The following is a 288,358-nucleotide window of genomic DNA, read 5'->3' on the forward strand; positions in this document are numbered from 1 at the left end:
CCAGACACCAAACTTCAGTCCAATTTCTTCCAGACTACAAACCTCCCTCCACTCTTCCTATATTGCACAACCAATACATTTCCAAGATGTCAGGACCACCCTTTCAGAAGTACCAAACTATATGACTCCCATTCTCCCAGGCTCCTACCAGTCTCTCACCTCCCCTGGGACTCGGAACATCTTCCCTATCATCTTAAATAAAAATGGAAAATGCAGGAAACACTTAGCAGGCCAAGCAGCATCTGTGCTGAGAAACAACCTTGGCTTTAAACAAAAGTGAGAAATAAAACCGAGTACATAGCTAAACAATAATATAATGATCATCAAGCAAGCAAAAAATTATGCTTAGACAACAGTTGTTTTGTGGCATTGACAATCCATGACCTTGGCTTCATTGTACAGAAATATAATGTACTCCACAGAAACTTGAATGACATCTTTCTACAATGTGTCCTGTGAGATTAGTGTGGGGCAGAGGGGTTGGGTCCCATGTATGTCAAAGTGGCTTCATTGGAAATAATAGGGATCACAACTCCATCCACCCCAGTCTGAGATCCACTTCACAACTGCAAAATCAAACTGCAGTCATTGTTAGGCAATCTGCACATCCCATAAACTAAAATGTTAGTGGGGGCATTATTGGCTGTTTTTCTAAACTCAGCCGGAATTTTACCAGTCCTGTGGTTACGGGCTGGGAGGTGGAAAGGCTGGCAAAATGGCGCGGGAAGGTGTCGGGGGATCATGCCAGATGTCCTACCACCGCTATGCCATTTTGCCAGCAGCAGGAAGGCTGGCAGATATGCCAACTGCCAGGAGTCCAATGGTACAACTTAAATGGCCAATTAAGGGTCTCTTCCTGTCTCTGTGCGCATTTTGACAGACGTGAAGGAGGCCGCTGCTGCATGGGGAGACTGTCCAGTGTGACCTGCCAGCCTCTCAGCGGGCTCCAGTGAGGGGAGTACCGCCTGCCCTCAGCGACCTCCCCTCCCCCTGCCGATCGCCAGGGCCTGCATGCCTGGCCTCAGCATCCACAGACCCCACTTACCCTCTTCAAGGGTGCACGGCCATCAATGCGTCCTCATCCTGCAGGTTCAGCCTCAGCAATGGGCAATGCTAGCAATGGTGCTGCTGAGGTTGCTGACCCTATGGCCCTCGAATTGGATTGGCAGCTCTTGGGGGAGCCACCTTCCTTAATAAGGAGGGCTGCCCCATGGGCGGCCACTTGATTGACCACCGCCGGAAATATGCCTACCCGGATCCCGCTGCCGGCTTTCAGCCCCGATGGCAGGACTTCACCTCCATCATAAAATTCATCTCCTTATGTTGCTAATAACGCACATCAGGAAATTGGGTAATGCTGTCCACGATTTTCCATAAGTTAGGTTAGATTTTCTGTCCAATCATTAAAATTCAAAATGAAAGCCTGCCTGGCATGGGTGGGCAGCAGCAGAGTGAATTGGAAAATCGCCTCTTGTATAAATTGGAGGGAGGAGTACATTTGTCCTTTAAGCAACCCTTTCACTTCTCATTGAACAATGTTCTATTTTAAAGCAATGAATTCTCTTTAGTTTTGATCATATCTCTTAACTGTGCTGCTCCACCTTACTTGTACTATATAAAATGAAATGACCCCACTGTAAAAGTACATTGATCGATCCTGCACTCCCAGCAGGGAGCCATGGTTGAAAGGAAGTCAGAGAATCATTGCAGATCCGTCCCTTTGAGCAGGGTTGTTTGTGGAAGCACAGAATCAGTGAATTTACCCTGCAGTATTCAGGTTTAACACAGCCTGACATGCATGTTATCATGCATGTTTTGCTTTCGGACAGAGCTGTTCATTATTCTGCCATTAACACTCTCTCTGGACTAATACTTTGTCCTTTAATACAACTATTAGCACTCCCTTTGCCTTTGTTCCGTAACATCTTTGTCAGTTAATCTCTCTGCCCTCTGTCCTATCACAAAAGACCTTGTCTTTTGTTCTTCTTCCTCCCTCCCTTTTCACTTGCTCAAAAACTATTACAGTTCTAATCTTTGCCAGTTCCGATGAAAGGTCACAGACCTGAAATGTTAACTCTGTTTCTCTCTCCACAGATGCTGCCAGACCTGCTGAGTATTTCTAGCACTTTGTTTTTATTTCAGATTTCCAGCATCCACAGTATTTTGCTTTTATTTATGCATGTTATCTTTATTCCTACCACCAGGTGGAGACTGCTGATCAAGCAAGTGAAGGAACAACAAACCATATTTTCCCCTTCACTAATTTTAGTGAGAAAGTTTGAGTAAAATGTATTGGACTGTAATTAGAAAGTACTAAGCGTATCTTTGTCCATGATTAGCACTGGTCTGGGGATTCCTACCCTTCAAAACTGGATTGAGATTTAAAATAAAGTTGTTTTTTCCCCCTTGAACCTTGTTAAGGACTGAAATGAAGTGTTTTTATGGAATTCCATAGCTGTACAATCAAATGTAGTGGTGAGTTTTTAATGTCAGGTCAAATAGAGTGGTTAGTGAAGATAATGAAAGAGGAGGATTTCAAAGTGACAGAAGTAAATAGTACAAGCCCACATGGTGATGGTGTTTGGATAACACAAACCTCCTTAAGTTGGGAATTTGAGGTCTCACAGCTATCCATTGTCGATATTGGCTCAGTTTGAGGCTGAATTGTTGCAACATGCTATGCTAGTATATGTCATATTACTCAATTCAGGTTAGAAATCAATGTACAATTTTTGTAAATCACATAAATCAATGAAATTCCAGACCTAAATGAAGGCAAACCCGAAGATTGCAAATCTGTCATTTTACAAAGATTTCAATCATAATTTTGGTTAGCTTCAAGCATATAATCTATTATTTAAGACATCTGCAGAACATATGATTAAATGCACACTATTGAAGAGCTTTTTTGATACGGACCTTTTGGATCTTGGATACAGACTTTCGAAGGATTAAGTGAGCTTATGGAGCAGAACCATCAGGGACGTTCACCTGGAAAACGTGAGAAGGAACAGCCCTGAAACTCTAGGTTAACAGAATGAATACTTGCTAAAGGAGTTTAATATGTTACAGCACAGGCAGCCAAGGAGTAATGCTCACATACACTGCAATTAGAACAAAATTACAGGGAGACTAATTGGAGAGCAATGGCCTACTGACAGCAATAAAGACATTTTTTTTAATTCATTCATGGGATGTGGGCATCGCTGGCCAGGTCAGCATTTATTGCCCATCCCTAATTGACCTTGAGAAGGTGGTGGTGAGCTGCCTTCTTGAACCGCTGCAGTCCATGTGGGGTAGGTACACCCACAGTGCTGTTAGGAAGGGAGTTCCAGCATTTTGACCCAGCGACTGTGAAGGAACGGCGATATAGTTCCAAGTCAGGATGGTGTGTGACTTGGAGGGGAACTTGCAGGTGGTGGTGTTCCCATGTATTTGCTGCCCTTGTCCTTCTAGTTGGTAGAGGTCGTGGGTTTGGAAGGTGCTGTCTAAGGAGCCTTGGTGCATTGCTGCAGTGCATCTTGTAGATGGTACATACTGCTGCCACTGTGCGTTGGTGGTGGAGGGAGTGAATGTTTGTAGTTGGGGTGCCAATCAAGCGGGCTGCTTTGTCCTGGATGGTGTCAAGCTTCTTGAGTGTTGTTGGAGCTGCACCCATCCAGGCAAGTGGAGAGTATTCCATCACACTCCTGACTTGTGCCTTGCAGATGGTGGACAGGCTTTGGGGAGTCAGGAGGTGAGTTACTCACCTCAGGATTCCTAGCCTCTGACCTGCTCTTGTAGCCACGGTATTTATATGGCTACTCCAGTTCAGTCTCTGGTCAATGGTAGCCCCTAGGACATTGATAGTGGGGGATTCAGCGATGGTAATGCTGTTGAATGTCAAGGGGAGATGGTTAGATTCTCTGTTGTTGGAGATGGTCATTGCCTGGCACTTGTGTGGCGCGAATGTTACTTGCCACTTATTAGCCCAAGCCTGGATATTGTCCAGGTCTTGCTGCATTTCTACACGGACTGCTTCGGTATCTGAGGAGTCACGAATGGTGCTGAACATTGTGCAATCATCAACGAACATCCCCACTTCTGCCCTTATGACTGAAGGAAGGTCATTGATGAAACAGCTGAAGATGTTTGGGCCTAGGACACTACCCTGAGGAACTCCTGCGGTGATTTCCTGGAGCTCAGATGATTGACCTCCAACAACCACAACCATCTACCTTTGAGCAAGATATGATTCCAGCCAGCGGAGTGTTTTCCCCCTGATTCCCATTGACTTCAGTTTTGCCAGGGCTCCTTGATGCCATACTCGGTCAAATGCTGCCTTGATGTCAAGGGCAGTCACTCTCACCTCACCTCGTGAGTTCAGCTCTTTTGTCCATGTTTGAACCAAGGCTGTAATGAGGTCAGGAGCTGAGTGGCCCTGGCGGAACCCAAACTGAGCATCACTGAGCAGGTTATTGCTAAGCAAGTGCCGCTTGATGGCACTGTTGATGACACCTTCCATCACTTTACTGATGATTGACAGAAGGCTGACGGGGCGGTAATTGGCCGGGTTGGACTTGTCCTGCTTTTTGTGTACAGGACATACCAGGGCAATTTTCCACATTACCGGGTAGATGCCAGTGTTGTAGCTGTACTGGAACAGCTTGGCTAGGGGCGCGGCAAGTTCTGGAGCACAGGTCTACAGTACTATTGCTGGAATATTGTCAGGACCCATAGCTTTTGCAGTATCCAGTGCCTTCAGTCGTTTCTTGATATCACGCGGAGTGAATCGAATTGGCTGAAGTGTGGCATCTGTGATGCTGGGGACTTCAGGAGGAGGCCGAGATGGATCATCAACACGGCACGTCTGGCTGAAGAGTGTTGCAAATGCTTCAGCCTTATCTTTCGCACTGATGTGCTGGACTCCCCCATCATTGAGGATGGGGATATTTGTGGAGCCACCTCCTCCAGTTAGTTGTTTAATTGTCCACCACCATTCACAGCTGGATGTGGCAGGACTGCAGAGCTTAGCCCTCCTGCACTCGTCATTGAACCAGGGTTGGTCTCCTGGCTTGATGGTAATGGTAAAGTGGGGAATATGTGGGCCATGAGGTTACAGATTGTGGTTGAGTACAATTCTGCTGCTGCTGATGGCCCACAGCGCCTCATGGATGCTCAGTTTTGCATTGCTAGATCTGTTCGAAATCTATCCCATTTAGCACGGTGATAGTGCCACACAACACAATGGACGGTATCCTCAATGTGAATGCGGGACTTAGTCTCCACAAGGACTGTGTGGTGGTCACTCCTACCAATACAGTCATGGACAGAAGCATCTGCGGCAGGCACATTGGTGAGAACGAGGTCAAGTATGTTTTTCCCTCATGTTGGTTCCCCGACCACCTGCCGCAGACCCAGTCTAGCAGTTATGTCCTTTAGGACTCGGCCAGCTCGGTCAGTAGTGGTGCTGCCGAGCCACTCTTGGTGATGGACATTGAAGTCCCCCACCCAGAGTACATTTTGTGCCCTTGCCACCCTCAGTGCTTCCTCCAAGTGGTGTTCAACATGGAGGAGTACTGAGTCATCAGCTGAGGTAGGGCGGTAGGTGGTAATCAGTACGAGGTTACCTTGCCCATGTTTGACCTGATGCCATGAGACTTCGTGGGATCCAGAGTCAATGTTGAGGACTCCCAGGGCAACTCCCTCCCTACTGTATGCCACTGTGCCACCACCTCTCGTGGGTCTGTCCTGCCAGTGGGACAGGACATACCCGGGGATGGTGATGGCAGTGTCTGGGACATTGTCTGTAAGGTATGATTCCGTGAGTATGACTACGTCAGGCTGTTTCTTGACTAGTCTGTGGGACAGCTCTCCCAACTTTGGCACAAACCCCCAGATGTTAGTAAGGAGGACTTTGCAGGGTCGACAGGGCTGGGTTTGCCGTTGTCGTTTCCGGTGCCTAGGTCAATGCCGGGTGGTCCGTCCGGTTTCATTCCTTTTTATTGACTTCGTAGCGGTTAGGTACAACTGAGTGGCTTGCTAGGCCATTTCAGAGGGCATGTAAGAGTTACCCACATTGCTGTGGGTCTGGAGTCACATGTAGGCCAGAACAGGTAAGGACAGCAGATTTCCTTCCCTAACGGACATTAGTGAAACAGATGGGTTTTTACAACAATCGACAATGGTTTCATGGCCATCATTAGATGATGAAATTCCACCTTCTGCTGTGGTGGAATTCGAACCCATGTCCCCAGGGAAATACCCTGGGTCTCTGGGTTACTAGTCCAGTGACAATACCACTACGCCATCGCCTACCCCCTATAAATAAATAACATAAATAAACATTAATTATTTAAAAGAAACAATTGTAAACTAATTATGTTATATTAAAGTTACCTACCGAGGCAATTCTTTGAATTGTATTTCTCACACAAGTGCTACAAAAAATTAGTAGGAAGCTGTAAATGACAAGCTCAGGTTGGCTTCAAATTTCACTGGGCTTCTTTTATTAAAAAAGATCTGGTGAAATGTTGTGAAAGAAGCTAAACAATGACCATCAAAGCAATATCATTTACACATTAATTTATAATATTTTCCGGTGCAGGCATATAGACTGTTACCGTACTTCGATAATTGAGTATGTAGTACGCATGGAAACAGCAAAGGTAAGCCTTCAGAAGGAAAAGTGAAATTGGTTTGGTGCTAAACTATTATACACTCCCTGAAAGGGTGGTGGAAGCAAATTTAACAGTAACATTCAAAAGAGAGTTAGAGAAATACTTGAAGGGAAAAAGTTTACAGGGTTATGGGGAAAGATCAGGGGCATGAGATTAATTAAATATCTCTACCAAAGAGCCAGCATAAATATAATGGGCCGAATGGCCTCTTTATGTGCTCTATTATTCCATCCCAGCAGAATTTCAGGGCCATATATTTAATTTTGACTGATATTCCCTGTTTTCATTGTTACAGGATATGTGGTTGCTGTATTTGGGCAGATTCGGTTCCTGGATCATTCTAGTCCAGCTTGCTTTGAAAACTCTACTTGAAACCCATCCCATGGTACTCTGAGTTATTGGATGTGAGAGAGTATTTACACGCCGCACTACACACTGTTGCAGTCTTGGTCATATAATTGTTATGTATGTATTGGCGTGAATTGGCCCTGTATCATTGAATAGCCTGCTCACACTCCCTGTCTTGACTTTCGTGTGAAGACTGGCCAGCTAAATGAGGTACCAGGGGATTAAAAAGCAGATCAACAGGGTTGGGGTCACATTTGGAGAATGAACACTTGGGTAAGATACCAGAGGACTATCCAAGGAACTATATTGCAGCAGAGACAGTTGTTACCACAATCCTGATTGATGGCACCAAGTTACCCAACTCATTGTGCATCCTGTTTACAAACCTGACTAAATGCCTGGCAAACTATTTTGCCGCCTAGCAATGTCCCTTTAATGATATTGCTAAGAAGTATATTTCCCTCCAGCAATGTATGATTAAATATTGTCATGTTGATTTCCTAGACCTTAATATAATGGGAAACTATTAAATGAGTAATGTTTAATCAGATGGGAGCACCTGAGTATATTAAAACACATGCACATAAAAAAAATGGCAGATGGCTAGCAGAGAGGTAGAAGGATTAATCTAACAGTGATTCTCATTTCATTATGGACTCTGAGTGATACCCAGCAGAATTTCCTGAATGACTTACTGCATCAAGCTCATAAAATGGGTATAATCTATATGTGAGGATTATTTACATTCTCAGACCTTCCCTGATGGCTCTGTTGAGAAATGCACTGGCCAAAGCAGAATTGAGCCACACAGATCAATAAGGGCTTGGAATCAATGCCTGGTATGTGATCATTTAACTGATCTCAACTGGAACACCAGCAGGAGTTCTATACAAATGAAAAATACTGCGGATGCTGAAAACCGGAAATATAAATAGAAAATGCTGGAAATTCTCAGTAGGTCAAGCAGCATCTGTGGAATGAGAAACAGAATCAACATTGCAGGTTGGCCTTTTGTCAAAACTGGAAAATGTTAGAGATATAATAGGTTTTAAGCAAATACAGAGGCAGGGAAAGAGGCAGTAAAAGAGCAAAAGGGAAAGTCTGTGATAAGGTGGAAGGCAGGAGAGATCAAATAACAAATGGGATGAAGGTGAAAGACAAAAGTTGGCTTCAGTGTACCTGTGTTAGACTTGAAATGCAATATTATCCAGGGTTCCAGCTTCTGACTGTCCTACAATTACACTATTGGATTGTGTTGGTTGGCAGAGGACAGGGTCATGGTGAGTGTGATGACTTGACAGTCCAATAGCCTGCTGAATGACACTCACTGTGAGGCTGTCATGTGCAGGGCAAAGTAGTGGAGGGTGGGAGGTACCCATTGACTTATATCCCAGTGAGTCAGTTGTTTTAAAGCAAAGGCAGGAACTTGAAAGATAAAACTTTTGGGGGAAAAACTACTGCTTATTATTGTTTTTTTTATTTTTTTGAATAACTATTAAGCATCTTGCAGACAAAGCAGGGTAGAGGCCGCATGGCATAAGTGTACACAGGTCGCAGTGGTATAATACCTGAAGATGTACAATACCACAAATTACCATATACATTTAGCATCTACACGGCAACAAAACATTTTCCTGGCTGTAGATACCTGGGCAATATACTTCACAACATTTAATTTAAGTTGCAACAGGTATAATAACAACCTGAATTGATACATAAAATTCTCTTCAATATATACCAAAGTAAGGTTTCCTCTGCTCGCTATTCATAGTGGAATAGTAAAACTGAGTATAAATAACATGCTACCAATAGCAATCAGAAGAGGTTTTCATTCCCCAGTTATAAAATGAGAATATGTGCATATCTGACGATCTCCCACTGTATTTGTGTAGTTTTATGTTTGTTTGAGGGTTGCTGCACTAACACACTATTTATTCAGAGTTAATGACACTTCAGCAATGAAATACAGTGCAAAGGCCTTGAGAACAGCAACATGTCATGCTGGTTGTTGTTTGCATAATTTCCTAACAGGTAAAACATGACCCCATGTGTTGAAAGAAATCTTAGGTCTTCTGAAGTCTTGAGATCCAGGCTCAAAATACACACGTTTGATATTTTTTCTTCATTTTTTTCATGTGGTACGATCAAAAGCCCTTTATTCCTGCAATAATCAAGAGCTATATTTCTATATCAGTCATTGCCACGGAGGATAGGGATCAATTTGAGTTATAAACTTTCCTCCAAGATTACTTTTAATAATGTATCTCTGGTTTATCTGCTGCAATGGTCCTAATGCTATTAAGAATAACCTTTTGCAATGTCCTTATTAATCAGATGATAGCCTCTTAATCAGAGGGAGGATTAAGGTTGCCATCTGTAAAGCTATCATTGTCCTCCTGTTGTGTGAGCTGTGCTGCCACATGGTGCATGCATGTTGTCATCTTCATTATCAGATCTTTGTCCTTTGCGTTGTCAAGGCTGCAAGAAAAAATAAAATCATGGGTAAAAAGTGAAACTCACAGTCTGCTACCATTATTCTGTTCTAATCAATTCTAACTATCTTCCAATGTTTGGCATCTGACTTTTCCTAAGAATGCTTGTAGCCTTCCAGTGTGCTACAATTTGCATATTTAATGAATATTGAAGCATTAGTAAAAAAGAAGTTGCTTTTATACAATGCCTTTCATGACTTCAGGATGTTTCAAAGTGGTTTGCAGCCAATGAAGCACTTTTGAAGTGTAGTCACTGTTGTGTAGTGTAGGAAATGCAGCAGCCAATTTGTGCACAGCAAGTTCCTACAAATAACAATGACATAAATGGCCAGAAAATCTGTTTTACCTTTTTGGTTGAGGGATAAACGTGAAGTTGAGGCTGAGGGAACACAGGAGAACTCCCTGCTCTTCTTCAAATAGTGCCATGGGAGCTTTTACATCCAGCTGAGAGGGCAGATGGGTCATCTATTCAACATCTCATCTGAAAGATAGCACTTCTGACTGTGCTGTACTCCCTCAGCATTGCACCCAAGTGTCACTGTGGATTATGTGTTCAGATTTCTGGATTGGGGCTTGAATCCTATACCTTCATATTCACAATCAAAAATGCTACCACTGAGCCACAATATATGGAAGCAATTGATACAAATACTATGAGGTAGAAATTGGACTTTGTGGCACCTCTGTTATGAGTGTAAAACAGGCACAAAGAGGGTTAATCTTGGGAACCAACATCCTACACCCAATTTACGATTGTACTATTTATTGGACTTATGCTGGGATATAGTTCCATGGCAGTGTGTGTCAGCAGGTTATTTGACTGAATTCTGGTTGAGTCCGGAACTATCCTCACCTCTTGTACAGCTGCAGTCCATGGATAGTGATTAAGAGCAGAAATCCAGGCTGGCTTTTCCCCCTCCCTAGATCAGGAACGTGGAGGCCAGTTATGAAAGTCCTACCACCAGCCTGACTGAGGTCAGCTAACACAGCACAAACCAAGGATCAAAACCAGGAACTTCTTAGTCTGTATGGCTTAGTACCACATTGGGTGCTACATTAAGCCAGTAAACCGCAGGGGTAATTATTTTTACCCAATTTACTCTCTTTCGCTCCTGAAAGCAATCAGGGTGGATGATTCCATGGCTCCTTCTCCAGTAACTCAACAATGTGGTCATTCCACATGCATCGGTCTATACAGTGAGTGTTACTGAAGATTATTATACTATAGGGAACACCATAGCTGTGCCTAATGTCCACACATCTCACTTTGAGCAGTAATCACTGGTTAGTAAACAAAAGCAAGAACCGTGACTGAATTTTTTCCAATGACACAATGTCGTGCCCTCCCACCCCCATTGCCCCTACTAACTCAGCTCAATGCATTTGGTGTGTTATTAAAGTATGACTGCTTTAGGATTGTTCTAAAATGCTAAACACCAGTATGGACGCTCTATATATCACTAAAATACATATTCTGGAATCACTGGGTTCAAATGATAAAATATTATTAAAATGTAACAATAAAATTGTTGCATGTTTGAAAAGACAGGAGAGCAAATAGAGAGATGGAGTGGTACCAGATAAATTTGGGATGGAGGGCAACCACCTGTCTGGTTTCAAATGGGACCGTTGGGTTTTCCGATGGGATAATTATTAACAGCCGCTATTTAGTCAAGACATTAAAACCTAGACATTAATGATGATAACGTAAGAGGATAAACCTGTAACATATTCATAAGATATTCCGTTGTCTACTTTATAACAGAAGCATTAACTATTGAGAACAAACAGTGGAAAACAATACATTGGGGCAATGTTGACCTCTGGTAATGAGAGCTCGTGGAAAGTAGAGATGCACTCAGCTCTAATTACAAGAAGAAAACATTGGCCAATACATTGTTTTCCACTGTTACTCATTCTTGAGCATTAACTAAAGTGGCAGGGTTGAGATAAAGCATGTGATTTTAACCCACCCAGCAGGAACGGGAGGGGGCTGCACAGGTAAAATCACCTCCAGAAACCTATTGCCCTATGGCCGTTTGATTTCTCCCTGCCATCACCTTAATCTTAGTGAGGATAGCTTGGACCTTGCCTGCCCTGGGCTCCCACTCTTTCCACCTGCAACACCCTGCTGAACCACCACACTCCTCCCCAACCCCCTCAGTCACCCTCCTACACCCGCTGTGTATTATCTGAGTGTCAGTGATGAGCTCTTGGCAGTCAGTCATCATCAATCAGCAGTCAGCCAGCTAGCGCTTTCTGCCTATTTCAGGCAGGCAACCGGTCGGCGGCTTTTAAATGAAGCCCGGAGTTAAAAGAGCCCAGGCCACAAATTGATAAAATAGATAGGACCACAAATTGATAAAATAGATTGGGCAGTTGTTTAAACTAGGACCGTGGAGATATATGTACTGTATTAAATTTATAGCTGAACTAGTTAACTACTTAATATGGCTACAAATAATCTTTAAGTAACATTTCAAAACTTGAAACCCTAATTAGCTAAATAAAATACAATAGAGATGGCAGGGCAGGTGATGTGTTGCAGCTGTTGCATGTGGGAGCTGGTGGACACCAGTGTAATCCACAACAACCACATCTGCAGTAAGTGTCTGCAGCTTGAGGGACTTCGGCTCAGAGATGATGAGCTGGAGTCTGAGCTTCAGACACTACCGATACATCAGGGAGGGAATAAGTTACCTGGACACTTTGTTCCAGGAGGCAGTCACACCCCTTAGGTTAAGTACTTCAGATTTGGTCCATGGTCAGGGACAACAGGGTGTGACTACAAGTGAGGCAGGTATGGGGATCCAGAAGGTAGCACTGGAGGAGCCTCAGCCTTTGCACTTGTCCAACAGGTTCGAGGTTCTTGCAGCTTGTGTGGACGAGAGCAGGGACAATAGGGAGGATGAGCAAACTGACTACAGCACCATGGTACAGGAGGCCATTCAAGTTGGGGGAGTAAGAAGCAATGTAGTAGTAGTAGGTGACAGTATTAAAAAAGTATTGTTAGGGGGATAGATACTATTCTTTGCAGCCGAGAGCATGAGTCCTCAAGGCTGTGTTGCCTGCCTGGTGCCAAGGGTAAGGACATCTCCTCAGGGGTGGAGAACAACTTGGAGTGGGAAGGAAGGATCCAGTTGTCATGGTCCACTTAGGTACCAACAACATAGGTAGGGCTAAGAGATAGGTTCTGCTAAGCAAGTATGAGCAGCTGAGTCTATATTAAAAAGCAGAACCACAAAGGTAATAATCTCTGGATTACGACCTGAACTATGGCAAATTGGCATAGGATAAATAAGATCAGGAAGCTAAATGTGTGGTTGAAAGATTGGTGAAAAATGGGTTTCAATTAATGGGGCACTGGCATCAGTACTGGGGAAAGAGGGAGCTGTTCCGTTGGGATGGAATTCAATTGAACCATGCTGGGACCAAATGCCCTGGTGAATTGAATAACTAGGGTGGTAGAGAGGGCTTTAAACTAAATAGTTGGGGCGGGGGGAGGGTTCAGGTGAAGGGATATTTAGAAAGTTAAAGAGAAAGGACAAGGCAATAGTGCAGGGTAGCAATCCAGGTAATGATAACCAGAGTGTGACAGGAAGGAATAGAATGTACAAACATAACTGTGCACCAGCAAATAGTGCCAGACTAGGGAAATATGGTAAAAATTTGAATTAAAGGCTCTTTATCTCAATGCATGCAGCATTCGTAACAAGATAGGTGAATTGATGGCACAATTATCAATAAATGGATATGATATGACAGCCATTACAGAGACTTGATTGCAAGGTGACCAAGGTTGGGAACTGAATATTCAAGGGTATTTGACATTTCAAAAGGATAGGGAGAAAGGAAAAGGAGGTGGGATAGCTCTGTTAATAAAGAATGAGATTAGTACAGTAGTGAGAACTGATCTTGGCTCAGATAATCAAGATGTAGAATCAGTTTGGGTGGAGGTAAGAAATAGCAAGGGAAAGAAGTCACTGGTGGGAGTAGTTTATAGGCCCTCTAACAGTAGCTACATTGGAGGACAGAGTCTTAATTGAGAAATAATGGGGGCTTGTAAGAAAGATACTGCAATAATTGTGGGCAATTTTAATCTTCATATAGATTGGACAAATCAAATTGGCAAAGGTAGCCTTGAGGGCAAGTTAATAGAGTGTATTCGGGACAGTTTCTTAGAACAATACGTTGTGGAACCAAACAGGGAACAGGCTAGACTTGGTAATGTGTAATGAGACAGGATTAATTAATGATCTCATAGTAAGGAATCCTCTAGGCAAGAGTGATCATAACATGATAGAATTTCACATTCAGTTTAAAAGTGAGAAATCTGGGTCTGAAACTAATACCTTAAACTTCAATAAAGGCAATTACAAATGTATGAATACAGAGTTGACTAAAGTGGACTGGGAAATAGGTGAAAAGGTAAGATGATAGATAAACAGGGGCAGACATTTCAGGAGATACTTCATAACTTACAACAAAGATATATCCATTGAGAAAGAAAGACTCTTTGAGAAGGATGAACCATCTGCAGCTAACTAAGGAAGTAAAGGATGGTATCAAATTGAAAGAAAAGGTGTATAATTTTGCTAAGATTAGCGGTAGGCCAAAGAATTGAGAAAAGTTTAGAAACCAGCAAAGGATGACTAAACAAAAGGGATAAATTAGAATATCTACAAGGAAGAGAATAGCTAAAGCAAACGCTGGTCCCTTAGAGGATGAGACTGGGGAATTAACAATGGGTACAAGGAAATATTTTGTATCTTTCTTCATGGTAAAAGACAGTAAAAAAAAAAATCAAGGGGCAAAAGGGAGGAAGGAACTTAAAACAATCATTATCACTAGAGAAAAAGTACTAGGAAAACTAATGGGAGTAAAGGCTAACAAGTCCCTTGGACCTGATGGCCTGCATCCTTAGGTCTTAAAGGTGACTGCAGATAGTGGATGCATTGGCTGCATTCTTCCAAAATTCACTAGATTGGAAAACCTTAAATTTAATGTCCTTATTCAAGAAAGCAATGAGACAGAAAGCAGGAAACTAGAGGCCAGCTAGCCCTTACATCTGTCATTGCAAAAATACTGGAATTGATCATTAAGGAAGTAGTAGAAGGACATTTAGAAAATCATAATACAATCAAGGAGAGTCAACATGGTTTTATGAAAGGGAGATAGTGTTGGACAAATTTATTCGCGTTCTTTGAGGATGTAATGAGCAGGGTGGATAAAGGGGAACCAGTAGATGTAGTGCATTTGGATTTCCAAAAGGCATTTAACAAGGTGCCACATAAAAGGTTATTACACAAGATAAGAGCTCATGGTGTTGGGGTAATATATTAGCATGGATAGAGGATTGGCTAACTAACAAGAAACAGAGAGTCAGAATAAATGGGCCATTTTCAGGTTGGCAAACTGTAATTTGTGGGGTGCCGCAGGGATCAGTGCTGAGGCCTCAACTATTTACAATCTACATTAATGACTTGGATGAAGGGACAGAGTGTATTGTAGCCAAATTTGCTGATATTACAAAGATAGGTAGGAAAGCAAGTTGTGAGGAGGACACAGAGTCTGCAAAGGGATATAGATAGGTTAAGTGAGTGAGCAAAAAATTGGCAGATGGACTATAATGTGGGAAAATGTGAGGTTGTCCACTTTTGGAGGAAGACTAGAAAAGTAAAATATTATTTAAATGGAGCAAGACTGCAGAATGCTGCAGTACAGAAGGATCTGGGTGTCCTTGTACATGAATCACAAAATGTTAGCATGCAGGTACAGCAAGTAGTTAAGAAGGTACATGGAATGTTGACCTTTATTGCAAGGGGGATGAACTATAAAAGTAGGGAAATCTTGCTACACCTGTACAAGGCACTGGTGAGGTCACACCTTGATACTGTGTATAGTTTGACCTCCTTACATAAGGAGAGATGTACTTGCTATTGGAGGCAGTTCAGAGAAGGTTCACTAGGTTGATTCCTGGGATGAAGGGGTTGACTTATGAGGAAAGGTTGAGCAGGTTGGGCCCATACTCATTGGCATTCAGAAGAATGAGAGGCGATCTTAGTGAAACATATAAGATTCTGAGGGAGCTTGACAGGGTAGATGCTGAGAGGATGTTTCCCCTTGTGGGGAAATTTAGAACTAGGGGGCACAGTTTCAGAATAAGGGGTTCCCCATTTAAGACGGAGATGAAGATGAATTTCATCTTTCAGAGGGTCATTAACCTTTGGAATTCTCTACCCCAGAGAGCAGTTGAGGCTAGCTCATTGAATATATTCAAGACTTAGTTAGACAGATCTTTGATCTCCAAGGGAGTCAAAGGTTATGGGGGGGCAGACAGGAAAGGGGAGTTGAGGCCATGATCAAATCTTATTGAATGGCGGAGCAGGCTCAAGGGACTGAATGGCCTATCCTGCTCCTATTTATTATGTTCTTTTGTTCTTATAAATTACTAAAAGAGACTGGACCACAAATAAATGACAAAGGGACTTGAGCTCTTCCTGCTGCACAACACCACCCCCCCCCCTTCCTGCTGACCCCATCTACCCAAAACTCACTCCCAATTAAAATCCACCCCTCCCCCAGAATTTCAACCAACAGAAAGCACTTTTGGTGAACAAATAAAAAAGATGATAGGAAAGTGTTAGTTTGTTATGGCAGCCGTATACAAAAAATTTGAAATGAACAGGAAAGTACACAAACCATTGAACATTATACATTTGTGTGCACAGCATTACCTTGACACTTCCTTTTTGGAGTTTTCCTGCTTTCATTTTTTTGTATCTTGCCATTTCTTCCATTTGCAAACCATGAGTAGTTTGTCTGTGGAAGAAAAGCAGTGAATAAGAACATCTTTGAATGAGCCCAGATAGCGATATTTTGCTCATCTGCCCTTCAATTGTAAAGGTGCTGGTAAAGGTTTGACAGCATTACTTTGCTTACCCTGGCTTCAATTCTGGAGGTTTTGGTAATGGCTTGGTAAATCCATCTTTCCCTACCAACCAGTAGGTCTCTTCAAAGCCTTGGCCCTTTTAAAAACGGAGAATGACACCACAGCAATTTTATTTTCAGCAGCACTGAATACAAAACTGGGGAAATTCTTACTCACAAGGTTACAGCAGGGGAGGTGGGTGTGTGCATACCGTCAGTTCAGTCCTTTCTCTCAGCTCCAGCTTATAACCTTCATTCAGACTTATAAGAATTTTAACAGTAGTGTGATTGACATGAATGCGATAAGCTGTAAAAATAGATGTCAAATCAAAATCATGTGACACTTTTTTGATAGACTAAAATCAACTGTAGTACCCTTTCACCTAAGTTATGCCACCCCAGCCTCCCAGAACTGCATTCAGCATGCCCATTACATAACATCGCACATATGGCATTGTAATCAGTGTGGATGAAAGCACAAAATTATAAAGAGACATTGATAGATTAAGTGGATGGGCAAAACTGTGGCAAATGGATTTCAATGTAGAATATGTGAGGTCATCCACATTGGATCTGAGAAGGATAGAACAGGGTACTTTCTAAATGGTGAAAAGCTAGAAACAGTGAAGGTCCAAAGAGACCAGGTGCACAGATCATTAAAATGTCATGAACAGGTACAGAAAATAATCAAAAAAGATTAATGGAATGCTGGTCTTTATATCTACAGAACTAGAATACAAGGTGATAGAAGCCATGCTTCAGCTATACATAGCCCTGGTTAGACCACACCTGGAGTATTGTAAGTAGTTTTACACACCACACCTTAGGAAGGATAGGCCTTAGAGGAAGTGCGGTATAGATTTACTAGAATGATACCTGGACTCTAAATTATGAGGAGAAGGTACCCAAGCTGGGTTTTATTCCCTGGAGTTTATAAGGTTAAGGGGTAATTTGATTCAAGTTTTCAAGATATTAAGGGGAACATACAGACTAGTTAGAGAGAAACTATTTCTGCTGATTGGGGAGTCTAGGACTGGGGACATAGTCTAAAAATTAAAGCCAGACCTTTCAGGAGTGAAATTAGGAAAATCTTGTACACACAAAGGGTGGTGGATATTTGGCACTCTCTTCAAAAACAGCAATTAATGCTAGATCAATTGTTAATTTTAAATCTGAGATTGATAGAGTTTTGTAACCAAGGGTATTAAGGGATATGGGATAAAGGCAGGTAAGTGGAGTTAGATCACAGATCAGCCATGATCTCATTGAATGCTGGAACAGGGGCTAAATGGTCTACTCCTGTTCCTACATTCCTAACCGTAAACAAGGACACTTAAAAAAAAATCATTTTCTCCCCAGTTTTTTTCTTCTGTCTCATGAAGGCAGTGACTCATTATGAGGTACAGCTTCTTGGTTCCTGATGGCCTTGTAGTATCTCGTCCATGTGTGAGCCAGTTAGTGTTATGAAACTATTTAAATAGGTAAGGCATCACAAACAAGCCCAATTCTATCCTCATCCAACCTCCATTTGTCAACAGAAGCTACTGGATAGCAATCAGGTGTGGGAGCACACATTGATTTTTATTTTAATGAACTCTCCCAACTCTGTGTGCCTGTGTTGAGTCTAAATTCCAGCTGTGTCCTGAGGAAGATAACATTGCTTCTTCTCCTTCCCATTGTTTCAGTGGAGAGCAAGAGAAAGCAGAAGAATATGGTGGAGGCAGACTATACCAACCTTCATAGAGCATGAAACAATTAAAATAATGGAGGCGAGAGAAAGCAGAGAAATGTAGGGAAATAACAGCACAGTCAAATCTCAGTCCACATATGTAACTGTCTAAGATCAACTTCAAGACCTGAGACTCCAGAGAGATGAGGGAGGGTTGGTGGCTTGTTATTAACTAACAAATGAGGGAACTGGCATGTTCGATAGAAACATCTGGGGATTAAGGTCGTCGGGGTAGAATAATAATATACATCTATTTTATGTGTTACCATATAATCTGGTATGTATGTTGAATTTAACAGGAATTTTTAATCACCTTCAGACCTATGGGTGTGATTTATATACTGGTGTGATGGTTGTCTTTTCATGCAGAATAAAAAGAACCAGATATTTGATTTTTACACAACAGCAAACAATGCGCTTGCTTTCACAGTATATAAAGTATATCACTTATAGAGTCATAGAGTTAGACAGCACAGAAACAAGCCCTTCAGCCCAACGCACCTGCACGGACCATCAAGCACCTATCTATTCTAATCCCATTTTCCAGCACTTGGCCCGTAGCCTTGTATGCTATGGCATTTCAACTGCTCATCTAAATACTTCTTAAATGTTGTGAGGATTCCTGCCTCTACCATCCCTCCAGGTAGTGTGTTCCAGATTCCCTCTGGGTAAAAAAGATTTTCCTCAGCTCCCCTCTAAATCTCCTGCCCCTTACCTTAAATCTATGCCCCCTGGTTACTGACCCCTACGCTAAGGGAAAAAGTGTTTTCCTATCTCCCCTATCTATGCCTCTCATAATTTTGTATACCTCAATCATGTCCCCCCTCCCCCCCCCCTCAGCCTTCTCTGCTCTAAGATAAACAACGCTAGCCTATCTAGTCTCTGTTCATAGCTGAAATACTCCAGCCCAGGCAACATCCTGGTGAATCTCCTCTGCACCCTCTCCAGTGCAATCACATCCTTCCCTTAGTGTGATGACCAGAACTGTACACAGTACTCCAGTTGTGGCCTAACCAGAGTTTTATACAGCTCTAACATAATGTCCCTGCTCTTATATTCTATGCCTCGGCTAATAATGGCAAGTATCCCATATGCCTTCCTAACCACCTTATCTACCTGTGCTGCTGCCTTCAGTGATCTATGGGCAAGCACCCCAAGGTCCCTCTGACCCTCTGTACTCCCTAGAGTCCTACCATCCATTGTATATTCCCTTGCCTTGTTAGTCCTACCAAAGTGCATCACCTCACACTTCTCAGGATTAAACTCCATCTGCTACTGCTCCACCCATCTTACCAGTCCATCTATATTGTCCTGTAATCTAAGGCTTTCCTCCTCACTATTTACAACACCATCAATTTTCGTGTCATCTGCAACTTGGAGGCATGAAATTGAAGTGTAATCTCATTTATGGGATGGTCCTCGAGGCAGTATACAGCACTGCATTGCAAGAGCCTATTGTGCAATTTCAAGCTTCCCTTTTTATCTGCGTCTTTCCTTTCCTAACTGAAATGTTACTGCACAGCAGGAAGGCAAACCAAACACTATAATATAATACTATAACAGTTTCTTTCGGTACAAACAATATGCCATGAATTACACAGAATCACTTTCTAGTCAATGATCTGAAGTTGGTTACTCACGTTGCCCAGTGGATTCCATGCGTGAGGCTGTAGTGACAGTATCTCCGAATAGGCAATACCTTGGCATGGTCAGACCCACAACTCCTGCAACAGATGGCCCTACAAAAGATAATATATAGAGTAACAGAGAGATACAGCACCAAAACAGGCCCTTCTGCCCAACAAGTCCACGCCGACCATCAACCACCCATTTTTATACTAACCCTACATTAATCCCATTTTTCCCTCTCACATCCCCACCTTCCCTCAATTCTCATACCACCTACCTACAAGGGGCAATTTTCACAATGGCCAATTTACCTATCAACCCACAAGTCTTTGGCATGCGGGAGGAAACTGGAGCACCCGGAGGAAACCCACACAGTCACAGGGAGAACTTGCAAACTCCACACAGGCAGTACCCAGAACTGAAATTGGGTCGCTGCATCTGTGAGGCTGTGGTGCTAACCGCTGCACCACTCTTCTCTTCTGTGGAAGCGGTAAATATGAAACACATTATTTGAAGCTGTGACATCAATGTTTGGCCATGTGGTGGACAAGGTCTTGAGAACATTTACAACAGTGATTACACTTCAAAAGTACTTAATTGGCTATAAAGCACTTTGAGATGTCCAGTGAGTGTGAAAAGCACTATTTAAATGCAAATCTTTCTTTTAACACATTGCCAGTTATCCCACTTCTTAATTATAGGCTTTGATTCTTGTTCTGGGATGCTCTCAAGATGCCACCAAGGGGACCATCTTCATACATTTAACAGTGAGAATTAGCAAACTGTTCAATCTGAGAGAGTACCTCAGGGTAGAAGCCTGCTACCCGACCCGAACCCAACGCGGCCCGACGACATGTGTCAGGATCGGGTCGGATTGGGCCCATCTTCCGGGGCCGGCTTTCGGGCTCGGGTCGGGTCGGGCCGAGTCCAGGTGGAGTCGGGCCGGACACACAAGGTAAGCGCTCTGCTGGAATTTAAAAAAACTTACCTGAGCTGGGAGTCCGGGATGAAAGTGAGTCTACGCAGAGCGACTGGCGTCACTATGATGTCATCGCGCATGCGCTGTAGCTTCCAGCAAGTTCGGTGTCAGGAAGGTAAGTAAATGGATGGTTGGGTCGGGCTCGGGTCGGGTCGAGTAATGGCGGGTTCGGGTTGGGTCGGGCTCGGGGCAAAATCGGAGGGAATCAGACTGGGTCAGGCTCGGGTCCACTGTAGTTCGGTCGGGTTCGGGTCGGCTTCTTTTTCCCGACCTAAAGCAGGCCTCGACCTCAGGGGATCAGAATCTTATCCGAACCTAATTTCCACTCATTTTCCAGCAGGGGTCACTTTCCTGCCTGCCCTCCATAACCCTTGACGCCCTTGTAGATCAAAAATCTGTCCAGCTCAGCCTTGAATATATTCAGTGAATTCCAAAGATTAACAACCCTCTGAGAGAAGAAATTCCTCCTCATCTCCATCTTAAATGGGAGACCCCTTATTTTGAAACTGTGCCCCCTAGTTCTAGATTTCCCCACAAAGGGAAACATCCTCTCAGCATCTACCCTGTTAAGCCCTTACAGAATTTACATGTTTCAATAAGATCACCTCTCATTCTTCTAAACTCCAACGAGTATAGGCCCAACCTGCTGAACCTTTCTTCATAAGACAACACCTTCATCCCAGGAATCAGCCTAGTGAACCTTCTCTGCACTGCTTCCAAAGCAGGTATATCCGTCCTTAAGTAAGGAGACCAAAACTGTACGCAGTACTCTAGGTATAGTCTCACCAATGCCATGTACAGTTGTAGCAAAACATCCCTACTTTTATACCCCATCCCCCTTGCAATAAATGCAAACATTCCATTTGCCTTCCTAATTTCTTGCTATACCTGCATGCTAACATTTTGTGGTTCCTGTACAAGGACACCCAGATCCCTCCGTACCGCAGAATTCTGCAGTCTCTCTCCATGTAAATAATATTCTGCTTTTCTGTTTTTCATGCAAAGTGGACAACCTCACATTTTCCCACATTATACTCCACCTGCCAAATTTTTGCCCTCTCACTTAACCTAACTATATCCCTTTGCAGACTTTGTGTCCTCCTCACAACTTGCTTTCCTACCTATCTTTGTATCGTCAGCAAATTTGGCTACAATAGACTCGATCCCTTCATCCAAGTCATTAATATAGATTGTAAATAGTTGAGGCCCCAGCACTGATCCCTGTGGCACTCCACTACTTACAGTTTGCCAACCTGAAAATGCTCCATTTATCCTGACTCTCCGTTTCCTGTTAATTAGCCAATCCTCTATCCATGCCAATATATTACCCCAACACCATGAGCTCTTATCTTGTGAAGTAACCTTTTATTTGGCACTTTATCGAATAGCTTTTTGAAATCCAAATACACTGCATCTACTAGTTTCTCTTTATCCACCGTGCTCATTATATCCTCGGCCCTTTGGTGGGGACCCCCTATCTGCATTTTACAGTGCTCAGGCAATTAATTGCCCAGGATCCCACCTCCAAGAGCTGGTGGCCAATCAGAGGGCTGGCAGCTCACTAGCAGCGCCACTGGGAGCGATGGCCACTGCTGGAGGTCCAGGAGCAGCTATGGAGACTCGGAGAGGAGGTAAGTGGGGCAGGTTTGTCGAGACCAGTCAGGTAAGTCCGAGTGAGGGGTTTGGTGGGTGGGGGGTGGGGGGGGGGGGTTGCTGAGGTCAGTGGGGGGTGGCCTTTGCCGCTGGGGGCCCTCCATGTGCCACAGATTGCCTGATCAGGTGGGCTCTTCCTACCAGCCAACACAGAGGCCACCTGGTAAAATGCCAGCAGCGGTGGGATGAGGCCCTTAAGTGGCCATTAGTTGGCCACCTAAGGGCCTTGATTGCACTCTGGACGGGAAGGCTCGGCCTTCCCTGTCCCTGACTAAATTAAATGGCATCAGGAAGGTGATGGGCACTCCATCCTTGCTTTTCCTTGCAACCTACCTTTCCCTAGGGGCTGATAAAATTCACACCTAAGAGTGCATTGTCTTCATTATAAAGATTTTGCAAAAGAAATAAAGCTTATTTATATAGTGCCTTTCACAATCTCAGTACATCACAAAGAACATAACAGCCAATTGAGTAATTTTGAAGTGTAGATACTGTTGCAATGTAGGAAACTCGGCAGCCAATTTGTACACAGCAAGATCCCCACAAATGTGATAATCACCAGTTAATCTATATTAGCGATGTTCAGTAAAGGATAAATATTGTTCAGAACACTAGGCAGAATGCCCCTGCTATTATTTGAAGTAGTGTCAATGGTATCTTTTACACCCAACTAAGAGGACAGATGAGGCCTCGGTTAACATTTCATCTGAAAGACGGAGGTCTTGGTAACATTGCATTCAATGTCTCTGGAGTTTAGAAAGCACCAGCATGCCTGGCCTCTTCTTCACACCCATTCCACACAATCCACAAATTCAGGTCAACTGGAGCCTACTAAGGAACAGGACAGCACCCAGCATCCCAATACCTACCCATACCTAACTTACCCTGCTCAATGAGTATTCTAAAATATCTTTTCTTGACTGCGGCCTCCTGCCAAGAATGGCTAAGCCTCTGTCAGTGTCTAACATTAGCAAAATATAAAATCCTCAGTGTATTATGTACTTACTATACTATGTTACCTTTTTACCCAGCGGGTGGTAATGACCTGGAACTCGCTGCCCACAGGATGGTGGAAGCGGAGACGATCAATGACTTCAAGAAGAAGTTGGATGACCACCTGAGAGAAATAGACTTTCAGGGCTATGGGGATCGAGCCGGGGAGTGGGACTGACTGCATAGCTCCATGGAGAACCAGCATGGACTCAATTGAGGCTATCAAATTGAAAAAGAAGGCATACAAAGTGGCCAAAAACAGCATGAAACTAGAAGATTGGGAAAACTTTAAAGGTCAACAGAGAGCCACAAAAAGGGCTATAAAGAAAAGTAAGATAGAACATGAGAAAAAACTAGCACAGAATATAAAGACAGATAGCAAAAGTTTCTATAAATATATAAAACGAAAAAGAGTGGCTAAAGTAAACGTTGGTCCTTTAGAGGATGAGAAGGGGAATTTAGTTATGGGATATGATGAAATGGCCGAGGCATTGAACAGGTATTTTGTATCGGTCTTCACAGTGGAGGACATTAATAACATGCCAGTAATTGACAAAGAGACGAACGTAGGTGAGGACCTGGAAACAATCATTATTACGGAAGAGGTAGTGTTGGGCAAGCTAATGGAGCTAAGGATTGATAAGTCTCCTGGCCCTGATGGAATGCATCCTAGGGTACTAAAAGAGATGGCGGGAGAGATAGCAGGTGCACTGGCGATAATTTTCCAAAATTCACTGGACTCTGGGGTAGTCCCAGCAGATTGGAAAACAGCAGATGTGACGCCACTGTTTAAAAAGGGAGGTAGACAAAGGATGGGGAATTATAGACCGGTTAGCTTAACCTCTGTAGTGGGGAAGATGCTTGAGTCTATTATCAAGGAAGAAATAGCAGGGCATCTCGATAGAAATTGTCCCGATGGGCAGACGCAGCATGGGTTCATGAAGGGCAGGTCATGCTTGACAAATCTTTTGGAATTCTATGATGACATTACGAGCAAGGTGGACAATGGGGACCCAGTGGATGTGGTGTACCTAGATTTCCAAAAAGCCTTCGACAAGGTGCCGCACAAGAGGCTGCTGTATAAAATAAGGATGCATGGCGTTAGGGGTAAAGTATTAGCATGGATAGAGGATTGGTTGACTGACAGGAAGCAGAGAGTGGGGATAAATGAGTGCTATTCTGCTGGGCAATCAGTCACTAGTGGTGTGCCTCAGGGATCGGTGTTGGGTCTGCAATTATTTACAATTTATATAGATGATTTGGAGTTGGGGACCACTTGTAGGGTGTCAAAGTTTGCAGATGACACTAAGATGAGTGGCAAAGCAAAGTGTGCAGATGACTGTGAAACTTTGCAGAGGAACATAGATACATTGAGTGAGTGGGCAAAGGACTGGCAGATGGAATACAATGTTAATAAATGTGAAGTCATTCATTTCGGTAGGAGTAACAGTAAAAAGGATTATTACTTGAATGGTAAAAAGTTGCAGCATGCTGCTATGCAGAGGGACCTAGGTGTCCTTGTGCATGAATCGCAGAAGGTTGGTCTGCAGGTACAGCAAGTAATTAGGAAGGCAAATGGAATTTTGTCCTTCATTGCTAAAGGGATTGAGTTTAAAAGCAGAGAGGTTATGTTGCAGCTGTATAAGGTACTGGTGAGGCCGCACCTGGAGTACTGTGTGCAGTTTTGGTCTCCTTACTTGAGAAAGGATGTACTGGCACTGGAGAGGGTGCAGAGGAGGTTCAGTAGGTTGATTCCAGAGTTGAGGGGGTTGGCTTATGAGGAGAGACTGAGTAGATTGGGATTATATTCATTGGAATTCAGAAGAATGAGGGGGGATCTTATAGAAACATATAAAATCATGAAGGAAATAGATAAGATACAAGTAGAGAGGATGTTTCCACTGGCAGGTGAAGCTAGGACAAGAGGGCATAGCCTCAAGATTAGAGGGAGCAGATTTAGGACTGAATTAAGAAGGAACTTCTTCACCCAGAGGGTTGTTAATCTATGGAATTCCTTGCCCAGTGAAGTAGTTGACGCTTCTTCAGTAAACGTTTTTAAAGCTAAGGTAGATATCTTTTTGAATAATAAAGGAATTAAGGGATACAGTGAGAACGCGGGTAAGTGGATCTGAGTCCACGAAAAGATCAGCCATGATCTTATTGAATGGCGGAGCAGGCTCGAGGGGCTGGACGGCCTACTCCTGCTCCTAGTTCTTATGATCTTATGATCAATGGGCAGAACGACCTCCTTCTGTGCCGTTAATGACTCTCTGACTTTATAATCATGTAATCATGTAATATGGGATGTAACACAACCCCAGAAAATATATAAAGTTTATAAAAGCCAAAGAAATGCAGTAAGAAATAAATTTTAAAAAGAGCATTTGCCACTCCTTTATTTTGGCCATGCACTTTGATGCTATGACACAAATCATATCAAGACATGTTATTGCCACAGAAAAAATATCATATCATTTATGCTTGATATTATGATGAGGAAAATAACAGGTACATGCTTTGTCGTTCTCCCTCTCCAGGCAAAAACACAGTTCCTCCTTCCAAAAAGAAGTCAACATCAAACTTAGCTGAACTCAATTATTCCAAGTAGATAAGGTCAGCATCAGCTGATGGAAATTGCGTTCTGCATTGTCACTATCGTCGTGCAAGAGTCAAACTATAAACAATGTCATAGGGTGTCACTGTTTTAGTGCTGTCATTGAATAGCTTGGATTAGAGGGAACATTGGGGAATAAAAAGCCTATGACATAAAAAGTTGCTTTAATTTAATTGTTTTCCTCTTTTACTTTCCGGAAAGTGCTGACACATAGAAGGGTTTTGTTTCACATATGGCTGTCTTATATTACCTTACTTCACAGTCAACCCTGGACAGTGTTTATTTGTAGATTATTTGATTGCTTTACACGCACACATACATTTGCATGCAAAACATCATGATACTAGTGCATGACTTCATAATCACACATGACTGTTCTGTATACTGGGGGTAATTTAGCAAGGCTTATGTAGCAGAGCCTCACTAGTGATAAGCAGGGCTTAAAACATTGGGGCTATGATGTTGTGGTTCTATCCCCATCTCTGTGTTTACTGATTATGAGGCTCTATTGTAAAATTATCCTAAACATTCCATTTCAAAATGTTAATGCTTCCTTTTTGCTAGTCAGCCTTGCTATACTTTCAATATCTTTTGCTAATGACATAGCTACATAACCTGATTACTGCTTCTTGCAACAATAAGCATGTGAAATACACAACGATAGCTCACAGTTCTTACTTTAGGTCTTTACTAGACACAACATGATTCAACAGTGGGTGCCTTACCTGAGTGCAGACCTATCCTTATTCTAACAGGCACATCTGGCATATGTCTCATTTTAAAGGTGCCTACTGCACTCAGGATATCCAGAGACATATTTGCAATCTCGGCTGCATGCCTGTTACCATTCCTTGTTGGGAGGCCAGAGGAAACCATGTAAGCATCCCCAATTGTCTCTACCTGTGTGCCAAACAAACACAAACATATTAACAATTTTCAGAACTATCTCCGACACCTTCCAATTATGGCCTTCGCAGTAAAACGTCTTGCAGGTTAGTGATAAAGTTGAACAGATATTTGACGCACCTGTTAAAAATTCAGTGCAATTTCTTTTAATTTTCCCGAGTTGATAGGGGGCATGTTTCTGCTCCCAGAAGTTGTTGAAACTACTCTGAAAATAGCTACCAGTATATGCATGGGTGATTCTTTTTACCTTTGGGATGTTTTGGCTGATGACCTGATTGAGGTCAGGAACTAACTGTATTTTACATCCCGACAAACCTCTTCCCCTCCTATCTCTTTCTAAAAGTCTTTCTCCTTCAAGGATGTTGATGACTGTCTCATTCGCAGAATTTTTCAGACGTATGCACCACTTCTGTGGATGAAGCTAAATCCATCTCTTCTCGTTGAGATGAGTGGTTCTACTATTCAAATAAGCCAGCTGAGAAATGGATAAAACCATAACATGTATCAATGGGGAGAGGTAAGTTTACACATAAGTTAAGGGCAGTCTTCAGGCTCTCTACACACAAGAACATAAGAAAGAGCATAAGAAATAGCTGGAGTAGGCCATTTGGCCCTTCAAGCCTGTGAAGCACCCATTGTTAAACTAGAGTTACTGCAGAATTCTTTAATTTGCACACATTATTCCATATTGGTCTTTCAACTCATGAACTGAAAAAGATGGCCTTGGGGAAAATAATAATTTTTGTATTTGATTTTATATGGTTTTGAAATAGCCAGGTTTAAAATAGAGAAAGCTCTCTCTTCGTCAGATATAAATTGGGAGCCAAACAAAAAATAAAAGAATTCACTTGAATGGCTAGGACAGCAGGTTCAAAAGTGTCAATGTACATAGCTTGACAGATGGAGGTGCAGGTACTGGAGTGCTCCAGCAACTATGAATTGAATTTTGGATGCAAATGGGCCTTTGTTGCAGGATTGTTAAACAAATGGTAATCCATTGCAAATTATGGTTTAGGATAGGCATCATTGTCACAAGCTACGAAACCAGTATTGCTTTGATGCCCGTGGATGTCAAGACCATGGTCAGGGTGCAAAAGAAATTCACTAAGATGATACCAGGAATAAGAGGCTTTGAGTGCAAAATTCGGCTCCTTAGTCCCTGTTTTCTCGGCACTAAGATTCATCGTGGTCTGCTGCACCCTGCACAACCTCGCTGTCATGAGGGCACGGCCTTTGCCACCAGATTTATGGTGAGCCGCTGAGGAGGAGGAGGAGGAGGAAGCAGAGGAAGAGGAAAAGGAGGAGGACAGGAAGGACGCAATCAACATATCCCTTTTCCAGCTGGGCTGTCCATGATTTGAGTCATTCAATTCCAAAAAAACCTCAAAATCTATCGAATAAGTATTAAGGTTAGTACTACTAAAGTGTGCTTTTTTTTAAATTAGTGTAATCTATTAAGAACTTTAGATTGTAGTGTTTGGAGTAGAACAAGGCCCCTAGTGTAATTAGTATTTTTTAATTAAAGGGAGTAAATAAGTAATCTAAAGGTAAGTCATGGCAGGAGATCTCGCGCCCGTGATATGCTCCTCCTGCGTTATGTGGGAAATCAGGGACGCTTCCAGTGTCCCAGACAACCATGTGTGCAGGAAGTGTATCCATCTGCAGCTACAGGCTACCCGCATTATGGAGCTGGAGCTGTGGATGGATTCACTGTGGAACATCTGCGATTCTGAGATCGTTGTGGATAGTACGTTTAGTGAGGTGGTCACACCACAGGCAAATGCTGCAAAGGCAGGAAGGGAATGGGTGACCACCAGGCAGAGTAGAGGAAGGCAGGTAGTGCAGGAGGTCCCTGTGGCCAACTCCCTTTCTAACAGATATACCGCTTTGGATATTGTTGGGGGAGATGGCTCAGGGGAAAGCAGCAAGAGCCAAGTTCATGGCACCATGGGTGGCTCTGCTGCACAGGAGGGGAGGAAAAAGAGTGGCAGAGCTATAGTGATAGGGGATTCAATCATAAGGGGAACAGACAGGCATTTCTGTGGCCGCAAAAGAGACTCCAGGATGGTATGTTGCCTCCCTGGTGCTAGGGTCAAGGATGTCTCTGAGTGGCTGCAGGGCATTCTGAGGGGGAAGGGCGAGCAGCCAGTTGTTGTGGTACATATCCGTACCAACGACATAGGTAGAAAAAGGGATGAGGTCCTACAAGCTGAATATAGGGAGTCAGGACAAAAATTAAAAAGTAGGACCTCAAAGGTAGTAATCTCAGGATCACTACCAGTGCCACGTGCTAGCGAGAGCAGAAATAGCAGGATATATCAGATGAATATGTGGCTGGAGAAATGGTGCAGGGGGGAGGGATTCAGATTCCTGGGACATTGGGACCAGTTCTGGGGAAGGTGGAACCGTACAAACTGGACGGGTTGCATCTGGGCAGGACCGGGACCAATTTCCTCGGGGGGGTGCGGGGTGGGGGAGGGGGGTGGGGAGGGGGTGGGTGTTTGCTAATGCTGTCCAGAAGGGTTTAAACTAGAATGGCAGGGGGATGGGTATCTGAGCAGGGAGACAGAGGAGAGGGAAACAAGGATAGAAATGAAAGACAGAAGAGTAAGAAGAAAAGTGGAAGGAGGAGAAAACAAGGGCGAGAAACAAATGGGGTCATAGTGCACAATAAAGCTAAGATGACTAACAATGCTAAGAAGACAAGTCTAAACGCATTGTGTCTTAATGCGCGGAGCATTCACAATAAGGCAGATGAATTAACAGTGCAAATAGAAATAAACGGTTATGATTTAGTAGTGATTACGGAGACATGGCTGCAAGGTGACCAAGGATGGGAACTGAACATCCAGGGGTATTCAATATTTAGGAAGGACAGGCAAAAAGGGAAAGGAGGAGGGGTAGCATTGTTAGTAAAGGAGGAAATCAATGCAATAGTGAGGAAGGATATTGGCTCGGAAAATAATGATGTGGAATCTGTATGGGTGGAGCTAAGAAACACCAAGGGGCAGAAAACGTTGGTGGGGGTTGTCTACAGGCCCCCAAACAGTAGTAGAGATGTAAGAGATGGCATTAAACAGGAAATTAGAGACGCATGCAATAAGAGTACAACTGTATCATGGGCGACTTTAATCTAAAATTAGCAAACCAAATTAGCAATAATACTGTGGAGGAGGATTTCCTGGAGCGTGTACGTGACGGTTTTTTAGACCAATACGTTGAGGAACCAACTAGAGAACAGGCTATCCTAGACTGGGTATTATGCAATGAGAAAGGATTAATTAACAAACTTGTTGTGCGGGGTCCCTTGGGGAGGAGCAACCATAACATGATAGAATTCTTCATTAAGATGGAGAGTGAAGTAGTTGAATCCGAAACTAGCGTCCTGAATCTAAATAAAGGAAACAACGAAAGTATGAGGCACGAGTTAGCTATGTTAGATTGGGGGACTTTACTGAAAGGGTTGACAGTGGATAGGCAATGGATAATATTTAAAGAACGTGTGCATGAATTACAACAATTATTCATTCCTGTCTGGTGAAAAAATAAAAATGGAAAGGTGGCTCAACCATGGCTTACAAAAGAAATTAGGGATAGTATTAGATCCAAAGAGGAGGCATATAAAATTGCCAGAAAAAGCAGCAAGTCTGAGGATTGGGAGCAGTTTAGAATTCAGCATAGGAGGACAGAAAGGTTGATTAAGCGGGGGAAAATAGAGTATGAGAGTAAACTTGCGGGGAACATAAACACTGACTGCAAAAGCTTCTATAAATATGTGAAGAGAAAAAGATTAGTGAAGACAAATGTGGGTCCCTACAGTCAGAAATGGGGAACATTATAATGGGGAACAAAGAAATGGCAGAACAATTAAACACATACTTTGGTTCTGTCTTCACAAAGGAGGACACAAATAACCTCCCAAAAATGTTAGGGACCCAAGGGTCTAAGGAAAGGGAGGAACTAAAGGAAATCAGTATTAGTAAAAAAAAGTGCTAGGGTAATTAATGGGGTTAAAGGCTGACAAATCCCCAGAGCCTGATAATCTACATCCCAGAGTATGAAAGGAAGTGGCCCTGGAAATAATGGATGCATTGGTGGTCATCTTCCAAAATTCTATAGACTCTGGAGCAGTTCCTACAGATTGGAGGGTGGCAAATGTAACCCTACTATTTAAAAAAGGAGGAGAGAAAAAACAGGGAACTACAGCCCAGTTAGCCTTACATCAGTAGTGGGGAAAATGCTAGAGTCTATGATAAAGGATGTGATAGCAGAACACCTGGAAAGCATAAATGGGATTGGACAAAGTCAGCATGGGTTTACAAAAGGGAAATCATGCTTAACAAATCTACTGGAGTTTTTTGAGGATGTAACCAATAGAATAGATAAGGGAGAACAAGTGGATGTGGTATATTTGGATTTTCAGAAGGCTTTTGATAAGGTCCCACATAAGCGGTTAGTGTGCAAAATTAAAGCACATGGGACTAGGGGTAATATACTGGCATGGATTGAAAATTGGTTGACAGACAGGAAACAGAGAATAGGAATAAACGGGTCTTTTTCCGGGTGGCAGGCAGTGACCAGTGGGGTACTACGGGGTAATATACTGGCATGGATTGAAAATTGGTTGACAGACAGGAAACAGAGAATAGGAATAAACGGGTCTTTTTCCGGGTGGCAGGCAGTGACCAGTGGGGTGCCACAGGGATCAGTGCTTGGGCTCCAGCTATTCACAATATATATTAATGACTTGGGTGAGGGAACTAAATGTAACATTTCCAAGTTTGCAGACGACATCTGGGGAGGAATGTGAGCTGTGAGGAGGATGCAAAAAGTCTCCAATGTGATTTGGACAAGTTGGATGGCAGATGCAGTATAATGTGGATAAATGTGAGGTTATCCACTTTGGTTGTAAAAACAGAAAGGCAGATTATTATCTGAATGGTGATAGATTGGGAAAGGGGGAGGTGCAACAAGACCCAGGTGTCCTTGTACACCAGTTGCTGAAAGCAAGCATTTAGGTGCAGCAAGCAATTAGGAAGGCGAATGGTATGTTGTCCTTCATTGCAAGAGGATTTGAGTACAGGAGCAAGGATCTCTTACTGCAGTTGCACAGGGCCTTGGTGAGACCACATCTGGAGTATTGCGTCCAGTTTTGGTCTCCTTATCTGAGGAAGGATGTTCTTGCCATGGAGGGAGTGCAAAGAAGATTTACTAGGCTGATTCCTGGGATGGCAGGATTGACTTATGAGGAGAGATTGGGTTGACTAGGCCTATATTCACGAGAGTTTAGAAGAATGAGAGGGGATCTCATAGAAACCTATAAAATTCGAACAGGACTAGACAGGCTAGATGCAGGGAGGATGTTCCCGATGGCTGAGGAGTCCAGAACCAGGGATCACAGTCTCAGGATACAGGGTATGCCATTTAGAACTGAGATGAGGAGAAATTTCTTCACTCAGAGGGTGGTGAACCTGTATCATTCTCTACCACAGAAGGCAGTGAAGGCGAAGTCATTAAGTATATACAAGATGGAGACAGATATATTTCTTAATGCCGAAGGGATCAAGGGATATGGGGAGAAAGCGGAACAGGGTACTGATCTTTTTTGAATGGCAGAGCAGGCCCGAAGGGCCGAACAGCCTACTCCTGCTCCTATTTTCTATGTTTCTATGGCACCAGTGGACACACCCCATTCCCCATTCAGCAACAGTTCCACACCTTCTTTCTGTTACTGACCATCAGAGCTGTGACATTGGCCATTAGACACTGTATCACCTTTGGATCTGCATGTCTTCTCATAGAGTTCTCTGCCACTTCCACACTGGAAAGGATGGGCTGCAAACTCTGCACAAACCCCTGTGCAAGGTTGGTGCCAAACTCCTCCATGCTCCTCAACAGTGACAGCAGGTTTTCTGTCAGGCCTGCCAATGCACCAAGCATTTCTGTGTGCATACCCATCAGCCTTTTACTGTATGCTGTCCCATCAAAGTCCTCATCTGAGACCTCTGAAGTAGAACCCGTCTGAGACCTCACCCTCTGGGTAGCTGGCACCTGCACTACCCATTACCCCTGACTTGACTGCAGCCCATTCACACCAGGGGACTCACCACGTGTGCCTCTATACTACCTTCTAAAGTACGCACTAGTATCTGAACTGGTGGCTGCAAGTATGAGGTCAAGTGACGGCATTTCATAATCATCAGTCTCTTCTTCCTCTTCTATTTCAAGCTCTTGCACCATTGTCTGGCCAGGTTACAGTTCTTGGGTATCTGAAAGGGGAAAGGCACAAGGGTAGGGCTACAGTATCGGGAGGGGTGGGGGTGGGAAGCAGGAGCTGCATGCTTACACCATGTGCAGCTTAGAAGCAGAAGCAATTGCGGGATGTAGGGTAAGTGGTATGTGAGAAAGAGGATTAGGTACGAGCATACTGACATCTTTAATGGTTTCAGCCTCACCACAGCCATGGCCTCAGTCATGCCCACTCATATGATGGCGAGCACTGTCTCATCCATTGGGGTGAAGACATGCAGCTATGCCAATCTCCCACTGGTTAGCTCCTGTTGCCTCTGGTTATGTGCCACCTTGTCCTGCATGTGTGGTGCAATGTGTTTGGGTGATGTGCCTGTCATGATTGAATAGCTGGCTGTGTGTGGCTTGCAGCAGTGCTAAGTCTGTGAGGGCGAGGTGAAGCAATGAATATTGGGAATGAATCTTGATGATGGAGATTGTTGACAGGTGAGAGATGGGGATGAGGCGCATTGACTAGTCAATAATCTGTGAGGCTAGTTGGTGGAATGCAGCATGTAAAGATGCATTCATTAGCCTTGACTGCTGTGTGAGGTTATTAAACTTCTTTCGGCACTTCATCCAGTTCCTGGGCATGGACCTGTATGACTAATTGCTCCCATTAACTTCTCAAAGTTTGTCTGGAGGGTGTCCTGGGCCACTTTGGATACAGGACTTCTTTTCTCCTATCAACCTCCTGCAACAAGGCCTCCAGTGCTACTTTGGAGAACCTTGGAGCCTGCTATGTTTTTTTTTCCAAAATATACTTTATTCATAAAAATCTGTAAAAATTACATTACCAGTTTTAAACAGCACCAAGTCAAAAAATACAAACAGTGCAAAGGAGGCCGTTTGCTTCATTACAATCATGAGTTGTCTCACAACCCTTCCATTTCACATTTGTCATGCAAATTACATTTTTACATTTTACAGCAAATGAAAATTTTCCCGATACAGTTCGAGGGGTTTCCCATGGATCCAGCCCCTCAGTTCAGCTTGGTGGGGGGACCTTACACAGTGGTCTTTCCCCATTGAGCCTTTGCTGCGGCTGCCCCAAGCTTTAGTGCGACCCTCAGCACGTAGTCCTGGATCTTGGAATGTGCCAGTCTGCAACATTCGGTTGTGGATAACTCTTTGCGCTGGAAGACCAGCAAGTTTCGGGCAGACCAAAGGGCGTCTTTCACCGAATTGATAGTCCTCCAGCAGCAGTTAATGTTTGTCAACCGTCTCTTCCCCATCACAGCCACCGTGGGGGCATTGCGCGGAGGGGGCGAGACATCGGGCGTGCAGGTAGGATCTGACGGGGAGGGCTCTTCTTACCACCAGCCAAGCTACATCTTGGTGCCTGTTTGAAAGTTCTGGTGATGAGGCATTCCGCCAAATGACTTTGGCGGTCTGCTCGGGGAACCATCCGACAGGATCCACCGTCTCCTTTTCCCGTAGGGCCTTGAGGACATTCTGTGCAGACCACTGCCTGATGGATCGGTGGTCAAAGGTGGTTTCCCGCAGAAACCGCTCCACGAAGGATAGGTGGTACGGCACGGTCCAACTGCATGGAGCGTTCTGCAGCAATGTGACCAGGCCCATCCTTCGCAACACCGGGGACAGATAGAACCTCAGCACGTAGTGACACTTGGAGTTTGCGTACTGGAGGTCAACACACAGCTTGATGCTGCCGCACACGAAGGTGGTCATCAGGATGAGGGCAACGTTGGGTACATTTTTTCCGCCCTTATCCAGAGGTTTGAACATCGTGTCCCTCTGGACCCGGTCCATTTTAGATCCCCAGATGAAGCGGAAAATGGTTCGGGTGACCGCCACAGCGCAGGAGTGGGGTATGGGCCAGACCTGCGCCACGTACAGCAACAATGTGAGCGCCTCACACTTGATGACCAGGTTCTTACCCACAATGGAGAGAGATTGCTGCCCCCACATGCTCAACTTTTGTTGTACCTTGGCTACTCGCTCCTCCCAGGTTTTGGTGCACGCCCCGGCCCTTCCGAACCATATCCCCAGCACCTTCAGGTAGTCTGACGTGACAGTGACGACAAAGGATCGGTCAGTCCAGTTTCCAAAGAACATGGCCTCACTCTTGCCCTGGTTAACTTTGGCTCCCGAGGCCAGTTCGAATTGGTCGCAGATGCTCATCAGTCTACGCACAGACAGCGGATCCGAGCAGAAGACGGCGACGTCATCCATGTACAGGGAGGTTTTCACCTGAGTGCCTCCGCTGCCTGGGATTGTCACCCCTCTTATGCTCGCATCCTTCCTAATAGACTCAGCAAAGGGTCAATACAGCAAACAAACAAGACCGGGGAGAGAGGACAGCCCTGTCTGACTCCAGATTGGATCGGGAAACTTTCCGATTCCCACCCATTGATTGAGACTGCGCTACTGATGTTGGTGTAGAGCAGTTTGCTCCAATTGCAGATTCCCTCCCCAAACCCCATTTTGGAAAGCACGTCCATCATGTAGGTGTGCAATATCCTGTCAAAAGCCTTCTCCTGGTCCAGGCTGATAAGGCAGGTGTCCACCCTCCTGTCCCGTACATAGGCGATCGTATCCCTGAGTATCACGAGACTATCAGAGATCTTCCTGCCGGGTACAGTACTGGTCTGATCGGGATGGATCAACAACTCCAGAGCAGACTTGATTCAACTGGCTATGACTTTGGACAGAATCTTGTAGTCAACATTAAGCAGTGAGATGGGCCGCCAATTTCTGATTTCTGCCCTCTCTCCCTTCCGCTTGTAAATGAGGGTGATGATGCCTTTCCTCATGGATTCTGACATGCTGCCGGCCAGGAGCATACTCTCGTATACTTCCAGCAGGTCCGGGCCGACCCAGTCCCACAGGGCCGAATACAACTCGACCGGTAAGCCGTCGCTTCCGGGAGTTTTACTCGTCTCGAAGGACTCGACGGCCTTTGTCAGCCCGTCCAGAGTTAGCGGCTTGTCCAGTCTCTCCCTCCTGCTGTCATCTAAGACCTCTGTGATAGATGACAGGAAGGACTGGGAGGCTCTGCTGTCTGTGGGCTTCGCGTCATACAGCCCAGCATAAAAGGTTTTGCTGAGCCTTAGTATGTCAGACTGCGAAGATGTTACCGAGCCATCCTCTTCCTTCAGGCTGCTGATAACAGAGCTCTCTCTCTGTACCTTTTGGAAGAAGTAACGCGAGTACGTCTCATCCTGCTCGATGGAGCGGACTCTGGACCGGAAGATGATCTTGGAGGCCTCCGTGGCAAAGAGCGAGGCCTGCTGGCTCTTCACCTCATGGAGGTCCTCCTTGACCTCGACTCCCATTGACTGCAAGCGGAGCAGATATTGCATACTTTTCTGGAGTCGGGACATTTCCCTCTGTCTGTCTCTCTCGCCCTCTGAACACCTTTGTGGATGAAGAACCTCTTGATGTTCTCCTTGATCGCTTCCCACCAGTGAACTGGAGACTCAAAGACGGGTTTCACGGTCCTCCAACCTTTGTAATCCATTTTGAGTTCCTCAACATTCTCTGGGGTTAGCAGTGTAGCATTGAGCTTCCACATCCCTCTGCCAACCCGCTGGTCGTCCTGTAAGTGACAGTCGGCTAGTAAGAGGCAGTGGTCGGAGAAGAACACCGGCTTGACGTCGGTGGATCCGACTGTGACAGTACAGGACACAAACAGGAAGTCAATCCTGGAACGGGCAGACCTGTCCGATCTTGACCATGTGTATCTGCGCTGTGCTCCATCTGCAGGCTTTCTGAAGACGTCGTGCAGTTTGGCATCTTTAACTGTTTCTATTAGGAATCTGGACGTAGCGTCCAGTTTGCTGTCGTCACTGCCAGATCGTCCAGCCGCATCGATGATGCAGTTGAAGTCACCGCCCAGGATGACCAGCCCGGACGTCGCCAGCAGCAGTGAGAGCTGCTGGAAGACGGTCAGCCGCTCGCTGCGTTGTACCGGGGCGGACACATTGATCAACCTTGGCAAGGTAATTTTTTTTTTTATTTCCAAAATATACTTTATTCATAAAAATCTGTAAAAATTACATTGCCAAACAGTTTCAAACAGCACCAAAAAATACAAACATTGCAAGGGAGATCAGTTTCCTTCAATACTATCATGAGTTTCTTCACAACCCTTCCATTTCACAATTGTCATGCAAATTAGTTTTACATTTACAGCAAAGGAAAATATTAGCGATACAGTTCGAGGGGTTTCCCATGGATCCAGCCCCTCAGTTCAGCTTGGTGGGGGGACCTTACACTGTGGTCTTTCCACATTGAGCCTTTGCTGCGGCTGCCCCAAGCTTTAGTGCGTCCCTCAGCACGTAGTCTTGGACCTTGGAATGTGCCAGTCTGCAACATTCGGTCGTGGACAACTCTTTGCACTGGAAGACCAGCATGTTTCGGGCAGACCAAAGGGCATCTTTCACCGAATTGATAGTCCTCCTGCAGCAGTTAATGTTTGTCTCGGTGTGCGTCCCTGGGAACAGCCCGTAGAGCACAGACTCCTGTGTTACAGAGCGGCTTGGGATGAACCTCGACAAAAACCACTGCATCTCTTTCCACACCTGCTTTGCGAAGACACATTCCAGGCGGAGGTGGGCGACCGTCTCTTACCCATCACAGCCACCGCGGGGGCATTGTGCGGAGGGGGCGAGACTTCGGGTGTGCATGAAGGATCTGACGGGGAGGGCCCTTCTCACCACCAGCCAAGCTGCATCTTGGTGCCTGTTTGAAAGTTCTGGTGATGAGGCTTTCCGCCAAATGACTTTGACGGTCTGCTCGGGGAACCATCCGACAGGATCCACTGTCTCCTTTTCCCGTAGGGCCTTGAGGACATTCTGTGCAGACCACTGCCTGATGGATCGGTGGTCAAAGGTGGTTTCCCGCAGAAACCGCTCCACGAAGGATAGGTGGTACGGCACGGTCCAACTGCATGGAGCGTTCTGCAGCAATGTGACCAGGCCCATCCTTCGCAACACCGGGGACAGATAGAACCTCAGCACGTAGTGACACTTGGAGTTTGCGTACTGGAGGTCAACACACAGCTTGATGCTGCCGCACACGAAGGTGGTCATCAGGATGAGGGCAACGTTGGGTACATTTTTTCCGCCCTTATCCAGAGGTTTGAACATCGTGTCCCTCTGGACCCGGTCCATTTTAGATCCCCAGATGAAGCGGAAAATGGTTCGGGTGACCGCCACAGCGCAGGAGTGGGGTATGGGCCAGACCTGCGCCACGTACAGCAACAATGTGAGCGCCTCACACTTGATGACCAGGTTCTTACCCACAATGGAGAGAGATTGCTGCCCCCACATGCTCAACTTTTGTTGTACCTTGGCTACTCGCTCCTCCCAGGTTTTGGTGCACGCCCCGGCCCTTCCGAACCATATCCCCAGCACCTTCAGGTAGTCTGACGTGACAGTGACGACAAAGGATCGGTCAGTCCAGTTTCCAAAGAACATGGCCTCACTCTTGCCCTGGTTAACTTTGGCTCCCGAGGCCAGTTCGAATTGGTCGCAGATGCTCATCAGTCTACGCACAGACAGCGGATCCGAGCAGAAGACGGCGACGTCATCCATGTACAGGGAGGTTTTCACCTGAGTGCCTCCGCTGCCTGGGATTGTCACCCCTCTTATGCTCGCATCCTTCCTAATAGACTCAGCAAAGGGTCAATACAGCAAACAAACAAGACCGGGGAGAGAGGACAGCCCTGTCTGACTCCAGATTGGATCGGGAAACTTTCCGATTCCCACCCATTGATTGAGACTGCGCTACTGATGTTGGTGTAGAGCAGTTTGCTCCAATTGCAGATTCCCTCCCCAAACCCCATTTTGGAAAGCACGTCCATCATGTAGGTGTGCAATATCCTGTCAAAAGCCTTCTCCTGGTCCAGGCTGATAAGGCAGGTGTCCACCCTCCTGTCCCGTACATAGGCGATCGTATCCCTGAGTATCACGAGACTATCAGAGATCTTCCTGCCGGGTACAGTACTGGTCTGATCGGGATGGATCAACAACTCCAGAGCAGACTTGATTCAACTGGCTATGACTTTGGACAGAATCTTGTAGTCAACATTAAGCAGTGAGATGGGCCGCCAATTTCTGATTTCTGCCCTCTCTCCCTTCCGCTTGTAAATGAGGGTGATGATGCCTTTCCTCATGGATTCTGACATGCTGCCGGCCAGGAGCATACTCTCGTATACTTCCAGCAGGTCCGGGCCGACCCAGTCCCACAGGGCCGAATACAACTCGACCGGTAAGCCGTCGCTTCCGGGAGTTTTACTCGTCTCGAAGGACTCGACGGCCTTTGTCAGCCCGTCCAGAGTTAGCGGCTTGTCCAGTCTCTCCCTCCTGCTGTCATCTAAGACCTCTGTGATAGATGACAGGAAGGACTGGGAGGCTCTGCTGTCTGTGGGCTTCGCGTCATACAGCCCAGCATAAAAGGTTTTGCTGAGCCTTAGTATGTCAGACTGCGAAGATGTTACCGAGCCATCCTCTTCCTTCAGGCTGCTGATAACAGAGCTCTCTCTCTGTACCTTTTGGAAGAAGTAACGCGAGTACGTCTCATCCTGCTCGATGGAGCGGACTCTGGACCGGAAGATGATCTTGGAGGCCTCCGTGGCAAAGAGCGAGGCCTGCTGGCTCTTCACCTCATGGAGGTCCTCCTTGACCTCGACTCCCATTGACTGCAAGCGGAGCAGATATTGCATACTTTTCTGGAGTCGGGACATTTCCCTCTGTCTGTCTCTCTCGCCCTCTGAACACCTTTGTGGATGAAGAACCTCTTGATGTTCTCCTTGATCGCTTCCCACCAGTGAACTGGAGACTCAAAGACGGGTTTCACGGTCCTCCAACCTTTGTAATCCATTTTGAGTTCCTCAACATTCTCTGGGGTTAGCAGTGTAGCATTGAGCTTCCACATCCCTCTGCCAACCCGCTGGTCGTCCTGTAAGTGACAGTCGGCTAGTAAGAGGCAGTGGTCGGAGAAGAACACCGGCTTGACGTCGGTGGATCCGACTGTGACAGTACAGGACACAAACAGGAAGTCAATCCTGGAACGGGCAGACCTGTCCGATCTTGACCATGTGTATCTGCGCTGTGCTCCATCTGCAGGCTTTCTGAAGACGTCGTGCAGTTTGGCATCTTTAACTGTTTCTATTAGGAATCTGGACGTAGCGTCCAGTTTGCTGTCGTCACTGCCAGATCGTCCAGCCGCATCGATGATGCAGTTGAAGTCACCGCCCAGGATGACCAGCCCGGACGTCGCCAGCAGCAGTGAGAGCTGCTGGAAGACGGTCAGCCGCTCGCTGCGTTGTACCGGGGCGGACACATTGATCAACCTTGGCAAGGTAATTTTTTTTTTTATTTCCAAAATATACTTTATTCATAAAAATCTGTAAAAATTACATTGCCAAACAGTTTCAAACAGCACCAAAAAATACAAACATTGCAAGGGAGATCAGTTTCCTTCAATACTATCATGAGTTTCTTCACAACCCTTCCATTTCACAATTGTCATGCAAATTAGTTTTACATTTACAGCAAAGGAAAATATTAGCGATACAGTTCGAGGGGTTTCCCATGGATCCAGCCCCTCAGTTCAGCTTGGTGGGGGGACCTTACACTGTGGTCTTTCCACATTGAGCCTTTGCTGCGGCTGCCCCAAGCTTTAGTGCGTCCCTCAGCACGTAGTCTTGGACCTTGGAATGTGCCAGTCTGCAACATTCGGTCGTGGACAACTCTTTGCACTGGAAGACCAGCATGTTTCGGGCAGACCAAAGGGCATCTTTCACCGAATTGATAGTCCTCCTGCAGCAGTTAATGTTTGTCTCGGTGTGCGTCCCTGGGAACAGCCCGTAGAGCACAGACTCCTGTGTTACAGAGCGGCTTGGGATGAACCTCGACAAAAACCACTGCATCTCTTTCCACACCTGCTTTGCGAAGACACATTCCAGGCGGAGGTGGGCGACCGTCTCTTACCCATCACAGCCACCGCGGGGGCATTGTGCGGAGGGGGCGAGACTTCGGGTGTGCATGAAGGATCTGACGGGGAGGGCCCTTCTCACCACCAGCCAAGCTGCATCTTGGTGCCTGTTTGAAAGTTCTGGTGATGAGGCTTTCCGCCAAATGACTTTGACGGTCTGCTCGGGGAACCATCCGACAGGATCCACTGTCTCCTTTTCCCGTAGGGCCTTGAGGACATTCTGTGCAGACCACTGCCTGATGGATCGGTGGTCAAAGGTGGTTTCCCGCAGAAACCGCTCCACGAAGGATAGGTGGTACGGCACGGTCCAACTGCATGGAGCGTTCTGCAGCAATGTGACCAGGCCCATCCTTCGCAACACCGGGGACAGATAGAACCTCAGCACGTAGTGACACTTGGAGTTTGCGTACTGGAGGTCAACACACAGCTTGATGCTGCCGCACACGAAGGTGGTCATCAGGATGAGGGCAACGTTGGGTACATTTTTTCCGCCCTTATCCAGAGGTTTGAACATCGTGTCCCTCTGGACCCGGTCCATTTTAGATCCCCAGATGAAGCGGAAAATGGTTCGGGTGACCGCCACAGCGCAGGAGTGGGGTATGGGCCAGACCTGCGCCACGTAGAGCAACAACGTGAGCGCCTCGCACCAGATGACCAGGTTCTTACCCACAATGGAGAGAGATTGCTGCCCCCACATGCCCAACTTTTGTCGTACCTTGGCTACTCGCTCCTCCCAGGTTTTGGTGCACGCCCCGGCTCTTCCGAACCATATCCCCAGCACCTTCAGGTAATCTGACCTGACGGTGAAGGGGACAAAGGATCGGTCAGCCCAATTCCCAAAAAACATGGCTTCGCTCTTTCCGTGGTTAACTTTGGCTCCCGAGGCCAGTTCGAACTGGTCGCAGATGCTCATCAGTCTGTGCACGGACAGCGGACCCGAGCAGAAGACAGCGACGTCATCCATGTACAGGGAGGTTTTCACCTGAGTGCCTCCGCTGCCTGGGATTGTCACCCCTCTTATGCTCGCATCCTTCCTAATAGACTCAGCAAAGGGTTCAATACAGCAAACAAACAAGACCGGGGAGAGAGGACAGCCCTGTCTGACTCCAGATTTGATCGGGAAACTTTCCGATTCCCACCCGTTGATTGAGACTGCGCTACTGATGTTTGTGTAGAGCAGTTTGATCCAATTGCAGATTCCCTCCCCAAACCCCATTTTGGAAAGCACGTCCATCATGTAGGTGTGCGATATCCTGTCAAAAGCCATCTCCTGGTCCAGGCTGATGAGACAGGTGCCCACCCTCCTGTCCCGTACATAGGCGATCGTATCCCTGAGTAGCGCGAGACTATCAGAGATCCTCCTGCTGGGTACAGTACAGGTCTGATCAGGGTGGATCACCGACTCCAGAGCATACTTGACTTGACTGGCTATGACTTTGGACAGAATCTTGTAGTCAACATTAAGCAGTGAGATGGGCCGCCAATTTCTGATTTCTGCCCTCTCCCCCTTTCGCTTGTAAATGAGGGTGATGATACCTTTCCTCATGAATTCTGACATGCTGCCAGCCAGGAGCATACTCTCGTATACTTCCAGCAGGTCCGGGCTGACCCAGTCCCACCGGGGAACCTTGGCGAGGTAATGTGCCAATCCTTTGTCTTTCCCAGAGCAAAGTTACTGGTGCAATGAATTCCAGCATCTGCTGCAGTCAAAATTCGCCTCCCCTTTAAGAGGTGCTGGCTTGTTTTAAGTGGCACAAAATAACTTGAACTCGTGCTGGCCCCTCATGATTTTGTGCCCACTGTTCAGGCATGCAGCCATTTAAGAGCGCACTTAGCACTGGTTGCATGCTGCAATCATGTAAATGAGCAAGCAGCACAAAGTTTGTGCACTGTCTGCATCGCAATGAATGGGCACGAGTTAATTACGCATTGCGATCCCTAAATCCATTTCTTGTGCCTTATCTATATTTTCCCCTTTTGGTTATAAAGAGAGAACAGACAAATTGGGGCTCTTTTCATTAGAATTAAGAATGAAAGACTAATGTTAGCGATTGTACTATCTCTGTAAAATTACATTGTTTTGCATTAAACTACTTCTTCCCGTCCATTGGTTCTTCCACAACCCTAGTGTAGAATTACAGTATTGTAAACTCCCCTTTTCAGCTACATGATGCATAGAAAACATGGGAAATTTAGGAACACAGGCATAGGAGTAGGTCTTTCAGCCCCTCGAACCTGTTGCACCATTCTATTTGATCATGGCTTATCTGTACCTCAACTCCCTTTACCGACCTTTGCTCCATATCCCTTGATACCCAAACCAAACAAAAATCTATTAATCTCAGTCTTAAAGATATCAATTGACCCCGCATTCACAGCCTTTTGGGACAAAGAGTTCTAAAATTTGCAGAGTTGCGATGATAACGCTTACCAGCTATACAATCAATGAGGGAAAAAAGCCAGGCAGGTGGTCCAGTAGTGGTCAATTTTACCACTTTTATTACCAGCTAATACTAGAGATTAATGCTGTGAAGCTGTGACAGACAAAGGTTGGAGTCCTGCTCCACGCAGTTTTTGGTCCAATTTGCACTGGGCAGGGAAATACTCAGTAGAGTAGAGATTGAGGCATCTTCCAGTGTGTAAGGGGAAATCAGAGGAGACAGTCACACATTCCACACGAACACTGATACCTCCTGGCAAAGGGTCCATTTCATTGCTGCAACTTATGATGTCATATAAACTTCAGGTGTGTGTTATATCCATGTGCAACACACTTCCAGTAATTTGTTATTGTATTTGTCTCACTGATGGGCGCACAACACATATACATTTGTTTGATGTCTTTACCAAATGCTAGATTTGTGCAACAGGATTGAGCATTTGGGTAAATTCAGTTTTAAGGTTTGGTACGCAGCTTGGAATGTTAGGATACGGGTATGTTCTGGAGACTCTCCACACAATTGCCACTCTTAAGGAAGGTGGTAGCCATGAGTCAAGGAAAGACATACTCTCACAGTAAGGAAGAGAAAATTGGAGATAAGTAAACCTTAGCAACCTTCCTGCAACAGCTAGTAGTTCAATGAGAGCCAGCTTTAGCTGGGGTCTGGAAGCAGGGAACCTACCTGTACTTTTAATGAGGCAACACAATGTATGAGGTCATAGCTCTTGTGACAGATTCATATAAAAACCTTTTCTTTCTGTCACCTCATACTGTCATAATCTTGAAACCTCTTTCTTATCACAAGGTACAAAACTATACAAATTGAATAATGGTGGTAGCAAGAGAGAAATTGGCAGTAGTAATGGAACCATTGCAGGCTTGTGAATCTGTAACAAAAGCTAGTAGTATTAGTCAATATTTGCTACTGTTATTTGCTCACCTTGTAGACATCATGATTTTCTAACACAGCATCAAAAAGCGTGTAGAGATCATTCAGGAGATCGACCACCTCGATAGGTTCACTCATTGCTGATATTGTCGTAAAACCAACAATGTCACTGAAGTACAGGGTCACCTGGTCAAAGTATTCAGGCTCAACGGTACAGCCAGTTTTCAGGGACTCTGAAACCGATCTAAAATTCAAGCATTATCTTCATACAAGGCTTTCAAGTATGCAAAATGTCAACAACTTTTGTACATTTACTTAGTCAGCATGTCGTTGGCTTACAACATGGGAAGTCCGGATTTGCTGGGCTTTACCACACTATGGAATTTTGAAGAGTTCCTAAAGAAGAAATAACTTCAATAATTTAAGTTTGTACATTTAAAAATAATTGGTAGCTTCCTGTGACACACTTTATGACAGCATGTTGTAAGCAATTGCAAGCAAACAAGACCTTGGAGGGAAATAAAATGGGGGGTTCGCCAACCCCACAAATACCTTTCTGTCATCAGGGATAGTATTGCATTGACGAGCATAAATGTTACCTCAAATGATAATAAAACAAAAGCAGTATGTCATCAGGAGTGCAGATACTGCTTTTGTGCTCTTCTTGTTTGGGTGAATTTTTATGCTCATCAGTGCAATTCTATCCCACTTCAGGCACCCAGTATTAGCATCAACCTCTCCCTGGTCTGGAACACAGCTGCAGAGTGATACTTCCTATATTTTGTCCAACAATGTGTCTTAGCTGCACACTCAGAATAGCATCCTGTGCTACGCCAGTGTGTATCTTTCTATTTCCTACATCTTTAAGTTTGCAGATGACACCAAAATTGGTGGTATAGTGGACTGGGGTCTAAGGTTGCAACAGGATATAGATAAATTGGGAAAGTGGGCAAGGGAACGGCAAATGGAATTTAATGTAGACAAGTGCGAAGTGATGCATTTTGGGAAGTTAAACCAGGGCAGGACATATACAGTGAATGGCAGGGCCCTGGGGAGTGTTCTTGAGCAGAGAGACCTTGGGTTGCAAGTACATAGTTCCCTGAAAGTGACAATACAGGTAGACAGGGTGGTGAAGAAGGCGTATGGCATGCTTGCCTTCATCGGCCGAGGCATTGAGTATAAGAGTTGGGACGTCATGTTACAGTTGTACATAACGTTGGTTAGGCCGCATTTGGAGTACTGTGTGCAGTTCTGGTTGCCGCACTACAGGAAAGATGTGATTAAGCTAGAGAGGGTGCAGAAAAGATTCACAAGGATGTTGCCTGGTTTGGAGGGCTTGAGTTATAAAGAGAGATTGGATAGGCTGGTTCTGTTTTCCCTGGAGTGAAGGAGGCTGAGAGGGGGCATGATAGAGGTATATAAAATTATGAGAGGCATAGATAGGGTAGATAGCCAGAGTCTGTTTCCCATGGTCGGGGTGACTAAAACTAGGCATAGATTTAAGGTGAGAGGGAGGAGGTTTAGAGGGAATCAAAGGGGTAAATTTTTCACACAAAGAATAGTGGGTATCTGGAATGAGCTGCCTGAGGAGGTGGTGGAGGCAGGAACAGTAGCAACATTTAAGAGGCATCTGGATAGGTACTTGAATGAGCAAGGCATAGAGGGATACGGAATTAATGCAGGCAGGTGGGATTAGTATAGATAGGCATTATGGTCGGCATGGACGCGGTGGGCCAAAGGGCCTGTTTCTATGCTGTACAACAGTATGACTCTATGACCTTGCTGGTGTACAGTGCATGGGTGCAAGTAGCTCCCCACTACCTGACCCAAATGGCCTATTCATTGTGAGTGAACCAAGACAGTGAAGGTTGGCAGGTTAATCAAACATGAGAACACATGACAGCCATTCCCATTCTTCTGCATATGCATGTCCCCACTAGGAGGACTGAATGAATTGTCATTAAAAGTGAGAACCTTAGCTAATTTTCTCTCCTCCCTAATCCAGATATGCTAAATCCAATTGCACTGCTCTATTCTATCCGGGATCAGTTATTACAGCACAGAGTAGAGATCAACACTAGGATCGCCTGTACCCCATCATATTGTGAATTTACCTCATGAGCTATTTGCAGAAATTTTAAAGGAAAAATGACCAGGATGAAATAAATATAGAAATCTCCAGCAAGATTTGGGGCAAATACAAAGTAACTTGAAAATAAATACAATCCAAGATATACTCACGGAGGTAACATCTGTGTTAGAAGTTTCTCTGTTTTCTGTTTTTCTATTTCTAACTCTTCCGTTCGTTCTGTTATCAGATCTTCTAAATTACTGGAATATTGTTCAAGCATTCTCAGCATAGAGTCAATAATATTGGTCTTTCTACCTTTGTTAATATTTCTGAACTGCAGAAGCGAAAAGAGATGTGTGTGTATATATATATATAATATAAACAGAGTGCATCTAATGTGATTGGGGTCCAAAGAAAGGTGAAAGGTGAGGGTATGTAGCTGGATTGCTATGACTGCAATAAGGCTAGCTAAATGCACAGAACATTCAACTAGGTAAATTGATAAAATCTCACATTATCAAAAACTTCATCAAAGGATGGTCTTCTTTCAGGTATTTCATTCCAACACTGCCTCATTAACTGGATACACTCTATCGGAGCATGATCTGAGGTAATAATGGGCCTGAGCAAAGGAGGGGGCTTTTTTATATTCTGGATAATTTCTGGAAAAGATCAGTATATACAATTAATATAATTTCAAAATCTTTTACTCATTTTTTTTGTTTTAAACATGTTCACCCACATTGTTTCTCCCCTCTTCTCTACCGAAGACATTGACTCATCCTGAGTACAGTTTCACACGATACAAAGAAAAAGGAAACATAAATTGAAATGCTGGAACAATGACACAAAAATCCCAGAAAATGCTGGAAGCACACAGTGAATCATTCATCTATAAAGGGAAAAGACAGGTCAAGTGTAACTTTGGTCAGAACTGAAAACTGAAAGAGAATTACGCAGTTTAGTAGGGTTGGAAATAAAGAAAGATTCTTCCTGGTCTAAAAGGCTCAGCTGGATAACTTTGGATTATGCCCTCTTAAAGAAGAAAGACAGACCTGCATTTATATAGTGCCTTTCATGACCTCGGGATATCCCAAATGCTTTATAGCCAATTAAGTACCTTTGAAGTGTAGGAATAGTGTCAGCAAGGTCCCTCAGACAGCAATGTGATAATTACCTGGTTTTGGGTGATGGTTGAGGGATAAATATTGACCAGGACAACTCCCCTGCTCCTTGATATAATGCCATGTCGAAAGGTGTCCACTTGAGAGAGCAGACAGGTCATTGGTTTAATGCCTTAATCAAAAGGCAGCATCTCGAACAGTGCAGCATTCCTACAATACTGCACTAGAGTGTCAGCCTAGACTTTGCGCTCAAGTCGCCAGAGTGGGGCTTGAACCTACAACTTTCTGACTTAGAAGCAAGAGTACTAAGTTCCCAGCCATGGCTGACTGATCTGCATTGTATTTTCTGTTTTTGTCCCAGTTTCACTGTGCTGCTTGTCCTCCCCTACTTCAGTCAAGTGACAATTCTTCTTATATAATTCTAAAGAGTGAGTGTTGGCAGGCCAGTTAACTATGGGTAGATAATAAAGTTGATCTTGATTCTATCCTCACCCGAGGTCACACACATGCAGTATTTAGGCATGGTCATTGGATAGGAGTTAGGAGTGAGAACCCCGGCTGATTTTAACCTTCCCTTTTCTAGATGGATTAAGGCCTATTGTAGCAAGTTACTGCTGCCTGACTGAGAAGAGCCAGAGATTAGGCCAGTTCCTTCATATCTCATTTTTATTCCAGACAGTGCATTAACCAATTAAGATACTGGGGTGCCTGTACTTTCTTTAATTTCACACAGGAGATGCTTACCTTCTGCAGACAGCTCAAACATGCAATATGGTGGAGCTCGGATAACCACCTCCTGCATTATGATTGAGAAACTATAAATATCACCTTTGAAGGTACCATTCATTAAAGGATTAGGTTTTCGTAGTATCTCAGGAGCAGTACAAAAGAATTCTGAAATCAAATAAAAGTTTGTTATTTTGGAAATACAGTATCATAGTACCAAATGTATTTTTACAAATTAAAAGAGGCTATATTTTTAACATGTGCAGCTCTGATCACCTAACCACAGCAAGGATATCATTGCCTTGAATGGAAACAGTATAAGGTAATAAAATGATTCCAGCTATCCAGCATTTAGGTTATTAGGTTTGTTCTCTTTGGAACAGAGGAGACTTTGAGTTGACTTCATTGAAGTTTTAAAGCTCATTAGGGGAATTGATGAAGTTAATTCAGATAAATTGGTTATTAGGATGAAGAGTTCAAATACACTCTACTCTTCATTCAAGTTATGTGAGAATTCATTTTTATCACTAAATTTCTGCTTTGCTGCATTATTTACTCTGTTTACCTCAAATTATTGGATAAAATATTCTAATGCAAAAAACTACTTTGACTGAATCATGTAGCACAAGTTAAAAATTAAGATGTTTTAGGTGCTAGAAGTAAGGAAGAACTTTTCTTTATGCAAAGCAGATTAAACATGTGGAATACATTACTAGGGATGGCCATTAAAGCATACAGTATAAATTGGGTTTAAGATGCAATCAGATGTGCTTTGGCAAGTGATGTGATTGAAGAGAAATGGTGAGAAGATGGATAGATAGGTTGTAAATCAGTAAAAGGGGCAGGTTGTTGGGCCTAGAAGCCTTCTTCTGTTCTTTGACATTTTTTTCCTCTTATTATCTCTGCCTAATATTTTTGTAGTTGTATATTCTTATTTCCCTTTTCTATTGTCGCTTCCAGTTTGTATTTTGTTTCATTCATTTATGACATCTTGTTTCTTTTCACTTTGAGAGGCTGAGCTTGGTAAGAGACTGCAGGAGAGATAGACAGGCCAGAATAACTCAAGTAAATTGGTTCTTTTCTGTGTTAGATGCATGATTAACAAATAAATAATGTGTTCAATCTAATCATTTGTTTTGGCAACATGTGCACTGTATCATTATTTTCCGTTACAGCACTTTACTGTTGTGACTAATGTCTTTGCATAATAAAATATAGCCTCAATGGAAACGACCTTTACAAAGAAAACTATAATTGGTTATTTACTTGTTTGTAGCCATTTTTTGTAGTGTCTATCTGTCTAGGGGTTGGAGGGAGCTAATATGTGAATACTCATTATTCTTTCTTTTGGGCCTCCTTATCTCGAGAGACAATGGATACGCGCCTGGAGGTGGTCAGTGGTTTGTGAAGCAGCGCCTGGAGTGGCTATAAAGGCCAATTCTGGAGTGACAGGCTCTTCCACAGGTGCTGCAGAGAAATTTGTTTGTTGGGGCTGTTGCACAGTTGGCTCTCCCCTTGCGCCTCTGTCTTTTTTCCTGCCAACTACTAAGTCTCTTCGACTCGCCACAATTTAGCCCTGTCTTTATGGCTGCCCGCCAGCTCTGGCGAATGCTGGCAACTGACTCCCACGAGTCAGTATTATTACTAACCACTGATGTATATAAACACAGCCTTTGCTACCTTCACTTGATGGTGGACATTACTGTGAATGTGCGTCATAGCTTGATTTGTATGGTATGTTGTAAAAGAGCTGCATAATGCATGGAGGCTTCTTAAAAGGCAAATGTCTTCACGAAAAAGCATTTGGGAAGTATTTTCCATTTGTGTGAAAACACATTAAACAATGGCATAAATGACCCTGAAACGTATTGCCTCACTTGTTCATAGTGTCATGTTGATGAAAATGACTTATGGCCCTTCTGGCTTCCTGTCAGAAATTATTTAATAAGCACCAAGACTGTGACATTTTAAAATGACAGCGTTGTTCATAATGTGTACCTTTAAGAAGAAAGAAAGATGCCTTATCTAGCACTCAAGGTGACCCAAAGCAGTTTACATCCAGTTAATTATCTTTGAAAGGGAGTTCACTGTTATGCTGAGGCACTTTTTCAGCAGTTTTTTTAAGCCATGAACTTTTACATAATAAAAATATAGATGATGCTTTGTGATTTTAAATTCTGACCCCAAATGGGTGCTATTGAAATATTAGGAAGGAATGACGAATAGGTGAAGAAAACAACAGATTTGCCAGGAACATTCTGTATTTAAAAAATGTGAGGGCTAATAATGTGCGTGTGGATATTGGGTGAGAAAAAGACTGGCTTGGATGTGATGGCGTCCCAAGGTTAAATAGTCGACCAGCAATGTTTAGACGGGCTCATATGCAAACAATAGCTATTTGGACGAGCCACCAGATCGCTGCTAGGACCATTGCAGCCCTTCTTGATTATGATTTACTGTCCTTAATTATGGTATAAGCTCCTCACAGTCATTTTTGGAATCAAATAGTAGATGCAAATCGTTTGAAACCGCTAAAATTTATTTGTGCAACCCAGGTATCTATAAGACACTAAAACATTTAAATGGCATTGCATGAGGATTATATGAACACTTAATGCTTTTTTGCAATGTTATTTAACAGAAGTATGAACCCATTTAAAATAGATAACCTTATGCGTCTGTCGAAATCGTGAAAGAAGGAATGTAATACAATGTGCTATGTAATCTTCATAAGGCTCAAAATATTTGCATACAGTATAAACATTACAACTAAAAAAAAAAATTGCAGATTGGCCAGCTCACAGCCCAATAGGCAAAGTTGATGTGGATTATAATGGAAGACTTATTACAACAAATATGCATTAAGGTGAGAAACAAGGAAACATACTAAAATCAATCTGCTCTGCCTGTTTTACCTTCTGCTGGAGGTTCCATCAATGGAAAGTTCTGGGCTTTGACCACGTCAATATATCCATAGTCCGTCACTTTAAGCACAAAGCGTCCATCTACCACACAATTTCGTGACTTCAGGTTTCCATGTACATATTCTCGATGGTGTAAATACCTCATGCCCTGTGGTAGCAGATGACTGGAAAATTATCCAACTATTTGCGTAGAATTTGCTTACCATTTCCAGACTGAATAACACTAAAAGCATTTAACTTGTTCTGACAACTAGTCCATAAACGTTTCTATATTCCACATCATACCACACTAATGGATGCTTTATCATGGTTGGATGACAATTGGATGTCACATAGAGCTAGAGTGAATATGATGACGTATGATGACTAGTGGTGTCCTGCAGGGCTCTGTGTTGGGGCCTCAATTATTCACATTATTCATTAACGACTTGGATGATGACATAGTAAGTCATATATCCAAATTTGCTGATGATACAAAGTTAGGCGGCGTGGTAGACTAGATGATAGCATAAAATTGCAAAGAGATATTGACAGACTAGGTGAATGGGTAAAACTGTGGCAGATGGATTTCAATGTGGGCAAGTGTGAGATTATCCATTTTGGACCAAAAAAGTATAGAGCAGGGTACTTCCTAAATGGGAAGAGGTTAAGTACAGTGTATGTCCAAAGAGACTTGGGGGTTCAGGTGCATGGATCTTTAAAATGCCACGAGCAAGTGCAGAAAATAATCAAAAAGGCTAATGGAATTCTAGCCTTTATATCTAGAGGATTCGAGTATAAAAACACAGAGGTTATGCTGCAGCTGTACAAAACCCTGGCTAGACCCCACTTGGAGTACTGTGAGCAGTTCTGGGCACCACACCTTAGGAAGGATATATTGGCCTTGGAGGGAGTGCAGCGTAGGTTTACAAGAATGATACCTGGACTACAGGGGTTAAGTTACGAGGAGAGATTACACAAATTTGGCCTGTTTTCACTAGAATTTAGAAGGTTAAGGGGTGATCTGATTGAAGTCTTCAAGATATTAACAGGAAAAGACAGGCTAGATAAAGATAAACTATTTCCACTGGTTGAAGATTCTAAAACTAGGGGGCATAGTCTAAAAATTAGGACCAGACTGTTCAGGAGAGATGTTAGGAAGCACTTGTTCACGCAAAGGGTGGTAGAGGTTTGGAACTCTCTCCCACAAACAGCAGTTGAAGCGAGAACAGTTGTTAATTTTAAATCTGAAATAGATAGATTTTTGTTAAGCAAAGATATTAAGGGATATGGGCCAAAGGCAGGTATATGGATGATAAAAGCAAAATACTGCAGATGCTGGAAATCTGAAACAAAAACAAGAAATGCTGGAATCACTCATCAGGTCTGGCAGCATCTGTGGAAAGAGTTAACGTTTCGGGTCAGCGACCCGCAGGTATATGGAGTTAGGCCGCGGATCAGCCATGATCTCATTGAATAGCGGGACAGGCTCGAAGGGCTGAATGGCCTACTCCTGTTCCTATCTTCCTATGTTCCTATGTTCATAACCAACTAAATCATAAATAAAATAAGTACTGACTTAATAGTTTCTTCCATATTAGCTACATTTTACAGAGCAACAAAAATATCAATGATTATAGATATTTTTGGATTTTTTTTTACAATTAACTCCCTTCCAGCACTGATTCATGTTGTAATTCCATAAGTAATGGTCACTTATTACAGGCAGCCTATTAGCCCATTCAGGCACGAGAGCCAAACCAGATCCTATCTTTGCAAAATAGCCGCACACATAGGTATTTTCCAGCAGGGAACATTGGACAGGATTAAGGGTAAGAACTCTGGCTGTTTTCCCTCCTTCCTACTCCAGGGAGCAGCAAAGTGATTTGTAAACACCTATACTGTTACACTGATTGAAATTAATTAGCTCAATACAGAGCTGGGTGGAAAAGTATGATAAAAGTATATAAAGATAAAGCAAAACAGATTATCTGATCATTATCATATTGCTGTTTGTCCGAGCTTGCTGTGCATAAATTGGCTGCCAGGATTTTTATATTACAACAGTGACTGCACTTCAAAAAGTGGTTGTAAAGCACTTTGGGACATCCTCTGGTTGTGAAAGGTGCTATAGAAATGCAAGTCTTTTTCAACCCTTTTGTATTTGTTTTCTAAAACACACAAATGTGATTAAACAATTTGCACCAAAATGCATCAATGTGCCAGACAGCTATCTGCCTCTGTATGCTGCATTGATGCATGTTCCCTTCCACTTTCACTCTCCTGATGAATGATTCATATGGGAGCAAGATTATCCCAGGTTCCCTGTTGCAATATAAAATTGATCTTTTTCCTAAAGTGTTTAACAGCAACAATTTCAGCAATGCTGACAGTAATGGGAAGAAAGTACCACTCATATTAGGAATATCATCAACCTTGATCAAATCCAGCAGAAGTGATGACTTGAACATCCAGTCCAATTTCACATCTTCATTCCTCAGCAGATCTTGCAGGCTTCCACGGGTGCAAAACTCCGTCACGATAGCAAGCATCCCACAGTCATGGAAGAAGCCAAGGAAAAGGTTTATGTTTTCATGCCGTAAGTCCTTCATCTAAAGCAATGAAAATCTATCAATAGGTATGACCACAAAAAGAGAGATCAAAATAAACAAAAAGTGATGTGAAATAATCTTTCTGGTGTGTGTTCACAAATATCACCTTGGCAAATGAAGAAATTAGACTTCTGGATCTTTGCCCTTTTCCAGGGCTTTTCAACAAAAAAGTTTATCCACCACAACAGAAACATATATATACTCCCCACTCTATTTTTGTTGTCTTTGACTAGTTAGTAGTGATATCTTGGGCTACCCACCATGTCCCAATGGAGTAAGCTGTTAACCAGCTAAAATCCTCCCTACCAATAGCACTCTGTAAGAACTTCCAGGAGGTGTGCAATGGCTGCACAAGCTGACTTGCCTTTTGTTTTGTCCTTCTTTCTTGTAAGGAAGCAGCTCAGTTCCACTTGGGTGACCGGGACCAAGATTGGAAAATCTCATTTATAGAAACAGCAGGCACGGATCCATGTAATGCTGTTATTTTGCCAAGTGCATTACATGTCATTCTGCTCAGCTGCTCCATCAGGCAATAGAGTTTCAATTTCTCATTTAATCTTAAATTGTTCATTTATTGGGTTAGTTTAGTTCAGATATCCTGGCGAGTTCTGAAAAGAAGTGGTCGGAAAGCCTATTTTTCAGAAATACAAGATCCAATGACGTGCATTACATTGAAGTCACTTGTATAGATTCTATCCTCTACCCAAACAAAAATAAAGTTTGCCAAACACTTTTCAATGAAAACAGTGACCCCTAACCAGACTGACAGCTGGTGGGTAGAATGGCACTGTCCTGCAATTTATTATTTTACTATATCTCACTCATGGGGCTGGATGTTACCAGCCCTCTAGGGACAGACTGGGAGGTGGGAGGCCTGTAAAATGGCGAGAAAAGGTGGGGGGTGGAGTGTCTGCCGCCTTCCCACCACCATGGCATTCTGCCAGCGGCAGCGAAGGTGGAGGACAGCCCTCCTGCCCAGAGGCCAATTGTGCCACTTAAGTGGCCAATTAAGAGCCTTTTCCTGCCACAGCTGGCATTTTACCCCATAGAAAGGAAACAATTTCATTTAGAATGTTTGATTTCCAAATGTATAATTTATGCAAAGACTTGACAAACTCTGGCACATTAAGGTCACAATGTACACATTCGAGAGGAATAATTGATCAGTGATTTAATCATATTTATGATCTGTGCCAGCGGTAGGTGGGCCTTTTGTCACATGGGGAGATCCCTGACATCCTCCCTGCGGGCTCAGGGTGGGAGCCCTCCTAATCCGGCACTCTGTGGCCCATGGAGAGCCCCCCAGTGGCAATGGCCACCCCTACAGCAACCGCCCCTACTGCCCTCACCAAAACTATTTGTAATCAGACTTTACAAAAGTCTTTACCACCTTTCATAGAACCATAGAGCACAGATGGAGGCAAATCAGCCCATCATCTATTTGCCTGCCGGCTCTTGGTTTGATTGTGTAACCAATTTTTATGCAGGAAAAATACTTGTGTTACGGGAGTCTGTAAAAAGGTTTAGAACCCCTGGACTATGAGACCATAAGATAGAAGTTACTGTTGATGGGGTTATCATACAAAAGCTTAAAAACCTGTGTTAAATTTCAGAGGAAGAAATTTAGTACAAGCAGGTTAAGCATTCACATAACATCACTGACAGTAATTTCAGCCCTATGGCTTGTGTTGCAGTGTTGAATGACATTCCCATGCAGATGTTCTCTCCATTGCTGATCCTGTTTGCATCATTGACTAAAGGTATCTATCCAAAGGAAAATTTAAAGGAATTTCCTCCTCAGCCTTTCACAACAGGCTTGAAAAGCTGAATGGCCTATTCCTGGGCTGGATTTTATCAGCCCCCCGATGTTGGGGGTCATGGTTGGGGGGGTCCAGAAAGTAACTTTGGGAGAGGCCCGCCACAGGCCTTGACGGCTGGAAAGGCCCATCCCATAGTACTGGCAGCGGCAAGGTCTCGTGGAGGACCCCCCTCCCCCCGCCACACGGCGGTGGAGACTTAATTTAAACATGTTAATTAAATTTAAATGAATGACTAATGACTTACCTTGTAGCGACGGCCGTCCCATGCCAATGTTCCGGCTGATTGCCAGGACTCCCACGCCTTCGGATCTCTGTTCGGAGATCCAAGGCATAACACTAGTGGGGAGGAGAAGGAGTGAAGTTCTTGGGGCGGGAGAGTGGGGGGGTGGGGGTACAGGGAAAAATGTTCCGGGTTGTGGGTATGGGGAATGGTGGGAAGGGGTTGAGGGCCAAAGTTAGTCAAGTTCAGGGGGTAAAGGTCAACATCTGAGAAATCATTTTTTTGGGACGAAGGCAATTTTCATATTGATTCCTCATTGGGGGAGTGGGAGAGGGGATCCAAAGTGCAATCAAAAGTATTTTTTTGACAGTGGGACCTTTAAAAATGTGATTCTCTCTGAAGGGCTTGAGGCCCTTTAAAAATGTCGCCAGAGCCTGTGCGGTGGTGCCGGACGCTGTTGCCAGGGACGGATTGTCCGCCCCCCCCCATGTAAATGAGCCGCTGCGCGAAGTATCGTGGCGGCTCCGCAGTGCACATCTCAAGTGTGCGCCACGCTGGTTTTGAAGATTGCCGCAGCTATAAAAATTCAACCCCCTGTTCCTATGTTCCTTTGGTATCCCCTATCTACTGGCCAAAAAGTGCCATTGGCAGAGCCTGAACTCCAAAATCACCAATTTGCATATGGCTAAACCTTAAAACATTTTTTTTTCTTTTAAATGTACCATTTCAAACACAGCACTTGCACCAGGCTTTATGGCTCCATATTCTTCATAAGGAAACTTTTTCAACCAAACCCAGTCACCCTGTAAAAAAGAAACAATTTCATTTTGACTGTGTGATTTCCTATTGATGAGTGGTCACATTTGGAGAGACAGTTACATATAGTAAGCAAAAAAAATCTCATGGCAGAAACATGTCAAAGGGGCACTGCTTTTAAACAATATTATTGGCAAGCACTTTGTACTTGTTTGTCAAATACCCATAATGAAATGAACAACAAAAGGATGTTGCTTGGATGTGACATTAATGCAGCAATGATGAGCTTGGCACTTTTCTCCTTTTATCGTCTCTAATTCTCACTGGCTACTTCTCTCAGGTTTTTAAATCTGCTTATACGTTTTAAGTTATTTACCTGGTGATTTACATACTGAAGTTTTACTAACTGAAACAGATCCTCTTCAGAGAACCCTCTGCAGTGCTTGTTTGTGCTAAATGGGTAAACTTGCTGAATTGACCCAAGGATGTAACGTATAGCTGGCACTGCTGCATTCAATAGGTGGTAGCACAAAACAAGGGGTATCGCATGGTACCATCGACACAGGTGGGATGGGGTGTGGGGAGGTTGGAGCCTGGTAATTGGGAGGGAGGGAAAGATTGTGGGCATGTGCATTTGGGGGAGGTGGGGGGGCCGAAGCAGAGAGCCAGCAGAAGTTTCCTTGAGGGTCAGGGATGGGGAACACACCTGCTCCTTCTGGCCCACAAGGAGTGCTCCAGAAAGCATTTACCTTGTGGAGCCAGCAGCTGCCATCTCCTTTTAGCTGTCAGGTTTCCCGATCCCTGGGGAACCCGGCTACCATGTATTGAATTTAAATTATGCTCCTAACTGCACTGTGGGAACCTGATAAAATTACTGTAATGACGTATTCCACTCTCCAAGAGGGGTCACAGACACGCTACACATCCTGCCTGCCACTGTAAAAATGGCAGCAGGCGCATATGTAATTTTTAACCTCGCCTCCCCCGACTCTTTCTCACCCATCACGGGAGATTTAATGGTGACCCCATTGATATCAATTTTTTTTTTACTGTTAAAAATTAGAATTTTAAATGCTACACCTAAAAGGCTGTGTGTACATATATGGTATAAAATTACCTCATAAACTGCTACATTTGAGTTTTCATGGGTGGCAGGAGTCAGACTTCTCATTGAGTATGACCACATGGGAGATTTCCTACTTCTGGTCTCGGAAATGCTTTGTCCCCCTTCACTAAGTTGACTCTCTTCAGCACTGAGTTTCTTAAAATCAGACATGAAAAAGTTAGAGCCAAAGAGAATAATAAAATGCTTGATTATGAAGAATACTGAGTATACTCACTATTTTTTAAGATTCAGACTGGAAGTTCATACATTATAATATAAAGTAATATATCTGGTAATATAATTAATATTCAGCTAAATTACCAACCTTCTTACTGAGTTGTGGGTTTATAAATGTTACATCATTAAGTGTCAGTAAAATCTTATCGGGACCCTTCAGTAATTTTATTTGAATTATTCGCCGCCTGGAAATTAAAAAAGCAGAAAACAGACCATGGAAAAACTATAAGTAAAAGAAAGAAAATTCAGCAGCAAAATAAATCACAATACTTAATGTCATGTTAATTACACTCTGTTTCACTGTTAGTTGTCCTCCAGGTGTCAGCCTTGCTGCTGTGGTAGCTCTTTCTCTGATGCATTAATAGGCCAGGCATTCATGCTTCATTCCAGAGACTTGAACATACAATTCAGGCTGACACTCCAGTGCAATGCTGAGTAAGTGCTGCACTGTCAGAGGTCCTCTCCTTTGGATCAGATGGCAAGCCAAGGCCCTCTCATGTATTATTATTAGCACTCTGTTTCAATTAGTATCACTCTACTTCAATGTTAAATTTATTCTGTTTCACTGTTAACATCACTCCGATTCATTGTTACTTGCTCCATACTGTTTCATGGTCAGCACACTGTTTGGATATGGATGGGTTAAAAAGATGTGGTGGGGTTGATTTTCCATTTCCAACCAGAAAGGGGTTTGAAGTTGGCAGAGCGAATTTACCACTCACCCAAAGCCAGCGTCAGGAAGTCTGAATTGCCATTGGGTTTGGGGCTCATTTGAATGATACCAGCGAGCTGAAGGCACCAAGCGGGCACCGTCAGTTATGGGAAATCTTCTGGCCCCCCCCCGATGAGCCAACGGTGGGTGTGGGGAACTAATCTCGACATTAAAGCCTTGGCAGCCTCCTCGTTGAAGCCCTGGGCAAAACTGCATCAAGACCCCAGTGACGTTATCATATCTCAATTTGTATAAATTTATGAGGCTCCCGCCTTCTCACCATCCTGAAAAACCCTGCAGGTTAAAATCAGGTTGAGAGCGGGAAGTAACCTGCTTGATTTCAATGCCCACCTGGCCCAGTTTCTGCCATTGATTCAAGATTATGTGATGGCCAAAAAGTGCATAAACATTTGTGACAGAAGAATAGATTTATACTTAACCCTTAGACCTGAAACTTTTCACTGTAAGGGTAATTTGTCAAAGGCTATACCTTATACAATAAGCAAGACCCACGCTGAAAAGCATAGCGAAGATGATCATCAGTGGCACTGTTACAGCAAAGAAAGGATCAATACCTAAAATAAAAAGTAAGTAGAACAACATGACAATAGAATCAATTTAAAGAGAAATAAACGCTAGAAACTTACGACAGTTTATTATTATCACCCTACTTCTGCCATAGTCCTACACATAGATGCCCAATATGGATGCACAGCAGGACCATATTTCTAAATTGGGATAGGATAAAGGAGCTTTGTCACCTTGTTAAATATCCTGTGAGGTTAAGTTTCAAAGTTAAGGTGGACGCACAGTCCTTTCACCTGTGGGACCAGTATTTGAATTCAAGCCCAAACTGAGGAAGGGAAAGATTCTTCACTGCTGACTGCAAAGGTGTGAAATAACTCAGTACAGTTCCTGTTAAGTGGAGGCCCACAGTACAAAATTGGCTACAATTCAGCACAAATTTACAATAAATTGTTCCTTTTGTTCAAGACTCATAAAGATGGCCAGTGTTCAAAATGAAAAATTTCATACTGATCTCTCAAGCACAAAATAAAAGCAAAATACTGCAGATGCTGGAAATCTAAACAAAAACAAAAAGTGCTAGAAATACTCAACAGGTCAGGCAGCATCTGTGGAGAGAGAAGCAGAGTTAACATTTGGTCTGAAACGTTAACTTTGCTTCTCTCTCCACAGATGCTGCCAGACCCACTGAGTATTTCCAGCACATTTTGTTTTTTTTCTCTCAAGCACACTTACACTACCAGCCAATGTGCATACTCACACTGGCAGCTAATGCACACACTTATACTCGAAGCCAATGTGTGCATTTACACTGGCAGCCAATATCCTTCTATATTAGTTCAGGATTTTTGTAGTGAAAGTAAAGAAATACATAAAAGTTTAATATAACCTTTTCTAATTTGCTTCTTTTTGTCTTCATCAAATGGGCACTGTCTGGCAGTAGTTTATGCAGAGCACACTCTGCTGGAAGATGACCTCCGTGCCTGATCTTCCTGTCAAGCCTGGTTTAAATATCTATTGGAACAATGACGAGGAAGTCTAGATCCTGACTAGGCCTTAAAAGCAGCAGCAACCTTAAAGGAACAGGGATAATGGAAGCCCAATGAGAAAACCTGAAGGCCTTAGACTTTGACAGCCTCATTGCCAGAACTTTCAAACAAGCACCAATATGTAGCTTGGCTGATGGTGAGAAGGGCCCTCCCCGTCAGATCCTTCCTGCACGCCTGGAGTCTCACCGCCTCTGAGTGCTGCCCTCGAGGCAGCTGCAGTGGGGAAGAGACTGTCACCCACTTCCTTCTGGAATGTGCCTTTGCACAGTAAGTCTGGAAAGAGATGCAGTGGTTTTTGTTGGGATTCATCCTGAGCAGCTCTGTAGTGCAAGACTCTGTGCTCTACGGGCTGTTCCCAGGGATGTAAACCGAGATAAACATCTACTACCAGCCATCTTTATGCCTCTTGAATGAAAGGAACAATTTATTGTAAATTATCACTTGGTGAAAGACGCATTTTGGTCTGCCCGAAACTTGCTGGTCTTCTGCTGCAAAGAGCTGTCAATGACTGTGAGTTGCAGACTGCCACATTCCAAAGTCCAGGACTAAATGCTGAGGGATACACTAAAGCTTGGGGCAGCCACTGCAAAGGCTCAATGGGGAAAGGCCCTCCTGCTATAGTATCCTGAGGGGCTGGAATCCATGTAAAACCCCACAGGCTGTATGTTTAACATGTAATGTAAATGTGCTTTGTAAAAATAACCTGTAAAGGCAAGTGTAGTGAGGTACCCCATGTACTATATTGAAAGAAACTTTATGCAATATCAAATTTGAACTGTTACATAAAGAATTTTTTTTTACAACTTTTATGAATAAAGTATATTTTTGGAAAAAAAGACTTTGACAGTTTTTGGGAGAAATGTTTTGATCTGGACAGTTTCTGACAAATAATGGCAAGTTTTAAGATTGTGTTATTTTTCCTGAGGCTACATGTCAATGGTCTTCACATTCATTTAAAAGTGCCATCCATTGCAAATGAGTTTGTGTTGCTGGTCCATGGTTGTGGCGACAATAGCATCCCAGGCAACGTTGCAGTTGACCATGGAGACAGTTAGTAAAAAGGCAAACAGTTGACAGAGGGAGAGGGAAAACAAGTATTGGGTATGAAGAATAACGGGACGGAAAGATAAAAAGGGTACCGATTTGGCTGTGAGGCATCTTTTTATTGCAAGTGGGATTGAGTAATTTTATGGTCAAAGGAAGGACAACTGTTAGGGAAACACTTGTTCGTCACTCAGGAGAGAACCAGATGCATTTCATCAGCTACTGTCCTGGGGACTTGTGATTGTTTCCACTCACCTCCCTCCAAACAAGATGTATCCCAAAAGTGGTTTGATTGGCGTGTACAATATTAAACACAACCTCCATGACTAAGTATAAAGGGCTAACAGGATTTTCAAACAAGGCCTGAAGTACCAAAACCATTTTTATTCAGTCAGAAATAAAAATCTATCTTAACAATACTAGTCTATCCCTTAAAAGAGATGGTACCTAGATACCAGCCCTGGAAGCAGTAGGCCATGTTCTTTTTTTATGGGAACTGTCTGCTCTTGATCTGCACAAATCAGTATTACAGGAAATCTGTGTACAGATTCATCTACCATTTACATTGTGTTCTCTTCAGGTGCAGTAATGTATAGTTATCAGAAAAGCCATTCAGGGCCAGTGCTATTCAGGAACAGGAGGACAACGATAACTTTACCATTTTCCTGTGCGTAACATCTTTTTTTCAGATGCCATTTGAATGCTAAACCCAGGAAACGTCACACTATTATCTTGGCAATAGTGTTTACTGAGGTTAAGCAGAACTCTGTTTAAAAAAGAACATTTTAACCTCAGGACTTTTATTTAGAGCTGCCTTCAAAACTTCAATAAAAATTAGATTTGATGCTTTATCTTAGTTTTGTTTTCTTTTTAACAGAAGGGAGAAGGTTCCGGTTATTCTCACTGTCCTAAAAATTGTTTCCCAGAGATATTTGTTCTCAGTACTTTTTCAACGACAACAGAATTTGAAGAGGGGTAAAGTTTACAGACAGCAGGTTTCAGTGTGGCCCTGTGAATGGCCAGTCTTCCTGTCAGTATAGCAGATAAAATGTGTGCTGGATGCACCATAGACAAAGAGAAAGAGTGAGTTTTTTTTTAAAATAACTGTACTGCCACAGATAATGAGACTATCTTTACATTTACAATTAATGAGAAACAACCAAAATTCCACTAATGGTTCAGTTGATAATTGTGCCAAGAGGTACGATGTTGACCATGCAACCAAGAAGACTCCAGGTTTGATTCCAGTCAATACTGAATTTGTTAACATCTGTTGAGACAGCAATCGAAGCACTACAAGTAGTCTCAGTGCCACGGGCTAGAAGGGATGAACTCAGCTAAGTCTCCATTCCTGTGGCAATTCTGTACAGAGCACCAGTGTAGACTCAAGTAGGGGCATCACCTGTTGGAATTACTGTCTGGGTGCACATTCATTCATAATGCCATTTCATAGAACACGCAATTAATGAATAACATATTGGCCATAATTTGCTGTGGCAGGGCATCCAGCAGCATCTGCTGTTAGTTAGACTTGCCCTTGCACGTTTAATCACAATGATATTTCGCACTACAAGTTATTGAAAGTGTGAGTTGATAATGTCGCAGCGAGGAAAACCAGGCATCTGGGACCAGAGTGAATGGAGCAAGCAAATGAGTATCTCCTTAACCAATCAGATTGAGGAATTGTGAAATTAACAGTACAAGGACTGAGAAGGACGTGTATGTTAGAGTAGGTGAATTCAATGCCAAATCAGGTACAGAAAAAGAAATAACGATCAGAATAAGAGAGAAAAAAATGAGCAAAAGTAAAAAAAATTATATTTCGCATTTTTAATATCTCCAATAATAATTAAAACCTGTAGAAATGAGTGTGTACCATTTGTAACAGTAAATTTTGAATGCCAGAGAGGTTGATTGGCAGCAATTAACACATATCACATTGTTAGATGGGTACGTAGACTGAAATGGTACAGTAGTTCATATCTACTGTACAAATACGGCAACTTCATGCCATTCATTGCATTTCAAAGGTGAGCCAGTCAGCGAGATGCCATTTTGGCAAAGCGAATGGCAGAGTGGCACATTTCCAATGGCAATTTTAGTATTTCCACATACAACCACGCATTTGCTCCTTGCCAGAAGTTACTGCAGCATTTTGCATAAATAACAGCGAGTGGCATTAGCCTCACCGTTAATTTGACAGCAAATGATGGCCTATTGTACTAGAAGAATGTACATGATCTTTGACATCCATGAAATATTAAACTTCACATTTTTGCCCAAACAGAAAATAAACTCCCAACTGAAACAAAAGAATTCTAAGAACATGTACGATTTTAAGGATGTCACTTTACCTCCTGTGCAGATTTTCCCACGAGTAAACCAGCAGGCAGAGTCTGTTTTAGGTAAGACTTCATTGGGAAAATGAATTGTTCTGCCTATCAATCGTATTATATCTGCTTCCATATCTACGATATAAGTGTGATGCAGTTCTGCTCCTTTGCCATCAGTGTCCAGGATTACATAATCAGTGAAGGTGTCCCCATTTTCATTTGTCCAGATCCTTTGATTAAAGCCATCAAATCTTATGTTCTTGGAAAATTTTGCGAGGTTGCTACCAGAGATCCAGGCATGTTGTTTTCTGTTGTTATTCATGGCTTTGGCAAGAAAATAGATTGCGTTATAGATTGTTCCAAACAGTGGTGAGACCTGGTGACCAAAAGGAAACAGTTACAAAACCTACCCTGGTAATGGCATCATTGGCAGGAGGAGTTAATTAAATCGTGACAAGTTTACATAAGCAGTTTCCATTATAAATGTGAACACTGGGATTTATAAACAAAGTATAAAAATAAGACAGAATGTATCACTTGTCATGCCTAGTAAAGGTATATCCTATTCATAACTTTAAATACGGACTATCTTTGGCCTCCTTGTTTCGAGAGACAATGGGTAAGCACCTGGAGGTGGTCAATGGTTTGTGAAGCAGCGCCTGGAGTGGCTATATATGGACTATATTCATATAGAATCTTCTGGAACTGAATTTTCCTTTTGTTTCAAATGAACCACAGTGAACATTAAAAGATGGCCACTGCAGGCCTGCTGACCTGGCCTGTTTATTCAACAACTGACTCCCTGTCTTGAAAGGACAAAAGGATACCTTCCAGACTAAGAGGTGACATCAAGACCCATCCTGAAACCATCAGGAGGCATTCCTGAATTGAATGGGTTTCTCCTGAAACAAAGAAGGTGGCTGTCCTAATCCTCCTCAAGATGAATATCTTACAACAATAAACAAAATGGGACTAATCAACCTAGACCCCCACCATATTTGGAAAAGGAACTGTTAGAAGTCACATGGTGAGGCAGCCATGTCAGTCTCTTTTTAAAAAATCTTTAAAATGCAGTCCGCAGATAAAAGCAGCTAGCAGTACCATTGTGCCTTAAAAGACTGGAGGCTGTAACATCTTAAGGTCTCCGAACCTGCTCCTTTTCAAGTCCAACAGTGCAGAAAACTGATCTCCTAGTAATGAGACTACAAGCAATTAACTTTGTGATCTGCTGAAAATCCACCTCTTCGATAGAATCCTACAGCAACTTCGATATACAACTCCGGCTATCGAATCCACCGAACTACACTTCAGGAGTGAAAAGCCTTCTTCATAGGCCCGCAACGCATGCCTTTTCCCCAAGATGAGACAAATCACGTGACCTACTTTGCTTGTAATTTGTTAAAGTGCACTATCCTTTGTAACGTCTTTCTTCCTCAAGTGCGTGTGTGTGTGTGAGAGGTAAATGAGTGATGTAGCATTAGACTTTTGAGTTGAACGTGCAAATAAAAATCGTCCTCTTTATTTAAACCCTGGAAAAGCGTGCTGCTGGTTATTCAAATTGGCCATACACTCAGGGGTTAAGAAACACACACATCTTCCTTTTCAAAACACACTGATTATGGACAGAAAAGGGAAAAGAACTGGCTTTTCAGTTCTCTCTGTATGTCCATAACATACTTTAAAATGGGGCCTGAATTTTGTTTGCCCTGGTGCAGTTACCTGCCAGCCTCTAATCATGCTTCACATGAAGACTACATTTGGCCTTGACTTCTTGCAGGTCATGCCACAGAAGTTCGACCAGCATGGCACAAATGTGTGACGAAAGTGTGACTTAGTGGATAAATAGGTGATGTGGTGTGGTTACTGAGGCTTATAGGCCAAAGAAGTGTGCTGGAGTGTGCTCAGCTGGAGCAGCAAGGGATACTACAATTGACCTTAGTGCCTTGGGCATAAGGAAGAAAAATAAAATAGCCAGTATTCTTCTTAATGATCATTACCCAATGATCACTGCTGGCAGGAAAGCATGTAAGGATGGTAGGTTTTGGGCTTGGTTGTGATGGTAAAACACTTTGCCAACATGCACTGCCCAACTCATCTATGATAAATGGTTACTTGGCAAGCAACCTGAAGGATTTGTTCTCCAGTACGCATCACTGTCATTGGCAGAAGTGGGGAGATAACTGAAAAATAAGAAAAAAACAAGGTACCTGATCAGTCTTCAAGTGAGTTACAATTTCCCGGCTCTGCACGTGTTTCTGAAATGCCTGATGGAATGACATTTTCGCAGAATCTACAGTGATTGTCAGCACTGAATCATATGCTTTCTGCAGCTTGGAGTTGTTCACCAGCACAGGGTAGGGAGTGTTTTGGTATGGGAGACTATAAAGAAGAGTATCGTATGGTATAAACACGTAGCTGCCATCAGTCATCTGCAAGTCATGGGCAACTTCCAAAAGGTGTTTCTGTTCCCAACCTCCAATAAGAACTGAGTGCATGCACATGATTATCACTGCAAAACAAAGAGAAGGGTTTGTTATCAAGCTGTAGGGTAAAGATTCACAGCTTGTTACTGAAAACAATGATGTAAAAACATAAGAAATAGGAGCTGGACGAGGCCATTTGGCTCTTCGAGCCTGCTTCACCATTAAAAACAAAAATGACTGATCTGCCTCAATTCCACTTTCCCGCACTGTCCTCTTTTCCCTTAATTCCCTTCATTTCCAAATATCTATCAATCTCTATCTTGAATATATTCAACAACAGAACATCCACATCCCTCTGGGGTAGAAAATTCCAAAGATCCAAACCCTTTGAGTGAAGAAATTTCTCCTCAGCTCAGTACTAAATGGCTGACCCCTTATTCTGAGGCTGGGACCCCAGTTCTAGAACCTACAGCCAGGGAACCATCCTCCCAGTATCTACCACATCAACAGAAAATGCTGGAAATGCTCAGCATGTCTGGCAGCATCCTCCCCTCCTCCCTTAAAAACTATCACATGAAGTACTCCTAGTTCCGATAAAGGATCATTGGCCATGTTAGCTCTGTTTCTCTCTCCACAGATGCTGCCAGATCTACTGAGTATTTCAAGCATTTTCTGTCTTTATTTCAGATTTCAAGTATCTGCAGTACTTTGCTCTTCTACCATATCAAGCCCTTTAAAAATTTCACATGTTTCGATGAGATCATCTCTCATTCTTCTAAATTCTAGGGAATATAGGCCTGGTCTACACAAGCTCTCTTCATAGGACAAGCATCTCAGCCTAGGAAATAGTCTAGTGAACTCCCTCCAAGGCAAGTATATCCTTCCTTCGGTAAGGAGACCAAAACTGTACACAGTACTCCAGGTGTGGCCTCACTAAGGCCCGATACAATTGTAGTAAGACTTCTTCACTCTTATACTCCAATTTCTTTTTAATCAAAACTAACATAGCATTTGCTTTTCTAATTGCTTGCTGTACCTGCATGTTAACTTTCTGTGATTCGTGTACATGGCCACTCAGTTCCCTCTGAATACCAACATTTTCTAGTCTGTCACCATTTAGAAAATATTCTGCTTTTCTAATTTTTCCTTCCAAAGTGGATAACTTCACCATCCCCCACATTATGGGCAGTATTTTACGCTCTCCCCCATGGTGCATTTGGAGGTGGGGAGTGCATTTAATCGGGCGGGATGGTGATATGGGGACCCCGCCACCTTCCCACCTTCCTGCCTCCACCCTGATTAGGTCCGTGGCAGGAAGGCCCATGGACAGCCTTCCTTTCCCGTCACCAATTGAGGCCCTTAAGGAGCAATTAATGCCCAATTAAGGGCCTCTTCTCACTGCCGCTGATATTATCACAACAGTGGGTGGGTCTGTTGCCACATGGGAAGCACAACATGCAAACCCGTGTGGGTTGCTTGTGGGCTCCTGGGGGGGGTGGGGGGGTGGGGTGCATTGTGGGATCAAGGGACCTGGCATCGGGAAGGGAGGGGACCTGCTGTCAGCCAACCCCCTGCCCTTTCTGCCGACCCCCCCCATACCACCTTTCCCCGCGACCACCACCCCATGAAACTCCTCCTACCATCACTCACTTCTGGCCTGGATCGCTCCGCAGTGGCACGAGCCTCTGATTGGCCGGCAGCTTTCAGCGGGTGGGACTTCCCACCCCCGGGGTTCTGATCCTGGGGAAGGCCCGCCGGTGGCCTGTTACTTGTCTGATTGGCATGTAATACCGGGGGCTTTCCCCAAGTAGGCAACCTGGGCCTCTCACCGGCTCTCTAGGCGACCCCCCACTTCGCCTCCATAAAATTCCCTCCTATATTCCGTCTGCCATGTTCTTGCCCACTCACTTAATATGGCTGCATCACTTTGCAACCTCTTTGTGACCTCCTCAGAGCTTACTTTCCCACCTAGCTTTACACCATTAGCAAACATGGATGCATAACACTTGTAAAATTGTAAATAGCTGAGGCTCAAGCACTGATCATTGCAATACCCTGCTAATTACAGCCTGTTAACCCGAACATGAACCATCTATCCCTATCCTCTGTTTTCTGTCTATTAACCAATTGTCAATCCATGCTTATATAATACCCCCAATCCCATGAACCCTAATTTTGTATAATAACCTCCCTTGTGACACCTTATTGAATGCTTTTTGAAAATCCAAATACACTACATCCATTGGTTTTTCTTTATCCAATCTACTAAATATTAGAGGTGTGCAAAGGAAACCCGACCCAAGTCCGAATGCTGGACCTGGAAACCCGACCGACCCGACCCGAACCCAACACATGCTGTCAGATCCCGTCAGGTCGGGTAGCAGGCTTTTATCCATGTACTGATGTAAAGGCCTGCCACCCGACGGGTCCCGACGACATGTGTTGAGTTCGGGTCGGGTGGGGTCGGACTTCCAGGTCCGGAATTCGGGCTCGTATCAGGTTTCCTTTGCACACCTCTACTAAATATGTCCTCAAAAAACACATGATTTCCCTTTCATAAATCCATGTTGACTCTGCCGTATAATATGATTATATTAATCATATATCACTAGCATGTATGCATCTTGGGTTAAGGTTTGATGATCTAACAAAATTCTATGCAATGTTTGGATCGAGCTCTATATAAAAATGGTTTAGTTCACCAATCTTATCTCATTTCCCTTCACTAGGTTTTCTTTCATCAAGAAACATAGGTGAAAGGCCAAGGTCTATAGTGCAGACACTTCTGAAATTGATACGAATAAGAAAAAAGGTAAGTTAAGGAAGGACCTTACATTTATGTAAATGTAAGGATCTTGAAATCATTGGTCAGTCACAACATCCTTAGGATGTCTCAATGTGTGCATTATTGAATTATGGTCACTGCTTTTATCAAGTCAAACATATTGAGGGCCTGGCAAAGAATGCAATGGAGTAGAAGGAGTTGTGCTGAGTTTTAACTTCAATACAGTGAGAATACATAAAAGAAGGAGAGTATTTAGCAGGGTATATTGAGAGCATGCAACTACCGTGGAATCTCCCTGCTCAGCATAGTGGGGAAAGTCTTTGCTCGAGTCGCTCTGAACAGGCTCCAGAAGCTGGCCGAGCGCGTCTACCCTGAGGCACAGTGTGGCTTTCGTGCAGAGAGATCGACCATTGACATGCTGTTCTCCCTTCGTCAGATACAGGAGAAATGCCGTGAACAACAGATGCCCCTCTACATTGCTTTCATTGATCTCACCAAAGCCTTTGACCTCGTCAGCAGACGTGGTCTCTTCAGACTACTAGAAAAGATCGGATGTCCACCAAAGCTACTAAGTATCATCACCTCATTCCATGACAATATGAAAGGCACAATTCAACATGGTGGCTCCTCATCAGAGCCCTTTCCTATCCTGAGTGGCGTGAAACAGAGCTGTGTTCTCGCACGCACACTTTTTGGGATTTTCTTTTCCCAGCTGCTTTAACATGCGTTAAAATCCTCTGAAGAAGGAATTTTCCTCCACACAAGATCAGGGGGCAGGTTGTTCAACCTTGCCCGTCTAAGAGCGAAGTCCAAAGTACGGAAAGTCCTCATCAGAGAACTCCTCTTTGCTGACGATGCTGCTTTAACATCTCACACTGAAAAGTGCCTGCAGAGTCACATCGACAGGTTTGCGGCTGCCTGCAATGAATTTGGCCTAACCATCAGCCTCAAGAAAACGAACATCATGGGGCAGGACATCAGAAATGCTCCATCCATCAATATTGGCGACCACGCTCTGGAAGTGGTTCAAGAGTTCACCTACCTAGACTCAACTATCACCAGTAACCTGTCTCTAGATGCAGAAATCAACAAGCGCATGGGTAAGGCTTCCACTGCTATGTCCAGACTGGCCAAGAGAGTGTGGGAAAATGGCGCACTGACACGGAACACAAAAGTCCGAGTGTATCAGGCCTGTGTCCTCAGTACCTTGCTCTACGGCAGCGAGGCCTGGACAACGTATGCCAGCCAAGAGCGACGTCTCAATTCATTCCATCTTCGCTGCCTTCAGAGAATACTTGGCATCAGGTGGCAGGACTATATCTCCAACACAGAAGTCCTTGAAGTGGCCAACACCCCCAGCTTATACACACTACTGAGTCAGCGGCGCTTGAGATGGCTTGGCCATGTGAGCCGCATGGAAGATGGCAGGATCCCCAAAGACACATTGTACAGCGAGCTCGCCACTGGTATCAGACCCACCGGCCGTCCATGTCTCCGCTATAAAGACGTCTGCAAACGCGACATGAAATCGTGTGACATTGATCACAAGTCGTGGGAGTCAGTTGCCAGCATTCGCCAGAGCTGGCAGGCAGCCATAAAGACAGGGCTAAATTGTGGCGAGTCGAAGAGACTTAGTAGTTGGCAGGAAAAAAGACAGAGGCACAAGGGGAGAGCCAACTGTGCAACAGCCCCGACAAACAAATTTCTCTGCAGCACCTGTGGAAGAGTCTGTTACTCCAGAATTGGCCTTTATAGCCACTCCAGGCGCTGCTTCACAAACCACTGACCACCTCCAGGCGCGTATCCATTGTCTCTCGAGATAAGGAGGCCCAAAAGAAGAAAAAAAGAAAAGAATTGAGAGCATAGGAAGGACAAGAGAGGAAGGTTCAGAATATGTATGATCAGGGAATGGAGAGAGACAAGAAAGATTCTGATCAAGTGAGAGAGGTTGTTTAATAAGTTAGGTTGTTAAATAAGTTAGGTTGATTACTGCTTGCTCCTGCTGCTTTCTTTAATGAGGCTTGTGAAATCATAGGTCAGCATTAAAAATGCTAGCTGTGTAATGTTTTGATACCTCTGTATGCTATAGACCAATTTGTAGCCTATTGTGTATTAATGTTATGAGGCTCCATGTCAATTAAAACTGAAATGCAGGTTTCCTGGTAGGAATTCAACACATCTTGGAGTTTTTATTTTTTTATTTAGAGATGCAGCACTGAAACAGGCCTTTCGGCCCACCGAATCTGTGCCGACCAACAACCACCCATTTATACTAATCCGACATTAATCCCATATTCCCTACCACATCCCCACCATTCTCCTACCTACACTGGGGGCAATTTTACAATGGCCAATTTACCTATCAACCTGCAAGTCTTTGGCTGTGGGAGGAAACCCACGCGATCACAGGGAGAACTTGCAAACTGCACACAGGCAGTACCCAGAACTGAACCCGGGTCGCTGGAGCTGTGAGGCTGCGGTGCTAACCACTGTGCCACCCCAAAATGGGGCTTGTCTGGGATTTGAACCCGGGACCTCTTGCACCCTAAGCGAGAATCATACCCCTAGACCAATGAGCCACTAATATCATCAGTTTAAGACTTGGTACTGCAGTTCATTCAATTCTTGTTGCAGTATTTTACTGCAGTCATTAACTTGTGCATTTTAAATAGATTAGTGATTGCAATAAATTGGCACAGACAGACAGCAATTTAATGGCTTGGATTTTGTGGTAATAATAATGGCGAGGCTATCAGCGCTCACTGATATTAAGGATTAAAGCAGACAGCAACTTCCAGCATCTGCACATGCTCAGTTACATGTGGAAATCAGGAAGCTGCTGCCTGAGTTACCCTGTTCTTCCAGAAGTTTTGCTATACAAGTATCTCTTCAAAAGATTCAGCATAATAATACAGAGAAGGGCATGAATTTGCAGTAAATGTAATTACATCAAAGTGTACAAAGCCATAGTCCTCACCACCCTTCTGTATGGCGCCGAGTCATGGGTCCTATATCGCCGTCATGTACGCCTTCTAGAGCACTTCCATCAGCGCTGCCTCCGCAGCATCCTCAAGATCCGCTGGCAGGGCTGCATCTCAAATATTGAAGTCCTGGAAACAGCCCACATCACCAGCATCAAGACCATCTTCCTGCAAAGCCAACTGCGTTGGGCAGGTCACGTTGCCCGAGTGGATGACTGTTGGCTGCCCAAGATCGTGTTGTATGGAGAGCTGACCACTAGTATAAGGAACAAAGGGGCCCCACGCAAACATTTTAAGGACATCCTCAGGAAGTCCCTCTCTATGTGCCACATCGACCATTGCCAGTGGGAAGCGCAGGCCAAAGACCATGATGCCTGGAGATGCTACATTAGGAGGGCTACAGACACCTTTGAAACTGAGCGAAAAGAACTCGCACGAAAGAGAAAAGGAGGAGAAGGATAGATCGGATTGTCTCCAGCAGCAACTACACCTTCACTTGTACCCACTTTGGGAGAATCTGCTGCTCATAGATAGGCCTGAATAACCACCAGCAGGCCTGCAACGAATGACTACAACCTTCCAAAAATCTTCGTCCGTGAAGAAATGCCAAGAGAGAGACAGGATAAGTACCCAATAAACATCTCTGTAAAAGTTAGGACTTGTCCATTCAAGTGTGAGTGAATAAGTCTTAATTACTGCCAATCTCTCTGGCACTGAAAGTTGACTTCTACAAGTGTGGAGTCTCATTTCTTCAGATTTTAATGATTGGAGATTATAAAAAAATGAAATTAATTTTTAACTTTTTCTCTCTCAATGCCATCGTTCTTTCCTTCTCTTTATTTTGCCTTCTGTACATGATTTGATACTAAATTAAAATACTAGAACTTAAGCTTCCTGGTTTAGACTCTGCGTGCCCAAATTTGGGCTTGGTGGTGCCAATTGTTTGGGTACTATGGGTGCCACATGGGGATCAAAATGGTGTCCAATGTGCATGCGCACACTGGACGCTATCTTGGTGAAGGTGCTAGCACATGCAGTGAACATTCGCGGGAATTATGTAGAGCAGGCGGATCATAATGTCAACAAGCTTGCAATGCTATTTTGATACTAGCAGTGCCACATTAAAGGTCAACACTCCAGCTAATGCCTTCTCTTAACCTCACAAAGCTAAATACACGTTAAGCAGCGGGAAGGGCCCCTCCAACTAGTGCAATTTAAAAGGATGATCAACTACTTGCAGGTTAGTTGCTGATTGATCTCTTCTTGATGTTGCTATGATCATACAAGTGTTTGGTGCTTATTATAGTTGTTTCAAGTTGAAAAAGTCTACAGGGAGTGATGTGGCAGGTGCTGAAGGACCTTTTCCTGACTTCAAGGCTCTGCATAAAGCAGTTGCTCCCAGACATGGAATACAGGACTCTCAAAGGAGGGCATATCTGCCCAGGGTGTTCAGACAGCAATTCTCCTATCTGAATCTCAGTGAGAAACAATGGCTTGAATATTATGTCCCCCAAAGAGCAGGAAGGTGGCGGGGGAGGCATAAATTGGACTGGAAGACTCCAGGGGGGGGGGTCTTCCCGACCCACTCGCACCTCCGCCGCCACTTTATACAGGGCGGCGGCGGCGAGTAACGGCCGGCCTGCCCCAGGCCAATCAAGGCCCTTACGTGGCCACTTAACAGCCACTTAAGGGTCTCCGCCCACCTCCACAGGGATTTTATCTGTGGCTGGTCGGGCAGCCCAGACCTGAGAGAAGCCGCCTGACAAAAGCAGGCGGCTCTTTGATGGCCTGGTGAGGAGGGACCCTCATGATCAGGCACCCTGTGCCCGATGGAGGGCTGCCTCCGCTGCCCTAACCACCCCCAACACCCAACACGACCCCCCCACCCCCCACCCGCCCCCGTCCACCCAAATGACCATCCTTGCCTCACCGGGGCCCGACCGATCACCCCCAGCAAGGCACCAAACACTTACCTTCGTTCTCCGAGCTCCCTGACATCTTCTTCCCAATAGCTGGATTGCAGTCCCAGCAGTGGCTACCGCTCCTAGTGGTGCTGCTGGGACGAAGAACTGCTGGCCCGCTGATTGGCTGGCAGCTCCATTAGGCAGGACTTCCTGCCCCAAGCGGGTGGAAGTTCCATCTCAGACCAATTAAAGGCCGGGGAACCGCAAAACGGGGATCAGATTCCCAGGCCAGGCCGAGGCGGGTTCACCAACTACTTTTCAGTCACTGGACGGCTCCTGTCCGCCGAGGGAAAAATCCCGGCCAACGTGTGAGATATCTGATTCAGTAAGGGCATCCTCACTGCAATCTGCCACCTGCTGCAGCCACAACTCCTGCCTCAGAGCAGGGTGAGGACAGCGTTGCCAGTGGCTATGAAGGTGACTGTGGTGATGAACTTTTGTGTATCTGGACCTTTCCAGGCTGTAGCTGGAGATACTTGCAAAATCTCCCAGTATGCCATGCATTGTTGCATAAGCTCTCTATTCAATGAGAACTAACTACATTTCACTCACTCTTGTCAGAGACGAGCAGGTGAAGTAATCTTGTGGATTTGCTGAGATTGCAGGCTTCGCTATGTTGCAGGGTGCCATTGACTTTGTGGGCATTGCATGTCAACTCTGCCATATTCCAGAATGGAAAGGGGTTCCACTCCATCAATATCCAGCTGGTGTGCCACCATAGGCGACATATCATGTTGGTCAATGCCCTCTAACCAGGCACCAGTTACGATGCCTTCATTCTGCGGCAGTCCGCTGTGCCATCAGCCTTTGAACCATCATGCAAAACCAGAAGGTGATTACTGAGCGACAAGTTATTCACTGACTATATGGCTCATGACTCTGGTGCACAACCCATGCACAAGTGCACAGCATACGTACAATACAATGTTGGAGGACAGATTGCTGGACTGCTGTGTGATTCCTTGCAAGCCTCTTTTCACACTGAAATCCACAGCCATGAAGACAGCAGTCTGAGCATGCATGATGGTAAGCTAACCTTGCATGACAGCAGGCTGAGCTTCCATTGCAACACTCAGACTTTGGGTGGCTTCTGTTTGTACTGCAATGGAAGCTGTGACATCAGTCATCAGACGCTGCATCACGGTTGGGTCCACAAGTGTGTGAACAGAGCTGGCCACCATTTCCATGCCAGAAAGGATAGATTCCAAGCTCTGTGCAAAGCCCTGTGCCAATTTGGTGCTGGCCTTCGCCACGTGCCTTGACAATGGAACATAAGCTTTTTGCCAGACTTCCCAATGCGCCATGCATTTTGTTGTGCATACTCATCAGTATTCTTCTATAGGCTGCCCCGTCAGAGTCTTGCAACGGAATCCATGTGCCACCTCATCCTTTGGCAAGCTGCCACCTGCACTATCCTTGCCCACTACGCTGCCTGCACTGCACTCATGTCCATTGCAAATCTTACCTCTAATCTCTCCTCTAAGATATGTGCAGTGTCAATATCTGAGCTGGTGGCTGTGAGTGTGAAATCAAGTGACAGTGCTGTGTCTGTATTATCAATCTCTTCTAGCTGTTCCTCCACTGCCTGGGCAAGTGGTACCTCTCCAAACTGTGGTCCCTTCAAATCCTAGTTGGTAAATAAGAATAGGACTAAGCCATTTGGGCTCTCAAATGAAGAGCAATGGTTCAAGACCAGTAAAATGAATAGACATCATAAACCAAAAAGTAGCAATCAGGTGATACCAAGTGTGGGCTTTAAAGCCTCCGATTTATAAAAGGAAAGGAATATTGATGGAAATGAGAAACACCTCTGTTTTAAGGTTCTAGGAAAGAATAAGATGGAGTAAGAGAAGGTTCAACAAAAAAGCACGGGGAAGAAGTACATGTAGAATGTTATATTTTGAGTTTTGGAGGAATAATAAAGGAAGATTCAGAAAAACAATAACCATGGGGGTTGTCAATAAATTAGAGGGACAAAAAAATTGTAGTCAGCTGTGGCTAAAATAAAAATGGAAAGTGCTGAAAATACTCAGCAAGTCTGGCTGCACTGCCAGAGGTGCTATCTTTTGGATGAGATATTAAACCAAGGCCCCATCTGCCCTCTCAAGTGAATGTAAAAGATTCCATGGCACTATTTGAAGAGCAGGGGAGTTATCCCTGGTGTCCTAGCAAAAATCTATCTCTCAATTAACGTCATAAAATCAGATTACCTGGTCATTATCACATTGCTGTTTGTGGGGGCTTGCTGTGTTTCCTACATTACAACATTGATTTAATTGACTGTAAAGTGCTTTGAGATGCCCTATGGTAAGGTGCTATATAAATGCAAGTCTTTCTTTATTATTCATCCAGCATCTACTGGTCCTCAGAGAGCACTTCACTATAATTATACCATGATTAACGGAGTAGTGCTGAAGAATCTGCACAATCTTCTATTGTTAAGGCTCTCTACAGCATTTAAATATCAGCAATGTTCTATTAAGTAGATTACAAATTGTAAACTTTTAGTGATTATTTTAATCCCAGATAAAAAAAAGTTTATACATACTGCGAACTTTGTTGAGAGCTTTTATTTTCTCTAGAACTTTTCTGGCACTCCCTGATTCATTGCCCATTGACAACACAATTCCTACTGGCAGGCCTTGTTTCCTGAGGGCACTAGCCACTTTTGAAGCTGTATCCACCCAAATGTCTTCAGTTGATGCGATGATGGCTACATGGGCCCACCGGAAGTATTTCATCACAGTGAAGAGAACTGTCGTTGGAGAGGGTAAAGTTCTTGCAAACGTTGGGTAATTTGTAGCGTCGTCTAGTTCATAGTTTATACAAGCCCATGAAAAGATGATTCTATTCCAATTTTTTCCTAGAAGGGAAGCAGCATCACAGTAGCCTGGATTTGTTGGACCAATGAATCCAGATGCCAGTTGTGAATACTCAAGAAAAGCAGCCAAAGCTTTGGAGGTCTGACAGTCTTCATTTAGTATCACATAATCAAAGTAGTTGCCAAGATTTAAAGATGCATCCTTGTTGATTCGATCAACAGCTAATTTAGCAGCAACATTTGGAAGAGTGTTGGCAAATATAGGGTCACAAGTCCAGGGCCCTATGATCCCCACCTTGTATGTTGTACAATATACTGAACAAGGAAGAGTTAACACCACCAGAAAGATACAATACAATACGAGGGATGACAATGAATAAGATGCAAACTGCTCATTTTTGGTGTCAATCCAGATTGGATGGTTTGGTAATTTCAACATGAACCTATAGAAATGAGAGGAGTGATATAGCATGGCTATCCTACAGCAGTCCAGACCATTCAGTAGGAAGGATGCATTTAAAACTTAATCCAAATTCTTTCAGAAGTTCTTGCCGAAGTAAGTCCTGTAAAAAAAATATAGACTTAGGTTTGTTTTTCCTGTGAATGCCTACATATTCTTGCTCACTATCATAGTCTTTCTTGGTTGTGTTTTGTTGATAACTATTGTGGCATTGCTCCTCTTACACTTTCAAGCTCCAAATATACTATTATACATCCTAAATGTCCTTCTTAATTCTTATAACTTCACTGTGCTGAAATCAATGGCAGATTCAGTGCTGCCATGCTCCCAGTGAAGAATAGCTCCCAGAAGATGCACATTGTGGGAACAGGTTGTCTCTGTACAGAACCACACCTCATTCTCTGTCATAATCCTTGAGAATTTCTATAAATTAAATTGGTTGGATAAATTTAAATTTGCACAACTTTGATCCATTTTGAAATTAGGCCAAACTGGATACAGTTTGGATAAAATCATAAAAATGGTCTTCCAGTACAGAGATGAATTCCAATTAATGTTTATGTACTAATTCTGTAAGAAGAGTGTCAAAAATCATTCTGCCTAATTTCTCACCTATTACACAACTGAATTCACCTCACATGTTGTACAATTGAATACATCTCTGATATACTGTGCAACTGAATGTACCTTGCACACTGCACAATTGAATATAGAAAAAAAAAATGATCCCAAAAGGTTAGAGAAAGAAACATACAGAAAAAAGCATTTGCTGAACCTTAATATGACAAGTTGACAAGAATTAACAACCCAGACTTATTGGAAATCTGTCCAATTCTATACTAATATCTCACTACTGTTGTTATTCTGTTTACTGAAACTAAATTGCAACCCACATGTACATTTTATTAAGTACAATTTGTTGTAAGTATGCCAAAACCAGATTATTTTATCCATCTCACAATCTAAAATATTTTCCATTTGAATTTTACTCATGTTGCTATAAGTGACTTTTAAAACAGTGAATAGAAATATAAACTTACCAATTTTTAGGGCAAAGAAATGAGAATGTCACTTTCGCTCCTTCTCAGTTTAACAAGGTCTAAGGCTTTAGTTACTGATCTGATTAAATCCTATCACATCTGCCTACTTAGTACTTTGCACCATTCAACATTAATAACACACGTTCCTCAATCTTTACCTTCACCTTATGCCAATCTTGGCTGTATGTGTCAAAAACCTTTGCCCAGAAGCTGTATTTCTTTTCCTACAAACTGTGGGGATGCGCAATTACAAAGTAAAATGTTAGCGCTTTGGATAGTACAGACTGCAGCTTACAGGCTTTGTTATGACCAAGGAATAGTAAATCCTTTAAACTGATGTGTAGCAGTGCTGTGTATTTCAATGACCTACATACAATGACCTTAAGATTATGTTTCAATTGCCTAGAAATGCTAAATCCCAGTGCAGAAGAAGAGTTTTACTTCGGGAGATTTCAATAGAGTATGAGAGGTAAATGAATAAGGGTCACAAATTGATATAAAAAGCAGTAAATGAAATTTTTTAAAGAAGTAATGAATAGTTTGTGCATTTTATACTGTGGACACTTTCTGTGAACTTGAGACAATTTACTGACATAAATGGAATTAAAAAACACAATAAAGCTGCACATTTCTTCCAGATATTTAGGAATATTTAGGGGCGGCACAGTGGCGTAGTGGTTAGCACTGCAGCCTCACAACTCCAGCAACCTGGGTTCAATTCCAGGTACTGCCTGTGTGGAGTTTGCAAGTTCTCCCTGTGTCTGCATGGGTTTCCTCCGGGTGCTTTGGTTTCCTCCCACATGCCAAAGACTTGCAGGTTGATAGGTAAATTGGCCATTAGCAATTGCCCCTAGTATAGGTAGGTGGTAGGGAAAATGTAGAGGACAGGTGGGGATGTGGTAGGAACATGGAATTAGTGTAGGATTAGTATAAATGGGTGGTTGATGGTCGGCATAGACTTGGTGGGCCGAAGGGCCTGTTTCAGTGCTGTATCTCTAAAAAAAAACATTTCCCATTCATTTTTGCTGTATCAACTGCCAGGAAATAGTTCCAGGTCTTGACCACAGTCAAATGACTTTCGGAAGCATCTCTCCCAACTCCATTTCCATCTTGTCTAATGAAATTATATTCATCAACTTACCATGGGAAACACCATAGGTAATTTATCAATTGTATTATCGAAGAATCAACATTATTTCAACCAGAAAAAAACACAAACAGATCACTATAAATATTATACAATTTATGAAAAAAATGTGCATTTTTTTTATTTTAACAACATCTACACAAAGCTACTGAAAGGTTCATCAAGCTTTTATAGAAGGGCATTAAATTATGGAATACTGATATAATATTAGCATCATTAAATAGAGATAAACGTTTTAATGTTTCATAAGCGGTGGGAAATCCTTTCAGTTGTTCGTTGCGTTTCTGGATCTTTGGGCAACTGTCCCTCCTACAATGCACCTTACATTTGAAAGTACAGTTCAATGATAAATACAAGCAGATGTTAATACATTTTCTGAGAAATCACAGATCAGAACAAAGGATGCACTGAGAAAATGAAAGATTTTATATGAATTCCACCTCCTCTAGATTGATGTAATATAATCTAAAATATTGCAGAAATTAGTTATTTATACTTGCAGTATTTAAAAGGATACAATCTTCAAGAAGACATGAATTGGCAAATATTTTTTGGTAACAGAAAAGAACTAGATGAGCTCTGCCTCATTTTCGTCACTTTGACTAAGTGCACAAATGCTAAGACTTTTTGCTTTGACCAGTTTTTTCTTGAGAGTTTATTAATTTTTATGAAGCTGATAACCCTATAATTCCAGCTGCTGTTCCTCTGTTGGTTAAAGTAATTGCAATTATCAAAGTTTGGTTCAACCCTGAAACTGTGGAGGCAAAAGTCATGGATTGAATTTTGTCACAGATGTATATAATATTTTTGTGGTGATAACTATATGGTGACTATGCCTACTCAGTGCCAAACTATTTCTGTGGTTTTTCCTTATTTCTGTATGATAGCTTACTGACAAAGGTAAAAGATGTACTCCAATGTAACAGCACCTCAGCAATCCTAGTAATCTGCTGGAGCACAGATTGCTGGACTGTTGTGACACCCTGCAAGCCCTTTGTACACTGTTATCTACAAACATGATGGCACCAGCTTGGCAACAAGCTGAGCTTGCATGACTTTATTCTGAGCTTCCACTGCAGCAGCCAGATGTTCTGCTTGTGTTGTGATCGAAGCTGAGATATCGGCTAGCAGACGCTGCATCATGGTTGGATCCGCAAGTGTTCTCATGGATTTGGCCACCACTTCCACACTGGAAAGGAAGGGCTCCAAGCTCTGCATAAACCCCTGTGCAAGGTCGGTGCCAGATTCCTCCATGCTCCTTGGCAGTGACTGCAGGCTTTCTGTCAGACCTGCCAATGCACCAAGCATTTCTGTGTGCATACCCATCAGCATTTTTCTGAACAGCACCCCATCAAAGTCCTCATCTGAGTCTTCTGCAGCAGAACCCATCTGTGACCTCACCCTCCGGCAAGCAGCCAACTCCGCCAGCCTTTCCCCCGCCCTGGCTGCAGGCCACTTGTGCCCGGTGTCTCACCACGTGCAGATCCCACCTCCAAGCTAACCTCTAAAGTACACAGAGTGTCAGTATCTGAGCTGGTGGCTGTGAGTGTGAGATTGAGTGATGGTGTTTCTTCATCAACAGTCTCTTCTTCCCCTTCCACTTCTTGCTCCAGCATTGTTGTCTGGCAGGTTGCAGTTCTTGGGTATCTGAAAGGAGAAAGGCACAATAGTAGGGTTGGCTGGAGGTGGAGGGAGGAGGGGACAACCAAGAGGTACAGCCTTAAATCATCTGTAGCTTGTAAATCGGAAGAGATTGTGAGATGAAGCGGATGTGGGATGTGAGAAGGAGGATAAGGTATGAGCATATCATCCACCTTCAATGGTTTCAGCCCTGCTTCTGCCTTTGGCCTTAGTCATGGTATCGCCAATGATGGCAAGCACTGTCTCCTCCATGGGGGGTTAGGATTTGCAGGTGTACCTGTCCCCCTCCAGTTATCTTCTACTGCCTTGGGTTATGTGCTACTTCGTCCTGTAGGAGAAAGGGAAGTGTGTCAGTGAGTGTGATGCAATATGTTTGGGTGATGTGGCTGTCAGGGTTCAAAAGCTGGCAGTGTGTGCAAGCTATGAGATGTGGGTGTGAGGCTTGCAGCAGTGCTCGGTGTGTGAGTTTGAGAAGAAGCAATGAATTTTAGGTATGAGTGAACAGCATGTGGTGGATTGAGCAATTTGATGGAATATGACATTTAAAGATGAATTCGCTGAGCTTGACCACAGGTGTGAGGTCATTAAACTTCTTCCTGTGCTGCATCCAGGTGCTCGGGGCTATACTAGTTGCATTGGCAGTGAACACTATCTGCTCCCAATGCCTTTGCATGTTTGTCTGGAGGGACTCCTGGTCCCTGTGGATAGAGGACCTCTCTCCTCCTGTCCATCTCTTGCATCAAGGCCTCCAATGCTGTGTCAGAGAACCTGGGAGCATGCTCTCTGCCCTCTTGCGACATATTCACTCCTCTTACAATTTTGCAGCCCCTGCTGAAGCTTGCAGCCACTTAACAGCATTTTTAGCATGCTACAGTCATTTAAATTAGCAGGCAGCATGATGCTTGCGTGTTGTCTGCATTGGAAGGATCCCTGCGCCGCTTTTTGGGAGCTATTGAACTTTGCCCTCATCTCAGGATCATTAGTCCAGGCCTCTAGATTACTAGACTTGGAACATAACCACAATGCTACCATACTCCCCAGCAGGCAGTAGAAATTGGACTTCAGTTTTCCCAATGTTTAGCTGGAGGAAATTGTAGCTGATCCATCTTAACAACCGGAAATCACAAATGTGTCTTAATATCTGCTGACTGTAAAAGCAGGAAAAAGGAGTGTAAAATAACATCACAAGGAAACCCTGTGACAGGGAGCTTGAACAAACCTCTATTTATGTAAAGAATCTGCATTATAGAGAAACACGGTGGACCCCACAACCAAGGTTCATCGTTTAAACGTCTCTAATCAGAGCCCACTTACAAAATAATGTGGGATATAGAGGATTACAGAGCACTGAGTCATCTAAAAAGGGTGATCAGGATGAAGTTAAATCATGGTAATTGTGAGCTAAGTAGGGGTAAAGATCAGTTTGTGCCATGGAACTCCGTGCTGGAATAAGCTCTGGAATTCCCTTCCTAAACCTCTCCAAGTCTCTATCTCTCTTTCTTCCTTTAAGACGTTCCTTAAAACCTACTTCTTTGACCAAGCTTTTTGCCATCTGCCTGAATATTGCCTTATGTAGCTCAGTGTCTAACTTTTCTTTATAATGTCCCTGTGAAGCATCTTGGGACCTTTTATTATGTTAAAGGCGCTATATGAATACAAGTTGTTGTTGTTGCTGACTGAAACCAAGGTTCATGGGGTTGGTGGACACCTTTTGATTTACACTGGGTGTCAGCCCTACATGTGTTTGGGTCGAGGCCATTGTGTTCCTTGAAAAGATTATTGATACAGTCCCTGGAGTTTTATCTTAAGGTAATTCTACAGTGGAAGTAGTTTCAGATCAAATTTCTTCATAACACAGCATTTTCTATATTCCTCAAAATCTCTTAGAACATTTCTTTTAAAACTCAGTAAATATCATGAAATATTTGATTAATTATAGCTACTGTATTTGTATTTAAATTGCCCTAATGTGCCTACTTCTATTGACAAGCTTCAGATAACGGAAGCTAATATCAAATAACATTTTGAATGGAGCATTTATACTGATGAAACACTCAAGAAAGTCTTTCTGTAAGACCAGCTCAATTGCTGTGGAAGGATTAATTCCATAACAGCCTGAACATCAAAGCATGTGTGCGTGTGCAATTATTTTTAACTCACTATTTATAACCACATAACTGACTGTTGTTCCTAGATATTCAAGCTGACAAAAGAAATTTATACAGCAAAGAGCAAGCCAGAACCATGAAATGAAGCCAAATTTATAGTGAATTTTTGTGGTGCTTTAGACACCCATTGCTCAAAATTGTTGAAAAATGTTTGCTGATTCTGCTTAATGCAAAACTCAGTTGCAAACTACAGTAATAAATGTGTGTGTATAAGTTACAAACTCTGTTAATTAACCACCGACTCCATCCCTCTCCCTGGCAACCGTCTGAGGCTGAAGCAGACTGTACGCAACCTTAGTGTCATAATTGTCTCCGTAATGAGCTTCTGACCACATATTCATGCCATCACTAAGACGGTCTATATCAACCTCTAACATCGCCCGACTCCTCCCCTGCCTCAGCTCATCCGTTGTTGAAACTCTCACCCATACCTTTGTTACCTCTAGACGTGATTATTCTAACGCACTCCTGGCTGGACTCCCATTTTCCACTCTCCATAAACTTAAGCTCATCCAAAATTCCGCTGTCTGTGTCCTAACTTGCACCAAGTCCCATATACCCAATACCCCTGTGTTCACTGACTGACATTGGCTCCCTGTTAGGCAAGACTTAATTTTAAAATTCTCAATCTTGTTTTCAATTCCCTCCATGTCCTTGCTTGTCCCTTTATCTATGTTCTGATCCAGCCCTCCAATTCTCTGAGATATCTACACTCCTCTAATTCTGGCTTCTTGAGCATCCCCAATTTTAACTGGTCCACTATTGGCGGTTGTTCCTTCAGCCCTAACCTCTGGAATTGCCTTCTTAAATCTCTCCACCCCTTTACCTCCCTTTTTTTCTCTTAAGACACCCCTTAAAACCTATCTCTTTGACCAGGCTTTTGGTCATCGGCCCTAGTATCTCCTTATGTGGCTTGGTGTCACATTTTGTTTTTTAATGCCTCTGTGAAGCGACTTGAGACGTTTTACTATATTAAAGGTGCTATGTAAACGCAAATTGTTGTTGTATATTTAAAATGTATAAGTGATTTTTCAGACTCAAAGGTGATAATCTTGACCTTTGTGGAATGTTTGCTGTATCCAGTGTTGTGGGGTGGGCAAATCAGTGGCCTTGTGAGCTGGTAAGCCATTCAGATCGACACTGTTATATTGCTATGGTAGGCTCTGGCCAAACCCTTCCTATATGGAAAACCAAAATGCAGCAGATGCTGGAAATCTGAAATAAAAACAGAAAATGCTGGAAATACTCAGCAGGTCAGGCAGCATTTTTGGGGAGAGAAACAGAGTTTTCGATGACCTTTCATCTGAACTCTTTCTATATGGCCTCCCTCAGATTGAAGCAGTAAAGAGGAAAGACTGTAAATGCTGGAAATAAACAGCACATAAATCAACACCTGTAAAGAAAGGAGATTGATTTAGAGCAGTGGCTGGAAGTAAACCTGATGTTTGCAGATGTCCCTGACCTTTAGTCACAACATCTAACTCACCCTCACATCTAAACAGCCTCTTTTTAATAATACAACCATATAAAAAAAAAGTCGTGTGATTTGTTAAATACGCCCAGTTTTCATTCATTTATTCAACTCTGATTTTAAAAACCCACATCTTCTGCCTTCATCATCTCCATCTCCGCCTTGATCACCGGCGCGGAACTGCAGTTGCGGGAGCGGTGTTTCCGGGACCGGAGCGGAGGATTCATCGGTGCTGCACACCGGAAGCGGAAACGCGAACAGCTTGTGTCTGGCGGATGGGAGGAGCGGAGTTTTCAACCGGAGGAAGAGTGGCGGCGGGGAGGGGACTGGGGCTTCATGGCTGGGTCTCTGGTGAGCGGATTTTACTCGGGTTCCTGGCGGCGGGGATGTAATGTTCCTGAGCAACGTCGGGCTGCCTCCTTCCCCCAACCATGTTTCATAGCTGAACTGCCTTTATAGAACAGTGTTTGCATTTCTGTATATTTATATTTTTATAAAAACTTTTCTAATTCTCAGGACTTCAAAACTCATGCGGACCAGGCATGCAGGGCAGCAGATGAATTTGTCAACATTTATTATGACACCATGGACAAAAGGAGGAGAGTAAGTAGCCTTGGGGATTTGCATTTCCATAACTGTACATGGTTTCCCTTTTCTACTGTCTCTCATCCTGTAATTCCAGCTATTTTGACCAGGATCTCTGAATGGAAGGAGACAGTCCAAGGGAGAGAAAAAAATAGAAGGAATGGGCATCCGCAAGTTCAATTGCAACAAAATGAAGTGACCATTTTTATTAGTTATATAGGTTAAAAATGGCATTAAAAAAGCTTCTGGTTTTTACGGGATTGTTTATTCCAATTGTAGAATTGCTGCAATAAATGTGATTATGTTTAGGAGGCTGCTTGAGGTTGTCTGTCTGGTCTCATCTTACCTCCTCAGATCTCCGGCAGTTCTCTGAGTTCTGTGACCCCCTGAGCTACTAGTTTTTAAGATTTGGCCTTGCCTAATGCCTGAAATATCCAACCAGTATATTATAAACAGTACTGCTACTGCAATCCTTGGAGTAATTTCACCAATGCATGGAATTTTTAAAAATCAAAAATGCACTTTTAAAAAAGTTTTTCTCTTTTTCTCCCCTTTCTGACTCCATCTTCTTTCTTCACTCATACTAGTTTTATGTATAATTAGCTAATTTTTACTTTGTTTTTCTGCAGTTCATTGTTTAAACTTGCCTGTTTTTCTCTCTTCCTCACACCCCTTTTCCTGCAAGGACTACATCCCATTCTCCCAGTTTGTCCATCTCTGATGCATGTGTTCTGATGATGCAACCTTCCACAACAGTGCTTCTGACTCCTTTTTCCTCAACCAAGGATTTCCCCCCCCCACCCCACTGTGATTGACAGGGCCCTCAACCATGTCCAACCCATTTCCCGCACTTCTGCCCTCACCCCTTCCCCTCCTTCCCAGAACCGGGACACGGTTCTCCTTGTCCTCACTTTCCACCCCACCAGCCTTCTCATCCGAAGGATCATCCTCTGCCATTTCTATCACCTTCAGCTTGATGCCACCACTAAACACATCTTCCCTTCCCTGTCAGCATTCCGAAGGGGTCATTCCCTCCTCAACACTCTGGTCCACTCCTCCATCAGCCCAACACCTCATCCCATCCCACAGCACCTTCCCATGCAATTGCAGGAGCTGTAATACCTGCCCTTTTACCTCCTCACCATCCAAAGCCCCAAACGCTCCTTGCAGATGAAGCAGCGATTTACTTCCTTCAATTTAGTATACTCTATTCACTTGCCTCTACATTAGGGAGACCAAACGTAGATTGGGTGACTGCTTTGTGGAACACCTCCGTTCAGTCCGAAGGCATGACCCCCAAGCTTCCGGTTGCTTGCTATTTCAATGCACCCCCTTGCTCTCGTGCCCACGTTTCTGTCCTTGGCCTACTGCAGTGTTCCAGTGAACATCAACACAATCTCAAGGAGCTGCACCTCATCTTCTGATGAGGCACTCTACAACTTTGTGAACTTGACATTGAGTTCAACAATTTCAGAGCCTTTTTATTTATTTTTAAATTAAAATTTTTTTTTTTAACCATGTGCCTGTTTTACATGCGCTTTTGGACAGAGCTGCTCATTATCCTGCCATTAACACTCTTCTGGACTAATGCTTTGTCGTTCACCACAGCCATTAACACACTCTGCCTTTGTCCCATGACATCTTTGTTATTTAATCTCTCCTGCCCGCTGCCCTATCACACACCTTCCCTTTTGTTCTCTTCCCCACCTCCCCTCCTTCGTTTGCTTAATACCTAATACTTTTATAACCTTTGCCAGTTCTGATGAAAGGTCACAGACCTGAAATGTTAACTCTGCTTCTCTCTCCATAGATGCTGCCTGACCCTGCTGAGTATTTCCTGCACTTTCTGTTTATATTTCTGTTTTTCTGTCTCTCCGATATCCCACCGTCCATTCTGGAGCTGGGTCCCACATCCTAAAATTAGATATTTAAATGGCTGAAAACTGCTTGAGGGACTTTTTATGGTTCGGGCATTGTAGGTTCACCTGGTCTTGCCATCAAAATGCTATACCAGATCTCCTCTTCCAATGCTGCATCACTCAATGAGTTATCTCATTAGTTGTCTCAAGGAGTGGGAGTTGCTAAAATGATCACCTGGTTAGTAGCACCCAAATGTTTGGCATGTATTTAAATTGCTATTTATCACAGGTTGATAACGCAATGTTATTTTGTTAATTTTATCACGTTGTCTTCAGCTTTTGCATTTTGATCTTTTTCCTCATGCATTTTTTTTCATAGGTATTGACCAAATTGTATCTGGATACAGCGACCTTGGTGTGGAATGGTAATGCGATATCAGGCCATCAAGCACTCACAGAATTTTTCGAAATGTTGCCTTCTAGTGATTTCCAAGTAAATATGCTGGATTGTCAGCCAGTTCATGGTATGCTTCAGTTATACCTAATGATTGAATCAAATAGGACATGTTTTGAATTGTTAAATCCCTAATAACTGTATCTGTATCACTCATCTTGCAGTATGCCTGAGTACTCTATTTAACTTGGATAATTTCATTACCTGTAATAACAAACACAATAGAAAAATGGTTGTACGAATTGTGTGATCATTACTGCTCCGTTTCTTTAGCATTCTTCCCCTTCACCTGCAGAAAAAATCAAAAATTGGGTTTCTTCTGAAAAAAAACTTGAATTTATATAGCGACTTTAATGTTATAAAACATAAGAACAGGAGTAGGCCATTCAGCCCATTGAGCCTGCGCCGCCATTCAGTACAATCATGGCTGATCATCCACTCAATGCCTTTTTCCTACACTATCCCCATATCCCTTTATGTCATTGGTGCTTAGAAATCTGTCAATCTCTGCTTTAAATCTACTCAAAGACTGCGCTTCCACAGCTCTCTGGGATAGAGAATTTCAAAGCTTCACAACCCTCTGAGTAAAGAAATTTCTCCTCATCTCTGTCCTAAGTGGCTTCCTGCTTATTTTGTAATTGTGTACCTGGTTCTAGAATTCCTAACCAAGGGAAACATCTTACCTGCATCTACCCTGTCTAGCTAGCCCTTTAAATATTTTGTACGTTTCAATGAGATCTCCTCTCATTCTTCGAAACTCTAGAGAATACTGGCCCAGTTTTCCCAACCCCTCTTCATAGAACAATCCTGTCATCTCAGAAACAAGTCTGGTGAACTTTCGTTGCACTCCCTCTATGGCAATAATATCCTCCTTAAGGTGAGGGGACCAAAACTGCACACAGTACTCCAGGTGCGGTCTAATCAAACTTCTATACAATTGAAGACTTTGCTACTCTTGTACTCAAATCCTCTTACGATAAAGGCTAACATACCCTTAGCCTTTTTAATTGTTTGCTGCACCTGCATGTTAGCTTTCAGTGACTTATTGATGAGGACACCCAGGTCCCTTTGCACATCTGTTCCTCCTACCAAAGTGGAGAACCTCACATTTTTCCACATCGTATTCCATCTGCCTTGTTCTTGCCCACGCACGAAGTCTTTCCAAATTCTCTTGAAGCCACTTTGCACCTTCCTCACAACACACATTCCCACCTAGTTTTGTCATCTGCGAACTTGGAAATATTACTTTTGGTCCCCACATCCAAATCAAGTACTGATCCTTGCGGTACCCCACTAGTCACAGCGTGCCAACATGAGAATGACCCGTTTATTCCTACTCTGTTTTCTGTCTGTTAACCAATCCTTAATCCATGCCAGTATATTGCCTCCTATCCCATGCACTTTAATTTTGCTAACCAACCTCCTGTGGGGGACTTTATCAAAAGCTTTTTGAAAATCCAAGTATACCACATCCACCGATTCCCTTTATCAATTTTGTTCGTAACATCCTCAAAAAAATCCAACCGGTTTGTCAAACATGATTTTCCATTCATAAATTCATGTTGACTATGCCCAATTAGATCATTATTATCCAAGTGTCCATTTATCTCATCCTTCAGTATAGATTCTAGCATTTTCCCTGCTACTGTTGTAAGGCTAACAGGTCTAGTTCCCTGTTTTCTCTCTCCCTCCCTTCTTAAATAGTGGGGTGACATTTACTACCTTCCAGTCTGCAGAAACCATTCCAGAATCTCTCGCATTTTGGAAGATGATGACCAATGCATCCACTATCTTCATAGCTACCTCTTTCAACACTCTGGGATGTACAATATTAGGTTCTGGGGACTGATCAACCTTCAGCCCCATTAATGTCTCCAATACAACCTTCTCACTAATACTAATTTCCTTCAATTCCCCATTCTCCCTAGTCCCTTGGATCTCTAATTCTGGGAGATTTCTTGTATCTTCCTCAGTGAAGGCATACACAAAGTAATCATTTAGCTTCTCTGCCATTTCTCTTCCTCATAAATTCTCTTGAGTCTGCCTGTAATGGACCCACATTTGTCTTAGCCAAACGTTTCCTTTTATAGAAGCTTTTACAGTCTGTTTTTGTGTTTTTTGCTAGTTTACATTCATATTCTATTCTCCCTTTTATCTGTTTCTTGGTCCTACTTTGCTGTATTCTAAAATCCTCCCAGTCCTCCGGTTTACTACTATTTCAGGCAACTTTATAGGCCTTTTCTTTTAATCTTATGCAATCCTTAACTTCCTTTGTTAGCCAGGGTTGACTGCCTTTTGGGGTTTTTGTGCCTTGACAATGTATAGTTGCTCTAAACCATGTAATCTTTAAAAGACTATCCATTATTATGTACTGTCATACTTTTTAATATACTTTCCCAATCCACCTCAGCCAGTTTGCCCCTCATACCTTCATAATTTCCTTTGCTCAAATTTAACACTCTGGCTTCAGATTGAACTACCTCATTTTCAAGCGTAATGTAAAATTCAATCACATTATGGTTACTCATTCCTAAAGGTTCTTTTACAACAAGAAGCATCCCAAGGCGCTTCACAGGAGCATTGAACAAAATGACACTGAGCCACATGAGATACTAGGTCAGGTGACCAAAAGTTTGGTCAAAGGTTTTAAGGAGTGTCTTTAAAGGGGGAAAGTGAGGTAGCAAGGTGTAGAGGTATGGAAGGTGCACAACGTTACTTTCCTTTGTCCCATACTCTCTTATTTAACCTAGTTTCTGTCAAGTTTATCATATTTGCCTATATAAAAAAACAAATTACTTGCTTTTCTCTGCCTCCTGGATTCAGTCATCTGTTTAGAAGGTGATAATACTTAAAACATTGTACTTCAACTAGTTCATGACTTTTGTATTCAATTCTTGGAAGTCAGATACTTGAGTGCTAGTTATTATTACCTTGTCTGGAACAGCAATATGCTGCTTCACCAGTGGGCTAGTTTGTTTGCAGTGCAGCAATGATTAAGCACGAATGAGTAATGGGTATATATTTGACTACTTTTTTCCTTGCTGTAACAGGCTGATTACAGACCATAGCTCTCCTACAACATATTTCTAAAGTGTCTGCAAAACGTACATTTTTTTTTTTTTGAAGGGGTAATGTTATCAAGATAAAATGTCCAAGGCAGTTTATCATGTTTGTATACAAGGGAACAATAGTTATCATATATGGCACCGTAGTCTTTTGTCTTACAAATGACCGCCTTTTCCTGGATTTGAAGTTGGCTGTAAAGTTGAAAGGGTCCCACTGCATTTTTCTCTTCACTGACCTGAATATTTTCAATTGTTGCATATGAATTTTTCATGATGTTCTGTAAGGCGTGGTGGGATGGCAGCTTGATGGTTTTCTTTATTTTGCAACATGCTTTTCTAATGTGGCAGAAGTTACCAGCGTATTAAAGGCCAGGTATCTCGCACTGGGTCTCCAAGGGAGGTTCAGTCTGCATTAAGAGCAAAGAGGGAAAGCAAATTTAATGCCAGGAATTAACATGAAACCACAACGACATGAAACCAAAATGACATTGAAGTCAACATTTCTATTATGTGAAGTTTTTATTTTATTTTTTTAATTTTAAGATACAGCACTGAAGCAGGCCCTTCGGCCCACCGGGTCTGTGCTGACCAAGAACCACCCATTTATACTAACCCGACAGTAATCCCATATTCCCTACCACCTACCTACACTATGGGCAATTTACAATGGCCAATTTACCTATCAAACTGCAAGTCTTTGGCGGTGGGAGGAAACCGGCGCACCCAGTGAAAACCCACATGGTCACAGGGAGAACTTGCAGACTCCGCATAGGTAGTGCCCAGAATTGAACCTGGGTCCCTGGAGCTGTGAGGCTGCGGTGCTAACCACTGCGCCACTGTTCTTATAGTGTTCTACCTATTGCTTTAAGGAAAAATATATTCCATCCCTTTTTTTGCAAAATTGTGGATCTGGTAATTGAGTAACTGTTAGCTTTGTGATTGTTCAACTTGAAGGTTATTGGATGTGTTACTGGATTCGCCTATGTTGTAGTGAAACTTTTTGTTTTGTCTATCTAGAGCAAGCTACTCAAGGGCAGACCACTGTGCTTGTGGTCACCTGTGGTACAGTGAAATTTGAGGGAAATAAACAGCGATACTTCAATCAAAATTTCTTACTCACAGCACAAGTAACCCCCCAAAATACAGTGTGGAAAATCGCAAGTGATTGCTTCCGCTTTCAGGACTGGGCCAGTTAACTTGTGGTTTTAAACGGAGGAGTATGATTATTTGTGGCTGCTTTGGATTGAGTCTGGAAGTAAATGGTGAAAAAGGTGAAAGGATAAACAATGCAGTAACTGTGTGAAGCATTGTGACCAGAGTGGCAGAAAGAAGAGCAAGAAAAACTTGTATCATCCTGTTGTAGAGAAGTATATAGCCAACACACCTGATACTGATGTTCAGTGTCTGTTTTAAAGATTGCATTTGGCAAAGGCACACCTTTCTGAGGTCTGGAAACTGGTTTTAATCTGAAATCTGGCATTATTAATGTTAATGCTGGCTTTGCATACCATGCTGTTAGTAACAGACTTCAATAAACAAACAATTTAATTATACTGTGTTTTTGTGTTGCTTACACATTAGATTTTCAACGCGTAGTGCATTTTTTTTTTTTCCCCCCTCCCACTGTAGTTTTCTCCTCACTTATCCTGGACATACGACCAGGAGTCTGCCATTCGCATGGCTGCATTGGTGCTAGTTTCCCTCAGTACTGTGTCCCAGTGGACATTTCTTGTGTGTGTTGAGTGAGTGTTGGTAGTCCTTTTGATCCTTAGGTTGTCCTCACTTGAATTGCAGGTGCACTTTCTGGTAGGGTTTCACTGTATAGCAAGCAGGAGTAAAACCCTGGCTCTTTTTGTCATTGCTCAGCCTAGGGTCCTGTGGTCAGTTGTAGTACTCTTCTCAACCCAAATGAGATCAGATATCTCAACACAGACTGGGAATTAAATGTAAGATCTCCCTGAACTGTATGGCTTGGGCCCACACTGAACACTGAATATGGTTCATTCCTCAGCACCAAAATCTCTTGGATGAATTCTACATCCTGCACAATGTGAAAGAAATATTGAATCTGAAACCTTAACGTACTTTCCACTCAATTTATAGAGTGTATCAGAGTTCTCATTCTTCACTGCTTTTCTAACATTTAATTGATGCAAAATAGGATTGGAATGTACCATTCATGTCTTATAATTGACCTAAATTAGCTTACCATTGAACTTTTGCTAAGTCCAGTCCAAATCACACAATAGTTATTAAAATTAATGCAGTCGCATCAGAAAGACTTGCTTTTATATACCACCATTAATGACCTCAGCATATACCAAAATCCAAATAGCCAATGAACTACTTTTGAAGTGTTGTCACTGTCCTAATGTAGGAAACATGGCAGTCAATTTCAGCAAAGTCACACGGACAACAATGCAATGATGGCCAGATCTGTTTTTAGTGATGTTGGTTGTGAAATATCAGCCAGGACACTGGAGAGAACTTGCCCTTCAAAATAGTACCATGGGATCTTTAATGTCCACCTGACAGGGAAGGTAGGGCTATCAGAACTGCAATAGAGCACTGTAAAGAACTTCTGCTGGCCAGAATCAAAGGTGAGGCAGATATAAAGATACATAAACTAAAACTATATTTAACAACTATGGTAACACAATGGGATCGCAAGGTTAGGTAGAGGATTACATCCAGTAGCTGGATGCATACGATTAATAGTCTCAATTCTCATAAACACAAAAATAATTTAAATACATCATGTCTTAGCATCAGCTGGGTTTTGCTTAATGTCAATGCCCAAGTATGCAGTATGACTTAAGCCTAATTTACCATTTGAGCTTAATATACTATTGCTATGTTTCCAAAATCATGGTTGTTTCAACATGATCTGAGCATATTTTGTAGGAGGTTGGTTGTTGGGTAGTGCTGCCTTCCTTTGAGATGCTCTTCTCTCTGGGGATGCTTGAGGCAAGTTGATGTCTGTGGTCATCGTCTTTTCTCTTTGGTCATCTCATCCTGGCTTATCTAACCTTGCTATTACGACCAGGTGAGAAAGGGGTCTAGGGGTCCCTCTTTCCTTCACCTGGTCTTACTGTAACAGGGTTTAATTTTTAAAACTGTTTTTAGCTCCCCCTTGGTGAATCCTTGTTCGCTGATTTCCAATTATTAGGCAAAGAAACCAGCACAAACAGGTTTTCTTAGGTTTAAAGAAAGGTTGAAATTTATTAAACTTAAATTCTAATTCGGTTGATGCCGACGGATACACGCCCACGCTAGCATGCATATGCGATATACGCATGCAAATAGAGACAGAAAAGAGCAGAAGAAAAATAAAGTGGAAAAGTTTGAGGCAATATCTGAAGAGTTTTTGTTATGGTTCTTTGAGCTCACTGTAAAGTCCTTGATTGTAGGTAGTTCTTGCTTTTTATTGGGGCCCAGTATTATTCTTAAACCTTGTTCACTGTAGGAGACTTTTCTCTCTTGGGGTTCATCTGTCTTCTGTGGATTCAGAGGCTTGTGAGAAAGAGATGGGAGCAGACAGGAGAAATTTTGGCAGACCTGCAAGGGAACAAGCAACGGTGAGCGGGAGTTCTAGTGGCTTAAAAGAGGCTGCGAGAGGCCTGGGAAAGAGTGAGACTGAGGCGGACCTGCGAGGGGACAAGCACTGGCGAGCTGGAGCTCCAGCGGCTGATAGGCTGCGAGAGGCCTGGGAAAGAGCGAGACTGAGGCAGACCTGCGAGGGGACAAGCACCGGCGAGCGGGATTTCCAGCGGCTTAAAAGAGGCATACTCTCACACACTCTCACAAGGACAGTGAGAAAGTTCCACGACTGATGTCACAGTTCAGAAAGTGACACATTGCAGGGGGAGGCAGCTGATTAATAAGTAGGAACAGGTGGGTATTTCTACCTTTTTTTACTACTTTCAGGAGCTGAAGTAAAAGTAAAGGTAGGATTTTAGATTGTAGTAGGTAGTGTTTGGAGTGGAATAAGGTCCCTAGTGTAATTAGTACTCTAAATTAAAGGAGCTTAATCTAAGGGTAAGTCATGGTAGGAGAGCTCAGCCATGTGTGCAGGAAGTGTGTCCAGCTGCAGCTACTGGCTGACCGCATTGTGCAGCTGGAGCTGCAGGTGGATTCACTGTGGAGCATGCGCGATACTGAGGATGTCGTGGATAGCACATTTAACGAGGTGGTCACACCGCAAGTAATGGCTGCACAGGCAGAAAAGGGATGGGTGACCACCAGGTGGAGTAGTAGGCGCAAGCAGGTAGTGCAGGAGTCCCCTGTGGCCATCCCCCTCTCAAACAGATGTATCACTCTGAATACTGTTGGGGGGGGGGAATGGCCTCTTAGGGGAAAGCAACAACAGCCACGTTCGTGGCACCACGGATGGCTCTGCTACACAGGAGGTGGGGAAAAACTGGGAGAACCATAGTGATAGGAGATTCAATTGTAAGGGGAACAGACAGACATTTCTGTGGCCGCCAACGAGACTCCAGGATGGTATGTTGCCTCCCTGGTGGTAGGGTCAAGGATGTCTCGGAGCGGCTGCAGGACATTCTGAAGGGGGAGGGTGAACAGCCAGTGGTCGTGGTACATGTTTGTACCAACAACATAGGTAGAAAAAGGGATGAGGTCCTGCAAGATGAATTTAAGGAGTTAGGAGCTAAATTAAAAAGCAGGACCTCAAAGGTATTAATCTCAGGATTATTTCCTGTGCCACGTGTTAGTGAGTATAGGAACAGGAGAAAAGACCAGATGAATGCGTGGCTGGAGAAATGTTGCAGGAGGGAGGGATTTAGATTCCTGAGACATTGGGACTGGTTCTGGGGAAGGTGGGACCTGTACAAGTGGGACAGGTTACACCCAGGCAGGTCCGTAACCCATATCATCGCAGGGGCATTTGCTAGTACTATTGGGGGGGATTTAAACTAGAATGGCAGGGGGATGGGAACCTGAGCAGGGAGACTGAGGAGGAGGAAACAAGGATAGAAACGAAAGACAGGAAACAAAAAGGCAAAAGTGGAAGGCGTAGAAATCAAGGACAAGAAACAAATAGGGCCATAGTGCGAAATAATGCTAAGGTGACTAAGAATGTTAAAAAGACAAGCCTAAAGGCATTGTGTCTCAGTGCACGGAGTATTTGTAATAAGGTAGGCAAATTAACCGTGCAAATAGATGTAAATGGATACGATATAGTTGCAATTATGGAGACATGGCTACAGGGTGACCAAAGATGGGAACTGAACATCCAAGGGTATTCAATATTTAGGAAGGACGAGCAAAAAGGGAAAGGTGGTGGAGTAGCATTGTTAGTAAAAGAGGAAATCAATACAATAGTAAGGAAGGATATTAGCTCAGAGAATCCTGATGTGGAATCTGTATGGGTGGAGCTAAGAAACACCAAGGGGCAGAAAACGTTGGTGGGGGTTGTATATAGACCCCCAAACAGCAGTGGTGATGTAGAGGATGGCATTAAACAGCAAATTAGAGATGCATGCAATAAGGGTACAACTGTAATTATGGGTGAATTTCATCTACATATAGATTGGCAAACCAACTTAGCAATAATACTGTAGTGGAGGAATTCCTGGAGTGTGCAAGTGACGGTTTTTTGGACCAAGACATGGAAGAACCAACTAGAGAACAGGCCATCCTAGACTGGGAATTGTGTAATGAGAAAGGGGATTAGTTAGCAATCTTGTTGTGCAGGGTTCCTTGGGAAAGAGCGACCATAACATGATAGAATTCTTCATTAAGATGGAGAGTGGCAGAGTTGATTCCGACACTAGGGTCCTGAATCTAAATAAAGGAAATTTCGAAGGTATGAGGCGCGAGTTGGCTATGATAGATTGGGGAACATTACTTAAAGGGTTGATAGTGAATAGGCAATGGATAGCATTTAAAGAGTGTATGGATGAATTACAACAATTGTTTATTCCTGTCTGACACAAAAATAAAACAGGAAGGGTGGCTCAACTGTGGCTTACAAAAGAAATTAGGGATAGTATTAGATCCAAGGAAGAGAAATATAAAATGGCCAGAACAAGCAGCAAACCTGAGGATTGGGAGCAGTTTAGAATTCAGCAAAGGAGGAGAAAGGGATTGATTAAGAAGGGGAAAATAGAGTATGAGAGTAAGCTTGCAGAGAACATAAAAACTGACTGTAAAAGCTTCTATAGATATGTGAAGAGAAAAAGATTAGTGAAGACAAATGTGGGTCCCTACAGTCAGAAACGGGGGAATTTATAATGGTGAACAAAGAAATGGCAGACCAATTAAATGCATACTTTGGTTCTGTCTTCACAAAGGAGGACACAAATTACCTCCCAGAAATGTTGGGGAACATAGGGTCCAGTGAGAAGGAGGAACTGTATGAAATCAGTATTAGTAGGGAAATGGTGTTAGGGAAATTGACGGGATTAAAGGCTGATAAATCCCCAGGGCCTGATAATTTACATCCCAGAGTATTTAAGGAAGGGTCCTAGAAATAGTAGATGCATTGCTGGTCATTTTTTCAAAATTCTATAGACTCTGGAACAGTTCCAATGGATTGGAGGGTAGCTAATGTAACCCCACTATTTAAAAAAGGAGGTAGAGAGAAAACAGGGAATTATAAACCGGTTAGCCTGACATCAGTAGTGGGGAAAAAGCAAGAGTCCATTATAAAAAATGTAATAGGAGAGCACTTGAAAACAATGACAGGATCGGATAAAGTCAACATGGATTTACGAAAGGGAAATCATTCTTGACAAATCTACTGGAATTTTTTGAGGAGGTAACGAGTAGAATAGAAAAGGGAGAAACAGTGGATGTGGTGTATTTCGACTTTCAGAAGGCTTTCGATAAGGTCCCACATAAGAGATTAACGTGCAAAATTAAAGCACATGGGATTGGGGGTAAGGTGCTGACATGGATAGAGAACTAGTTGGCAGACAGGAAACAAAGAATCAGAATAAACGAGTCTTTTTCCGAGTGGCAGGCTGTGACTAGTGAGGTACCGCAGGGATCAGTGCTAGGACCCCAGCTATTCACAATATATATTAATGATATAGATGAGGGAATTAAATGTAATATATCCAAGTTTGCAGATGACACAAAGCTGGGTGGGAGTGTGAGCTGTGAGGAGGATGCAGAGAAGCTCCAGTGTGATTTGGACAGGTTGAGTGAGTGGGCAAATGCATAGCAGATGCAGTATAATGTGGATAAATGTGAGGTTATCCACTTTGGTGGCAAAAACAAGAAGGCAGATTATTATCTGAACAACGATAGATTGGGAAAGGGGGAGGTGCAGCGAGACTAGGGTGTCCTTGTGCACCAGTCGTTGAAAGTAAGCATGCAGGTGCGGCAGGCAGTTAAGAAAGCAAATGGTATGTTGGCCTTCATAGTGAGAGGATTCGAGTACAGGAGCAGGAATGTCTTGCTGCAATTATACAAGGCCTTGGTGAGACCACATCTGGGATATTGTGTGCAGTTTTGGTCTCCTTATCTGAGGAAGGATGTTCTTGCTATGGAGGGAGTGCAGCGAAGATTCACCAGACTGATTCCTGGGATGGCAGGACTGACGTATGAAGAGAGATTGGGTCGATTAGGCTTGTATTCGCTAGAGTTCAGAAGAATGAGAAGGGATCTTATAGAAACCTACAAAATTCTAACAGGACTGGACAGACTAGATGCAGGATGTCCCCGATGGCAGGGAAGTCCAGGACCAGGGGTCACAGTCTAAGGATAACGGGTAAGCCATTTAGGACCGAGATGAGGAGAGATTTCTTCACCCAGTGGGTGGTGAACCTGTGGAATTTTCTACCACGGAAAGCAGTTGAGGACAAATCATTAAATATATTCAAGAAAGAGTTAGATATAGTTCTTGGGGCTAAAGGGATCAAGGGATATGGGAGGAAAGTGAGAACAGGGTACTGAGTTTGGATGATCAGCCATAATCATATTGAATGGTGGAGCAGGCTTGAAGGGCCGAATGGCCTACTCCTGCTCCTATTTTTCTGTGTTTCTATCTTCTCAGACCAGGAGCAAACAGTCTTTCCAAGTTCAAACTCTCTGTGGCTAGTTAAAAAATCCCTGGAACAGCCAGTTAGTCATGTGACCAGCTGGTCCAACCAGTCCTGGCCCCTGTGGCTTGCATCACCCCAGCAGGCCCTGGAATGTGCTTCCCCACCCCCTCACTGTCTGGTGATCAACATCCATTGTGGGTTGAATGTGTCAGGGAATGGTCCTTTGTCTACACAAGCACCGTCTGTTAGTATGCAAATGTTTTTCCAGCCACGGCTGATCTGTTCAACAAGTCATTTCCTCGCTCCAGCAACAGTTAAAAATCAATGTTCATATGACAAAACCAATGTGTCACATTCTTGGCAGGTGGGGGCCTGCAAGACACTATATATGTTATTTCCTTATTTTCTTATACTTTGCTTTCTCTGCTCAAAGACTTAAATTAAAACTTGCATTTTGTATTTTTACTTCTGTTCAATTAAACACTTAATCTTCTAACTTCAATTCTTAATTCTTTCTTGCTTTTGAAGATCTCCACAACTTCCTTTAATCATCTAACCTGTCCAAGAACATATTCTCAACTTTCCCTAAATCTTCTTATTTGGGTGGGTAAAGTAACATCAGTACCTTTGCTTATCACCACAGAGATCCCAGTTAAGTGGATATAACCATTATTTACCAGGCAAGGCTATAAATACAGTCATATAGATCAATCTCCAAAGTGTTATTCAATTGGAAATGCCTGTGTATAAAACTATCATGATCAGATTTGAATTAATCTGAAGAATAGACTTTTCATTAGCTACGTTTCTCCTTTCCACTTTGCTCGTTTTGAAATCAGGTGAGGAAGGCAAGTTTCTGATATCAGGGCTGCTCAAGATTAAATAGTCTTATCTTTTCAAGGACCACAACAGATTAAGTAGACCATTGGTCTGTCACCTTGATAGTCAAGTTCAGGACCAGCAGTTAGTTAGTTCGAAATTAATTCTTTGCAAGAAGATTTTCCTGGTATTCAAGGATTAACCATCTAGTTTTTCACAGAATGCCTTTAATTTTCCTACAAATTGTCCCAAATTTTGCATACATCCCTCACCTTGATAAGCAGATCAAAAAATGTAAAACTGAAAACATGAAACTCTATATGCAAGAGTTCTTCATTATTAAAAAAAGTAGAATAAAATATGTAGTAACACAATGAAATAAGCTAACATAGATTGTGATTTAAAAGCAAAATACTGCGGATGCTGGAAATCTGAAATAAAAACAAGAAATGCTGGAAATACTCAGCAGGTCTGGCAGCATGTGTGGAGAGAGAAGCAGAGTTAACGTTTCAGGTCAGTGACCCTTGTGATTTATGATTGTGATTTATTATGTAGCTGAAAAATTTGCAAATACATCCGAAATAATATACGAAATATATTTGTTTTACAATACGTAATTAGCACCCCATCAGCCTCTTGCCATGCATGGAATTTCAACTGGGCGGTGTTACAGTTGGTTTCCCACATACACCCGTGGGATTATTTTTTGCGTGTTGCATGAATTTATGCATACTGAATGTTATGGTGGGATTCATTTTCCTGATGTTATCTGATTTGAAGGTTCTCCTACCTAATCCTATAATGTCCTTGCAGCTCTCTCTTAAACTTTCAAACAATTAGTTTTCTACTGACACTTAATTGTAGTTACTCCTGGAAAAATAATTCCTTTGGGATTTTTTGGCTGTTGACAAATGTACTGAAAATCCAATGTTGTCTGGTGGGTGTAAAGTTTACGAACGATTCACAACAGATTATCTGCCCATTTTAAAGTACAGAAGTAGAAAAACATAACAAATAATTGTTTTGTAATATCATAGCTTTAACAGATTGTTAATTCGAAAGTAGTACAAAAGATCAAAAAATCAGAATATTTACACTTAAGTATACAATTTCACAATCCTTTAGGGTTACATAGTTCTAAAACTGTGGGAAAGGTAAATACCTCGCAAAATCATACAATTTTATTCTTTGGGTACATGACCACCAATAAAATGTATTGAAGTTTGCCTTTAAATCCAATTTATTCAGGATCTTTATGATAAACAGGAGATTCAATCTTCTAATTCTGCAGTAGATTAGAAATCAGGTTCCAGAGCTCAAAGGGCAATGTTTTAACGCACTGTGCCAGTCTTCCTAACATTAATTAAAGAAACTTAATGTTATATGTCTATGCTTCCTATTTATTCACAGTCAAATCACAATGATGTAAAGTGCGCCATTTTACGAGGAATGGCAAGGAAGGGAAAGTATAAAATGTGGCTAAGGTTTTTTAAATTCATTTTCAGAATGTGGGTGTCCCACTGGCAAGGCTGGCATCCCTAAAGGCTGGGATGCTTGATAGACCAACTCATAGCTTACATAAGGGTCAACCAAGTTGGTGTGGTTGATGTGGACTGGAGTCACATATAGGCCAGACTGGTTAATGGTAGCAGGTTTCCTTCCTTACAGGAGATTAGTGAACAGTTGAATTTTTATGACATTCCAACAGCTTCATAGTCACTTTTAGTAGTGCCAGCTTTTTTCATTTCCAGACTTTTAAAAACTGAATTCAAATTCTCAAACTGCCTCAGTGGGATTTGAATTTACTTTCTCTGGATTATTAGTCCAGGCCTAATCCAGTATAATAACCAATTATAAGGACAGGTCCTGCAACAGGAAATAAGGGAGCTAGGTAGCAGATTAAAAAGCAGGACCTCAAAGGTTGTAATCTCTGGATTACTCCTGGTGCCAAGTGCTAGTGAGTATAGGAATAGAAGGATAGAGCAGATGAATGCGTGGCTGAAGAGATGGTGCAGGAGGGAGGGTTTTAATTTCCTGGATCACTGAGTCTGTTTCTGGCAAAGGTGGGACCTGTACAAGTCGGACAGGTTGCACCTGAACCAGAACGGGACCAACATCTTTGCAGGGAGGTTTGTTGGGGGGAGTTTAAACTAATTTGGCAGGGGGGTGGGATACAGAGTGGAGGTACAGTAGGGAGTGATGCACAGTCAAATATAGAAGAGAAACTAATTCAGTCTGGAAGACAGAACAAATATAGACCTGGTAAGGCACAAGTGAAAAATGCAAGGCTGGATTGCATCTATTTTAATGCAAGGAGTCTTAAAAGTAAGGCAGATGAATTGAGGGCATTGATTAACACATGGGAATATGATATTATTGCTATCACAGAGACATGGTTGAGGGAAGGGGAGGACTGGCAGCTCAATATTCCAGGGTATAGAATCTTCAGGTTTGACGGGGAGTGGGGGGGGGGGGCGGGGGGTGTAAAAGAGGAGGTGGCATTGCACTATTGATCAAGGAGTCAATTACTGCAGTAAGGAGGGATGATATCTTAGAAGGTTCCTCAAATGAGGCCATATGGGTAGAACTTAAAAACAAAAAGGGGGCAATCACTTTGCTGGAAGTTTACTACAGGCCTCCAAACAGTCAGGGAGAGATAAAGGAACAGATATGTAGGCAAATCTCAGAGAGGTGTAAAAATAATAGGGTAATAATAGTAGGGGATTTCAACTTCCCCAATATTAACTGGGATAATCTTAGTGCAAAAGGCTTAAAGGGGGCGGAATTCTTAAAGTGCATCCGGGAGAGCTTTTTGAACTAGCACGTAGAAAGTTCTACAAGCGAAAGGGCAGGACTGGACACAATCTTAGGGAATGAAGCCGGACAAGTGGTAGAAGTGTTAGTGGGGGAGCATTTTGGGGATAATTACCATAACTCTGTAAGATTTAAGTTAGTTATGGAAAAGGACAAAGATGGACTGGAAATAAATATACTGAATTGGGGGAAGGCTGAGTTCAATATGATAAAAGGGAATCTGGCCAAAGTTGACTGGGAGCAGCTACTTGTAGGAAAGTCTACATCAGACCAGTGGGAGTCATTCAAAAAGGAAATAGTGAGAGTTCAGGGCCAACATGTTCCCATAAAGGTGTAGAGTAGGACAAACAAGTCGAGGGAACCCTGGATGTAAAGGGATATAGAAGATTGGATAAGGAAAAAAAAGGAGGCTTCTGGCAGATTCAAAGGGCTGAAAACAGCGGAGGCCCGAGAGGAGTATAGAAAGTGTAGGGGGGTATTTAAAAAAGTAATTAGGAGAACGAAGAGGGGGCATAAAAAAGCACAGGTGAGCAAGATAAAGGAAAATCCCAAGGCATTTTATAAGTATATTAAGGGGAAGAGGATAACCAGGGAAAGAGTAGGGCCCATTAGGGACCAAAGTGACAATCTGTGTGTGGAGCCGGAGGACGTAGGTGAGGTTTTAAATGATTACTTTTCATTTGTGTTCAATATGGAGGAGGACAATGTAGGTGTAGAGATCAGGGAGGGGGATTGTGATATACTTGAACAAATTAGCATTGAAAGGGAGGAGGTATTAGCAGTTATAGCGGGCTTAAAAGTGGATAAATCCCCAGACCCAGATGAGATGTCTCCCATGCTGCAATGTGAGACAAGGGAGGAGATTGCAGGGGCTCTGACACAAATTTTTAAATCCTCTCTGGCCACAGGAGAGGTGCCAGAGGACTGGAGGACAGCGAATTTGGTACCATTATTCAAGAAGGGTAGTAAGGATAAACCAGGTAATTACAGGCCAGTGAGTTTAACATCAGTGGTAGGGAAACTATTGGAAAAAGGTTCTGAGGGACAGGATTAATCTCCACTTGGAGAGGCAGGATGGCTTTGTCGGGGGAGATCATGTCTAACAAATTTGATTGAATTTTTTGAGGAGTTGACTAGCTGTGTAGATGAGGATAAAGCGGTTGTTGTAGTCTACATGGACTTCAGTAAGGGTTTTGATAAGGTTCCGCATGGGAGATTGGTTCAGAAGGTAAGAGCCCATAGGATCCAGGGCAATTTGGCAAATTGGATCCAAAATTGGCTTAGTGACAGGAGGCAGAGGGTGATGGTCGAGGGTTGTTTTTGCATTTGGAAGCCTGTGACCAGTGGTATACCACAGGAATCGGTACTGGGACCCTTGTTGTTTGTAGTGTACATTAATGATTTAGACGTGAATATAGGAGGTATGGTCAGTAAGTTTGCAGATGACATGAAAATTGGTGGTGTCATAAATAGTGAGGAGGAAAGCCTTAGATTACAGGACAATATAGATGGGCTGGTAAGATGGGCGGAGCAGTGGCAAATGGAATTTAATCCTGAGAAGTGTGAGGTGATGCATTTTGGGAGGACTAACAAGTCAAGGGAATATGCAATGGATGGTAGGACCATAGGAAGTACAGAGGGTCAGAGGGACCTTGGTGTACTTGTCCATAGATCACTGAAGGCAGCAGCAAAGGTAGATAAGGTGGTTAGGAAGGCATATGGGATACTTGCCTTTATTAGCCGAGGCATAGAATATAAGAGCAGGGAGGTTATGATGGAGCTGTATAAAACACTAGTTAGGCCACAGCTGGAATACTGTGTACAGTTCTGGTCGCCACACTATCGGAAGGATATGATTGCACTGGAGAGGGTGCAGAGGGGATTCACCAGGATGTTGCCTGGGCTGGAGCATTTCAGCTATGAAGAGAGACTAGATAGGCTAGGGTTGTTTACCTTAGAGCAGGGAAGCCTGAGAGGGGGGGTGGGGGGGGGGGGGGTGGTGGGGTGGTGGTGTCATGATTGAAGTGTACAAAATTATGAGGGGCATAGATAGGGTAGATAGGAAAAAACTTTTTCCCTTAACGGAAGTGTCAATAACCAGTAGGCATAGATTCAAGGTAAGGGGCAGGAGGTTTAGAGGAGATTTGAGGAAAAACCTTTTCACCCAGAGGGTGGTTGGAATCTAGAACGCACTGTCTGAAGGGGTGGTAGAGGCAGGAACCCTCAACATTTCAGAAGTATTTCGATGAGCACTTGAAATGCCATAGCATACAAGGCTAAGGGCAACATGCTGGAAAATGAGATTAGAATAGATAGGTGCTTGATGGCTAGCACGGACATGATGGACAGAAGAGCCTGTTTCTGTGCTGTATAACTCTATGACTCTATGACAGATTAAAGCTTTAATTGAGAATTATTCATAAAATAAATTGTATCTTATAATAACCACTATCATATTCAATTTATAGATTGCCTTTGAATTTAGGTGTTAATATAATGAAAATATCTGGTCTCATCTGTAATTTGCCTCATTATCCATTAATGTATAATAACACACAGCTATAGCAATGAATACTGATAATGCAATTTAAAATGAAGTTAAGAAGCAGTGGAAAATTAGTAAATAAGTAATGTAGCATTACCTAATCTGTTAATACAACATCCTCCTTCATGCAAAAGGGGAATTAAAATTTACATTACACAGTAACAAAACACAACATAAATACAATCACCATTTTTCCGAAGCTATTGAAAATGGTTTTGAGTTTATATTGTTTGCTAGGCAGTCTACATCTTTTATACACTCACAGTATGACACTTTACCTGTTTTTACAAATATATTACTTCAATACATGCATATGCTTGTGTAAACAATATTTCACAATACATTTTGAAACCAACAGTTTTTGTCTTCGACTTTGCACAAATGGCTGTGAGATAAAGCTTTGTGTCACGATATGGTGGAGCTCCAGGGTTGGTGAAGTTTGACTGAGATGATTCTAGTCAGGATGATTGAGGTTATGGGTCACCACTGTTTTCGACTGTGGTTGGTGGGGGGGTGGGGGGGGTTGCGGGCAAGAGTTTTTGGTGTGACAAAAAATTCCATCTGATAAGCTTGTATATCTTGCACATTTTCCTTTTAAAGGTTGTAACTCGATTCTCAGATCCCACAGGCTTTATTCAAAACTGAAATGATTGCTTGCAGATGACTTGTCCATCTCTGGTAAAGCCTGGCTACCCGACCTGAACCCAACCAAACCCGACTACATGTGTCGGGTTCAAGTCGGGTCGGGTTTGAATTCGGAGTCCAGCATTCGGTCTCGGCTCAAGCTGGACTGTACTGTTTTGTTTCGTATTGTTTTTGTTTTAGTCTATGATCTTTTTCTGTTTCGAAAATATGTTTGTTATTTTCGGGTCGGGTCGGGCATTTAAAAAAATTAAAGGACTGGGGCCCGGTTCGGGTTGGCTGTTGTCGGGTCGGGCCTGGGTCGGGTTTTAATTTTATACCCAAGCCAGGCTTTAGTTTCAGGCACAGAAATCTTTCATCAAATAATTAGTTAAGATAATGATGAGTTTTGATGGCTGGAATTTCACTACTTGTGCACTCACCATCCCACAGTCTTCCCCTCATTAATTTTAATGGACAAGAACATCACAGACTGGTAGTGGAAATGAACCTTGGCCAGTATGTTTGAATGCCATTTGAATTTGCAAACTTTCAGCAGCTCATTAAATTTTGGCAGCTCTATTAAGTTGCGCCAATGTATCATTTAAAAGGTCATTTGGTCTACCTCTGGTTTAGTTCATACAATACTGCATTTGAATCTCAGTGAAAATTTGCATTATTGCCACAACAGTCTGGTTGAAAGTAGAAGTGACAATCCAAGTTGTCAACCCATTGTTTACATGTTACATCTTTGCAGATTCTATTTCCTTTAGCAGTATCAAAGAAATTGTTTGTAACGTAAAAGATGAAAGCAACCTTAAAACACTTTCTCAGCAATGCTGTTGTCCTTGCTGTTAATTTAGGTGGTGAGCTGCATTCTATAAGCAAGCTGCTTATATATTATCACAAAAGACTGCAGGAAACTTGGAGACCAGACTGATGTTGTTATCTCTAGTCCTGTCCTGAAAAGACTCCTCCTTTGTTCCTCAAAACAATTAACTTTTAGGGTGAATTTTACAAGGGTTGGCTTCGCCCATGTGACTTCAGCTTTCAGTTCTAGCTGGACTGTATAATGGCCTTTATAATGACTCCATTTTAAGAAGGTGAGGATGGTTCACACTGCATTGGAATGGAGGTTATTCAGAGACAAGAAGTCTGAAAACAGTCTTGTCTCATTGTGTATCCCAGGCTGTTGTGTGAGGCAAGGGAGGTGATAGCAGAGGCTCTGACATAAATTTTCAGATGCTCTCTGGCCACGGGAGAGGTGCCAGAGGACTGGAGGACAGCGAATGTGGTACCATTATTCAAGAAGGCTAGCAGGGATAGACCAGATAATTGCAGGCTGGTGAGTCTAACATCAGTGGTTGGGAAACTATTGGAAAAAGTTCTGAGGGACAGGATTAATCTCCACTTGGAGAGGCAGGGATTAATCAGGGACAGTCAACATGGCTTTGTCAGGGGGAGATCGTGTCTAACTAACTTGATTGAATTTTTCGAGGAGGTGACTAGATGTGAAGATGAGGGTAAAGCGGTTGATGTAGTCTACATGGACTTCAGTAAGGCTTTTGATAAAGTCCCGCATGGGAGATTGGATAAGAAGGTAAGAGCCCATGGAATCCAGGGCAATTTGGCAAATTGGATCCAAAATTGGCTTAGTGGCAGGAAACAGAGGGTGATGGTCGAGGGTTGTTTTTGTGAGTGGAAGCCTGTGACCAGTGGTGTACCACAGGGATCGGTGCAGAGACCCTTGTTGTTATTAGTGCACATTAATGATTTAGACATGAATATAGGAGGTATGATAAGTAAGTTCGCAGATGAAATGAAAATTGGTGGTGGCGTAAATATTGAGGAGGAAAACCTTAGATTACAGGACAATATAGATGGGCTGGTAAGATGGGTGGAGCAGTGGCAAGTGGAATTTAATCCTGAGAAGTGTGAGGTGATGCATTTTGGGAGGACTAACAAGGTAAGGGAATATACAATGGATGGTACGATCCTCGGAAGTACAGAGGGTCAGAGGGACCTTGGTGTACTTGTCCATAGATCACTGAAGGTAGCAGCACAAGTAGATAAGGTGGTTAGGAAGGCATATGGGATACTTGCCTTTAGTAGCCGAGGCATAGAATATAAGAGCAGGGAGGTTATGATGGAGCTGAATAAAATGCTAGTTAGGCCACAGCTGGAGTAATATGTACAGTTCTGGTCGCCACACTATAAGAGGATGTGATTGCACTGGAGAGGGTGCAGAGGAGATTCACCAGGATGTTGCTTGGGCTGGAGAATTTCAGCCATGAAGAGAGACTGAAAAGTCTGGGGTTGTTTTCCTTAGAGCAGAGAAGGCTGAGTGGAGACATGAGTAAGGTATACAAAATTATGAGGGGTGCTGATAGGTTAGATAGGAAGAGACTTTTTCCCTTAGTGGAGGGGTCAATAACCAGGGGGCACAGATTTAAGGTGAAGGGAAGAAGGTTTAGAGGGGATTTGAGGAACAATGTTTTCACCTAGAGGGTGGTTGGAATCTGGAACACACTGCCTGAAGGGGTGGTAGAGGCAGGAACCCTCACAACATTTAAGAAGTATTTAGATAAGCACTTGAAACGTCATAGCATACAAGGCTACGGGCCAGGTGCTGGAAAATGAGATTAGAATAGTTAGGTGCTTGATGGCCGGCACAGACACGATGGGCTGAAGGGCCTGTATACTCTATGACTCTGTATTTGAGTATATATGAGATCCAGTTGTAATTATCCGTCGCACTAATTGGTTTTCAGTCTTAGTAGACATGGATGTGGATTTGAATGCAAGAAATGCTGAGGGCCATGTGTCTCGTCCTCCATTTTGTTGACAGCACATGCACCCGTCTCTTTAAAATTGTTCCAATTTTTTAATAATTCTTCAGTTTGTTTCTGTATGTTCATCGCTGTACTTCTCGTGAGCGTGACAATATATTTTCCATGTATCTGCTTTTGTGAAACATTTAATTTGAAAATAAATCTAATCAGCACAAAGTGGTCCAGTAGTATTTTCCCCCTTCTGGATCGACAGGAGACATGGTAGGTATTCTACATGTCATAAACAATCTACTGTGAGGCCGCATGCTCTGGAAATACCCACCTAAGCCCCTCTGCCACTCCACCTCCCTCTCTTCCTTTAACCCTCTCCTTACAACCAATCTCTTTTGGTCACCCCTTCTAACATCTCTTTATTTGACTTGGCATCAGTTTATTACTGATTACTCAGTGCAGGGCATTGGGACATTTTTCTACTTTGAATAAATGCAAGTTTTTATTGTTTGAAGGGCAGCTAAGGCAGTGGCACACTGGAAAGAAAGGTGGGACAGCTGGGCTGGTGTTAACTTGTTCATCACTGCCTCAGTTTCTTTTGTGGAACCTATCAGTCATTAAGTGGCGGGAGATTTAATTTTACAATATTAGATATAAGCAAACTCCACCACAAAGCATGTTTCTAGCCTGACTTTTCTAAATTCTTTATTATCGAGAAAAAAAATATCCAATTTGCTGTTTGTCACCAAAAAGAAGGAAATATAGTCTTTTTCCCAGCAAAGAAAATTAATTTGTATCACTATAGTGAAAGCTGAAAGCTCCTAAACCAATATTATTTTATGTCATGGTAATAAATACTGGTGCTTTATACACGTCCTCTACGTGCTCCTCTCCAAGACACACAGGCTATTATGTTTTATGTCCTTAATCCCTTTGGTTCCTTAAGAGAGAAAAGTGGAGCTTTTATTTCAAATCACATATTTTAGGTTGCATTTAGGAGCTTTTAAAAATTCATTCTCAGGATGTGAGCATTGTTGGAAAGGCTGAGATTTATTGCCCATCCCGAGCTGGCCTGAGAAGCTGGTGAGCCTCCTTCTTGAACCACTGCACGTAGCTTACTATGCCACATCAGAGTGAACCACATTGGATTGGAGTTATACAAAGGCCAGACCCTCCGTAAAGACTAAGATAAACTAGTTGGATTTTTAACAACAATCTGAGAGTCACCTCTATTTCCAGATTTGTTAAATTGAATTTAAATTCCCACAGTGAGATTTGAACTTTCAGTTTTGAGATTACTAACCCAATAACAGAACCACTACACCATCATACTAAAACTCATATGTAATAAATTTCCTGGAAGGTGGGGGGTGGGGCTCACATTTCCTTCTTTTAGTGCAATCAGGCAACTTCTGAGCCAGCCTGCGATACTTGTTTTGATATATATCCAAAGCAATTTTGCACTGATACAAAATTTAAATGCAGCCTTTAATATCATCTTTACACAATATAGTGCACAATTATTAGAGGAACGGGACATAACTTTGCATAACAACCCTAACATTCTGGCTGCATACTATCTCCTACCAGCTATTTCTGGACAGAGACTTCCCAAATACTGAGTGAGGTTTCACAACAGGTGCCAACACTCACCACTATAATTGAGCATTACCATCAAAAGCAAGGTAAAAACATACCTAGCAGCTTAAGGAATTGTCATGTCTTCATATAAGTAGTTTTAGAGATTTAAGATAATAGGCAAAAGAACCAGAGGGTAGCTGAGGAGAATTTTTCTTCCGCAGTGTGTTGTTCTGAGAGGTGGTGGAAGCAGATTCCAACAGTAATATTCAAAATTGGAGATATACCTGAAAAGTGAAAAAAATGCTGGGCTACAAGGTTAAGAGCAGGGGAATGGGACTAATTAGATAGCCCATTGAAAGGTATGAAGGGCCTCCTTCTGTGCTGTAGGGGTCTGAATAGTTTGTGGTCAGGTGAACTTTAGCAGAGACCTGTGACCTCCATACACTGCTTTTCGCTCTTTGGTGACACTGATCCTAATCAAGACCTGCTAGAGGTCATAGACTTGTGAATCCCAAAGCTAAAACGGAGGGTATTTGGCTCTGTAGATTTAATTTAAAGCTGAGAGCCAACACAGGCCTCTAAAAACATCAGGTCTCTAAATGCAGGTAATTTATACTAGTGTGCCATCAATGTAAGGACTACTCTGCATCTACTGTTCAGCACTACTTCGATGGAAAGGTGCCAGAAAGCAAAAAATATGATTTGGTTCGGAACATAGGAACATAGGAGCAAGAGTAGGCGATTCAGCCCATCGAGTCTGTTCCGGTTGGAACTCTTCCTCAGAACCATGAATTCAGATGCAGAAATATTTGATTAACATTTTAGCTTTTACAGTGCTTCAGCTTTCTAGCATTATTTTCACCATTTATACTTCAGTTGCTTCTTTATTATTTTTATGGGGTGGAGGAGGGGGGGGGGGGGGGTGTGCTCAGTTATCAGTACAGGAGACCTTGATGATAAAAGGATCTTTTTTCAAATAGATATCTTTGTTTAATGCTGTTATATAACCTACCTTTACAGGTCTGCCATTTCACATTTGGACTGAGGAAATTTTAAATTTGATCCATTTGGTGTAGATCACCCTCAGCGAGGAAGAATCTCTGTGTTTGCACAAAGTGTAGAAAAACTGTAAAAGTGTTTATAAAGAATAGATTAATAATTTTCCCTCACCTGAGGGTGCATAAAGGAATTACTTAGATGTTTAAATGAGATTGGGAAATGTCTGATTCCTTTTCATCGCACATCCCACTCAGCATGCTGCTGCTGTCCTGAGAAAAAGAAAACCTTTGTCTTGGCCTGTTTGAGGTTACAATCCTGGAAGTCGGGCTACGAGTTGTGACATTAGACTATTGAATGTAAATAAATACACCAACTTCAAAGATCCCTGAAATCTGATTTGCTTTTTGCATCTTGACATAGGTCGTTACACAACCACTTCCACATGCTAAACTTGACTGTAATTCAGAAGGAGCAAAAACAGACGGCACCTTAGAAGCAGCTCCTAACATCTCCTCTAGAAATAAAAGCAAAATACTGCAGATGCTGGGAATCTGAAATAAGAACAAGAAATGCTGGAAATACTCAGCAGGTCTGGCAGCATCTGTGGAATGAGAAGCAGAGTTAACGTTTCTGGTCAATGACCCTTCATTAGAACTGGCAAATATTAGAAATGTAACAGGTTTTAAGCAAATAAAGCAGGGGTGGGGCAAGAGATAACCAAAGAGAAGGTGTTCTCTGTGACCTTGTCTTATCAACACCTTCTCTTTGGTTATCTCTTGCCCCACCCCTGCTTTATTTGCTTAAAACCTGTTACATTTTTAATATTTGCCAATTCTGATGAAGGGTCACTGACCTGAAACGTTAACTCTGCTTCTCTCTCCACAGATGCTGCCAGACCTGCTGAGTATTTCCAGCATTTTCTTGTTTTTATCACCTCTAGAAATGCTGTTTTAACATGAGCCACACAGATAAGCAGGAGACACAATATTTTAAAACATTAATTTTCAAAATTATTTTTACCTTCCTTCAAACATGTTTACTACAATATTTTGGTGAGTCCAATCTAGTGTCCAACATTCCCCCGCCCCTTTCCCTAGACTTGAACTAATACAAATCCTAACTTTTCTCTCAAGCCACAAGTGAAGGCAGGGTTTCTGCTTGAAGTGTTCAGGTTAAGTGTTCGCCCTCCAAGTTGACCCTGTCGCTTCCTCCGTTGTTTTCCTTGCCCGGGCTTGTTGTATCTGTCCAGCCGTCCTTCTCTTTGGTGTAAGGGTCTTCCTCGGACTTCGCCTTGTGAGAGCTGGTGTGAGCTAGAATCAAGCCTCCCGTTAGAAAGGCGTAAAAGGCCACGACGAGAAGGATGTAGAAATAGGCATCCTTGCTGGCGTCCCCATTAGGAAGCTTCTTTGTACAGGTGAAGTTTCTGAAATCTGTTGATGATCTGTTCAACTGGATTAAAAGTCCTTGTAAGAGAGACACCAACTGGTTATAATGCAAGCAGTCATGGCCATAGCACTTTTACACAATTGAATATTGGAGTGAGGAGAGGTCCAGGTAACAGGCAGAAAGACTTCATTCTTGTCGACTCTTTTATTGACGCCATGGCGTTAACAGCAACTTTTGTCCTGGTTTAAGGAGGTAACCTGTACGGACTCTTCTAAACTTACAGGATAGATGCTCCTAAAATATCCAACAGCATTGCACCTGGTTTAAAAAATAATTTGGTTGTGGCTGCTCCTGATAAATTTTCCTTTTCTGGCTCTGATCAATGTCTGATCTCTACATGACTGGAAAACCCAGCAGAGTAACAGCGCCACAACCGCTACTTTATAGCTTTGAGTGTGAAGTTTACTGCATCAGAGCCAGTAATCAAAAGATCCAACTCCCTCAACGTTGCATCTGTTTCAAAAACTCTGGCTGTCTCTCTGGGTAAATTCAAATGCTGCATCAGTCTGCAACCTTTTGGAACTAGTTACCAGTCCCAAGCCAAGCAGCTCCTCTCTGGACAGCTCTGCAGTGAAAGTTGAAGATTGGAGAGATCAAGTTCAATGCTATCAGAACTCAGACCACCAGGGTACAGGACAGTATTCTAAAAAAGGTAAGTGCCAGACCTGCTGAGTATTTCCAGCATTTCTTGTTTTTATTTCAGATTTCCAGTATCTGCAGTATTTTGCTTTTATTAATTAAGGTAACTTTAATCCCCACCGTATAAATTGCAATGGTCTTACATCTTCTCAACTTTTCTTGTATCAGATCACCCTAACATTCCCTTGCTTGAAATTTCAACCGATAAGGGAGGTTCAGGTCTGTGCCCGAACACAAAACTTGCTTTGCCTACGATTGGATGGATTTTTCCACAAGGGCCAAGGAGGTGTCCAAAGGTATGTGAATAGGTAGTATGAGGAGTGGGCCACACCTTCTACCCAAGGATCAATGGAGCAATGTAATTCTTAATTGTGTTACGACCAAGGCGGGAGTAATGCACTGTTAGTTCAGTCATAGCATATCAAATAAAGTTTCCCACCTACCAAAGACTAGCCCAATTAAACACTATATTTTTCCCCCAGAATAAAGCACACCAAACCAGGTTTCTTTAAACTACAACAACATCAACTATTTATTAGAAAAGAAATAATAGGTCTTAACTACTGATGAGATAAATCGATATCTGTGAGAAAACTCCTTAATCCCTTAACCCTCATGCACACTTGCATACATTCAAAAAGAAATGGTTAACTGGTTTCAAAAGGGTGTTTCACAATACAACTGTCTCTTAGGGATAGAAGGAATAATAAAAAAATAATTGAGGTTCATGTTCTGGTAGGATGTTTACTGTACAGTGAGGTGTCCCAGAGTCGAATAGTTAGATGCCACTTGAAGTCTCTCGAAGCAAGGTTGATGAACGTTCTGTGATGGGTAGGTGTTCATAGCAATTTAACTGTGGCAGGCATCACATAGGTCTTCCATCGGGGGGTAGCAACAGATCTGCTTGGGGTTTGAAGCAGCAGTCAAGCAGTGGAAGAATTCTTCAGATTTCATATTTCTTAGAACACAGGTGGCAGCAGGAATCTCACAGGATGCAGAAATTCTTCAGAGACCGGAGGCAACAGGAATTTACCATCTTTCAAATGCAAGATTCCTTTGCAAGCGATGCAAGTCTCCTTTACAGAGAGAGGTAACACTTTCTGGGTCTTTTCTCTCTTTTGCTCCAGGCAGGTCAAGCAAAGATTTCAAATGCTTGCCCTTTGTCCAATTCACAGAAGTTTTTAAAGGGTCCAAAGTGAAAAAAGAACCTTCCTGATCACATGTCCAGACACAGTGTCTCCACCTGGTTCAAAAGCTGCTCTGAAGATAGGTCAAACCGCCGTGATTTACTTGAAACTGCTGACCTTTCTGTCCTTTTACAAGTTTAACTTTATTTCAAAACACCCATAAAGTTTAATCTTGTTCTGAACTTGCTTTCAAAACATTGCAGTAATTCAATTTGTTTAGCGGGTGTCTTTGAGCAACATCCATTTTTCAGTTTTTTTTTGAAACACATAGAAGTCCAAGATTTTAGTACAAAATAAAACCTTTTGTGACAATTGTTCCCTGTAAACTGCTGCCTAATTACTGCAATATTAGACAGTCTAAAGGGACTCCAAATTTATTACAGCAAGCAGCTGTACTCAGTGCATTTTCATAGTTGAAGAAGCAAAGGAGTAAATCACAGCTTTGTAAAATAGAACACATTGTGCTAGGTTCACAGTCAGCTCAATTGTTCATTTAATGAAAAATTTTGTCAGATTTATGTTGTGTTTGCTCGATGGTACACACATTGTGTTTCCCTATGTTATTGGACCTGGAGAGATTATATATATTGTGTTATGAGTGCTTCCATTTTTTCTTTGTTAAATTATGAGGATTTGCGTGTTAAAACTGAAAAAAGACTTCATAGATGCTGGAACTTTGTTTTTTTTAAAAAAAGAGGTCATCAGAAGGTCTTTTGGACTGAATTGTAAACAACAGTTACTGGAAGGCACCTGTTTCCAGATAATTACCCAGGAGGGTTTTTTTGACTTGGAGAAAGATGTTTACAAAGAAGTGACAGGTCAAGATTTATCGGCATCAAGATGCTTGACTCCTGAGATGTTTTTGGTTTCACTTTGGACTGTGAGTTGGTGATATGGACAGTGCTAAAAAGACAGTGGGAGAAAACTTGCCAAGGGAGCAGACCCCAACTCAGCTTGTTCCAGCTCTTTGAAAAGCCTACTAGTTTTCCATCTCTTTGAGAAGCTCTGAGAAGCAAGTCTAAGAAACTGCCTGAAACCCCTGTTGCTGCATTTTTCCTGGAAAGCCTGCCCAAACTGATCTTCAACATCGCCTGACAAGAACTGTTCTAGGAAGATCCCAGTGACAGCCGTCTACGCATATTTTGGGACACCAAACCAAAACAAAGGACATCTGACATCTTTCTATATCTTTTTTTTCTTCAAGAATTAGCAAGTATCTGGCCAAAGTATTCTTTTTGGGTTTTTTTGGTAATAGAGCTCTAAAGAGTAAATCTCAATTTTTTTGGTTAACTGATATACGTGGGCTGAATTTTATGTGCCCACCGCCGATTTTGGTGGTGGGCAAAAAGAATGGCATGTCGCAGAGCTGCCGCAAATCTTCTGTTTGGCGGCTCATTTAAATAGCCGGGGCAGGCTGCCACTTGCCCCCCCCCAGATAACGTGGAGGGGACGGGCTGTTTTTTCCCAGCAATGGCGTCAGCTGCCTGTGCACAGGTGCTGACGCTATTATTAAAGGGCTGTCAGTCCTCGCGGGAAATTTAAATATTTAAAGGGAAATGGAATTAAAATAAATACATCTCTTTTGCCCCTCTCCCACCCCCCAATAACAATGAAATTATTTGCCCTTCGCCCCAAAACACTTACCTTTACCATCTGACCTTTCCCTGGCAAACTGCACAAACTTTCATCTACAACCCTTCCCACCATCCCTATACCCAAGACGCTAATTTGACCCTGATTCCCCCCACCCCCGCACCACCCACAAGTGGTCCACCTCATTTCCCTGGACGAGGATCCAAAGGTGCGGGAGTGCCAGCCACCGGGCTGAAGATCACGGCAAGGCATCAGGAAGCGACAGAATTACAGAATTGTTACAGCGCAAAAGGAGGCCATTTGGCCCATCATGTCTGCACGGGCTCTCTGAAAGAGCAATTCCCTCAGTTCCATTCCCCTGCCTGCTCCCCATAACCCTGCACCTTCTTCTTTTTCATATAACTGTCTAATTCTCTTTTGAATGCTTCAATTGAACCTGCCTCAACCACTTTCTCAGGCAGCGCATTCCAGACCTTAACCACTCACTGCATGGAAAAGTTTTTCATGTCACTTTTGCTTCCCTTACCAAATACTTTAAATCTGTGCCCTCTCCTTCTCGATCCTTTCACGAGTGGGAACAGTTTCTGTCTATCCAGACCCCTCATGATTTTGAATACCTCTATCAAATCACCTCTCAGCCTTCTCTTCTCCAAGGAAAACAGTCCTAACATCTCCAATCTATCTTCATAACTGAAATTCCTCATCCCTGGAACCATTCTCGTGAATCTCTTCTGTACTCTCTCCAATGCTCTCATGTTTTTTCTCAAGTGCGGTGCCCAGAACTGGACACAATACTCCAGCTGAGGCCGAACTAGTCTCATATACAAGTTCAACATAACTTCTTTTCTCTTGTACTCTGTGCCTCAACTAGTACAGCCCAGGATACTGTATGCTTTATTAACGGCTCTCTCAACCTGTCCTGCTAACTTCAATGACTTATGCACATATACCTAGGTCCCTCTGCTCCTGCACCCCCTTCAGAATTGTGTCCTTTATTCTTTATTGTCTCTCCATGTTTTTCCTCTCAAAATGAATCACCTCACATTTCTCTGCATTGAACTTCATCTGCCACCTGTCTGCCCATTCCACCAACTTGTCCATGTCCTTTTGAAGTTCTACACTATCCCCCTCACAGTTCACATTGCTTCCGAGTTTCGTATCATCTGCAAACTTTGAAATTGTGCCCTTGTGCAAGGTCTAAGTCATTAATATATATCAGGAAAAGCAAGGGTCCCAACACTGATCCCTGGGGAACTCCACTACAAACCTTCCTCCAGCCCGATAAACATCTATTAACCACTACTCTTTGTTTCCTGTCACTCAGCCATTTTTGTATCCATGTTGTTACCATCCCTTTTATTCCATGAGCTACAAGTTTGCTCACAAGTCTGTTGTGTGACACTGTATCAAATATCTTTTGAAAGTCCATGTACACCACATCAACAGCATTGCCCTCATCAAACCTCTCTGTTACCTCCTCAAAAAACTCCAGCAAAGTTCATTAAACATGATTTTCCCTTAAGAAATCCATGCTAGCTTTCCTTAATTAACTTGCATTTGTTCATGTGACTATTGATTTTGCCCAGAATTATTTTTTCCAGAAGTTTTCCCAACACCGAAGTTAAACTGAATGGCCTGTAACTGCCAGGCTTATCTTTGCACCCTTTTTTGAACAAGGGTGTAATGTTTGCAATTCTCCAGTCCTCTGGCACAACCCCTGAGTCTAAGGAAGACTGAAAAATTATGGCCAGTGTCTCTGCGATTTCTACCCTCACTTCCCTCAGTATCCTTGGATGCATCTCATCTGGCTCTGGTGCTTTATCCACTTTAAGTTCAGACAGCCTATCTAGTACTTCCTCTTTATCAATTTTAAAACCCTCTAGTGTCTGACTATTTAAATTCACTTATTTAAATTTTAAAAACATATTTAAATTGCGGTCCCACCAGCCCACCTGTGCAGATAGAAATATAGAAAATAGGAGCAGGAATAGGCCATTCGGCCCTTTGAGCCTGCACCACCATTCAATACGTTCATAGCTGATCATCCAAACTCAGTACCCTGTTCCCACTTTCTCCCCGTATCCCTTGATCCCTTTAGCCCTAAGAACGATATCTAACTCTTTCTTGAATATATTTAATGATTTGGCCTCAACGGCTTTCTGTGGTAGAGAATTCCACAGGTTCACCACTCTCTGGGTGAAGAAATCCCTCCTCATCTCAGTCCTAAATGGCTTACTCGTTATCCTTAGACTATGACCTCTGGTCCTGGACTCCCCAGCTATCAGGAACATTCTTCCTGCATCTAGTCTGTCCAGACCTGTTAGAATTTTGTAGGTTTCTATGAGATCCCCTCTCATTCTTCTAAACTCTAGCGAATACAAGCCTAATCGACCCAATCTCTCTTCATACGTCAGTCCTGCCATCCCAGGAATCAGTCTGGTGAACCTTCGCTACAATCCCTCCATAGCAAGAACATCCTTCCTCAGATAAGGAGACCAAAACTGCACACAATACTCCAGATGTGGTCTCATCAAGGCCCTGTATAATTGCAGCAAGACATCCGTTCCTGTACTCGAATCCTCTCACTATGACGGCCAACATACCATTTGCTTTCTTAACTGCCTGCTGCACCTGCATACTTACTGTCAGTGACTGGTGCACAAGGACACCCAGGTCTCACTGCACCTCCCCTTTTCCCAATCTATCACTGTTCAGATAATAATCTGCCTTCCCATTTTTGCCACCAAAGTGGATAACCTCACATTTATCCACATTATGCTGCATCTGCCATGTATTTGCCCACTCACTCAACTTGTCCAAATCACACTGGAGCTTCTCTGCATCCTCCTCACAGCTCACACTCCCACCCAGCTTTGTGTCATCTGCAAATTTGGATATATTACATTTAATTCCCTCATCTATATCATTAATATATATTGTGAATAGCTGGGGTCCTAGCACTGATCCCTGTGGTACCCCACTCTGCCACTCGGAAAAAGACCCGTTTATTCCGAATGTTTGTTTCCTGTCTGCCAACCAGTTTTCTATCTATGTCAGTACCTTACCCCCAATCCCATGTGCTTTAATTTTGCATGCTAATCTCTTATGTGGGACCTTATAGAAAACCTTCTGAAAGTCCAAATACACCACATCCACTGGTTTTCCCTTTTCTGTTCTACTAGTTACATCCTCAAAGAATTCCAGTAGATTTATCAAGCATGATTTCCCTTTCGTAAATCCATGTTGACTGTCCGATCCTGTCATTGTTTTCAAGTGCTCTGCTATTACATCTTTTATAATGGACTCTAGCATTTTCCCCACTACTGATGTCAGGCTAACTGGTCTATAATTCCCTGTTTTCTCTCTACCACCTTTTATAAATAGTCGGGTTACATTAGCTACCCTCCAATCCATTGGAACTGTTCCAGAGTCTATAGAATTTTGAAAAATGACCAGCAATGCATCTACTATTTCTAGGGCCACTTCCTTAAGTACTCTGGGATGTAGATTATCAGGCCCGGGGGATTTATCGGCCTTCAATCCCCTCAATTTCCCTAACACCATTTCCCTACTAATACTGATTTCATACAGTACCTCCTTCTCACTAGACCCTATGTTCCCCAACATTTCTGGGAGGTAATTTGTGTCCTCCTTTGTGAAGACAGAACCAAAGTATGTATTTAATTGGTCTGCCATTTCTTTATTCCCCATTATAAATTCCCCCATTTCTGACTGTAGGGACCCACATTTGTCTTCACTAATCTTTTTCTCTTCACATATCTATAGAAGCTTTTACAGTCAGTTTTTATGTTCTCTGCAAGCTTACTCTCATATTCTATTTTCCCCTTCTTAATCAATCCCTTTCTCCTCCTTTGCTGAATTCTAAATTGCTCCCAATCCTCAGGTTTGCTGCTTGTTCTGGCCATTTTATATTTCTCCTCCTTGGATCTAATGATATCCCTAATTTCTTTTGTAAGCCACGGTTGAGTCACCCTTCCTGTTTTATTTTTGCACTAGACAGGAATGAACAATTGTTGTAATTCATCCATGCACTCTTTAAATGCTAGCTGTTGCCTATCCACTGGCAACCCTTTAAGTAACGTTCCCCAATCTATCATAGCCAACTCGCGCCTCGTACTTTCATAGTTTCCTTTATTTCGATTCAGGACCTTAGTCTTGGAATCAACTCACTCTCCATCTTAATGAAGAATTCTGTCATATTAAGGTCGCTCTTCCCCAAGGGACCCCGCACAACAAGATTGTTAACTATCCTTTCTCATTACACAATACCCAGTCTAGGATGGCCTGCTCTCTGGTTGGTTCCTCAACGAATTGGTCCAAAAAACCATCATGTATGCACTCCAGGAATTCCTCCACTGCAGTATTATTGCTAATTTGGTTTGCCCAATCTATATGTCAATGAGAGTCACTCACAATTACAGTTGCACCCTTATTGCATGCGTCTCTAATTTCCTGTTTAATGCCATCCTCTACATCACCTCTGCTGTTTGGAGGTCTATATACAACCCCTACCAACATTTTCTGCCCATTGTTGTTTTTTAGCTCCACCCATACAGATTCCACATCAGGATTCTCTGAGCTAATATCCTTCCTCACTATTGTATTGATTTCCTTCTTTACTAACAATGCTACTCCACCTCCTTTCCCTTTTTGCCTGTCCTTCCTAAATATTGAATACCTTTGGATGTTCAGTTCCCATCCTTGGTCATATCGTATCCATTTACATCTATTTGTGCAGTTAATTCGCCTACCTTATTGTGAATACTCCGCGCATTGAGACACTGTCATGTTGGTGGGCATTTGATCATGTTTAGGAATGGTGCCACGAGCTGGTGAGCATGGAACAGATGCATCCAAGCAGCTGACCGAGACATTGGCAATTGTGGCCACCCCCCAGTCGGAGGACCTTCCCTTTTGTTCTTCTTCCCCTTTTCCCCCCCCCCACTTTTCACTTGCTCAAAGACTGTTACATTTCTAACTTTTGCCAGTTCTGATGAAAGGTCACAGACCTGAAGCAGTAACTCTGTTTCTACCTACACAGATGCTGCCAGACCTGCTGAGTATTTCCGTCACTTTCTGTTCTCATTTCAGAACTCCAGCATCTGCGGTATTTTGCACTTATGAACAGAAAGGTAAGCAGCCTGCTTCCACCTCAGCTGCTTGCACAGGGGGAACACAACGTCAGAGCAGCCACAAGTGCACATGTAAATCACCTGGCTGCACTTGGGTATCACAGGATTGTTGTTTACTGTTTTATGTCATATCATTGCCTAAATGTGTGAAATGAAGTGCAAATCTGTTGCACCACAAAATGATTCCTGCACTGATATCCTCAGTATTGGGTCCTTAACAGCAGAAGTGCTCAAGATGAATGTGAACTGGACCGCATGAGGTCAGTGCATTATCCATGCCTTGGCCTGATGTCATGATGGGCCCAATGAGATCTTAAGGGCATTCAGGAAAAGACCAACAGGGGTATAGGAAGGGAAAAGTTTAATTTTTTTTTAAATGGGCATCTAAGGAAGGAACATGAGAAACGTGTTTGTATTAGTGTCACAGGAACCTTCCAGGCACATATATCATTGCACCTTGCCTGCGGTCCCTCAGGTGCATTGCCATTGTCCACCTGGTCTGCAGCCCCCTCTAAATCTTACTGCTTGCAGGAGGTGGCATCACGCTCTTGGAAGCCCTTACTCTCCAAAGGTTCTCCCCTCTCTTGTGCCAGGTTATGCAGAGCACAGCACACCACAATGATATGCGAGATCCTTGCTGAATCATATTGAAGGCCTCCACCAGATTGATCGAGACATCGGAACCTCTTTTTCAGAAGTCCACTGGCCTGCTCAACGGTTGCTGTTGTTGTTGCACTGCTGCTGTTGTAGGTTTCCTCTACATCTGTACTGGGGTTCTGCACAAGCACAAGGAGCTGTGTCTTCAATATCCTTCCTCAAAGGAGCGCAGGCTGCCTGAAAAGCTTGGGCACCTGGGACTGCCTTAGTATGAAACTGTCATGGCAGCTGCCCAGGAACCTTGCAGAGACCTGCAGGAACAGTTTGCGATGGTCACAAATCAGTTGTACATTGAGTGAGTGGAAGCCCTTCCTGTTGATGGCCACATACATGTAGACAATTATACCTGGCATTGAGGGAATCCAGCGATGGCCCTGAATTCGACAGCCCTCTCTGCCCGAGTGGTTGGATTGGTGTGAATCAACATATATTGGCCAGCCCTCTTGAACATGGTATTCGTGATCACCTTGATGCAGTGACAAACCGAAGACTGGGAAAGCCCACAGATATATTCAGAGGATCCCTGCAATGCTCTTCACTGCCACAGGCAATGGATGCCCACCACTTCCCACTAGGCTCAGATCCTCCTCCATCATTGCATACAGCTCAATGACCAACTCCCTGGACAGGCACAGTGATGCTCCAACAACTGCGGGAAATAGAGCCTCTATTGATAAATCTCCTCTGGTTGGTAGCGTCTTCTGCACACAAGGCTGGTTGCATGTCCCTCTACACCCTCCTCCTCCGCACACCATTCCACCCTCGTTATCCTCCTGCGTCTGCACCTCTCACTCCCTCATGCTCCTCCTTTCTGGAAGTCCCAAAACCAGAGTGCATGAGACCCATTGTCACTTGCAGCGCTCACTGCTCAAGGCCTCTCACTCCTCTTACTCATATACAAAGTTACACCTTTGAGAGAACACTCAAACTGTGTATGCCTTTGGTGTGCTCACCAAGTTTGCCCAGCCTCCAACCTGTCACTCCCATGATTTATTCACGCTCAGCCTCCCTGCAGTGAACTACTGTTGCACACAATGGCTGCCAACACTGACCTGCTGCTGAGCTCTCACATCCTTATAGATGACGAGGCTCTGAAGCTCCATTCTTCACGTGCACCCTTGGTAGGATTGCAAATCCTCTGGAAAATATCTGGTAACTAACAGGCTCAATTGCCTGCCCACCAAGAAGCACAGTCTCCACCCGCCAACCCGACTGCCTCCAGCAAAATACACCAGAGCATGAACACTCGGGCTTCCATACCAATGCAGTCCCCCCACCAATTTGCCACCCCACCCACCCCCAGCCCATTGCCCAGGGTGTAAGATAATTGTGCCCTATGGCATAAGACATAGCTGGTTACAAGATCTTTGCTGATTGTAGATGCAGTACAAGTCAATGGTTAAATGAACTCATGTGGTTTCTCATGGGAGGACAACAGATGCTGGAAGTTATGCAGCCAAATCTTTTGTTTGTAAAGTCGGTTCCAAGGCAACTAAATATAATTATGTCATAGGTTAAATACATGATTAGAGCAGCAGGGATAGTGATCTGTCAGTTGGTGCCTCAGCCATAGTAGCAGCTATCGCAACAAAAAAAAAACTCAATTTGGTTTTCTCACTCACTCTTTTTATTGGACAATGTAATTGTGGATAAGCCATGTGAATTGAGACCAGTACTGGAGAGTCAGCAGATGGCCGAATGCAAACACCCATCAAGCCTGGAAACATCAGCTCAATAGAATTGGCTGTCCTTAGATTTAGCAACAGTTATATGGATTATGGAGTATTGGGATCACAGGGGATGCTAATTTTAGGCACATTTAAGGAATTAATCAACCATTTAGCCAATTGTCAGTAGCTTAAAATATATTGTAACTCAACAGGTAAATGCATCTAGATTTATAGCAATGAGACGACAGAACAAAATGCCATAGCTTTATTTTAAACACTCAAAATTAAAAGAAACATTTTAATATGATTTTATAGAAAGAAACTACTGGGAAGGATTTTAATAATCTTTGTAATAGGAAAAGGTCTAAATAGAACAAACGTTTAGACACTACCACCTCATTATTTCCTAATTATTTACTATTGCAGATGCACAACCTAGTTGAATTATAAAATGATATTCCAATGAATCACCAACAGTACTACAATGGTTGAAGTTGTTTGGGTCTGAAAGGTATATGTAGGGAGATATTTGCAAAAGCACAAACTTTACAACACTCAATATGGATTCAGAAAGGGGAAGATTCTGCCTGACTAACCACCTGAAGATATCTCAGAGGAGTTATGCTGGGACAGGGGGAGAATGAACTAAGCTGAATGCACCAAAAATAAATGCTGTGCTCGCAATGGTTTCTAATTTGTATCAGTGATTTGGACCCAATACAAAATCGGTCACATTTGTTGATACCAAACTAGGAGCAACAGTGGAATAAGAGAAAATAGTTCATAAATTACATATTTCTACCAGATATTGCTGTAGGTGTGCAGTACAATGTCAGCTGAAATTTAGCAGAGGTAAGTCTAAAGTACTGCACACAGGAAGAGAGAAAATGAACAAGTGGACACGGATGAAGTTAGAGTAAGACACATTAAAATATTCCCATCAATGTAGAGCAGAACAATATAGAATTTTGAACTACAGAGAGATTACAATTTTGACTCTTCCTTAAATTTATTTCTTCCTCTCCTGAAAATGCTGATGACCTCTGCTGGGCCACAGTTCTATGGGTACTCGGCCCTTCTGCGACCAGTGGGGACCACAGGGGCTGGAGTGCATGATCGAAACAGAGAATTGCATTTTAATTTGAGTTCTGTTTTATTTATCTGTTTTTAATAAAGTTATTTATATAAAATGTATATAAAGGGGGCCTGAGGGATAAAGGCCCCCTTGACAAAAATAAAAGGGGCTTGGAGTATAAAGGCCACCTTCATATAGAAAAGAAATGGGTACTCTGCCTCCTTCAGCAGCTTGCCAATCTTTGTGTATGAGCTTAGACAATGGGTGTTGGCAGCCGAGTCAACCATGGCCATCACTACAGCACAGAGCATGGTAGGATACTGGACTAGAAAGCATGAATTTAAATCCCACCATGGCAAGTTGTGAAAATGAAGTAAATAAAGCTACAATTTGTGGGCTAACATTAGAAAATCTGACCATAGCTGGGACCCTTGCTGTTTGCAGTGTACATTATGCCTCCGATAGTCATGTCTAAATCATTAATCAGTAAGTTTGCGGATGACACAATTGGTGTCGTCGTTCAGTGAGGAGGAAAGCCTTAGGTTACAGGACATTGTAGATGGGCTGGAGAGATGGGTGGAGCCGTGAAAAATAGAATTTAATCCCGAGAAGTGTGTGAGGTGATGCATTTTGGAAGGACTAACAAGGCAAGGGAATATACAATGGATGGTAGGACCCTAAGAAGTAGAGAGGGTCAGAGGGACCTTGGTGTACTTGTCCATAGATCACTGAAGGCAACAGCACGGGTAGATAAGGTGTTTAGGAAGGCATATGGGATACTTGCCTTTATTAGCCGAGACATAGAATATAAGAGGAGGGAGGTTATGATGGAGTTGTATAAAAACGCTAGCTAGGCCACAGCTGGCATACTGTACTGTTGTGGGCACCAAAATATAGGAAGGATGTGATTGCTTTGGAGAGGGTGCAGAGAAGATTCACCAGGCTCTTGCCTGGGCTGGAGCATTTCAGCTATGAAGAGAGAGCGGATAGACTAGGGTTGTTTTCCTTAGAGCAGATAAGGCGGAGGGGGGACCTGATTGAGGTATACAAAATTATGAAGGGCATTGATAGGATAGATAGGAAGAAAGTTTTTCCCTTAGTGGAGGGGTCAATAATCAGGGGACATAGATTTAAGGTAAGGGGCAGGGAGTTTAGAGGGGATTTGAGGAAAAACAAAATTCACTCAGAGGGTGGTTGGAATCTGGACACACTGCCTGAAGGGGTGATAGAGGCAGGAACCCTCAACATTTTATTATTTAGATGAGAAATTGAAATGCCACAGCATACAAGGCTACGGGCCAAGTGCTGGATGAGCCAGTTTTGCCAATTAGATCATGGCTGATCTGTACCACAACTTCATTCACCTGCCTTTGCTCCATATCCCTCAATACCATTGCCTAAAAAAAACTAACCATGGTCTTAAATTTTACTTGACTTAGCATCCAGGGGGATAGAGCTCCAAATTTCCACTACCCTATGATTTCACTCTTAAATAGGCCAGCTCTAATTTTACTATGCTCCCTTGTTCTGGAGTAACTAAATTACAGAAACTATTTCCTGTATTGATCCTATTGTTACATATAAGTAACTGGTTTACTAATGTCCTTCAGGGCAAGAACCTGCCATTTCTACCTAGTTTGGCTTACACCTGACCCCAGTCCCACATTATGTGGTTGATTCTCAATACCCCCTGACGTTGTCTAGCAAGTCAATTAATTGTTACAAAAGACACCTTCAAGAGCAGGAACCCACCCCAGGAATGCCCACAGCCTGAGAAGACGAAGCTGAATCCTCTTCTAACCTGATGTTCCAGCAGGCAGCAACCAGAAGCAAATTGGTGGGTAACATACACCCACCCCCTCCTCTCCATAACCTTAAGCCAATTGACTCCAGTTACGATCAGATAACTCTATACAGATCAGGCACCGAACCTTCCGGTCAGTAACACACCATCTTTCCCATCATTGCCACTGATGGAGAACCTCCAGTGTAAGGAGATTCCCACAATGAGTACACGGAGTACTTTCAACTAGAACCTCTGAATAAAATGAAAACAGCAACTGCCAGTGATTGTGCTGAGAAACTGGTTTTATTTACACATATCCATGAGGTGAATAAGGTTCACATCCTTTAATTCCACAGGAACATTTATACATATTTGGCTGCCATAATGCAGGTTTAAATAAAAAGGAAAATGGCCATCAGCAATTGAAATACTTGAATGATAATTATCCTAGTTTGTGTCTGTAACAGATGTTTTCATACAAAGATTCAATAGCAAACATATTAAAAATAGGACATCAATATTGAGCAGTAGGTTTTAAAACCTGTCCAAAGACAACTGCATTTTGCTAACAAACAGTAATGGGAAACCATTTCAATGGATACAAGGATTCTGGCATAGTATTGACTTTGATTGAGTTACAGATGGAACAAAGGCGATTTCTGAACCCTCAAATCTTTGGCAACAGTGCTGAAATACTCTGCCTCTTTCCATTGATTGCATTTTAGTCCAGATACCAGAGTATCCACAATGAAAAGGAATCGGTCCCATCTACAATGTGTTTCTGTAACTTTTTCTCCCCTCAAGTAGATACAGGTCTGAATATTTTTAGTCATGGGTGTTACAATCAGTTGTTTCAAACAAAATTCTTCCAAGAAGCCCCTCCCTGCATCACAACCACACAGGTAATGTTTGGAAGCCCGAGGTGGAGGAAATTGCCTGAGGTATCAGCTCAGTGACATGTGGAGAGGAGATGCGCTATTTAAATAAATGGTCACTGTAAAAACCAATGTTAGCTAGGTAAGTGAAGGATTGAAATTCCTTTGAATTTCACACCCACCACCCCACCGAACCGTTGATGAATGAAGAGTTTAATTCAAGGGTAGACGAAGAGTAAAGATATTTGAAGTAGTTTTTAATTTGAGGTGGCAGTGCCCATTATTTGAAATCACTGGTGCTACAAATGGCATGCACACTCTAAAACATAGATGCAATGTTCAAAACAGAAGATGGCTTTTCATCCCGATATTTAAAAAATGTCTTCTAGAAACCCAAGGAAATTACAGTGACTTGCCAGTAGATGGAGTGCTGGATAACAGATTGCTTAATGGATCCCATATCTTGCAACCTATAGAATATTATTTCAGCACATCGTTGGTGTATTTGTCAACTTTCGCATCCTCCTATTTCCTCTCCTAAAGGCACTGATGCAAGCTGGGGTATGGTGCCATGGGTGTTAGCAACACTATGCTCACTCAAATGGCCATTCTTCATGTGACCCTTGACAGTGAGAGCCAGTAGTTAATTCAACTGTTGAGGATAATATCACAGCTGAATTAAAGTTTGCTCCTGCCCTGCCCAACACAGGGAGGGGGAGGGACACACACACACACACAGAGACAGACACACACACACACACACACACAGAGACAGACACACACACACACACACACACACAGAGACAGACACACACACACACACACACACACACACACAGAGACAGACACACACACACACACACACACACACAGAGACAGGGACACACACACACAGAGACAGACACACACACACACACACACACACACAGAGAGACAGACACACACACACAGAGACAGGGACACACACACACAGAGACAGACACACACACACACACACACAGAGACAGACACACACACACACACACACAGAGACAGACACACACACACACACACACACACACAGAGACAGGGACACACACACACACACAGACAGGGACACACACACACACACAGACAGGGACACACACACACACACAGACAGGGACACACACACACACAGAGACAGGGACACACACACACACAGAGACAGGGACACACACACACACAGAGACAGGGACACACACACACAGAGACAGGGACACACACACACAGAGACAGGGACACACACACACAGAGACAGGGACACACACACACAGAGACAGGGACACACACACACACAGAGACAGGGACACACACACACACAGAGACAGGGACACACACACACACAGAGACAGGGACACACACACACACAGAGACAGGGACACACACACACACAGAGACAGGGACACACACACACACAGAGACAGGGACACACACACACACAGAGACAGGGACACACACACACAGAGACAGGGACACACACACACAGAGACAGGGACACACACACACAGAGACAGGGACACACACACACAGAGACAGGGACACACACACACAGAGACAGGGACACACACACACAGAGACAGGGACACACACACACACAGAGACAGGGACACACACACACACAGAGACAGGGACACACACACACACAGAGACAGGGACACACACACACACAGAGACAGGGACACACACACACACAGAGACAGGGACACACACACACACAGAGACAGGGACACACACAGAGACAGGGACACACACAGAGACAGGGACACACACAGAGACAGGGACACACACAGAGACAGGGACACACACAGAGACAGGGACACACACAGAGACAGGGACACACCGCTGAATAACATATCAAGAGCAGGAAACCTGGCTGATTTTTTTTTGCTTTATAACCCAAACGTGGTCAATTGTAGAGTTTAACCCACACTCCAGGCAACACCAGCAGAGTTTAGGCAACAAAACCTGGGAGGCTCCTGATGTGTGAAGCTTAGTACTACACCAGGCAGGGGCTTTTATCTATCAACCCATCAGGATCACCTAATGTGCCTTATCTGCTAAGAATGTTGTGAAAACCGGCATTAAGGGACTTATGTAACATAAGGGTCCATTTGGAAATGCAACACAAATTACTGTATCCTGCTGCTCCACTAAGACCGAGCAGTTTAAAAATGAGAAACCTCAAAACATTCACAACGCCACACGAAATTGTATCTTTACTTGTCTGATTTACACATTAAATATATATAAGACTGTACAGTTAAGTACAGGAGGTTACAGTCTCACATAAAAGCAATTCTCCCACATAAGCATTTTTGATATAAACTGTATTGATGCTTTGAATGATGCTCTAAAGAGCCTGCTTTCAGAAAGTCACACCCTGAAATATTTTGTATCTAGATATATAAAAACACCAATTTAAAATGATACAATTGTTGGTCTTAGTCCCTGACCAGTTGCATTCCAAATCTGGCATTAAAAGTGTACAGTACTTAAATTTAACTCCATTTTAGATCAGCTACCTGTTCTTGTTTTCGTAAGGGGGCATGTTCACTGATGCACCAAACGGTCTTAAACTGAGTTAAGGAAAAGGTCTTTAATGGGCACAAAGCCTGAGCGGAGTTTAACAAAGTGGGGAAAAAAGACAATTAGGATTACAGTGCTTAAAATCTGATGAGGGCTCTTCACACAAATGACTCAATAGCAACTATTAATTGGATATTAAATACATTGCCATTTTTTAGCATCAGCTGCTCCTGTCACAGCTTCAATGAACATTTCCAATCAGTGAAATAGCTTTAATCCATACTGAAACAGAAAAGCTATATAGAGGAATGAGGCTGCAAACTAATTTAGTACAAAACTAGATAGTGCCAGGTACTGTTTCAGTAGCGAGGGCAGATCATACAGGTGTAAAATGCACAGCTTTTACATGCACCAATGACAAGATGACACATATAGCTAACAGGCAAGTTTGGATGCGTGTTTTCTCCCCCTTTCCCCCAGACCCATATGCACATCCTTTTTTCTATTCAAATATTGGAAAACCAGCAGTTTTTGTGTCAAGATTTTCATTTCATAGAATTATCGAGTGTGCCACCCAAACTAACACAACACTCCTCATTAATGATCTGTTAATAGTCTCAAGTTTGTTTGGAGGGATGGAGTAGCAAAATTCTCTAATTATAGGCTTCCACATGGGTAGGAACAGAAAAGGCAAAATTCACAGTAGGGCAGGGAAGTACATAGCTGCCAAAACATTTTAGATTCAGGGAACCCAGCCAGATGCAAGAGTGAAGATTTACTTTGACAACCAAAGTGTTTACCCCATGGATATTATGAAGAGTTGTTTACTACAGCAAGGCTGCTCGAAATGGACAATTAAATAGTCTAACTATCTTACAAACAGGTACTTGTCCTCCCTCCTCAAGGTGCTGACTCCGACTTGCATGATGCTGCACAGGCATCAGTTGCTCTCCAGTATGTCTCTCAAGTGATCTTAAGCGATAGCCCAGACAAGCTGTTAATATCTGTGCACACGATCATTATGGCCAAGTCAAATTCTGTCTACACTGAACATCCACACAAGTGTACTGTCTATAGGAGTCTCTTCAGTATGATCAAAAGCAGAAGCCCCAATTATTTTCCTTTAAAACCCAGAGGTGTTCTTAGTATCTGTTCACCCCCTAGCCACCAGATCAAATTCCACTAACCCCCTCATTTTTTAAGTGGGGGATTACCTACAGATTGTTTTTAAAAAGAGGATCACTTGGTGACAAGTTGGTTCAAAGCTGATTTACAAAATGGATAATTGAGGGGCTCAAGTGACACCTTTAAACAAATTTGGGGCTTTTGCCAATGCACTGAACTCAAGAGACTACTACAGGCTATAACTCACTCCAACACTTAGTGGCTAGGTTACTTATGTATTCAAGTAGTTATGATCACCATTGTTCAGAAACATCCATCACAGGGTCTTCCGAAGACCAGAAAGATTGTTGTGCTACAAGTCAAGCAGATACCATAGTTGGTTGGACGCAATTTGCCAAATGCATCTCTCCAGGAGAAAGGCTAGTGAGCATTTTCTTCTTGTGGTATTGACAACGACATAACCATTATTTATCACGATGAGGACAATTAAAGTTGTCCATTTTTATATAACAATTTTCAGCAGGTTCACATTTAAAAAACAAATATCCATCTGTGATTATGACATTTAAACAAAGCTGATTGGTGCAAATAGGAACAAATGTTCTATGCATTTTTAAGAACCAAAATATTTTCAGCAATTTTCTATATGAACTTGAAATAGTTATAGTGCAAACATCACATCAAAAACTGGTGCCACCATCTGATTGGGGAATTGGGTGGATCAAGATGCAAAGGAAAACTTTTTTTTTCCTTTCAGAATATAAGAAAAAAAAAATGTTGAATTTTTTAAGCTCATTTACATTAATAAATTTAGTTCTTGCTCCCCAGCACTTCCTGTATAATCAGCCGGTGGTCCTCACAAAGAAAAACAAAACACACTATGGAAACAGAGTCCAAAAACCAACATGCAAAAAGGACAATGGTCATTAGAAGGCAGCAGATACATGGTGCAACCTTGCATACCTTCAAGAAAATTTCCAATTTTTTTTTAAAAAGTTAAATTAAGAGTGAATACATTGGAGAATAACCATTGGGTAGAACACTGACCTTTTGCTTCATTAATTTAAGTTTAAAATGAATCAATCATTCATTCACTGTCAATTTGATACACAGATGCACTGCTTCTTTGCAGACACCAGAAAAATATCATCCAGGGCATTGAAGGGTCTACTTCCCCCCATACATCCTCTCAATGTCATTGAGGTAGTGGTTCTTTATTTCTTTCCGTTTCAGCTTGAAGGCGTCCGTTACCAAACCAGTCTCTGGAGTCCATGGCTCTGGGCTCAAACGCACCTTCACGGGAACTTCAAACTTCTCTAATTTACCTGTCAAAAAAAAAATGCGCTTATACTATAGAAGGTCTACAGGTTTTTAAAAATTGCCTCTCTCCATTAGGTTCTCCCCATAACAAGCATATCTCAAACTTGCTCAGGTATTTTCTACCCTAGAGGAAAGGGGCCGTTACAACCCAGCCTCTTCCCTTCTCAAGTCTTTTTGAAATGACTCGGGAGAATCAGGAACATTAGAAGACATGTATGCAATCCCTGCCTTTCCTGCTTTCAGCTTCATGGCAGCACACTAAACACAACAACCTACTGTGCCAAGAGGTCACCAAGCATTTTGTTCTGCAGCTTAATTTGGAGATGTAACACCCCAGTAGTTTGAAGAAAATGGTATTCAATGTAAGTTAGGAGTCATTTCGACTGTCATATGTATTTTAAAGAGTGAACAAATATTTCTCCTAGTTTTTCCACCGTTGTCTATATTTCAGCACTGATCATATATTCCAATTAAAAATAAATTAAAATACACATATAGATGTTCCATTTTTAAGCCTGATCGGTCAGCTGTACTAAGTAGAGGCCGGTCAGCTATACTCACTGGATGCTGATGCTTCTTTGATCTCCCGCAGCACCTCAGCTTCCATCTTGCTATCATTACAAATTTCCTCCCAAGTTCCCTGAACTTGTTTCTGTTCCGCAAGAGCAGTCAGTTTCTTCTGATTGGGTACCACAAAACTAATCACATAAGATTGTTCACTATGAAGAAAAGAAGAATGTGGGTTTAGGTTCAACCACAAGGGGTGTTAGAAATCAGAATTTGATTATTTGCTTATTACACATAAATTACACACTTTTTCTCCATTATGCTTTCTGCAATATCATCCAGAGACTAAAAACTTGCAAAATTTCTACCAATTGACATGAATATAATTGTTTTGTATCCTGAGATCATTCAAATTTGTACGATTATTAAATACTTCTTCCCCCGTTCCCCAACTGGAGCTTCGAATCATTCCTCAGTTTTGAGTTGATAAATGATCCTCTAATGCTGTTCTGAAAGTAGGCTACTAGAGTGTGCAAAAATTCTTCATTTCCTGTGTTCAGCCATAGACCAATATGCATGTCTTGCAAGTAAGTGACTGGCATCTTATACTAGTACTCCAGCCCCCTGCACCATTGCAAGGATAAGGATGAATCAAATGACAGTGGGAACCTTTTAATTCCTATATGAAATGTACATCAATTATTCAATTAGTAGTACAGAACTTGAGTATTGCTGAAAATAGAGACATGCTGTCGAAGCTTTTCGACTTGCACTCATTAGGTATCATATTTCCTGCCCAAATCTGCACTCTGTCAAGGACATTATTCTTCGTACTACATTACGATGACCAATACTGCACACAACGCTCCAACTGAGTTCTAACCACTGCCATACAATATTATTTGCCTTTTCATTACACTGAATTCCCAACTCCTTTCCTGGTCAGTACAGGGTTACATACGAACATATGAATTAGGAGCAGCAGTAGGCCATTCGGCCCCTCGAGCTTGCTCTGCCATTCAATAAGTTCATGAACTAATTACTCCACATTTCAACCTACCCTCGATAACCTTTCACCCCCTTGCTTATCAAGAATCTATCTACCTCTGCATTAAAAGTATTCAAAGACTCTGCTTCCACTGCCTTTTGAGGAAGAGAATTCCAAAGACTCACGACACTGAAACAATTTCTCCTCATCTCCATCTTAAATGGGTGATCCCTTATTTTTAAATAGTGACCCCTAGTTCTAGATTCTCCCACAAGGACAAACAGCTTTTCCACATCCATCCTGTCAAGACCCCTCAGGTTCTTGTATGTTTCAATCCGCCTCTTACTCTAAATTCCAGTTGATACAAGCCTAGCCTGTCCAATCTTTCCCTGTAAGACAGCCCGCCCATTCCAGGTATAAGTCTAGTAAACTTTCTCTGTACTGCCTACAACGCATTTACATCCTTCCTTAAATAAGACCAGTATTGTACACAGTACTGCAGATGTGGTCTCACCAATGCCCTGTATAGCTGAAGCATAACCTCCCTACTTTTGTATTCAATTCCCCTCGCAATAAGTGACAACATTCTATTAGCTTTCCTAATTACGTGGTGTACTTGCATACTAACCTTTTGCGATTCATGCACTAAGACACACAGATCCCTCTGCATCTGAACTCTGCAATTTCTCACCTTTAGATAATATGCTTTTTTATTCTTCCTGCCAAAGTGGACAATTTCACACTTTCCCGCATTATACTCCATTTGCCAGGTCTTTGCCTACTCACTTAACCTATCTATATCTCTTTGTAGCCCCCTTATGTCCTCTTCACAAGTTACTTTCCTACCTATCTTGGTGTCATCAGCAAATTTAGCAATCAGACCTTCAGTCCCTTCATCTAAGTCATTTATATAAATTGTAAAAAGTTGAGGCCCCAGCAATGATCCCTGTGGCACACCACTCGTTACATCTTGCCAACCATAAAATGACCCATTTATGCCTGTTTCCTGTTAGCTAGCCCCTACACCATGAGCTTTTATTTTTTGCAATAATCTTTGATGTGATAGATTTCCAGAAGGCATTTGATAAGGCAAGTACAATACATCCCCTTTATCCACAGCACATGTAACTCCCTCAAAGAACTCTAATAAATTGGTTAAACATGATTTCCCTTTCACAAAACCATGTTGACTCTGCTTTATTACCTTGAATTTTTCTGAATACCCTGCTATACCAACTTCTAACATTTTCTCCAAGACAGATGTTAAGCTAACTGGCCTGTAGTTTCCTGCTTTCAGTCTCCCTCCCTTTTTGAATAAAGGAGTTACATTCACTATTTTCCCCAATGGAACCTTGCCCGAATCTAGGGAATTTTGGAAAATTAAAACTAACACATCAACTATCTCACTAGCCACTTCTTTTAATCCCTTAGGATGAAGTCCATTAGGACCCGGGGACTTGTCAGCCCGCAGCTCCAACAATTTGTTCAGTACCACTCCACTAGTGATTGTAACTTTGAGTTCCTCCCTCCCTTCCATTTCCTGACTTACAGCTAATACTGGGATGTTACTTGTATCCTCAATAGTGAAGACTGATGCAAAATATCTGTTCAATTCATCTGACATCTGGGTTATGACTGTTCCATTTAACACATTCCTTGCTCTCATTAAAATGGTTTTATATCTACACCCATTCATTACATTAGTTTTCAGCTGGCCCGCTTCCCAAAAAAAATATTACCAAACACCTTTGGACACCTGACAAATGGAAAAACATCTGTAACTTTATAATTCATCGCAGAATGCAATTATGGGATTGTGATAGAAATTTGATCTTACCTGTTTGCATATGCACAAATATTATCAATGAGGGAACAGCTCTTTAAGGCAGACTCAACTTTGCCCAAAGACACGTATTCTCCAGCTTGTAGCTTTACTAAATCTTTCTTGCGATCTATAGAACAAACAGATATATTGCCACAAAATGAGCTCAGACTCATGAAAAACTAGACAGAGAATGATGGATAAGTCACTAATATTGTAGCTCCAAACACTAAACTAAATTTAAAAAAAACACAGCCTAAAAAAAAAAAGAGATTAAAGGTAGAAATCTCACCCAGGTGTTCATATGATAATTGAACAAGAGCAAAATCCAGGCAGTATATAACTACCTGAACTCCAAGACACAATTACAGCCTTGAAAAAATAACTAAGTAACTCACTGTGAAGATCCCATTAGCAGTCAAGGTTTGCTTTTCAAAAGAAACTGGATAGTTCTTATGTCGTTAGAGCAAAGTCATTTACATAATGCACTAAAGTCTCCATACTAAATTTGCCAAAATCCAGCAAACATTCCCACTGAAATCATGATTTTCTTCTAGTTCTGTCCTGGACTGAAGGTGAGCACCATCAGGGACTCATTCTTCATCAGCTGGCCCAGATAGTAATTGGCAAGGTATGTAACAGGGAAGACATCACAGCTAATCCAGACTGTGTATTCATCCAAAGCCCAGAAATGCAGCACCAGATAGTGATAAGCCACGGACACAGCTGATTGCTCTGCCACAGAAGTCAATTCCAACTGCTCATTGCCACCCAGGGTAAAACAGTACACTTAGCATTGACGAGGGATCAAGCCTAGGCCCTTCTTGGTCCAGATGTTACAGTATTACACACTGGTATACTTAGCATAGGGCTATTAAGGCAGCCACAAAAGGAACAGATATTTTCTGAAATTCAAAGCAAAATCGGGTCCGTATTTCAGTCTTGGGCTTCCCCTTCTGAAACTCAAACCCAATTCTCCCATAAAAGGTTATGCCTTCCCACTGTCACTTACCAATTATCTGCAAGCAGCCATCTGGGTGGAATTCACCAACATCTCCTGTGCAAAACCAACGCTGACCATTGTTGTCCTCAAAAAAGTCATCACTGGATTTGTTTGTTTTGAAGTACCCCATAGCCACATTTGGTCCACCAATCAGAATTTCTCCTCTTGGATTGGGCAGGTCATGAGTAGTGTATCCACCTAGAGTTTAACAATAAGGACCAGCAAGTAATGAAGACTACAATGGAACTCTTACTGAAGCTTTCAGAAGCTTATTGCGGTTCATTCAATAAAACACAGGTTATTTAACAACACATACGCACCCACCCACTTCATGATTGCTCACAGTTTCTATAAACTGCAGCTAAAACTTCGCAGATTAGCAGCACAATCCATTTTGTTATTTACATATAAAAAAAATTCTGCTCCTGATGACTCATTTGGAAAATGCACAGAAAACTCAAGTACTACTGACTGTACCAACCTAGAATGACCCAGTTCAACCCTGGTCTGTGCCACATTTGTTGATTTGTTAATGGTAGGTAGAAGTTCCAAAGGCCCTGGCCATGGAAAGGGGAAGACAGGCAAAGGTCATGAACCTGATCATTAACTAGTGACCCGGTCAGAAACACAGGGAATCTTGTGAACAGTAATAGAGGACCATTCGGCCCATTGTGCCTATGTCAGCTCTTTCAAAGAGCTATCCAATTAATCTCACATTCCTGCTCTTTCCCCATAGTCCTGTTGATACAGTCACTTGGGCAAAGTAACAGATGCTGCCACTTATCATGGAATCATATTCCCACCTCAACTCAAGGTACAGAGTAACATTAAAGAACATGATTGACTGTGGAATTGTTCCCCACACTTGTGACAGAGCTCCTGTACTACAGGTCAATGTCACAACATCGTTACATCCTTCCCTTCACAAGTTCTGCATCCAGTGTGGAAAAGCATGCAGGTCAGTGGTGCGATGTCGATCAAGGGGTTTCAATTCTTGCCACTAATGATGCAGTGCCAAGACATGGACGCCTACTCCAGATGAATTACACAGTCAGCCCAAGGTAAGTTCACGTGTAGATTTTGTATAAGCACCTTCTTCCCAGTCTCTCAGCTTGATTTCACAACAGATAAGTGGGGCTCCAACTCTGCCTGTGCTGTAGTCCAATACTAAAAATTACAAAAACACCATGAGTTAGATTTTGAAATCCTTTCAGTGACAGGAGTAATAAATTAAATAAAGGTTGAATTTGCTGACAACATAACCACTAGGTGGCGCTGTACTAACATGTGCAAATGCAGCCTGTTCCACTGAAAAGTCACTGTCTGCGATGTTTAGGCAGCTGCCAGGATTTTAAAGATGCCGCTGCTCAATTTGTCACAGAAAAACAACTTCAACCCATGGCAGCACACAATGGACATGTTTGATACTCGGAGAACATTGCGCTATTTAAAGTCTCATCAGAAGGACAGCACCTTTGACAGTGCTGCACACCCTCCGTAATTCTGTGAGGTTTCAGTACCATCCCACTCTCCGGCCATTAACTCCCCACCAGCTCCCCCACCCCTCCAGATACTAGCTCTACACTGCGGGCCGCTTCCCTCCACTCGCTCCTACATCGCTCCGTCACCCTTCGCGGTCTGCTTTGCTTCTTCGGGTGGAGTGAGTGGACGAGAGGAGGGAAGCTGCCCGCAGCCTACAGCTATGACCTGGAGGGATTTTGGTGGGGGGGGGGGGAGAGGGGGGCGTGAGGGAAGAAGTGGGGAGCGAACGGCTGGAGAGCTGGGGGGGGAGAAAAAGAGAGCATTTTCCTGCGTCTGTTAGTCCTGACAAGGCAAGGTGTAGGCTGCACCTGCGCAGCATCTCAGCGCACAGGAGAACGTTTGTGCATATGCACAACTTGGAGCGCGCTGATGCCAGCAGGCCGCTGCGTTGTCAGGAGTCATGACGCCATAGCTCTGTACATTTGCACCTAATCATGCAGATAAACAAGGAAGCTTTATGCATACCACCAGATTCCAATGCTAAGACATGCATTAAGCCTATCAGCATCCTCTTTCCACTTGAGAGATTGGTATTTAACAGTACATTCCTCTTGTTAAAGCAGGTGTGCATTTTTTAATACCTGCACCAGCACACAGTGCAGCATTAAACAAGCACTATTAATTCACTGGAAAAGGTGATGTTTATAAGTAGTAACAGCAGCAACACTATCTAATGTAGCAGGATGACAATGCAGTACTGCAATCTAGACAGTCATTTATGGCACAAAAGGAGGCCATTTGACCCATCGAGTCCATGCTGGCTCTCCACAGAGCTATCCAGTCAGTCCCACTCCCCCCGCTCGATTCCTGTAGCCCTGCAAGTTTACTTCCTTCAAGTGCCCATCCAATTTCCTTTAGAAGTCATTGATTGCCCATAAGGGTGTTGGAAGCAGAGACAGAGTTCCAGGTCATAGAACCTTTAATTGTGTATTAAGTACCCACTGCATAAAAAAGCTCTTCCTCATATTCCCACTGCATCTCTTGCACAAAAATTTCAATCTGTGTTCCCTAGTCCTTGTATCATTAGTTAACGGGAACAGTTTTTCCTAGTCTAACTTAGCTAAGCTAGTCGTAATCTTGTTCACCACTATTAAATCTCTCTCAATCTTCTTTGCGCGAAGGAGAACAACTGAAGCTTTTCCAAACTAACTTGTCAATTATGACAATTTTGAGTTTAAACAATACTGCCCTGTAAAAAGACAAATTTTGTTTTTTAAACTTCAGAAAACAGTGTTACTGAAAAGATGCTGAAGCTCAGTTTAAGAGCTTCATTTTCAGAAGTTTTCCTTGTCCCAAACACTTCACAGATGGGAGGCACAGAAAAGGGAAAGAAGCTAAATATAGTGACAGTTCTTGGAAAAGCCAGCAGAAAATCCAACATACTAGGAGCAGATATGAGCTAACTGCATAATAATTATTGCTTCCAAGTGTTACTCATGATAGAAACTCTGACCACCGATACAGGCATTCAAAACCCCTAAAATACTGTACTTATAGTGGGAGCTGTCGTCAGCAATGGCCAACCTGACATGGATTGATCAACAGGTTGCACTGTCTTGCTTTCAGATGCTGACTGACCTGCTGTTTCATATCTGCTCCATTTAAAAGTTGAAAGCCATGAGCTAGAAACAATTTCCAAATCATAACGGCATTTTGCCAAGCACATTTGCCTCCTTATTTATTAAGCCACATGAAACAAGAAAAGCAAAAACTCATCAGTAGCTCTCCTACAGGACTTTAGTAACTTCTTAGAGAGAACACACACAAACACAGCTAAAAAATAAAAATGGGTTGGCACTTAATGTAAGCACTAGAGAAATGTTGATAATTATTTAAAATAAAAAGCAGTTAGGGGAGAATAAAAAACATTGTTTCAATTAATCAGGCAAATAACTTAAGCCATTTCCCCACAATTATTAAATGTTTCCAATTAGCTTCCTGAGAGCACTTCTCTTGGCCTCCCAGAAGCACAATTTTCTGTGATAACTCAAGCACTCACCTTCGGTGATGGTTCCAGCCCCACACGTTTCAGTCAAGCCATAACCTTGACCGACTGGACAGCAAAAACACACATTCATAAACCTTTGTGTTTGCGGGGAAAGAGGTGCCCCTCCAGACAGCATCATTCGAACATTTCCTCCCAACAGGGCTTTCACTTTTTTAAATAATATCCTATCAAACACAAAAAACCCTTGAAAATTGGTCTCAAATGATATTTAGTATTGTAATTCCAAATACCCAAAATTATAGTACAGAACATATATCTGCAAACTCAAATTTCCCTTATAAAAGTACATAAAACATGTATATAGCACCTTTAACAATAAAATGTCTCAAGGTGCTTCACAGAAGCATTATAAAACAAAATGACACCAAGCCACATAAGGAGATAGTATGTCAAACGACCAAAAGCTTGGTCAAACAGGTACGTTTTAAGGAAAGTCTTACAGGAGGAAAGTGAAGTAGAGAGACAGAGAGATTTAGGGAGGAGATTACACAGCTTAAGGTCGAGGCAACTGAAGGCACAGCCACCAATGGTGCAGCGATTACAATCAAGGATGCGCAAGAGGTCAGAATTATAGGAGCACACATATCTGAGGGCTGGAGGAGATAACAGAGGTCGGGAGGGATAGGCCATGGAGGGATTTTAAAACAAGGATGAGAATTGTAAAGTCAAGGCGTTGCGTGACCGGGAGCCAATGTAGATTAGTGAGCACAGGGTGATAGGTGAACAGGACTTGGTGTGAGTTATGACACAGGTAGCAGAGTTTTGGATGACCTCAAGTTTACAGAGAGTAGAAATTGGGAGACCAGCCGGGATTTCATTGGACTGGTCAAGTCTAGAGGCGACAAAGACATGAACAAGGGTTTCAGCAATGAGCTGAGATGGGGCAAAGTCAGGCGATGTTACGGAGGTGGAATAGGCAGTGTGAATATGTGGTCACAAGCTCATCTCTGGGTCAAATACAACACCAAGGTTGTGAATAGATTGGTTTAGTTTCAGGAGGAAGAGGGTCAGTAGCTCGGGAACAGTTTGGAGTAGGGACCGAAAACAATGGCTTCAGTCTTCCCAATATTTTTGTGGATCCAGTACTGAATGTCAGATAAGTAGTCTGATTTGCTTTTAGCAACAATTCAGGAGTCAAGAGAGCTGGTGGTGAGATAGAGCTGGGTGTCGTCAGCATGCGCGTGAAAATTACCATTATGCTTTCAGATGTTGCTGTTGAGGGGCAGAATGTAGATGAAGCATTCAGGTGCAGCAAGAAGTTAGGAAGGCAAATGGCCTTCATTGCATGAGGATTTGAGTACAGGAGCAAGGATGTCTTACTGCAGTTATACAGGACCTTGGTAAGACCACATCTGGAGTATTGTGTACAGTTTTGGTCTCCTTATCGGAAGGATGGATGTTCTTGCCATGGAGGGAATGCAAAGATGATTTACTAGGCTGATTCCTGGGATGGCAGGATTGGTGTATGAGGAGGGATTGGGTTGACTAGGCCTATATTCACTAGAGTTTAGGAGAATGAGAGGGGATCTCTTGAAACTTATAAAATTCTAACAGGACTAGACAGGCTAGATGCAGGGAGTAGGTTTCCGATGGCTGGGGAGTCCAGAGCCAGGAGTCACAGTCTCAGGATACGGGGTATGCCATTTAGAACCGAGATGAGGAGAAATTTCTTCACTCAGGAGGATGGTGAACCTGTGGAATTCTCTACCGCAGAAGGCAGTGGAGGCCAAGTCATTAAATATGTTCAAGAAGGAGATAGATATATTTCTTAATGCCAAAGAAATCAAGGGATATGGGGAGAAAGTGGGAACAGGGTACTGAATTAGACGATCAGCCATGATCTTTTTTTGAATGGCGGAGCAGGCACAAAGGGCTGAATGGTCTACTCCTGCTCCTATTTTCTATGTTTCTAAATAGAAGGGGGCCAAGGATAGATCCTTGGGGAATACCAGAGGTAACAGTGTGGGCACAGGAAGAGAAGCCACAAAAATAAAGTTTTATTAAATATAGTTCCCAGAAATACATTTGGAAAAACAATTCCATACTTTAGACAAAATAGCAACATGTGTATTTGGAATAGATAGCTGACAATATGTTATAATGTTCTGCTGACTGGACACCCACTTTGCATCCTGTGTCAACATGATCTCATCCAAAACTCTGCTGCCCATGTTCTAACTTGCAACAAGTCCCATTCACCCATCAATGCAATGTTTGCTGACCGACATTGGCTCCTGTCCAGAAACGGCTCGATTTTAAAAGTCACCCTGGTTTTCAAATCCCTCCATGGTCTCGCCTCTCCATATCTCTAACCTTGTTCCTAATCTGCGCTCCTCCAATTCTGGCCTCTTGTGCATCCCTGATTGTTCCACCATTGATGGTCGTGGCTTCAGATGCCTCGGTAGGAAGCTCTGGAATTCTGACCCTAAACCTCTCCACCTCTCATTCTTCCTTTAAAATGCTCTTTAAAATCTATCTTTGACCAAGCTTTTCATTATCTGCCTGAATAGATATTGGTTTGGTGTCAAATTGTTTGATAACTCTCCTGTGAAGCATATTGGGATGTTTTACTATATTAAAAGGTGCCTTAGAAATGAAAGTTGCTGTACAAGTTAACAGAGTACTGAGATTTCAGTAAACACAACACAAATTTCCGATCAGCTATAATTTTTAAAAAATTAATTCATGAGATGTGAACGTCACTGGCTAGGCCAGCATTTATTTCCCATCTTAACTGCTCGAGAAGGTGATGAGCCATCTTCTTGTACTGCTACAGTTCACGTGGGGTAGGTAGACCCATAGTGCTGTTAGGAAGAGAGTTCCAGGATTTTGTGACAGTGAAGGAACGGCTATATAGTTCCAAGTCAGGATGGCGTGAGACTTGGAGGGGAACTTGCAAGTGTTTCCGTCTGCTGCCCTTGTTCTTCTAGGTTGTAGATGTCACAGGTTTGAAAGGTGCCGAAGCAGCCTTGGCAAGTTGCTGCAGTACATCTTGTAGACAATACATACGTTTCCACTGTGTGTCAGTGGTTGATGGATTGAATGTTTAAGATAGTGGATGGGGTGCCGATCAAGCGGGCTACTTGGTCCTGGATGGTGTCCAGCTTCTGGAGTATTGCAGCTGCAATTATCCAGGCAAGTGGAGAGTATTCCAACACACTCCTGACTTGTGCCTTGTAGATGGTGGACAGGCATTGGGAAGTTTGGAGGAGAGTTACCCGCTGCAGAATTCTCAGCCTCTGAACTGCTTCCGTAGCCGCAGTATTTAATATGGCTACTCCAGTTAAGTTTCTGGTCAAATCTATCACACAATTTTGTTAGTATTATTTCAGTTATCATCGAAATACACAAGACATAGATGACCAGAGAACTGAGCAACATTTGCAGAATTGGATGCCCATGAAAATAGCTGATGGATGCTCTGATACAAAAAGCAGCCAAGAAACGATACAGCATTCAAATTTATTACTGAAAAAGCAAAATTCTGATAGACTCCTCAGTGCAGAGCTCTATAGTGGATTTGCAATCCCACCTTTATAAGTCTGGGTATGAAATTAACAGTCTTAGAGGTCTTTTAATGATAATCCCCATCCCATTGACCAGAAACAACCATCACTGGGCCAAAAACCTGGAATTCACCAGTACTTTGGGTCTTCTAAGTGCACGAAGAGCTCCAAAATGGCATCCACGACGCGCACAAACCTTTGGGGGGGTGAATCGCACCAGTTGCCATATTGGTGAGGGTGTTAGTGTGCATGCAGTGAATAGCCAGTAGAAATATCCAGAGTAGATCATGACGGCAATCAGAGTCCAATGTTGATTTGACACCAGCAGTGCCATTTTGGAGCTCAACGCTGTAGCCAATGACCTGTGTAAACTCAGAGCATTCAGCAGCAGAAAGATATCCCCATTTTATAAATTAAACCATGCAATATTGCATACAAAAGTCAATTAATCTCCCGAGTGAATTCCATTCGTGCTTGCCTTCTGTGTGCCTTTGCCTGCCCTAGAGCTCCTATGGAGTGATACCCAGTGGCTGCAGCATTGTTGGTAGAAGGCTGCTAACTTTCAGTGGAGGATCACCTCAAGCAACTTGAAGCCAAGAAGACCTGGCTGCAGACTGCACCATCTCCTCCTGTTTAAGACTAGCACTGGCATTGTGCATGTTAAGCCTTTGTCAGCTGTCCTAACTGATTGCACTCTGTTTCTTAAAAAGGGCAAAATCAATTTGCATCGCACCACCACAATGGCCCATCTCCACTTTGGTTTGAAACTTTTTTTAAAAAGTAGGAAATAGAAGATGCTCTCGTTTTGGTGATATTTAACCTACTCACAACAATTAATTAATGGGGATCAAGTTTTAATGAAATCGCACAGTTTCCTTACATGTTGCAGAGGGGGGCATCGTAACCTCGCTTTATCTGCTCCAATTTGTAATCATATCCTAGTTTAAATAGGGTTCTCTGTACATAGTTCATCTCCTGCACCTTGCTCATCACATTCTTATAAATTCGGTCCATTATTTCCTAAAAGATGAAAGCAGAGAGTTATTAAGGGGGTGAAACATCCAATGACAACAGTTTTCTGCTCATCCACGATCTCCCGCATGGCAGCTCATTTAAATAGTCGGGGTGGACGGCACCCACCCACCCCCACCCCAAATCATGTGGAGGGGGTGGGCTGTCTGACATCAGCAATGGTGTCAACTGCCTGCGCACAGGCGCTGGCGCCATTTTTAAAGGACAGCCAGCCCCGCCAGCGTATTTGAATTTTTTAAAGATACACCCCTCCAAAGATTTATTTGATAAATTTCTAACGCCTCTTTCCCACCCCACAAAAACAGTTACATTAACTATTTGCCCTTCCCCCCCCCCCCCGCCAAAACGCTTGCCTTTTAAATCCGACCTGCCCACCACCACCCCCAGACTGCACAAAAGTTTAACGTTCATCTCTTCCCACCATCCCCTGCACCCATTACGTTTATTTGACCCCCGTTCCCCACCCCCCACACTCAAATCTCAATTCCTCCCCACTCCCCACCAGCGCAATGCCGGTTTTCCCCAGATCGGGAATTGAAGGCGAGGGATTGCCGGCCGTTGCAATGAGGATCGCAGTGGGCCCAGAAGATTAAAGGCAAGTTTATTTTAATTAATTCATCCCGTTCACTTAAATGTTGTAATTCAGTTCCCGTTGCCCATCAGTGGGGGGGGGGGGGGGGGGGCCGCCACAGAGCCTTGTTGCTGCCAGAAGGATCAGATTGGGTCCTCGCGTTGGCCTCCATGGTGGGCCTGTGCCAGAACAGCCGCTCCCCCCAAACCGCCACAGAGCTCAATGTTGTGGGCTTGGTAAAATCCAGCCCATGGTCTGTAACTGTAATACTGGATCAATTATTTTCATTTTTTGACAGCAAACTTTCAATTACTTTCCTTTCCCCGACATGTCACAAATGAATTAATGATAATAAAGCAAATGTGAAAGTGATCAGTCATTAGGGATCATTGTTACTTTACCACCACCTTCTTTTGCATTACAACATATTGTGCCAAACTGGCGTATCAGAGCCTACTTAAAGTAAACTAAAGGTTTTGAATCCGCACAACCAATCAAGCCCTGATTATTCTTTATGGATAAGTACAATTTGAGTGGGTTTTACTAAAAATTACCCTCCAGGTTGACAAGCTTAACATACACATAAAAGCTCAGACTATTTACTCACTGGAACTGCTGCCATCAGTGTTGGCTTCAGGACGGAACAATCACCTTTACTGCCCTTTTTGATTTTAGTCGCCTGTGAACCAATAGAAGTAAACAAAATTGAACAATGGCGCACTAACAAGACGCCCACTTGTTCAATCCTACATTCAGCCAATGCACAAACTGAAGCAGTCAGTAAATTAAATCAATGCAATAACATACAAGTTCAGAAAGAATGCAGAGCAAATGTACAGCGGACACTGGATCAGTGAAAAATAACCTCCCACTTTAAATAAAAGGTCATTTACACCTTGGGTAACTGTAAAAGTACGTGATTCCATTGATATTGTGCAAGAAAATTCCCCTTGTTATTGAATAAGAAATTCATGAAGTGGTGTATAGCTTTATAAAACTATCTTCTGCCCACAACTTTATTGCAGTCTAACCAAAAACTACTTCTCCTGAGTGATTTTGGAGAAGCCTTTTAGAAAGTCTGAAACATTGCTCACCTGGTCAGACAGGGTTTGGGGAGAAGAGTAACCAATTCGACAGCCATAAGCAACACAGGAGATTTCTGCAGTAAGCTCCAGCACATGAGCTAATGGCAGATATCCAATATATGTATCTTTGGGTCTAGAAAAAGATAACATTTGGCACATTTAGTCAACTCTACAAAAGGACTGTTACTGAAACATTCAATTTATTCAGCATAAGAAATTAGTTTTAGCCCTAAACAATTTGGTATTTACAGAATGCAAGAGTGAAGTATTTATTAGTGAAATTTGTCAAAGCTTGGGATTTAGGTTTCAAAATTTCATGAACTTTTGCCCTTTCTTTTAAGGATGCATCTAAAGAACTGGCATTTAGAAAGACAATAAATTTTGAAAAATAAACACAAATTAGGTTTTTCCTACATACTCTGACTGGAACTATGAATGCAAAGTACAAATGCACCATCCCTAAAACACACAAGGTGCAGGTTTAAAAACAGAAAAAAAAATCAATAACCAAATAAAATAGACTAGAGGGAATGGGGGAAAAATAAAAAGGAACCACCCAACTTCTGAATATTAGACATACCCAGCTCCAGAATCTCTCACAAAAGGGAAGTCTTTCATTTATATAGTGCCTTTTACGACTTCAAGATATTTCATAGTACTTTACAGCCAATTAAGTACTTTTGAAGTGTCATCGCTGTTGTCATGTAGGAAACACAGCAGCCAATGTGCACACAGCAAGCTCCCACAAACAGCAGTGAGATAATGACCACTGTTTTAGTGTTGATGGAAAAGTAAATATTTCCTAGGACACCAGGGAGAACATCCCTGCTCTTCTTCACAGTAGTGCCATGGGATCTTTTACATCCACCTAAAAGGGCAGATGGGGCCTCAAGTTAACATTTCATCCAAAAGATAGCACCTCCAACAGTGCAGCACTCCCTCTGTACTGCATAGAGTCAGAGTTATGTAGCACAGAAACAGGCCCTTCGGACCATCGTGTTTGTGCCGGCCATCAAGCACCTATCTATTCTAATCCCATTTTCCAGCACTTGGCCCATAGCCTTGTAAGCTGTGGCATTTCAAGTGCTCATCTGAATACTAAGTAAATGTTGTGAGGATTCCTGCCTCTACCACTGATTCAGACAGTGTGTTCCAGATTCCAACCACACTCGGTGAAAATTATTTCCTCAAATCCCCTCACCTTAAATCTATGCCCCCTGGATATTGACCCCTCCACTAAGGAAAAAAGTTGCTTCCTATCCCGTCAATGCCCCTCATAATTTTGTATACCTCAATCAGGTCCCCCCTCAGTCTTCTCTGCTCTAAGGAAAACAAAGCTAGCCTATCCAGTCTCTCTTCATAGCTGAAATGCTCCAGCCCAGGCAACAGCCTGGTGAATCTCCTCTGCACCCTCTCCAGTGCAATCACATCCTTCCTTTAGTGTGGCGACTAGAACTATACACAGCACTCCAGCTGTGGCCTAACTAGCATGCACTGGAGTGTCAGCCCTCAAGTCTCTGGACTGGGACTTGAACCCACAACCTTCTGACTTGGAGACAACAGTAATATCCATTGAGCCATGGCTGACAGCATGCACACAGTTAGACAGCGAGTTCCAGAAATAATCATGGAGTAGGTTTTTATATCTGGACATTATGGAATTAAAAGGAACTAACAAGTGTTTAGAAGATACACTGAAGTAAATGGAAGGTCAGCTCCAGATTTTGCAGGCACATTTTCTTTTGAAAAAGGAACAAACCCACATGCATTATCTGCAAAAATAATTACACATTTCTCTAATATTAAACTACCCAAATAGGAAATAAGCACAAAGTTTAATTACCAGTGGTGTAGTGAGTCAGTGTTCAACAATGCATCATGCGGTAACAGAACATTTGTCCACTCTTGTGATTTCAGCCAAACCAACAGAAAGGCACAGAATTGAAGTCAAATGCTTCAGCTTTCTCCTCCACCCTGCCCCCTCAGCTAGCTTATCATTTGGGTGCAACAATTCCTTTGTAAAAGGAAATTTATTTATTTATTTTTTTATTTAGAGATACAGCACTGAAACAGGCCCTTCGGCCCACCGAGTCTGCGCCGACCAACAACCACCCATTTATACTAACCCTACAGTAATCCCATATTCCCTACCACCTACCTACACTAGGGGGCAATTTACAACAGCCAATTTACCTATCACCTGCAAGTCTTTTGTTTCAAACCTGCCTGCCCCTTCCAGTTATCTGCCACTGCAAAGCAACTCTGGGCCTTCAAGTTTTTTTTTACATTAAGAGGAAAAATTAAAAATTGCCTATTTTGACAGTGAGTTTACCTGGTGAGACTGATTGTTCTCAACTCAGCAATAAGCGGAATGGCCCTGAAAATTTAGTAAAGCGCTGCCAAAAGAAGATTGTCACTTACCCCAGCTCAGGTATCCTCTGACATTGACCAGTCATACCCGCTATTAAGTTACTGTGGATCATCATCACTCCCTTTGGACGACCTGTTGAACCACTTGTATACATCACTACTGCCAAGTCTGATGGAACAGGCTGGGTTGGAGTTATGCTCACTGTGCAGGACACACCATAATTAGTGCTAGGCAACAGGATTGTCATATCAATACAAAATTATCCTTCCCATAGTTACATTACTTAGTTCTAAAGGTGCACACAAGTCAGAGGATAGGCTTTTTAATGCCCGATAACACACAATTATGATCTGAACCACCAACTGAAATTGCAAGAATAATTAGGGAGCACCAGAAATATATTTAGGATAAGCTGGGATTTTAACAAGATTTTCCATGGAAACTAAATCCCTGGCCTTGATTATCCTAGGCTTGCTTAGCCATGCACTGAATTTTGTGCCATTCTGTTTTTGAAGTCCAGGATCGAGAGGAAGGTGCTGCAGATCACAGGCAGGTTTGCTTAAGTATTGATGTGGTGGTGGGAAAAAATATAATTTTAATGTTAGGAGGGGTGTCCACATGGTGAAAACAGTGCGAGGGGAATTGTGCCAAGAAAGGAATGTGGAAGTATTAGAGGGAGAGTTTGAGTGTTTACACGTACTGGGAGGAGTGGGGAATGACATGTTGAGACTGTGAAGTGGTGGATGGGTGGTTTTCTGATGTACCAGCACCAGGTTAGTGGTGGTGAGGTTTGGAGCATTGGGGTGAATCAGTAGAGCACTGGGAATGGAGTTGCAGGGTATCGCCAAGAGGAGCTATATTCAGGTCCATGATCTGCCATCTTCATTCATTGTAACCTTCTGGGAGAAGGATGGAAGAGTTTTTAAAAAAATCTCCTCTAGCACTGAGCTGGGAACTTCCATTATTTACATCTTACATAAAATTAGACAGAATTTCACAGCACAGAAACAGTCTATTTGGCCCAACTGGTCTGTGCCAGTGTTCATACTCCATTTGAACCTCCTCCTATTCCTTTCTCCCTCATGTGTTTATCTAACTTCCCCTTAAATGCATCAATGCTATTCGCCTCAACTGCTCCCTGTGGTAGCGAGTTCCTCATTCCAACCACTCATTGGGTTAAGTTTCTTAGAATTCCCCATTTAATTGTTCAGTTTATTTAAAACTCACTTATACTGAAATATTACACAAGTTGCGTTTGTCAGCAATGCATGCTATTTAAAACCTGTTCTTGGACCCGACCAGGAACGTGACCTTCAGCCTGCAGGAGCAAAACATCAGAGCAGGAGAAAGTTGGTCCCCACAAGCAGTTAGCAGCAGGGGAGGTGGTGGAAAGGGCCAACTTGGAAAAGAAAAATAAATTGAGAAATGTAGAAATGACTTTGGGCAGTGTAAAAGGCATAAAGGGAAGAGCGGGGTGAGAAACCGTTGGGCAACAGATCTGATTTCAGTCAGCCTACCGTGAAGGTGGAGCTGGGAAGACAAAGGAAAGGAAAGTAATACACATGCAAGTTTGACGGGAAGAGATTACAGGAAGTAAACACAACACTTATGTGAAGCGTACATTTCATGCAAGACTGAATAGAATGGAAATGTATATTTAATATAAAAATCCTTAAACAGTTGCTCATCTTGTTGCACTAAGGATAGGCTTGTTCAACAGGGCAAAGGTTAAATTACAATCACAACCAATTTTTAAAAACATACCAAAACATATTTCTGAAGTTGCTGGAATAGAGAAACAAGATCGTTTCACTCAATAACATCACCAACTTGTATTTATACAGTTACTCTAACACAGTGAAATGTTCGAAGGTGCATCACAGGAGCATTACAAAGCAAAATCTGACACAAAACCACACAATGAGATATTAGGTAGATGGTCACAGAAGTAGGTTTTAATGAGTGTCTTAAAAAGGAGGAAAGCGAGGTAGACAGGCGGAGAGCTTAGGGCCTTGACAAGCTTAAGGCATGCCACCAATGGCAGAGCAATTAAACATCAGGATACTCAAAAGGCCAGAATTGGAGGAACACATATCGGAGGGTTAACAGGCTGGAGGATATTAGAGATAGGGATGGGAAAGGCCATTGAGTTATTTAAAAACAAGGATGAGAATATTAAAATCTACAATAGTAACTTTTGCTGCTGTTTTCTACTTGTAAAAATTGCTACATGCAGCGATGGCAAGAGAAATTCCTTTAGACGTACAGTTCTCAGGTTTGGCTCCAAGCTCTTCCACAGAAACCATACTGTGAATCTGAAGGAGTTCTGGGTATCCTGAAGTATTGATGGCCTTCATGTCCACGTAGATGACATGTTTCAGCTTATGAAATTTTGGCAGCACTCTCTAATCAAAAAAAATTTTTTTTAATGTGAATTAAAGATTAACAATGCACAAAACATTAGAGGATTTGCAGGTTGCAGTTTTCTACATCAATATCAAACCACACAGAACCACTGATGTTTACAGCACAGGAGGTGGCCATTTAGCCCATTGTGCTGTGCTGGTTCTTTGCTAGAGCAATCCAAAACTATTCCCGATGCCCTTGCTGTTCTCACCAACATAACCTTGCACCTTCCTCTGCTTAAAATACGTATCCAACTTTCCCATAAAAGATGTCTCAGCTACTCCCTGTAGCAAAGTACTCCATTCTCCAATAAAGCTCCCTGCATAAAAAAAAAAATCTCCTAACCTCTCTCCTCATTCAGTAAGGATTTTAAATTGATGACCTCATCAACTTCCCCAACCCGGAAAAAAATGGTCCTTCCCTATTTAATCAAATCAAAACCCTTTACAACTTAAAAGCAAATCTTTACAATCTCCTCTCGACCTTCTCAATCCTAGTATTGCTCATTTCCACTCGTAACTACAGTTTCGCACCCCTGGTATTATGACTTTGCTATAATGGGGCACTCAAAACTACACACAGTACTCTAACTGTAGCCTAACCAAAGCTACTCCTTTATTCTTGATGCCAATATTCATAAAAATCACAAATTCATTAATGTCTCAATGTACCTGCACTTTCATTGAGGACTATAAATTTGAACACCTAGATCTCTGTTCATCCACACCCTCAGTGTCTTGTGTATATTCCCATTCCCCGTTTTTTCCCCCCACCCTTTTCAAAAATGTATCATCTCAAACTTGTCCTCAAAGTTTACTCCACCAACCTGTCTTCAAATCTTTTACAGTCCTCCTCACACTTTGGCAAAACATCTACCCCTCTATAGTCAGCAAACTGCAAGATTCTCTACATCCCTACATCCAAGTCCAGACCATCTAGATAGGCCCAGCACTGAGCCCTGGGACATACTACTCCCAACCATTCCCCAGTCTGAGCAACACCCATTCATCCCAACTGTTTAAAGTCCTTCAACCAATGTTCTATTCACGCTGCTTCACTACCTCGAATACTACAAGCCTTGAGGTATCTTAAGGACTGCCTTATGAAAATCCATTTACCCGTCAACTGCATTCTGCAACCAAACAATCTTCCACTTCCAAAAAAAGAATTACTAAATTTTTCAAGCACAAATTGCTTTTAACAAACCAGTACTGGCTGTCCTTCATTAGACTGTGAGTTTCTAAATGCTTATTTATCCCAAATTGTGGATTCTAAGAGTTTATTCACAAGTGATACTAGACTAACTGGTCTACAGTTAAACAGTCCATCATGCTGTTGTTTCTTAAATAAGGTGTTTCATTAATTACTCTCCAATCCCATGGCTCAATTTGTATGGAAAATTCAAGCCCCCGCAATCCCCTCTTGACTTCTTTCAACAGACTAGAGTGATCATCAGGCCACAGCCAGTTCCGCCTATAGCCCATTAGTTTTTCAGAACCAAATCCTTTGCTATGGTTATATACCAACTGTTCCATCTCCATCTCTACAACACCAATGTTCTCACTTCAAGCATTTGTAGAAGAAAACTAATGCAAAATACTTCAATGTCTCCACCATGAGACTTCCTCTTTCATCCCCAAGTGATCTTATCCAATCGAACGATTCTTTTGCTTTTTATAGGCTTGTAAAAGCCTCTGTTCCCTTTTATATTATAGTCTTGTCTCTAATTCCCTTTTAGTCTTTATCATTTCTCAACTCCCTAATACACTTTGTATCATGACTTTGCGTGAATTTTAAATTTATGCAAAAGTATAAAAAGCACAAATCAACTTTTTTGTACTTTTGAAACCTTTACAACAAACGTTGCTTATAAAATTCATTTCAACACAGATTGGCCTGGGAGAAATAGTTTGCAAGCAGACTAAAATATAACGTGCAAGTAACTGCCAGGATATTCAAATGATGAGTGTCACGCTTGATTCCACTGAAAATGGAAACCATTTTTTTTCTTTTTTTTTGTTTGCGGGATGTGGGAGTCGCCGGCCAGGCCAGCTTTTGTTACCCATCCCCAATTGCCCTCGAGCAGGTGGTGGTGAGCTGCCTTCTTGAACCGCTGCAGTCCTTGGGGTGTAGGTACACCAACAGTGCTGTTGTTAGGAAGGGAGCTCCAGGATTTTGATCCAGTGACAGTGAAGAAATGGCAATATGGTCAGGATGGTGTGTGGAGGGGAACTTGCAGGGGGTGGTGCTCCCATGCATCTGCAGCCCTAGTCCTTCTAGGTAGCAGAGGTCACGGGTTTGGAAGGTGCTGTTAAAGGAGCCTTGATGAGTTGCTGCAGTGCATCTTGTATATGGTACACACTGCAGCCACTGTGCATCAGTGGTGCAGGGACGGAATGTTGAAGGTGGTGAATGGGGTGTCAATCAAGCGGGCAGTTTTGGCCTGGATTGTATTCAGATTCTTTTGTTGAAGTTGCACTTGCCCAGGCAAGTGGAGAGTATTCCACCACACTCCTGACTTGTGCCTTGCAGATGGTGGACAGGCACTGGGGAGACAGGAGGTTAGTTGCTCACTGCAGAATTCCCAACCTTTGAACTGCTTTTGTAGCCACAACATTTATATGCCTGGTCCAGTTCAGTTTCTGGTCAATGGTAACCCCCAGGATGTTGACAGTGGGGGATTCAGCAATCGTAACGCCACTGAATGTCCGGGGGTGGTGGGGGGGGGGATGGTTAGACTCTCTCTTGATGGAGATGGTCATTGCCTGGCACTTGTGTGGCGCAAATGTTACTTGCCACATATCAGCCCAAGTCTGGATGTTGCCCAGGTCTTGCTGCATCTGGACATGGGTTGCTTCAGTATCTGAGTTGTCACGAATGGTGCTGAACATTGTGCAATCATCAGTGAACATTCCCACTTCTGACCTTATGATGGAGGGAAAGTCATTGATGAAGCAGCTGAAGATGGTTGGGCATAGGACACTACCCTGAAGAACTCCTGCAGTGATGTCCTGGGACTGAGATGATTGACCAACAACCACAACCATCTTCCTTTGTGCTAGGTATGATTCCAACCAGCAGAGAGTTTTCCCCCCTATTCCCATTGACTCCAGTTTTTCTAGGGCCCCTTGATGCCATTATCAGTCAAATGCTACCATAATGTCAAGGGCAGTCACTTTCACCTCATCTCTTTTGCCCATGTTTGGACTAAGGCTGTAATGAGGTCAGAAGCCAAGTGGCCCTGGCGGAACCCAAACTGAGCGTCACTGAGCAGGCTATTGTTGAGCAAGTGCCACTTGATAGCACTGTCGATGACCACTTCGCTGATGATCGAGAGTAGACTGATGGGGCAGTAATTGGCCGGGTTGGATTTGTCCTGCTTTTTGTGTACAGGACATACCTGGGCAATTTTTCACATTACCAGGTAGATGCCAGTGTTGCAGCTGTGCTGGAACAGCTTGGCCAGTGGCGCGACAACTTAGATACTGAAGTAACCCATGTCCAGATGCAGCAAGACCTGGGCAACATCCAGACTTGGGCTGATATGTTTTGGAGTACAAGTCTTCAGTACTATTGCCGGAATATTGTCAGGGCCCATAGCCTTTGCAGTATCCAGTACCTTCAACCGTTTCTTGATATCATGTGGAATGAATCGGATTGGCTGAAGACTGGCATCTGTGATGCTGGGGACCTCAGGAGGAAGTGGAGATGGATCATCAACTCTCCACTTCCAGCTGAAATTGGATGCAAATGCTTCAGCCTTATCTTTTGCACTGATATGCTGGGATCCCCTATCATTGAGGATGGGGATAATTGTGGAGTCTCCTCCTGTCAGTTATTTAATTGTCCACCAACATTCACTACTGGATGTGGCAGGACTGCAGAGCCTAGATCTGATCCGTTGGTTGTGGGATCGCTTAGCCCTGCCCATTGCATGCTGCTGCCACTGTTGGGAATGCAAGTAGTCCTGTGTTGTAGCTTCACCAGGCTGATAACTGATTTTCAGAAATACCTGGTGCTGCCCCTGGCATGCCCTCTTCATTGAACCAGGGCTGGTCCCCCGGTTTGATAGCAGTAGTAGAGTGGGGGATATGCCAGGCCATGGGGTTACAGATTGTGGTTGAGTACAATTCTGCTGCTGCTGATGGCCCACAGTGCCTCATGGATGCCCGGTTTTGAGTTGCTAGATCTGTTCGAAATCTACCCCATTTCGTATGGTGCTAGTGCCACAGAACATGATGGTGGGTATCCTCAATGTGAATACAGGACTAGGTCATCACAAGGACTGTGCGGTGGTCAAACTTATTAACTGTTAGTCAAATTCTGAATTCAGAGTTAGAATGCTTCATTAACATGTTCTTTTTAAAAAAAAAAATCTGAAAATTGAATATAGAATCAAAAACATAGATTTATATTCATTTTAAACATTTTTCTAATTGATGCTGGACTACGATAACATTTACAGGCAGGTTTCAGCATGTTCCTCATACCAACATTCAGGCATAATTGCAGGCTGAAAGGTTAGTCTTTTTTTAAGCAAGGCTATATGAAGGAAAGCCATGAGGGAAACATTGTGAAAGGATTTCCATCCCTCCCCTAACCTCCCCACCCCACCAAAAAAAAGGACTGAGATGCTGAATTCCTAATTCAAAGTTTTTCACGACCCAGTACATACAAAAGCCCTCATTAAGGGCAATGGGCTGTGCTGAATCCTTAAAGCTCACCTTCAACTTTGTGTCAAGGAGTTCCGCACTAGTGATGAGATGTGTTACTTCAGATTCATTCAGCCCATAAGCTACAGCATCTTCTCCAAGGGTGGCGTAAAGTGTTACGACTGGGGGAGGGGGGGGGGGGGGGGGGGGGGGGGAAAAAAGAGAAAAAAAAATGATCAAACTACACGTGCATTGAAATATATGCAACATTCACAGCATGTACAGGGATCAAATTCAACATTCAGGTGTTTCACATTATATATAAAAAAGGCAAAACAAGTAGTCTCCAAATGATGGTCTTAGAAACAAAAGTTAAAAACAAAAATCCAGCATGTTGAGTTCTTTCAGTGCATTTTGGTGCATTATTTCAAAGGGTCATCAGTCCAACCCCACTTCAGCACTTGAGCACATGATCTAGATTGACACTTCGGTTCAGTGCCAAATGTTGCATTGTTGCAGGTGTCATCTTTCAGATGAGACGACATTAGGCCGAGAGCTGGACTACCTCAGATGTAAAAAGATCTAGTCACACTATCTGAAGTGCAGCAGCTAAGCTCTATGATCAAAGGTGTTCTTTGGCCTCCTTATCTCGAGAGACAATGGATACGCGCCTGGAGGTGGTCAGTGGTTTGTGAAGCAGCGCCTGGAGTGGCTATAAAGGCCAATTCTGGAGTGACAGGCTCTTCCACAGGTGCTGCAGAGAAATTTGTTTGTCGGGGCTGTTGCACAGTTGGCTCTCCCCTTGCGCCTCTGTCTTTTTTCCTGCCAACTACTAAGTCTCTTCGACTCGCCACATTTTAGCCCCGTCTTTATGGCTGCCCGCCAAGGGCGTTATGGTGAACATAATTGTTCAATCAAAACAGATTAACTGATAATTTCCCTGGTGTCTTGTTTGTGGAATCTAAATGTGTGCAAATTGGTGCTAATGTGATTCCTTGCCAAAAGTACTTATGGGATGTGAAAGGTGCTTTATAAAATGCCAAATCTGTCAATACTCCTAACTTTGGAGTGCTGGGAGAATGGGAGTGGCAGAGCAGAAATTGTAATGGAAAATAACTTGCTCAGAAGAATTACTTAGCAAGGGAAGGGTGAACTGAACGGAATTCAAAACATGCTCAAACCATGAAGGAATAACTACTGAGGTCAACTGAGTTCTTGCACAGCGACGAGCTCCAATCTGTTCCTTGAGGCAATGGCCAGATTCATTGTTTATTTCTGGTGATTTAAATTAGTCTAAACAGAAATGAAAAAGGATGCTAAACAGGAATTGCCATTCATTTCAGTAGTAACCAAATTGTCGGATCTCATCATTACTAATTGATGCCAATGAGTACACTGAATTGTACAACACTGTTGAAAATGCTCAATACATTTCAAAACAGGGTAAAGAGGTGGTTTGAGCCATTGCCCAAAGACAAGCATCAATGCCAAATTATTGCACACGTCTCAATCCTATTGTATACTATGACCAAGGACATTATACCAGTTCAACCTTAAGTGCATAAAGTCATGTACTTAGAACAGGCAGGATTAAGGGAACTGATCCAGAAAGAAATCTAGGAATTCTAGAAAATAGGGGTGCCTCAAGACCGTGCGTCAGTGCCTGACTACTATCAATGGATGTTATTTATAAAAAGAGGCACAGGTTGTACAAGAGAAGTAATGCTGTCCTAATGTAAAGTAGGAGTCCACACGTGGAGTAATGCAAGTAATTCTGGAACGATGTGGTCACGTTGGAAAAAAAGAGAGGCAGAGATGTGAAAGCCAAGCTAGATTCTGCCCTAATATAAAAGCAAAATATTGCAGATGCTGGAAATCTGAAATAAAAAACAGTGCTGGAAATACTCAGGAGGTCAGGCAGCATCTGTGGAGAGAGAAGCAGAGTTAACCTTTCAGGTCTGTGACCTTTCATCAGAACTGATGAAGCTGTTCTGATGAAAGGTCACAGACCTGAAATGCTAGATTCTGCCCTCACTGATGTCCCTGAGTGCATCTGAGGCCAATTAGAGCCAAGACCAACCATCTCAGCAGAGATTGCAAAATCACAACTGTGCTTTTCTGGGCTTTAATCAATATGTCAGTGGGGGAGATTAATTTTAATCCCATTATTGGTTACTTTTGCTCATGGCTGTACATTTTCTTGCCAAAAGAGGGCAATATTGCACTGCATGTCATTTCAGTATGGGGTTTTTTTTGTTGAAAGAGGAAAAAGGAGAAATGGTCTGAAAACCCAAGTTTTAACTCAACCCCAGAAAAGTTATATTTTTAAAAAAACCATCAATAACATTTCTAGTTGATTTGTTGGACTAAATTACTCGTCTCTCTTTTCCCTATCACCAGAAGTGTATCTCTAGACTTGGGTAACAGAAGGAACATCAGGTTGAATCACAGAGCTCTGATTCAACAAGTCCAGCTTTTTTGATGACATGTTCTTACCAGCATCACAGATGTTTTAACAAAGTTATTCAAAACAAAAAACAATGTGAATGACTGTGCAGAAGATGGTCCAACATTCAGACCTTCAAATTGACTAGGTTTGCCTGTGTTACTGACCAAACAGAGGAAGGAAATGAGCAGTCTGAATGAGTCATTATTTGAGGGATGGGCAAGTCTAACACGTAGATCACATTTCTTGTTAAAGAGTGATAACTTAAGAAGCTGAAAAATATTTAGTAAACCCTAAAATGTCAAATATTAATCTCAAAATGTTTTCCTGCTTTGACAATTTTCGCCCCTCCCAAAGGCTTTAACTCGGTTAGGGGTAGAGCACTGTAGGTGATCTTGCGATGACGTTTGCCCTCTAATCTAATTCCATGTAAAAACGATTATCCATGCACGAGGATCAATAGAAAGTATCAGGAGGCGATAGGAGTGCAGTGAGGGAATGCAGAGAACCCAGGTTTCTCCTAATCTATCTGCCATAAACATGCAGTGTTTATAGGGGTTGGAAGAGGGGGAGAAACCAATTGCTGGGAAACAATCAGAAGTTAGAGGATCAGAGGGTACTAAAACAGACCCCTGCATAGCCACTGCCACTCCAAAACCTCTACTGACGCCATAGTGGAAATGGTAAAAGTTGTGCTTTTTGTAGTGGAGGCCAAGATGCAGGAATGATTGCTACATGTTCCGTTGACATCTGACCCACTTGGCAAATGATTGTGCACTACCCACATGTGGTTTGATTTACCCAAAGACGCACACAAACCACGTACTCATTTCCACCACTGATCGTCTCATCAGGAAAGACGAGCATTACTGAAGGACTTCTTGGGCAATCAGTGCTGTCAAAGCTATTCTTTGGCTTCTAACCAACATCCAATGGAAAAAATGCATTTATGGAAAAAGTCTTAGTGTTACGTTTGTCTTTTTAAAAAAAACCTAACTGTAATACATTAATGTTTGGAGAGAAAAAGAATTAATCTGAACAAATGACATACGTTAATGACTGGAATTATGTTAGAGTCCAAGCGTGAGAAAGCTAATACAGGGTTGCAGTATATTGCAAGTCCATGTCCTTAGCAATTTACTCAGCAGTTACAGATTACTCTTCTGTATATCCTCAATTTCTCTTCAAACATTCATAATTCAGTATTTATCCTTCAACCAATGTTTCCTAATAAAACAGTGACTTCACTTGAAAAGTACTCTTGGACTGCAAAGCACTTTGGGACTTCAAGGTCACAAAAGGCAAATGCAAGTTCTTTCTTTAAAATAGGTTATGACAAGTTTGATAATCTACATTGAAGATCTCTCAAATCTTCATCCATCATTAAATAATCATACAAAAATAAATGGAGGAAAAGATTTAAGATTTCCTTTTTTGGGGAGATGATGATTCATCCAAATAGTTTTGCCCCCTTGCCCCTACCTAACTGGCTCTGAAGCCACCTCCAATGCCAACACAAAATACAGGTCAGATCTGCAAATGCTGTTCCAGTGTGACAGGCCCTCCAGTCGTAAAGAACTTCCTGTTTCTGTTCTCTGCCCTTCCACAGCAGTGCGGCTCAGAGAGAGCACTGTGTGGGCAGGTTTGTAACCACGAACTTGCATCCCAGCAATCTGGAACCGGGGCTTCCATAAGCCTTGGCGCTTTCCCTTTTAAGTTCAACACTGAACATTTTGTGTACTTTTAAACCTAATACGTGCCTTTTGCTTCAATTTATGAAAATCTGGTACTAAATCAGATAGTTTTTTTGTCATGTGTAAAATCCTCTTCACAGCCACATGGCTCATCCTGGTTAGTACGGTTATCACTAACAGTTCAATTCCATTAACGTATCTCCCTCTCATATTGTAGGATAATCTGTATAATACTTACGTGGGAAATTGTACTTGAAGCAGGCTTGTGCTGCAATCATCCACTCAGCCCTGGTTTCACAGAAGATGCCAATCATATCCTTTGCCTTCAGTCCCAAGGCAGAAAGGCCACTGCCAAAGAGGTTTACACGCTGATTGACCTCCTCGTAGTTTAGCCATTTATATTCCCCCAGGATTAGCTGCAGGTAAGTCAAAGTACATTGGCTGTCAATCAAGAGCATGCCAACAAACATACACATCCTCCATGTCTTATCACAGGGTTAGGTATAAAAAGTGGTCTCACTTTTTGAATTTATGCAGTCCATATCAGCAATGCTTGGCAAATTTAGCACTGCATCTCATTTTCAAGTAAACGGCCACGTTATTGCAAAAGGACTCTGGGTTTAAACAGCTGATTCATTCATGTAGTGAAAAATAGCTGCAATGATGGAAGGGCATTTTATGCACACTCTAAGAATGCAAGGAAGTTCCTAATATAGAACCTCTCCCTGACATGCTCACAGATTAAGCATCTCACGATCAGCAGCTGTTATGTAACGTACTTTTACAAATTTTATAAATAAAGCATATTTTTAGGGGAAAAAATCTGCAGGATCAGCTGCATTACAACCTCTTCCTTTTCCTCGCCTTTGAAATAGATCGTCACAAAATTTCCAAAGTGAAGCAGTGAGGACCAGGCGGAGGCTCCCTCAGTTTCCTTGGTGGAAAGGTGGGGAGAGAAGAGAGAAGAAAAATGGACAAAGGATGCAACAGGAAATAAGAACTACTTTGCAACAGTTCATGAATGACACTAATTAAAGTGTTGCTTGGCTATTTTCTCCATCTCAGTACTGGTCTCTTGCAACATGACAGGCTGGGGAAGAGCTATGCTCTGCAAAAACATCCTTGTGTAGAGGGTGGGGGGAGGTCAGGGGGGGAATGCTCAGAAAAGAAAAATGGACCAACATCTCACCTTAACCCCGGAAGGTGAAAGTACAGGATCTTCCTGATGTCAGCTAGAGACCCAATGGTTAACCTGACCAACACTGGCTCAGGAACTGCCCATACTAAGCCTCAGATGGAGGTGGATGGTGTGAGCAAGCACCATTATACTTCCTTTAGGGACCGGGGAAAGGTGCTGACAGTTACCTTTTACCATATAGGAAGGTGGGGTGGGGTCAACATGGATGAAACCAATATCAAATGGTTCGACAGAAGCTGTCTTTTGTGGATTCTTTAACAGCCACCACCCCCCCCCCCTACCCACACCTGATCAGATAATGAAGTTGACGTAATATGTGGAGGATGGTGAGAAGACACTAGACAGATGGAGCTGCACAGACACTTTGATCTGAACCTGCAGTCGGCCACACAACGTCACATTGCAGACTGGACACACACACAGCAGCAACCTAAACTACCTCCCCTCACCCCTGTGGATATTACCTACATCATTTGTAACTGACAAATAATCAGCAGTGCAATAAGTTGCTTACCTTTTTAAATACTTTTCCATTAGTCTGGACCTCATTTTCTTCACTCAACAACTCCCTTGTGCCCAAACAATTGTGTTTCGGAAAATTCTTCACAGCTGCTTCAAAGAGCTTGTCGAGCGTGTCCAGCCCAGGGAAGTCCATTTTGGCAAGCGAGTCAAAGTGGTCAATGGAACGGAATGGGCTGCCTGGTTTGTCAGACGTGGCCTTGGCCTTTATTCGTTTTGCCATAGCCTTTTTCTTCTTTGCGTCAGAGAGGAAATACCATGGGATAAAGGTGAGGGTTGTGTAAAGCCACATCAACAGGTAGATAGGAAGCAAGAAAATGCAATGCACTTCTTGTTTAAGACTCATTATGGATTTTTTCCCCCTTTTAAGATAGTGGAAATCCCAGAGGCAAGATACTTTCTAGGATCTGCTTGACGCCTCTCTTGCCCTCTCAACTGACTACGCTTTTGTGTCTTGGTGAGTTTGGTCAGTTCCCAGAAGTTGGCGATAAGTTGCAGTATGACTAAAGCAATGCCGGAGAGCGACGAGATTGATAGAGAGAAAAGAAGGTACAGCGGAAGCCTACCCTGAAGTTTTAAAAGCCAACAGTAGACACTGGTCAGGTCACAATTGCGAGTGCGGAACAGAAGAAAAAAAGAAATTGGACAAGTTAGTACCATGGTGAGCACACTAACTAGCCTTAAAAGCAACACATTTAGCAGTGAAAAGATTAAAGTCATTAATGCAGTGAATCTACCAGTTAAGAAACGAGTGCTGATGGCATGTTAGAAAATACCATCACCACTCTGTTCAAGAAGAATGCAGCTGAAACAAGACAGTTACTTGACACACGTTGACTTTTGAAATAATGCTGCATGCCACTTGAAATATCGAATCAAATTGAGATCGCCTGCTTTGTTGGGCCGTGGCTTTTCTTTGGCACGTTTATTTGCACACAATCAGTTTTGCACTTCACACTACATACACTGCAGGTGAGGGAAGTCTAGGGATAGAAGTGATTGCTCATCCAAAAACAACTTTTATTTTTTCAGTGTTATCTTTCCTTAAAAGCGAATTTAACACTTGAACCGTAATGTCAATGCTAGTAGCACAACTACGGGTCGATAAGCATGCAAAACAATTGTAATCCTGCTATCCTCGAGTTTAGTAGACAAGAAAGAAAAAGTGGGCAGTGTGGACAAAAGACAGGGAACAAAATAAATATCTAATTACGCCAGTGTGGTGGTACTTCCACTCATGACTTAACCCCATGTGTATACAGAATAGAAAGGCAAAGCACAACCTTCTTAAAATTGCATGGCTATACTTTGAAATTCTTAAACGATAAAACTTTTATTCGGTGTACCTGGAAAGTAGCAATAATCCAGGCCAAAACCAGGACCACCATCACTCCCATTTACACAGCAGCTTTATCTCAAACATCGCCAAGGTGCTTCCTGGAATATGCATAGGAGAAGAGCGATTCGATACTGTTGTGCCTAGTTGCTGCTTTGTCATTGCAACTTTTACAAGTCTCAAAAGGCAGCGAAGTTAGTCCTTTTGAATGGGTCTGTGCAACAAATGACTTCCCCTACAGACATTTCAAATAATTTGCTGCTACTATTTAACAGAACTGAACTTACACTTTAATCAAGTGCTCCTTCTGCAATATTAAATCAAAATATTTATTGTAGGAAATCATCCATGCTCACCTCACAAAATGGTTAAAATTGCCCTTTAAATGAGATACACTGGTGCACAGAACATTGGACACAATTTCCATTTGCCACTTTAGTGATAGCTAATGACTACTTACAACACGTCCAGCTTCCGTGTAAGACCTCAGATATTTTTGGAATTCCTGTCTTTTTGACTTTCAACCTGCCAAAAACAGAAGCAAAACAAGAATTTTATGTTAACAGGCACAGAAACTATTCACTATGGACGCTTTGCTCTATACATTTCCTTTGAATAAAAAGGTGTCAGCATTGGCTCAGTGACAGCACTCTTGCCTCTGAACTAGAAAGTTGCAGGCTGAAGCCTCACTCCAAAGATTTCAGTACATTATCGAAGTTGACAGTCAAACACACCCTCAGTATTTCACAGTTGAAAGTTGCAATCTCAGATGAGATGTTAAACTGAGACCCCAGTTACCTTCTTATGCAGACGTAAAAGATCGCATGTCACGATTCGAAGAGCAGAGGAGCTCTTTCACTGTCTGGGCCAATACGGACCCCTCAATTGACACCACCAAAAACAGATCATGTGATCTGTTACCTTGTTCGCGGGACCTTGCAGGTGCAAATTGGTTGCTGCATTTGACAACGTTACAACTACGACTGCACTTCAAAAGGACTTTGGTGGTCGTGAAGTGCTTTGGGACAACATGAGGATTTGAAAGGCATTACATAAAAGCAAGTTCTTTCATTCTGCACTATTTCAGTTGGCACCAGGATAAATTTAGATGCCAGTCAGTATATCAGGGATGGCAGAAAGAATTTTAAAAAAAGATAGAAAGCCCATCCAGAAAAAGTGGAAGGATTTCAGATTTCTCCAAGAGAATTGGCCAACAGTTCTGGCAAGGCAGAGTGTTCATGAAATAAAACTTCAGGATTTTTTGAGAGATGGAGGAAAAGCAGTGGGACGAGCAGCCAGAATTTTGTCATATGCAAGGTGACTCATGGCTTGCAAACAAGGGAAGACATTTTTTAAAAAAAAGGCTGCTCAGCTATAGCAACTGGGTCTGACAGGATTTGCCAAATGTGTTAATACTCTCAATAGTACAAGTAGTCTTGTAAAGATGCTGTTTTCAAAGCCAATATCACAAATTGCTTGGATATCATGAGCATCGAATGGCCAGACACTGTCTACCAGGCCCACTTTTAGGAAAAAGCAACACCTGCCTCAGAAAGCCAATGTGAAGCGTTTGATCAATGCCTCCATGACACAGTTAGCAGTTGTAAAACAAACCATACATTCAGCAGAAATCAACAAGACAGAGAACCTGCATTGAGATACATCTCAGGAAAGAGGGAAACAAAACCATGTGCACAGTTATGTTGTCACTGAGCTTATTTACCAAATTGCTATTTGCATGCTGCCATGCTCTTTTAAAGTCTTTTCATTGTTTAAAAAGTTAGCTCGTTGAGACAATCTAAAATGATTTCCCCAAGCAGTCTGGCAGGTCATTCAACACATTAAATCCTCTGTTATAGGAGTACCTGGTTCCTCCCACTCTCATCTTTAAAACCCTAGAAACCACCTGCTTACATAGCTTTAAATTCTGATGAAGGGTTACACCCAAAACATTGCCTTATCTGTTATCTTATCTAACGGACCTCTTGTATATTGCCAGCATTTTCACATTTAGTTTTAAGCACATTTGCTTCCCAAAGCAATGGCCATCAATGTACTGAATGCGGAATATATGTGCATAAAAAGAGCTGGTATGGATGTATTGGGTTGAAATCCCTTCTGTGCTGTCAACTATGGCTCTTAAATCATGTGAAACTGTCCCCACCACAACCATTGACCATACTTCATCCTAGTATTGTACAGTTCAAAGTGCACTCTCCAGACTATCTGCATTAAGAAGGGCAAACTATAATTGCACTATTTTTTTTAAATAAATTGAACAGTATGAAATTTCACTTCACTGAAATCCTGCTGACAGCACCTCATGTTACTTTAAAAATGCTGAGCTTCAGCTCACAGCTTTGTATGTGGAGAATGTGGGATATGAAGTGACCAGCACCAATACATTGCACAACTAGGATGCAAACCTTCTCCTTATCCATACATTGCAGACAAACACAATAAAAATAAGTTTGAAATATAGAAGAATGAAACTTAAATTTGTGGGAGTTTCTATCCTGGCCAATGGGAAATCACTTTCAGCACCCAGTATTATCACAAAGATGCACAGTAAAGCCTCCACTGCCACAACCTCAAATATTTCTGCCGTAGTCTGTAAACCAATCATCCTTATTACTGAATTTAGACCAACGTATATTAACCTTCAGCCATTTCACACTGTGGATCCATAGCAGCTACTCCTAATCTCACTCTGGAAACATTCCTCACTCAAGTCTAGGCTGGCTTTCAATCCCAGACCAAGTGGTGAAATATGATTCCAATTGAACCATAAGATTTTAAGTTAATGGGAAAAGGGAAACTCTTAAAATTGAGATTTACATCTTCTTTGCTCTTTCAGAGTGAAATATTGCATTTGATCAAGTGGACTTTGCAATAGTTAAATGGGGGCATGAGCAGTCTAAGCAATGATAGCAGGTTCCAACTTGTCCTCACAACAAACAAGATACAGACAGATTGTCTCATTACAACAGGCATAAAATTAAATCCTTATGCACGCATTTCCTACTACACAAGTTTCCAAGTAGTCATTGCTCAGAAACAGAACATACCCAAGCCACATATCTACCAGATTCTAACTGACAGCACCACAAATAAAGCCAAGATTCTGATCGCCTGGCTGAAGAGTAATTAGTCTGCCAATAAACACACCCAGTTTACACTCAGCAAATGGATTTTTATAGCCTTAGGGAAACAAACACCTCAGTCTCTGAATTATGCAACGTATTTTATGTAACATAATAATCCTGTCCCTATATTACTCCACAAGTTCAGACTTACCAGGAGTTGTGCCTTAAATCAGATGTGTTTTGATGCTCCTTCTAAATCCAATTTTGTTGTCCTGACGAAAGGTCACAGACCAGATATGTTAACTGTTGCTCTTGCCACAGATGCTGCCAGATCGGCTGAGTATTTCCAGAATTTTCTGTTTTTATTGTAATTATATTCTTTGCAAAAGGTTACTGGAGCTCCAGCCGATTTATACAAAATTGAAAATGCATGGAACATGTCACAGAGCATCAGCAAGGAAGTCTGCTGTCACACCTCAACACTACCCAGCCCCACACGGAACAGCTCCCTGTATGGTTCAGGGTTTGTCACAATGTGCTTACAGCAAAAAGACAGCTTCCACAAGCAGAGAGTTTATGAATTAAAGTTTCTGCAAGTGGGATAGCATGTTACAGGGCCCAGAGTTACTTCTGAATTATAGTCAATTGCACCAGAGATCGCATAGGACATCAGACAAGTTCTCCTGCTCACTCCCAAAAGGTGGCAAGTGCCACACAGTTGGACCATTGCATTTACATTAAAACTATTAGATTTATTTAGCGGTACACACAAGCAAGAAGGCATAGCAAGTTAGTGATGGCATAAATACTTAAAAAACAAACAGTCCACAACAGAGTACGGTTTCATCAACATTTTATGTACACTGTGGAGCACCAAGACTTACAAAAGATGTGCTATCTTCACATTTAATTTCAATCTTGTTGAAAAGATCACATCCTGTTTGGTTTTCTTCGAAGTAGGTTTTTTTTCCTCTGTGGCGTTGTATATGACCTCACTGGTCTCGATGTAATTGGAACATTTCAAAACTTTGGTACACGATGCAATCTTTTAATGTTCAAGAGCCATCTGGAACACTGATGTCCCTGCATCTTCATTTGCAGGGTGCATATGCTACCTTTTTACATAAAATCAAGGCAATTACAACCACTTACTCGTTTCTTCAATATGCAATGTTGACTATCAGCAGAATGGTAGGCATACCAGAGTTTATGATGGCTTGACTGCCCATTATCAGGTACATTCATGTACAGGTGAGAACATGTGGATTAGGTTATGATCCAGTACCTCCGCTTCAATTTAACTAGCTGCCTTTCTGGTATTTTGACCTACATTAAACTTTTTTTTTTAAAGTTGTCATTTTTCTAAATTATAAATAGAAGGCACAGTGGCGCAGTGGTTAGCACCGCAGCCTCACAGCTCCAGCGACCTGGGTTCAATTCTGGGTACTGCCTGTGTGGAGTTTGCAAGTTCTCCCTGTGTCTGCGTGGGTTTTCTCCGGGTGCTCCGGTTTCCTCCCACATGCCAAAGACTTGCAGGTTGATAGGTTAATTGGCCATTATAAATTGCCCCTAGTATAGGTAGGTGGTAGGGAAATATAGGGACAGGTGGGGATGTGGTAGGAGTATGGGATTAGTGTAAGATTAGTATAAAATGGGTGGTTGATGGTCGGCACAGACTCGGTGGGCCAAAGGGCCTGTTTCAGTGCTGTATCTCTAAACAGAACATTAATGGACAGCATGTCACAGGCTGTGATATGTGCTGCTTGTGTGCAGAAGCTGAACTTTTACCAGTGCATCTATTAATATGGACAAGTTTATAAGACAAACTGTCCTCTATATCAATCCAACTATGTCGAATTTAGAAGCAGGACAGAACAAATCAACTCCTTTAAAGATACTCAAATGAGGTCAAACTTGATTTAGGTTTGGCTTTTCCTACAATGAAAATGAGCTAAATAAATATCTGGTTGGAAGCTGGGATAGGTACAGCCCAAGATCACAAGATACTTACAAATCAAAGTCCTCCACCCCACTCCATGAAGTAACACCTTTTAACAGTCTTAGAATTCCCTTTTACTAGCTTGAATCCTTTTCTCCACCTCCCACAGTTTAACTTGCTGCTTGCCAGAACAACTTCTTCCCTACCATCCTATAAAGTGACCTGTCAGGTGCCTCTTTTGCAGGTATAAAGCCCAAGCCTCTGTAATCTTTCCTCTTAACCCAGACCCTCGAAACCGGGGCTCAGCCTAAAAGACATACATCTATGTAGCGCCTTTCACAACCTCACGAAGTCCCAAAACGCTTAGTCAATTAAGTCCTTTTGAGGTGTAGGCACTGTTGTAATGTAGGAAACAGACTTCTGTGTCTCCAGTGCTTGAATGGCTCCCTGCTAACCAGAACAGGACACATACTCTAGCTGTGGTCGGATTAGAGCATGACATTTCATTCAACATTCTATTAGTTTCATTGATTTCTGCTCTCCACTGGTCTGACTCATTGGGTGTTGAGTCTGAGCCTCCCAAGTCTCACCCTTAGTGATTTCAACACCATTCATGATGTATGCATGTTGTCTATTTTGCTTCTTTTTGTTTGGCCCACTCATATTTTTGACAGGGTTATGTGGAGAGATTGGAGAAGCTGGGATTGTTCTCCTTCAAGCAAAGAAGGAGAAGGGGAGAAAATTATGAGGGGCTTTGACAGTAAGAGAAACTGCTTTGTCTGGGTCTAGAACCAGATGTCAGATTTGAAATAGAAGCAAAATACTGCAGATGCTGGAAATCTGAAATGAAACAGATTTGAAATAATTGGCAAAACAACTAGAGTGGAAATGAGAAAAAATGTTTCACAGAGGGTTATCGAGATCTGGAATGCACTAACTGAAAAGGGTGGTGGAATTAGATTCCATGAAAACTGCAATTTCTCAGCTGCCCACATCAATTCCACTGCTCCTCAGTTTGATTATGGATAAAATTAGACAATTGGTATGGAGTTTCTCAATCCAGGCCATTGATATCAATTGGAAACAAGACCCTTTCAAACAATGAAGAATAAACTCTGAATCTGTTGTTGGTACTGCTGGATGAGGTTGGTATGTTGGCCAGAACACCTGTTCTTTCCCAAATAGTGTCATGGTACCTTTTATATCCACTTGAAATGACAGCCTGGACTTCTGTTTAGCATCTCAACCAAAAGATGGCACCAACAATGTAGCATTCCTTCAGTGACATGATGAATTGCCAGCCAAGGATTACAAACTCAAGTTCTGTTGTGGAGTTTGGTCCCAAATACCTTCCGATTCAGGTGACAGCGCTGCCAACTGAGATATAGTTGTCATGTAGTGGATAGCATTCCGTTAATATTGTTCAATTTTATTTTGTTGAAGAAAATTGAATTTATTATGCTGCCGACTGGATGGAGACGAACAAATAGTTTACGATGTTGGATGCATTGGATGGCAAAGATTCTATGTGATACTAATATAAAGATCTAATCTAGGATTCATTCCTGTACCGACCCGCAAACAGATGCAAAGCACAACGCAAGAGGATTAACTTGGATCACTAAGCATTTCATTGACCATAATCAAAAAGCAGGTTTCTAATCAAATAAGTATGTTGGATAAACTCTCACAACTGCCTTCATTTTACTTTCAGATTCTTCCATCTTCGAGCCAGAAGCTGTAGTGCTTTCCATTCAAAATCCAAGCAGACTTTACATTTAACTGGTGTAAGCTGCAGGATTGCAGAGAAAGCAGTTTTGAATCTGGAGAATTTGCTGAGCTCAGAAGGATTCAAAAGGATTACAGGGAGGAGCAATAGCCAAGCAGCTGAAGATCCAATTTATCTGCACTTGCAGGTTCCATTCATGTTTTCACATCTCCTATTTACAAAATGACTGACTCCAAAGCTTCAGTTCAATCCCTAAGCAACAGTTAGATATCTACAAAATCAACTTCCTATATTACTGCTTTGGAGTATTGTTTCTTTAAAATACTTTTGAGGGAACAATGTCAAGCAGATTCTTTGCCAACTTTACAAATCACTACTTTGCTAAATACATGACACCAACTGTGAAGGTGCATTTGTGCCAGTCATCTGCATTGGTTTTCTCCTGTTTACAAAAAGTCAGTCAGTACTACAATCATTTATTCCAAACTTTAAAACAAATTCTTAGGATGTGCACTATTACTAACAAGGCCAGCATTTATTGCCCAGAGTTTCTTGAGAAGGTGGTGGTGAGCTGCCATCTTGAACTGCTGCAGTCCATGTGGTGTTAGGGAGGGAGCTCCAGGATTTTAACCCAGCGATATTAATCAAAGTCAGGACAGTGTGCAACTTGGCATGGACTCAAGGAGGTGTGTGGGGGGGGGGGGTGGAATTCGGAATTCAGCATGTTGTGTCTGTGCTAGCTCTTTCAAAAGAGATGCCCAATTTAGTCCCACACCTCAGCTTTTTCCCCATAATCCTGCAAATTAGTCCTGTTCAAGTACATGTCCAATTGCTTTCTGAAAAAGTTCCAATGGAATCTAATTCCACCACCATTTCAGTTAGTGAATTCCAGATCTCACTAACCCTTGTGTGAAAACACTTCTCATCTCCCCTCTAGTCCTTGTGCCAATTATTTTAAATCTACGACCTCTGGTTTTGGACACACTCAGAGGAAATAGACTAAGTAGGGATAAACTAATCAAAACTTGTCAATTTTCTCCCCTTTAACCTTTGCTGCTTGAGGGAGAACAATCCTAACTTCTCCAATCACTCACATAACTGAAGCCCCTCATCCCTGGTAAACTGCTGTACTTTCTCGGCCTTGACATCCTTCCTGAAGTGTGATGCCCAGAATTGTACACAATACTTCAGCTGATGCCTAACCAGGCGATTTGTAAAGATTTAGCCTGGTCTTTTTTTGTATTCAATGCTTTAATTTACAAAGCCAAATATTCCATACACTTTCCCAAATTGCCCCACCACCTTAAAGGATTTGCGAATATACACCCCTTGTCCCACTGCTCTTGCACCCATCCCCCACACCTCAAAATAGTATCATTTGGATTATACAAGAGCAAAATGCTGTAAATGCTGGAAATCAAATAAACAAAAAAACATGCTGGTAATACTCAAGAGGTCAGGCAGCATCTGTGGAGAGACAAACCAAGATAATGTTTAGGTCCATGACTCTTTGTCAACATTGGTAGTACTTAAAGATACAAGTTTTTAAAGCCAGGCAGGGAATGACAGGAGAACAAAAACAAACGTCTGTGATAGGGTGGAAGGCAGGAGAGATAAAATGACAAAAGGGATTAACAGTGGGGAGGGAGGGAGATGGTAATAGGACAAGTAAAGAAACAAAAAAAAATGTCAGGAAGGTGTAAATAGGAACGCAGAAACACCAACAGTTGCTGTCCAAAAGAAAGGGGCAGAGGTTATGATCTTATAGGTTTTACTGGTTTGCCATGTTGTTTTTCCCCCAAAGTGCATCACTGATGATCCTTGTACTTTGAGAACTTGCAGCTGGTGGAGTTTCCATGTGCCTGCGGGTTTGGAAGGTGCTGTTGAAGGAGCCTTAGCAAGTTGCTGCGGTGCATCTTTTAGATGGTACACACTGCGCCAGTGGTGAAGGTTTAAGGTGAATGGGGTGCCAATCAAGTGGGTTGCTTTGTCCTGGATGATGTCAAGCTTAATTGTTGTTGGAGCTGCAAGTGGCAAGTGCAGAGTATTCCATCACACTCCTGACTTGTGCCTTGTAAATGGCCAAGAGGCTTTGGAGAGTCAAGAGCGTGAGCCGATTTGACACAGAATACCCAGCCTCCAACCTGCTCTAATAGCCATGGCATTTATGTGGCTGGTCTACAGTGACCCTCGGGATGGTGATGGTAGGGTATCCAATGATGGTGATGCCACTGAATGCTAAGGGGAGGTGGTTAGATGCTCTCATTTGAGACAGTCCTGGCCTGGCTCAAATGTTACTTGTCAGGTTTCAGCCTGAGCCTGGATACATTTGCGGTTGGACACACCTCTGGGTTTGTGCGTTAAAGAATTGACTTTTTTGTTTTTGCAAAACTGACAAAAAAAAACTTTAAGTCTCCAGATTCCTCCCCCTACCCCCAGGTCAAGATACAATCTTGCACACACAAAAAGGCAGTACACTCTCCCTCCTGAACAGACAGTTAAATTCCATGCATTGCAAGCCACAAATCATGCATTAATATTTCTCAGACAGCTAAAACTCCAGTTTCCCCATTTGCATATCTTGGTCTTTTAGCCGAAGCTAAGAAAATGTTATCCTCTATTTGTCAGTAAAATTCTCAGGTTATATTTTCCACACTGGATTTGGCTTTTGACAGCACCAGAAAGTTCAGGTTTTGAGCTTCATTTGCCAGTAAAATGTACTGAATCTTCAGGCTGTAGAACGTGCCCAATCGTGCCCCCTTATCTTTTCTTTAAAAAAAAATCCAGACAGCTGTGAGCCTGTTGTTGAAATCAAGAGGCCCGAATGAGACCAAATCACAAAAATGTACTTTGTGAGTAGTTTAGGAAATCGGAACTGGATAGGAATGAATCACAGCTCATTCTCCATACATGAAGTTTATGTCTCAAACAAACAAAAAAGCAACTGAATGGCCTTACAGCAGACAGAGACAGTAATAACTGGAGGAGAATCAGACAAATCTGATAAATACTGATGACGATTTAAAAACCATGCAATTTGGATAAGTACAATAGGAAATAAAAGATTAAGGAACATTAAGAAATAGGAGCAGGAATAGGCCATATGGCCCCTCGAGTCTGCTCGGCCATTCAATATGATCATGGCTGATCCCAATATCGCTCAATTCCCCGAGACCAAAAATCTCTCTACCTCATTGATGGAAATCAGATTGTAGCAAGTGCACTTAGAATAGGAGGGAATGTTGGCAGGTATTTTACGTTGGACAGGAGGCTTTGCACACCGGCCAAGAAGGCCGTGGCGAACCCGCCTCTACCAGGCCCCTTGAGGCAGGAAGTTTCCACCTCCTTGAGGCAGGAAGTTCCGCCTAATGGTGCTGCCAGCCAATCGGTAGGCCAGCAGCGCCACTGGGAGTGGTGGCCACTGCTGGGACTACACCCAGCCATTGGCAGCAAGAGGAAGGTCAGCCCCTGAACTCTGGTGGGTTTTTGGGGCCTCTCTGGGGACAATCGGCCGGGCCCCAGTGCGGGAAGGGGGAAATGTTGTGTGTTGGGGGGCCCTCTGTGGGGCACAGGGTGCCCAATCAGGAGGGCCCGCCGCCCCCCCCCCCAAGCAAGCTGCCTGGTTTTACCAGGCGGGGTTCTTGGGGACCTTGGCCATCCAGTCACCGCGGGCAGAATACCAGTAGCTGCAGCAGGAGAAGGCCCTTAAGTGGCAGTTAACTGGCCTGCAGTGGGCAGGCAGTTTCTTGCCCCCCACCCCCCAACTCAATTTTTTGCTCCCCAGCCCGCTTGTTGGGGGGCCGTAAAATTCCAGCTATTGTGTGGATGGGAGCAGGAAATTACAAACAGTCATAGACAGACGAAGCGAGTGGGCAAAACTGTGACAGATGGGAGTTCAATGTGAGGAAGCGCAAGGCTATCCACTTTGGATCGGAGAAAGAAAGTCAGAATATTTTCTTAATGGTGAGAGCTGTGGAACAGCAATGGGATTTGTGCCCAAGTACACAAATCACCACAAGCTACAGCACAGGTACCAAAAGTAATCAGAATGGCTAATGGAACATAGGCCTTCACCTCAATGAGGCTGGAATACATAAGTGATGCTTCAGTTGTATGGAGCCTTGATCAGACCCAATCTGGAGTGCAGTTTTGTGTACCAACTACTAGGACAGATATTTTGGCCTTGACAGTACAATACAGGTTCACCAGAACGTTTCCCTAGAGCTTAAAGGATCAAATTATGAAGACAATTTTCATAAACATGGCTTATGTTCCCTCAAGTTTACAAGGTTGAGGGTGATCGGAGAACGATACAGCACAGGAGGCCAGTCAGCCCACCATTCCCGTGCTGCCTCTTTGGTACAGCTTTCCAATTAATCCAATGCACCTTCTCATTCCCCATTGCTCTAATTTTTTCCCCCCTTCAAATATGTCAAATGGAGTATTTTAAAACAATTAAGGGGTTGGACAGGTAGACACAAAAGAAACTATTTCTTCTGGTAAGGTAATCCAGACCAAGGGGCCATGATCTGCACATTCAAGCCAGGCCATTTAAGAGTGAAAGCAGGAAGCACCTTTTTACATGAAGAGCAGCAGAAATCTGGAACTCTCTTGCCAAAAGGTTGTGTACGCTGGGTGAATTGAAATTATGAAGATAGATAGATTTTTGTTGTGCACGAGTATCAAAAGACAGAGGCGAAGTATAGTGTGTAACTGAATGGAACAGACATGAGGGGTCGAATGTCCTCCTCTTCTTTCTAAATGTCAATGCATTACTTTTAACTAGGAACCAAACAAGGAATTTCTTGATAGCTAACTTCAGATTGACTATTGTTGATAAGGTATCAGACAATCCACCAACATGATAGACATGAATACAACAGGCAGCAAGGGACAGAACATAACCCAACATGAAAGAACATTCAGAAAAGATTAGTGTGCGACCTTGTCACTGAAACCAAATCCCTGCAATCAGAAGCAGGTCATAAATCATCTTCACTTCACTTTTGCAGTTTAGGGCTTCATCTGACTTGTAAATCGCTCCCATCCATCCACTACTCTCAACGCTTTCCAGTGACCCCACATTTAGGCTGATGCAAGAAGAAAGCTGTCAAACACTAACCTATTTCACTTCCCCCCCCCCCCCCCCCAAATCCCAACTCCCCTTTTGTGTAGAGTTCAAATATAACCATAAGCATAACTTCTTATTCCACTCATGCTGAACAAAACACCAGGCATACAGTTAAAAGTGCTTATACGTTCAGCAGCATCTCTGTATGGGCACAAGATCGCTGCACATTGTTACAAGGCACCGTTCCAAAGAATCACGGATCAAGATGTTCTTAGACTGCTACTGAGTCCCAATACCTAATTTACATAATTACATTACTATGCTTCAAAAATCCAAGTTAACAAGTCAAAAATCTATCATACACGTCAAGCTGCAATGATTCCAGCAGATTATTATTTTAGCAGAAAAATAAGCACACTTTTTTTTTAAGTAACAGAATTGGTCTCGAGGTTTGTTTTGTACAGCACTACACTTTACCTTGAAGTACTTCACACTCAAAACCTATTAAACACTCTTTTAAAAAAAAATTCACACACAAAAAAAAGTAAAATAATTAACCTTACCAGCAGGATGCGAGTGTTATACACCAACTAACTCCTTAGCTTACCAGCTAATGCTTTCAGCCAACTGTGAAGGTCTGGAATGCAGTGTTGAGATAGAGAAGACTTTTTTTTATATATACACACGCGATGCACTCAACAACCCCCCACACCCCCGATTTAGTACTAGGTGAAAGGGAAGAAAGTTTGAACAGGAAGTGATTCAGAATTCTGATTGGAACATTTTGTCACTGTAGATTTTTTCCTCAACATTCAATAGTAGACATATTACATCAGACTTTCTGAATGGCAACAAGCCAGCAATTAGGTCAGATGAATTGTACGTATGTGTTTTATACACAACCACAACAAAAAAAAAACATGACTAAGCTGGTAAAAGGACTTAAACTGCCTTTTTACACGTCAGCTGTGGCACAGTGGTAGCACTCACCTCTCCAGAGCCTCGAGCACATAATCTAGGCTGCCACTCCAGTGCAGTACTGAGGGAGTGCGACACTGTTGGAGATGCCGTCTTTTGGATGGGACATTAAAATTGAGGCCCTACCCAGCTTCTCAGGTGGACCTGAAAGAACCCGTGGCACTATTTGAAAAGCAGCAGGGGAACTTTCTCTAGTTCCACGGCCAATATTTATTCCTCAAGCAGCACAGATTACCTGCTCATTATCTCATTGCTGCTTGCAGGAACTTGCCGTGGCAAATTGGCTGTTGCGTATCCTACATTATAACGATGACTACACTTCAAAGGTATTACGTTGGCTATGAAGCGTTTTGGGATGTCCTGAGGTTATTTAATAAAACTGCTTTATCATAGGAAGCCAAGAAAAATGATAAATACATGACAGGGCTACACCACTGAGTCAAGATGTAAATGAATTGGCCCTGCTGAGAACTAGTTATTTCAAATGAACAGAGCAACTCCTGACAACGCAGAGCATGTGCAGAGCGATCACAGATGTCATCAGTGCGTGCAAACATTTGCCAGCTTTCCAGAGAGAATGCGGGCATGCACGCACTGACGTTACCATCCAATGACGTCCGCACCCCACAACAGCCGCCATCGCTGCCTCCATTCCCCCAAACAGTACCCCGTTTCCTCCCGCTATCCCTGCTTGCCCACCTCGCCACTACCTTTCCTCAGCCACCTACTCCCCACCTCACCGCTTCCCCCCGCCCCCCCAGCCCCAGCCACTTGCTTGCTCCTGGCTTCGCTGCTCACCAGCCTCGGCCAATCACTACCCGATGCGCCCCCCCCCCTGAAGAAGTGGCAGGTAACAAGCCGCCGAAGTGCAAGGCAGGGAGCAAGTGGCCAAGTTTGGGAGGGGGGGGGGATAAAAAAAAAAAAAAAAAAAAAAGAGGTGGGGAGGTGGGAAGCACCGCGGTCTGGACCGAGCAGCGGAGGGAAGGCAGCAGCAAGCAGACAGGCACAGGAGGGAGTGGCGAAGAAAAGTATGATTGCAGGAGGGAGCGGGGTACTGTTGAGGGTAGGATGGGGGTGCCGACTGCAGCTGCCGAGACATCACAGACAGTGACGTTTCAGTGGATTAGGCTGCATTTGCACATTTGCTAGTACTGCGCCACCTAGTGGTAGCGTTGTCAAACACAGTCTTAAATGAATTCAAATTCAAAAAAGGTAATTCAAGGTACTGGCCCCAATACAGCAAGTTGGTTTATATTTCAAATGTGTTAGAGAACAGCAGATGGATTTAGCAGTAATTCACAGCAAGTTCATGATCTAGGCTGGGCTATAGGCGCCATTTTATTTACATCAGGATCTTCCTTATATCACCTTTCACATGTGAACAGCAACCAATCACAGGATGAATTTTAACCCTACCCTAACCAGCAGAAACCAAGTGGCAAAGTAGTTAAAATCCACCGGGCGATTTATGAGCCGATGGCCTGTCCAAATTCTTACATTTCCATTTTGGACCATCAACTCTGGACAGGTAGCTACAGCCGTCTACCCAAACCAGCAGGTGTTGTATGATTGCCTTTAAGAGTGATGCCCCTTTAAGATCTTAGTATAATCATGAGCTAAGTGCCAGGACGCAGTCATGTAACTTGGAGCACATCAGACGACATAAAAGAACTCATTACAGCAGGGTCCTTCTTTAAACAAGCAGATTGGTACCCAATTTATGTCATTGGACCTTGGTACAAATTAACTTCAGCCAAGCCTGCTGCGGCTTTCCCTTCGGGTGAAAGGCCTGTCCTGAAGGAGCTCAGAAGCAGAAACGGCCAAACTACTCTTTTACGGGTTTGGCCGGGAAATTGTCAGCGGCCAGTTAACAAGGCCTGGCTATTCAAATCAACACAGCCTCATCCTGTCGTCGCTTGCTAGGATATTAACCCCAAAACGGGCCTTCAGGCCAAGAGTTAAAATTGACCTCAGGCCTTTATCAGCTCAACCAATCAGTAAGGCAATAGCACTCATAAGTGGAGAGCAGAGGGAGAAAGATGACCAGAAAGCAGTAAAAAAAAAAAAATAGGTTTAGTAAAAAGCATTTGCAGTGACACAAACCATACAGCCTCAACTCAAAAGGAAGCACATTCAGTAAACTGGTAAGTCAGGAATGGATCACAACAGCAATAAAACCTAACTGCTTATTACCCACAGCAGCAATGAACATAGGAGACAGACAAATCTCTACAATTAGTTTTGAAGGGTTTAGCTCCTCCATAATGTATTGCTCAAAGCAAATTATGTTAGTTTGATCAAAACTGAATATTTTCCATTTTTCCTCTACCTACCACCACAGTATAATGAAGCAGCACTCCGAAACAAGACAGCATGCAGAACATGAGCAGACTGCGTTGAGGTACATTGATGGACTGAGGCGGAGGTTGTGGGAAGCAGAGATGGCTGTGACAGCCAAACTGCTGACAATGCTACACGCAACGAATCAAACCACCTTACAGTACGTAGGTCAGCACAACAACGACCAACATTTAAAATCAGTAATTTTAAAGTACGACGTAAAGGAGGGGGGAAAAAAAATGAACAATTGCGCTCCATGAATGGTGTAAAAACTGCCAAGAGTGAAAGACTGAGGGATTGAAGTAAACTTCATGCTCGATGTGTCCAATGTGCAGCAGTATTCAGCAAAGTAAATGGAGTGCAGCATGACAGATCGCTATAAAGTAGAGCAAGAGGAAGTATTGTCCGAACTGTCCTATGCTTTGGTTACATCCCCTCTCGAGTACTGTGTTCAATCATGGTTACAGGCTTCGAGGAGGATACTGCAGCCCTGATCGGCAGCAGACAGCTCAGTTATGGAGGAAACAGGAGGTTAATTTGGACTTTTCTAACTTGAATAGCTGACAGCTGATCTTAAAAAGTAGATTTTATAGACAAAAGATAGTTGGAACAGAGGGTAGAACAGGAACAGGTTGAAACTAGTAAAATCGCAAATTTAGGAATTTCTTCATGGAGCGATTAACATGTGGAACAAACATTTAGGTAGAACCACGGAAATGCAAATGGTGGAATTGTTTATCATGTTGCTGTTTTGATGGGGCGTAGGGGAAGGGAACTGTACGGCTTTGTTAGATGGAAGAGTTAAGATAGATAGCTGACAGTGAAGGCAATGTGGCCAATCTTGTGATCGTGTTGAGGCCTTCGATGCTGTGGAAAAAAAAACAAAGGAGGTCACATTTACTAAATGGATGGATTCAACAGCAAAGAAACAACTGGAGAAAGTCATTTAAAAATCATAATTATGACTGAGGAGGATCCACAAACCAGAAAATCAATCTTGTCAAGGTTCATATAGGTCCGTATCAACACTACTGACCAGCAGAGCGGATCCAGCATTCAATCCACTGCCTATAAAAGTAACCCCCTCCCCCACCCCCACAAAATAGTATTTTTCAAAGTGGTTTTTAGCCCATTTGGACATTAAAATAAAAATCACATGGCAATGTTCAGAGAAACAGAATTTCCCTGGAAAACTGGCCAACCTCATCCCTCAACTACAATCACAAAAATCAATGAAGCATTTATCTCATTTGCTGTTCGGGGCCCTTGGCTACCATATAACACTACTTTGACAACTGTTGAATTGCTTTTGAAGCAATGTGTGGGGCCTGGATGGTTGAAAACACAGTTAAAGGGATGGGGTGGAAGCAAGGCCAGAGTCAGAGAAATGGAAAACTCAGGATGGAGACAGGGGTTGTGGTGAAGCTGGTGGTGGTGGGTTGTAGAACTGGAGATTAGAGATGGAGATATAGAGGGGGGGGGGGGCAAGGCCATGAATAGGACAGCAAGGACAAGGGGAAACTGGTGAACTTATGGCAGATGGAGGATATGACACCAGCCAGGAGAACAGTGCAATAGGCAATTGCCTGGAAGTGACAAAGGAGGAGGATCTTAGCAACAAATGGGCCGAAGTAGAAATAGGTGGTCTTTGTGACGAGATAGGAACCACAGCTTTGGACTGATTAGAATATAGAGATTGCAAAGCCTGATTCAGCCCAAGACAGTAGCCACAGAGGGGTATGGAAACAGTGGTGAGAGCATGCAGTTTGTGACAGAGACCCAAGACAATAGCTTCAGTCCAAGTGTCTAACTGGATAAAACTGCTGCTCATCCAGGCAGTTTAACACTGATGCAGTGAAAGGATGATTTGAACCTTAAAGATACCCAACAAAAAAATTAAGCCATGGAGAAAACACTCCATTTTGACACAATCACTGACAATTTAAAACAGGAACCCACATTTGGATTTGTAAACTCCTCCAGTTTTAAATATAATTCAATACCTATCCTTTTTCCTGAAGCCATAGGAGACCAAATTCACATAACTTACGATCAAGTAATGCAAGTGAACGTGGGGATTGAATGAAAACCAAGGTATTCACAATACAGAAATCACTTGGAGCTCACCTTCCTATTAGATCTGGCCCTCAGCAGCCTTGCTGCGTCTCTGGGCCTCCATTTACAGCCCACTCAACTTTGAAATGCGTGGCCTCTCGGCTCTCAACACTCTGCAGCAAAGCGATACAATTAAAAGCAGCACTGATCATGTAAAAAAGGTCAGCAATAAATTGATCAGGTTGTCTCAAACAATACGGCAGAGTACTGGTACCGCAGTGCTCTGAGAATCCTAGATGAAGTGCGGAAAGAGGACAGGAATAAAAGACCAGGAAGATCTTTTTAAATAGACCAGTGTTCCATCATTTCCATATCCAGTACATTACCACAATATCACAGAATCGTTACAGTGCAGGAGGCCGCCATTCGGCCCATTGTGTCCGTACTGGCTCTCCGAAAAAGAAATTCCCTCAGTTCCATGCCCCTGCCTTCTCTCCATAACATTCTTACTCTTCATATAATTCTTATTCCCTTTTGAATGGTTCAATTGAACCGGCCTCTGCCACGTTCCCAGGCAGCGCATTCCAGACCTTAACCACTCGCTGCATGAAAAAGATTTTCCTCATGCCACTTCCACTTCTCTTAAATACTTTAAGTCTAAGATTGGCTCTGCAGCAAGAAGCTGAAGATTGTTGCCTTAAAAAGGCAACTTTCTCTGGGCGTTGCAGTCACACTTCAACTGATAAAATGTGGTGGGGTGGGGGGGGGGGGAAAAAGTTAAAACTCAATATTAAGTACTGGGTAGCAGCTAGAACAAACTACAGTCTTATCCTACTCAGGTTCTCTCTTAGCAAATCTATTTATTTTCTCAATTAATAGTTTGCTAGTACCAATGACTTGGTAAAATTAGATATATAGTACAGGTTTGGGCCTGGGTCATACAATTAATGTGAGCCATTTCAAAAGAGGTTTACTGTGAATGACTAATCAGGTATCTATACACACACATACATACTAGGCAGTTTAAAGCTATCTTGCGTAAATGGAATGTTTGCCATACAACAGAATTGCAAAGGAGGGGCAAAAAACTGACCAAACACTTCAGTGTAAAAACAGATTTAATAAGCACCTGCTGCAAATTAAATTTATCTCCCTCACCCATGAAGTTTTTTTAAAAATGGGTAGCTCAGTGTTTCCGCTTGCCTAAAAATGTAATCTAACGTTGTTAAAAATGCAAGAGGTTAGCACTTGGAAGAACATGATGTGAACCAAGTTAAGGAACTGTGCTGTCCAATTTCCTCCACAATCTTCACCCTCAAACTTAATTTAGAATACTTAAGTTAGGTATCTACAAGTAAGAAACTATGGCGTTCCTCACTAACTTAGAGTACAAGCTGTCAACTAACAAGTCTAGAAAAACTGTACAACATTCAGGGACTCAACTTGAAATGTCAGTTTTTAGATTTCATCAACTTCAGAAATGTCATTTAGGTGTGCTGCACTGAACACATTATGTCTTCAAAAGCACTCAGCCTGATTTCTCACTCTTTGTTCACTAGTTCTGTTATGATCATGTGAGAAGGGATCAAAAGACTCCCCTCTCGTCCCTCTCCTTGTTTGACAGCAACAGGGTTTATTTCTTTTAAACAGTGGATGTGCTTACTAATTCAGAGAGAGTGTTTAATCCTTTATGTGCTATGATCATAAAAAAACAAAATCGGACAGGTTTGAGTTTGAACAAGAGGTTAGTTTATTGGATTTAAAAACAAAAACCCGATCGAAGTAAAATAATAAACTACGCTCCAGCTTTCTCACACACACAAAATAGGTTACAGAGTGAATAGATTGGTTGGATCAGAGTCCGGAACAATAAAAAAAATATATATACAACATGTGGAGTCTGGTAATTCAGTTGTCTTCCGGCTGAACTTGTGGTCCTGAAGTTTCTGGCTGATAGAGGTGGCCACCTGGTTCAGGGTTTTCTTGGAGACAGTGATGTAGATGGCTTTCTCCACAGGGTCTCTGTCTGCAGCAATTATAGATTTGGATGTTTTGCAGCCAGCAAGCAGGGTTCGAATGCACGGGGACATACAGACACCGCACTTGGGTCCTGCACTGGTCTGCTATAGAAGGAAGAAAAACAATTCTTCACACAGATGGAGCATTTAGCACTTGATGGCCCACTGTATTTTCTCTTTTGCATCTTAATTAGTTCAAGTCTAAGAATTCCAATCTCTCTCGGGTCTAATGGTTTCAGTGTTTACCCTTTCAGGTTCGTCTCCACCGGTGTTAATGTTCCAAGATGGCTTTGAATGTCTGTTAATGGAGCTAAAGCAGGTGGCTCATTCAAAGTTTGCAAGCCATTGTTCTGATTAATAAGACATTCATTTCCACCTAGATACCTTGGTATGGTGAGGTATTTCGATGCAAACTGCAGTGGCCATTTTAGCTGCTAGTGGGGATCCTTTTATCAGTTTTTTGTCCCCTGCTCTTTTTAAAGTTTAATTCAGGTTTCCACCCGATGGATTAAAAAAAAAATCATTCGGCATAGCACGTGTTCATGACACTTCTGTATTTGTGTGGTAATGTAGCAAAACTAAATATATAACACCACTGAAACTGTGGTGTAGAGAATATAAAATGCTAACAAAAGGTTGGACATTGACAATTTTTAAACTGTTGAAATAACTAAAGTTGATGGAACCTAGTAGGCATATATTTTCTTTTCAAATGCAAGTACATTAGAAATAATAAAAATCACATTTCATCATTTAAGATACAAAATATCTTAGCTGTAAAACCTATTTGAAAATAAAATTAACAAAAATAAACAGGAACTTGCAGCAGCTCTATAACGATGACATTTTCTGAGCAGAAGGAACATTCAGCATTAAACTCCCTGCTTATAGTTGAGTTTATGGAAATATAGGAAAAGACAATTCACAATAAGTGGACAAGACCATGTCAAAAGACAAATTCTGAAGAAATACTTACTAAGGGTTACCTCTGAATGTTTGATTGTATTTATGACTTGCATTTACATAGTGCCTTTAAATGTAGAAAAAGTCCTAGTTTGTTTCAGAGAGGCATCAGACAAAAATCAGTAACAACTCAAAAGCAAGTTATTAGAAGGTGTTACGACCAAGTAAGCAATGTGCTAAGGGGTCTCTTGCTGTCTCCACCTAGTTTTATTGTTACAGGGTTTAATTTTAAACAGTGTTTTGAGCTCCCGTCTTTGTGAATCCTTGTTCATAGTTTCTAATTATAAAAAGGTAAGGAAATGAGCACAAACAGGCTTTCTTTAATACAGAAAGAGGAAATTCATTAAACCTTAAATTCACTCCAATACGGTTCACACCTACAGATATATGGCACGCTCATGTTAACATGCACACACAATATAAACATGCAAAAATAGGGACAGAAAAGTGAAGATAAGAACACTTTGAGGCAATATCTCGTTACTGTTCCTCGAACTTGCTGTAGTCCTTGATTGAAGATATGGTCTTACATTTCGTTGGGGCCCAGATTAGTCTTAAAAACCTTGTTCACGTAGGAAACTGTTCGAGTTTCACGTGTTTTCACAAGATGCAGTTCCGTGGGAAGAGATGAAGGCAGACAGGCAGGAGAGGAGGAGATGTTCTCAGTCCATGAGCACATCCCATTGTCTAAGACCTCAAAAACCTTTGCTGGGAGTTCAAATTCAAAAAGCTCCCAGGGTGCTCAGGTTAGTCATGTGACTAGCTCCTTACATTGAACAGTCTCCAACATCCTTTGTTGGAAGTTCAAATCCAAAAGCTCCAGCCAGCTAGACATGTGATAACTGGTTTGACCACATCTGTGCATTGGAGAAACAGGGATTGGCTCCCTTTGTTTCCACATTGTCTTGTATTATGCAAATGCCCTTCCAGTCAGAGTTTGTAATTTTTAAAGTTTTAATATTCATGTGGTGAAATAATGTGTGCTTCAGTCTTGGCAGGTGGGGTTTGCCCGACAGGAGGAATGACAAAAGAGATGGGGATTAAGAAGGGTCTTAAACAGAAGAGAGGATGTTACACAACTTTAAAAGTCACAGTGCAATATGTCCTCGGGTCAGTTCTGAGGTTAAACTTGGACAGAGCGGGGCTATTATGAAATATCAGCTTTCACAAGATTTTATTAACTTCCCTTAATTCAGCCATCAACCCCATCTTGTTACGATGATGGCACTGATCTGATGTCTCCAGTAGCACCCTTACTTACATACTGTAGTGCTTAATACAGTTCTTTCAGTAGAGTTGTACTTCAGAATACTGTCCACACAATGTCATTAGAACCCACTTATGCCGATAACAATTTTAAAAACTAAATTAGAAAAAAAGACATGCATGGGAAATATTTTTGCAGTTCATGTATTCAAAGTGTTCAGAGCATTTTAAAACTTATGTATTCCCAAGGTATAATTATTCCCTAAGTATAATTATCTTTTATCACAGTCATACAACATACACTCTCCTATAAAACAAACTTGTTGCACTTGGCAAATCGCAACAGCCCACCTGCTTGACAAAATAGAAATGACATTAAAGTTCAGGACATAGATTTAATTTCTCTCACTTTAGTCCAGATTACAACTCCCATACAAAGACACACTAATCATGGTTCATCAAGCAAAAGCAGTTCATCAGTCATTCACAGGCCAAATCTCCCAACAAGACTTTCCTGGATTATTCGGGCCAGTACTGAAACATTTTGACATTATAATGGACTGCACCTCATTTAAAAAAGATGGAACATACTGATAATACATTTAAAAAACACAAGGACACTATCTATTCAAGTGGGCCAGGATTCCTAGTAGAACCTGTTCAACAAGGAATTCTTGAAAGCTACATCCACAGATCCAATGTGCTGGATTTTACGCAGGAGGCAGAGCTCCCAGCGTTAGGCCAAATAAACGGGGATTGGGGGGGGGGGGGGGGGGGGGGGGCGGGGAACCCCACCTCGGCATTTTTTCTGACCGAGTGATCCTTTGGTCTATTGGGGTCAAAGTTCAAGGAAGCAGGATCCCCATCCCTTTAAGCACTTAGTAGGGATGGGGATCCCACCCCCAAGAGCTGCCAGCCAATCACAGGGCCAGCAACGCCACTAGGAGCAGTGGCCACTGCTGGTACTGCAGAGACCTCAGACCCAGGCCCAGCATTGGAAACCTCGAGGTAGGTGATGCAGGGTCACCGGAGTAGGTCTGGAAGGCCCTAGTAAGGGGTGGGCATTCAGTCCAGGGGGGAAGGGGTATCCCTGGGGGTACAGTGGTTCACAGGGGAGGGGGTGATAAGGCAGGGGGTCCTCTGTGGGCCACAAATTGCCCATGAAGGAGGGATTTCCCCCCCCCCCCCCCCACAAGCCCGCAGGGAGGGAGTCTTGTTTTCCAAGGCATTAACCTCACACACCACCCCTCGACCGCATGACGGAGGTCCCCCCCCGCTGCTGGCAAGATGCCAGTGACAGCAGGAACAGGCCCTTATTTAGCCTCTGGGCAGGAATGTTGATGTCAGCCTATCCTTCCCCAAGGGAAGATGAGCTCTAGCAATCCCAAAATCAGGTTCCGTGGCAGTTGCTGCCACTCCAATTTGCCAGCAGCATCCCCCCGCCCCATCGGGCTGGGAACAAAATCCAGCCCAATGTTTCTAATGCCAAGTCTTCGCTCAAGTGAAGATTCAAATCAAAACATAAATCACCTACTAGAAAAGGAGCACAAAAAAGATATCATTTTGGGCATGCCAAAATATTGATCATGATGTCCAAAATTATCCTGCTATCCGTTCAGTCTTCAAGGGAATTGAATGGATTTCAATTAACAATCTCCTGAGGTTTAAATTGTACTCAAGTGCTTAGGGAGAAGGGAAAGCGAGGTGATTCAGTTCTGATGTAACGTCACTGACCTGGTCATGGAAGTTTTTTTTTTGTGTTTAAAAACTAAAGGGGGTCTGTGTGCCTTCAAGACAGAATAGTTTTTATATTCTCTGGGAATAGTGTGCGAGAGCTACAAGCCTGTTCCTCAGCAACAGTGAGAGGTCACATGCCATATTTGTATCAGTTTGACTGTGTAAAGACTGACTCGAACTGGCTTGATGTGGCAGACCAGTGAACTGTGCTCTCCTTGAAGGAAGGATATTTGTCTCAGCAGAAAATTTGCATTGGCCTACAGGCTGTGTTTCACCTAAAGAGGAGACACCCCTGGAAAGGAATCTTTGCATCATTGGAGATAGAAAATTCCTTTTCACTTCCGTCTCCAAGAAGTCTCCGCCTAAGGAGTGACTTTGTTGTCCTCTATTTCTGGGAGCTCTGGAAACTCAGTAAGGTTTCTACTGATAGACTGCTAATTCAAAATCTAAATAGACCGATTATACTCCTTGTTGAAATATCTGTGCGACGCCTACTGCAGCCGAAATGCCTTGAACACCTATCCATTATAGACTATTAATCAACTCGCCTGGAGACTTCGAGTGGCATCTGAATATTTGACTCCGACACCTCATTGATCCAGTAAAGTGACTAACTAGGACTTACGACTCAGTTGTTTTATTATTCCTAAGAAACAGCTCTCATTCAAAACATTTTAGAACCAGTTAACCGTTGGTTTTGAATGGGTGTGTGCGCGCGCATGACGGTTAGGAGAAATAAGTTAGAGTATTTTCAGACATAAATTTATCTCAGTATTAAAGATTTAGTTTATTAATATATAGTTAATTTGTTGTTGTTTAAAGAGATCGGGTTTGGTGCGTTTTATTCTGGGGGTTAATAAAGTGTTTAATTTGGCTAATTTCCAGTAGGTGGGAAACTTTACTAATATGCTGTGACCTGTGGAGTAATGGGACTGAATTGACAGCGCATTACTCCCGCCTTGGTCATAACAACTTGAAACGTTAACTCTGCTTCTCTCTCCACAGATGCTGCCAGACCCCAGTATTTGCAGCACTTTGTTTTTATTTCAGATTTCCAGCATCCGCAGTATTTTGCTTTGATTTTCCCAATGTTTTCCTAGAATAAAAGAAATGCGTTCAATGAATATAGTTATGCATTTGCTCCCAATTCTCTGTACAGTGGAATGTTCTAGGAGGGCAGTGTGCTTGATCAGTGACCACATTTCCATTTATTTCTCCATGAATAATGCAATAAACAGTCATTGCACTTTGAGGAATTCAGTTCCAATTGTTCCAGAGCCAATTCCAACATTTTTGCCTCCCATGCCTTGGGCCAGCTGTGTCATAGCTCACTTTGGGAGTTGATTTGCGAATTGTGCATCAATTGTTTGATTATATGCAGGTGGAGGATGTCAATTGGAGTCTTACTTGAGCATATAAGCAGACACTTAGAGACTGGTAGAGGGTTTGAGTGAGGAGCTACACTTCTGTAATCCTTTCACTCTGTACAATAAATATGAAATTAAGATAGGCTCCATCATTCTCCTTCCATAACAAGCTTTCTGGAGTTGATCAGGAGTAGTATTCTCCATTACCCAATTTTAGCAATAATGGTACACTTGATTGAGCTCTGCACTCCTGCTTTACATTCAGCTCTATTCTTGCACGATTAGTGAATGATGAAAAGTACAGCTCTTTGCTACATTGGTAAAGCTACTGGAAGGAAGCACAAGCCACAGCACAGAAAATGTAAGGTTACTGTGCAATTGATAAATTAGGCTTTAGTTGGCAAAAGGCAAAGCCCTAGCCCAAAATCAGATCAGACTAATTCGGATATATACTAGTTTATGGCAACTGCAATAGACAGCAGGCTAAAACTTTGCACGATACGTACAGTACATTGTCCATGGGTCCAAATGATTTTTTTCCTTTAATATGCTTGCTCCATTTTATTAAGTGTACTACATTGTGAGTTATCATTAGGAATTGAAGCATGTTGAATTCTGGTTTGCCAAGGCTTTACCAAGCTCCAGACCAATGCCGCTTAACACAACAATACAGTTGGAGGATAGTTAGTTAAAGTGTTGATTTATTTATTTATATTTATTTATTCATTTAATTTAGAGATACAGCACTGAAACAAGCCCTTCGGCCCACAGAGTCTGTGCCGACCATCAACCACCCATTTATACTATTCCTACACTAATCCCATATTCCTACCACATCCCCACCTGTCCCTATATTCCCCCACCACCTACCTATACTAGGGGCAATTTATAATGGCCAATTTACCCATCAACCTGCAGGTCTTTGGTGGTGGGAGGAAACCGGAACATCCGGCGAAAACCCACGCAGACACAGGGAGAACTTGCAAACTCCCCACAGGCAGTACCCAGAATTGAACCTGGGTCGCTGGAGCTGTGAGGCTGCGGTGCTAATCACTGCGCCGCCCTATAACTGATATTCAAAACATGCCCAATATATTGTCAACATTTTCAAGCTTGGTAGATTGCTAGTGATCCTTCCATGTCACTGCCCAGATAATCCACGTTATATCCTGTAACCTGAACACATTACACCAGTCTAGCATGTATGCTGAAGCAGAGCATCTCATGACTCAGTAAAGATACTCAAATTTATCAATGCCAAAAGATATATTTGTATGGGTCTGCACTGAGTATAAAGGGAGTTTGGTAAGTGACGGCATTTTAAGGGTTAATCTCTCTCGTCTACTTTCTTTGGTTTAAATTTAGAAATTAACTAAAATTACTGTTTAAGTTAAAGGAAAAGTTAAGCTTATTACAGCTTTTAAAGAGGGATATACAAGCTCTCAGTAGCGGTAGCTAGGTTAAACTGGTTTTTGAGCTCCAGCAAAGCTGATTCATCATTGTTTTCAGCACATAAATTCAGGGTTCTCTGAGTGCTGCTTGAGTTCAGAGAGTGTGAAGAAGGGAGTTTGGCAAGGAGGGGAACTTTAAAATGAAGAAAAATCAATTCAATTTAATGGAGGGGGAGCACGGGAGAGTTCACAGGGAATCAGGGCTTGCTGATGCTACCAGTCTGCCAGCATTCGGAAATAAAAATAGAGATGGGACATCACAGGGAAGGTAGGTAGGTAATTGGCTGGGTGAGGCGTCAGAGCTACAAACAGCACGAGAGGGAAAGAGCGCGGCAAGGCAAAGGGAGCTAGTCACTGAATATCTGGTGGGTATTTTCTTACAGGAAATAATAATCAGAAAAAAGAAAATAAAGTAACATTTAAGTCCATCTAAGGTAGAAGCTAAAATACCAGTAGCTGATAGGTAGTCACTAGTTTGTTAGTTTTATTTATAACCATTTTATTCTGTTTATTTAACTTGCAATTTTACTGCAGTAAATAAATAATTCGAGGCACAGCAGCACTGCTCACACCTGTTGAATGCGCATCTTGTGCCATGTGGGGACTCCAGGACCCTACCCATATCCTGGACAACTACAAGTGCAGAAAGTACCATCAAATGCAAAAACTCGAGCACCGAATCTTGGAACTTGAGGAGCAGCTGGTGTCACTGAGATGCATTCGCAAGGATGAAAGATATGTGGATATCGTTTCAGGAGGTGGTCACCCCGCAGCTTAAGAGAGCAGGCAGAGGGGGACTGGGTGGCTGCCAGACAGATAAGGAGGACAAGGCAGGTAGTGCAGGTGTCCCCAGCATGCATCCCACTTTCTAACCAGTATTCAGCTCGGAGTACTGATAGGACAGAGTGTTCCTCTGGAGAGTGCAGCAAGCGTCATGACCAGAGCACCATGTGTGGCTCAGCTGTGCAGGGAGGTAGGGAGAAAAGGCTGGAGAGCAATAATGGTAGTGGATTCTATAGTTGGGGGAAACAGACAGGTGTTTGTGGTTGCAGACATGATTTCAAGAAGGCGTGTTGCCTCCCTGGTGCAAGGGTCATGGATGAGCAGCTACAGAACATTCTGGAGTATGAAGGTGCACATTGGTACCAACGATACAGGTAGAAAAAGGGATGAGGTCCTGCAGACTGAGTTAAGCGAGAGTTAGGAAAGAGATTAGCAAGCAGGACCTCAGGTCGTAATCCCCAGATTACTCCCAAGGCCACATGCTAGCGAGTACAAAAATAGGAGAATACGCTCAATCAATGCGTGGCTGGAGAGATGGTGCAGGATGGAGGACTTCAAATTTCTGGGGCATTGGGACTGATTCTGGGGAAGGTGGGACCTGTACAAGCCAGCCAGACAGTCTACACCCAAACAGGACTGAGATGAATATCCTTGCAGGAAGGTTTGCTCATGCTGTTGGGGAGGTTTAAACTAGATTGGCAGGGGAATGGGAACCGGAGGGCAGTTTCAGATAGGACAAATTCAGAGCAGGGAATGGAAGGCAGAAAATTAGCAAGTGACTGTGAAAGACAGAAGAAGCAATGGTAAAAAAGCGTAAAGCACAGGAACTTGGCAGTGTTCAAAAGGTATTTATTTCAATGCAAGGAGTATCGCAAATAAAGCCGATGAGCTGAGGGCACAGATAGACACAAGGCAGCATATCACTGCTATAATGGAAACTTGGCTTAGAGGGGCAAAAATGGCAGCTTAACAGCCCTCGATATAGTTTTCAGGCAGGATAGAGGGGGAAAAAAAAAAAAAGGAGGGGTATAGCATTATTGGTTAAAGGATCAATTACAGCTGTGAGGAGGGATGATATGTTAAATTAATCATCAAATGATACCATATGGGTTGAGCTCAGAAATTTAAAAAAAAAAGGGGCAGCCACACTACTAGGAGTGTACTTGAGACCCCCAAATAGCAAGAGGGAGATAGAGGAACAAATATGTAAGCAAATTTCTGAGTGCAAAAACAATAAGACAATAACAGTTGGGGATTTCAACTACCCTAATATCAACTGGGATACAGTGTGAAGGGCACAAGGGGCACAAAATTATTGGACTGCATTTACGAGAACTTTCTTTAAGCCAGCACATAAGCCCAATGAGAGGGCACAATTCTAAATTTAATCTTGGGAAATGAAGCGGGGTAGATGAAGTGGCAATATGTGACCATTTTGGAAATAGTGACCATAATACAGTTAGATTTAGCATTATTATGGAAAACGACAAAAGACAGAACAGGAGTAAAAGTTCTAAATTGGGATAAGACAGATTTTATGAATCGGAGGTGATCTGTCTGGTGAAAGTGGACTGGATAGTGCTACTTGAAGGAAAAAAAAAAATCAGTGGCAAACCAGGGGGAGACATTCAAAAGTGAACTTCTACAGGCACAGTGTAGACATGTCCCCATAAAGAAAACAAAGATGTTTTATCAGTACGTTAAAAACAAGAGGATGACTAAAGGAAAGAGTAGGGTCGAACAGAGATGTACAACGTAACTTATGTGTGGTGCAGAAAATGTGGCCAGGGTTCTTAATGAGTACTTTGTCTCTGTCCTCACAAAGGAGAGGGATGATTCAGACATTATAGTTAAAGAGGAGTGTGAATATTAGATACAATAAGCATAACGAGAGAGGAAGTACTAAAGGGTCTGACATCCTTGAAAGTGGATAAAATCACCAGGGCCGAATGGATTGTATTCCAGGCTGTTAGAAAAAGCCAGGGAGGAAATGGTGGATGACCTGAGGATCATTTTCAAATCCTCACTAGATACAGGCGAGAATTGGAGGTCTGCAAACGTACCATTGTTTAAAAAGGGTGCGAGGGATAGACCAAATAATTGTAGGCCGGTCAGCTTGACCTCATTGGTAGGCAAATTATTTGAATCAATTCTGAAAGATAGGATAAACACCCACTTAGAAAGGCACGGATTAATCAGGCACAGTCTGCATGGATTTGTTAAGGGAAGGTCATGTCTTACTAAGATAATTGAATTTTTTGAAGAAATAGCAAGGAGGATTGATGAGGGCAGTGCAATGGAAGTTGTTTACATGGATTTTAATAAGGCATTTGACAAGGTGCCACATCGTTGACTGGTCAGAAAAAGTAAAAGCCCATGGGATACAGGGGAATGTGGAGAGTTGGATCCAAAATTGGCTCAGGTGACAGGAAACAAAAGGTAATGGTTGACAGATGCTTTTTGAATGGAAAGCTATTTCCAAGGGCGTTCCACAGGGCTCAGTCTTGTGTCCTTTGCTGTTTGTGGTATATATTAGTGATTGATTGGGAAATTTTCAGATGACAAAAATTGGCCGTGTAGTTGATAGTGAAGAGAACAGCTGTCGACTCCAGAATGATACCAATGGTTTAGTTAAGTGGGTGGAAAAGTGGCAAATGGAATTCAATCCGGAGAAGTCTGAGGTAATGCATTTGGGGAGGGCAAACAAAGCAAGGGAATATAAACAATGAATGGGAGGATATTGAAAGGGGTAGAAGAAGTAGTGAGAGACCTTGGAGTCTATGTCCACAGGTCCCTGAAGATGGCAGGAGAGGTAGATGAAGTGAAGAAAGCATATGGAATGCTTTACTTTATTGGCCGAAGTATAGAATACAAAAACAGGGCTGTAATGCTGCAACTGTATAAAATGCTGTATAGGCCACAGCTGGAGTATTGCTTACAGTTCTGGTCACCACATTACAGGAAGGACATGATTGCTCTGGAGAAAGTACAGAGGAGATTTACAAGAGTGTTGCCAGAACTTGAAAATTGCAGCTATGAGGAAAGACTGGATAGACCACAGTTAGTTTCCCCTAGAACAGAAGGGTGACTTAATTGAAGTGAACAAAATTATGAGTAGACAGGAAGGACCAGTTTCCCTTAGCGGAGAGGACAATTACCAGGGGGCACAGATTTAAAGTGACTGGTAGAAGGATTAGAGGGGACATGAAGAAAAACTTTTTCAGCTAGAGGGTGGTGTCTGGCTGTAACTTTTCTCTGTTTCTATTAGTTCCTACATTACAAAACTTAGAGTTGTTCTTTCCCCAAAAAACCTAGTTACTCATGTAGATACATTTTTGAAAAACTCCATTTGCTGTATTTTTTTTCCCTTCTCATTCTTCCCCTTCAGTGCCTTCACCCACCCCACCTCAGCAAATTTTAAAAATGTTATAGCTCTCAATTCTCATTTATGGATTTGTAGTTCTTTTTGAAAGAGTCAATATAGCATGACCCACAGACTGGTCAAGCAACAACCTGACAGTCAAACTCACCGAATCATAACTTACAGAATGTCCCAGACACTGCCATCACCATCCTCGGATATGCCCGGTCCCACTCGCAGGACAGATCCAGCAGAGGTGGCGGCACAGTGGTATACAGTCAGGAGGCAGTTGCCTTGGGAATCCTCAAAATAGATTCATGGAACTATAGAAACCAGATGCCATGAAGTCTCATGGCACTAGGTCAAACATGGGCAAGGAAACCTCCTGCTGATTACCACCTACCAACCACTGAGCTGATGAATGTTGATCACCACTGGGAGGAAGCACTGAGGGTGGCAAGGACGCAGAATATACTCTGGGCGGGGTACTTCAATGTCCATCAAGAGCAGCTCGATAGCACCACTACCGACTGAGCCCTAAAAGGACATAGCTGCAAGACTGGGTCTGCGGCAGGTGGCAAGGGAACTAACAAGATGGAAAAATAAACTTGACCTTGTCCTCACCAATCAGTCTGCCATAGATGCATCTGTCCATGACAGCTTTGGTAGGAGTGACCACCGCACAGTCCTTGTGGAGACAAAATCCCGTCTTCACATTGATGAAACCCTCCATAGTGTTGTGTGGCCCTACCACCGTGCTAAATGGGATAGATTTCAAAAGGATCTAAACTCAAAACTGGGCATCCATGAGGTGCTGTGGGCCATCAGCAACAGCAGAATTGTATTCAACCTCATGGCCCAGCATATCCCCCACTCTCCCATTACTATCAAGCCAGGTTTTGGGGGCGGGGTGGGTGGTGGCGGTGGAAAATCAACCCTGGTTCAAAGAAGAGTGCAGGAGGGCATGTCAGGAGCAGCACCAGGCATACCTCAAAATGAGATGTCTACCTGGTGAAGTTACATCCCAGGACTACCTGCATGTCAAACAGCATAAGCAGCATGCAATAGACAGAGCTAAGTGATCCCATAACCAACAGATCAGATCTAAGCTCTGCAGTCCTGCCACATCAAGTCATGAATGGTGGTGGACAAATAAACAACTAACAGCAAGAGGTTGCTCCACAAATATTCCCATCCTCGTGCTGGGCTCCTCCATCATTATCAGTGTGAAAGAGAAGGCTGAAGCCGGAAGTGCAGAGTTGATGATCCATCTCGGCCTCCTCCTGAAGTCCCCAGCATCACAGATGCCAGTCTTCAGCTAATTCGATTCATTCCACGTGATATCAAGAAACGACTGAAGGTACTGGATATTGCATAGGCTATGGGCCCTGACAACATTCCGGCAATAGTACTGAAGATCTGTGCTCCAGAACTTGCCTCGCCCTAAGCCAAGCTGTTCCAATACAGCTACAACACTGGCATCTACTCAGCAATGTGGAAAATTGCCCAGGTATGTCCTGTACACAAAAAGCAGGACAAGTCCGACCTGGTCAATTACCGTCCCAGTTACTCTCGATCAGTAAAGTGATGGAAGGTGTCATCGACAGTGCTATCAAGCGGCACTTACTTAACAATAACCTGCTCAGTGACACTCAGTTTGGGTTCCACCACGGGCCACTCAGCGCCTGACCTCATTATAGCCTTGGTTCAAATGTGGACAAAAGAGCTGAACTCCAAAGGTGAGGTGAGAGTGATTGCCCTGGCCATCAAAACAGCATTTGACCAAGTATGGAATCAAGGATACCGAGCAAAACTGAAATCAATGGGAATCAGAGGAAATCTCTCTGCTGGTTGGACTTGTACCTAGCACTAAAGGAAGATGGTTGTGGTTGTTGGAAGTCAATCATCTCAGCTCCAGGACATCACTGCAGGAGTTCCTCAGGGTAGTGTCCTAGGCCCAACCATCTTCAGCTGCTTCATCAACGACCTTCCCTTCATCAGAAGGTCAGAAGTGGGGATGTTCGCTCATGATTGCACAATGTTCAGCACCATTCGTGACTCCTCAGATACTGAAGCAGTCCGTGTAGAAATGCAGCAAGACCTGGACAATATCCAGGCTTGGGCTGATAAGTGGCAAGTAACATTCGCGCCACACACATGCCAGGCAATGACTATCTCAAACAAGAGAATCTAACCATTTCTCCTTGACATTCAATGGCATTACGATCGCTGAATTAGAGGCCTACTTTAGATCGGGAAAAAACGAGCCCGACCTGAACCCTACCGAACCACTGTGGCCCCAAGCCCGACCAGAGCCCGCCCCGGCCATCCGTTTACTGACCTCCCGACACAGAACCTCCACGTAGCTGTGGTGCATGCGTAATGACATCATAGTTACATCACTCGCTCACTGCGCAGACTCAGTTTCATCCCAGACTCCCAGCTCAGGTAGGTTTTTTTATTTTTAATACTTACCAGCAGAGCACTGACCGCGTGTCCTGCCCTACCCGAGCCGAAAAGCCAGAGCCTGAAGATGGGCCTGACCCGACCCAGACAGATTTTTTTTTTTAAAATTCATTCAGGGATGTGGGCGTCGCTGGCTATGCCAGCATTTATTGCCCATCCCTAATTGCCCTTAAGGTGGTGGTGAGCTGCCTTCTTGAACCAATGCAGTCCATTTGGGGTAGGTACACCCACAATGCTGTTGTTAGGAAGGGAGTTCCAGGATTTTGACCCAGCGACAGTGAAGGAACGGCGATATAGTTCCAAGTCAGGATGGTGTGTGACTTGGAGGGGAACTTGTTGTTGGGTCCTGTCAGGTTCGGGTCAGGTAGCAGGCCTCTACGCTGAATCCCCCACTATCAACATCCTGGGGATGACCATTGACCAGAAACTGAACTGGAGTAGCCATATAAATACCGTGGCCAACAGCACTGTGGGTGTACCTACCCAACATGGACTTCAGCAGTTCATGGATGCAGCTCACCATCACCTTCTCAAGGGCAATAAATGCTGGCCAAGCCAGCGACACCCACATTCCATGAAACAAATTTTAAAAAAAAAAAACCTAGGGAGAATTCCCCCATCATTGAGACACCAATAACTATCAATGGAACTAGTGGTTATTCTCCAAGTCCAGTCAGGCTGGCTGACCCACCAAAGCCACAATATCAATAATCAGGAAGAAAAATTACATCTTGGAATTGATGAACGAGGTCCAGAAAAGCTTCCAAGAAGGTGACGATGTAAAGACTCGAGAATAAAAGCCCCACACACAGGCAGTCTAATATTCCAGCTAAACTGTGATCAGTATTTTTGCTCAAGAGGTTTGCATTTATTTCATTCCAGGTCTTTAAATGTGTTTCACTGCATTCGGCAAATACTGCAGCTCTGGAGCATCACCCTTCCCTTGTAATTCACAAGGATTGGGTTGATATTTCAGCTGCTATAGCAATACTTCAGGGGTCAGAATATTTGAACTTATATTTTAAATATATACACACACACACGTGCAGTCCCGGACATATGTATAGAATACAGCACAAGAGATATGGAATATTGTGGAGGGCAGGAGGAGGTTGGAGGAGAACATTTAAATGTACGACACTGTTTCTGGATGAACAAACTAAAACGAGCTGAATGGCTTTCCTCATCCATAATTACCTTACGATATCTTTGAAGAACATCTTTGATCACTTAATAAAATTCTGGGACACAATAGGAGCTCGGCTAACAGCAGTGAATAGAGTTTTATTTTTTTTCATTAATCTATCTAATGCTGGTTGACAGCCGGTTCCTGGTTTCAGAGCTCCTGCTCAATATTTCATTTCTCTGCTTTGTGTTAAGGCTATTTCCTCTTGCAGCATCTGAGTGGTGCCTGCCCAGCCAATCAACGGGCTGTTTATCGCTCACCCCACTCTCTACGACACACATCTTCCCACCCAGTGCCCACAGGTGCAGATTGCAAACACCAACCTTCCCACTTACTAATGCTATCAAGCAGCTGGCAAGCAAATAAAATTCAATTCACTACAGTAGCAACGGGTAATTCCACTTCCTAAAATAGTCCAGGAGAATGATCAAATCTGCTACTGACCACGCCTTGGCTATAATACATTGAAACATTTTCCTCTCCATGTCCTCCTCTGCAAAAACAATTCATGTGCTACAAATCTAACCAAGGCAGCAGATTAATTAAAAATTAAAAACCAATATTCAAAAATGCAATGAAATTTAAAACAAGTAGAAACACTATCAAAAAATCTCCCTGTTGAGCTAAACATAGTTCAAGAAAACAGATCAGTGGTTTGGAACAGGGCTGATAATTTACTGGCTTTGAAAGTGGCTGGTTTAAAAAAAAAAAGAGTTCAGGGTTTTGCCACAAGCAAGTTCTATTCCAAGAATAACTGACTTCATATGACCCCTACTGAAAGCGGACATGCTTTTTCAGCCCTGAAATTACAATTATACCTCTTAACAAGTTTGCTCTGAAACTGCAATATGGGAATTATTCTAATAGCATCCTATATTGCAGCAATATCCCTCAGTAGCAGTAGAGGTTGACTGTTTAACAGAATCTTTGTCAACTAACATCAGCCTTGTGCTTTACTCTGACCACAGTTACAATCTCAAAACCTATGACCATATTCCATATGCACATTGAAGCTGATAGTGTGGACAGCATAGCAATGTGTATTTTCAGGGATATGACGACATTTGCAAACCACTTCGAGATGCCAATCCAGTTCAAGTTCTTACAACTCAACTTTTTTTTTTGCATTAATATCTCAACACCATACTTTGAGTTTGTCAAAAAGCCTACAAAATAGAAAATGCTAATGGCACAAAGCTATCATACTACATGCATCACTGTCCAAAGGGGAGATGAAGGATCAAGTAAACACACAAAGACTAAAAAAAAATTAAACTTGCTTTACCAGCTTCTCTACTAAATATGACTGCGTAGGCTGCATATTACAGCTTTTATGACCTGTAAAACTGCAATTATGAATTATGGTATCGTTTTACTAGCTGATATAAAAACTGCATCTATAACTTGCATAGGGTTAACCAAAAGTAACATTTTACCTGAACAGATAATTAAAAGTGCACCCTCATCATTAGTATTAGTTACACACCTGGTCCTGCGAGAAGCCCTTCCATTTCAATTCTGATGACAACCATTTCATCAAAGTTTAAACGGAATGCTTAATCATTCTACCACATCAAAATGCATGCAGATTCACCAAGTGCACGCTACTCAAAATCTCAGACAAATACAGCATACAATTCTCAGTATTTCATTGAGGAGCAGTGTGCAGTTACTTACTTTACAACATATGTCTCAGTGGATACAAGACAAAAACTGGCAGCTCTCTCCGTTCGAATCACCAGTGCAGTCAATGACCGAGGATAACCCCGCTATTGCCTAGAGATTGGCTGTAAAATGTAAGGCAGATGCTTTCTCCAAGCAATCAACTGATAAGCAACAATTAAAAGGAAAGCAACAGAGACATTGGGCATCATTCATAGATCACAAATAGGATTACTATGTATTGCAAAATGTCTAGATTAGTGCCGTTATTTGAGAGATGAGGGAAGTCGGACAGTGAGATACAAAGCAGCAATTCTGATTGTCTGTTAGCTTAATTATAAAAACAACAAACCTCAAGCCAAGTGCAGTAATATCAGCATCCCCATCTTTCCCTGCCCCCTTATTTACTGTTAGCTGCTTAATATTCCAGACATTACCATTTTAAAGGAAGTTTCTCCCTCATACTTTTAGCAGAGTGTAGTCTAAGTGGAAGGTGCTTAGAGATGTAGGAACAATTTGTTATATTGCACCATCACCAGGAAGGAATCTATTCATTATACATATTACAAAAACTATCAACGCTTTAGACTAATTTACTTTAAGCTTCATGTTAAACAAGAAAAATATTCAAGGTTAGAGGAAAAGAACAAAGAGATGGAATTGAAGGGTCTCCAATATGGAGCATGCACTAGCAAAGGAACTGGCCAAATGGCCACCTCTTGTAGTGAAATTTCTGATTGGGATTTGCAGATCAAATGGTATAACTTCAGCAATAATCAATATCCAGCTACCATATCAGAATACTTTTATCATCCCATAAAATCAATGTATGGAGGCAGCTCTTTCCATTTCCCTATCAATTTCTCCTTTTATCCGTCTCCTCTTCTCAGAGATGGCAGCAGCCCTGCATTACCCCTTCCAAGTGACCATGTTTCAGATGAACTGCCATTTGGCTATTTGATTGTGGAAAGCATTTATAGCTAATCCAGCCCTCATTGGCACCTAAGCAGTTGAAACCACAATTTCTCATCTACCCCTCGTCTCAGTCCAACTGTTGCACCTCCACTACTTACCTGGCAAACTCAACACAGCCAAAGGACAAATTTTGTACCACACCTTGCAGTAGTATGCTTGCTCAACAACCTAGTTCTCATTTTACACACAATAGTTACACAAAAGGAAATGTAATTTGATAACAGCAGGTAAACAACATTACACACCATGCTGCTTAATCCAGTAATCAAGTAACAGATTCAGAACGACGACATATGCTGGGAACAGTATTCAATGTCTGTACGTTTTAAAAAGTACAATTAAAAGTAAATAGCAGCCAAACGTACTTGGTCTGATATTATCCTGAAAATATACTGCTGCCAGAGACTTCTGTCAAATCAAGCAGTTGGAGCTGTTAGCAAAGGAATAGTAAGTAGACAGAGTTGATGGGGGTAGAATTGGCCATGCAAATACTAAACTGAAGTTAACATGGGATTTTTTTTTTTGCCCTGTTTCAAAGTTGCAAGACTGAAAATATCGAATATTTAACACAATTTGTCTGTTAAATTAGAAAGATTACCAACATTATGTAAAACTTTAAACTCCAACACGCACAGCCTCACCAACTAACACTGGATTTCAAAATGCTATATAACCTACTCGAGGTGGGCGACGAATTGCTCCTAGCATAATGCAGTTTAGCCAACTACTCTCATTTCATAGCAATGAATGATGCAAGCAGTAACTGAAAAGGCACATCAAGTCTATGAAACATATGCACTGGATGTTCCAAATAAGGGATTTACCTGTTTGCATTTCCATGTTTTAAATATGGGGAAAAAGTTGAAGACAGGAAAGAAAATTGCAATCCTTCCTCCTGCTCCCCAAGAACAAGGATTTTTGTTTTCTCTACCATATTCCAAGCTGGCCTGCAAATCAGATGGGTCGAATTACATCACAGGTTAATCAAATAATTGGGACACATATTCATAAATTTAGCACAATACAGCAAATGCTCTTTCACATTTACCTTGGGTCGCTAATGAAAACGTACCAAGGAACCACCAGTGTAGGGGGAAAAAAAAAAAAAGTTAATATCTTGATTTTCAAGTACTAAATTATGCTAATAAGGAAACTTCTGATCTTTAAACTATTACCAACTGATCCATCACTGAACCCCCACTATTAACATCCTGGGGGTTACCATTGACCAGAAATTGATAGCACATAAATACTATAGCTTCAAGAGCAGGTCAGAGGCTGGGAATTCTGCGGCAAGTAACTCACCTCCAGAATCCCCAAAGCCTGTCCACTATCTACACACAAGTCAGGAGCGTGCTCCAGGCGCGTATCCATTGTCTCTCGAGATAAGGAGGCCCAAAGAAAGAAAGAAAGAAAGAAAGAAATTATGCTAATCCCAAGGGTTTCGGTTTATTCAACAGGTTAACAACTTACATCAATTGCACCTTTACTGGACGATAATAAAACAAGGATGCATAACACCAGCTGAAAATGACCGGATCAAAGACAGTGGGGAAGTCTACAGCCTAGAGAAACGCGTGAGGCCGTGCAAAACCCATAAAAGGACATCTGTTCCAATCCAATGCCATTGCCAGCTTGGACGGCCGTGTTGTCACAGTAACAGCATCATCTAATGCAGTCACTGCATTCAAATCCTGCTGGGGCCACCCTTTCATGAAACCTTACTTCCATTATAAAAGTCAAATATTACTGGCAGACTGGGATTTTTAATCTATATTTCAAACTGAGACAGAAGTAGTTGAAAAAGTCTCCATGGCAGGTTCTGTGGTAGTAGGGTGGACATTGTGAAAGATTCGTGGAATAGGCATTGTAATTTGAGTGCCCAATCGAATCTGTTCAAGCCATGTTAAAGTTCAATTGGCAGTTCACAGGCCTATGCAGATCAAGATGGCAACAAAACCATGCTCAGGAATAACTTCTCTGCTGCAAGAGAGATGTTTCAGCAATTAATAGGATCGGCCCTGCCCCAGAGACATCATTCTAACTAGATCAAGCTGCAGAAAACTGCTTGCTAATTATTACAAACAGTAGCTTTTCCACACAAGAGATTTCTTAGAATTCTGCTTTGTAACAACTTATCACACAAAGATAGCTAATGTGGCCAATAGAGAGCAGCCTTCATGGAAACAGCACTTTGTTGTGGGATTTCCTCTACAAAACATACATCCCACTTTATGCCAACTGAATTTGTGCTGGATCCCTTGGCCCAGCTCCTCCTTTCCAATTTTCTTCCCTCTCAACAATCCCAACTCCTGCTGGGTATGGTTGCAATGGAGTCACCAGCTAATTGGAGTTTCACAGTGAGCCTACAAAGAGAGTTTGAGCAAGATATTTACTATGGAGCACATCAGCTGAATCCAATGACACCCACACGCAGTAGAAGCCACCAGAAATGGAGGAACTCAATGTTTTTCTTCCTCTCCCTTGCCCAAGGGAGACCAGATCAATTGCATTGTTCCAACAAGATCAACTACTGCAGCAGAGATAGGGAAAGGAACCTGGCACTTTCTGATCAGTGGCACACCAGGTAAAACATCTACCCACTAAGCCACTAGGGAAACCAATTCATTTTTTGCTTAACTGTCGGTCAATTCAGTCTTTATTAAACGCACCCACTTTCTGGGAATGGTTTCCAAAATAAGCTTGGTTCCTGGAACAGATGTTGTCAGGACAGTCTGGACATAGAGTCAGAGTCATTTACAGCACAGAAAGAGGCCATTCGGCCCATTGAGTCCATACCGGCTCTCCACAGAGCTAGACAGTCAGCCCCCTCCCCAGGTTGATCCCTGTAGTCCTGAAAGTCTATTTCTTTCAGGTGGCCATCCAAGTTTTTCTTAAATCATTGACTGATTGCCCACAAGGGTGGTGGAAGCAGAGACAATGAGTTCCAAGTTACTACCACCCACTGCGTACAAAAGTTCTTCCTTACATTCCTCCTGCATCTCTTGCCCAAAACCTTCAATCCATGTCTCCTAGTCTTGGTACACTATTCCTTATCGAAGACAGTTATAATCTTGTACACTTCTATTAAATCGTCCCTCAACCTTTGTTCGAAGGAGAACAAACCCAGCTTTTTCAACTTAACCCAAGTAAAATGCTCCATCTCTGGAACCATTCTGGCAAATCTTCTCTGCACCCTCTCAAGGACGCTCTCCTCCTTCCTAAAGTGTGGTGACCAGAACTGGATGCAATATTCCAGTTGGGGCCTAACCAGAGCTTTAAATGTTCAGCATAACTTCCCTGCCTTTGTACCCAATGCCTCTACTTATGAAGCCCAAGATCCCACATGCGTTTCTAATAACTGTTTCAATGTGTCTTGCTACCTTCAAAGATCATGTCAGAGGCTAGGAATCCTGTGGCAAGTAACTCACCTCCAGACTCCCAAAGCCTGTCCACCATGTACAAGGCACAAGTCAGGAGTGTGATGAAATACTCTCCACATGCCTGGATGGATGCAGCTCCAACAACGCTCAAGAAGCTCGACACCATCCAGGACAAAGCAGCCTACTTGATTGGCACCCCATCTACAAACATTCACTCCCTCCACCACTGACGCACAGTGGCAGCAGTGTGTACCATCTACAAGATGCACTGCAGCAACGCACCAAGGCTCCTTAGACAGCACCTTCCAAACCCGCAACCTCTACCAACTAGAAAGACAAGGGCAGCAGATGCATGGGAACACCACCACCTACAAGTTTCCCTCCAAGCCTGACTTGGAACTATAATCGCCGTTCCTTCAGTCACTGGGTCAAAAGCCTGGAATTCCCTTCCTAACAACACTGTGGGTGTACCTATACCCCAAGGACTGCAGTAGTTCAAGAAGGCAGCTCATCACCACCTTCTCAAGGGCAATTAGGGATGGGCAATAAATGCTGGCCAAGCCAGCGATGCCCACATCCCATGAACAAATAAAAAAAAAAACATGCACCCAGGTCCCTGTGTTCGACACACTCTTTAGAACTGTGCCATTAAGTATATATTGCCCCTCCCCTCTACTCCTTCTACCAAAATCCATAGCGTCAGCTTGCAGTATTCTAGCCTCAGTTAGGTAGTTTGTAAACAAAAGTTCACTTTTTTGTTTGAGGGGAAAAAGACTAAACTTACATTTTCCCACCCACCCCCATTGATAATGCACACTGCAGCATAAATCCATTGGATAGACTTACCTGGACGGGGGGTTTTTTTTGGGGGTGGGGATGAAGGAAGTGAAGCAAATTACTAACCTACCGCCATCTCAGAACACACAAGCCTTTCGCACTCTTGGCTATGTGTCCATGATTCTCTACCCCTGGCCATTAGAGCAGAGGCTTTGCCTATAATACTCAAACTCAATCACCAGGAGGTGGAGAACAGCCCAGAGCAGCACGCCCACTGAAACTGTCCCTCGAAAGGGCGTGCACAAGACCAGGACTTCCCAAATCCACATATTGCCACTCTTCAATAGAGTATGTTGAAGCTTTAAACACTTTTTTTTTCTTGAGTGTATTCATTTAAAATCTATAAAAACCTCTGCTGGTTCATCAAGTGAATAACCTAACTGAACAGATAATAAAGCTATCATGCACACAACTGCAGAGTACACACAAGCAACAGGAACATCTTCACTGTCTCACCAAGACAAATGAATCCCATTTTCAGTCACTTGCAGTTAAACATATGGTCTTAAGCATCCTATATAAATCAGCTCAATGCTTTTTCCAAGCTTGTGACTTGAAGCCACAACTTTTCGACTTGGTGGATGGTTAATCTACATTTCAAACTGAGACTTTTACATCCAAGTCACAAGTTGTGGGTTCAAGTCACACTCCCACAATCTGTACTTGCTAAAACCTGTTTTTTTTTTTTTTTAATTCATTCATGAGATGTGGGAGTTGCTGACCAGGCTAGCATTTATTGCCCATCCCCAGTTACCCTTGAGAAGGTGGTGGTGAGCTGCCTTCTTGAACCGCTGCAGTCCATTTGGGGTAGGTATACCCACAGTGCTGTTAGGAAGGGAATTCCAGGATTTTGACCCAGCGACAGGCAAGGAACGGCGATATAGTTCCAAGTCAGGATAGCGTGTGACTTGGAAGGGAACTTGCAGGTGGTGTTGTTCCCATGTATTTGCTGCCCTTGTCCTTCTAGTTTGGTAGAGGTCACAGATTTGGAAGGTGCTGTCTAAGGAGACTTGGTGCATTGCTGCAGTGCATCTTGTAGATAGTACACACTGCTGCCACTGTGCGTCAGTGGACGAGGGCGTGAATGTTTGTAGATGGGGTGCCAATCAAGCAGGCTGCTTTGTCCTGAATGGTGTCGAGCTTTGAGTGTTGTTGGAGCTGCACCCATCCAGACAAGTGGAGAGTATTCCATCACACTCCTGACTGTGCCTTGTAGATGGTGGACAGGCTTTGGGGAGTCAGGAGGTGAGTTACTCGCCTCTGACCTGCTCTTGTAGCCACAGTATTTATATGGCTACTCCAGTTCAGTTTCTTGTCAATGGTAGCCCCTAGGATGTTGATAGTGGGGGGATTCAGCGATGGTAATGCCGTTGAATGTCAAGGGGAGATGGTTAGATTCTCTCTTGTTGGAGATGGTCATTGTCTGGCACCAATGTTACTTGCCACTTATCAGCCCAAACCTGGATATTGTCCAGGTCTTGCTGCATTTCTACACGGACTGTTTCAGCATCCGAGGAGTCACGAATGGTGCTAAACATTGTGCAATCATCAGCGAACATCCCACTTCTGACCTTATGATTGAAGGAATGTCATTGATGAAGCAGCTGAAGATGGTTGGGCCCAGGACACTACCCTGAGGAACTCCTGCAGTGATGTCCTGGAGCTCAGATGATTGACCTCCAACAACCACAACCATCTTCCTTTGCGCTCGGCATGACTCCAGCCAGCGGAGGGTTTTCCCCCGAATCCCATTGACCTTAGTTTTGCTTGGGCTCCTTGATGCCATACTCGGTCAAATGCTGCCTTGATGTCAAGGGCAGTCACTCTCACCGGAGTTCAGCTCTTTAGTTTGAACCAAGGCTGTAATGAGGTCAGAAGCTGAATGGCCCTGGTAGAACCCAAACTGAGCGTCACTGAGCAGGTTATTGCTATGCAAGTGCCGCTTCATGGCACTGTTGATGACACCTTCCATCACTTTACTGATGTTTGAGTAGGCAGATGGGGCAGTAATTGGTCGGGTTGGACTTGTCCTGCTTTCTGTGCACAGGACATAGCTGGGCAATTTTCCACGTTGCAGGGTAGATGCCAGTGTTGTAGCTGTACTGGAACAGCTTGGCTAGGGGCACGGCAAGTTCTGGAGCACAGGTCTTCAGTACTATTGCCGGAATGTTGTCAGGGCCCATAGCCTTAGCAGTATCCAGTGCCTTCAGTCCTTTCTTGATATCACGCGGAATGAGTGAATCGAATTGGTTGAAGTCTGACATCTGTGATGCTGGGGACTTCAGGAGGGAGCCGAGATGGATCATCAACTCGGCACTTCTGGCTGAAGATTGTTGCAAGTGCTTCAGCCTTATCTTTTGCACTGATGTGCCGGGCTCCCCCATCATTGAGGATAGGGATATTTGTGGAGCCACCTCCACCAGTTAGTGTTTAATTGTCCACCACCATTCACGGCTGGACGTGGCAGGACTGCAGAGCTTATATCTGATCTGTTGGTTATGGGATCGCTTAGCTCTGTATCACATGCTGCTTACATAGTTTGGCACACAGATAGTCCTGTGTTGTGGCTTCACCAGGTTGAGACACCTCATTTTGAGGTATGCTTGGTGTTGCACCTGGCATGCCCTCCTGCACTCTTGATTGAACCAGGGTTGGTCTCCTGATGGTAATGGTAGAGTGGGGGATATGCTTGGCCATGAGGTTACAGATTGTGGTTGTGTACAATTCTGCTGCTGCTGCTGATGGCCCACAGTGCCTCATGGATGCCCAGTTTTGTATTGCTACATCTGTTCGAAATCTATCCCATTTAGCACGGTGGTAGTGCCACACAACACGATGGAGGGTATCCTCAATGTGAAGGCGGGACTTAGTCTCCACAACGACTGTGCGGTGGTCACTCCTACCAATATAGTCATGGACAGATGCATCTGTGGCATCGTTACATTATGGTGGTCACAGACTTGAAACATTCACTGTTTCTCTGTCCACAGCTGCCTGACCAGCTTAGTATTTCCAGCATTTCCTATTTTTACATCTTTAACATTGTGAATTTGAACAGCACGCAACAAGTTTGCTTAGATATAAATATGCAAGTTTTCAAAAAGTAGTCACTCGGTATAACTGGAGATTGTTGCTTAAGCCCCGAACCATGCACATGCGTGCACGCTCGCCTTACTCATTCCAGGTCTTTGCTGTAGAATTCAAACCATTTTCATAGCAATGTAGCATAAATCTACAAAAACTACATTTTGCCTTGAATACCAACCCTAACCTCCATGGTACTGGACTGACAGATTAGAGTTTCAACTAGCCTTGAAGAGTCAGACTTACATTTCAGTATCAGTTGTCCTTGATACTCCAGCATGTCAGAAATTTAGAAAGCGACAATATCATTTTAGCATCCTATTGATTTGCAGTGGGAATGACAAAACCCCATATCATTAAAATTTACTGCAAAGACTCAGCTGTTCAGCTAACATGAGGTGCCATACAGCCAGTCCTGCAAAGCTCTGATGCACTGGTGCAGGATATAGATGAAGCTCCGAAATCAGATAATGCTCATTTGATGAAGCTAGATTTCCTCTCATCTGTAAGAACTTGCACAGATGTACAAATTACTACAAATAAAAGCCCTCTACTGAAAGGCAACATAGATCCATGAGGAGCCTGCTGCATAGTCCAGAAGGCATTGTTTCCACAACCTCTGCCCCCCATATTACAGATTGTCTATTGTCTGCTTGGGGAGAAGTGCCAAGTCAGATGAAGGAAGAGGGGGGCCGATGAAAGTTTAAATGTCTTAAGAAAATGTTAATAGTAACAGAACAAGTCAATTTGTACTGGAAAAAAAACTTCTAAAAAGGGAGCAAGACATTCCTGGGAAAAGGAAAGGGGGAAGAATCTGAAAGAATAAACACTCCAACATGGACAGAGCCTCACGCAGGCTTCGGATATATCACTTATAAACAAATGCATGCTGTAGCACGCAATGTCAAAGTAAATGACATAACATTTGTGGGCCGTTACTCAAAATGTAGAGTCTCATTTACTCAAGAGGCATTAACCTTTGATTCATTTGCCTAGCACACAATAATCAGTAATAAGTGAATCAACCATCGCCATTCTTTGGTACTGATGGATGGTTTTAACATGTTAGCAGCAAATCAGGTTCAAGCTAATGCAAGACAGTAACTGGCACATGTAGCAAGTTTCAACCCATTTCAAAATAAATCAAGAGCTGACAAATCAAATAAGGTACAAGGTTCTAAAATAAGATGAGAACTACAACCACTTATCACACTTTAAACTAGTGTCAGATAGCCAGAAATAAATAAATCCAACTGTAATTAAGAGGCTCAGAAATGCGATATTTCAAACAGCCAGCATATTGGGATGACTTTGTTTGTTCCATTTAAGCGGCTACAGAATTAAAATGACAAAAAAAACACTTTACAAAGCTTGGAAGAAACAGTTACAAAATCTTTGCTTCCCATTTACTGCAAACATTGTCATAATGTACAAATGAACACTACTTAACTGTGTAAGGGCAATTATAAGGTAACAATGGTTCACAAACAAATTACAACCATAACTCTTTCACAGGTGAACATAATGATCGTGCCCAGTAAAGACACAATGTCCCTACTTTTAAGATTCCACCTTAAATAAAGTTTGTCTCTAAAATTGTCCACTTTTTAAAAAGAAAAAGTGGTCAATGTTGCAAAAGATGACTGAAGATCAGACAACCTGGCCTGTGTATTCGAGCATTGCCTCACTGTCTGTTAAGGACAAAAGGATAAATTCCAGGTAACAGGTGTCAATTACACCCATCCTGAAAGCATGAAGAGACATTCCTGAATTGAATGGATTCTTTTGAAACAAAAAGGTGTGAAGTAGCCACATCATAACAGGATTATACTCATCCAGTCATTAATGGATGGCCATGGATTCCACATCCTGGTCCATTGTACGATAACAGGCGAGGGCCATACATCACCTAATAGAAGCTAATGAGAGATTTTTACGTCAAAAAGGTAGCTGTCTGGAGCAAGAGCCATCACAGCAACATCACAGAAAAGCAGTCCAGCGAGAGGTTGTGGAACGATCCAGCCAAAACAAGGAATGAGCTCTGCTGCGAATTCTACACTTTAACTTGGAGCAGCAGAGAACTCAAAGTGACATCACCGCCAATCTGAAATCTTAAACACCAGAAAATCAACACCTCAACAAATCAAGCAACAACTCAGGTCTGCATCTTTAAAGATGACTTACAGGTTTACCGTAAACCACAAACTCCTCCCACACCATGACCTCTTACCCATATGGATGTGAAAGTGAACGTGTGCACGGGTAGTGTTCCGAACATCTTCGGGAATGAATATTGTTCAATAAATAGTTCATCTGCTGGTTTAAGCCTACAAGAAAATCTATTGCTGCGTTTATTTGGCAAGTAAAACACTCAGGGGCTAGCATCATTGTAAACAAAATATTATTGCAGTCAGTTGGGAGGGGACAGTGAGAACCACCCACATGCCTTACCACTTGGCCGTAATATTACATAGATGAAAAACATAAGCAGCAAGAGCTGCACTACTGAAAGCCAAAATGGCAATGAGAAACCTATCAAAAGCAACTCAAAGCAGCATTAGGTGGAAGCAGGACAAAATAGGAAGAGTTCCAGTTTATGATTTGAGATAAAAAGAATCACATCATTTGGGGACTGGATTTTACTCAGCACTCTTGATAATCCTGACTGCTCAGTGGGAAGAGACCCCAACTGATGCAAGCCATATGGATCAAGTTATAGTTTGAAGTCAGCTCTATTATGGATGCTACAAATTTTATCTGCACTCCCGGGACTGGGAACAACTGAAATTTCTACAATACCTTTAATGTAGAAAAAGCATCCCAAGATGAACAGAGGGATATCAAGGAAATGGGCACCTAGCCAAAGATGGATAATATTAGAAGGGGTCACAAAAATCTTGTTCAAAGGATTGCTAAGAGGGTCTGAAAGGATGGATCTGTGACGGAGAGTTCCAGTGTGCGAGGTCTAGATGGCTGATGACAACCACCAATGGGGTACATGAAGGCAGGGAAGGAAATTACATAAGAAGCCAGAGGCAGAGGGATGGAGAGTTTGGGTTGGGGAGGGGCATTCAAGATTGAAAGAATTGAGATGAGGAGGAGCACGGTGGTAAAGGTTTTATATACTAGGATGGGATTTTGAAATTTGAGGTGTTGGGGAAGACAGAAGGCAATGCAGGTCAGTGAGGACAGGGTGATGAATGAGCAGGACTTGGTACAGAATAGGATATGGGCAGTGTTTTGGATGAGCTGAAGCTTAGAGGGTGGAGAATGGGACACCAGCCAGATGAGCACTGGAATAGTTGAATCTGGAGGTTACAAAGGCATAAATGAGGGTTTCATCAGAACATGAGCTGAGGTATGACATAGAATGTCCAGAACAGAATCAGGCCATTTGGCCCAAGTAGTCTGTGCCCATGTTTATGCTCCACATGAGCCACCTCCCACCCTACTTCCTCTAACTCCATCAGCACATCCTTCTACTCCTTTCTCAATATCAGTTACCATGGACAGCAGGAAGGGAAGATGGGTTCAACATTTCACTAGGAATGCACTCTAGGGAGCAGGAAGCCAGTCAGGGACAAGATGAGCTCCAAGAGGATATAAAGGGAGGAAGAAGAGAAACCACTTAACAGTGTGGGGTCAGGGCTCGGGAAAAAAGGAGCTGGGGATGGGGTAGATTTGACTTGCTGGACAGTGGGGGTTAGGACAGCAGAGGCAGCTAAACAGATGACTTCAATAAAAGAAGTTCATGAGCTCCTCAGACATGTTGGAGAGAGTAGAGTGGACACAGGAGAGGATTTTTTTAAAGAGATGGTTGGTAGAACAGGAGCTGGGACTTCTTTGCTCTCCAGGACAAGTCCTGGAGTAGCAGGCAGCTTTGAGGGAGAACAGCAAGATTGTGTTGGAGGTCCTACAGCCAGACCTGGTCTCAATGATTAAACCACTGGTGCGTTAGCTATCATCTTGATAGTGCTTCTTGGGATTTGAGGGACCATACTAGATGGGGATCATATTAGAAGGAACCTCAAAAGGTGAGACAGGTTTCACTGGGAACCAAGACGTCAAAAGATGGAGGTGAGCAAACAGTTGAGAGGATTGACAGCGACACAAATATTGTGGAAAGCCTAAGGCCGTGCAGCTGAGAGTTGGAAAATGCTCCTGATGCATGTTGGAAAGGAAGTGAGAATTCTGAGCAAGGGCAATAGCGACTTAAACTGCTTGCCAATCTAGTGTTGGCATAGACCCAAAAATGGGAAGTAAAAAGAAATGCTGGAAATACTCAGCAGGTCTGGCAGCATCTGTGGAGAGAGAAGCAGAGTTAACGTTTCAGGTCAGTGGACCTTCATCAGAATTGGCAAATATTAGAAATGTGCCAGTTCTGATGAAGGTCCACTGACCTGAAACGTTAACTCTGCTTCTCTCTCCACAGATGCTGCCAGACCTGCTGAGTATTTCCAGCATTTCTTGTTTTTATTTCAGATTTCCAGCATCTGCAGTATTTTGCTTTTATTACCCAAAAACAGGATTTGGATGAAGTAGCAGAGAATGGGCAGTACCCTGTAGGAGCATATCCCATGACTAAGTCAGCACTTTGCCAATTGCTGACAGTAGAAAGTTGCAGTTGAATTTTGAAGCAGAGATGAAAACCCACAAACTCAAGCTGCACACTCGTCGATTATTACTCAGTCACCTTGGATTAAATTGGGTGGCTGTTCAGATTACAACCTCATTTTCAGGGAGAATGCATCAACAGCACTGCAGTCACAAATGTCCAAAAAAACCCAACTAAACCTGAGCCAATTATCAACAACTGTTTAAGACTGTTGTCTCAGCGATTCAACTTTTTGCTCCCAGCTTATATCACAGATACATACAAACACACAAATTCTAGAAACTGCAACACAGAAACAGGCCGTTAAGCCGAACTAGTCCATATCAGCACTTATCCTCCACAAGGAAATTGTTCTAACATTTATGCAGTCTATTCCTCCCATATCTTTACAACACCTATTCTTTCATCCACCTATCCAATCTAATCTTGAATGTTGACATAGTTTCTGCCTCAAAACTGAACTTGGAAACAGCTTCCACAGTCTCAACTCTGGGCAAGGACGATTCTCTTGGCTTTTATTCTAACTCTCATTTGATCTCTACTAATGGCCCCCTGTTCTTTCCCCCTCAACTACTAAAAACAGACTTATGTCTACTTTGTACCAGCCATTGGTAATTTAACACTTCTTCCTGATCACACCATAAGCTGTATTCTTCTCTTCAAAACAAAAAAAATTACTTTTCAAGTTTTTCGTCGTATCCAAGCAACGTAGTAACTTCTGAAATTAAAACGCCCCTTAAAATCCTACATCTTTTATTCTCTGCGCTATTTCCTTTGTGTCAATGTTTGTCCGATTATGCTCCTGTGAAACACCTCAGGGCGTTTTACTGTGCAAAAGGCACAGTACAAGTTGTTAATGTAGCGAATTTTCATTGTACCCTCCCTAAACTGTTTCCTCCGGCAAGTGAGTCAGTAATGAGAAGGCACTTTCTAAAAATAATTGGCAAAATAACTAAAGGGAAAATGAGAATTTTTTTCCGCATTGAGGGTTAAGATCTGGATGACAACCTGAAAGAGTAGTGGAAGCAGGTTCCACAGGATTTTTCAAACTATTTGTCATGTACTTGATCAGTGAGAATGGTCATTTAAAATTCTACCTACCCATAGTGCAAATTCAAAAGTGCAAAGAACATCTTAAAACTATGTACAGCAGCTTGAATGGCATTATTTCAGTCAACAACTTGTGTTTATAGTGTGCCTTTATTGTAGTAAAATGTTCCAAGGTGCTTCACAGGAGTGTTATGCAATAAGCTTTGACACTGAGCCACATAAGGATTGGTCAAAGAGGTAGGTTTTAAAGAGTGACTTAAAAGAAGGATAGAGAGGCAGAGAGGTTCAGAGAGGGAATTCCAGACCTTAGGGCCTTGACAGCAGAAGGCACAGCCTCCAATGGTGAAGTGATTAAAATCAGGCATGCCCAAGAGGCCAGAATTCAAGGAAAACAGATATCTTGGTGGGTTGTCGGTCAGCAAAGGGATGGAGGGATTTGAAAACAAGAATGGGAATTTTCAAATCACGGCATTGCTTAACTGGGAGACAATGTAGATGAGCAAGCACAGGGGTGATAAAAGAACAGGACCTGGTGCAAGTTAGAACACGGGCAACAGAGTTGTTTGTATGACCTCCAGTTTACAGGGTAGAACGTGGGAGGCTGACCAGGGACACGTTGAAATAGTCAAGTCTAGAGGTATCAAAAGGCATGGGTACGGGGTTTCAGTAGATGAACTGAGGCAGGGGTGGAGTTGGGATGGTTTAGACGTGAAAATAGGCTGTCTTAGTGATGGAGTGGTTGGAAGCTTCATCAAGGTCAAATAGACCACGAAGGTTGTGAACAGTCTGGTTCAGCCTCAGACAGTTGCTAGAGAGGAATGGAGTCGGTGACTCGGGAGCTGATTTTGTGGCAGGGACTAAAGATAATAGCTTCACAGTCTTCACAATATTTAATTGGAGAACATCTCTGCTCACTCAGAATTGGATGTCAGATAAGCAGTCTGATAATTTGGAGAGTCAATGGAGGAGGGCAAGTGAGGTAGTGGCAAGATAGAGCTGTCAGCATACATGCTCTAGGATGCTGTCGCCAAGGGGCAACGTGCAGATGAGAATATGAGAAGGCCAAGGATAGGTCTTTAGGAGACACAATAGTTGAGAGTGTTGGAGTGGGAAGAGAAGCCATTGCAGGCTCTAATCCATAAATCCACACTAAGTTATACAAAAGGACTCATTTGCAGGGTCATTATGGGGGAAATATTATAAAGGAGTAGACAGCTCGATCAAACACCCAGCACAGCCATGACTAGCCAAATGCCTCCTTCTGGGCTCTAAGATGTTATGATTTAAAGGCTAATATTGGTCTTATAAAGTTACATATAGAGTCATCACTGCCTGCTGATAAATCTCTGATTCATTAGCTTTATTTCTTAAACAGCCTTACCAACCCGATTCAAAGTAACAATCGTAGAGAAGAACCAGCACTCCCACTGTGACTCTGACTCACCATCCTGGATAGAAAATACTTCTGTCTGTTTGTGTACTGTAAAGGGTAAATTTAAAACGGGGACGGTTTAATAGGCAGAAAAGGGAAAGAAGCGTAAATTTACCCTTTTCAATTTAAAGTGGCTTTTAAACCACCCCCCGCAACTGGACAAAAACTAGAGAGCTGGGCAAACAATGAACATTTTCTCGAAAATGTCAAATAACGTACTCATCAGCCGATGACTCAATGCGAGAAGATATGCAGCGGAAGGTGAATGTGGCCAGAGCTTGCCACGCAAACGGCAGATTTAAAGCCGCCCCCCGAGTATTGTGCCATGGAAGGCGGTACATTACCTGCTTGTATCCAGCTACGGGCGGAATGTATCAGGGTTCCACTCTCGAACGTGGCACTGATTGTACTTCAACAGCGTTCCTTCCGCATTGGGCTGTCTGGAAATATTTAACAAGAGAATTACTGACTGTCAGAAGGGGCTGTCCAGAGAAACACAGGGAAGAAGCCATGCAGGCTCAGCTCATGCAGATCTGGCGAGAGGCGACGTGCACTGATGCGCAATGATACCCCATCACACTTCTTTTTAAACTTGATCAGCTTTCCATATGTTTTTTTTTTCCCCCAATAAGAAACGATAAAGCATGCGACTTTAAAAAAGTATTTGCCCATTTTCTGCTTTAAAATGAGAGTCCCTGAGGCTCCACAGAAGAAGCTTGTTGCCCCAGATGGCTCCTCATAACCTGTGCTATGATATTAGGGAGAAATAAATTCCCACCAAAATTTCCAGCATTTAAAAAATTAAATTAAATGATTGGGAGAAAAGGCTTCATGAATTTAAATACTACTAGAGGTAAAAATATTAATAACCAGCTTACCTCAAGCCTCCTCTCCTCACGCTGTTTCCAGACTGAAACAGTAACGACTGCGTGTCAATGACCGCTAGTAACCTCTGCCCTGCAGCGAGGGGAAAACCCGGAAATACAGGCCAACGTCATCTGATTCGATTCATAACAGCCAATAGTGGAAGAGCTAATTTTAGCCCCACCTTCTCTTTTACCCGCCCTGTCCATGCCGGAACCGCAGACCCTGGTCTTGTGAGCAATGCAGATGCGCCAAGTTGTATTTCCAGGGGAAAAGAAGCAGTTGATTAATTTGGTTTGCAAATGTATTTTTTTTGGGAAGAAGCTCACTGATCAGAAATAAGCATAGCCCCCTGTGTTTAAATGGGGTTTGCAATACTCAATGTCAATCCCCTCAGTGTCTGCAACCTACATTCCATACAGTTGTTATTTTTTAATTGGTTGCTCCTAATCTATAGCTATTTACACACTTACATTACAGTAGCCACTTGTACACAGAGCTTTGCTCCTGTCAACATATCTCATAAGTTCACCTGTCAATTTAATACCTTTATAAATGACTATGAGGGGCACAGCCTGGTATAAAGAGCTGGGAGGAATATCTCAGGCAATTCCGGGATTTGGAGAAGAGGGAACGAGCCACATCAAATATATTCTTTCGAGGGAGTAACATTGTGGTGGGACATCCTTTGTAATGTTAAAGCCAATATACAAATTGTTCATATTCCCTCTACTCCATCTCCCTGCCAAGACATATGGACTCTGCTTCAACAACAGTCCTCCTTACATGTACGTAATTGTGCAGTGGGACAGGGGAATAACTAATATAACACCTTTATTCATGAAAGGACATCAAACATAATTTGTAGGCAAACTCTTAGGGTGGAATTTTATGCCCTTCCCCCATAGTGGGTTTGGAGGCTGGGAGAGCATATAATCGGGCGGGGGTGGGGTCTGCCACCATCCCGCCTCTGTCGAAATTTATTCCGGGACGGGAAGGCCCCGAACTGCCTTCCTGAACCACCGCCAATTGAGGCCTTAACCAGGTAATTAACTCCCAATTAAGGGCTCGTCCCACCACAACTGCAATTACCCAAGCGTCGGGCGACCCTGCTGCTGCACGGGAAGCACGGCACAAAAATCCGCAGTAGTTCCACAGTAGTTGTTGCAGTCACCGTGGTCACCCTTGTTCTTATAGAGGGTGATGATATTGGCATCGGGCATGTCCTGTGGTACTGCTCCCTCATCCCAGCACAGGCAAAGCAGTTCATGGAGTGCTGAGAGTATAGCAGGCTTGGCACTCTTGATTATTTCAGGGGTAATGCCGTCCTTTCCAGGGACTTTTCCACTGGCTAGAGAATCAATGGCATCACTAAGTTCCGATTTTGCTGGCTGTTCATCCAGCTCATCCATAATTGGCAGAGACTGGGCTGCATTGAGGGCAGTATCAGTGACAACATTTTCCCTGGAGTACAGTTCCAGGTAGTGCTCTGAGGCACAGTGCAGCTTTCGAGCAGAGAGATCCACCATTGACATGCTGTTCTCCCTTCGCCAACTACAGGAGAAATGCCACGAACAACAGATGCCCCTCTACGTTGCTTTCATAGATCTTACCAAAGCCTTTGACCTCATCAGCAGATGTGGTCTCTTCAGACTACTAGCAAAGATCGGATGTCCACCAAAGCTACTAAGTATCATCACCTCATTCCATGACAATATGAAAGGCACAATTCAGCATAGCGGTGCCTCATCAGACCCCTTTCCTATCCTGAGTGGCGTGAAACAGGGCTGTGTTCTCACACCTACACTGCTTGGGATCTTCTTCTCACTGCTGCTCTCACATGCGTTCAAGTCTTCAGAAGAAGGAATTTTCCTCCACACAAGATCAGATGGCAGGTTGTTCAACCTTGTCCGTCTTAGAGCGAAGACCAAAGTACGGAAAGTCCTCATCAGGGAACTCCTCTTTGCTGACGATGCTGCATTAACATCCCACACAGAAGAGTGTCTGCAGAGACTCATCGACAGGATTGCGGCTGCCTGCAACGAATGTGGCCTAATCATCAGCCTCAAGAAAACAAACATCATGGGACAGGACGTCAGAAATGCTCCATCCATCAATATCGGCGACCACACTCTGGACGTGGTTCAAGAGTTTATCTATCTAGGCTCAACTATCACCAGTAACCTGTCTCTTGATGCAGAAATCAACAAGCGCATGGGAAAGGCGTCCGCTGCTATGTCCAGACTGGTCAAGAGGATGTGGGAAAATGACGCACTGACACGGAACACAAAAGTCCGAGTGTTTCAAGCCTGTATCCTCAGTACCTTGCTCTACAGCAGCAAGGCCTGGACAACATATGTCAGCCAAGAGCGACGTCTCAACTCATTCCATCTTCGCTGCCTCCGGAGAATCCTTGGCATCAGGTGGCAGGACCGAATCTCCAACGTAGAAGTTCTCCAGGCGGCCAACATCCCCAGCATATACACCCGACTGAGCCAGCAGCGCTTGAGTTGGTTTGGCCATGTGAGCCGCATGGAAGGTGGCAGGATCCCCAAGGACCCATTGTACAGCGAGCTCGTCACTGGTATCAGACCCACCGGCCGTCCATGTCTCCGCTTTAAAGACATCTGCAAACGTGACATGAAGTCCTCTGAGATTGACCTCAAGTCATGGGAGTCAGTTGCCAGTGATTGCCAGAGCTGGTGGACAGCCATAAAGGCGGGGCTAAAGTGTGGCGAGTCGAAGAGACTTAGCAGTTGGCAGGAAAAAAGACAGAAGTGGCAGGAGAGAGCCAATTGTGTAACAGCCCCGACAACCAATTTTATCTGCAGCGCCTTTATAGCCACTCCAGGCGCTGCTCCACAAACCACTGACTACCTCTGGACACTTACCCATTGTCTCTTGAGACAAGGTGGCCAAAGAAGATTTCCTTCCTGTAATAGGGTAACCAAACTGTACACAATATTCCAACTGTGTTGTCAATAGGATTTTGTATAAGCTCACTATTATCTCTTTGTTCTTGTGCATACGAAATTAAGGATTCTGTTTGCTTTTTAGTTTGTTTTAGTTTTAGTTTGTAACAGTTTGTTGATGTGTATCTCCACACTAAGATTTCTATCCTCCTCTATCACATTTAAAATTTTCTCATTTAAAACCTATTTCCTTTCCCTGTTCTTACTTCTAAAATGTATTATGTCACTACATGCTAACTGGTCCTGATTAACTCATATAACTCCAATTCCTTAGTATTTAATTCTATTGTCAATTCTAGTAGTTACCAGCAACTGAAGTAAGACTGTCTGGCCTTTACTTTTTTGGCTTATTTTAGTCTTTTTTGAAAAGAGATGTCATATTTTCCATCTTCTAATCCTCTGGAGCAATTTTCCTTTTGAGAGAATTTTGGACAGGAAAATTGTGCCAAAGCCTCTGTTATTTCTTTCCTTGCTTCCCTCAACATCCCTGAATGTAAATCATCAGATGATATATTTACCTTAAATGTGAGTATCTGCTTTAGTGCTATTCATATTTGAATAATAACCATCCACACCAATTTCTGCTGATTCTACAATATGACCATATGAAAACAAGGTAGGGAAATTCTTCATGCCTGCCAATCCCATCCCGTCCAGATACAGTGCAACCACATAACCTGTTTACCCAAGCAGTAACCAAGCAATCTCTTGGGATAGGCAAAAATAAATGCAACCAATTTGGGAAAGAGAGAAAATTCTCTTACTTAAGCAATCAAGAAAAGCTCCAGGAACAGTGTTAGTCTATTATTTATCGTCCTTTTCGCTCAGGAACATTCGCTGTCCTCCAATCCTCTGGCACCTCTCCCATGGCCAGAGAGGATCTGAAAATTTGTGTCAGAGCCCCTGCTATCACTTCCCTTGCCTCACACAACAGCCTGGGATACATCTCATCTGGGCCTGGGGATTTATCCACTTTTAAGCCCACTAAAACATCTAATACATCCTCCCTTTCAATGTTACTATGTTCAAGTATATCGCAATCCCTCTCCCTGATCTCTACACCTACATCGTCATTCTCCACAGTGAAAACAGATGCAAAGTAATCATTTAAAACCTCACCTAAGTCCTCCGGATCCAGACACAAATTGCCACTTTGGTCCCTAATGGGCCATACTCTTTCCCTGGTTATCCTCTTGCCCTTAATATACTTATAAAACGCCTTAGGATTTTCCTTTACATTGACCGCCAATGTTTTTTCATGTCCCCTCTTCGCTCTCCTAATTACTTTTTTAAGTACCCGCCCTACACTTTCTATACTCCTCTAATGCCTCCGCTGTTTTCAGTGCTCCGAATCTGCCATAAGCCTCCTTTTTTTTCCTGATCCAATACTCTATATCACTTGACATCCAGGGTTCCCTGGACTTGTTGGTCCTACCCTTCACCTTTACGGGAACATGTTGGCTCTGAACCCTCACTGTTTCCTCTTTGAATGACTCCCACTGGCCTGATGTAGACTTTCCTACAAGTAGCTGCTCCCAGTCCACTTTGGCCAGATCCTGTTTTATCAAATTGAAATCGGCCTTCCCCAAATTCAGTACCTTTATTTCTGGCCCGTCTTTGTCCTTTTCCATAACTACCTTAAATCTTATAGAGTTATGGTCACTATCCCCGAAATGCTCCCCCACTGCTACTTCTACCACTTGTCCAGCTTCATTCCCTAGGATTAGGTCCAGTACTGCCCCTTCTCTTGTGGGACTTTCTACGTACTGGCTCAAAAAGCTCTCCTGTATGCATTTTAAGGATTCCTCCCCCTTTAAGCCTTTTGCACTTAGACTATCCCAGTTGATATTGGGGAAGTTGAAATCCCCTGCTATTATTACCCTATTATTTTTACACCGCTCTGAGATTTGCCTACATATCTGTTCCTCTGTTTCTCCCTGACTGTTTGGAGAAGTGCTTTGGGACGTTTTACTATGTTAAAGATGCTATATAAATACAAATTGTTGGTGTTGCAATCCTCTCATGTGTTCTGGAGGGCAGCAGCTCTGTCTGAAAATAAATCATTATGGACATCGAACCTAACTCTTCACTGTGGAATTTTATATGCATGTTTCCCGGTTTAACCGACTCCATCCACCTCAAATAATCAGAATATAATACTTGCATAATTTTTAAAAGCTGTATCATCTCAGCCTGTGTTGCTTTAAAGTACATTGCCCTAACTCTTGGAGCCTATCCTGATAACAAAGAGTCCTTCAGCTAAGTATCATTCATGATTTCCCTTGAAAACACATTCTTCAGAGCACCAATAACTTTCACTGGGGAAAAAAAATGGACACAATACTTTAAGTGGCAATGTACTGAAGCGATGTGTAGCTTTAATGCTCTTTATTTTATACTTGATCAATCTAGCGTCATCTTCCCTATAGCAACTTCAGACTGCTTGCATGTTTTTAATGATTTGTCAAATATTACCACAAAATCTTTCACGTCATCCATAACCTTGAACAGGCACCCCTATATGCGATAAGCATTTGTGGAATTTCCCACCTGAAACTACTTGTTTAGGAAATCGACTCTTGTGCAAGATGTCCTTCAATATGGACAAGAATGACAATACTGTGCTTACATGATTTCAAGATTCAGCATGATATCTATCCTTAACACAATATGGTCTAGTTTTTGTCGATAATCTTCTATGTAACACTTTGTTGAAAGCTTGCCATCATCCAGTTTTTGGTCACTTCTTCTAAGATCTCCATAAGGTTAAAGAGGCAAAAGCTCCATTTCCTGAAGCTGTGCTAGAAATCCCTCATGATAATTAAACTCTCTGATCTTAATTCACATCCCATTTAATACCTTCCAGCAATTTCCCACAACTGATGTCAAACTGGCAAATCTGTAATTCTCAAGATTCAAATCTTTCCCTTTTTAAACAATGGAATCAAGTAAGCCTTTCTCCAATCCATTGGTATCAGCACAGTTTAACAAAGAAGGTCACCAGCTGCATGCATTTGCAGAATATATGTTAAAAGCAGTCACTAATACTGTTAACTAGGATGACAGAGAATAACATCATATCCAGGACCTCCCAACAAACATTCACACCATGGGGAATGGAATGTTCCTCCTTGTTGATCTTCACATTAAGATAGTTTTGGGGTGAGGGCGCATTTTCAGGTTTGACTGTTAATTGTTTTTGCCAAACCCCAGACAGGAGAAGGGATCATATACCTAGTCACAACTTGCGAGGGGAATAAAATGGAGCTAAACAAAAATGCACAGCCAGGATTTTATGAGGAGATGTGGCCCCACCCACCGGCTGGAAAGCCAGTGGCAAGCCTGCCTCCGCCAGCCCTGGAACCAATGACCATATTTTGTGTAGCTCAGGCAATTAATTACCTGTACTCGTGGCTTCTACCTCCTGCGGCAGGATGTCTCACCTCCAACAGCTGCCAGCCAATCAGAGGGCCAGTAGCTCTTCAGTTCCAGCAGCAACCTTGGGAGCAGTGGCCACTGCTGGGACTGCAGCAGTTCCAGGACACAGCCAGTGATGGAGGCCGGAGAATAAGGTAACTGGGCTCAGGGCTCAGCGGGGCCAATCAGCCAGACCCCAATGAGAGCGGGGGGTGGGGCTGGTCGTTCACATGGATTGGGGGTGGGGGGGTGGAGTATGTTCCTGCAGAGGCAGCCTGTGCTGCTGGGGGGCCCTCCATGCGGCAAAAAGTGCCCGATCAGGAGGGCCCCCCTACAGACCGCAAGGAGGCTGCCAGGTATTACTGGGCAGCCTCCCCAAGTGGCGAAGTGCCCATCTGCCTCAATTGGCCCAAGGGTGGGTGGGCCGCCTGCCACCTCCCCTGTCACTGGTAAAATACCAGCAGGGGTGGGTAGGCAAAAGGCACAGCATTGCCCACCATCCCATCCGGCTTGACGGAACCCCCCATCCCAGCCCACTCCCGGTGGGGTGGGGGGGCGTCCAATTCTGGCTCACGTGTTAGTAGTCAGACTTGATAAAGAAAAATTGTAAGGGCCTTTGTTGAGACGAAGAGTTTAGAAATGCTAAACGTTTTTAGAAGACATCATATATAAGACATCAAGAAAGATAGCGCACTGATGTGGGGAAGCATGGCTTGTTCTTTATTTTGTATCATTACAGAAAAGTAAAATGCGCTGATTAAACAAAGTTGTTCTGTATGTTCATTCATTATAAAAATAAAGCAGCTTTAAAACGTGGCTACCCGACCCGAACCCGACCAGACCCGATGACATGTTTCGGATTCAGGTCGGGTTGGGTCTCTCTTCCGGGTCCAGCATTCGGGCTTGGGTCGGGTATGGCTGGACGTGGACAGTGCTGCCTTGCTCCAGGAAGTCATCTTCAAATGAACATCAGGACGTCAAGGCGGGAAACGTGCAGTCCGGACTCCGCACTCTGCAGTAAAGCCTGGCTACCCGACCAAACCCGACTACATGTGTAGGGTTCAGGTCAGGTTGGGCATTTAAAAACATTAAAGGACTCAGGCCTGGGTCGGGTTCGGGTTGGCTATTACTGGGTTGGGCCCGGGTTGGGTTTTAATTTTATACCTGAGCCAGGCTTTAAGCAGCTTAACGATTTGCATCAACTGATGTTCAGTCCGTCTTTGGCAAAATGGAACAAATATACAAATAGAAAACATTCAAATATCCAGTTCAGGCCACGAGGGAATTATTGTTACGCCCTAGGCTACATATTGTATAAGTAGATATAGGGCAGTGTGAACCTATTCCCATAAAGGCAAATTTTCAGATCACTTACATGACGGATGTCACTGAACCTGAACAGGTACCTGCAGCAGACCTGAGATTGTATCACTTGCCCTGAGAAATCCTCCAAAGAATCAGTGAATTTCGGAATTGTTTCTTGACTTCTAACATAACTGAAAAAAATACTGCAACAGTTGTTAACTATTCATTTTCCTAATCTCTCTTCAGCATTCCTAAGACTAACTTATGTTATCCTCAGTTGTTTTTCATGTTTCTCTTAACAATTCTCCTTTAAAAACTAATCAGATATCTTTGGCACCAAAGTAATTCTGCATGGATCACAGTTTTATTTAAATCTTTACTCTATGGTATTTGTGTTGATATTCTGTCTATATCTCCTCCATTTCTGTCTCTCTGTTACTTTACTTTTCTCTTTTACTTCTTTTTACATTCTCTTTTCCTCTTCCTCTTTCTTGTGCTTCTGAATCACCCGCTCTCTTCTGTTCACCTGCAATGGCTTCTCTTCCCGCTCCCACACCGTTACCTCTGACATCCCGCTCGCATCTATCCTCGGCCCCCTCCTCTTTCTCATCCATACGCTGTTCCTCAGCGACATCATCGAAAACACAGCATCAGTTTTCACATGTATGCTGGTGACAACCAGCTCTACCTCACAACTATCTCTCTTGACTCCTCCACTGTCTCTAAATTATCAAACTGCTTGTCCGACATCCAGTACTGGATGAGCAGAAATATTCTCCAATTAAATATTGGGAAGACCGAAGCCATTGTCTTCGGTCCCCACCACAAACTCCATTCCATATCCATTGACACCCCCCTTCTTCCAGGCAACTGCCTGAGGCTGAACCAGACTGTACAGAACCTTGGTGTCATATTTGGCTCCGAGATAAGCTTCCGACCACATAGCAAACCATCACTAAAACTGCCTATTTTCACCTCCATAACATTGCTCGAGTCAGTCCTCGGCTCAGCTCATCTGCTGCTGAAACCCTCATCTGTGTTTTTGTTACCTCTAGACCTCACCATTCCAATACTCTCCTGGCTGGCTTACCACGTTCTACCTTCTGTAAACTTAAGGTCATCCAAAATTCTGCCATGTCCTAACTCGCATCAAGTCTCGTTCGTCAATCACTCCTGTGCTTGCTGACCTGCATTGGCTCCTGGTCAAGCAACACCACGATTTTAAAATTCTCATCCTTGCTTTCAAATCCCTCTGTGGTCTTGTCCATCCCTATCTCTGTAATCTCCTCCAGCCCTACAACCTTCTGAGCTATCTGCACTCATCTAATTCAGAGTTCTTTAGCATCCCCGATTATAATTGCTCCACTATTGATGGCTGTGCCTTCAGCTGCCAAGACTCTAAGCTCTGGAATTCCCTCCCTAAACCTCTCCATCTTGCTACCTCTCCTTCCTCCTTTAAGATGCTTCTTAAAACCTACCTCTTTGACCAAGAATTTGTCCATCTACCCTAATATCACCTTATGTGGCTCGGTGTCTTTTTTTGTTTTATGACGCTCCTAAGAAGTGCCTTGGGATGTTTTATTATGTTAAAGGCGTATATAAATACAAATTGTTGTTGGATTCCTGCAGCAGGTCCCAACCAGAGGAGGACAGCAGCACAACTGAAAATGGGAGGGACAGTATATGGCAGGGATGTGGAAACCAGGAAATAATACAATAGAGGAACACCAAGCTGCACAGAGAATTGGAAGAGATAGATAGCACTAGAGTAGGAAATAGCAAAGTGTTAGGTGGGGTTAGCATGAGAGTGTTAGTACTAGAGAAGGAAGTAGGTGCATATTAGATAGAAGCAAACTGAGAAGGATTACAAGGATTGCAAAGGCAGGATTACAGTGCATGTGTGAAAACGCACAAAGTGTTGTGAATAAGGTCGGTGAGCTACAAGCACAAATAATAGTATGGGAACATGATATAGTGGCAAAAGGACTAAGATGAGGAGGAACTTCTTCACTCAGAGGGTGGTGAGTCAATGGAATTCTCTACCTCAGAGGGCTGTGGAGGCTCAGTCATTGAGTATATTCAAGGCAGAGATCAATAGCTTTCTAGATATTAAAGATATCAAGGGATATGGGGATAGTGCAGGAAAATGGTGTTGAGGTAGAAGATCAGCCATGATCTAGTTGTATGGTGGATCAGGTCGAGGGGCCGAATGGCCTACTCCTGCTCCTATTTCCTATGTTCTATGTTCTTGTGTTGCCTACCTGGTGCCAAGGTTAAGGACATCTCTTCTGGGCTGGAGAGGAACTTGGAATGGGAGGGGAAGGATCCAGTTGTCATGGTCCACGTAGGTACCAATGTCATAGGTAGGACTAGGAATGAAGTTCTGCTGAGGGACTATGAGCAGCTCGGGGCTAAATTAAAAAGCAGAACCACAAAGGTAATAATCTCCGGATTACTACCTGAGTCACGTGCAAATTGGTGTAGGGTAAATAAGATTAGACAGGTAAACGTGTGGCTCAAAGATTGGTGTGGGAGAAATGGGTTCTGATTCATGGGGCACTGGCACCAGTACTGGGGAAGGAGAGAGCTGTTCCATTGGGACGGGCTTCATTTGAACCATGCTGGGACCAGTGTCCTGGCGAATCGTATAACTAGGGTTGTAGATAGGACTTTAAACTAATTAGTGGGCGGAAGGGTTCAATTGAAGGGAAGTTTAAAATATCAGAAAGAAACAAGAGAGCAGAGGTGCAGGGTAGTGAAGAGGTGAATGGCAGTCAAACTGTGACAGGAAGGGGCAGAAAATATAAGCAGAAGAGTGCAGCAGAAATTAGAACCAGAATGAGTAATAATGATAAAAAGTCAAAGCTTAAGGCTCTTTATCTGAATGCACGCAGCATTTCTAACAAGATAGATGAGTTATAATAAAAGCAAAATAATGCGGATGCTGGAAATCTGAAATAAAAACAAGAAATGCTGGAACCACTCAGCAGGTCTGGCAGCATCTGTGGAAAGAGAAGCAGAGTTTCGGGTTAGTGACCCTTCTTCGGAACTAGCAAATATTAGAAATGTCAAAGGTTATAAGCAGGTTATAAGGTTATAACCTTTGACATTTCTAATATTTGCTAGTTCCGAAGAAGGGTCACTAACCCGAAACATTAACTCTGCTTCTCTTTCCACAGATGCTGCCAGACCTGCTGAGTGGTTCCAGCATTTCTTGTTAAGATAGATGAGTTGATGGCACAAATAGAAATAAATGAATATGACTTGATAGCTATTACAGAGACGTGCTTGCAGGGTGACCAAGAATGGGAACTCAATATTCAAGGGTATACCACGTTCCGGAAAAATAGTCTAAGAGGAAAAGGAGGTGGAGTAGTTTTGTTAATAAAGGAAGGTATCAGTGTGGTGCTGAGTAGTGATATAGGTGCAATAGATGTTGCTGTGGAATCATTTTGGGTGGAAATAAGGAATAGCAAGGGGAAGAAGTCAGGGGTAGCGATCACAACATGGTAGAATTTCAAATTCGGTTTGAGGGCGAGCAACTCTGGTCTCAAACTAGTGTCCTCAACTTAAACAAGGGCAATTACAGAGGTATGAGGAAAGAGTTGTCTAAAGTGGGCTGGGAAAATAGACTAAGGAGAACGCCAGTGGATGAGCAGTGGCAAACATTCAAGCAGATATTTCATAACAAAGAACAAAGAACAGTACAGCACAGGAACAGGCCATTTGGCCCTCTAAGCCTGCGCCGATCTTGATGCCTGTCTCAACTAAAACCTTCTGCACTTCCGGGGACCGTATCCCTCTATTCCCATCCTATGCATGTATTTGTCAAGATGCCTCTTAAACGTCGCTATCGTACCTGCTTCCACCACCTCCCCCGGCAGCAAGTTCCAGGCACTCACCACCCTCTGTGTAAAGAACTTGCCTCGCACATCCCCTCTAAACTTTTCCCTTCGCACCTTAAACCTATGTCCCCTAGTAACTGACTCTTCCACCCTGGGAAAAAGCTTCTGACTATCCACTCTGTCCATGCCACTCATAACTTTGTAAACCTCTATCATGTCGCCCCTCCACCTCCGTCACTCCAGTGAAAACAATCCGAGTTTATCCACCCTCTCCTCATAGCTAATGCCCTCCAGACCAGGCAACATCCTGGTAAACCTCTTCTGTACCCTCTCCAAAGCCTCCACGTCCTTCTGGTACTCAGCAAAAATTTATCCCGTTCAAAAAGAAGGACTTGATGAGAAGGATGAACCACCCTTGGTTAACAAAGGCAGTCAAGGAGAGTATCCAATCAAAAACTAAGGCATACACAGTGGCGAAAACTAGTGGTAGGCCAGAGGATTAGGAATTTTTTAGGAACCAGCAGTGAATGACGAAAAAGCTAATAAAGAGGGAGAAAATTGATTATGAAATTAAATTGGCAAGAAATATAAAAACAAAATTAATATATAAATATACATAAATATAGGGCGGCACAGTGGTGCAGTGGTTAGCACTGCAGCCTCAAAGCTCCAGCGACCCGGGATCGAGTCTGGGTACTGCCTGTGCGGAGTTTGCAAGTTCTCCCTGTATCCGTGTGGGTTTTTGCCGGGTGCTCCGGTTTCCTCCCACAGCCAAAGACTTGCAGGTTGATAGGTAAATTGGCCATTGTAAATTGCCCCTAGTGTAGGGAGGTGGTAGGAGAATTGAGGGCATGTGGTAGGAATATGGGATTAATGTAGGATTAGTATAAATGGGTGGTTGATGGTCAGCACAGACTCGGTGGGCCGAAGGGCCTGTTTCAGTGCTGTATCTCTAAATAAATAAAATAAACAGCAAGAGCTTCTACGAGTATATAAAAAGAAAGACAGTAGCTAAAGTGAGCATGGGACCCTTGCAGGATGCAACTGGAGAATTGATTATAGGAAATGGCAAATAATTTAAACCAATATTTTGCATCAGTCTTCATGGAGGAGGACACTATAAACATTCCACAGATATCAGATAAACAAGGAGCTAATGGGAGGAAAGATCTTGTAACAGTCTCTATCATGAGGGACAAAGTATTTGACAAACTAATGGGATTAAAGGCAGAAAGTTGCCAGAGCCTGATGGCCTGCATCCAAGGGTTTTCAGGGAAGTGGCTGTTGAGATAGTGGAGGCATTGGTCGAAATATTCCAGAACTCACTGGATTCCGGGAGGGTCCCAGCAGATTGGAAAACCGCTAATGTGACACCCCTGTTCAAGAAGGAAGGGAGACAAAAAGCAGCAAAACAATAGGCCAGTCAGTCTAACAGCAGTCGTTGGGAAAATGCGAGAGTCCATTATTAAGGAAGAAATAGCAGGACATTTAGAAAAGCTCAACACAATCAGAGTCAACATGGTTTTGTGAAAGGGAAATCATGTTTGACAAATTTGCTAGAGTTCTTTGAGGATATAACAAGCAGAGTTGATAAAGGGGAACCTGTAAGTGTAGTGTATTTGGATTTCCAGAAGGCATTCGATAAGGTGCCACATAAAAGATTATTGCACAAGATAGGAGCTCACGGTATTAGGGGTAATGTATTACCATGGATTGAGGATTAGTTAACTCACAGATGACAGAGAGTCAGGATAAATGGGTCTTTTTCAGGTTGGAAAGACATAACTAGTGGAGTGCCACAAGGATCAGTCCTAGGGCCTCAATTATTTACTATCTATATTAATGACTTGGAAGAGGGGGCAGAGTGTAATATATCCAAATTTGCTGATGATACAAAAATAGGTGAGAGGACATGTTGTGATGAGCACATAAGAAATCTGCAAGGGGATATAGATAGGTTGAGTGAGTGGGCAAAAACTTGGCAAATGAAGTTTAATGTAGGAAAGTGTGAGGTCAATGCACTTTGGTAGGAAGAATCAAAAGGCAGACTATTATTTAAATGAAAAAAAGTGCAGCACAGAGGGATCTGGATGTTCTTGTGCATGAAACACAAAAAGTTAGCATGCAGGTGCAGCAAGTAATTAAAAAGTCAAATGGAATTTTGGCCTTTATCGCTCGGGGGTTGGAGTTTAAAAATAGGGAAGTCTTGTTACAACTGTCAGGGTGTTGGCGAGGCCGCACCTGGAGTACTGTGTACAGTTTTGGTCCCTGTATTTAAGAAAGGATACACTGACATTGGAGGCAGTTCAAAAGAGATTCAGTAGGCTGATTCCTGGGATGAAGGGGTTGACTTATCAAGAACGGCTAAACAGGTTAGACCTTTATTCATGAGAGTTTAGAAGAATGAGGGGTGATCTTATTGAAACGTACAAGATTCTGAGGAGGCTTGACAGGGTAGATGTTGAGAAGATGTTTCCACTAGTGGGGGAATCTCAAACTGGGGACATAGTTACAGAATAAGGGGACACTTCATTTAAAACTGAGATGCAAAGGAATTTCTTCTCTCAGACGGTAGTGAATGTCTGGAATTCTCTGCCCCAGAGAGTTGTGGAGGCTAGATCACTGAAAGTATTTAAAGAGGAGGTAGATAGATTTCTGAAATCTTTTAAAATGTTTGAGGGATTGAGGAGCTGGCATGAAAGTGGAGTTGAGGTCTGGGGCAGATCAGCCATGATCTTAGTTTTAGTTTAGTTTAGAGATACAGCACTGAAACAGGCCCTTCGGCCCACCGAGTCTGTGCCGACCATCAACCACCCATTTATACTAATCCTACACTAATTCCATATTCCTACCAAACATCCCCACCTGTCCCTATACTTCCCTACCACCTACCTATACTAGTGGCAATTTATAATGGCCAATTTACCTACCAACCTGCAAGTCTTTTGGCTTGTGGGAGGAAACCGGAGCACCCGGAGAAAACCCACGCAGACACAGGGAGAACTTGCAAACTCCACACAGGCAGTACCCAGAATTGAACCCGGGTCGCTGGAGCTGTGAGGCTGCGGTGCTAACCACTGCGCCACTGTGCCGCCCTATTGAATGGCAAGGCAGGCTTGAGGGGCCGAATGGCCTACTCCTGCTCCTATTTCTTATGTTCTTATGTTATGTTCATGCCAGGAAAATATGTTGATTAATAAATGCTTGACCTTTTCTTCATTTTGTGCTTTTTATTTAACCTTAACAGTTCAGGAATTCGAGGAATAATATGTTATGAAAATTACCAGTTGAAAGCCATCTTAGAGCAAAAAACAAATACAAAGTAAGTTGACAATACAAATAGCTGAGTCAACCAGACTGATTTTAGAAGGTATGAAATGCAGCCTTTATGCTGGCAATGCATGTTGAACCTAGGATATTCACGGTCACAGACTAATGAGCGGAAAATTCAATCGCTTGCCCCAATTTACTCATCTCAGCTGTGTTGATCTGGGAGGTTCTGAACAGAGATCAAGACTCCTGTAAACATGGAAGGAGAATCAATTGGGAGGAATGTCATCCATTGGATACACTGGTATATCTCTCCATGGCTGGCTCAGAGGAACATTTGACAGCAGGTTACCTACCTGCCCTGTTGATCTCAAATGATGTGTGGTTAGAGAGAAAATTATGAAAAAAAATAGAGTTTTAACAAACCTACAGAAGAAAACCAGATCAGAAAATAATGAAGAAAGACTTGCATTAAATAGCGACTTTCACACCACACGATGTCCTAAAGTGCTTTACTGTCAATTAAGTACCTTTTGACGTATAGTCACTGTCCTAATGTAGGAAACAAGGCAGCCAATTTGCACACTGCAATGGGATATTGACAGATAATCAAGATGTTCAACACCATCCAGGACAAAGCAGCTGCTTGATCAACCATTTTAAACATTCACTCCCTCCACCACCGGACCGGCATACAGTAGCAGCAGTGTGTACCATCTACAAGATGCACTGCAACCACTCGCCAAGGCTTCTATGACAGCACCTTTCAAACTCGTGACTTCTGCCACCTAGACGAACAAGGGCTGCAGGCGCATGGGAGCATCATCATCTGCAAGTTGCCCTCCAAGTCACACACCATCCAGACTTGGAACTATATCACCGTTCCTTCAGTCACTGGGTCAAAGTCCTGGAAGTCCCTCCCTAATAGCATTGTGTGTGTACCTATACCACATGGACTTCAGTGGTTCAAGAAGGAAGCTCACCACAACCTTCTGAAGGGTAATTAGGAATGGGCAATAAATGCTGGCCTTGCCAGTGACTCTCAAATCCCACAAATGAATAAAAAAAGATGGAATTAGATAGTTGTTTGAAAAAGAGGGATTTAAAATATTTTGGGGAATAAGTAGTATTATTATAAATTAAACAAGGTAATTGGAAGACTAAACATAACTTAAGGAGTACCTATCCAAGCTCACGATTTTATGGAATAGGTTGTTACCTAATAAGCCAATATTTGAATTGGAAATTCATCCTTGTGTTTGATACAGTGTATAAGTGCCTTCTGAATGCAGAATAACAGGTTTAACAACAAAGGTGAATGATAATGTCAGTACACCAATGGTTACATCACCTTTTTACTTCTAAAACCTTCATTAAAAAAAAGCACACAAAAAATTGATTTGTGTTGCTGGACTTATCCTGACAAGCAATATTTTTTTTAAAATTTGTTTCATGGATATGGGTGTCGCTGGCAAGGCCAGCATTTATTGCCCATCTCTAATTGCCCCCGAGAAGGTGGTGGTGAGCTGCCTTCTTGAACCGCTGCAGTCCAATGTGGGGTAGGTACACCCACAGTGCTATTAGGAAGGGAGTTCCAGAATTTTGACCCAGCAACAGTGAAGGAACAGTGATATAGTTCCATGTCAGGATGGCGTGTGGCTTGGAGGGGAACTTGCAGGTGGTGGTGTTAGAGGTCATAGGTTTGGAAGGTGCTGTCTGACTAGCCTTGGTGCATTGCTGCAGTGCATCTTGTAGATGGTACACATTGTTGCCACTGTGCGTCAGTGTTGGAGGGAGTGAATGTCAATCAAGCGGGCTGCTTTGTCCTGGATGGTGTCGAGCTTCTTGAGTGTTGTTGGAGCTGCATCCATCCAGGCAAGTGGAGAGTTTTCCATCACATCCTGACTTGGGCCTTGTAGATGGTGGACAGGCTTTGGGGAGTCAGGAGGTGAGTTACTCATCGCAGGATTCCTAGCCTCTGACCTGCTCTTGTAGCCACAGTATTTATTTGGCTACTCCAGTTCAGGTTCTGGTCAATGGTAACCCCCAGGGTGTTGATAGTGGGGGATTCAGCGATTGTAATGTCATTGAATATCAAGGGGAGATGGTTAGGTTCTCTCTTGTTGGAGATGGTCATTGCATGGCACTTGTGTGGCGTGAATATTACTTGGCATTTACCAGCCCAAGCCTGGATATTGTCCAGGTCTTGCTGCATTTCTACATGGACTGCTTCAGTATCTGAAGAGTCACAAATGGTGCTGAACATTGTGAAATCATCAGCGACCATCCCTACTTCTGACCTTATATTGAAGGGAAGGTCATAGCTGAAGGTGGTTGGGCCTAGGACACTATCCTGAGGAACACCTGCAGTGATGTCCTGGAGCTGAGGTGATTGACCTCCAACAATCACAACCATCTTCCTTTGCGCTAGGTATGATTCCAACCAGCGGAGAGTTTTCCCTCTGATTCTGATTGACTCCAGTTTTTCTAGGGCTCTTGATGCCATATTTGGTCAAATGCTGCCTTGATGTCAAGGGCAGTCACTCTCATCTCACCTCTTGAGTTCAGCTCTTTTGTCCATCTTTGAACCAAGGCTGTAATGAGGTCAGGAGCTGAGTGGCCCTGGCGAAACCCTAGCTGAGCATCACTGAGCAGGTTATTGCTAAGCAAGTGCCGCTTGATGGCACTGTTGATGACACCTTCCATCACTTTACTGATGATTGAGAGTAGGCTGATGGGGCGGTAATTGGCCGGGTTGGACTTGTCCTGCTTTTTGTGTACAGGACATACCTGGGCAATTTTTGCACATTGCCGGTTAGATGCCAGTGTTGTAGCTGTACTGGAACAGCTTGGCTAGGGGCACAGCAGGTTCTGGAGCACAGGTCTTCAGTACTATTGTGGGAATGTTGTCAGGGCCCATATCCTTTGTAGTATCCAGTGCCTTCAGTCGTTTCTTTATATCAGGTGGAGCGAATCGAATTGGCTGAAGTCTGGCATCTGTGATGCTGGGGACTTCTGGAGGAGGCCGAGATGGATCATCCACTCAGCACTTCTGGCTGAAGATTGTTGCAAATGCTTCAGCCTTATCTTTTGCACTGATGTGCTGGGTTCCTCCATAATTGAGGATGGGGATATTTGTGGAGCCACCTCCTCCAGTTAGTTGTTTAATTGTCCATCATCATTCATGACTGGATGGGGCAGGACTGCAGAGCTTAGATCTGATCCATTGGTTGGGGATTGCTTAGCTCTGTCTATCGCATGCTGCTTATGCAGTTTGGCATGCAGGTAGTCCTGTGTTGTAGCTTCACCAGGTTGACACCTCATTTTAAGGTATGCCTGGTGCTGCTCCTGGCATGCCCTACTGCACTCTTCATTGAACTAGGGTTGATCCCCTGGCTTAATGGTAATGGTAGAGTGGGAGATATGCCGGGCCATGAGGTTACAGATTGTAATTGAGTACAATTCAGTTGCTGCTGATGGCCCACAGCGTCTCATTGATGTCCAATTTTGCATTGCTAGATCTGTTCAAAATCTATCCCATTTAGCACGGTGGTAGTGCCACACAACACGATGGAGGGTATCCTCAATGTGAAGAAGGAACTTTATCTCCACAAGGACTGTGCGGTGGTCACTCCTACCAATACAGTCATGGACAGATGCATCTGCGGCAGGCAGATTGGTGAGGACAAGGTCAAGTATGTTTTCTCCTCTTGGTTCCTTCACCACCTGCCACAGACCCAGTCTTGCAGCTATGTCCTTTAGGACTTGACTAGCTCGGTTAGTAGTGGTGCTACCAAGCCACTCTTGGTGATGGACATTTAAGTTCCCCACCCAGAGTACATTCTGCACCCTTGCCTCCTCAGTGCTTCCTCCATGTGGTATTCAACATGGAGGAGTACTGGTTCATCAGCTGAGGTGGTAGGTAGCAATCAACAGGAGGTTTCCTTGACCATGTTTGACCTGATATCATGAGACCTCATGGGGTCAGGAGTCGATATTGAGGACTCCCAGAACAATTCCCTCCTGACTGCATAGCACTGCGCCGCCACCTCTGCTGGGTCTGTCATGCCAGTGGGACAGGATATACCCAGGGATGGTGATGGTCGTGTCTGAGACATTTTCTGTCAGATATAATTTGGTGAGTATGACTATGTCAGGCTGTTGCTTGATGAGTTTGTGGGACAGCTCTCCCAATTTTGGCACAAGCCCCCAAATGATAGTAAGGGAGATTTTGCAGGGTCAACAGGGCTGGGTTTGCCATTGTTATTTCCAGTGCCGAGGTCGATGCCGGGTGGTCCATCCGATTTCATTACTTATCAACTTTTTAGCAGTTAGGTACAACTGAGTGGCTTGCTAGGCCATTCAGAGGGCATTTAAGAGTTAGCCACATTGCTGGAGTCACATATAGGCCAGACGAGGTAAGGACAGCAGATTTCCTTCCCTAAAGAGCCAGATGGGTTTTTGTGACAATCGACAATGGTTTCATGGTGATCATTAGACTAGCATTTTTAATTGCAGATTTTTAAAAAAAATTAAAATTCCACTTTCTGCCATGGTCAAACCCATGTCACCAGAGGAATACCCTGGGTCTCTGGGTTACTAGTCCATTGACAATACCACTACACCACCACTTGCCCTGGTTGTTTCAAGAATGGAGCCTGCCTGTAAACTATCTAACGTACCAATAACATCTCTTTCTGTTTTTAAATAAACCACAGATTTGGTGAAATTGGACAGATTCAACCATGGAGCTACAGGGAAGATAGGCAAGGATTTGGGAGGTGACTATAAGTTCAACAACCTTAGAGAGGAAAGGGTGGATAATAGATTGCAAGGACGTAATGGTTGAGTCCAGGTTTTTTTTTGAGAAGTGGGTGATAACAGCTGCTTTGAAAGGGAGGGCAACCATTTACAATCTCAGTTAGCATGGGGCCTACGAAGGGAAGTTGGATGATCAGCAATTTATTGGGAATGGGGTCGAGAAAGAAGGAATTGGATTACATAAATATAGACTGGGATAGTAGTAACGTAAAGGGCAGTGAGGGACACGAGTTCCTAGAGCGTATTCACAACATTTTTCAACAGTAGTATGTTTCCAGTCCAACGAGAAAGGAGGCACTGCTAGACCTGAAATAAAAACAAGAAATGCTGGAACCGCTCAGCAGGTCTGGCAGCATCTGTGAAAAGAGAAGCAGAGTTAACATCTCGGGTCAGTGACCCTTCATCGGAACTGACCCGAAACGTTAACTCTGCTTCTCTTTTCACAGATGCTGCCAGACCTGCTGAGCGGTTCCAGCATTTCTTGTTTTTATTTCAGATTTCCAGCATCCGCAGTATTTTGCTTTTATTTTACTGCTAGACCTGGTTCCTTGGAATGAGGTGGGCCAGTTTGATCAAGTGTCAATAGAAGACCATTTGGGGACAGTGATCATTGTATCATAAGGTTTAGACTGACTATGGAAAAGGACAAAGAACAATCCAGAGTAAGAAAAATTAACTGGAGGAAAGCCAACTTCAGTGGGGTAAGAACAGATCTGGGATGAATAAATTGGAGCCAAAGGTTGGCAGAAAAACAGTAGCTGAACAATAGACTCCCTTCAAAGAAGAGGTATTTCAGGCACAGTCAAGGTACATGCCCTCAAAAGGGAAAGGTAGCATAAACAAAGCCAGAACTCCCTGGATGACAAAAGAGATAGAAATTAAGATAAGGAAGAAAAAGTGTGCTTATGACAGATGTCAGGTAGAAAATACTACTGCAAATCACGCTGAATATAGAAGGTTCAGAGGGGAAGTGAAAACGCAAATAAGAGAAGCGCAGAGAGACTATGAAGAGAAACTGGCAGCTAACATAAAAGGGCATCCCAAAGTTTTGTATAAACATATAAGTAGTAGAAGGGTGTATAAGGAGGAGTGGAGCCGATTAGGGACTAAAAAGGGGATGTACGCTTGGAGGCAAAGAGCATAGTTGAGGTATTAAATTAATACTTTTCATCTGTCTTTACCAAGGAAGAAGACGTAACCCAGGCAATGGTGAAAGAGGAGGTAATTCAGATACTAGAAGGGTTTAAAATTGATGAAGAGGAGGTATTGGATAGGTATGTAAAGTGGATAAGGCACCAGGACTGGATGAGAAGCATCCAAGGATATTGGGGGAAGTGAGAGTGGAAATTGTAGAGGCACTGGCCATAATTTTTCAGTCTTCCTTAGACTCGGGGGTGGTGCCAGAGGACTGGAGAATTGCAAACATTACACCCTTTTTCAAAAAAGGGTGTAGAGATAAACCGAACAACTACAGGCCAGTCAATTTAATTTGGTGGTTGGGAAACTTCGAGAAAGAATAATTCAGGATAATATTAATAGTCACATGGACAAACGTGGGTTAATTAATGAAAGCCAGCATGGATTTCTTAAGGAAAAATGTTTCACTAACTTGCTGAAGCTTTTGAAGAGTTAACAGAGGGTTGATGAGGTGTCCAAAATCATGAGGGATTCCTGGACAGGGTAGATAGGGAGAAACTTTTCCCACTTGTGAAAGGATCAAGAATGAGAGGGCACAGGTTTAAAGTAATTGGTAAAAGAAACAAAACATTTTCATGCAGCGAGAGGTTAAGGTCTGGAATGCACTGCCTGAAAGTGTGGTGGAGGGCGGTTCAATTGAAGCATTCAAAAGGGAATTAGACTGTTATCTGAAAAGGAAGAATGTGCAGGGTTACAGGGAGAAGGCAGGGGAATGGCTGTAAGTGAATTGCTCATTCGGAGAGCCAGTGCAGAAATGATGAGCCAAATGGCCTCCTTCTGCACTGTACCAATTCTGTGATTCCATGACATGGATGAGATGAGCTCAGAAAGAACATGAGTGGAGAATGAATGTAAGCTAGAGAAAGATAGGAATTTAGGGTGAGAGCAAGAGGAAATTTTGGTCAAAGTGTGGCTTGGTGGACGATGGTACATGGGGTGCACTGGAGGCAACGATCGGAGGTCTCAATTGATGACAATGAAGTCTAAAAACTCCTCGTACTTGTTGGAGGTGAGGACGAGGGGGCAGGAAAGAGATGCTTCAGGAGATGGTTTGTAACAGGGTAAAGAACCAGGGTTATCTTTGCATTCCAGGGTCATCCTGGAAAAAAAAAGATTAAAACATACAAAGTATTTCATCAAATGAGGTAGGTATTGTGGCATAAAGTAGTGAAAAAAACTTTTACTTAACAACATGTCAAAAGCAGTGAAGGTCAATCTTCTCATTTATTCTATTCAGTATTGTTGATGTGTTGGGAATGAATATTGGCTCTTCAAATTGATTCCACAATAAAATAATTATTGTTCCCTAACAGAATGTCTTCTAAGTGTCCAAACAAACATATATAGTGCTTTATACCAACAATTAAAATAATTTGAACTCATTCATGCCTTGTGTTTCTAAATAACCCATCTCATGATTTATTGGTTATGTTTTGACTACAAATATACAGATATACGGAAATAGGTAGCTCTAACTTTGAGGGTGGTGGTTGACCTTGGGTTAGAGAAACTGTAAACATTAATCACTACAATTGCCTTTCATGTAGAGATTGATGTTTCTTAGGAAGCGGAGTAGGCCATTTAGCCCATCAAGCCTGTGCACCATTCAATGAGATCATGGTTGATCTGTAAACCAACTCCATTTACCTGTATTTGCCTCATATCCCTCAATATCTTTGGTTAACAGAAGTCTAACATTTAATATTGACAATTGAGCTAGCATCAACTGTTATTTGCGGAATAGAGTTCCAAATTTTCCCCACATTACGCTTCCATCTTTTATTCTTTTATGACTCACAAGTACTGACCTAGAACTGTGGTCATGACCTGCAACTCACTGCCCATGAGGGTGGTAGAAGCAGAGACAATGATTTCAAAAGGAAATTGGATGGGCATTCGAAGGAAATAAACTTGCAGGACGACAGGAATTGAGCAGGGGAGTGGGACAGACTGGATTGCTCAGCAGAGAGCTGGCATGGACTTGATGGGCCAAATTGCCTCCTTCTATGCTGTAAATGACTCAATGGCCGGGATTTTGTGCAGGAGGCGGGCTCCTGACACTGGGCCAAAACGGCAGGGGGAAGCCCCACCTCAGACTTTTCGCGCCCCCGACGCGATCCTTCGTTGTTCCAGAGACAAAGTTTCTGGCCCCAGGAATCCTGTCCCTTCAAAGACGGGGATCCTGCCTTGAAGAGCTGCCGGCCAGTCACAGGGCTGGCAGCTCAGCAGTATCGGCAGCGCTACCAGGATCAGTGGCCATTGCTGGTATGGCAGATACCTTGGACCCGGGCCTAAGACTGGATCCTCGGACCTCAGGTAAGTGAGGCGGGGTCGCCGGGACCAGGCCAGAAGAGCCTGGAGAAGCGGGGTTGGTTGTAAAGTACAAGGGGAGGGGAGTCCTGGGAGGTGTACTATTTCCTGTCCAGGGACCTCCGAAGCCCACAGCGAGATGCCTCATTTTACAAAGCGTTCTCCCCATGTGGTGGAGGCCACCGCCCTCCACCCCCCACCCCCCAACCACTGCTGGAGAAATCCCAGCAGCAGGGGGAAGAGGCCCTTAAATGACCATTAATAGGCTACTTAAGGGCCTCAATTGGCTGCCGTTGGCAACCTATCCTGCCCCTGCGAAAATCATTTGACGATGAGGAGGTGACGGGTCCTCCACCCCCACCCCCCACCTCGCGCCACCCATCTGATTCTACAGGTCCCCTGTCTTCAACCCTGTCTCAGGGGGGCCCATAAAATCCAGCCCGATGACTCTAAGTTTTCTCTCACTTTTGTCACTGTATCTTTGTCTTTTAACTCCTTCATTTCTCTCTCTTGCTCTTTCTGTGAGGAAAACAAGCAGACATAAATCTATATAATTTCCTGCTGTTTTGGTCAGTTACTATGGAAGTGGTTATGAGGGTTGTTGCATAAGTTTTTGTGTCAGCAAATGAAATCATAGACCATCCGAAGGCTGGAAGAGAGCATAAGAGTAGATTCTTCTCTTCCTGTTGATACAACCGAGGTGGGAGCAATGCACTGTCAATTCAGTCCCATCACTCCACAGGTCGCAGCATATTATTAAAGTTTTCCCACCCAACTAGAAAACAGCCAAATTAAACACTCCAGTAACCCCCAGAATAAAACAGACCAAACCAGGTATCTTTAGACAACAATAAATTAACTATTTATTAAACACTAAATCTTAAACACTATTAAGATAAACCTATGTCTAAAGACCTTATAACTTCTTATTTTAACCTAACTCCCCCATTCACACACATACATGCAAAATCTAACAGTTAACCATTTTTTAAAAAAATTACGTTTTCAAGCAATTAGCTGTTTCTTAAGAATAAATAACTGGGTTGTTGCTTTTTGTGGATTACATTCCTGACAGGTGAGGTATCCTAGTGTAGAAATAATCAAATGTCACTCGAATTCTCCACATGGATTTGATGAAACAGTCTCTTAGTAGATAGGTATTCGGCTGCAGCAGGCGTCATACAGTTCTTTCAACGATGAGCACAGCAATAGGTTTACTTGAATTTTTAAAAATCAGCAGTCTCTCAGTCAAAACTTTACTGCTAATTCCAGTAAACACTATCAGTCAAGAGAGAATCAATTTTGAGGCAAAGACTCTTAGATTGGAAGTAAAGAAAAGGAATTTTGCTACCTCCAGCAGTACAAATGGTCTCTTCAAAGGGTTTTTTCCTTCTTAGGAAATTAACATGGCCTGTAGCTCATTGTAGAATTTCTGCTCAGAGAAATAGACAGCTCCTTTCTTCGGTAAGCACGCTTCGCTGGTGTCTCTCTAATTCAAAACTGGTTTTAGATGGTTTTTACACACAGTAAAATTGAAACATTATACCATGTGACTTTCTTGCTCTCCTGCTGTTGCCTAGGTAACAATTGCAGCTGTGGCACACTGTTCTCAGAAATCTAAAACTTCTCTTCCTGTCTTAAAAGTACACTGTTTTTAACAGAGTCTTAAACGCACACTGTTTTAATCCGAGGAGAAAATAAATACAGTTCCATCACACTGTGCCCAACTTGCATTATTGGCAAAACATGGAGAAAAATGGATGGAGATATATTGCATGATTCTGCACTTCTTTTATCAACAGAAATCAGTAACAAAAAATTGATTTTAATGATCTTTTTATTCATTCATGGGATGCGGGTGTCGCTGGCAAGGCCAGCATATATTACCCATCCCTAATTGCCGTTGAGGAGGTGGTGGTGAGCTGCCTTTTTGAATCCCTGAAGTCCATGTGGTATACGAATCGAGTACAAGATATAGATAGGCTAGCAGAATGGGAAGACAAGTGGCAGACGGAACTTAATACCGAGAAGTGTGACGTGAAGCATTTTGGCAAAAGGGATAGGGAGAGGCAATATATACTTAATAGCTCAGTTCTAAAGAGTGTGCAGGGACAGAGGGACCTGGGGGTTCATGTACATAGATCTTTGAAGGTGGCAGGACATGTTGAGATAGTAATTAGCAAAGCTTATGGGATCTTGGGCTTTATAAATGTGTCATGAAATATTGTGAACTGTGAGGAGGATAGTGATAAACATCAAGACGACATAGACAGGCTGGTGTAATGGGCGGACAAGTGGCAGATGAAAGTTAATGCACAGAAGTGTGAGGTGATTCATTTTAATAGGAAACACGAGGAGAGGCAATACAAAATAAAGGGTAAAATTCTAAAGAGGGTGCAGGAGCAGAGATCCTGGGGGTATATGTGCAAATCATTGAAGGTGGCAGGTTGAGAAAGCAGTTAATAAAGCATACAGGATCCTCTGGGCTTTGTAAATAGGGGCACAGAGTTCAAAAGCAAGGAAGTTATGATAAACCTGTATAAAACACAAGATTGGCCTCGAGTGGAGTATTGTGTTTAATTCTAGGCACCACACTTTAGGAAGGATGTGAAGACATTAGAGTGGGTGCAGAAAAGATGAGAATGGTTCCAGGGATGAGGAATTTCAGTTACCTGGATAGATTGGAGAAGCTGAGTTCTTCTCCTTAGAGAAGAGAAGATTAAGAGGAGATTTTTAGAGGTGTTTCAAATCAGGAAGGGTCTGGACAGAGTAGATAGGGAAAAATTGTTCCCGTTGGTGGAAAGATCAAAAAGCAAAGGACATTGATTTAAGGTGATTGGCGAAAAAAGCAACAGCGACATGAGGAAAATGCTTATATCATCGAGTGGTTAGGATCTGGAATGCACTGCCTGAGAGTCTGCCTCCAGGCAGATCCGATTGAGGCCATAAAAAGAGAATTGGATAATTATTTGAAGAGAAAAAAATTGCAGGGCTATGGTGAAAAGGAGGGGGGGGGGGGGGAGTGGGACTATCTGAGTTGCTCTTGTAGAGACCCAGCACAGACATTATGGGCCAAATGGCCTCTTTCTGTGCTGTAACCATTCTATGATTCTATACATTGAGTATAGAGTAGAAAAGCAAGGAACTTATGCTGAATCTTTATAATTAAGCTCTGTTCAGGGCACAACTGGAGTATTGCATTCAGTTCTGGTCACCACACTTTAGGAAGGATGTGAGGATTCTTGAGAGAGTGCAGAGGAGATTTACCAGAATGGTTCCAGGGATGAGGGATTATAGCTACAAGGTTAGGTTGGAGAAACTGAGGTTGTTCTCCTTGAAGCAAATGAGATTGAGGGGAGATTTGATAGAGGTGTACAAGATTCTGACAGGTTTAGATAAGGTAGACAAACAAAAACTGTTCCCATTGGCTGATCGTACAAGGATGAGGGGACACAGATTGAAGATTTTGGGCAAGAGAGGGAGGTGGGATTGTGAGAAATAACTTTTTTAGGCAGCGAGTGCTGATGACTTGGAATTCGCTGCCTATGAGGATGATGAAAGCAGAGATGATCAGTGATTTCAAATGGAAAGTTTCTGCGCACTTGAGGAAATAAAACCTACAGTGCTATGGGGATAGAGCAGGACAATGGGACTGACTGGATTGCGCTACAGAGAGCTGGCATTGTCTCAATGGGCTGAATGGCCTCCTTCGCATAATGAATCTATGACTCTATGCTGAAGGCAGTAGGCTACATTTCATTTCAAGCATGAGGGTGGTTAATTTTGGACTCATTTACATCAATATGTTGCCAAGCTAAATAACTAAGACCCGATTTTAACTTGGGGCATGAATTGAGGCAAACGGCAAATTGCCTGAGGCACAGGAGATTTTAACTCCCAGACTTCATCTACACGCCTCCGGCCAGTTGCCCTCAGGAAAACAGTAGCTGGCCAATGGCAGGTGTACATGTTAGGCAGCAAGTTAGAATTAGAATTAGAACATTACAGCGCAGTACAGGCCCTTCGGCCCTCGATGTTGCGCCGACCTGTGAAACCATCTGACCTACACTATTCCATTTTCATCCATATGTCTATCCAATGACCACTTAAATGCCCTTAAAGTTGGCGAGTCTACTACTGTTGCAGGCAGGGCGTTCCACGCCCCTACTACTCTCTGAGTAAAGAAACTACCTCTGACATCTGTCCTATATCTATCACCCCTCAACTTAAAGCTATGTCCCCTCGTGTTTGCCATCACCATCCGAGGAAAAAGACTCTCACTATCCACCCTATCCAACCCTCTGATTATCTTATATGTCTCTATTAAGTCACCTCTCCTCCTCCTTCTCTCCAACGAAAACAACCTCAAGTCCCTCAGCCTTTCCTCGTAAGACCTTCCCTCCATACCAGGCAACATCCCAGTAAATCTCCTCTGCACCCTTTCCATAGCTTCCACATCCTTCCTATAATGCAGTGACCAGAACTGCACGCAATACTCCAGGTGCGGTCTCACCAGAGTTTTGTACAGCTGCAGCATGACCTCGTGGCTCCGAAACTCGATCCCCCTACTAATAAAAGCTAACACACCATATGCCTTCTTAACAGCCCTATTAACCTGGGTAGCAACCTTCAGGGATTTATGCACCTGGACACCAAGATCTCTCTGTTCATCTACACTACCAAGAATCTTCCCATTAGCCCAGTACTCTGCATTCCTGTTACTCCTTCCAAAGTGAATCACCTCGCACTTTTCCGCATTAAACTCCATTTGCCAATAGCAGGGATGAAGTGATCAATAGCAGGGATGAAGGAACAGTCTCTGTCATTTAGGTAAATCAGGGAAGGGTGTTTTGGGAAGGTATGTAATGGGTTGAGGTGGTATACAAGATGAAAGGAAAACTGGGCTGATTGGGATCGATTTGAATTTGTAAGTGACATCTCTATCTGGGGTCGAGGGAGCAATTTGAAAGACAATGGGGAAGCTTTACTAAGAACAAAAACAGTATTCTCTTATAATTGAGACAAAGATTTATTGCAGCAAGTTACTTGATGGGCATTTTCACTAACTTAAAACCTCATACACAAATGAATGTTACTCCCAACAAATGTTCCGCCAAGTTGCACAGGTGTGTGACCAAGCAGCAGCCTGGAAGTTACTGAGCAGGCCTTGTTCCATGATAAACATGGACTGGGCACTTAAAAAAGTGGCAACACACACCACCTATATTTTAAAGGGAACATTGCTCCCAACAGCAAGTTGCCCTGCATGCAATAAGTGTGCAAATTCATGGGATTTATTGCAAGTTGCCATATCAAGTCACTTGATGTTTATAATTCTAGATGAAAACAGGCTATCCTTCATAAGAACATAAGGAATAGGAGCAGGAGTAAACCATACAGTCCATTCAAAACAACCATGGCTGATTGTCTGCTTCAACTCCACTTTCCCAGCGTAAAATTCCGGCCAAAATATTTGTTCAACATCTCTGGCATTTCCTCATTCCCCATTCTCCTGTCTCTGCTTGTAAGGGACCAAAGTTTATTTTAGCCACTCTCCTTTGGATGTTTGTAAAAGCTCTTGCAATCTGTTTTTATGTTTCTGGCTAGTTTACTCTCACTCTACTTTTTCCCTTTTTGTCAACTTTTTGGTAACCCTTTGCTGGTTTCTAAAACATTACCAATCCTCAGGCTTACTACTATTCTTTGCAACATTATAAGCCTCTTCTTTTAATCTAAGACTATCCTTAACTTCCTTAGTAATCCATGGATGGATCTTTCTTGCTGAGTTTTTTTTAATGGAATATATTTTTGTTGAATATTTTGAATTGTTCCTTTTAATGTTTCCCATTGTTTATTTACTGCCATACCTTTTAGTCTATTTACCCAATCAACCTTAGCCAACTCTCCCTCCTACTTAAGTAATTTGTTTTGTTTAAATTCAAGATTCTTGTTTGGGACCGGAGTATGTCACTTCAAAATTAATATGGAATTGAATTGTATTATAATCACTTTTTCCCAGAGGATCCTTCACTGTGACATTACTAGTTAAACCTTGCTCATTGTGCAATAGTAGATCTAAATTACCTTTATCCCTTTTTGGTTCCACAATGTCTTGTTCCAGGAAACTGTCATGAAAGCATTTTACAAATTCATCTTCCAGACTAGCTTTGCTAATTTGATTTGTTCAGTCTGTATGAAGATTAAAAACCCTGGAATTATTACATTGTCTTTGTTAAAAGTTCCAATTATTTCTTGCTTAATGCTCTGTCCAATGTATAACTACTCCCACCAGCATTTTCTGATCCTTTTTATTCCTGATCTCCACCCAAACTGATTTTACCTCCCAAACTTCTGAACCTAGACCGTTTGTCACTACTGTCCTTATGTCATCCTTTATTATGAGAGTTACTCCTCCTCCTATTCCACTCTGTCTGTCTTTTTGAAATGTTGTGTACCTTGAAATATTTATTTCCCATCCTTGGTCACCTTGTAACCGTGTCTCTGTAATGGCAATTAGATCTAAACCACTTATTTCTATTTGTGCTGCTATTTCATCTATCTCATTACGACTGCTTCATGTATTCAGATAAAGAGACTTTAATTTTTTTTACTACTTGTTACGACCAGGTGAGAAAGGGGTCTAGGGGTCCCTCTCAGCCTTCACTTGGTCTTACTGTAACAGGGTTTCATTTTTAAACACACCGTGGTTTTAGCTCCCCCTTGGTGAATCCTTGTTCACCGCTTTGCAATTATAAGGCAAAGAAACCAGCACGAACAGGTTTTCTTAGGTTTAAAGAAAAGAAGGCTGAAATTTATTAAACTAAAACTAAAACTCTAATTCGGTTAACGCCTACAGATACACGATGCATCCACGCTAGCATGCGATACACACAAATAGAGACAGAAAAGGGCAAAAGAAAAATAAAGTGGAAAAATTTGAGACAATATCTGAAGAGTTTTTTTTATGGTTCTTCGAGCTCACTGTAGAGTCTTTGATTGTAGGTAGATCTTGCTTTTCATTGGGGCCAAGTATTCTTCTTAAACCTTGCTCGTTGTAGGAGACTTTTCTCTCTTGGGGTTCGTGCGTCTTCAATGGATTCAGAGGCTTGTGAGAAAGAGATTGGAGCAGACAGGAGAGATCTTCTCAGTCCAGGAACAAACAGTCTTTCTGAGTTCAAACTCTCTGTGGCCAGTTCAAAAGAAAACCCTGGAGCAGCCAGTTAGTCATGTGACCAGCTGGAGTCTAACCAGTCCTGGCCCTTGCCACGGCTGATCTGTTTAGCAAGTCATTTCCTCAATCCAACATTTGTTAAAAATCAATTTTCTTGACAAAATTGATGTGCCTAATTCTTGGCAGGTGGGGGCCTAGCACGACAACCTTATTCGCTGATGCACTATTACCGTTAAACTCTCTGTCCGTTCATGTCCCACTCTGTTTGTCTTTACCCCCAGATCACTACACTTCCCTATTATCTCAACTTTTGTCTTTAGATTTCCCAATCACCCTGACGCCTCCCCCACTCTTGTAGTTTAAAGCCTTATCCACAGGCTTACTTGTACGATTTGCCAGGACACTGATCCCAGCCCGGTTTCAGTGCAGTCCATCCCAATGGAACAGCTCCTTTTTTCCCCCGTCCTGCTGCCAATGCCTCATGAATCAAAACCCCTTCTTCCCAAACCATTCTTTGAGCCACGCGTTTAATTCTCTAATCTGCTTGACCCGATGTCAATTGGTGCGTGGCTCAGGTAACAATCCAGAGTTTATTACCTTTGAGCTTCTGCGTTTTAATTTGGACCCTAACTCCTCAAACTCTCTCAGAAGAACATCATTCCTAGTACTACTTATGTCGTTGGTTCCTACATGGATCATGACAATTGGATTCTCCCTCTCCCACTCAAAGTTCATCTGCGGCCATGAGGAGATGTCTAGTCCTGGCACTGGGCAGGCAATATAACCTTCGGAATTCCCAGTCACAGCTGCAGTATCTATCCCCCCGATTATATTGTCCTCTATCACTATCAGAGTCTGGCAAATTGGTATTGCAGAGCCTCTTTCTAATATATATATTTAAATGGAAGGTAAACAGAAAAGAAGATTTTGTCACTTGTTTATAAATGTTAATATGAGTCATAAACTTGAGTATATCCTGACATTTTAAATACTCCAAATGAAGTTAGATCCAAATAAATATACATGCATCTCATACCAAATATCTGAAGTGCAATTTAGAGTAAAAATGCGTGAATGTATTCAGGGATAATGAGTTCAAAATATCACAGAATTTCTCCAGATGGACCAACGAGGAAGTTTTTTTAAAAATCCATTTATTTCAGAGATTGAAATTGGGGGGAAATTGGATAGTCCATGAAAATGGGCACAGGGATCATGATGTGCGATTAACCTGTGCCCATTCAATATAATGCAGACAGCACACCAAACTTCATACTGCCTGCTCATTAGAATGATTTCTGCATGCAGCAAGCACTAACCTCACTGCACGCATCAGCACAGGGCCCAAAATCATAACTTGCTAACACCAAGTAATGCCAGCCTGCACTTCGTAAAAGGAAGGCATGTACATTGTAGCTAGAACAGGTGCTGGAAGTCATGCAGGAAGTGAATTTAACCTGGGAAACAGTGAAGAGTGGTACAACATGGGACACAGTGTTATCAGAAGTGTAATATAAGGATGTAAGGGGTTAATGCTAAAGACAGTGAGAGTGACCCCTCCCACTGTAAGAGTGATGATGTAACAGTCACATGAGGTTAGGCTTGGGGGAAGAAGAGGCAGCAGCACGAAGGATGCTAGCTTAGGAGAACTGATGAGAGTGTATATAGTATTATGTAAATAATAGTGTTCTTCGTTGACCTTATCCTGAGTCTGAGACTTTCTCCAGAACGCTCCAGCTACACTACTAAATAAATCAACACACAACAAGAAGCTGTACTGGAGGCCTTGGTGGAGGAACTAGCATGAAATATAAAAACAGACAGTAAAAGCTTCTACAAGTATATAAAAAAGAAAAAAGTAGCTAAAGTAAGCATTGGTCCTTTCGAGGATGCCTTTGGGGAATTAATAATGCAAAACAAGGAAATGACAGAGACTTTGAACAAATATTTTGTATCTGTCTTCACATTAGAAGACACAAAAAGCAACCCAAGAATAGTGGAAAATCAAGAGGCAAAAGGGAGGAAGGAACTTAAAACAATCACCATCACGAGAGAAAAATTACGAAGAAAACTAATGGGACTAAAGGCTAACAAATCTGCTGGACCTGATGGCCTGCATCCTCAGGTCTTAAAAGAAGTGGCTGCAGAGATAGTGAATGCATTGGGTGTAATCTTCTTGTAAAATTCTCTAGATTCCTGAAAGGTTCCAGCAGATAGGAAAACCGCAAATGTAACACCTCTGTTCAAGAAATAAGACAGACAGAAAGCAGGAAACTATAGGCCAGTTAGCCTAACATCTATCATTGCGAAAATGCTGGAATCCATTATTAAGGAAGTAGTAACAGGACATTTAGAAAATCATAATACAATTAGGCAGAGTCAACATGGTTTTATGAAAGGGAAATTGTGTTTGATAATTTGTTAGAGTTCTTTGAGGATGTAAAAAGCAGGGTGGATAAAGGGGAACGAGTAGATGTAGTGTGTTTGGATTTCCAAAACGCATTCGATAAAGTGCCACACAAGATAAGAGCTCATGGTGTTGGGGATAATATATTAGCATGGATAGAGGATTGACTGACTAAAAAGAAACAGTCGGGTTAAATGGGGCATTTTTAGGTTGGCAAACTGTAACTAGTGGGAATGCCATAGGGATCATTGCTGGGGCCTCAGCTATTTACAATCTATATTAATGACATGGATGAAGGGACCAACTGTATTGTAGCCAAATTGACTGACGATACAAAGATAGGTAGGAAAGCAAGTTGTGAGGAGGACACAAAGAGTCTGCAAAGGGATATAGATAGGTTAAGTGAGTGGACATAAATTTGGCAGACGGAGCATAATGTGGGAAAATATGAGATCTCCAGCTCTCACATTCGCAGTGAAGCATCCAACAGTTTGAAGTGGGGTTTTAGATATGTAAGGATCAAGCTTTTTGACACATTTTTGAGATGTGCATTTGATTCTCTTTGTCTTCTGTTCCTCCCACAATGCTCAGCTGATGACATTACTGTCACTGCCTGAATCTACAATAATGCTCACTTCAACATCCCCAACAATAACTGGAACTTTCTCACGGTTGCTTCCACTGACAGAAAACATGTATCCATGATTGCTATTTGTGTCCTCACTCTCTGCATCTGCAACTCATCTCACAGTTGTACTACTTTCATCTCTCTCCTTTACATGGTTTGCTAGGCTTCCCACGCTGTTCAGCTTTGCTTCTGCACTTCTTGATAAAATGGTTCTGGCCCCACACTTTCTGGATATCTTTACCTTGGCAGGACAGCAGTAATCTCTTCCATAGTGCTGCAAGTTGCCACATCTGAAATACTGGCCGGAATTTTACCGTTAAGAATCGGGTCTGGTCGGGTCGTGCGGAGGGAAAAATGGCGCGCGAAGACGTCAGGCCGGGTCCCCGGTGTCATTATGTGCTGACGCAATTTAACCAGCGTGGGAAGTCGGTCGCGATCAAGTTTGTGCTCGCTGCCCGACTAACATCAATTGAGAAGTAATTAAGGTAATTCGAGTATTGGCCTTTATAGCCACTCCAGGTGCTGCTACACAAACCACTGATCACCTCCAGGCGCTTACCCATTGTCTCCCGAGACAAGGAGGCCAAAGAAGGTAATTCAGAATCCAATTGACAGAGATTTTACACTACGTATCTGATTTTACGGCCGTCAATCGGGTCCTGGGGCGTGTCGGGAACCCGGCAGGTTCAAAAGGGCGGCAGGCATTGATTCATGAGGGAGTTGGAGGTAAAAATGAATTTATTGAACTTTATTAATGCTGATGTTATTTGTGTGTCCTAACAAGGGTTGTAACTTGCAGGTTGTGCAGAAGGTTTAATCTGAATGTTATGCACTGCTGATAGGGACCCATGTAATATTAGTTATTGCCTGAAGGATGTACCTGAAGTGAGCCCGTCACAAAAGCTGGAAGCTATTACCTGTGGTCAAAGCATTTGTTCTGCTGTTCAACAATGGGAATTATTCACTCTGGAGGTGGATCATCAGATGAGGAGGACAATGACTCAATGAGTGACAGAAGTACAAACGGTCAGGGGAATGTACAGCAAGCTGCACCAGTGCATCCTCATGCTGCTGGAGGGAGAGTAGTTCGCAGAGTCGCCTAGGAGCAACCAAATGTCAGGAGACGTACCTACCCAGTAGTAAGGGCATACCGAATGCGTCTGAACTACTTGCAGCTGTCAGAACACCAGTGCAGAAGAAGACTGCGACTGTCACGGGAGACTGTCACATCTCTTTGTGAGATGCTGGCAGTGGATGTTGCATCAAACTGTCTTGGTGGCCATCCAATGCCAGTCACTCTAAAGGTCACATTAGCTCTTAACATCTATGCGTCTGTCTCCTTCCAAGCCTTAGTTGCAGACTTGTGCGTTGTCTCACAATCAGCAGCACACCATTGCATAAAGGTTGTGACTGATGCATTGTTTCAATGTGCTGACCATTTCATCACGTTCACGACGGACAACACCAGTCAGGCTGAGAGAGCCAGAGGCTTCAGCATTATATCCGGCTTCCCAATGGTACAGGGCGTGATAGACTGTACTCATGTGGCCCTTAGAGCACCAGCTGGACAGTCGGGGGCATTCATGAACCGCAAGGGATTCCATTCAATGAACGTTCAGCTCCTCTGTGATCATCGGAAGCGAATCATGCAGGTGTATGCATGTTACCCTGGTAGTTGTCATGATTCTTTCATTCTCCACAACTCACAGGTGCCTGCAGTTTTCAGTTCTCCACACAGAATGGAAGGATGGATATTTGGTGACAGGGGTTATCCTCTGAAGACATGGCTCATGACACCAGTGAGGAACCCAAGGGGTGAGGCGGAGGAATGATACAACGGAAGCCATGCGGCCACCAGAGTGACAATCGAGCAAACTATAGGCCTCCTAAAGATGAGATTTAGGTGGCTTGACCGCTCTGGTGGATCACTGCAGTACGCACCATCGAGGTTTCCAGAATCAGTGTCGTCTGCTGTGCCTTGCATAACCTGGCGATTGAACATGGAGATGCCCTAGAAGATGAGCAATGTCAGCGCGATGTGTCATCAGATGATGACAACGTTTCTGATGAGTAAGATGGGCATCAGTCTAATGATGATCATAGAGAGGAAGCTGAATGTAACTTGGCTCTAAGTGCTAGAGAAACAAGGGAATCTCTAATAGGAACGGATTTCAGTTGAAATGATATAAACCTTCACACATTTCAATCTGCTTTATGACATTAATCATTGTGAGGATCTGATAGTGTAAAATCTCTAACTTTTAGAGGGTGAGACAAAGCAAATAACCAATCCATCACACCATGAGGGGCGTGACCCAAGTGTGTGGCCTCACATTTGAGACAACTTGAGTTGACTAACTATGTAATATCTGACTTCAGGAATGACATGTCCAATGGTAAAATCTCCAATTTAATCAAACACTATTGTTTTACAAATCAAATAAATGTATTTCAAGTCACCCAGTGCACCAGTAGTGAAATTAAAGTGTTTTCTTAATCTGTTTACGCGTGCTCATTCGTGTGCATGATCCCTCGCCACCAGACTGACCAGAGGCAGGTGGCTGATCTTGTTGCCGCCCTGCTTTTGATGACTTGGGCGGACATTCTCTGCATGCTCGCGGCCGTGAGGACCCTGGCATCTCAGGGTTCTCATGACAAATATCATGAGCACCCTCTATCACCCCGGGATTTAACGGTTCACATCTCCCTGGCGGAGGGAGCAAGAAGCTGCAGGATGCATCAGAAGTGCCGTGAGAGGAGCTCCCATATGCGATCTGCTGCCCCTGTGCCCTCGTGAGGCTCTGGTGGTCCTCAATGGTGGCATCAGAGCGCTGAGTGTCCTCAACCTGGCGCAGTCGCATCAGATTATGCTCTCTGATGCTCTGGTCCAGGGAGGCCATAGTCGCTCTGAGGTCCCGAATTGCATGAAGAACTGGTTCCTCCACTGCAGCTGCCAGTCTATCAATGGAGGAAGCCAGATGTTCAAATGCCTGTGAGTTTGCTGAACTCATACTCTGGATGGAAGTCTCCAGACTATGAGTCATAGCGCGCAACGTCTCAGGCAACTCCGCCAGATTTCCATGGACCGCAATCTGCGCCTGCAGCATCGCCCGACGAAAGGATGATCTCAGAGGCACGTCATCAGCTTGCGGCTCTGCACTGGCCTGGTATCCCACTCTCCTCCCAGTGTGTGATGCATCGGCCGATTCTGCCTCTGGTGTCTGTCCCGGTAACTGTGCTGTGCTCACACCAGTATGTGACTTTGATTCCCCAGACACAGTCATCCCAACCGAAGTGTCAGTATCTGCTGTGGTACTTGGTGCATTGCGATGATGTGACGGTGCACCCTCTGAGGCGCCCTCCTACACCTCAGAGGTGGATGGTCGGGGAACGGTAATGCTTCCTGACACATGCTGGGTTTCACTTGTTGGGAAAAGCATTGTGATCAGTTTCATCATCAATCCAGACTTAAGCACAAGTTTGTGTCTCCAGCATGGTTACATCTGGGTGATGTTACAATTGAGGGCAACATTCAGTGCATGTGACATTCACCAAATCATTGGCACAGTAGCGCAGCCTCACCACCCCCACCCTGCCATAATGAAGTGTTACACCACATTCTGGAACACTCACTCTCATGGCCAGGTACACCGGCCTCGCCATCTGCCACGGCGCATCCTCTTTCCTCCGCTGCTATAATTAAGGCATCCTCCTCCATCCTGGTGAGGAATGCCTGGGTGGCTACACCACCACCAGTACGTGACCTCTCCCGGGCATTGTGTGCCCTCTTTTCCTGAATAAACAAAGATACTTATTTTATACATAGTCAATGGCATATGACGCTGTCACCCAAAGGGTTGGTGTTGCATTTCACTGCTGTGACAGTGTTGGGCGCAACTTTAACACCACAGCATCAGCGTTCATCTCAGACTTGCCCATCATGCGTCCCATTTCAAGGCAGCAGCCAAGCATTGATCATACAGGGCTTCCATATTGCATCATGGGTACACAAAAAACCTCCCTTGGCACATAACCGATTAGATGAATGAGGAATGCCCCTTACCCGGGCAGAGTGAAGCAGGTCTTTGAGGCGCTTGCAGCACTGTATCTATGTACGCCTCACTACACCTCGGCTGCTGACCTCCTCTGCAACCTCCAGCCAGGCCCTCTTGGTCACTTCGGAGGGTCTCCTTCTCCCATCTGAGCTGAACAGAATGTCTCTCCTCTCCTCAACGGCCTGGAGGAAGACCTGCAGTGAATCGTCAGAGAATCAGGGGGCAACACGATTGCTTCTGCCCTCCATCACCTCTAACAGCAATATTGTTGTCTCCCAGTCTTTCTGTGTTTCAAGGTATGGAGCCTTTGAAATCTCCAGAACTTATGACAGTTGTATCTTCCTTTACATCAAATGGGGAACTCACTGCTCTGTTTAAAATCAGTAATCCTTTATGTAGGGCTTACAATCAGCCTTCTGCATATGTGGCCCCGCCCCCAATGATGCTGAAGTTCCTGCCCGCGTGCGCCATTTCTTTTCGGAGTTACGCCGCGGGCCCGCTGATTAGGTGATCAGCGCATGTTGCCGGCGGCCAGGCGATGCAGAGCGGGATCGGGGGCCTGATCCGCTTCGAGCGCATCGGCTCCGGGGCCACCAGTAAGCGAACAATTCCGGCCACTCTCTCTCAGACTTTTGCTGTTTACATTTACATGTACCTGGATTCTGTTGTGTCACTCGATTAACCTGAGATTTTGTCATGCCTCTGGGACCAGGTTTCATGCTGTGAACTTGCCCTTCCACTGCTTCCAGTGCAGCCGCTATTTTCAAAGCGTCATCCAACATTAAGTTACCCCCTCTTTCCAGCAGCCTGCACCTCAACCTAGCCGACTTGCAATGTTAGACCACCATTATCTGGTTATTCAGGTCCGTTGCAACATAATTGCATCCATCCAACACCTGCCTTAAATGAATCACAAATTGGGATTCTGTTTCCCCCTCTTTCTGTCTCATTTGATGGAAAACATACCTTTGGAATGTGACATTTGGCATCACCACATAACGGTCCTTCAAAGCTTTCATTGCACGTTCATAATTTACCTTTTCTCCCGTGTCAGGCAACGTCTTGAAAGTCTCCTTCACCGATGCGCCCACAGTGAACAGTAATAAGGCTCGTCATTGTGGTTTCTGCACCTCCGTTGCCCATTCCAAAAACAAACCACGACTGTCAGCATATGCTTCAAACTCCTCCAGCCACGCTTTCCATTTCACACTGATGGAACTGGTATCACCCATTGGATCAAATGGCTCAATTCTCCAGACTGCAGGCGTGTTAGCTACAGCAAATACAATCCTAAATATCTCCAATTTTACCTCTGTATTGTTTGAATTTATATCCTCGTCACCAATGTCAGATCTCAGACTGACGAGTCACACTTGAAGTCACAGACTTAACTTCAACAAAGATTTAACAAGCTTTAATAAAGACTCCTGTTCACTACTGGAGCAAACCATGCCTATCGGACCTTACAACAAATCCCAGGTCAGGCGTTTTCCCCAAAACACTGAGTTCCCTTCAGTTTCACTTCCAAGTACCATATAGTCTCTAATACTCAAGTGCACACATACAATCATGACAATTGACATTGGCCTCATGGACCATGAACCTGCTGTCCTCTCTCAGGAAGACAGCATTCATCATCCCACGCCTACCACTCCACCAGTGCCCTTGCTTTTGCCTGTCAGCCAGCCAGTCCAGACTGCTGCCATCAATGCCGTGATGGTGCAGTCTGCAGCCAGGCCTTCTAGACCTCAAGTTGCTCAAGGTTGTCCTCCAAGACCATCTGCAGTCTCCTCCACTGAAAGTCAGCAGCCATGCTGCGGCCACTGGGTAGCACCGCACAGGAATACTAGGACAGGCAAATGCACACAGAAGGCAGATTCGAATGGAATGCACAAGGGAGATTTATGTAAGCAATATGGCATGGTTTCATTTATAAGATGGGATTGGAATGTTTATTTTATGGTGGTTTGTCTTTTTGCTGTTGGGGGCATCTTTCTGCTGCTGAATGCGTGTTCAGCTGTGTGAGGTTAACAGAGGATGTTAACTAGAGCGTTGAGCTCCAAAATGGCGCTGCTGGCGTCAAATCAACATTGCACTCCGATTGACGTCATGAGCTACTCTGGATACCTCTGGCAAACTGTTCACTGTGTGCATGTTAACGCCCTCACCAATAATGGCATCTGGCGCGATTCACCCCAAAAGTTGGTGTGTGCTGCGGATGCCATTTCAGAGCTCTTCAGTCACTTACAGCGCCCAAAAAAATGGGCACTAATGAGCCTAATTTCTTGCTAGTTGTCATTTTGTTAATCCCAGAAATGCCTTGTAGACTTCTTTCCCTCATTTCGAATAGGTTAAATGTATATGTTGGAAGGCTGAGTACAGCAGATATTAACATATTGTCTGAGTGAATGATAAAGCCCAGGATCTTGTTCTCAGCCAATTCTTCAGCTGGAAATGTGAAGGCTTCTTCCCAGCAAAGAGGGGAAACATTTGGGAGGGCATATCCAGCTGCTTTATATACTTTCTAAAAGTTGGCTTAAAGTAGAGCCCTGAATCTTAAATGTTTACTTGTTTTTAATATCTTGGAAATAACGCTTAACTTGGAAGCAAAATCATATATTCATAATGATGTGAACAAATATATTTAAACTGACAGTGTCATATAGCTATGTGAATGATAATGAAGGAATCACACTTATTTCAAAGTATTCTAAGTATAAATATTACCTGGAGCATAGTTAATCCTTTGATGCTCTAACAGAACCCAAAGTTCTTCATCAAACACTGTGGCATTATTCAACAGTATGTTCACGCACTGGCTGTAATATGTTCCATTTAATTTGAATTATTTGTCCTATATTCTTGGAAATACATTAATAAACTGGTGGGTTATAGTATCTCATGTCACACATAGCACAATATCTGATCACATTGCAGAATCTGGATGACATTTTCAACAATGAACACTGAAGTCAGAATCACTGAGTGTATTTGATTAGGAAGCTCAGTTGAGCAGTTAGTTGGTAGGAGGGAATAGTAAAATCCCAGATTTTCAGCTGGAAGTGCCAAGGAACAAAGGGGAAAATCTATACCCAGGAACAAAGGGGAAAATCCTCTAGGAACTCTATATTAATTTTGTTCATATAATTCTCAGCAGCCAGTTGAATGCAGAGCCCTGGGAATTAAATGTTTACTGGGAACTTGTGTTTGGCTTGATAAATCTCAAAAAAGGGTGTGAGCATTGCTTTCAAGGCCGACATTTATTGTCCTTCCCTAATTACCCTTGAGAAGGTGGTGGTGGGCCGCCTGCTTGAAATGCTGCAGTCCATCTGGTGAAGGTACACGTGCTGTTAGGAAATGAATTCCATGTTTTTGACCAAACGACAGTGAAGGAACGGCGATATAGTTCCATGTCAGGATAGTATGTGACTTTGAGGGGAACTTGCAGGTGGCGGTGTTCTCATACGTCTGCTGCCCTTGTTCTAGGTGGTAGAGTTCACAGATTTGGAAGGTGCTGTCGAAGGAGCCTTGGTGAGTTGCTGCAGTGCATCTTGTAGATGGTACATACTGCCACCACTGTGCGCTGGGGTGGAGGGTGTGAATGTTGAAGATGGTGGATGGGGTGCTGATCAAGCGGGCTGCTTTGTCCTGGATGGTGTTGAGCTTCTTGAGTGTTGTTGGAGCTGCACCCATCCAGGCAAGTGGAGAGTATTCCATCACAGACCTGACTTGTGCCTTGCAGATGGTGGACAGGCTTTGGGGAGTCAGGAGGTGAGTTACTTACCACAAAATTCCCAGCCTCTGACTTGCTTTTGTAGCCATTGTATTTATATGGCTGGTCTAGTTAAGTTCCTGGTTAATGGTAACTCAAAGGGTGTTGATTTATACAGTGCCTTTAACGTAATAAAATGTCCCAAGCTGCATCACAGGTGTGCCATCAAACAAAACTGACACCTAGCCACATAAAGAGATATTGCGATAGATGACCAAAGTCTCGGTTAGAGAAGTAGGTTTTAAGGAGTGCCTTAAAGGAGGTAAGAATGGTAAAGTGGTGTAGTGCTTTAGGGAGGGAATTCCAGGGCTTAGGGCCTTGGCAGCTGAAGGCACGGTCACCAGTGGTGGAGCAACTAAAATCAGATATGCTCAGGGGGTTGTGTGACTAGAGGAGATTACAGAGGTAGGAGATGGTGAGGCAAAGGAGGGATTTGAAAATGAAGATGAGAATTTTAAAATTGAGGCATTGCTTAACCAGGAGGCAATGCAATCAGCAAGTACCGAGGTGATAGGTGAACAGGGTTCTTGTGAGTGAGGACATGGGCAGCAGAGTTTTGGTTGACCTCAAATTTACAATAGGTTGAACGTGGGAGGCCAGTCACAAGTACGTTAAAATAGTCAAGTGTAAAGGTAACAAAGGCATGGATGAAGGTTTCAGTAGATGAGCTGAGGCAGAATTGGGCAATGTTACGGATGTGGAAACAGGCGGTCTTAGTGATAGTGTAGATATACGGTTGGAAGCTCATCTCAGGGTCAAATATGCCACGATGGTTGCTGTGGAATGAAGTCAGTAGTGTTCAAAGAATAAATTTTTCAGCCTCAGACAGTGAATAATATCTGAATGATTATGAGGGAATCACACTTAGTTAGTGCTTTGGAAGTAGGAACATTTCTTGGAGTGTTGCTAATCCTTTGATGCAATGTTAAAAGAATGATGTTAAAACAAAACAATTCTTCTTCAAACACTAGCAGCTTTATTCCACAGCACAGTCACACACTGCTGACTGTAATGTATTACGTTTAGTTTGAATTCTCTCTTATATTCTTGAAATATGTTTATGAGTTATGCTAAGAATCTAATGTCATGGTATAGCACAGAATCCAATCAAAGTGCAGAATCTGATCTAATTAGATGACAACGGACACTGAACATAGAACAGTTAAATGATTAGGGTTTAACTTCTGCAAATATTAGTATGAAATCAGATTTCTATGGTTTGCTTTCCCTTCTGCATTCTACCGCACAAGTGAAGTGGCACTAAAATAAAGGCAGAAAATGCTGGAAATGCATTGCAACTGATAAAGTGTCTACACCCACTCATTAACCAACTTTTCTCTTTTTTGCTATGCAAACAGATCTGGTGTGTATTTCTACTATTTTCTGTCTTGTGATCTTTAGTGAAGTGGCACAAATACTATTTGCACTGGAATAAACTATTTGCCATTTGAGATTTTGATGCACATTACATTTGCACCTAGATTTTCTCATTCAAACCCCATCCCAGCATTCAACCATGATACTTAGCAAGCTTTGCTTCAATTATACCCAGACACCAGAGGGCATTTGGGAAATTATCACTGGAAAATTGAAGGGAAATTTCCATGTGTAATGTAAACAATTAAATACTGTTAATTAAACTAGGTTTCACCAGACTGCAGAAACACAAAACATCGATTCCTAGGGGTGATTGAGGAAGATGTGGGGTTTTGTTATGCACTTGAATTCTGGCTTTGCGGCAGAGTGGGCGATAAAACTGACAGAAGCCAAGGAAAAAAACTTTAGGGGGGGGTGGGTGAAATTTTATGCTCTCCCACACAACACATTTGGAGGCGGGGAGAGCATAAAATCGGGTGGGATGGTGGCGGGGACACAGTGGGACCCCGTCACCATCCTGCCTCAACCCAAATTAAGTCCAGGAGGGGAAGGCCTGTGAACGGCCTTCCTAACCCATCATCAATTGAGGCCCTTAACTGGGTAATTAATGCCCAATTAAGGCCTCATCCCGCTGCCGAAGCAATTAGCCAAGTGGCGATTGGGCTGTCGCTACACGGGAAGCACAGCAGGAAAAACTGTGTGGGCTGCTTGCTGGCTCGGGGGGCGGGGTTCCTGGTTAAAAGGCCCTTAGGGCCTGAACGAAGGACCCAGCATCGGGAAGGGGTGGGGGGGGGTCGCTGAGAGCTAACCCCCTGCCTTTGCTGCTGACTCTCTATAACCCCTCCCCTGCGGCCCCCAACCCCACAAGACCCCTCCCGCCCTGACCTACCTGTGGCCTGGGTCCAGCGTTGCTCCTGGGCCTCAGGTGGGTACTCCATCAGCCGCAGCGCCGCCTCCATGGTGGCGCTGCTCAGTTCAAGAGCTGCCGGCCTCTGATTGGCCAGCAGCTCTCACAGGGCAGGACATCGGTCGCCAGGGTCCTTGATCCCATGAAAGGCCCACCGTGTCCAGTTTAGTGCCTAATTGGCACTTGATTCAGCAGGTCTCCCACAGAAAGGCAAAGTGGGATTTTCATCGCTTTTGCCGGATGTTGAGACCCTGTCGCCCGGATAAAACCCTGGCCGAGCTGTGGCATCTGCTCCTAGTCACACTTGGAGTTTTCCACTCCTGGAAAATGTGTGCTGAAAGATCCAATCCTTATTTTTTAAAGACATATAGCTAACAACAAGAACTTGAAGAGTTTTTAATGTGGAGAAACATTCCAAGGAGTTTTCAGACTGATTACCTAGCAATTGAACGTCTTCTTGTGCAAGCCCTCCACTTTTTTAAAACCTCCAAATTATGCTATTAATTGCACGATCATCAAAAAAACTTTGACGAGCAGCCGCAGTTAGCTTGACGTTTTGCAGCAGGAATTAATCATATTGCGATCAGTGACTTGTATTTTCTGGTGCACTAGCATTTAGAGACCTAGGGCTGAAAGGGAAAGCAAACTGTAAAGACACTATCTACTCTCGGCATCAAATATTTAGATGAGCATACTTGCAGGGCCAGGACAAATTATCTAGCATTAACAGATCATAACTGCATGCAAAGGCTATGATTAATCAGGATGTGCGCATTGAGTTATCATATCTGTACAAGCAGATCTGGAATAAAAACAAGAAATGCTGGAACCACTCAGCAGGTCTGGCAGCATCTGCGAAAAGAGAAGCAGAGTTAACGTTTCGGGTCAGTGACCCTTCTTCGGAACTCAGATCTGGAAGGTTGTTATGCAGTTAGCACAGCCCTGCTCTGAAATAATAGCCTGGGTTTTCTCGGCCTTGCCTGTGGTGGTAGGCTTGAAGGCAGGGGGGTGCTGGGAAAATAGGGGGAGCCGTTTGGGACGGCTCCCCGACAGTTTCCCACCCCCAGGAAATTTATCCTGGAGCAACCTGAGAAGCTGATCAGCTGCCTTTGCATGGGGGCAGGCAGCCACTTAACATCAAAGGCCACACCCATGGCCCAAACGATTCTGCTGAGGGGTTTCCCTTCCACTCCAAGGGGCCTATTGGCTTCACCCTTCAGAATTTTGCATTTAAAGCTACGCCTCTGAGAGCACCTCATTGTGAGTCACCCTCACATTCTCCTAGCAGTGCCCACCTCTCTCGATTTACTGAATGACCCCAATAAGAAAACCAAATGGACAAGATTTCGCTTTTATAACTTTTAATTTAACAATCAAACCAAAATCAATATAAATTAAACATGAAATAATAGACAAATCACGGTCAATATATATATTACAAATTGAACATTAACTATCAGATACAACAGAGATAGATCTCACAGATTTACTGGGCAGTCCACTCAGCATATATGGCACCAATTACACCCACAAAGTTCTTCAAAGCTCTAAGCTTCTTCAGGTAGATTTCCAGCTCCTGTCTTAGGGCGGCACAGTGGCGAGGGCGGCACAGTGGCGCAGTGGTTAGCACTGCAGCCTCACAGCTCCAGGGACCCGGGTTCGATTCTGGGTACTGCCTGTGTGGAGTTTGCAAGTTCTCCCTGTGTCTGCGTGGGTTTTCTCCGGGTGCTCCGGTTTCCTCCCACTAGCCAAAAGACTTGCAGGTTGGTAGGTAAATTGACCATTATAAATTGTCACTAGTATAGGTAGGTGGTAGGGAAATATAGGGACAGGTGGGGATGTTTGGTAAGAATATGGGATTAGTGTAGGATTAGTATAAATGGGTGGTTGATGGTCGGCACAGACTCGGTGGGCCGAAGGGCCTGTTTCAGTGCTGTATCTCTAATCTAATCTAAAATGCAGTCATCGATTTTCATCTGACAGCAGTTCCACTTCAATCCCGAACTCCATGGGTATGGTCTCCACCAGAAATGGCGCACTACTCCAGAACCTCCTCAGCTCTGCTCACGACAGTCTTGATGGCGTGGATCCACCAGTATTATCTTAAGTAACCGAAACAACTGCAACCACTTGTATTTCTCTAGGAACCAGCTTCCACATACTTTTCAGCTTGCCTTCCCACTACAGTCTTGTGATTTGAGCTTGGTTAGCTCTGAGTCTGTTTTTATATGGTTTGAACCAGTTCTGTCTCCCCAGAATCTTGAAGTTTTTAGTTTTTTTAGTTGGTACTATCTCAAAAAAATAAGCTTTGAAACCAGAGTCAGTGCACCTAACAGAACATTCAACAAGTCATCTGTTCAGACAACAGCTTGCACACACTCCTCTACTGCTCTTGAAAAACTGCAGATTCTGTCACAGCTGCAATAACAAATTAGCAAGTTAAATGGTTATGCCCCTTGAAACTGTATTGTTCTAAAACAATACCTTTGCAACAAACCTGTGCAGTTTATTTGAAAGCTTGAAAATTCATATTAACCTAGGTATTATTCTGTGAAACAGCTTCTGAATAGAGTGGAAAGAAGACTGGTAGCCCATTTCCAAGGCACCCACACGTACAGAACATTGAAGTTCCTCATCCCTGGAACCTTTCCTGTGAATCTTTTCAGTACTCTTTCCAAAGCCTTCACATCGTTCCTAATGTGCAGTGCCCAGAACTGGATGCAATACTCCAGCTGAGGCTGAACTAGTGTCTTATACAAGTTCAACATAACCTCCTTGTTCTTGTGCTCTATGCCCCTACTAACAGAGACAGGGGTTATGCTTTGACTGCAGCAGCAAATACTAAAGATTATACTGACTGTCCAAATAAGGGCATATTATTCTTATACAGCAGAACCTCAATCGCTCACTTATCTGATTCTTTCTAAGTCTTCAAAATTTTCTGACACTGTGTAGGGATACGCAAGGTATTTGAAACAGCAACAATCTTGTATTTATATCGCACCTTTAATATTGAAATATGTTCCAACAGTATGCATCCCCTAGCCCACCTGCTGTCAGACATGCTTGTTACAAGCTTTTAACAAGTTGAAGCCAGGCGCACATAAGTGATTTTGATGATTTTTAATAACTGATGACCAACTCTGACTTTGCACACTATGTAAATTACATCATCTTACAACTATAGCAGTAAGATCTCCAATTATAACAGTTCAGTATGGCATTGGCTATCACTTATTTAAATTTTCTGCGGCTATCAAACACCTTGATAAGTGTATTACAGCCAGGCACCAGCAGGTGGGAGCAGGGGGAGGCAGTGGAATAATGGTAATGTCATTGGACTAGTGAGCCAGAGGCCCAGGCTAATTCCCTGGGACCAAGGGTTCAAATCCTACCATGGCAGCTGATGGTATTTAAATTCAATTAATAAAAAATGTGGAATTGAAAGCTAGTCTCAGTAATGGTACTATGAAACTATCATAAATTGTTGCAAAAAACCCATCTGTTTCACTAATGTTCTTTAAGGAATGTCACATGTACAAGAAGTGTGCCGATGAAAAATTACAGACTAAAACTTAAGAGTTCTAAAAATTGACGCTGTCTTTTAAAAAAATGGACCTTTCTTTTAATAAGTGAACAATGTGCTCCAAAATGGCCACCGAAGGTTAAAAGACCTGACTTTGTATATTCAAACTATCTACTGGCTGGTACAAACAAAAGAATATCTTCAAAGCTAAGAGGTGTCAATTGTGCCCATCCAGAACCCATTAAGAGACACTTTTGAATTGAATGGGTTCTTCTAAAACAAAGCAGGTGTGAAGTTGCCATATCCTAGGCCATTGTTAGTTACCACAGGGAAGAAAATCCCTGTCTCCCAGCAGAGGTGAGATGTAACAAATTTTTACTTTAAATAGCAGTCCTCAAAGAGACAGAGAGACACCCAGAAAGAAGCATCACCAAACAGCTTTTCCAACTAAGGGGCTGGGAGGAAATATAGCAAGCCAGAAGGGATGCGCCTGCTGTAGAATTCTACATCTATACTTATACAGTAGTGAATTAGAAGTGATCCACTGTCTTCAACTGAACTTTCAACCAAGAGAGAAACCAACAAACATCTCAGGCCTGCAACCAAAAAGAACTTGACTTCCAAGAGAATCCAGCAGTTTTACCATGACCCCGAAACCTATCCCTACTTTCAACCGCTTACCCCCTTTCCTCTCTATCTGTCTCTATTTGTGTGTGTATGTGTATGTGTGTGAGTGAATGTGTGATTGGATGCAGTTGCAACAATTTTGGGTTAAGGCATATTGATCAATAAATAATAGATTTTCTGTTTTAAACCGACATGAAAACCTGTCCCTGCCTGTTTATTTTTCAAATAAAACACAAAAGGGTTAAACCCTATTAACAAAAAGCACTTGCTGCGGTCAGGTGGGAGTTGAACAGTGGGGACCAGCCACACCCCTCATCACGTGGCCGTAACAAGAAGGAAATCTGCCATCCTAACCTGGTCTGGCCTACATGTGACCCCAGACCCATAGCAATGAGGTTGACTCTTAACTGCCCTCTGAAATGGCCCAGCAAGCCACTCAGTTGTCAAGGGCAATTAGGGATGGACTACAAATGCTGGCCTTGTCAGCGACATCCACATCCAATAAAAGGATAAAAAAAGTCAGTGGACATGTTAGTAGGCTCCCCATCCTTGACTCCCCAATCCTGACATTCATCTTCTGGCTGAGGTCTTAAGGATGGCATTAGTAGCAGCCTTGGAGAAGGTTACATGCCTCTCACTTGTTGAAGTATGATCCATGTGTTGTTGCCAACTGTTTGCTTTTACATGGATATCAGAGCCCACTGGTTGATGCATCAGAAAAGTCCTGGTCCTCCTCTTCATTTCCACTGGATAAATAGATTTGTCCTACTTTTCCTGTGGACAGGACATAGCCACATAATTTTTCACATTTTCGGGTGGATGCCATTGTTGTAGCAATATCGGAACATCTTGGTTAGATGCATCGCTAGTTCTTTACCACCACAATGGGATGTTGTCAGGGCACATAGCCTTTGCTGTGTTCAATCCACTCAGCCATTCCTTGATATCATGTCGAATGAATCAAATTGGCTGAATGTGAGTAATCTGTGTAAGGTTTGGTCTCTTGTGCAAAGAGGTTTGAGGAAGCCTTGTTCCAAAATATAAAGATTTATTAAGAAGTTACAATACAAGTCGTAAAGATGTTAAAATACGCGAGTACAATAATAACATACTAAATAAGACACTGAGATACAACCTGGCAAAGCCTAACAACGACATGGTTCCGAGGTGATCATCCTTGAAGGGCCTTGTGAGCGGTCCAGTCTCGCTCTGAGCATGTTCAAATATATGAGCTTTATATTCTAACTTATATAACCACATTCGCACGTGAGCTCTGCAGGACCTTGAGGCTGCTTTGGGCCCACATTTCAATCAATTTCACTGGCACCCAAATTAAGCAACCACCTGCTGACTCTTGCACTTTCCACAAAAAGGCAGAAAGAGTACCTGATCATGACCCCTACCCAATGCCCCCACCCAGAATAAGATATTAAATGAGACAGGGGAATGAATTTTTAAAACCTGCTGGGTGCAGGGGCGGAGGCGAGTGCGATTTAAAGGTTACATTCTCGGGTCCTGCCACCTCAGGAACATGAAGCATTTTTAAAGGGACGCTCGGAGGAAGGGAACGGCAACCTCACATACCTCCAATTAAGGAACTCATTAACAGGCATGTTGGCAGCAGTTTTGAATTTTTAAAGAAAGGGAACAGGGAAAACGCCATGTCTGGTTGATGGCAGGGTTTAGGAGACATGAGCAATGCAGGGGGCCATGAGGTCTATGGGAAGGGCTAATTAAAATAATGCAGAGGCCCAAAACAAAGCTCTGCTGCTCCAAAAGTGGCCCACAGTAGCCATGACTGGAGCTGTAAGCCTTGCTTTTCTCAGTGGTGAGCGGTAGGAATCTGGAGAGGGGCGTGAGCCTGCTGGCATCACTGTGGCACCTGGGGTTGGCAGGGGAAAGCCTGGTGAATGCACAAAGCCCAGCTGAGGGAGTTCAGATGGGAACAGGCTACTCTGACATTGGACCCAGCAGACAGGATGAACTGCGGCAGATGCATCCTTCTGGACAGCAGGAGGTCAGAAGAGCACAGCCGGGGGCTCCAAGGGGAAGAAGGCGCTACCTGGCACATTGGGTCTGTCGCCCAAAAGTCAGCTACCTGCAAATGACAGAGTGCCAGTGCGGTGGAAGGCTACACCTATCCAAGCAGATGGTCTTGGACCTTTGTGCCCTGATCCACAATGACTTGAGGCCACCTGGCCCCCATGGCTGTCCCTACCTGCAGTCGTCAAGGTCACTGTCACCTTGCATTTCTATGCTACCAGGTCATTTCAGGGATCAGCTGCAGATCTAGGTAGCATCTCGCAGTTGGCAGCTCTTCACGCCATTAGACAGGTCACGGATGCCATATTCAGGAGGTGTGGGGAACACATCCACTTTGATGCAGATGGACCAGCGCAGGCACAGAGGACACTGGGTTTTGTCTCCATCGCTGGACTCCTTTAGGTGCGGGGCATCATTGATTAACACCATGTGGCCATCAAGGCACTCGGTGACCAGCCAGCGGGATCCATCAACGGGAAGGGCTTCCTCTCCCACAACGTCCATTGGCCCGCGACCACAACAAGAGCTTTCTCCATGTGTGCACTCACTTTCCTGGCAGCTGCTATGACTTCTTCATCTTTTGCCAGTCCAGGCCACCTCAGATCTTCACATCATCCCCCAAAGTGCATTGATGGATCCAAGAGGACAAGGGATATCCCTTGAAGAGATGGCTACTCACACCTCTATAAGAGGTCCAGACAGAGGCACAGAGGTGATACAACCAATGCCACCTGCTCAGTAGGACAACCATTGAGCAGGCCTTTGGGGTTTCTGAAGAAGCAATTTCAGTGGCTGGAACACTTGGGTGGTGCTCTCCAATACCCTCCAGCAAGGGTCTAGGTCATTGTGGTGGTCTGCTGTGCTCTCCATTACATGGCCCTCCAGAGAGGTTTGGCCCTTGATGATAGTGAGGCCCTGGAAGAAGACAGCTCATTGGGGGAGGAGCAGGAGATAAGTGAGGAGGAGGAGGAAGAGGAGGCAGAGGGGGATAACACTGAACAGAGAGGTGCCCATGCTGTACGACAAGTTGGCTCTTCCTGCCACCCTCTGGGAAGAAGACCTCCCTCCTCTCCCTCACGGCCTCCATGACCTGGGTTCAGTTCTGGGTCCTGCCTGTGCTGAGTTTGCAAGTTCTCCCTGTGACCGCGTGAGTTTCCGCCGGGTGCTCCGGTTTCCTCCCACAGTCAAAGACTTGCAGGTTGATAGGTAAATTGGCCATTATAAATTGCCCCTCGTGTAGGTAGGTGGTAGGAGAATGGTGGGGATGTTGTAGGAATATGGGATTAATGTAGGATTAGTATAAATGGGTGGTTGCTGGTCGGCACAGACTCGGTGGGCCAAAGGGCCTGTTTCAGTGCTGTATCTCTAAATAAATAAAAAATAAAATAAAAATAAAATTTGATTCAGGTGGGCATCAATAAAGGAAGGATCTGCCCTGCATCTGGTGCCAGGACTCCGGCTCCTCTGTGACATCTCGCTTCCCTCTGCTGCTATGGCAGACAGATCTCTCCCTCAGTGATGGCTGCCGTAGGAGTCGACATGAATCACACATTTGATCTGATTCACCTCCATTCCCGGTCCCACTGGCACTCGGAGAACAGGAAACCCGTCTCCATACCCATTAAGAGCTTACGCATTTGAAAATCGGAATCTGAATCAGTTTCCCACTGGAGGCAGGTTTCTGACCCAAAACCAGACCCAATTCCTGTTTCCCACCTCCATAATTAAAATCCAGCCCAGGGTGTCTCATTCCATGGTGTTTACCAAGGGCACACTCAGTAGCTTTAGGCAATCTTTAGCAGGTACTAACAATATTCAAAGGAAAGCCTGTAAAAATACTTTTCTTATACAGAAAACTAGCAGCTGTGATGGTGGGGACCTCAGGAGAAGGCCAAGCAAGATCGTCCACTTGGTGTTTCTGGCTGAAGTTGGTTTCAAATGCTCCAGCCTTTTTGTTTGCACTCAGGTGCTGGTCTCCTCCAGCACTGGGGATGGAAGTATTCGCCAAGCCTCCTCCTCTTGTTAGCTGCTTAATTGTCCATCACCATTCACAATATTCAGGGCTACAGAACTTTGAGGTGATCCATTGGTTGTGGGCTCGCCTAGCTTTTGTCTATAGCATGCTGCTTCTGCTGTTTTGCATGCATGTAGTCCTGTGCTGTAGCTTCAAAAGATATCAACAGATCTCCGTACGTTTTGTGCTCACGTGAACAATAGAATTGAAAAAGAATGAAATTGAAACATATACAAAATTCTATAGAATGTCCCTCATGTGTGTTGGTGGAAATATATAAAATGGAAGCTATCCCCTTACCAAGTTAGTGAAATTCCACCTTGAATGGGACACTGCAACAGAGAACAGCAGCTAATTGCCTTTCAATGTGACTGCCATGTTTTAAAAACTAAATGTTATCAGCGGAGCCCATCCAGCTCCAGAACTCTGCAGTAAGTAAAGCAAATGTTGTTTCAGTTGATCGACACATTTGTTTTTCTCACAGAGTGCAGTTTCATTTTGAACACATTGTGGATTTGCAAAGTGAGAATGCGGTCTTGAAGTATTGGTTACTCAGATCCATGTATTGACAGCAGCAGATGGAGCGCTGCAAAGGACTTTCAATTTTGGGATGGTGAGTGGTGTAGATATGAGTAAAGTCACTTTTAAACCTGACTGTAGCAATCGCTCAAAAATTTAATCGAATAATTTTTAGCTTTTTTTATTGCTCGAATCAGCATGTCCCAGTTACTTAGGCAAGATTCAGAAAATTGATGTATAATTTAGCATTCGGACCGAATCACTTCAGGTACATTGGGGTCATTTGCAATTTTGGGCACGTGTGCAAAATAGGCTATTGCAGTATGTTACACCCTTGCACATAACAGCTCCCCACCTGCTACAATCTCACCCATTACAACCCCCAACCCCCCCACCCATTTGACATCCCACCAGTGGTACACCCGCCTGATATAAACCCCGCCCGGTGCACATCAGGCTCGGTATGCAAATTGCCTGGTGTATATCCTGTCCGCTGTACATCCCGCTTGTTTCACACCTTGCCCACTACAAACCTACACAGTGCACACCACATCCATTGTATATCCTGCCTAGTATACACCCCGCCTGGTGTACATCCTGCCTGTTGCACATCTGTCTGCTATACACCCCGCCTGTTGTACATACTGCCTGTTGTACACCCTGCCCAGTGTACATCACCTCTGTAGTATATCCTGCCCAGTGTACACCATGCCTATTGTACATCCCCTCTATTGTACATCCAGCCCAGTGCACAACCCACCTGCTCTACACACCGCTCGGTGTATGTCCCACATGTTGTACACATCGCCTGCTGTACATCCCGCCTAGTGTAAACCCTACCCAGCATACATTCCACCTGGTGTACATCCTGTCCAGTATACATCCCGCCAGGAACAATCTTCAGCCAGAAGTGCTGAGTTGATGATCCATCTCGGCCTCCTCCTGAAGTCCCCAGCATCACAGATGCCAAACTTCAGCCAATTCGATTCACTCCACCTGATATCAAGAAACGACTGAAAGCACTGGATACTACAAAAGCTATGGGTCCTGACAATATTCCGGCAATAGCACTGAAGACCTGTGCTCCAGAACTTGCCGCACCCCTAGCCAAGCTGTTCCAGTACAGCTACAACACTAGCATCTACCCTGCAATGTGGAAAATTACCCAGGTATGTTCTGTACACAAAAAGCAGGACAAATCCAACCCAGCCAACTACCGCCCCATTAGCCTACTCTCAATCATCAGTAAAGTGATGGAAGGTGTCATCAACAGTGCCAACAAGCGGCACTTGTTTAGCAACAACCTGCTCAGTGATGCTCAGTTTGGGATCCGCCAGGGCCACTCAGCTCCTGATCTCATTACAGCCTTGGTTCAAACATGGACAAAACTGCTGAACTCAAGAGGTGAGGTGAGAGTGACTGCCCTTGACATCAAGGCAGCATTTGACCGAGTATGGCATCAAGGAGCCCTGGCAAAACTGAGGTCAATGGGAATCAAGGGGAAAACCCTCCACTGGCTGGAGTCATACTTAGCGCAAAGGAAGATGGTTGTGGTTGTTGGAGGTCAATCATCTGAGCTCCAGGACATCATTGCTGGAGTTCTTCAGGGTAGTGTCCTAGGCCCAACCATCTTCAGCTGCTTCATCAATGACCTTCCTTCAATCATAAGGTCAGAAGTGGGGATGTTCGCTGATGATTGCACAATGCTCAGCACCATTCGCAACTCCTCAGATACTGAAGCAGTCCGTGTAGAAATGAGGCAAGACCTGGACAATATCCAGGCTTGGGCTGATAAGTGGCAAGTAACATTCGCACCACACAAGTGCCAGGCAATGACCATCTCCAACAACAGAGAATCTAACCATCTCCCCTTGACATTCAATGGCATTACCATCGCTGAATCCCCCACTATCAACATCCTAGGGGCTACCATTGACCGAAAACTGAACTGGAGTAGCCATATAAATACCGTGGCTACAAGAGCAGGTCAGAGGCTAGGAATCTTGAGGCGAGTAACTCACCTCTTGACTCCCCAAAGCCTGTCCACAATCTACAAGGCACAAGTCAGGAGTGTGATGGAATACTCTACACTTGCCTGGATGGGTGCAGTTCCAACAACACTCAAGAAGCTCGACACCATCCAGGACAAAGCAGCCCACTTGATTGGCACCCCATCTACAAACATTCACTCCCTCCACCACCGACGCACAGTGGCAGCAGTGTGTACCATCTACAAGATGCACTGCAGCAATGCACCAAGGCTCCTTCGACAGCACCTTCCAAAACCGCAACCTCTACCAACTAGAAGGACAAGGGCAGCAAATCCATGGGAACACCACCACCTGCAAGTTCCCCTCCAAGTCACACACCATCCTGACTTGGAACTATATCGCCGTTCCTTCACTGTCGCTGGGTCAAAATCCTGGAACTCCCTTCCTAACAGCACTGTGGGTGTACCTACCCCACATGGACTGCAGCGGTTCAAGAAGGTAGCTCACCACCACCTTCTCAAGGGCAATTAGGGATGGGCAATAAATGCTGACCTGGCCAGCGACACCCACATCCTGTGAATGAATAAAAAAAAAAGTGTTCATCCCACCTGGTGAGCATCGCACACTGTGTACATCCTGCCCATTGTACATTCTGCCTGTTGCAATTCCCGCCTGTTGTACATCCAGTCTGTTGTACACCCCGTCCATTGTACATTCCTCCCTCTCACCCCCCACCCACCCCCCCACACCATTGTACATCCTGTCAGGCAAATATCCTACCAGGCAAACATCCCATGCAGTATGCATCCCACCTGGTGTACATCTCACCTGTTGTACATACCATGTGTTGTACACACTGCCTGTTGTACACCTTGCCCCTTATATGCCCCACTCATTATATACACTGCGCTGTGCAAATCTGCGTGTTGTCCACCCTGCCTAGTGTACATCCTATGCTGTGTACATCCAGCCATTGTACATTCTTCCTGTTCTGCATTCCTCCTGATGTACACCCCGTCTGTTGTACATCCTGCCAGATGAGCATCCTGCCCATTGTACATCGCATGCGTTGTACACCTTGCCTGTTATACACCCTGCTCCGTGTACATCCTGCCTGTTGTACACCCCACCTACTGTACATCCTGCCTGGTGTCCATCCTACCCAGTGTACGCCCAGCCTGATCTACATCCTAAGTCTTGCAACTCCTGCCCGGTATACACTTCGCCTAGTCTACATCCCGTCCGATGTACGTTCTGCCCAGTGTACCTCCTGCCTGGTGCACAGCCCACCTGGTGTGTACCCTGCCCAGTGTACATCCCGCCCAGTGTACCTCCTGCCTGGTGCACAGCCCACCTGGTGTGTACCCTGCCCAGTGTACATCCCGCCCAGTGTACCTCCTGCCTGGTGCACAGCCCACCTGGTTTATACCCTGCCCAGTGTACATCCTGCCAATGTATGTCCCACCTGTTCTGCACGTTGCCTGTTGTACATACTGCTTCTTGTACACCCTGCCCGGTGTACATCCTGCATGTTTTACATCCTGCCCAATTCTCCTCGATCAAAGGAAAGAAAAATTGTGCAGGGTTTGCAACAGACAGCCAATCCTCAAATGGCAGTTTTCTGCCCATGCCCAAAGTGAGAATCGCCCCTATTATTTCTCAGATGTGTGTTGTGACACCTTGTTGCTTTCAGTGTTGCTGTATTCAGTTCATTCATTCTCGCTGTTTGGTTACAGACAATCAGCAATGGAACATAGGAACAGAAGGAGGCCCTTTAGCCCCTTCAGCCTGTTCCATCATTCTATTCGATCATGGCTGATCTGTTTCTTAACTCCACCACCCCCCCCCCCCCCCCCCCACCTTTGTTCCATAACCCTTCTGCCTAATGAAAGTTTATCAATCTCAATTTTGAAATTTTCAATGTCCCCCAGCCTCAACAGCTTTTGGGGAATAGAGTTCCAGATTTCCACTGCTAGAAGTTTCCTTTCAGCATTGGAAGTGACCAATGTCTTTGGGTGGACAAATATACCAATAATTTTTATAGCTGATAACTTGTGAATAGCTTTTGATTCAAGCAAGATGCATCCATCTGTTGTGTGTGTTTCTGTATACGGTAAAGGAGATTGGATTGTATTTCCATTGCAAACCTATTTTTTCTGGGAATCAGACTACCAGTTTCAATCTTGACATCGGTCTGACTAGGTTTTAAAAGAATAATGCACTTTTATTCTGTTTACTGTTCACTCACTTGACTTATGTAAATAAAACCCTTTCTTAGATGAAAGCCTAGTCCCTTCCTGGTGTGAATGTACACTTACTGAAGAGAAGTAAATCATATGACAGTTTGTGGCACATTCCACTAGTCTATATACAGGATCAGTGTCCTCTGTTACAAACCTGGGTTTCACTGTTGGGCAGAAAAAGTTGTATCACGTTGTAGGGGATTGATCTTGGCTCAGGCTGCGTGGGCACTAAGCAGAACTCTAGTACCTCATGAAAGTGGTTATTCTTGGCCTAGGTTCTCTGATCATAATGATGATGGTTAGCCACTTGTGGGACTGACTGATGACACTGAACCCAAGAAAGTATCCAGCATAAAACCTCAAGAACGTGAGAAGCCACTTGTCCAATCTTTATACCAGGTTAATCAGCAAATTATAACCTTGTTGCACTCAAATAGGGACCTTTGTGATTTTCCAGCATATACCAATGTGTATGAATTCCCAACTGACCTGGAGTAGGGTCCCAATAAATGTTTCAAATTGGTTCCTTTCTTCACGTTATTTTTCAAATCTGGGTGTATTATGATTCAGGAATTTGCCACTGTACTTTCAGTTCCTGTAGATCAGTTTGTGGCACATCCTTGTAATAAACATCAAATAGGCGTATTATCTGGCTATAAAGAATGAATGCCCGTAATCTATTTCAATTAGCTGAAAATTACAGAACTTTGGAAAGTCACAAATATAGCATTATGGAAGAAAGAGAACATTTACAGCTAAACCATCCAGGACTAAGGAGCCCGTTTGATAGTCATGCTATCCATCACCTTAAACATTCACTCCCTCCACCACGAGCGCACAATGGCAGCAGTGTTTACCAGTGTTTACAAGATGCACTGCAGCAACTCGCCACGGCTCCTTCGACAGCACCTTCCAAACCTGTGACCTCTACCACCTAGAAGGAAAATGGCAGCAGACACATGGGAACACCACCACCTGCAAGTTCCCATCCCAGTCACACACTATCCTGACTTTGAAATATATTACCATTTCTTCACTGTCTCTGGGTCAAAACCCGGGAAGTCTGTCCCTAACAGCACTTTGGGAGTAACTTTACCTAACAGACTGCAGTGGTTTAAGCAGGCAGCTCACCACCACCTTCTCAGATTTGGGACGGGAAATAAATTCTGGCCTTGCCAGTGATGCCAACATCCCTAAAATAATTTTTTTTAAATGATAAATTTAAAAAGAACATAGCTATCAAAAATTGGGCCCTAAGTTCATTTGAACTAGCTTTAATGCTTACAGCCCATTTGTATCAGAAAGAGTTATTCTCATTATTCACATAAGAACAAAAGTGCATTGAGAGTCATACACAGAGATGCCCAGACAGTATTCGAATATTTTTGTCACAAGAATAGTCTCAATGTAATACTTTTGATGTCTTTGTATGCAACAGTTCCAATTAATTTGAATTAGTTGCTGATTTACTAATATGCGAGCTATTCTAGAATTCATGAACTTATTCACCAAAAATCTGGCTCTGCGTTCTGCTTTACTTCAGTCTAATTCTAAATGTGCGTGTGTGTGTTTGGAGAAGAGAAACTCCTATTCTAGTAGCTTTCTTCTCCATTTTGCCATCAGATATCTTTTCTTTTTGACAGAGTACGTCAGTTCAATCCTTCTTCATCTCATGACTTTTTAATTTTCTGAGTGTCCTTTGACGTTCATTGCCCCTGAAATGATTTGTTTTTCTATTTTTATTTTGCTTTCTGAAGAAGGTGACTTTTCTTTTTAGCTCTGGCTGCTGGGCAACCAGCATTACTTCTGTGCCTGATCCAAATGGTTATTGACATGAAACCGAGGTTTCTGATTGTAATGTTGATGGTAACCCAGTTATATGAATGACGGTTGGCATTGGTGTTGTCTTCAGAAAAACTAGACCTGAGTGCCAGCAGGTTACAAAAGCATTGAAAGCATTGCTGGACCACATGTGCAACTGGTAATGTATTGCACCACACTTCAGCAGACTTCAGGTTTGATATCTAGCTGGCCCAGTATTTCTGGGGGGATCCACCAGTGGTACTGGTAGTAGTGGGAGAGAAGAGAGGCATCCATGACCGTGTAATCATGGATGGACACTGGATTGAATGGGTCTCGATGGGCCAAATGGCTTCTCTTCTTATGACAAACTTTCCAACTCTTATGCATTTATCGCAAGAGATGCGATTTCTCAGTAAAGTCGAGCCTCACTCGCGATCTCGCAAGAGTGCTCTGAAATGTCAGGATTTTTGACAGGCATTGAAAAACGTGCCTTTCCTAGCTGGCAGTGCCCTGCTCCACCACCGACGGATCATGTGAGCAGAAGGGGCTCTCCTTCAGCATAGAAGCAAAACTTAGAGACTTGGGGAATGGGCAGCAGACTTGTGAGTACTGAAGCCAAGGCAAAGATGGGTGAGCACAGCTGTGTGAGTGACCAGGAGTCGGGGGAGGTAGGGACCTGGGGTTCAGTACTGTGTGGACAGGGATCTACTGGATCCTTAGTGTTTAATGACTTGGTGATCTGCTGCACACACAACATTGGCACCATATCTCTTTCAGAGGAATCAGAATTCACAGCTTTCTCTAGATATACATCTGACACAATGACCAGAACTTAATTAGGTTTGATATAAAAACTGAAAAAGGGACGGAACAGTCCATGATAAATGTACTTTACTGGGACCAATTTCAGCAAGTTAGAAAGGGAAGTAGCCCAGAAATATTGGAAAGAAAAGATGGCAAATAAGACAGTGCACAAACCATGGGGAATGTTTAAACTGGAGATGATTCGGGAACGAAGCTTCACACAATTAGATTTACAACTAACAGAGAGACACAAAAACATACTAATCAATAACACAGATAAATACATTTATAAACAGCACACACAGGTAACATCAAATACTCATAAACTAATAAACAGATACACAAAAATGCATTTATAAATAGCACAAGCACGTTGATAGCTAACTCAAGTGCTCACAAAGACATTAAAAATTATTTAGAGCACAATTCTTTTATGTGCAAAAGAGATACATTGATTCAACTAATATATAAATGCATTAATATGATGATGAACCCCCTCCTCTCCCTGCCCTGTATCCAGAAGCTGTGAGGCCCGAGTTCTGCATCTGCTGCAGACTCAATTGCCTCTGAGAAGAGAATGTGGCAATAGACCCCTTCACCTAAGGTGGGACCATGATCAAGAGGTAGGATTTTTTACAAGATTTTTGTACAGCATTTTTCAGATGCATTAATATAATTTTTGTAAAGAGTTCTGACCTGTTAGAGATTAAATAAATCACTAATAAGGTTTAAAAACCAACTGTCAATTTATATTGGTTTGTGTTTTAAAAAAAACCTCTTGATTTTTATGCTAAATTTCATGATTTTTTGAGTCTCTCTCATGTACTGCAGTGCAGACTAGAGGCCACTTTGGGAACAGCATGATGTTAATTCTAACATGTTAAAAGGTACAGGAACAAAATTGTCCAACATTCATTCTCCTATTGAAATTTCTGTACCACGATGGTGAAAATCATATCAGAACAGGTTATTGTGACCTAAATAACTTCTGACATTTTTCTGTAGCCCTGTTCCATCGCTACAATGTGGAAGCAAATGATTTCAGCAAATAAACTCTAGAACAGAGCAAAGTAGTCACAATTTTATTTTATTTTTTTATTTAGAGATACAGCACTGAAACAGGCCCTTCGGCCCACCGAGTCCGCGCCGACCAACAACCACCCATTTTATACTAACCCTACAGTAATCCCATATTCCCTATCACCTCCCTACACTAGGGGCAATTTACAACAGCCAATTTACCTATCACCTGCAAGTCTTTGGATGTGGGAGGAAACCGGAGCACCCGGCGAAAACCCACGCAGACACAGGGAGAACTTGCAAACTCCGCACAGGCAGTACCCAGAATTGAACCTGGGTCCCTGGAGCTGTGAGGCTGCGGCGCTAACCACTGCGCCGCCCAATTTATGTTGTGCTAAGCCATATTTTGGCACCCGGATCAAATAATAGACATGCAAACATGGTTTTAATCAGCTTTAGCATTCAGGTAGATAGGATCACAGACTGATGCAGCACAGAATGAGGCCATTCAGCCCATTGTGGCTGTGCCAGCTCTTTGACTGAGCCCTGTAAAGTTTTCACCTTCAGGTATTTATCCAGTCCCCTTTTGAAAGTTATTACTGAATCTCCTCCAACCTCCCTTTCAGGCTGTGCATTCCATATTACAACGCGTTGAGTCAACCATTTCTCCTCATCTCACCTCTGTTTCTTTTGTCAATTATCTTCAATCTGTATTCTCTGGTTACTGATCCTTCTGCCATTGGAACCAGTTTTTCCTTATTTATTCCATCAAAACCCTTCATGATTTTGAACACCTCTATCATATCTCCCCTTTAACCTTCTGTGTTCTAAGGAGAACAACTCCAGCTTCCCTGGTCATTCCATGTAGCTGAAGTCTTTTGTTCTTGGTACCACTTTAGTAAATCTCCTCTGCATCCTCTCTAAGGCCTTGACATCCTTCCTAAAGAGTGGTGCCCAGAAATGGACACAGTACTCCAGCTGGGGCCTAACTTGGGGATAATTGCCTCGCTTTTGTACTTTATGCTTATATTTATAAAGCCACGGATTCCGTATGTCTTTTTAATTTCCTTCTCAACTTGTCCTGCCAACTTCAAAGACTTGAGTTCTATATATCCAGATCTCTCTGTTCCTGCACCCTATTTAAGATTGTACCATTTAGTTTATTTGACTCTCCTCATCTTCTAGCCGAACTGAATCACTTCACACTTCTCTGCGTTAAATTTCATCTGTCATGTCTTTGCCCATTTTACCAGTCTGTCTATGTCCTTCTGAAGTCCCTCACTCTCCTCCTCAACGTTTACGACATTTCCAAGTTTCATATCATCTGCAAACTTTGAAATTATGCCTTGTATTTCCAAGTCCAGGCCATTAATATATATCAAGAACAGCAGTGGTCCCAACACCCGGGGGACACCACTGCACACTTCCTTCCAGTCTGATAAACAACCATCACCATGACCTCACCTTAATTCAAGAAAGGAGGGAGACAGAAAGCAGGAAACTGTAGGCCAGTTAACCTGACAACTGTCATAGGGGAAATTGCTACAATCTATTATTAAAGAGGTTATAGCTGCTATAATATAGCAGGGTACTTAGAAAATCATAATGGTATCTGGCAGAGTCAACATGGTTTTGTGGAAGGAAAATCATGTTTGACTAATTTAGAGTTCTTTGAGGAAGTAACAAGCAAGCTGGAGAAAGGGGAACCTGTAGATGTGGTATACCTAGACTTTCAAAAGGCATTTGATAAGATGCCACATCAAATGTTACTACACAAGATAAGAGCACATGGTATAATGGGTAACATATTAGCATGGGATTGGTTAGCTAACAGGAAGCAGAAAGTAGGGATAAATGGACCTTTTACGGGTTGGCAAGCTGTAACTAGTGGAGTGCCAAAGGGATCAATGTTGAGGCCTCAACTATTTACAATTTATATCAATGACTTGGATGAAGGGACCAAATGTGTGGTAGCTAACTTTGCTGATAGTACCAAGGTAGGAAGGAAAGTAAGTTGTCAAGAGGAGGTAAAGAGTCTACAGAGGGATAGAGATAGGTTAAGTGAGTGGGCAAAAATTTGGCAGATGGAGTATGATGTGGGAAAATGTGAACTTGTCCACTTTGGCAGGAAGGATAGAAAAGCAGTATATTATTTAAACGGAGAGAGATTGCAGAACTCGGTGGTACAGAGGGATCTGGGTGTCCTGGTACATGAATCAAACAAAGTTAGTATGCAGGTACAGCAAATGATTCGGAAGGCAAATGGAATGTTGGCATTTATAGCTAGGGGAATCGAGTATTAAAGCAGGGAAGTTTTTCTGCAGCTGTACAGGGCCTTGGTGAGATCACATCTGGGGTACTATGTTCAGTTTTGGTCTCCTTATTTGAAAAAATATATAATTACATTCAAAGCAATTCAGAGATGGTTCACTCGACTCATTCTGGGGTGAAGGATTTATCTTGTGAAAAAAAGTTGAACAGGTTCATCTGTTGGAGTTTAGAAGAATGAAAGGTGATCTTATTGAAACATTAAAGATCCTGAGGGAATTTTGGGAGGATGTTTCCTCTTGTGGGAGAGACTAGAACTAGGGGACACAGTTTAAGAACAAGCGGTCTCCGTTTTAAGATGGAGATGAGGAGAAATATTTTCTCTGAGGGTCGTTAGTCCGTGGAATTCTCTTCCCAGAAAACAGTGGAGGCTCAGTCATTGAATTTATTCAAGGTTGAGTTAGATTTTTTTATAGACAAGAGAGTCAAGGAAAGTGGAGTTGAGACTGCAACCAGATCAGCTGTGATCTTATCAAATGGCAGAGCCGACTCAAAGGGCTGAATGGCTCCGAAGTCCTATGTTCCTATGTTCTCTGATTCTGTCCCTTAGTCAATTTCGTATCCAAGCACCTACATCCCCCTTTAATCCCATGGGCTTCAATTTTGCTAACATATCTATTGTGTGGTAATTTATCAAATGCCTTTTAAAAGTCCATTTCCACAACTGCACTACTCTCATCAACCCTCTCCATTACTTCATAAAATAACTCAATCAAGTTAGACAAACATGATTTGCCTTTAAGAAATATGTGCTGGCTTTCATTTTTTAACCCATATTTTTCCAAGTACCGATTAATTTTGTCACAGATTATTGTCTCCAAAGATTTCCAATCATCTGACTGACTTGTAGTTGCTGGGTTTATCCCTCTCCCTTTTTTGAACAGACTGTAACATTTGCAATCCTCTAGTCCTCTGGCACCATTCCCATATCCAACGAGGATTGAAAGATTACGGCCAGAGCCTCCATTATTTCCACCCTTACTTCCCTTTGCAAACCAGAATGTGTTCATCTGGATCAAGTGACTTTCTACTTTGAGTACTATCAACCCTTTTTGCACCTCCTCTTTATCTATTTTTATCCTATCCAATATCTCTGCTACCATCTCCTATACTGTGACATTCACAGTGTCCTCTTCTTTAATGAAGACAGATGTAAAGTGCTCATTTGCTATCTCAGTCATGCCCTCTGCCTCCACAAGAAGGTCCCCTTTTTGGTCCCCAGTCAGCTCTAACTTTTATTTGGCTACTTTTTTACTATTTATAAGTTTATAAAAGAATTTTGGGTTCCCTTTTATGTTACCTGCTAATCTATTCTCAAACACCCTCTTTGTCCCTCTTATTTCCTTTTTTAGTTCTTCCTTGCACACTTTGTATTCAGCTTGGTTCTCAAATGAATTATGAATCTGACTTTTATCATGAGACCCTTTTTTCTCTTTCATTTTAATCTTTGTGTCTTTAGTCACACAGGGAGCTCTGGCTTTAGGTGCCCTTCCTTTCCAACTCATGGGAAAATGACTAGTCTATATCCAAACTATCCTCTCTTTGAAGGCTTCCCATTGCTCATTTACCATTTTACCTTGGCCAGACCCCTTTTCAACTCACTGAAGTTAACCCTGTTCCAGAAGAGTATTTTGACATTTGATTTTTTTTTTTAGTTTTGATTTTTAGATAGGCTTGATTACTTCAGACATGACTTGTATACCAAATACATTGGCTATTCTTAAACATATAGTTTGTTATCAAAAATGAGACTATGAATTTGCATTGCATCTCCAAACCACAAAGTAATTTCAGATCCAATTCTTTGGTAACTATAGGAAACAAACAGTATTGTGGGAACCACCTGGCTGCATCCCCTCAAAACTAGATCAATTTGTGCATTGGCTCACTTCCCCTCTCCCTCAAAAACCAATGCATTCCTTTTCGGAAACTGCTAACAGAGTTTCATTTCAAGTTCACAATATATTGGCCTATCTAAGATTTCAGACAAAAATAGAAGGTGCAGAGGTTGTAATGGTTTGGAGCAAGGTGGAGCTCTGTTTGAAGCACAGAGATTACAGAGCAGATATCTCCTATCATGCAATTAGCACCAGCACAGCTACAATGCAGTGAATAGCATCCTGCTTCGGTGAAATATCTATCATTTTCTAATCTCCCGCAGTAATTTACTTCTTCATTTTTGACTGATGCAAGCGCGTCTGAGTTAGGTGATTTGTTGATAAGAGTTCCCTTATGCTTGTAAAAAGAATGCCTGTAGATTGGTAATGATTACTCATGATGTGTACGTATAAGTAGATGATATATTTGCTGGTATAAATAAAATACACTTTTTACCAAGATATGACACTTATACAAGTTGTATAACAATGCATCCATTTTATGTACAGGAAATGCACAAAGATGAAGTTTATTAAAAAAACCAGTAATATTTCAAGGGGTTTACATGTGGTTCAGGACAGGATTAGAGACAACAACATCAGTCCGGTCTGTCCTCAGCTCTCACAGTACAACAACAACAAAATTTTTGAATTCCAACATGGCTAAGAGAGGGAGAGAGAGATTGATTCCAGCCAGTTGAACCCTGCTGAGACAAGTTGGAAGCTAGCTATAGGAGAGACAAGAGAGTGCCTTCACAAAAAAGACTTTTCTACCAATGAGAATTGACCTAAGACCATTTTCAACCCAAAGTGAACCACCAGGAGACTGCAACAGCCCAACGATTACTAGATCACCAGCAAACAGGTCTGCAACTTTAAAAATTCACCTTCCGAGGGGGATCCCACAGATTATTCCTGAAACAACAAACTTATACAACCTGAACTCCGAACACCTCATCCCCTGTACTTTTCTATTTATCTTTTCTCAAGAGTGTGTGTGAGAGTGAATGTATGCGTGAGTGGTGTTGCGATCATTTCGGGATTTGTTAGAAATAATTATTTACCTTTATTTAACCTATGAGAAAACCTGTCTCTGTCTGTTTATTTGGCAAATAAAATGCGAGGTTAGAATACTATGAGCAAAAATACTTGCTATGGTCAGTTGGGAAGTGAACAGTGGGAACAAGCCACGCCATCGCCCACCTAGCTATAACAAATTGGCCATAACAAACATAAACCACAAGGGTGCTATCTGAGCCCTCAATCATTAAAGCACACTTTTAGCTGTGATATTCATTATAACAGGGATACTCATCAAGTGTAGGTCCAAAGGTCAGAGCGCAGGACACCTCCGAATTTACTTTTCCTTCAACGTCACTCACATTTTCTCCTTTCCTAATGATGCTGAGTTTTGCTGTGATAGGTTCATGCGCTTCATGTACTGTTAACCTGTGGCCATCAACAGACCTTCTGATGCATGTGCACAGCATGTCCAGCTGTGAGATGTCGATGCAGTTGGGATTCAGAGCTGTTTCCGCCCCATATTTTATTTCACTGCAAAGGTAAGAGACTGCTTTTAGGAGGTAGAGTTGTTCTAGCCTCAATTCTAGGTAATGAATTTCCCTATTACATACAAAGAAAGTAAGCTAGCAGAATACACATTTTATTAAATAAGGGTGTATTTTTCAAAATAAAATTCAGATTATTACAACAAATAGGGGGCCCGGTTAAAAATATTAACTATTTAACTACTATTGAGGGAGCTCGGGAGATGTTATTCATTTAGTTTTTAGCGAAACCTATATCAGCATAACTCAGCATCATTAGGAAAGCAGAAAATGTGAGTGAAGTTGAAGGAAAAGTAAATTTGGAGGTGTGCTGCGCTTTGACCTTTGGACCTACACTTGTATATTCAAAAAGAAATGTTAACTGACATACCTCAGCCATTGTGCATCCTGTCCCTTTTTTGATGTTGCTAATTTTACTAACAAATAATATTTGAATGTTACTATGCAAAATGTTTGCCATTTCACTCAGATTCATTTTCTTTAGTTCCGTGTAAGATGAAGCAAGTTATTGTTTAAGCTATCAGATGTTCGAATACTTATTATTTAAGCTATTGATATCTCCAACATTCTTTCACAATGTGGTCTCCTCTACATTGGGGAGACCAAAGGCAGACTGGGTGACCACTTTGCGGAACACCTCTGCTCAGTCCGCAAGCAGGACCCCGAGCTTCCGGTTGCTTGCCATTTCAACACTTCCCCCTGCTCTCATGCTCACATCTCTGTCCTGGGATTGCTGCAGTGTTCCAGGGAACATCAACGCAAGCTCGAGGGACAGCATCTCATTTACTGATTAGGCACACTACAGCCTGCTGGATTGAACATTGAGTTCAATAATTTCAGAGTATGATGGGCCCCCCATTTTACTTTTATTTTTAGTTATTTTTTTTCTTTTTCCTTTTTTTTGTGTTTATTTTTTTCATCTTAGTTTGTTCAGTTTGCTTACCCACTGTTTTTTTTTCATGTTTGTACTTGCGGCTGTTCATTTTTCAGTCCGTTAACACCCTAACTGTACTAATGCTTTGTCTTTCAACACCATTAACATATTGTTTGCCTTTGCTCCACAACCTTCTGGTCAGCTATTCTGTGACCTTGTCCTATTTACACTTTCTCCTTTGTTATCTCTTGCCCCACCCCCGCTTTACTTGCTTATAACCTTTTACATTTCTAATATTTGCCAGTTCTGAAGAAGGGTCACTGACCTGAAAAGTTAACTCTGCTTCTCTCTCCACAGATGCTGCCAGACCTGCTGAGTATTTCCAGCATTTCTTGTTTTTATTTCAGATTTCCAGCATCCACAGTATTTTGCTTTTATTCTTTCACTTTTGCTAAGGTGAACAAAACATAGATATATAAAGTCATGAAAAACATTGAAAGCACAAGATTTATTTTCCAAGTGAAGTAGATGTTGAGGGCATCATCTCCCAGAAAATGTTGATCTTCACACTTTACTTTGTGCATTGTCTAGTATGCTGGAATCGACATGAACAAGGGAATTGCATTTTATTCATTTAAAAAGAAATAGTGGCAGAAAATCCTCAGCCCTACCAATGCATCCCTCCTGTAATTTCTGGGTGAGTTCAGCAGAAGGACTGCAAAGTACACCAGGACCCAGATACACCAAGTGCAGATTTAATAGAGTTTCCAATGGCCTTGTTTGGGGTCAGATCCTCCACTCACCCCAAACAAGGTCATTGAGGTGGAGGGACTGTGTCGGGAGCAGAAATTCCTGATTTCTGACCCTCTCCGAAATCCTGAGGATCTTCGGAGGCCGGTTCACTGAGAAGAAAGGGTCGTTCCAATCACTTCAATGAAAATTGTGAGGCCCACCTTGGGGTTCAGGCTTGGGTCAAGGCCTGGCAGGCCAAAAAATAACTTTTTATAGGCTTCCTTACAAAGAGGGCAATGAGACCAGAAAATCATCATTCCACCTAGGGACACCAGTGGAGGCAGCAGGCTGCCAAGTAGTGCCCATAGTGGTATAGGCACCTGCCACGATGGGACCACTCCCTGGCAAACTCTTTTGTTTATCACCTCCCCAAGTCTCACCCTGAATTTCTCCCCAATATATCCTCCCTCCTTTCCTCTCACTGAGCTACTCCCCAACCTTGCTGTTTACCCCAACCTATCTGCTACTGGAACTCCTATACATAGCCTATGTTAGGTCCAGTGCCGACTATTTCTCCTGGTTGGCCCCACCCAACCTCCACCCTCAACTCTAAACTTCAGCTGATTCAAATTTTTACTGCCCATATCCTATTCCACTCTATCATTAATCCTGCCCTCACTGATCTACATTGGCTCCTGTTGCCCAATGCCCAAAACCTAAAATTCTACATTAGTGTTTAACGTGTTTCATGGCCTCGCCCCTTACTAACTTTGTAATCTTCTCCAGCCATGCACCCAGGCCAAACTCTCTCTTTCACCAGGTCTGACCTTTTGTGTACGCCCTTCACTTTACCATTGGTGGCTTCAGCCATCTAGGCTCCATACTCTGGAATTCTCTGTTCCTCTCCACATATCCGCTGCCACTTTTAGGCTCTCCTTAAAATCTACCTGCTTGATCAAACTATTTGTCACACTCTTAATATCTCCTTCTTTAGTTCAACATCTGATTTTTTGAGTACACCTGTCTGAAGCACTGTAAAGGTGCTAGACAAATGCAAGTTGCTGTTGCAGTCTACTTATAAATAATATGAGATGAGTTTTATCAGTTCTCATCTTGGCCATTGGGTGGCATGCTTTTCCAGAAAAGCTGTGAGAAGGACAGTGGGACCTTACGTTAACTTCTATGATATGGCTTTGCGACATTACTTTGCTAAATTCCCCTTGCATGAGGAATTGAATTGAGTATGACCAGTATGTGACATCAGAATTGCAAATCAAGGTGGGTAAAACCTCACAATCTGTTTTGCATACGTCATTTCACCATGTTAATAGTTGATGTGGTGGTGATAATAGTTTAGAATAAGAGTGCAGATAAGTTAGAGAAGTGAAAGCTTTTGTATTCAGCGGTTCCTTATCCTTCGTGACTTCAACTAGCACCCCACAGCCCACTTTCCTCGAACTCAGTCTCATCCTCCACATAAATTCTTCTACTCCTATCCATGGTCACCTTTAGACCTTGCGATCACTCGTGGCCTCTGTGTGTGATACTTTGATCACCAGTAAGGTCGATCAAAGCATTTCCTCATGTCTCTCTCCACCCATATTCCCCTACTTTTCCCAATCCTATCACATGGACCATTCACCCATGGAAAAGCTGCTCATTATCTTAGAATAGGATCATAGAATCATAGAAAGTTTACGGTACAGAAAGAGGCCACTTGGCCCATTGTGTCTGCGCCGACTGAAAAACGAAGTACCCAGCGTAATCCCATCTTCCAGCATTTGGTCCGTAGCCCTGTGGGTTACGGCACTTGTGGTGCATATCCAGACACCTTTTAAATGAGTTGAGGGTCTCTGCCTCTACTACCCTTTCAGGCAGTGAGTTCCAGAACCCCGCCACCGTCAGGGTGAAAATCCTTTAGCTCCTATATGTGTTCTGTTAGTCATTCCCTATTCCCTTTCCTTTGGCCCTGGCCTGTCATGATATCTCTGCTGCTTCCAATGTATCAAATCAGTCCCTTATCATCATTTATGATGCCGAAAAAAGCAATCACTGTATCCTGTTCCTGCTGTCAATCTAACATGCCCTTCAACTTTGCTGCCAAAACCAGAAGGACTCAAAGTTGAATGTTTCTGGCACAAAACTAGCCTTGTCATAAATTACCAGATCTGGCTCAACTGTTGTCAAAGTTTACTGTGCCTCATATTCTCCTGCCAAAACTGCCTACCAGTCCCAAATCATTCTAAAGCACAAGGTCAAATGTAGACTTCTCATTCCCTTTCCCCTGCTCCACATAGGCACCAACGACATAGGTAGGAAGAGAGATGGGGATTTAAGGCAGAAATTCAGGGAGCTAGGGTGGAAGCTTAGAGCGAGAACAAACAGAGTTGTTATCTCTGGGTTGTTGCCCGTGCCACGTGCTAGCGAAACGAGGAATAGGGAGAGAGAGGAGTTGAACACGTGGCTGCAGGGATGGTGTAGGAGGGAGGGTTTTGGTTTCCTGGATAATTGGGGCTCTTTCTGGGGTCGGTGGGACCTCTACAAACAGGATGGTCTTCACCTAAACCAGAGGGGTACCAATATCCTGGGGGGGAGATTTGCTAGTGCTCTTCGGGGGGGTTTAAATTAATTCAGCAGGGGAATGGGAACCTAAATTGTAGTTCCAGTGTACAGGATGTTGAGAGTAGTGAGGTCAGGGATAAGGTTACAAGGATGCAAGAGGGCACTGGCAAGCAAGAACTTGGTTTAAAGTGTGTCTACTTCAACGCCAGGAGCATCCGGAATAAGGTGGGTGAGCTTGCAGCATGGGTTGGTACCTGGGATCTCGATGTTGTGGCCATTTCGGAGACATAGGTAGAGCAGGGACAGGGATGGATGTTGCAGGTTCCGGGATTTAGATGTTTCAGTAAGAACAGAGAAGATGGTAAAAGAGGGTGGGGGTGTGGCATTGTTAATCAAGGAGAGTATTACAGCGGCAGAAAGGACGTTTGAGGACTCGTCTACTGAGGTAGTATGGGCCGAGGTTAGAAACAGGAGAGGAGAGGTCACCCTGTTGGGAGTTTTCTATAGACCTCCAAATAGTTCCAGAGATGTAGAGGAAAGGATAGCGAAGATGATGCTCGACAGGAGCGAGAGTAACAGGGTAGTTGTTATGGGGGACTTTAACTTTCCAAATATTGACTGGAAATACTATAGTTCGAGTACTTTAGATGGGTCAGTTTTTGTCCAGTGTGTGCAGGAGGGTTTTCTGACACAGTATGGAGACAGGCCAACCTGGGGCGATGCCACATTGGATTTGGTATTGGGTAATGAACCCGGCCAGGTGTTAGATTTAGATGTAGGTGAGCACTTTGGTGATAGTGATCACAATTCGGTTAGGTTTACCTTAGCGATGGGCAGGGACAGGTATATACCGCAGGGCAAGAATTATAGCTGGGGGAAAGGAAATTATGATGCGATTAGGCAAGATTTAGGATGCGTAGGATGGGGAAGGAAACTGCAGGGGATGGGCACAATCTAAATGTGGAGCTTATTCAGGGAGCAGCTACTGCGTGTCCTTGATAAGTATGTACCTGTCAGGCAGGGAGGATGTTGTCGAGCGAGGGAGCCGTGGTTTACTAAAGAAGTTGAAGCGCTTGTCAAGAGGAAGAAGAAGGCTTATGTTAGGATGAGACGTGAAGGCTCAGTTAGGGCGCTTGAGAGTTACAAGCTAGCCAGGAAGGATCTAAAGGAAGAGCTAACAAGAGCGAGGAGAGGACACGAGAAGTCATTGGCAGATAGGATCAAGGAAAACCCTAAGGCTTTCAATAGGTATATCAGGAATAAAAGAATGACTAGAGTTAGATTAGGGCCAATCAAGGATAGTAGTGGGAAGTTGTGTGTGGAATCAGAGGAGATAGGGGAAGCGTTAAATGAATATTTTTCGTCAGTATTTACAGTAGAGAAAGAAAATGTTGTCGAGGAGAATACTGAGATACAAACTACTAGGCTAGATGGGATTGAGGTTCACAAGGAGGAGGTGTTAGAAATTTTGGAAAGTGTGAAAATAGATAAGTCCCCTGGGCCAGATGGGATTTATCCTAGGATTCTCTGGGAAGCCAGGGAGGAGATTGCAGAGCCTTTGTCCTTGATTTTTATGTCGTCATTGTCGACAGGAATAGTGCCGGAAGACTGGAGGATAGCAAATGTTGTCCGCTTGTTCAAGAAGGGGAGTAGAGACAGCCCTGGTAATTATAGACCTGTGAGCCTTACTTCGGTTGTGGGTAAAATGTTGGAAAAGGTTATAAGGTTATTTATAATCATCTTGAAAAGAATAAGTTCATTAGAGATAGTCAGCACGGTTTTGTGAAGGGTAGGTCGTGCCTCACAAACCTTATTGAGTTTTTTGAGAAGGTGACCAAACAGGTGGATGAGGGTAAAGCCGTGGATGTGGTGTATATGGATTTCAGTAAGGCGTTTGATAAGGTTCCCCACGGTTGGGTATTGCAGAAAATACGGAAGTATGGGATTGAAGGTGATTTTGTGCTTTGGATCAGAAATTGGCTAGCTGAAAGAAGACAGAGGGTGGTGGTTGATGGCAAATGTTCATCCTGGAGTTTAGTTACTAGTGGTGTACCACAAGGATCTGTTTTGGGGCCACTGCTGTTTGTCATTTTTATAAATGACCTGGATGAGGGTGTAGAAGGGTGGGTTAGTAAATTTGCGGATGACACGAAGGTCGGTGGAGTTGTGGATAGTGCCGAAGGATGTTGTAGGTTACAGAGGGACATAGATAGGCTGCAGAGCTGGGCTGAGAGATGGCAAATGGAGTTTAATGCGGAAAAGTGTGAGGTGATTCACTTTGGAAGGAGTAACAGGAATGCTAATGGGAAGATTCTTGGTAGTGTAGATGAGCAGAGAGATCTTGGTGTCCAGGTACATAAATCCCTGAAAGTTGCCACCCAGGTTAATAGGGCTGTTAAGAAGGCATATGGTGTGTTAGCTTTTATTAGTAGGGGGATCGAGTTTCGGCGCCACGAGGTCATGCTGCAGCTGTACAAAACTCTGGTGCGGCCGCACCTGGAGTATTGCGTGCAGTTCTGGTCACCGCATTATACGAAGGATGTGGAAGCTTTGGAAAGGGTGCAGAGGAGATTTACTAGGATGTTGCCTGGTATGGAGGGAAGGTCTTACGAGGAAAGGCTGAGGGACTTGAGGTTGTTTTCGTTGGAGAGAAGGAGGAGGAGAGGTGACTTAATAGAGACATATAAGATAATCAGAGGGTTAGATAGGGTGGATAGTGAGAGTCTTTTTCCTCGGATGGTGATGGCAAACACGAGGGGACATAGCTTTAAGTTGAGGGGTGATAGATATAGGACAGATGTCAGAGGTAGTTTCTTTACACAGAGAGTAGTAGGGGCGTGGAACGCCCTGCCTGCAACAGTAGTAGACTCGCCAACTTTAAGGGCATTTAAGTGGTCATTGGATAGGCATATGGATGAAAATGGAATAGTGTAGGTCAGATGGTTTCACAGGTTGGCGCAACATCGAGGGCCGAAGGGCCTGTACTGCGCTGTAATGTTCTATGTTCTATGTTCTATGTTCTATGCTCCTTCCACACTTGCCACCAATAACAAAGAGATCATGGATTTTTTTAAAATTTAGGATTAAATATCATCTGTGTATCTGCCTCTGCTGTTTCCTCTCCTCCCTCCCTCCCTCCAGAACTCCACCAGAATCCTACCCATTAAAACGCCAATCCCTATCAGTTTCCCATTTCTCTCCCATCCCTTTCCTTTCCTTATACAGCTCACATCTCCACGATCCCTTTACCCCATCTCCTCCTTTTAAAACATTCTCAAATATCGCCTATTCTCTCAATTACCTCCCCTAAGTTCTCCCAAGTCTCACTATTTCCATTCCTCTTGTTACTCCTCCATAAAATGCCTTGGTCGATCTGTACTTTAAAAGTTACACACACAGATTAACAGACACTTGGAGAGGTTTGAGTTAATTAAGGAGAGCCAGCAAGGATTTGTAAAAGGCAGATCATGCTTGACTAATCTAACTGAATGTTTTACATTTTTGTGTTGTTGGAAAGATCTTTGCCTGGATAATGCTCAGTGGCCTGCAGAAACTTGCCAATGATGTCTATCCAGAAAGCCAATGTGGGTTCAGAGCTGGTCATTCGACCACGGACATGATCTTTACCTTGAGACAACTTCAAGTGCAGAAAACAGCAGAAGGCATTACAAGGAAGACTGGATGAGCAATAGTCTTAGGAGATTCGATAGTCAGGGGAACAGACAGGCATTTCTGTGGCAGCAGACGTGAATCCAGGATGTGACTGAACGGCTGCAGAGCACTCTGAGGGGCGAGGGTGAACAGCCAGCTGTTGTGGTCCACATTGGTATCAACAACATAGACAGAAAGAGGGATGTGGTCCTGCAGTCAAAATTTAGGGCGCTAGGAAATTAGCAAGCAGGGCCTCAAAAGTAAAAATCTCCAGATTACTCCCAGTACCACACGCAAGTGAGTAAATAGGAGGATAGAGCAGATGAATGCACGGCTGGAAATATCGTGCAGGAGGGAGGGCTTTAGATTCCTGGGACACTGGGACCAGTTCTGGAGAAGGTGGGACCTGTACAGGCCGGATGGGTTGCATCTGAACAGAGCTGGGACAAATTTCCTTGCGGGGTGATTTACTAGTGCTATTGGGGAGGGTTTAAACTAACTTGGCAGGGGTGTGGGAACCAGGAGGAAATATCAGAGAG

General features: G+C 43.2%; 3 protein-coding genes across 8 annotated transcripts; 1 reads left to right on the top strand and 2 right to left on the bottom strand.

The window, feature by feature from the left end:
• Positions 1 to 9,352: 9,352 nt before the first annotated feature.
• LOC137377400 (retinal guanylyl cyclase 2-like) lies at positions 9,353 to 77,197 on the bottom strand. The gene is made up of 19 exons (XM_068046980.1): positions 76,453 to 77,197; positions 65,959 to 66,260; positions 63,773 to 64,127; positions 59,291 to 59,375; positions 58,177 to 58,273; positions 57,864 to 58,007; positions 56,713 to 56,793; positions 53,774 to 53,950; positions 51,351 to 51,507; positions 48,454 to 48,603; positions 47,099 to 47,247; positions 46,756 to 46,919; positions 44,566 to 44,758; positions 26,752 to 26,926; positions 19,799 to 19,897; positions 16,642 to 16,736; positions 16,442 to 16,527; positions 16,202 to 16,321; positions 9,353 to 9,485 (listed from the first exon to the last, which is right to left on the bottom strand). The coding sequence occupies exons 1-19, from the start codon at positions 77,195 to 77,197 to the stop codon at positions 9,353 to 9,355; spliced, it is 3,507 nt and encodes a 1,168-aa protein (XP_067903081.1).
• Positions 77,198 to 84,902: 7,705 nt separating this feature from the next.
• Positions 84,903 to 92,168, top strand: nxt2 (nuclear transport factor 2-like export factor 2). The gene is made up of 4 exons (XM_068047928.1): positions 84,903 to 85,003; positions 85,169 to 85,255; positions 87,476 to 87,620; positions 91,633 to 92,168. The coding sequence occupies exons 1-4, from the start codon at positions 84,989 to 84,991 to the stop codon at positions 91,809 to 91,811; spliced, it is 426 nt and encodes a 141-aa protein (XP_067904029.1). The 5' UTR covers positions 84,903 to 84,988; the 3' UTR covers positions 91,812 to 92,168.
• A 34,108-nt stretch (positions 92,169 to 126,276) lies between these two features.
• On the bottom strand, positions 126,277 to 214,279 carry acsl4a (acyl-CoA synthetase long chain family member 4a). Of its 6 annotated transcripts, none has more exons than XM_068047294.1 (17): positions 214,198 to 214,279; positions 213,664 to 213,759; positions 163,006 to 163,070; positions 161,205 to 161,441; positions 159,731 to 159,908; positions 155,425 to 155,534; positions 150,561 to 150,699; positions 148,345 to 148,495; positions 145,933 to 146,056; positions 145,446 to 145,517; positions 144,116 to 144,255; positions 139,721 to 139,893; positions 137,272 to 137,346; positions 136,189 to 136,377; positions 135,192 to 135,306; positions 132,421 to 132,578; positions 126,277 to 131,864 (listed from the first exon to the last, which is right to left on the bottom strand). In XM_068047294.1, the coding sequence occupies exons 4-17, from the start codon at positions 161,430 to 161,432 to the stop codon at positions 131,707 to 131,709; spliced, it is 2,010 nt and encodes a 669-aa protein (XP_067903395.1). In that variant the 5' UTR covers positions 161,433 to 161,441; positions 163,006 to 163,070; positions 213,664 to 213,759; positions 214,198 to 214,279; the 3' UTR covers positions 126,277 to 131,706. The 6 variants fall into 6 exon arrangements, with proteins under 6 accessions (XP_067903395.1, XP_067903392.1, XP_067903390.1 ...); XM_068047291.1 differs by having other exon boundaries at positions 161,205 to 161,444; XM_068047289.1 differs by having other exon boundaries at positions 161,205 to 161,804.
• Positions 214,280 to 288,358: the final 74,079 nt, after the last annotated feature.

This window comes from Heterodontus francisci, chromosome 15 (assembly GCF_036365525.1).
Source record: "Heterodontus francisci isolate sHetFra1 chromosome 15, sHetFra1.hap1, whole genome shotgun sequence".
NCBI classification, from domain to species: Eukaryota; Metazoa; Chordata; class Chondrichthyes; order Heterodontiformes; family Heterodontidae; genus Heterodontus; species Heterodontus francisci.

Bases quoted from the DNA above. Each gene is read 5' to 3' on its own strand.
- nxt2 (XM_068047928.1), top strand. The intron at 85,256-87,475 runs GTAAGTAGCCTT...TTTTTTTCATAG, and splicing joins CCATGGACAAAAGGAGGAGA to GTATTGACCAAATTGTATCT. The intron at 87,621-91,632 runs GTATGCTTCAGT...TTGTCTATCTAG, and splicing joins GGATTGTCAGCCAGTTCATG to AGCAAGCTACTCAAGGGCAG.
- LOC137377400 (XM_068046980.1), bottom strand. From the start codon at position 77,197: ATGCTATATCACTCCTCTCATTTCTATAGGTTCATGTTGAAATTACCA. The intron at 46,920-47,098 runs GTGAGATTTTAT...TCGCTTCTGCAG, and splicing joins TTGATGAAGTTTTTGATAAT to TTCAGAAATATTAACAAAGG. The intron at 26,927-44,565 runs GTGAGCAAATAA...TTTGGCACACAG, and splicing joins AAAATCATGATGTCTACAAG to GTAGAGACAATTGGGGATGC.
- acsl4a (XM_068047289.1), bottom strand. From the start codon at position 161,555: ATGAGTCTTAAACAAGAAGTGCATTGCATTTTCTTGCTTCCTATCTAC. The intron at 146,057-148,344 runs GTAAGTGACAAT...ATCTTTTTCTAG, and splicing joins CAGAGGATACCTGAGCTGGG to ACCCAAAGATACATATATTG. The intron at 135,307-136,188 runs GTAAGTGACAGT...TTTGTTCTATAG, and splicing joins TGGCTGCTTGCAGATAATTG to ATCGCAAGAAAGATTTAGTA.